At 42.1% G+C, this 243793-nt stretch overlaps 4 protein-coding genes, 1 long non-coding RNA gene and 1 pseudogene across 17 annotated transcripts; 2 read left to right on the top strand and 4 right to left on the bottom strand.

The window, feature by feature from the left end:
• Positions 1-1398: 1398 nt before the first annotated feature.
• f9b (coagulation factor IXb) lies at positions 1399-11453 on the top strand. 2 transcript variants are annotated; one of them, XM_023842636.2, is made up of 9 exons: positions 1399-1668; positions 3970-4054; positions 5091-5263; positions 6018-6042; positions 6216-6329; positions 6863-6997; positions 7228-7538; positions 7641-7767; positions 10828-11453. In XM_023842636.2, exons 1-9 carry the CDS (start codon positions 1666-1668, stop codon positions 11451-11453), a joined length of 1599 nt encoding a protein of 532 aa, XP_023698404.1. In that variant the 5' UTR covers positions 1399-1665. The 2 variants fall into 2 exon arrangements, with proteins under 2 accessions (XP_023698404.1, XP_023698406.1); XM_023842638.2 differs by lacking the exon at positions 1399-1668 and having other exon boundaries at positions 3452-4054.
• mcf2b (MCF.2 cell line derived transforming sequence b) lies at positions 9170-54582 on the bottom strand. Of its 3 annotated transcripts, none has more exons than XM_072706843.1 (27): positions 54417-54582; positions 52719-52838; positions 49054-49170; positions 45239-45388; positions 44667-44791; positions 42089-42203; positions 41538-41657; positions 40522-40713; positions 38571-38762; positions 37652-37817; positions 32528-32616; positions 28815-28900; positions 28648-28714; positions 27616-27731; positions 26691-26760; positions 23936-24028; positions 23662-23754; positions 22925-23050; positions 22483-22704; positions 21398-21490; positions 21221-21299; positions 21017-21080; positions 19208-19401; positions 15659-15771; positions 14209-14321; positions 13985-14113; positions 9170-13120 (listed from the first exon to the last, which is right to left on the bottom strand). In XM_072706843.1, the coding sequence occupies exons 1-27, from the start codon at positions 54465-54467 to the stop codon at positions 13090-13092; spliced, it is 3126 nt and encodes a 1041-aa protein (XP_072562944.1). In that variant the 5' UTR covers positions 54468-54582; the 3' UTR covers positions 9170-13089. The 3 variants fall into 3 exon arrangements, with proteins under 3 accessions (XP_072562944.1, XP_072562945.1, XP_072562946.1); XM_072706844.1 differs by having other exon boundaries at positions 14010-14113; XM_072706845.1 differs by lacking the exon at positions 38571-38762.
• Positions 54583-60526: 5944 nt separating this feature from the next.
• Positions 60527-120929, bottom strand: LOC111859689 (phospholipid-transporting ATPase 11C-like). 10 transcript variants are annotated; one of them, XR_011985443.1, is made up of 31 exons: positions 120486-120929; positions 94511-94630; positions 90785-90874; positions 85830-85910; positions 85423-85530; positions 83669-83797; positions 83394-83482; positions 82941-82988; positions 82491-82555; positions 82288-82369; positions 80659-80809; positions 79991-80188; positions 78116-78286; positions 77196-77365; positions 77035-77106; positions 76865-76938; positions 76686-76789; positions 74749-74930; positions 74362-74625; positions 74056-74233; positions 73233-73335; positions 72556-72701; positions 71522-71581; positions 70778-70905; positions 70538-70673; positions 70389-70454; positions 68360-68463; positions 67945-68101; positions 65912-66438; positions 65240-65327; positions 60527-63544 (listed from the first exon to the last, which is right to left on the bottom strand). XR_011985443.1 is itself a non-coding variant. In XM_072706838.1 (31 exons), exons 1-29 carry the CDS (start codon positions 120510-120512, stop codon positions 65244-65246), a joined length of 3387 nt encoding a protein of 1128 aa, XP_072562939.1. In that variant the 5' UTR covers positions 120513-120929; the 3' UTR covers positions 60527-63189; positions 63503-63544; positions 65240-65243. The 10 variants fall into 10 exon arrangements, 8 of the variants coding, with proteins under 8 accessions (XP_072562939.1, XP_072562935.1, XP_072562938.1 ...); XM_072706838.1 differs by lacking the exon at positions 65912-66438 and having other exon boundaries at positions 60527-63189; positions 63503-63544; XM_072706835.1 differs by lacking the exon at positions 65240-65327 and having other exon boundaries at positions 63159-63189; positions 63503-63544; positions 66348-66438.
• A 55960-nt stretch (positions 120930-176889) lies between these two features.
• LOC111859693 (transcription factor Sox-3) lies at positions 176890-178703 on the bottom strand. The gene is made up of 2 exons (XM_023842639.2): positions 178594-178703; positions 176890-178493 (listed from the first exon to the last, which is right to left on the bottom strand). The coding sequence occupies exon 2, from the start codon at positions 178465-178467 to the stop codon at positions 177562-177564; it is 906 nt and encodes a 301-aa protein (XP_023698407.1). The 5' UTR covers positions 178468-178493; positions 178594-178703; the 3' UTR covers positions 176890-177561.
• A 14710-nt stretch (positions 178704-193413) lies between these two features.
• LOC111859694 (uncharacterized) lies at positions 193414-210674 on the bottom strand. Its single transcript, XR_011985448.1, has 4 exons — positions 210571-210674; positions 209556-209627; positions 208018-208091; positions 193414-198386 (listed from the first exon to the last, which is right to left on the bottom strand). It is a non-coding gene; the product is annotated as an uncharacterized lncRNA (long non-coding RNA).
• A 31752-nt stretch (positions 210675-242426) lies between these two features.
• Positions 242427-243793, top strand: part of LOC140582139 (uncharacterized) — a 2512-nt pseudogene continuing 1145 nt past the window's right edge.

The following is a 243793-nucleotide window of genomic DNA, read 5'->3' as shown; positions in this document are numbered from 1 at the left end:
TGACCCAGCGCTTTGTACCCCCAGCTGCAGGGGGCGCTGCATGCTGGCTGACCCAGCGCTTTGTACCCCCAGCTGCAGGGGGCGCTGCATGCTGGCTGACCCAGCGCTTTGTACCCCCAGCTTATCTCACTTATCATCCCACGGGAATCAATAAGGTATCATTATTCTATTCACAGTATTTCAAAATGCTGAAACATCCACTGAAATATTCTGTGAATGGTAAACCTTTGTTATTCACATCTCTTGAGATTCCACAACACTAATTGCATCTTGGCCTCCAACATTCACACTTATAATAGCATATACTGCATAAAATGCTTTTATCAATTTAAATTGGTAACAAAAAAACTGTTGTGTTCATAAAATAATTCTTTAACTTCATGAGCTAAAGAAAATGGGTTTCATTGTGTTGACTGCCTTGTTTGTTAAACTCATCTCCACTGCCACATCCAAATAAATCTCTTTCTTCATATGCCTGTGTGATTACTCTTGGTAAAAGATGGATTAAAGAATGATTTTTTAGGCACACAATTGACACTTGAATTGTATATATGAGGGAGAATGGGCGAGAATTAAGAAAGAAATGCCATTAAATGTTGGATTCACTGTGTCAAGAACTGGAATGCAGCTGCATTATTCCAAGTACAGTTTCCTGTAAGTAATTATAAAGGTTCACCACCCAAAACACGCCTAGCCAAATGCAGCAGAGAACACACTTACGAAAAAGGTGAAAAGAGGCTGACACACACTATGCAGGTCTACAGTTAGTATAGAATATTATTTAGCACTATACAATGTAGAATATAATCATTATGATATTATTAAAAAGCATACCAAATACTCATGATGTAATCATTACAATGTAATCATTATAATGTGAACAACACAATGTAATAAATTCAGGATGTATTTGCACCTTGTGTTAGCCTCGGTGTTTCTGTTAGCTACTTTATGTTAGCCCTGAATGTATGAATATCTACCTTTACTAGTGTTATAGCTTATCTCTATGTTGAAAAACAAATATATTATCAACCCTCTAGCCAGACAATCTGCAACAAGCTGAAGCTGCCAAGGTTTGCTACTGAAGGAAGGGATTCGCCTGAGTTCACCAAAAGTTCACGGCTGGGTATTTAAAAAAAAACAACTAGAGATGGTCACGCCACAATTATGTTCAGCCGAGGGACCAAACAGTAAAAGAGATGATTGACAAACTTATCACCTAGGGGTGTGGATCAAGGGAGAAAACAACGATGGTGAATGGTTGAAGGAATGATGATGCTTAAGTGACGAGATATTGTTCAACAATAAAAACTTGTTTAAAAATTGGTATAAAACAGTATTGGACACACTTGCAAATGTCTGGCCTTGGTTGTAACCTCACTGTTGATATAAAGACTGAATTTGGATCTACACCAGCGGCTCCTGACTTCTGATTTGATGGGGAAGGAAAAACCACAACATTAGTCAGCAGACAGTCCAGTTAAGCAATGGTGCCAAAAGATCCATCAAAGAATGCAGAACTCAGTACAGCCTCGACGAGCGTGAGGTACGGCAGCCAGCACACGTACAGCGAGCAGCATCAGAAAAACAAGAAATTGTGGCTGTGACTAATGAATTAAAGTTTTGGACGATGGAGGGCTGGAAAAACACTACCGGATCTAACAGATGGTGGGTACTGTTATTACATGCCAGATTGAGGACAAGAAGAGATTCTGGTCACACAAAGTCTTGGGATGTAAAAATGTTGCAAATGTATAACAAAAATGATTACTTCATGCATTTATTAATTATATATATAATAATTTGTATTATATATATATATATATATATATATAATTAATAAATGCATGAAGTAATCGCATTATAAACAATCCGTAGTTTTAATAAAACATTAATTTCATGTGGTAATAAACTGAAACCCAAATTATAGTTCTGAAAGAGCTGATCTGAGTTACAAAGGTCATTGATAAGCAGCATCATTGGGTGCTTTTTAATTAGTAATACCTTTGCAATAACATAATTTGTGTTTAATATTCCCTTTGGGAGCCAATGGCTACAATTGCAATTAACAGCAAAATGGCAAGAATAGAACTGAATTAGTGAGTCAAAAAACTTATGACAAATTATGAGCAGATATGTGCGGATATGCTAAACATTGCTTGTCAGTGGACTTTTCGTATGAAACCAATAAATTTGCAACATTTTTAATAGAATTAAGCAAGCATCCCTTGATAAAAGTGGAGCATCACTTATACCACAGCATATCTGACCATCTCTGTCAATCAGGATTTCCCAGGGGACTAATGTCCTGGTTTAGCTCTATAAACATGACAATCAATTCAGCTTAATGAAATAGTCTGCCTAGACCCCAGATCTCAATCCATATAGGGATCTGTGGGATGAGATGGAAGGAGCGGTTTGAAATAGAAATGTGCTACTAACAAACACAACACAACTGTAGATATCAGCCAGCATCCCTGCAGATTGCTTTCAATTCAATTCAATTCAATTCAATTCAAGGAAATTCAATTCAGTTCAATTCAATTCACATTTTTATTGTCATTAACACAATGTGCAGGCAAATATGTAAATGAAAAGAGAGTTGCGGCTTCACTAGAACATGCAAACATGTGAGACATAGGGGGGCAGGGGAGGTGGAGGGAAGGGAAAATACATAAACGAAACACTTTGCACTAATTATGATCAATATGATGATTATTATTGAAAAGTACAAAAAAAAATCAGTTTTGCACCAAGCTTATTTGACTTGACCTTGCACTGTCTTCCTTACCTGTGTGTTTGCTAGCTGTGACTCTCTCATCGGAGTACACTTGGTTAGCTTATCTATCCATGTAGCTGAGTTCTTAAAGAAGAACATGAAAACTTGTTCTTATTATAATATACAATTCCATTAGAATTTGGTTTGGTTGAAATCATGGCACTAATGTGATCAAAATAGCACCCGTTTTTATATTATAGTTCTTCAAACCCTCCTTTAATAATGCAAAGAGTAGGGGCGTGTTTTGACCCCCACAACCCTGGAGGTGTGAGATATGCCTAACCACTGATTCACCCACAATCCAAAATGGTGCTTTTTTTGGGCATATACATGGGCAGAAAAAGCCCCAGCAGAAAGCCGATTGGTTGCTATATGAACTATGACCCCTCTCCTGCCTTCCCACCTTAAAAAATTCTAGAATCTCCCCTGCTTGTCCAACCATTAGGATTTTTTTCTTCTAAAGCATATGCGCCATCTAGTGGCTACAGCAGTTAAATGTCCTCTGAGGTGTATTAAACATACAGCAGCAGAACAGTGAGGGTAAGTTAGACAAAGACAAAAGCTTGTTAACTTGAAGCATTGGGTCTTAACTGCCCCCCCCCCCCCACCCCCAAGGATAATGCTGCATCCCAATCACATTATTCAAATGACCAAATACCAATTGCACTGAGAAAATGCACAGATATGGGTACATCTAACAGTTCAAACTCAGGTACAAAAAGACACTGTTTCCGTAGTTTGTGCTCAAATTCTTGTTAATCACTGTTTTACTTGCTTGGACTTCAAATTCCCTCCATCTTATGTCAATGTTTACAAAGTTTCCCAATCTGCACGACTAACAGGATTACTGCTCGGGTGTCCGTGTGTATTTTTAAGTAGCTGACAGACAACATAAAAAATACGCAGCTCTGCAACATTTGACTATTGCATATAGAAATATGCAGACGTAGACGACTTTTTTGAGGTACCGTGCTAACATTTGTGGTATATAAGGCTTGAAGTCTGAATAGTCCATCTAGTGTTACAAGCAGAGCTGAACCAAAAGCAGATTTCCGTGAAGAGCACTCAGCGTGCTTCTGCAACACAAACACGGCTGGCTGTGTAACCTCTGGGCCAATCATATGCAAACATCCCACTGCACTTTGCCACGAGCGGCCAAACGTCTGCAGTCATTGACGTCTTGTTGACAGCATTTTCACCGGAGTAGGATGGCGAGGATTCACTTACCACTCATCGTCTGTCTGCTGCCACTGGACATCTGGATCAGCTGTGATGGTGCGTATCGTGATCTTGTTGACCGTGGATGCGTGCAGCGTGAACGGCCGGTGACGGCCGACCCACCCTCTTTCTACGTCCTGACCTTTCAGAAGAATGAATACTGAAATCTTATCATTTCATACTGTTCTCATGACAAGTGAATGCAAATCATTGAAGACATGGAATATATCTATGGCACATAACAATATATTTACTGCCTTTAACTATGTACCAGTATTGCAGTAATGAAACCTTTATAGAACAGATCTTTATTTAAGGATTTGGAATGAAATATAAGTAATGATGTCATAAATCCTAAAAAAACATACGTGATGGACAACTCCAACCCTGAAGCCTTCAGCTAACATGATAACAGGCATGAAGGACGACTTATATTCCAAATAATTATGTATATAAATACATTTTTTATGTGAAAATCAGCAAACCCAGCAGGCATTAAGGTCCTGCCTTACATGCTACTTTTAACTAAAATATGTATTTTCTTCGTTTTATATAAAAACATAATATGTATTTACCTATTTCTAAAAAGTGGTGGCAGTCAAGTAAGAAGTACAAAAATTCCAGTTACTCATGCTGTTATAAATAGTGCATTAAAGCCACTGTTTAGAAGCTTGTCATCTTGTTTTGTAGATCCAGAATCCTGACATTTAACGTACCAGTTACTTCTGGGTGTATGTCTGTACTGTCATTAATGATTTGTTTTTCAGTCAGTGAATTAACTGTTCAGCTGATTCTTTTCTTAGTCTCAGACATTTTACCTCCTTTTACTCAAAGGTTAGTCCACATTTCCTGAGGTGTTTGTCTAATTCCTGTTATTTCTATCATCTCCAAATTTCTCCAAAGCGACTTCAAGTTTAGTGGAAATAATTGCAGTAAGGTATCGACAAAATGGACCAACATGTGCTGTAATTTAGGTGTAGATTCCCATGTGAGATGACTCTGTAAATCGTGTGTAAATGTTAATCTAGAGTACATTAAATTAGCCCTGGATTCTATCTCTCAGCCCAACCTCTTTCTCCTGTTTCTCCACCAGCCTCTGTGTTCCCAGTTGTTCCCAGGCACACAGCAGGGTCTTTCTTAAAGAGACAGAAGCGATACAATACACCATTCGAGGAAATCAAGCAAGGCAATCTGGAGCGCGAGTGCCATGAGGAGATGTGCAGCTTCGAGGAAGCCAGGGAGGTCTTCGAGGATGGAGAGAAGACAGTGGGTGGTGTAATGCAATGGTTGGGAGGATGTGCAATGTCTTAAAATATGAAATGTGTAGATCAATTACATTTGCATATCAAAAACAAAGGCAAACTGCCTGATTCAAGGCATTTCTCTCTTGTGTCTCTATGAAAAGGCTAATTTCACACATTCTAACCTTGATGCTGTAGTCCACTCTTTCCTAATTTGGTCCTTGGGGACCTCCAGACAGTTGACATTTTTGCTCCCTTCCAATGCACTGTAGGGAGCAAAAATGTGGACTGTCTGGCAAGGAGTTGGGAGAGAGTGAAACCGTGGACTGTCTGGGGGTCCCCGAGGACAAGGTTGGAAAACACTGTCCTGTCAAAGTGTGGACTTGATTCCTATTGAGAATCTGAGGAAGGATGTAAAATTTGCTGACAATTAAAGATTCTCCACATGTGACTAAAAGAACATTGATAAGAAATGACCTTGAATGGTGCTCCCACAAGGGAGTTTGCCCCAGACTATGTTTCTAGCTGAAATGCTAATGTGACATGCGATGGCCCATAGCCGCAAACTGCATGCATGTGTTTCCGTGCTTACAGATTCACTTCTATTTTAAAACAATCTTTGTGTTGTTATGCTAATACAGGGACTGTGGTGCCATGTGACCTTATGCTTGTCACGCCCACTTCCGCCTTCACTTCCCATTGACAGCTTCCCTATGGCACTGTAGTGTAAGGTAAAATGCTACCATGCATTAATCTTTTCAGTATTCCTTCTTTCTCAGAGGGAGTTTTGGATCAGTTATAGAGGTAAGATTTATTAAGATTCTTTTATTTTTTTAAAGGCAATACTTGTCAGGCAGCAAGTGCTGCTTCTATTAGAGGGCTAAATCCTGCTGAGTTTGGGTCAGGTTTTGTTTGTAAAAGGATGTTGCTTTGCAAGTTTTACATTTCTGATAGCAAAATCCATTTCTGCATTTCAGATGGGGACCAATGTCTGTCCTCTCCATGTCAGAATGGGGCAGAGTGCAAAGACGCTATAAGCTCTTACATATGTTGGTGTCCTGTTGGGTTCAGTGGGAAAAACTGCGAGATAGGTGAGGTCTCCTTTGGAAAACTGTGAAACTACTCTTAATGTTTGAACAGACTGTGGTGTTTAGGGCCCCTATTATGCTTTTCTGGTTTTACCCTTTCCTAAAGTGTGTTATATAGCTGTATGTGCATGTAAATGGTCTGCAAAGTCCTAAGGCTCAAAGTACAGACCAAAGGGAGTAACTCTCACCACAGAAATGCCTCGCTGGAACTCCAGCCCTTACTTCCGTGACATGGTGAGGTCACCCCGTAACACGATCCTTATTGGCTGCCTACCTGCAATGGCCTTTCTGCAGACTGCAAGACAGGGGTGGGACGTGCAGGGCAAGCTGACCAATCAGAGCAGACTGGGCTCATCGGGGGTGGGGCTTAAAGCTATAGAGAGACTGAATAGAGATGTGCTGTATGAGAAAAATTATGTGTTTTTGGAAATTGAAGCATATAAATCTATTCTAGTAGGATCCCCAAAATAAATCATAAACGGTGAAAATGAACATAATAGGGCCCCTTCAGACCCAGTTTGGATGTTGTATTACAGAGTCTATGAGGCAGTGCGATATGGACAACGGGGGCTGCGTGCATTTCTGCAAGCCTGATAAATTCCGAGGGGCGGTGTGTGAATGCGCAGCCGGGTATAAGTTAGCAGGGGACGGAAGGACCTGCGATCCTGAAGGTGACATTTGCTTTCATTAATTATATATCCTACACCTCTTTACCCATCCCACCACCGGCGAGGTATTTATAACTCACAGTCAGGCATGAAATACATGCCTTTGTATCAGTTCATCAGACACATCAAGCTTAGAGAAACTGGGAATTTCACGCACTTCAGGACTGAGAAGCACGCTTCCTGGTTTTGTGTTTGCATGTTATTTTCACATGCTTTCCTTCTTATTTTTCCAGGAGACTTTCCCTGTGGTAGACTTGCAGTTAATGTCATTTCAGCTTTATCTGGTCGGTCTGCACAGGCCGACCTTCCAGAGGAAAACCTTAATGACACTATTAATAATTCTCTACTCCTGCCTAAACAAAGCGGGCATGTTGACAGCACCACCAACCATTCCGCAACTAATAACGTTACCTGGAAACCAACTCTTAGCGAGCTGCCCTCCTGGGCCTTCTCCCCCACCTTGCCCACCATCCAGGAGGAGGTGGCCACAGACAAGCGCATCGTTGGGGGCAATGAGGTTACTCCTGGAGAGATCCCTTGGCAGGTGGGAGAATGCTCCCCACTTAACCGTATCGATTTGTAATTGCGTTTCGCATTTGTGGACAGAGTACACGGTCACTAATGGCGTGCCGTGTCACCCTGTCAGGTGGCACTGATTGACAATGACAAACGAGTGATTTTCTGTGGAGGATCCATCCTCAGTGAGCGCTGGGTCATCACAGCTGCCCACTGCCTGGAGAAGATCACCATAGACTCTTTCTTCGTCCGAGTGGGTAAGAAGCCATTGCTAGTGGAATGGCCATATCTGCTAGCTGCACTCATTGTTATCCACTACACCTCATCTGTTTCCTACTAATACTAAAAGTCATAATGCACGTAATTGTTCAAGGATGAGAAATCCCACTCTCAGTTGTGTGAACTTTGCATGTTCTCATTGGAAGAGCAGGTTTCAGCCAGGGACACAGGATTGATATCGCAGTCTAAAAAAACAAGTGAATTAGTATCTGTAAATTGCTTGTAGTATATAATTGTGTGCAATGGACACCTATTAAGGGCATCCCCCGCCTCAGGTCTGGTGTCTCCTGTGATTGGTTGCACCTGAATAAGAACATAAGAACATAAGAAATTTACAAACGAGAGGAGGCCATTCGGCCCATCAAGCTCGTTTGGGGAGAACTTAACTAATAGCTCAGAGTTGTTAATCTTATCTAGCTCTGATTTAAAGGAACCCATGGTTTTAGCTTCCGCTACACTAGCAGGAAGACTATTCCATACTCTAACTACACGCTGTGTAAAGAAGTGCTTCCTCAAATTTGTTTTAAAATGTTCTCCCGCTAATTTCCACTTATGGCCACGAGTTCTAGTATTTAGACTAATATTGAAATAGTCATTTGGCTGAACAGTGGTAACTGTATACTGGGTATGCAGATATGAAAGATGGATGGATTAGGGTGGTGTGTTGGCAAAGTGATTAGCACTGTTGCCTCACATGGTTTGAGTATCCGCCACACTTCCATGTGTGTGGATTTTGCAAGGCGTGTGTGTGCGAGTCTGTGTGTGTTTGTGTGTCTGTGTTTGTGTCTGTTTGTGTCTGTCTGTGTTTGTGTGTCTGTGTGTGTTTGTGTGTGTCTGTGTTTGTGTCTGTGTGTGTTTGTGTGTGTCTGTGTGTGTCTGTGTGTGTGTGTCTGTGTTTGTGTGTGTGTGTGTGTGTGTGTGTGTCTGTGTTTGTGTCTGCCCTGCAATAGCTTAGCGCTCCATCCTGTGTTATTTTCTGCCTGTGACAGGACAGGCTCTGGATCCCCGTGACCCTGAATAGATAGTTATAGAAGATGGATGAATAGATTTGTCATGCCACATTACAGTGGGAATAAGCTATTTAAATTTAATAATTTAATTAAAATTATTAAGCTAACACAGGTGATGGTCAACCACTGTATAAACAATACCTAGTCAGAGTATGTAGAGCTTACCAATAAGCACATATTGAACTCAAGCACATAACAACAGCACTGGGAATGATGCCTGGCTTTTGCCTGAACGTGGTACTGGATTGATCTCTAGGAGATAAATGTTCATGGTTTTCCATTAAATGAAAGCAAGATTAATTACCATTTGATGTCTCTTTGTGACCTGAATAATTCCCCATTACAACCAAAATGAAGAATATAGATAGTGTTTAGTTCTGTCAGCTCATGTTTATTATGTTATGGGCTATAGACATTGTAACAATGAAAGCCCAAATATCTTGCCAAGTATATCTTGCCATGATGCTCAGAGTGATGGTGAAAATTATAAAAAAAAAAATAAATAAATACAAAAAACAAGATAATGTTTATAACGTATAAAACATTCAGAGCAGCCCCCTAATATTGCGTTGCAACCATGTTTGCACTAAGAACATCTTCAGCTCCTTCGTGCCGAAAGCTTCCCCCGGGATGCTGGTTCCTGTGATTCCCGTCGTTGCACTGATTTTGGCTCAGAACAGCTTATCTCATCTCATCCCACAGATGTTCAATTGAATGGAGATCAGATGAGTGGGTAGGCTGAAATCATTCCTGGGTTGATCTTATCCTTGTGCTAAAGGCCGTCCTTCTGCTGATAAAATCCATTCGCAAGAAAGGATGTGCCTTACTGGGAACGGTGTTCCAACACTGTCACACGGCTGAAATTCTACATTTTTACTAATTTGTATGATGCTTTAATCCAAAGTAAAGAGAAAGGTTACAATTTATGCACATTGCCAGGTATTTGGGGCCAAGACCTTTGTCTTGATAGTGCCATTCAATACTTGTTGAGCTACAGGAGCAGCGTGTGCCTTGGAAACACATTCCACCACTACCAGGCTTTGCTGAAACATCTCACACGATCTCACATGCTCTTCTGCATACCTTTTCTCCAATTAGAGTGGATGGATGGATGTTCTTTAACCAGTCTCCTTTCACCTGAATTTATCTGATCAGTTTATTAAAAGAATGAGATGGGATCCCTAATGTGTTGATCACTGAGTGCATAAAAAATATGTACAGTATTACTATAAGGTTAGCACAAGGATATAGACAGGTGACCACTTGAGAATATTTCGGCAGTTTATCGAATGGTATTTGTAACAACGCACTATTACATAATAATACCCCATTGTGTAATAACTTGACAAAATGTAACAAATTTTCACTTCATTATGTAATAGCACCTGCATTTTGTGTAATAATCTGCCACATTTTGTAATAGCTTGAACGCAATATGTAATAAATTTCCCTGCATTTTGAAATAATCACATATGGTGATGGTTATTACAAAATGTGGGAGTTGCACTTTTTTATGATGAAAATTTAATAATACGATGCATTATGTAATGCATTCATCCATTTTCCAAAACCGCTTATAATGTTCAGGGTCGCGGAGGGTTATGAGCCGATCCCGGAGGCTACAGATCCAAGGCAGGGAACAACCCAGGATGGGGCGCCGACCCATCACAGGGCACACTCACACACCAATCACTCACACTCCATTCACTCACACACGCACACCTACGGGCAATTTGGTAACTCCAATTAGCATCAGCATGTCTTTGGACTGTGGGGGGGAAGCCGGAGCGCATTATGTAATAAACAACCAAAATGGATGTCTTCATTCACACTTTGTCAAGGTATTACATAATAGTGTTATTACATATTGCGTTGTTACAGTATTACAAGCTACCACCATTAGCGTTGCATATAGCACCATCTACGATTATCAGATGCTATTGCAGCTGCTCATGTGTTACTTCATTACCAGCATGCAGGGTGAAATGCAAGCTTCAAATGTTGAGATGATCTCGACAATCTCCACAGGGGAGCACAATGTGCACAGAAACGAAGGCACCGAGGACGACTACGAGATTTCCGAGTGGCAAGTGCACAACAGCTACAATGCTAGCAAGAGCAGGTTCAACCACGACATCGCCCTGCTGCGACTGAAGACGGCCATCGTCTTCTCAGATTTCATCCTCCCAATCTGCCTCGGGCCCAAGAAGTTCACCGAGGCGGTTCTGGAGAGCGGTATCCGCTCGCTGGTGAGTGGCTGGGGAAGGGTGCGCTTTGCGGGGGCCGAGTCCCCCGTGATGCAGAAGGTGGAGGTGCCATATGTTCAGCGAACCGTGTGCAAGGACAGCAGCAGCAGCCACATCAGCCGCTACATGTTCTGCGCGGGCTACCTACACGAGCACAAGGACGCCTGCCAGGGAGACAGCGGGGGGCCACACGCTAGCAAGTACCGGGACACCTGGTTCCTGACCGGCATCGTAAGCTGGGGGGAGGAATGTGCCAAAGACGGCAAGTTTGGCGTCTACACCCACGTGTCTTACTACTACCACTGGATCAGCTGCATCACTGGCATGAAGAGGAGCCAAAACAATCTGGACGACAAAGCTGCCAATCAACCTCCGTCATGCAATTTCATGAAGAGAAACCTTCAGTAAGAACGCACACACACGGAATGAAAGTTTGCGACGCCTGTTTAAAGTTTGTTTCGCTGTTCTCGGTTTTTAATCTTCATGATTATGGCTCATGATCGAAGAAAAATTCTGAAAGGTTTCATTTGGACGGCATGCTACAGTGGAAGCAGACTAACACAAAACTGTGCTCTTCCATACATGCCAAATGCTTGAGTAATTGGCAAAAATTAGCTAAGTACTGTATGAACCTATTAACCAGGGAGGCTGATTAACGGGCTGCGGAAGTTACCCACACGTAGAACTCCATTAAGGTGTTTAATATAATTAAATTGCATCACTATCGTATTGTTTGATAATCATTGGATCAGAATGTGCTTTATACTGTCTTATTTACAATCTAGATAATATATTTAACACATATACATTTTTCCGCTAAACAAATGTGTTTTTGCCAGTTGGCATAAAGTGGTTAAACCTCTCAGGGCACATTGTGAATCACTCATCTGTAATCCTGCTACTCCAGAGCTTAAAAATAGTAGTTTTGTGCCATGTACAGAGTTGGTACTTTTCATTTACAGCTTTTGAAAGTGCCAGTAAAATACATACTTTATGAAATTAACAGCCAGGAACGAGTCTGACGTGACACTGTCATACTCTAATAAAAAAAGGGAAAAATAAAACAGGAAAAAAAGATTATAAAACATTTGGCACCACATGTATTGACATACATTTTATGCAAATATCCCTCTATACATAGTTATGGCACATGACACGACCATAAACATTTCATGAGAGTATTTGAGTTCTGTAAAAGAGACATAATTCCGTAGGTCACATACAAAGCATATCTAACACTGAATCTGACAATTTCCTGTTTGGAGATGATTAACAGGCTCCCAATTTTATTTACATAAACAGCCTAAGATAGGTCCATCCTGCTTTGGAAGGGCCTGTTTTGGGGTTTTCTGTCTGTAAAGGGAGAAGCCTGTTATAGGAAGAGTTGTAAGTCATTATAAGAATCCCATGTGTTTAGCAGGCAGAGTGGTAACTATAGAGTAGCCAGGTGTGATGTAACGACTGTAATCCACATGTGCTTAAGACTAAAACTCGCTTGAAATGTAGAGTTAGTGAACCCGCTAGGTAGCGATCCGCTCTGTTTAAGACTGATCAGGATCAGGACGTTTGGAATGTTTCTGCCATCCCTGCATGTGTGATGAGTTCTATACACAGGCCTCCTTTGGCTACAGTATAAGGTAATAAAGGTGACGAATGTTTCCAGAACCTCCTTTGTTTGCTAGAGCAGGACTTTACCACTATTTTTCCCCAAGGGCCAAACTCCATCAGCAACAAATTTCCAAGGTCCACTGCATCTGAAAAAAAATATTGCCAAATTGGGGGTGGGGAGGGGGATCGATCCCGTGGTCTGGATGCAATCATATATCCATCTGTGAGGTGGTGACCACTAAGCTGGGCTTCCAACAAAATTAGGAAATAATCTGACAGGATCCTCTATCACCTTCAGTCTAGAAATTACACTGTCCAAAAAGTAGCCTTATTCACCATAATAGGTTGTTTGGGTTCAAAGGTCACCGTGAATTTAACAGGAGTCAAAAAGCCAAGGTGCACTTGGAAGTGAACTTGTGATTTCTTTCAGGGTGAGCTAAGTTTCCTGGTTTTCAAGTTCCCTGGGTCTAGGGGACAAACAAGAAATGACACTGTAAGTGACAATCCCAAGGCTGTGACATGTTCAGGACAATCACAAGTGAGCTGGGCCTCATACAAGAACCACTCGTATGAACAGATTTGTGCATCAGTTGCTCGTGTGAGTGATTTCGGACAACATGCCACATTCACCAATATTCTCCTATTTAGAATGTTTTCTTAGGTACAAACAAAATTTATGAGTGGTCTAGACCTGTCGTAGGAGTCCTGTGCAATTACTCGGTTGTTGTGCAAACCAAAGTTTCTCAATAACTGTATATTTCATTACTTTGAAGCAATTTCGACTTTGGAAATTCATATACACAGTTATTGTACTTATGTTGAAAATATCCTAAATTTATTCATGTAGCCTAACGATATTAATTGGCTATCAGTGCTATAGTATAACAGTACAATATCAATATGAGCATCAGAAACTGCAAAGCTAATTAAAGGTCAGTGGATTTCACTGATGACGCTGTTAAAATTTATAGACTTTCATTTATGGATCTAAAAAAACAGGACTTCAATCTCCAAAATTGAAAAAGTTCTTTTTTCCATCTTTAACGCCATTTTCGTACCCCATTTCCTGACATATGGGGCAGGACGCGGAACCATACATATTTTTGTTGAGGCGTTAATTGCACTAATTTACGCAAACCGTATTACGCACTGGTCAATTTCATCATGTTCGTGCAGAGAAATTTACGTGGTTCTCTGAAGTTAGGAACGTTTGCTGAATCCGACATGGTAACACTCATAAGCCCATCTTATAAAGCAAGAGGAATTTGAGATCAGACTACAAAAGTGTTCTTGCATGTAGCCCAATGTCATCGGTTAACACTGGGACTCACAGGTACATTGAGATCCTTCCTGTACCTCCTATCCTGCTGGGGCTCCCCCTGCTGCTTCCTCCCAGTATCACCTGCAGGTTGTCAGCTTGGACCCGGCCCTCCAGATTGCGACTCACATTTTTCACCTGCCTACAAGAGGAACTAAAGTGGGACTGAGGCTCACAGATCAATTACAGTTCTCGTTAATTCCAGCTAACCCTCCACAGGTTCCTGAAAGCACTCACCATACCCCTTCAGTCTCTTCCCGTAACAGATGGATGAGGTCACCGTTCTTGATGATGAGGTCATCAGGCCCATACTGCTGACAATCCTCCACAGCCCTGTACTTGCCTGGGACCTAAAAAAGAAGAAGCACAGGTTCAAGCATTATTTTATCGTTAATTATACTGGACAAATAATGGAATAACTGGGGCCCCAGTATCGAAAGTTGTGAACTGTTCTTAAAATATACATAATGATTTAATAAATACACCCTCTCCTTGTTTACAGAGTTCTGTTCCAACGACCGGGGTGATTTTCCTGAAGCCTTCTTAATGTTATGTCGTTCGTAAGTTCTATCTTCTAACATAGAACTTACGAACGATGTAGCTTTCGGAAGGCTTCGGAAAACTCACCCCAGGTTCTTAAGTGAAATATTCGCTTACTGAAAATCACTGTAGCCTGGGCATGACTGTGATTGTGCTTTATGTTGTGAAGGTCACTGGTTGATACCATCTCATTCAGATAAAGTCACACCAGCAATAGTCTCACACTGGCAAGAATATATGCAGTCTGTCAGGATGGTTTAGATTTATGAAATCCGAAGAGGATCTGTCTATTGTAATTTGTATGTTTTGCAACGATACTGTTCATACAATGGGTGGCAACACAATCAGTTATTTTAACCACGGGAAATGTTAGCACCCCAAATAACATGCAATTTTTAATTAAGTTTATTGTCATAATGCTACAATCAGTGTTTCACATACAGAACTGCCGATTAAGTGGTTACCATTACTACATACAATTGTAAACAGGCAAACAAACAAAAAGTGTGATCTATAACAGGGGTGACCAACATGGTGCCACGGGCACTAGGATGCCCCCAAGGACCACACGAGTCGCCCCCAAGGACCACACGAGTCGCCCCCAAGGACCACACGAGTCGCCCCCCAAGGACCACACGAGTCGCCCCCAAGGACCACACGAGTCGCCCCCCAAGGACCACACGAGTCGCCCCCAAGGACCACACGAGTCGCCCCCCAAGGACCACACGAGTCGCCCCCAAGGACCACACGAGTCGCCCCCCAAGGACCACACGAGTCGCCCGCGGACCTGTTCTAACAATAGCACAACTCACCAGTGAACAGCATCTAAAATGTAATTTTTATCCCATTGCTATTCTTCTTTAATCACATTTGGATTTATATAGATTTGAAAATGACAATATCTAAAAAAAAACAAAAAACATTTAAAACATGTTTATTATACTGAGCAAATTTGTTATTTAAGAAGAGTGCATCAAACTGGTAGCCCTTCGTATGGCTCAGTACCCATGAAGTAGCTCTCACTGTCAAAAAGTTTGGTGACCCCTGATCTATATCATGGATTATGAGTTTAACCAAAAATATTGCGGTATGACATTTTGGCCATATCACCCACCGCTAATTTGACATGGCCTGAGATGTCACTCACTAGCTGAGGTGCGTCCTCCTCCTCAGAGTCAGACATGTTGGAGAGATCGGTTGTCCCACTCCAGTCCTCAATCCCCTCACAGATATCGATCGACTGTGAGGCGCCAGGCCAGCCTGGGACACAGAGACAGATAGACTGTGGCCACACTGAGGAACCGGCCAACCCTACGTCCAAAGGAACCATTGAGCATGCTGGTTTTCATTGGAACCAACATTGCAACAAACTGGACTCTACGCAAAAAGCATGGGGAAAACAGACATGTTTACTTAATCAAAAATACGCAACACAGCAGAAAATATTGGGAGTTTAGAATGAATATGAATGTCCTGTTAAAGGAGAAATATCTTCATAGAACATAGAAAGTTTTTACCAAACATTATTTAAACTGTGCTAATACATTGACACTGTCATTCAGCTCAATGGTGAGCGAATATAATGCAGCTAACATTTATATGCATGTGTCATTTGGTTGAATATCATAAATGCCACATATAGCAATCTAGGAGGTCCAGGAATTTAGGAACAATCAGAGAGAAAATAAATTTTGTAAAAATGGTAAGACTTCAATTTAAGGTCTGCTGCTTAATTATTAATAAACTGTTACTATCCATCCATCAATCCATTCATTCATCCATTATCTGCCGCTTATCTGAGGTCGGATCGCGGGGGCAGCAGTCTAAGCAGGGATGCCCAGACCTCCTTCCCCCCAGCCACCTCCTCCAGCCCCGTCAGGGGAATACCAAGGCGTTCCCATGCCAGCTGAGAGATATAATCTCTGCTGCGTGTCCTGGGTCTGCCCTGGGGCCTCCTCCCGGTTGGACATGCCTGAAACACCTCCCCAGGGAGGTGTCCAGGAGGCATCCTAGACAGATTCCTGATCCATCTCAAATGGCTCCTTTAAATGCAGAGGAGCAGCGACTCTACCTTGAGCCTCTCCTGAATGTCAGAGCTCCTCACCCTATCTCTAAGGCTGAGCCCAGCCACCCTGCAGAGGAAACTCATTTCTGCCGCTTGTACCTGCCATCGTATTCTTTTGGTCACTGCCCAAAGCTTATGATCATAGGTGAGAGTAGGAACATAGACCAAATGGCAAATTGATAGCTTTGCCTTCCAGCTCAGCTCTCTCTAAAACTGCTACTAATCATTTGTATGTATTTAATTCCCAGTAGTTCAGTCCAGGTCATAATGAACCTGGAGGCTATCTAAGGAAAAACAGGACACGAGGCAGGAGACCCTGGACAGGATGCTAGTCTATCTGAAAACAAACATTATGGCACATTCAGGGACAACAGCTCATGTAGTCAGACTACTTTAAAAAGTAAGCTTTAAATTAACTGCACCTTCATAATGCATTCATAGAACCTTCATAAGCAGTACGTAAGATGTAAGTATGTTTCAAATTTTTTGGTTTCATAATAACAAAAGTCTGTTAACAAGCAATGTTTAACATATCTGCATATACAGTTGTGTTCAGAATAATAGCAGTGTCTGAAAAAGTGAATAAAGCTGAAAATCCTTATAATAGTTTTGATTTCCATACATGCAAATGCATCGGGAACACTACAAATTCTATTCCAAATCAAATCAAGAAGAGAAATTCATCACATTTGTGTTGCTCCTTTATAGAAAGTGAAGGAAAGGGAATATTAGGCTGTTCAAAAAAATAGCAGTGTCCACATTCTTCTTTACAAACTCAAAGATTCACTGTATGAACTGAAAAATGTTTTAAGATTTTGCTTTCCTTTGAATCATTGAACTAATATTTAATTGTATAACCACTGTTTCTGAGAAATGCTGCACATCTGTGTTGTATGGAGTCGACCAACTTCTGGCACCTGTGAACAGGTATTCCAGCTCACGATGACTGGACTACATTTCTTGGTTTTGCCTCAGAAACAGCATTTTTGATGTCAGCCCGCAAGTTTTCTATTGAATTAAGGTCCGAGGATTGGGCTGGCCACTCCATAAAGTCAATCTTGATGGTCTGGAACCAAGATGTTGCTCGTTTACTGGTGTATTTGGCAACATGACCTCTTCAAGTATTTTGAGGTATTCAAACTGATCCATGATCGCTGGTATGTGATAAATAGGCCTGCCACCGTAGTATGACAAACATCCCCATAACATGATGCCTGCACCACCATGCTTCACTGCCTTCACAGTGTACTGTGGCTTGAATTCAGTGTTTGGGGGTCATTTGACAAACTGTCTGCGGCCACTAGACCCAAAAAGAACAATCTTGCTTCCATCAGTCCACAAAATGTTGCGGTGTTTCTCTTTAGGCCAGTCAATGTGTTCATTGGCAAACTGTAACCTCTTCAGCACGTGTCTTTTTTTCAGCAATGGGACTTTGCAGGGACTTTTTGCAGATACAGTAGCTTGGCTTCATATAGGCTTCATCTGATTGTAACAGTACTCACAGGTAACTTTAGACCTTCTTTGATCTTCCTGGAGCTGATCATTGGCTGAGTCTCTGCCATCTTGGCTATTCTTCAATCCATTCGAATGGTAGTTTTTCATTTTGTTCCACGTCTTTTAGGTTTTGGTTGCCATTTTAAAGCATTTGCGATCATTTTAGCTGAGCAGCCTATCATTTTCTGCACTTCTTTATATATTTTCCCCTCTCCAATCAACTTTTTAATCAAGGTACGCTGTTCTTCTGAACAATGTCTGGAATGACCCATTTTACTCAGAATTTCAGAGAGAAATGCACTATAACCAGCATGTACAACATTTGCTGCCTTCCTTCCTTAAATAAGGCCCATAATTGGCACCTGGTTTTTCACAGAATGAATCACCTCACTAATTGAACTTCACACTGCTATTATTTTGAACACACCCCTTTCAAGTAATGATTCTGTTACACATAATCAGCAGCATGCATGTCATGACTGTTGGGTCTGTTGGTTTTCCATTACTCTACTACACCTACAAGTAAATTATTTACCATGTAGAAATATAATTTCTACGAAAAACGGTGATTGATCAGGTTAGTGATGTCGGACTGCTATTGTTTTGAACACAACTGTAAATTCCGCAGAGACATTTTCTTTCTATAATGTATCATAATTTTTATGTCTGACTCATTTAGTTCTCTTCTTGCCATTTTGTTATTAATTGGCTCCCAAAGGGACACTAAACACAAAGGATTGGTGTTTTATGTTATTTCTATGGTATTTCTAATTAAAAAGCACCCAGTGAGACTGCTTGTCAATGAACTTCAACTCATTACTACTTCAAATGAACGTTTTACTTAATATTACCGGTTACTTCGAAAGTGATATATATGTTTTGAAAACAAATGAATGAAGTAATGATTTTCGTTATAAAACCAATTGATTTGCAACATTTATACTGAAATGAGCAAGTGTCCCAAGGCTTTCTGTGAGCTCTGTAACTTCAGATGGACTATAAGCCAGCAAATTCAGCATGTCACCAGATTTTAGAGCTATTCTCAATGTGAAAGAAACCCACTGTTCTGCTTAATTCATTCTTATACGTCTCTACCGGGCGTCCTCAGTGCCCTCTAGGGTACCCAGGACGACTCACTGCGGCGGGTGTGCTGTGGCTGAGGCGAGCTGACGACCGGGTCCGTCTGGACCGAGCTGGAGTGGTCAGACTCAGGTTCCTCTGAGCTGTAGGAGGATCTCTGCAGCTTGCTGTGTTGAGGGACATCAAAACAAGCTGAGCAGCCGGCGAGCGGGACAGGGGTCCATGGAGTGCAGACGGAGACACCAGGGACACTGTCCAGAAGGGTGGCAGGAACAGAGCAGAAAAGAAGATAAAGAATCTTTTTCATACTCTAGCTGCACTGCACAGGAACTTCTTCTCATTGTGGCTTTTGGTAGCTTCATTACACCATAAGTTCACCATGACCGCGTCAGCACACTGTTAACTATTACACTGCTGTAATGTAATGTCATGTAATGTAACTGCTGGGAAAACTATGCAAAGTATTAGCAAATCAATGTATGTTTTGGGACACTTTACTTTAGGGGGCACAAGCAGTGATGGATAAAATGACGCCAGGCAAATCATTTGCTGTTTTTTGACCCCACTAGATGGTGCTGTGGGTTTGCTTTGGGGCATGCTTTGGGGCATGCTTTGGGGCATGCTTTGGGGCATGCTTTGGGGCATGCTTTGGGACATGCTTTGGGGCATGCTTTGGGGCATGCTTTGGGACATGCTTTGGGGCATGCTTTGGGGCATGCTTTGGGGCATGCTTTGGGGCATGCTTTGGGGCATGCTTTGAGGCATGCTTTGAGGCATGCTTTGGGGCATGCTTTGGGGCATGCTTTGGGGCATGCTTTGGGACATGCTTTGGGGCATGCTTTGGGGCATGCTTTGGGACATGCTTTGAGGCATGCTTTGAGGCATGCTTTGGGGCATGCTTTGGGGCATGCTTTACGCACTATTTTGAACAGAGAGCAACATCTAGTGGGGTAAAAAAAATAACAGCAAATGGTTCATGAGGCGTCAGTTTCTCCATCACTTAGTTACTTACTCAGTTACAACTCAAGTGCAAATCATAAACAAATATACTGACTGCATGAAATGAAAATTGATGATGAATGATGAACAATGATAATGACTGATTAATGATGAATCAACATGGGATCAGTAACTAAGTTTCTGATTAATTAGTATATTAATTAAGAGTGTACTACTATATTATTTGTGCAGTTTTTTTTATTACAATATTAATTTACAATGACCATTTGTTATTGTAAAAGCAAAAAGATGTCAATATAAAATCACAATTTTTTCTTCCATGCTGTTGTAATGGAAGAACATGTCACAATTAGTGCCCACTACTTACACATACAAAGACGGCATAGTCACAAAAGTGACTTTTGTTTTATGCAGATTTGTTATTTATTTACAGCCACAATCACATCATACATGAGAAAGCCAGCCCTGGTGTTCGCAGGCATTTTTGGGAAAACTACCTCTGAACTTTTTGCTTAAAATAATGGGCACCACAAAGTAGGGTGACCTCCGAATCCATGTCAGGAGGGACACCGTGAGCTACTTCAGGCTTTACAAACTACTTTAAAACTGAAAGGCTCCTGTGTTTGGCTAAACGGTTCAGCTCTTGTGCTTTTAAGGGTTTGTTTCCCTGATTGAAAGACTCATCCAGCAGTTTCACATTAACATTAATGGCACATGCGTGATTACAGGAGACTGACCAATCAGCACACAGCAAGAACTCAGTGCTTAAGTGAAATTCAGGTCTTTTACAAACCCTGTCCTAGCTCATAGTGCCCCCCTGACATGGATCAGGTGTTGAGCCTACCACAAACGTAGCCCTTGGGCAGCTATGGTGGTTTCTGTAAGGAAACAGGTGCTGAAACCTACCTATCAGATGATGACGAGGACATCTGATGCCTGTCCGAAGCCAGACAGGGTTGGAGAGAATCATCTAAGAGACAGAAAGGGGAGCACAGATGGAACAAAAGGGGAGGGGGGAATGAGAGAAGGGCTTTCAATGTTGTAGTCACAAGCACAGCAGTCCATTAACGATGCTTCTGTAATACATGCATTAAAATGCAGAGTATGCACCTTGCGGGACTTTTTTCTGGCTGGTGAGTATTTTGCGGATCTCGCTAAGCCAGGCTAGCTTCACCTCCAAGGTCGGGGCCTAAGGAATCATCCAGCCCGTAACATGATGGAACAGATTAGAACTGGCTCAATGGCAGAAAACAAACAACGAACACATATGGTAAATACTGACTGTACCTGAACCACATAGACCTCTTCTCTACCACTGTACCAGATCTCAAACTTCTTAATGTCTCCCTTGACATTCTCTGTAATTCCCACTGCACTCATCTGTAGGTGACATTAGAAAACAGGCTGTATCTCCGAAGAACACCAGGAATGGCTGGAATAACAATATACACTGAAAATGAGAAGATGTTGGTCATATAGAGTACCAATAGTACTTCTGTAGTACTGCTGGTATTTTAAAGTACAATAGTACCTGTAATAACACTGCAGTTAGTAACCATCCATTTTCCATTACATTAATTTATTGAGCAGTCGCTATTATCCATCACAATCACACAGGTATCAAGGAGCCACCTTAGATAGAAGTGGTACAAGGCTGACCTTGCAATGAGTGACTAGAACCATGCACAATTTAGCACTGCAGAATATTAGACCATAATAATTGACTATTCTGTGAAGACAGACAGCAGAGAGCATAACCCTTTCAGGTTCGCAGTGAGCCTGCAGTCTCTTCTAGGGAGTCGAATCAAACACTGTGTGCAGCTCTGAGTCACCAGTTCACTGCAAACGTGTGCACTGACACTGAGGAAGGCATCCAAGGTGAAAATAGCTGCTGCCCAATGAGCCACTGCGTTGCCCCTTAATACTGCCTCTACTTCTACTATTAGACTGTTAGCCCATGCGGGTGTAGCACTGCCCCTGGACCCTGTCCAGGATAAATATTACAATATGTATATTATTATTATTACTACATTCACTTTATTTAGCAGACTCTTTCGTCCTATGTACCGGTGAGATGGGTAAAGCATCACAAACATACATGCTGTCAAGGAGTCGACTAGGCCGCTAGGCTGAGCTTCCAGTGAATGCCCAGGTACAAGGTGGCATTGTGGGCCAGTGCGTAGGTCCGCTGCTTTACCTCTCCAGGTCTGCAGCTCCGCTGTGTCTGCCTGCTCTCCCTGGGCTGAGAAACGCTGCCCTACCTCCCAGCTCTGCATGAGGCTTTGTGTGTGACAGTGCGGGTACAAGCGCTCTGTATATACCATCTAGGAGGTGTATTCCGGAGTGTCGGGGTTCTGCTGAAGTGCTCTTACCCTGAGGCAGTGCTTAAAGCTGTAAGAGGGAGTCTTTTCGTAGCCTTCTCCGTGCTCCTCCCTGCGCTTACAGAAGAGCAGCGCCCGCTCGTGCAGGAACAGGTGCCTCTGCATGGGCTTGAAGCGCGCTATTTCCTTCATGCGCGTGGGACCCCGTTTGTGAGTGATCCACACGTTGAAGGAGCCCTGCATCAGTACCCGGCCCAGGTCGCTCAGCTCCCCCTGGTGGCCGCCGTTATAACACCATAGTTCTCATTACACAATAGGGACACAATAAAGCTGCAATGTGTTAACAACTGCTAGCATAGTATATATTACTTATCTGCTTTAAAAAAAAGTAAAATAATTAGTGCATCATAAACCACCTTTAGAAATACACTGCATAGTGAAAATGTGCATAGGTCAAGCAAAAATACTAAATCAGGATTGGCCAGTACTTTACCTCATAACCTGTAATGGCAATCTGGTGCATGGAATCGTTCACGGATTTGAGAAGCTCCAGCATAGCATTGAGTGCCTCCTGCAGCTCTGAAGTCCCCTCATCACCAACACTGTACTTAAGCAGCTCCTGCAAGAGAGAACAATGGACACCGAGTCTTTTTCCTCAATCAAATCAGTTCCCAGTCATTATTTTAAATGGAAAAGAATACAGCTACCAACATGAAAAAGTATTTGTAAATATGCCGAGAGCTTATATGTGAAGCCAAAAGCATCAAATAAATTTTAATATAAGGCACTGGATATAAAACCAATTCGTAAAAAAAAATAAAAATCATGTACTGTAATATACTACAGTGCAATTCTTGCTGTCGTGGGTGATTTACAATCTCTTACAAAATACAAAATATCAGGATAATATTCTAAGACAGCCTTCATCAAGCTAAAAAAAACTTTTTGAAATGTTACCATGGCTGATCTTAATTAAAACCTAGGGGTGCCATATCTAATGAAAATGCTACCACTTCTGATTTTACCTTCTTAGTTAAGAAACATTCAGTAATTTATGGTTACAATTTATGGTAACAAAATGCTGTTAAATATTGAATGTGATCTATTTCCATATGAATCATAATAAGCTACTTTCTAATTTGGGACCCCTGTCCTGAATATATTTTGAAATGTGCCTTGTGTTCGTGGTTCTGGTTCCTTGTCACACTGGCAGGGTGTTGCTGGGCCGACCTTGAGCAGAAGCTGATATTTGGTCAGCCGCTGTATGGGTTTCAGTAAATAGGAATCCAGGCCCAGTTTGTGCTCCAGCTTTTTCTGACATTCCTGTATTACCAGAGACAGAAACATATTCAGCAAATATGCATTTCACTATTTTCCAAGAAATTTTGAAAAAAGAAAAAAGAATTCTTCTTGCTACCAGCAGAGGGCAATAATTGCCAAACAATGAGCTCTACTGAAAAAACAACAACACAATTCATGTATGAATTAGCATCATAAAAAATACCTGAAAGAAGGGCCAGTCTGAACACTGTCTCCACAGAGCCTCCGAGTGGGGCTTGTTCTGGCAGTAACGTTCATACATTTTGAAATTTTCTTTCTGGAAAGATAAACAAAGCATCCTTCAGTCTTAGATGGTCACACGCCATCATCCTGCTCCTTGTGGACAAATAAACCCTAGAGACTCTTCCAACACCAGAACACCATGTGCAGTTTTGGTCCACACAGTGTGCTTTTAATTGGGAATAGCGTTTGCAAAACAAAATATCTCCCCAAACTACCGATTCAGATAAAATTAGCGGGGGTGGGGGGCAAATAAGGCCCTTGTTGAGGTCTTTTGACTTCATACTGCAATTAATTAGGGATCGATTTTAAAAAAAGAACAAAAACATTGGTGAAACTGGATTAAGTAGGGATGCATTAACACCATTTAGTTTCAGACCGAGTATGAGTACAAGTACGAGTACCAGTACTCACTTTCTGGTACTCACCAATACGGTGGCCAACCTGCTACAAATTCTAAAAACACGGTTTTAAATGTCAGCATTATTATTATAGGGAGCAGGACATGAACTACTACCAGAATCTAAATGTCAGTGTTAGGTTAGGAACTTCCTATCGTTCTGCCTGCTCTTTTCGCTCCAGACTGAGAACTACAGCTCCCTGCAAGTCAGTCTTAATACATACTGTATAGAGAGAGTGGTAGGTGCACTTGGTTGAGTGAGGGAGACTGAACACATACCTTTGTGTGCAGCTATGCAGCTATTTTACTCCACAAGATAGTAACAAAGCAAAATATGATTTTTGTGAAAGCACAGTACTTTGTACAGCGCTATTCTGGTATTTTCAAATGTATTTTTGGAATTCTGATATCTTGGTGATAAAATTAGCCGAGCAGGGGAGAGGTGTGTCACAATAAAATTTTTGCATTGTACTAGCAAACTCAAAATACCGCAGTCTACAGTATTATCTTTATACTGCCCAGGCCTATCAAAAGTGTATTTTGAAATTAAACTAATCATAAGCCTAGCTAGCTAAATACTTTAAATGTGGAGTAATGTTAAGTGCCTGCAGCAGACAATCTGATTCATAGTTCTTATAGAGTATTTTTTTCTCAATACTTATTCAAGCTACTACACATGAACTTTCTGCAGTGATCACCTTCTATGAATGCAGAGGTAGGCTATTTAAATTAGTGTTGCCAACTAATTTTCAGGGGAAGTTGCTACAGGCACAACGATTTGTGGCTAAAAGTTCCTAAATGACATTCTGATGTCATTGTGTGACGACAAATCTAAGAGGGCAAGTAACTGCTAATGAGTTTCGTTCACAAAACTGCGCTAGAAGCAACTTCATGTTGCAGTAACGTCGGCTAGCTGAAAACTAGTTAGCAGTCGTTCATAATAAGGAAGCCAGTCTTTTTTTACTTTTGTCATTTAGAGGGGAAATGTTTGCAGTTTAGCCTTTGAGTGACATCAAAAGTAGGGCTGTCACGATCACGTCGTTATGTGATCACGATTATATGGTACATGCGACATAATGACAGTTTTAGATGACGGGTGAAACGTTTGTCCTTTTTATTACTATATGGACGTTTACTTACGCCCACAATTTGGTATGCAGATTAGTATTGTGTTTAAAATATTAATGAGATGTGTATTGTGACGCCCAAAAGTTAATAGTCTGTATAAATTCGGCGTATCCTAAGTTTCATAAAGGAGTCAGAACTTAAGCTGCAAAAATACCACCACACCACCCACACTTTTTTTTTTACCTTGTTTATCCACAATATCCCTTCTTTTAAATATGTTGTGGCTGCTGATCTGTCCCTTTCTTCACCGCCACTTCAGTGCTTATCGCTTCTATGATTTACCAAATCAGTAGCATGTGGTGTGGTCCGCTAACGAAATTAATATACATAAGGATACGCCGAATTTATACAAACCACTGACTTCTTGGCGTCCCAATACGCATGTCTTTAAAATGTAGGCGCGCTACTAATTTGCTTATCAAACTGTGGGCGTAAGTAAACGCCTGCATCGGGCCGAAAACCTGGTGCCGAAAGCCCTGGTGATTACTGCGCATGCGCCATATATTCGCGATTACATTCGCCACGTGATCACCACAGCCATAATCAAATGTTAGTCGAAGTTGCAAAATTAGTTTTATAAGTTGTTAGATTTGCCGCTAGTTGCTTTTTCGAAAAAAGTTGTCTGGGTAGTCTGCAAAGTTGCTAGATCTAGCAACAAAATTGCTAAATTGGCAACTCTGATTCAGACTGTGGGGATGGTGCGGAGGCGCAGACGAGTAAAAAAATAGACAACTGTGTGGGGGGTTCGAGGTGGGGGTAGACCTGTTTTGAAACTGCAAACTTTTTAAATATTAAAAATAATGTGAACACATTATATGCCTGTACACATATCACGATAACAAATTAAAATAATTTTAAAATGCTCATTTTTAAGTACTTCCACACCTCAGAAATGTTGTGGTCCCAATTATTTTGCTTAACAATATCGCTGATACATCATCACGTATAGATTACAGGTATCTCCGCATTGTCACATGAATGAGTACATGAGGGCTGTATCAGACACGATGCTCACACCAGTACTGTTATCGGTGGACATCGAAGAACAAGTTTCCATATAGGGCAGCAGATACATCTTTTTCAGGCCAAAAAAATGCCTTTATGCAGATAATCATTATCAAGATGAGCCGGATCTGCTGCATGGTCTCCCTGAATTCACATTGTACCTCACCCTTTCTAAGAAGCAGGCTCCTACTCTCTCTGGGTTCTCCAAGCATGCTTCCAGGTCCTGCAGGAAGATCCTGTGGAGGAGAGGGGTTGACCGGGGTTCAGGGGATGGTCATGGGGTCACTGTGACACTTACACTTGTGTGGCTTCTGTCCAGAAACTTGGAATTAACAATTTTTTTCTAACTTGGCATATAAACTAGCAGCAAACAAACTGTTTGTGTCTTCCTTCATGTGTATGCCAAATACATTGTAGTGAATGATTTTCAAACATACACCATCCATTTTTTTGTAAATGTTTACCCAGTATAGGGTCACAGTAAGCCTGCAGCCTAATCCAGTACGTACAGCACAGGGGATTCCCTGGATACACACACAGTCACTTGGACTGAATTAGGAAGAACCAATGTACCCAGCAGCTGATCTCCTACAATGGTGCATAACATACTGGAAAACATTCACCAGACTGGCTGCAAACATCCATGCATGTTTGGAGATACAGAATCTGTATTTAACTTGGCTGTAACTTTACATAAGATTATTTCTCACAATCAGATGATGATTTTGGGAACATAACAAGGCTTATGTGAGTCTATGGTATTCTTGGGTTTATGTTATTTTTCTATTTAAAATGTATATGTTCCTTTCCATTATCCAGCTGCCAGTCCAGTACGAGGTCACAAAGAGGGTGGACAGGCTCCTAACCAGGGTAGCACAGGCCACACGGCAGGGGTACATCCCCGAAGAGGACATCAGGCTATATGAGGACACACACTATGGGCAAATCCTATCTAAGTCTTTGTGCTGCAAGAAGATTACCCATGAGTGCAACGTTAAAGGTAAATGTAGCGTAACCATGAGTAGGTGAACAGGACATCAGGGTACTTATGGCGTCGGTGGCTCATTGTCCTGAGTACTCAGCTGCCTTGCCTGCTATGGAACTTGTAGATCTCAGGCATATTTCCAAAGAGGACTTCCTTCTGGTTTCGTACCATGGGGGGAAGAAGGCCTGAGAGGGCTGGGTTGTCCATTTCAGCCCTGTACCCCTGGAGCCCAATACGATGGGTTGAGACATACATGCACTGAGCATCAGTACCCAGAGACAGAATACAATACATAGAATCCATAGAATTCACACACAGTCATTCTGATAAGTGGACATATGATGTTTTGCTCATTCTGACTACGGTATATTTTAACTGCACTGAAACACCAGAAAGGGGAGCTGTTAGAATGACAGCATTATATTCCCCGGACGGCCCCGTCACCGACTCCGCCCATCAATCCATACTCCCTACTCCGCCCATCAATCCATACTCCCTACTCTGCCCATCAATCCATACTCCCGACTCCGCCCATCAATCCATACTCCCCACACTCTCACAAACAAGTACAATTTCTAGGATTACTGGACGGAAATGTCAGCCAATAAAGGTTTTTACCTGAATTCTATGAGTCCTAGTTGTGACACGTAACTCTGAAAATACATCTGTTCATTTATTGCACATCAATTTTTTGAGTTATAATGCAAACAGGATCAAATGTGTGAAACTGCATGGTGCTGTTTTTGGGCCGATATGTCTCAAAATGTAACCTGTTCCAGGTCATCACCCATACAATGCCTCTGCGAAGTTAGAAAAAGATCCATCAAGAGATTTTTGAGTTATAGGTTTTATAAGGAAAGAACCTACAGTGGACCGGTTCCAAAAACATATGTATGTCCTGCCCGGGGAATCGTTTCTGAAGATCACCTGTTACTGACCCACTGACACCATAAAATGTAAAGACTGTCTCAGTCATGCTTTTGTGATCTGTTTATTTTTTTGCATTTACATAATTTCTAGCATGAATGAGTTGTATTTGACAGGATTTATGGAACATTTTAAAACCTTATACTCGATATTTTCTTTCCTCCAAAAAAATAAAAACCTCCACATTCAGTCAGGGAGATGTGCATCTTACCAACAAAACAGCAAGCAGCTCCTCCACGTAAATTTTCTCCGTCTCAATCAGCTCCTTCATCACGTGACTGAGGACCAAAACAGCAAAACAGGAAAGGCAGTAAAGCGGAGGACGAGCGCATGAGACCTCGCTAGTGATGCCCGGCCATGAGGTCAGGTGCTGCTCACCGGCTGAGGATGTCAGGGCTCTCGTCTCCATCGAAGCTGAAGGAGCGGGAGTTGCGGTTCTCCTGGTAGTCATGCATCACCTCTATCTGATAGGAAAGCACAGCATAATGGGACCTTTGTTTAGCTGGAGAATCACGTACATTCAAGAAGGGAGGGAAGCAGAGAAGATGCTTTGCCGAGGAACCTCTTATTATGAAGGCTGGGTGAGGATCACCTTGCCAGAAGAAAACATGCATCGCCCACCCAGCCCCCATTGCATTTTAAAAAAGATCTACTTACGGGGGGGGGGGGGTTCGGGGGGGGAATGAGAGCATTGTATGACGGTCAATTCAACACCTGCTCCCCCCCAATCCATACTCAACCCACACTAACAGACCTGTTCTAGAAGTACTGGGTGGATCAACTGGAAATGTGAAAGTTAATAAATGTGTTTTTATCTCAATGCTCAGCCCCTGTTGTGGCACTTTGGTCTGAAACTACACCTATTTATTTATTGCAAAACCCCATTATATGCCAATCAGGGGGTTAAGTGTATATCTTTGTTTGTCCCAATGTTCCTATTTTAAAACATTATTTACATTATATTTTTATCCATCCATCTTCTGTACCCAATTGTCCTATTTGGGGTGATGGGGATCTGGAGGCTATGGGCGGCAGGCAGGGATGGGGCACATTCACACCTATGGGCAATATGGCACCTCCAGTTAGCCTCAGCAGGAACCCAGAGCACCCAGAGGAAACCCCATGATGACACGGGCAGAGCATGTAAACGCCACACGCATGGGGCCATGGCAGCGACTTGAACCCGAGTCCCAGAGGAAACCCCATGACGACACAGGCAGAGCATGTAAACGCCACACGTATGGGGCCATGGCAGCGACTTGAACCCGAGTCCCAGAGGAAACCCCATGACGACACGGGCAGAGCATGTAAACGCCACACGCATGGGGCCATGGCAGCGACTTGAACCCGAGTCCCAGAGGAAACCCCATGACGACACGGGCAGAGCATGTAAACGCCACACGCATGGGGCCATGGCAGCGACTTGAACCCGAGTCCCAGAGGAAACCCCATGACGACACGGGCAGAGCATGTAAACGCCACACGCATGGGGCCATGGCAGCGACTTGAACCCCAGAGGTGAGGAGCAGCCACTGCACCACAGTTCCGCCCACATTACAGTCTTTATATGTTTAAATATTTATATTCTATGTATTTTTCATTTGCCCAACAGCAGGCCATCCTGGGATTATGTATAGGCCAACCCAGCACTCTCTGGGTACGACGTTACTTTGTCCCCAACTCCTCTCTAGCCACCTCATTCTAAGACCCACATGGAAAATCCAGCCTGATCATGTCCAGTGGACTGTGGAGGCCGAACTCATGTTCCACTGCTTAAAAAAGGCCCTCACTACTGCACCAGAAAGCCTATCCAGCTGTATACAGATAACTAGAAGATCAGCTTAGAAGCTACAGCTCAAAACCTTCAAGATGTTGACTTTAGAGCAGCACCATGCTGGCATGGCCCACAGAAATGTTGATGGCCTCTCTGATATGCACCAGAAACCACCTGCAACGAAAGCTAACCTGGAAGTGGCTGGTGGCAACAAACCTCTGCAAGAAGGGGGCAGCACAGCCTTCTCCAGCACAGCCTTCCCCAGCACAGCTTAAGGGCCAGCAGTGAAAGAACAGGCCAGTCAACTGCACATACGATCTCTGTCCATGTCAGTCTTCCGCTTGGCAGAAAACCACCCTGAAGGGATTCAACAGACCCTTCAATTCTCTGTACTGTTTCTGCCTCATTTCTTGTTTTCCGTAATAAAGTGTTTACTGGCATAATCAGCATAATAAGCGCTTTCCCACCACAGGAACTGTTCTTCAGAACCAGACCCTTTTTTAGAAACCAGGGACTTTTGTTGTGTTTTCACCACAGGAACTCAGCCTGATAGTAGTTTCTTGGAGGTAGTTCCTGAATCTTTTTTTAGTCTGTACTCTGGAGTAGGTACAGTACTTGCTCAACCAAGAACTACTGGGTGAGGCTTATAGCGATTGGTTGACTACAAGCACCGCCCCTAACTTGGAAGTTACACAGAAGTAGTGGAGCAAAACTTGAGGAGATGGAATTATTTTTGTATCTCAGTTACATTCAGTGCATTGATGAATACTCACAAAATACTTCAGTGCTCGTGGTTCCATATTTCTGCATCGGAAAATTCGCCTGATAACTGACATAGTTCTGTCTAATATCACCGGTTCTAGCAGTGACACTTGCCAGCGTTTATTATCGGAGTAATGGTACATCCTGCTTCAGTCTGCAGAAAACGAAAAATCAATTTGCTGGCCAGATTCAATAATGAATTATAAACATGTTGCAGGCCAGATAAATCAAAAATATAAATAAAATATGAATACAATGCAATTTTCCCTGTATTTTTGGACTGTGTGATTGACCCCAATAACTAACAAAATTACTTGTTCATCATCCGTGGTTTTGGGGCCGCAGTGCAGTCTTCTGTGATATTACATGTGGAGTTATACTGTACTGGAGTTATACTGTAGTGGAGTTATACTATACTGGAGTTATTCTATACTGGAGTTATACTGTACTGGAGTTATACTGTACTGGAGTTATAAGCTTTTTTTGTGTTGCCCATGCTTGTCTAGCATAAAGGTCACAGTTCCTGTTGTGCATTGGAAAAGCGACACGCGGAAGTGGCCAGTGCGATCGACTAGGAATGCCTGTCGATTGTGATTGACTGGTTGGCGACCAATGTCCTACGATAACAGGAAATAACCGAATAAGGCACTCAGTTTGAGGGTGCCATGATGGTGCAGTGGTTAGCACTGTTGTAACACCCCACTGGGATCAGGGTTTGAGTCTCTGCCATGGCTCCTATGCGTGTAGGGGTTGCATGTTCTCCCCATGTTGTTGTCGGGTCCCCTCTGGGAACTCTGGTGTCCCCTCACAGTCCAAAAACATGCTAAGGTAATTTGGAGTGAGGGAAATACTGTGATGGGCTGGTGTCCCATCCTGAGTTATTCACAGACTGTGGCTTCATCTTATGCATTAATGTTTATCGCATCTTGATAAGGAGGAGGTAAGTGAGATGCCACACCCACCACAGGACAAACCACCTCAGGGATGAGAACCTGAATGCAGCTGTGCAGTGGGTGATACCTCAGCAGCACACTAATCCGAATGGACCAGTGTGAGTTTTCTGGCGGCTGGAGTGCCAATCCTGCCGCCAACCCCAAAATTACCCCTGGAAGTTGGAGGAACTCCTTGCAGGGCTGGATGTAGTTTAATGTCATACTCAGGGCAAAACTATTGCAGGTTAAGGGCCTTCCTTGCTCAAGGATCCAATGGAGTAGAACTACTCCTGGCATTCATGGGATTTGAACCAGCAACCTTCCAACAGCTGGTACAGATCCCAAGCCAATAGAGTAGAGTGGTGGCTCTGAAGAGGGATTCTAACAGTTCTGAAGCTGACTGTATTCTAGGAGGGTACACTGCTTTCTCTGGGTGCATTCCCTTGGGGGCCTTTTTTAGGTTTTAGTGGGGATCAAAAAATCTGATCTGATTTCATCTGATCTAATCTAATGTCATTTGTCAGGTCTCCCCCCTGGCCGGCTCTCCAATGGAGGCCCCACCAGCCTGGATTCTCTTCAGGAGAAGTTAGAGTTTGTGTTTTGTAACTGTGTATGAGTCTCACCTTTTTCGAGTTGGTACCTTTCCGGGATGCCTTCTTTCCCGGAAGAGAGAGGTCAAAAGAGAACCTTAAGCTGGAGTTAAAGTCAACACCTGATGTAGGGAAATAAAGTGGCTGCAGGTTAGTATTATTAAAATACTCAATCGTCCAGTATAAACAAACATGTAAATAGTAACACCAGTGAGAAATATTCTTCTTATTCTCCACAGATTTGAATGTGTAGCCTGACTCTGTTTAGGTTTCCTTTACCTTAACTGTTAGTTAAAATCGGTGAAAATCTGTTGAACAGTTAAGTGTGAAGAGGTAGCATGTTGTTAAACAGAAACTGGGTACCGCTGCTGAACAAATAACGCGACGGTATGTATATGGTTACATTTGCGTCTGTGAAATTTGTATTGCATTTATAGACTCAACTGCATACAAGTTATTGAGTTCTGTACTCAGAGTGGGATTCTGGGTGTGCAGAGGCTCAGTGGGCAGCAGTGCTGCGTGGCACCTCCAAGGCTGGGGGGAAGCATCCTGCTGTATGTGTAGAACCTGCATTTGCTCCCTTTTTATATGTGGGTTTCCTTCAGGTGCTCTGGTTTCCATAGAAATGCGGTTAAGCTGCTAAGCAACTGGAATTCATGCATAATATGTGAGTCTTTACCATAACTGAGCATCACCCTGTCTAGGGTACCCCTGCCTTGTGGTTTGGGCTGCAGGGCCCCTCGGTGAACCTGACCAGGATAAGTGGTTGGAAGATGGACAGTTAGATGTCAGGGGTCTGGACATATTTGGAAACGTGGATTCTTACCTACTTTGAGAAAAATCCTGAAAAAATCAATACGCCTTAAAACTGGAATCTGAACACTGCCCACTATTTTCAACTAAACTTGTGCAGATAATGATTAGATATACAGTACCAGCTTCTTTGGATGGTCACGTTCTTTGTTCTGAATTTATTGACTGCAGTACAAAATAAGGACAGAAATTAAACGTTTCTTGTCAGCATGAAGTATTTAAAGTAAAACTATACAAACGATAAAAATCTAGTTTGTAAAAAAAAAACAACAAAATAGAAAGGTATTTTAGAAAAAGTAATGGAGAGGTGCATTGAAATGTTAAAAAGAAAAATGACATACAACAGTGATAGGTCATGTTCCATGTTTTACTCAATACCCAGAATACCACAGACTCATTATACATAAGCCTTGTTATTTTCCCAAAAACATTAGTCTCAATCATTTGATTGTGAGAAGTGATGTCATCTAATGACGCAGCCACCAAAGATAGACGCAGGATCCACATCTCTAGAACATGGAGGGATATGCATGCAAGGTTGCAGCCAGCCTGGAGAATGCTGAGAGGGTTTTGCAATGTGTTCTCCAAAATTGCAGAAGATCGGCTACAGAGGTGCACAAGTGGCGTTTTCAGATATTTTCTGTTGGTTCCTTGGAGGACCATGGTTGCTGCCTTAACTCTGATAACATGCTATCCTGCCATCATGACTATTGGGCTACAAGGTTTCTCATCATCAGCTGTTTTTCTAACCATTGCAGAGATACAGGCAGCCTTCACAGTGCACATTATATATACTACTATACTAATAATTGCACACATAAGTCTGAAAAAGGCCATTCGAAATAATGGTTTCTCTTCAAACATGATGCTGGTTGATTCCTTCAGGCTATTGACGAGTTTAATAGTGCTTGGAGGAGTGATTAAAATGATTGTACAATGTTCTGATTGATTACATTTTATAATTGGCTGTAACAATATTCAACAGAAACAAGTTGTCTATGGTACCCTGTAGATAAGGGTACAATCAGCTTGGTGAACATTCCTCCTAATGGATGGATAGCTTTGTCAACATGTGAAACACAACATTTTCAGCAGGTGGTTCCTAATTGGCTGTTCAATTGGCTGTTGAGATGGTGTAGCAACATTACAGACGTTTAAAGCTGCTGTCTTTCATTGTAATCCAAAGAGTATCAGCCAAGTAACAGCCCATCCCACACATGCCTGCCCAAATCTTGGAAAGCAAACCCCCAGAATAATAGACTGGGCTGCTTGCAGAATTCCTTGCATTTATCAACACCACTATACATATACCTCTCCAAAGAGAGCTACAAAAGGCAGCAAAAAATGCTTAGTGCTACACACAACTTAAATATGATAGTGCTTCAAGATGTTTCCTGAGTATTCCAACATCTCCCAGAGCTGCTTATATGAAAACATCAAACTGTGAAGAGTCAATTTCAGAAAGACTCTCCTTCACTCTGAGGTAGGATGCTGAGTGATATCGCTGATGCTCCAACCCATAATAACTATCAGAGGTCACTGCGAGTATCACCAGCTGTGATTCTGTAAGCAGAGATTGAGTAGTTCAAAGCCATTTTTGAGCTCCTGAATGATTCACTTTCCATGAGTTTCACAGGAGCTTTGTATTCTTCAGTAGATGCAGATCAATATATATTGGCCACAATAGATGACGATGGAAAAACAGTGCTGAGGACTTTGGCTAAAATTTAAGAAACATACAATATATGATTATACACAGGCCACATGTAACAAAGGGTAAAAAAACAGAAAACATTACTGCTAATGATCCATCTTAAAAACACAAAAAAGTACAGAGAATAACCTGTCCTTTTGTATATATATATTTTTTTCCTGCACTTAAAAACACCATTATATTACAAAGTAAATCCAGATTAAATGGTTTAAAGCAATCAAGTAAATGTACACTGGGATCTAATCCCAGTAAAGACCATTAAATTATACAGAAAAGAATTCAAAAGCACAACCTTTGCGCATGAAGGCAGGTTGAACAGGCCTCGTTTTCAGCAGGATATCTGATTATTGCAGTGTTTGCAATTAGCTTTAAAGTCTCCCTTAGTATTCTCAGGCATTCCGGAATTCATCCTGATTCTTCTTTGTTCAGGTGACATTTTGGAGCAAAATGGTGGATAATGGATTATGTAAACCAAAAACCAAATGGTTTATTCATAATGCTAGTCATCCTGTGTTCAGAAAGCTCAGTAATCAGGAATGTGTCTCAAGCAGGAAGAGAAAAAAAAAAAAACAAGGTTGGGTGAAAGATGCAATGCACAGTACAACTCTAATGACCCAAAAAGATGTGCTGTTGCCTACAGAGATCTAAGGGGACCCAATCACCATTACACTATGAATTTGCCTCTGTTGTTGGTAGGTGGGGACCACAAATTCATAAACTCAATCCCCATTCCATCATGACTTTGCCTCAGCCATCAGTGGGCAAGGCCAGAATTTCCATCAAAAAGGTTCAGGTGCTACAGTCTTCTGTAGTTATTACTATGAAATATTTGAAATTAGTCTTTTTCTGAAACACTTTTTAAAAATGCAAGTAACTGGTTTCTCAATAGTGTAGGTCAGTGTATCTGAAAATTAAAACACACCAAAACTGTAAGTAATACAGTTTCAGGTAAACCGTTTTTGAGATAGAATAATGCTTTACATTAACTGCACCTTTATAATGTCTTTATAATTCATTCATAGAACATTCAGTGCACCTTAACAATGTATTTACAGAACATCATAAGCAGCATGTAACTATACCTCAACATCCTAACATACCTTAAAATTAATAACAAACATTATCATATAATATGATTATAATGATTTCTATGAATGTATAGTATTTGTGATTAATGTATTTAAGCTGCTAAGGTATGTTAGGATGTTATGATATACAGTGGTACCTCAGTTCTCAAACTCATTAGAACTTGAATTTCTTAAAAGTCGAACCAACCAGTTTGAAAAAAAATTACCTAGAACTCGATCTGAATCTCTGAAGTTGAACCGTGAACGCCAACCTAAGATAACTTGTATGCGCGGGGAAATGAGTCACGCGGCACGTCTCTCAGCAGAAACAAATTTTAACGCTTTCAGTCTCAGTCTCGCATTCGCTGTGATAGCATCATGCATGTTTACACTTGTTGAATATATATATTTAGACAATAAAAATACATTTAGACAATAATAGACAGTAATAGTAATTATTATATAATAAAACATATTTTAAAATAAATTTTTCTTATTAATAATTTTAATATCATTAATAATAAACCATTCATACATTTAATTATAATAATATTGTCGTGCCGAGAGGGGACGGAACGAAGACAAAGGCGCAGACGTCAGGGTATCGGGGAATACGGGTTTAATTACAGGTAAGGCAGGCAAAACGCAGACGGACAATACAATGACCGGACTGGGTAAACAAACTGAAACGCGGATGAAATACAGAGGGCTAATTACAACAACCAGAAACAGCTGATCACACGGGGATTCCACACAGGGTTAACAAGAGGGCGTGGCACACGGATGGAGCGGACGATCGGGGCAGGACACATTGTTTTTTTTTACTTTACGCATTGTTTGGATACATTTATTTTCTTGCTTTACAAATTACTGTTTTGATAAATGTGCTTAGATGTGTTTAGTACAGTATATGCTCTTCTTGTTTTATCCTGTTCATTTTGTGTTTAAATGCTAAAAAAAAACATATTTAGGTGTAATATTTTGGGGCTGGGAATCAATTAATTGGTTTTCCATTATTTCTTATGGGGAAAATTTGATCAGAACTCGAAGTTTTTAGGATTCGAATGGATTAAGTTTGAGTTCTGAGGTACCACTGTACTTACATTCTGCTTATGAATGTTCTACGAATGCATTATAAAGGTGCAGTTAATGTAAAGCGTTTCCCAATATCCAATCTATATCGCCATCTCAGTGCAAAGGGGGTAAGGATTACACTATCCATCCATCTTCAAACCACTTATCGAGTACTGGGCTGGAGTGAGCTTGGCGCTCATCCCAGTAAGTGTGAAGTGCAAGGCAGGGAAAGTCCATCACACAGAGGGACACCAACAGCGTTACCAGCTGAGCCATAGCATCACAAATATTATGCATTTTGGAAGTAGCTAGATTTTTATTATAATATCCACATACCTTCTAACCACCTTATGTATATTTAGTGTGGCTAATCTTGTGCAACTGTAATATTTACACAGTGTATGGTTCATTTCTCCATAGTAGCACACAGCTGTTCACATGCATTTAAGGCACCAGTGTGACCACATAATGTCATGCAACTGTGCTTACTGTGTTTGGGGGAGAACAGGGGCGACTTGGATCGCGGTTCTGGCCGGGGAGCCACCGGCTGGACGGGGCGCTCCTGCTTATCGAGCAGCTTGCGGAGGCTGGACTGCCGGTTCTGGATCATTCCCTGCATGGCTGAGAACTTGTCATGGGCTGCACCAATCTGGGCCTGGTGTGTGTGTGTGTGGGGGGGGGGTTGGGGGGGGATAGAGAGTAGATGGTATGGGGAAGAGTTACTGAGGCAAATGAAGGACTTGGGACAGGTTAAAGACTAACATTTTTCTGCAGAAGAGAAGCACTGTGTTAACGATATAATGAATGGGAACGAGTGCAGGGTAGAGATCTTACCATTTGCTGCTTGACGTTTAACCAGATGGTCACAGGTTTATTAAGCAATGAAATGCATTTTACATGCGTGACACAGGATAATGGATATCGCTGTTGCCAAGGGTACTGTTCAGAGAAAGCCATGTGTGAAGCACGCACAGAGCTGGAGCTTAACGCTGCAACCTTACAGTAACTGCATTTAAAGATGCGACGTGTCAGAGGCACCGCATTAACAACGTGGAATGTTAGTATTCTCAGGGTAAAATAAGCAGTAAGCTGTAATCTTCTGATCACACATCACAAACGGGGCCTGTTCTGTGCGAGAACATGCTTGTGGTGTGAAGATCACGTCCAGAAGCTCAGCTGGGTGTCTTCATGCACGCCCCGTGCGTGTGCGTTTGTGCGCACGTGTGTTTTCTCGTGTTCGTTAAAGTCAGTGTTGTGCGCAGAAAGAAAAGCATATCTCCTGTTTTAAGGCTAGTTTACAGCTGATACTCAGAAAAAAAATTAAAGAAGCTGTTGAGTCCATGCGCATATGAGCAAGCACGGTAGTTGGTGGGGGGGGGGCGCGGGGAGGGGGGGGCAAAAGCGTTACCTGGAGCTGGGGAGTGAGGATAGACTCATATTCAAGACTGAGAATATCAGGGCCTGCGCTCAGGGGAGGAACCGCCCCCTCCTGGAACCTCTCAATGTCCTGCAATGCTGCCTGCGCCCCGTCCTTGGACTCGCATTTATCCACCAGCTGATTGGCCAAGAGGTAGGCTCCCTCATCGCACCAGCGTAGGGTCTGGGGCAGACATAGACACACGCAGGCTGACGGGATTCACAGAGTCACAGCGATGCACTGACAGACGAGGGGGAGCGGAGGGTCACTGGGGCCGGAGGATTAGTCCCTCTGCGTGCAGATGGATGGAACGGCAGAATCGGGAAGCAAGGCCCCCTGCGGTGTCTGTCTGCGGTCACTGGACATGCTGCTCAGCTAACCGCATTCTACAAGACAGTCATGCACCGAACCTGCTTACACAACCACTGTTAAGGTGAAAGCCATACAACACTATGGTGTAAAATATCAATTCTTCCTAGGAGTCATAGCCGCTCTCAGCTGAATTACATGATTAGCTGATAGAAGAGAAAAGCCTGTTTGGGCTTTGAGGCAGCGCTGAGGGTTTGAGATGCAGGCCTCCCCCCCCCATCCCATCCCATCCCATCCCATGTTCTGCACATCCTCCCAGCTCAGCAGCAAGGCAAAGAGCGTCTTTATGTGTCTGGTGCACTGTGCCACGTGCATGTGTGTGTGTGTGTGTGTGCACTGTAACAAACAGGAGGGCAGAGTGCGGTACATTGTGGTTGTATGTGTGTGTGTGTGAGATGCTGCTTGTTTAGGGTTGATTTGTACCCAAAGCCATAAGAGCCCTACATGGGAACAATCATTGAAAGAACTAAGAGTCTTTGTTTCTTTTGTCAAGCTTTTCTTTTGCCTGCTGTCACGTGCATCTTTACGGTATCAAGGTGCATGGCTGTGCATTTTTGTATTTGTGTTCAGGACTTTTATTTTTATTGGTGTTCCGTGTCATTGAGTCAGGAGATTCATTACATATAAAAAAAACAGAAGGAGAATTAACCGGACGATCCGCTGAGCTCTCGATTGTGCATGGACGCTGGAGTTGGTAAGCAGTAGCCTTTTATTGAACATTGTGCTTTTAAAATCTCAAGATTTTAATCAGTAGAAACAATGGATAGTGGTTGAAGGGTTGGCCATTTGGGGCTTTTCCAGCTCCCGCCTACAACAGTTTTTTAATGTGGGTTTTAAGGTTCTCAACTTTGTGAATTGCATGTATTTATTGTATACGGAAAGGCTGAAAGCTGCAAACGCATTTGTTTATCGCCAGTAACGTAGATTAAGCGTGTGTACATAACTTTACTAATATTTGCAAGTGTGTTGTGTTTTAGTTGGTTGGTTTTGTTACATTGTGGTTTACATATAAATTGTGGTGGTATGCACAAGAATGTTGTTGAGGTTGGACTAGTTGTTTGAAGTCAATGCAGTTATTTAGTTATTTTAATTTTTATCTTCGCTTTTGTGAGCTTCCTCACCATTCCGCAGTTTTCCCATGCCAGTAGATCTTACCTAACAGGGGTTATGAAGTGATATTTTTGACAGTGATTAAATCTTCTATTATTTAATTATCGTGCACCAATTCCGCCCCTTACAGTATCCTCCGTTGTTGTGTAATATTGACGTTTGTGCTTTATTCTCTGTTGTACAATGACAGGTGTAAAATGTGATCTTGATTCTTTTGGAATGTACAGTGCTCTGCAAAACAATTTCCCCCATGGGGACATAGAGTCTAAAATCTAAAAAAGTTTAAGTCGGTCAGAGTGTAAAGTTTCTCCTTCAGATGTGACGGCTACCTAGTTTCTCCAGGTGCAGGAGTGGCCTGTGCGTTACGCCGCATGCCCTAGCTATGTGTGTGGTATATCGCACAATGCCCCCAGCAGACAGAGCCTGTGGCCAGACAGACACGCTGCACGGCTTCGCCCATTACCTGCTCTAGCCGGAGTAGCAGGTCCCGGGTACGCCCGAGGGCAGCCTGCTTAGCGCGCAGCGAGGCGGTTAGCACGTCGCAGTGATGCCGGAGCTCGTTGCAGCGCTGCACTATCAGTGCCAGGGCGTAGTGGTGATTGGCCGCCAACTGGTGGCCGTGTAGGATGATGATCTGGGCGCGACCCATTTCCTCCTGGACAAGCCAAAGGGAGTAAACAGTCAGCGTTACACCAGTGACACTCGCCGGACCCTACAGCTGCATCTCTCATTACCGCTAACTACTGATCAACACATGGACAACAAAACGAATGATACTGTTTTATGTTAATCCCATAATTCTTATATTTTATCATTATCTCAGTTATGAATGATTAATGTTTTATACTTTTGAAGGGGCCCAATGTACATGGCGAAAGGAGTAACTCTCACCACAGATTCTGTAATCTGCCTAAAACGCCAGCCCTTACTTCCGTGACATGGTGAGGTCACCTCGTAACACAATCCTTATTGGCCGCCTGCCTGCAAGGATCTGTCTGCAGACTGCAAGGTAGGGGTGAAAGGTATAGGGAAAACTGACCAATTTGGCAAGTTGACCAACCAGAGCACACTGGGCTCATCGGGGGTGGGTCTTAAAGCTCTCACACAGTGTTTCAGACAGAGTTACAGATAAAGTGAATAGAAATGTACAGCATGAGAAAAATAATGTGGTTCTGGAACATTGAAGCATGTCAATCTATTTGTAGTACATTCCAAAAATGAAATTATGAGCAGAGAAAATGAGCACAATAGTGCTCCTTCAAAATGAATGATGAATGTTTTATGTTTCTTAAATGTTTATTATCGTTTACATATATATATATGTAAACAAAAAATACTTACATATAGTGACATATAATTTTTAATTTGTTGTCCTGCCATGTCTACCATTTAAGAAGGTAGAACATTATAAAAATGTAAATTTAATAACGTAACATTAGCACACACTGTTGGACATGAAGCAGTTCATGGAAGACAGACCTGGGCTTGCTTGTCCAGAGTGTCCAGCTCTTTAATCAGCTGCTCGGTCTGAGCTACTGTAAACCCCACGCAAGCGATCTCCTTCTCCTGCGCTATCATCTGGTGCAAAGAGGACTCCATCTGGTGGCCGAAATCACAGGATACAAGCGAGCGCCTGGATTAATGAAATCTCATCATTATGTGAGCCACACGTCCTTCGTGTTAATGCCAAGAATATCCGTACTATGTCTACGTCATGTGTACCCACCAAATAAACAAAAGATTTTGCCACGGACAGAGACAAGTCTGGCCATGGACACGTTTGTCCATATATGGGCAGGTTGAGGTTCCCAGTAAACACATAGCACTTATAACCCCATTATGAATAAACTTAGAATACAACTCACAGGTGGTATAAGGACTAGGGGCTCGATGATCTCTCCGTTTATATGAGTAGATTTATCAAAGAAAAACAGTGGTTCCTTATTCACTTTGTGGTCACCTGTCCCTATGGTAACTAGGGGACAATATATCGTTTGGCCTTTCCCATATGCTGAGCTATGGGCTTTTACCTCATGAAAGCTCTGTTCATATCTCAGCAGCTGCAGGTACTGTTTCAGCTTCAGGTGATGCTTCTCGAAAAAGCCGTCGAACGCCGTCTCCATGTCCCGCAACTGGGCCAGCAACCTAGCAGGAGCCAGACTGCTTCAGCACCCAAGTGTCTCACATAAGAACATAAGAAATTTACAAACGAGAGGAGGCCATTTGGCCCATCAAGCTTGTTTGGGGAGAACTTAACTAATAACTCAGAGTTGTTAAAATCTTATCTAGCTCTGATTTTAGCTTGTGCTATACTAACAGGAAGACTATCCCATACTCTAACTACACGCTGTGTAAAGAAGTGCTTCCTCAGATTAATTTTAAAATGTTCTCCCGCTAATTTCTACCTATGGCCACAAGTTCTACTATTTAAACTAATATTGAAGTAACTATTTGGCTGAACAGCATCCAGACCCGTTAGAATCTTATAGACCTGGATCATGTCCCCCCTTAGTCTCCTTTGCTCAAGGCTAAACAGATTCAGCTCAGCTAACCTCTCCTCATAAGACATTCCTCTAAGACCAGGAATCATTCTTGTAGCCCTGCGTTGCACCTTTTCTAAGGCAGCAATGTCCTTCTTAAGGTATGGTGACCAAACCTGCACACAATATTCTAGGTGGGGTCTTACCAAGGAATTGTATAATCGTAGCATCACCTCCCTTGACTTAAACTCCACACACCTAGAGATGTAACCCAACATCCTATTGGCCTTTCTTATTGCTTCCCCACACTGGCGAGAGTGGGATAAGGAAGCATCAACATACACACCGAGGTCTTTCTCATAATCAGCTACCTTTATTTCAGTGGAACCCATAAAATATCTGTACTTTATATTTCTGCTCCCTGCATGGATTACCTTACATTTATCTACGTTAAATTTCATCTGCCAGGTATCAGCCCAGCTGCTAATTAAATCAAGATCCCCTTGTAGCCTCTGTGCTGCTAGATCAGTATCTGCTACACCACCCACTTTGGTGTCGTGCAAATTTAACCAGTTTACTGTATGTATTGGTGTCAATATCATTAATGTAAATTAGGAGCAATAGTAGTCCTAAAATTGAACCCTGCGTTACCCCACTATGAACGCAGGCCCACTATGACATTGTGCCTCTAACTACCTGCTGCTTCGTGTCTTTTAAAAAGTTTTCAATCCAAGCTGCCACAGTTCCTAAAATCCCTGCAGCTTTGAGCTTTAGCAGGAGCCGTTTGTGGGGACAACATCAAAGGTCTTCTGGAAATCTAAGTAAATCACGCCATAGGCCTTTTTGTGATCAATTTCTCTTGTATATTCCTCAAGTTGCTCAAGTAGATTAGATAAACAGGATCTACCTCTCCTAAATCCATGTTGGCTATCCCTCAGAATGTTATTTGAATCCAGGTAATCTACCATTTTCACTTGGATTATAGCTTCCATTACTCTTCCAGTAATGCTAGTTAAACTGATTGGCCTATAGTTGCTGGATAACTTCTATCCTCTTTTTTGCATATGGGATTATATTAGCAGGCTTCCAATCTGAAGGTACCACACCAGCAGATAATAATTTCTGGAATAGTAAAGTTAAAGGTTGGCTAATACTATCCATCATCTCTTTTAAAACTATAGGTAAGATGCCATCAGGCCCCTGCGATTTATTTATTTTGAGCTTAGCTAGGCTTAGTATCACATCAACCTCAGTTATACATATATTAGTCATAGACGACGCTGAATTCGTACTAATTGGTGGTAAGTTTCTTGTGTCCTCTACTGTGAACACCCGTGTAAAATAATCATTAAACTCATTTAATATATCAATTTCATTTTCAATTATAAGACCCTTACTATCCTGCAGATTAGTGATTTCAGCTTTTAGAGCTCTTTTGGAGTTAAAGTATTGGAAGAAACTTTTAATGTCATCCTTAGCCTCCAATCTTCCTTTCTACATTCCTCTTAGCGAGTCTAATGTTATTTTTTAACTTAAAGCTGCAACCTGTAGACTTAGATACTCCTGCTTTATTTTGAAATTGTTAGTTAATTTCCATTTGTGGAAGAGAACCCTTTTCCTCCTGACTTGGTCTTTAACAGATTGTGGTTCTATCTTTCCAGCAAGTGTATGCAGACAGTCCCCAGGTTACGAACAGGATCTGTCCCCTAAGTCTGTCTTTACCTCGAATTTGTACGTAAGTTGGAAAATAATTCAGTACTTATTATTTTAAAAACCATAGTGCTGCTTGGCCCCCAGTTATACAGTAATAATAAAAGTAACTACATACTATATACTGTATGTTGAGCCCATGAACCGTTGAAGCTGTGCAATATTTTCACAAACGTCACAAAGTAGCGTTCATTATTACGTATTATTACGTATTATGTATTTAATCTGAATTTTTTTATGTAATGGGCTTTATGGCAGTCCAATCATAAGTACGAGCTGTCCGTGACATTCTTAACTCAGGGACTGCCTGTCGTTATTTTTTATCGTGTTCTGTAAATTAAACTCCCAAATTGTTTGTTAGCCATCATAACATTCTGGTTATTACGGAACTGATTTTGTTTCCTTTGAGGCCATATACCTCTGCACCCTGTCCCAGTCTTGACTGATGTCCCTCTGTCCTTCGGGGTCCTCCGGTGCTGTTTTAGATGCCTCCAAGTTCGAGAGCAACTGACGACCCTGCCTCAGCACTGACCTTATGTCATCCTGTAAGAAAAACACTTTTTAGCATGTATCAAATGTGCAGATGAGTAAGTTGTCTGTTAGACAATCCTGTAGTCAGGCCTGTAGCCAGAAGTAAATATTGTGGGTGCACGGCAGCCCTATCAATAAGGTGAATAGTTCAGGTCCAGAAAGTACAAATACAAATATTTCGTTTCAATCGACCAGTTGAGTACTCTGAGTACTCTGTGAATGTAACTCGTTATACTTAACTGGTTGGTTGAAACAAAATCTTTGGATTTGTACTTTCTGGACCTGAACTATTCACCTCGGCCAATAACCTCCTTTCAGCATATTTAGCTTGGGTAAATTTGGCTTTTTGTGGTGGGATAAAACATTTAACTACCTTCTACCTGCTTGATCAGTAATATTTCTGTAATATTTTCCTGCCTGTGGTAACTTAAAAGTCAGAAAGGAAAAGAAAAATGGTACCTTGAGCTGCCTGTACTTGTCAGTGTGCGCCATGAGAAGGTAGTCGATGGCATTTCCCTCGTCTGGCAGCTCCGTCTCAGCCAGCTCCGTGCCAAACGTCTGCAGCATCTGAGCTATCTCCTTCACCGTCACTGCAAAGCTCTCAATGGCCTATAGGTGGAGCCAGAGTGAGGGAGGGAGATTCAAACATGACTTCTCCTGGGATGCACATTATTAGCCTCCTCATACTGCTTATACTTAAATTGTACTGGTTGTTTTATGTTAAACATACAGGAAGCAACTTCAAACATGCCAGCAGGTGTCCAAATAACTGTGGTGAACAGAGGCATGAAGTCACTAGTATGATATGCAGAAACAAGGCTAATTGAATTGGAAAACAAATATTAGGAAGGATATTTTTACATGAAAAGACTAATACTACTAACAGAACTACTGTGCCTGGGTCTGATAGTTCTGACTGATTCCAGTGTGTAGACTGCAATTACGGTTTATGATATGGAGTACATCAGTGCCCCATTACAGTCTGAGTATGATGTGGAGTACATCAGTGCCCCATTACAGTCTGAGTATTATATGGAGTACATCAGTGCCCCATTACAGTCTGAGTATGATGTGGAGTACATCAGTGCCCCATTACAGTCTGAGTATGATATGGAGTACATCAGTGCCCCATTACAGTCTGAGTATGATGTGGAGTACATCAGTGCCCCATTACAGTCTGAGTATGATGTGGAGTACATCAGTTCCCCATTACAGTCTGAGTATGATATGGAGTACATCAGTGCCCCATTACAGTCTGAGTATTATATGGAGTACATCAGTGCCCCATTACAGTCTGAGTATGATATGGAGTACATCAGTGCCCCATTACAGTCTGAGTATTATATGGAGTACATCAGTGCCCCATTACAGTCTGAGTATGATGTGGAGTACATCAGTTCCCCATTACAGTCTGAGTATGATATGGAGTACATCAGTGCCCCATTACAGTCTGAGTATTATATGGAGTACATCAGTGCCCCATTACAGTCTGAGTATGATATGGAGTACATCAGTGCCCCATTACAGTCTGAGTATTATATGGAGTACATCAGTGCCCCATTACAGTCTGAGTATGATATGGAGTACGTCAGTGCCCCATTACAGTCTGAGTATTATATGGAGTACATCAGTGCCCCATTACAGTCTGAGTATGATGTGGAGTACATCAGTGCCCCATTACAGTCTGAGTATTATATGGAGTACATCAGTGCCCCATTACAGTCTGAGTATGATGTGGAGTACATCAGTGCCCCATTACAGTCTGAGTATGATATGGAGTACATCAGTGCCCCATTACAGTCTGAGTATGATGTGGAGTACATCAGTGCCCCATTACAGTCTGAGTATGATGTGGAGTACATCAGTGCCCCATTACAGTCTGAGTATGATATGGAGTACATCAGTGCCCCATTACAGTCTGAGTATTATATGGAGTACATCAGTGCCCCATTACAGTCTGAGTATGATATGGAGTACATCAGTGCCCCATTACAGTCTGAGTATTATATGGAGTACATCAGTGCCCCATTACAGTCTGAGTATGATATGGAGTACATCAGTGCCCCATTACAGTCTGAGTATTATATGGGGTACATCAGTGCCCCATTACAGTCTGAGTATGATATGGGGTACATCAGTGCCCCATTACAGTCTGAGTATGATATGGAGTACATCAGTGCCCCATTACAGTCTGAGTATGATATGGAGTACATCAGTGCCCCATTACAGTCTGAGTATGATATGGAGTACATCAGTGCCCCATTACAGTCTGAGTATTATATGGAGTACATCAGTGCCCCATTACAGTCTGAGTATGATATGGAGTACATCAGTGCCCCATTACAGTCTGAGTATGATATGGAGTACATCAGTGCCCCATTACAGTCTGAGTATGATGTGGAGTACATCAGTGCCCCATTACAGTCTGAGTATGATATGGAGTACATCAGTGCCCCATTACAGTCTGAGTATGATGTGGAGTACATCAGTGCCCCATTACAGTCTGAGTATGATATGGAGTACATCAGTGCCCCATTACAGTCTGAGTATTATATGGAGTACATCAGTGCCCCATTACAGTCTGAGTATGATGTGGAGTACATCAGTTCCCCATTACAGTCTGAGTATGATATGGAGTACATCAGTGCCCCATTACAGTCTGAGTATGATGTGGAGTACATCAGTGCCCCATTACAGTCTGAGTATGATATGGAGTACATCAGTGCCCCATTACAGTCTGAGTATGATGTGGAGTACATCAGTGCCCCATTACAGTCTGAGTATGATGTGGAGTACATCAGTTCCCCATTACAGTCTGAGTATGATATGGAGTACATCAGTGCCCCATTACAGTCTGAGTATTATATGGAGTACATCAGTGCCCCATTACAGTCTGAGTATGATATGGAGTACATCAGTGCCCCATTACAGTCTGAGTATTATATGGAGTACATCAGTGCCCCATTACAGTCTGAGTATGATGTGGAGTACATCAGTTCCCCATTACAGTCTGAGTATGATATGGAGTACATCAGTGCCCCATTACAGTCTGAGTATTATATGGAGTACATCAGTGCCCCATTACAGTCTGAGTATGATATGGAGTACATCAGTGCCCCATTACAGTCTGAGTATTATATGGAGTACATCAGTGCCCCATTACAGTCTGAGTATGATATGGAGTACGTCAGTGCCCCATTACAGTCTGAGTATTATATGGAGTACATCAGTGCCCCATTACAGTCTGAGTATGATGTGGAGTACATCAGTGCCCCATTACAGTCTGAGTATTATATGGAGTACATCAGTGCCCCATTACAGTCTGAGTATGATGTGGAGTACATCAGTGCCCCATTACAGTCTGAGTATGATATGGAGTACATCAGTGCCCCATTACAGTCTGAGTATGATGTGGAGTACATCAGTGCCCCATTACAGTCTGAGTATGATGTGGAGTACATCAGTGCCCCATTACAGTCTGAGTATGATATGGAGTACATCAGTGCCCCATTACAGTCTGAGTATTATATGGAGTACATCAGTGCCCCATTACAGTCTGAGTATGATATGGAGTACATCAGTGCCCCATTACAGTCTGAGTATTATATGGAGTACATCAGTGCCCCATTACAGTCTGAGTATGATATGGAGTACATCAGTGCCCCATTACAGTCTGAGTATTATATGGGGTACATCAGTGCCCCATTACAGTCTGAGTATGATATGGGGTACATCAGTGCCCCATTACAGTCTGAGTATGATATGGAGTACATCAGTGCCCCATTACAGTCTGAGTATGATATGGAGTACATCAGTGCCCCATTACAGTCTGAGTATGATATGGAGTACATCAGTGCCCCATTACAGTCTGAGTATGATATGGAGTACATCAGTGCCCCATTACAGTCTGAGTATTATATGGAGTACATCAGTGCCCCATTACAGTCTGAGTATGATATGGAGTACATCAGTGCCCCATTACAGTCTGAGTATGATATGGAGTACATCAGTGCCCCATTACAGTCTGAGTATGATGTGGAGTACATCAGTGCCCCATTACAGTCTGAGTATGATATGGAGTACATCAGTGCCCCATTACAGTCTGAGTATGATATGGAGTACATCAGTGCCCCATTACAGTCTGAGTATGATATGGAGTACATCAGTGCCCCATTACAGTCTGAGTATGATATGGAGTACATCAGTGCCCCATTACAGGACTCAGTATTAGACGTGTCTGACGTCACCCTCGGCAGGACTGTCGGTGTCGTTACCGTGCGCAGAACGATCCAGTCGCTGTTGCAGTACTCCAGCACGCCACTGAACTCTGAGCTCAGCTGGTTATCCTCGATGTAGCGCAGCAGGTCGGTGACGGAGCTCAGCATCACCACCTGAGGGCGACGAGTATCACAAATACGCAGGTTAAAAACTCATACACGTTTATCAGACAGATACCCTCATTACACAGTGCTACATAATCAGGCCAAAAAACGTAATACCTCGTATATTCAAATGAAAGAAACCCAAACATACTAGACCCAGGCAGTAATCCCAAGTAGCGTGAAAGTACTAATCCCATGCAGTAATCCCAAATAGCACGAAAGTACTGCCACAGGTAGTAATCCAGAGTAACATGAAAGTACTAATCCCAAGTAATAATCTCAAGTAGCGTGAACAACATTTCAGTCTTACAGCAGCCTGGTAGAACATGTGAATACGTTGAACATTTGTTCTTGCACAGCTTTTCCCAGGCAGCAGACAAACAAACTTGTACGTTAAGGACATTTAATGAACTACCGCACATCCCGATTTCTACCGAGAATTAACCTCATGGGACTTATACTGAGAAAGGTTCTCAGTCCATTCCTGTGCTTGCAATATGTAGCTCAATTTATATAACTACAGGCAGCCCCCAGGTTACGAAAAAGATCTGTTCCGAATTGACATCAAATCTGTAGGTACAGTGGATATAAAAGGTGTACGCACCCCCTGTTAAAAGGCCAGGTTTTGTGATGTAAAAAAATAAGACCACATAAATCATTTCAAAACCATTCCCGCCTTTAATGTGACGTACAGTATAACCTGTACAATTCAACTGAAAAACAAACAAATCTGTTAGGGGGGGGGGAAACATACAATAACCTGGTTGCATAAGTGTGCACACCCGTAAACTAATACCATAATGGCCCGAATATAACACGACCCCCCACTTTTTGGAAACTATTTTTAGAAAAAAATATGGCTTTGAAAAACCAAATCTTACCTTTATAAAAAAATATATATATTTGATTTGACAAGAACATTTAATAAGTTAACCAACAACCACAGTTTAAAAAGCAGCCGCTGGCAATGGGATTACAATAAGTGTATTAAACGGCAAACATTACAAATAAATGTATTGGGTTTTTTTTGGGGGGGGGGGGGGGGGCAGTAGATAATGAATATTACAAACTCTACAGCCCTTGAGGGTGCTGAACGTTTTTAATACAGCAGACGCACATGAAGAGAATAAAAAACGTATTGCAGAGAAAGGTTGAGCCAAATTAATAAATGATGACAGCTCTTTTAAAATGAATGTTACTGTCTTTATTAACAGACACTACCGGTTTAACATTAGCAGCAGCACATCCCAGGGAAGCCAACTGTGTCTGTGACACTCAGGGATACACGCTAAGCACACGCGTTGCCACGCTAAGCACACGCGTTGCCAGGTTTGCCAGCTCTCGTGCATCTGGCGTGACACACGCTTTTTGAGTCTGACACTCACACAAGAAATCTTACGGCAAAGCTATATTACGGTATAAGTCAATCACTCGTCACAAATATCATATTTGGTGGCATCTATTCCCTTTTTTTGTCTAGACCCCAAATATAAGAAGACATCGCTTTTTTACAGTAGATGCATTTTCAGGGAAAAAAGAAAGTCTTATGATCGGGTCAAAATGGTACTTTGTTGAGGCACCTTTTGATTTAATTACAGCATTCAGTCTTTTTGGGTAGGAGTCTATCAGCTTGCCACAACTTGACTTGGTAATATTTGCCCACTCTTCCCTGCAAAAGCGCTCCAGACCTGTCAGATTGGAGGGCATCTCCTGTGAACAGCCCCCTTCAGGTCTCCCCGCAGATATTCAGTTGGATGTAGGTCTGGCTTCTGACTGGGCCGTTCCAAAGCTTTAATATTCTCCTGGTGAAGCCAATCCTTTGCTAATTTGGATGTTTGCTTGGGGTCAAAATTCCTCTTCATCTTCAGCTTTCTAGCAGACACCGGAAGGTTTTGGGCCAAAATTGACGGGAACTGTTCATAATTCCCTCCACCTTGACTAAAGCCCCAGTTTCAGCTGAAGAAAAACCCCAGAGCATGACGCTGCCCCCGCCGTGCTTCAGCGTGGGTGTGGTGGTCTTTTGGTGATGCGCAGTGTTGTTTATGTGCCAATCATATCTTTTGGCATTGCGGCCATCTTGGTTCCATCAGACCATAACACATTTTCCCACATGCTTTTGGGAGACTTGAAGTATTTTTTGGATAAATTTAGCCAAGCTTGGATGTTTTTCTTTGTAAGAAAAGGGTTCCGTCTTCCGACCCAACCCCATAGTCCAGACTTATGGAGAACACGGGAGATTGTTGTCACATGTAGTACATAACCTGAACTTGCCAGGATTCCTGCAGCTCCTTCAGTGTTGCTATACGTCTCTCGGCTGCCTCCCTGACCAGCTTCTGTCTTGTCTTTTCATCAGTTTTGGAGGGATGTCTAGTCCTCGGTAACATCACTGTTGTCCCATATTTTCTCCACTTCTTGATGACTGTCTTCACTGTGTTCCATGGTGTATCTAATGTCGTACAAATGTTTTTGTACATTTCTCCTGACTGATACCTGTCAGCAATGAGATCCCTTTGATGCTTTGTAAGCTCTCTGCGAACCATGGCTTTTGCTGTAGGATGCAGCTGAGTAAAGTCAGGAAAATCCTACTAAGCCAGCTGAACTTTATTTGGGGTTAATCAGAGTCACTTTAATTGATGGCAGGTGTGTCCCCAAAAAGACTGAGTACTGTCATTAAATCAAAAGGCACTTCAATGAAGTATTAGTTTAAGGGTGTGCACACTTATGCAAACAGCTCATTGTTCATTTTTAAATATTTTTTATATATTTCCCCCCCTAACAGATTTGTATTTCAGTTGAATTGTACAGGTTATAGGTGATATTAAAGGTGGGAAAGGTTTTGAAATGATTTATCATGGTCTCATGTCTTACGCCACGAAAACAAAAACCTTGACTTTTTAACAGGGGTATGTTTTTATATATATATATTTTTTATATCCACTGTAAGTTGGAAAAATAAATGCAGTACTGAGTAATAAATTATTATTATTATTATTATTATTATTATTATTATTATTATTATTATTATTATACAGTAGAAATAAAAGTAAATATGATACTGTACTGTACTTCGAGCCCAAGAACTGCTGAAGCTGTGCAATGTTTTCACAAGCATCACAAAGTACTGCATGCGTTCATTACTACGAATCATCGTATTTAATCCAAATTATTCATATAACAGGATTTATGGCAGCCCGTTCGTAAGTACGAGTCGTCCGTTTACGTGTTCTTAACTCGGGGCTGCCTGTACTAACCCTAGTCCCATGCAGGGTGGACCACATTCTTGTGCCCTGTTCGGCCTGGGATAGGCTCCAGGCCCCCCATGACCCCCACTAGGATAAGAGCTTAGAACAAAGGTGGGCAGCCCTCATCCTGGAGTGCTGGTATCCAGCAGGTTTTCTATCCTACCTGATGAGTTACTATCTGCCTGAGGTCAGGTGTGGTTCATCAGAGACCAGGTAGGATGGAAAACCTGCTGGATATCGGCACTCCAGGATCAGGGTTCCCTGGATGGATGGATCTGCCCAGCGTAGAGATGGCTATGGATGCATTTCACTCACAGGCATCTTGAGCGTGAAGTCCTCCTGATTGAAGCGGAATCCTATGTCGGTGGGGCTGTGCTGCAGGTTGCTGGTGGGCTGCAGCACCAGCACCAGGTGGAGGTTCCCAGGAAAGGAGACCTGTTTGGATCAGGAGGCACCAAAGGCTGTGCTTAGAACCCTCCCCCCTATCTGCCTTAGAGAAAATGTCACAGAACTTCAGTGCTGCCTTGCGGAAAAAAAAATTGACGAAAAGTATCGTTTTTCACGGGGGGTTGATTATAGGACAGCTTATAACTTTGACATTGAGCAAAACTGAAAATTATAGCTCCATTTATGCCACAAACCAAACAGATTATATCCCTTTTTTCCAACCTACCACAAGCAATGATTCGCACAGAACAGTCATGTCACATGCTGCCCATATCCTCCTGAGACCCAAGGAAAAAAGTGTCCTTCAATTTCAGGTTATTTGTCTTTGGAGGAAATAAGACATCTTACAATTTAGATTTTTTCAAATAAATTTTTATTTTTCATTTCACAGCATGTCCTCTTTAGTGCACAACAGGAATAAATACGTTTCCCAACATCAGTGAAAAGATAGACGCAAAAATAAAATGTCCACTACAATATTTCACATAAATGAATGGGTGGGATCTCAGGAGGATATAAGCAAAGGTATCTGGGTCAGACTTTATTTCCTCTGATCACAGAACATCCAAAACAATCCACCCGTCACGCTCCGATCCGAAACCCCATCTAAGAGCACCTCATTCCACAACCATGCTCCAGAGTCGGGCTGAAACCAAAACAACGGCCCCCACAAAATTGATTTGGTCCCAACCTGGCATTTAGCCAGGTAGTAAAATAACCAGTATGATCTCTCCTCGAAATTTGCTGGACGCCCCCCGAAATTCATTTCTGGCCATGGGCCTGCTTTCAGGAGGCCAGCCTGTCCTGACCTGTCATTAGACCCTCCCCCATTGCTGTCTGAGCCACCTTGCAGTGCAGCAGAGGGGTGTGGTGGAGTTAGTCTGAGAAGCCCCTGCCGAATTGATCCGAACATCTCAGTATGAAAGCAGAGCCCCATCTCAGTGACAGACGCAAGCTTTTAAGCTTCCAGACTACACAGCTTTTCTGGCTGTAACGATAGTCAGGCTGACTGAGCTGACTAATAATGCTGGAGAAATACCGCAGACGGGGTGACGGAGATTGCAGAACGGACCCAGATAGTTTTAGTGATCCAGTGCTAATCAGCATGGGAATCCCATGCATACTACTGAATTCCAAGATAAGATGAAACAATTAAGGAAATAAATGCTGAATTTAATTGGGTCCCTTTACCTTGCTGTGTATCTGCAAGATGCAGAATAATTTGTAAAGACTTAGGAGAGTTAGTTTTATTAACGCCGCTGTCCGTGACCAACGTTTGACATTGGTTTGCCCTGCCAAAAAGCACACGCCTTCAGCAGGCTCTCACCCTGCGCCGTGACATTTCATTCCCATACGGAGATGCTGAAATGCACTGACAGACGAGAATCGCGAGTCAGCGGCAGCCGGCCCCGTTTTATGTCCCGATCGCGGGACTGAGCCGCGGCGGAGCTTCACGCCGCAGCGCCGCGCCGCGCCGCGCCGCCCGGCGCTATGCAGTATTTCCCAGCCCCTGTCAACTTGCACGAAGTCCCTAGTGCAGAAGCCAACTGTGCCGAAAGACCTTACCGCGGTCCTGCGCATCTTGGGGAAGCCTCTCAGGGGGTTCGCCTCCGCCATTGTTTTGGGGGCTGTTTCCCCTCCTCTCCGCCGTCGGACTGTATGCAGGGGCTGCAGCCGCAGCGCCGATGATGCAGCTGCCGCGGGTAGGATGGCAGCAGTGCCGACGAGCGCCTATCCGGCGACGGGCTCCTTCAGCATCGTCATCGGCCACCTCATTTTTTTTATATAATTAGTGCAGCGTGACACTACCGAACAGTCTTGAGCTAGTGTAAATTCACCCAAGCCAGCCTATGTATTGGAAACCTATTTCAAGACCTTCTGATGTTTGATATAAAATTTTAAAACGCAAAACCTTCTCACGCATTTTAATTATATAAGTGGCAGCGAATGGCTACAGTCAGCACCATGGACAGCATACCCACGTAATTAGAATTTATTTCCTCAAAACTCCTAAAAAGAGCATCACGGGAAACTGACACGAATGGCACTAGTTGTAAAAACTAAAATCAATGTAAGACATTATGATCCTTTAATGCGATATGCGGGGAGCAGAAGCACGCGCAGTTCTGTTCATTGGCCTTAAGTATAATAATTACGTATTGGGTTCTCGGGCCGGTTCGGGTTTTTCGTAAGCTGGGTGCAGGTTTGTGTAATAAAAACAGGGAAATCAGTGACGAAGGACATTAGTTTGTAACCTCAATTTTGGCTGTCCTACTTCTGGGGACCCTACTTTTGTACTCATGAAATTCACTTAACCAGACCTGTGTCGAAATATCCAGTTTAAAAAAATTGTAAATGTGTTTTGATGGGAAAAGCATTTGCTATGCTAATGAATGTGTTTTTTATGTAATTTACCGTGTCATATTTTACGCCATGCCTATAAAATTAGGAAAAATTGTACTTTCGTCATGTGAAGAAGCAGGTAAATGAAAACAGAACAATAAAAACATGGTGTATTAAGCTGTTTGTGCTCACTGTCCCTAGCATGGTGTTCAGAAGATATACTTTATGAAGTTGTGGGACTGCTAACAAAGCTTCGCCGTTTGTTCCTGCCTTCTGGCTGACAGAGACTTGCTGTTCGATACATTTATGCTGAAGCACTAGCCTTGTAGAACGGATCGGGTGCGTCTTATTCCAAATGCTGTGGAATTGGTCTTTGTCACAGCGTGGAAACAGCTCTGCGTGTTATCCTGCGACCACACAATTGATTACTTTCGTTATTAAAATGAATAAACACAGTCACTAAAAACAAATGTAACTGGGTTTTGAAGTGTACTGTAACATTTTACTGAGCATTGTACTTGCGATTTAATGAATGCGAGTGCCTATAAGTATGAATTTCATCAGAATAATCACCCTTTGCCTTTAACAAAGCAGCACGGATTCGCAGCATCCTTTCCAGAAATTTTTGCACCCCAGGACCCTTTCAAGCATACAAACAGTTCTGTCTCATTTGCTAGACGCTCATTTTAAACTTGGTGGTCCAACTCGTGTCATGGATGGACATTCGTCCATCCACAATACCTGCTCCCAGGCCTGAATACTCCAGTGTTTGTGCTGTTTAGCCTATAGCAGTCTAGTTTTCCTAACACCATGAAGTAAAGGATTTCTGGCAGCAACTCAACCATGTAGTCCAGCTGCTCTCAGTCTTTGCTTGGCTTGAGATACCGGTTTCCCTCTGTTCACATTAATCGCAGCCCTCAGACCATTACAATCATCTTCCAATTTCTTTTGAATGTCACACCTAACTGTTGATCTTCAGCCTTTGATGTCCCTTTCCTTGCCCCAAACTGTTTCTGGTCACTGTTGCTTCCTGTCAGCCTTTTTCCTCGGTAAACAGTAGGTTACTCCATGCTTAGAGACATTTAACTTTCTGGCTATTTGGAGATCAGAGACCCCTTCTATTCTCAAAATTTCGATTTCAGCCCTCTGTTAAATTGTTGGCTGTGGCTTTCTAGCCATAACAAGCAGAAAAAGAGCAAACATTTATCAATTACTCAGTTGTGATACAAAAGAAGATCCAACAGATGATTGAATCGAAGAGCAGACAGTGCATTAAACCTCCCACAAACTGATCTGGGACAAGGCAGACAAGAGGCTGTCATTTAGTTTATTGAGACACAATCAAGAGAGGGCAAGTGCAAATCAGATTCAGATATCAATAAATGGAATTCCAACACAAAGTGAATGTCAATGCACTAAAGACAGAGCTGATACGTCTTCTTTGAAACCAATAATTTCAGGCTTTGTGACTAAATAATATATTACTACACGCTGTAAAATACTGAAAACCAGTTAGTTACATTTGGTTTAACAATTTCTAAAATAGAGGCAGACTGATTGATGGACTTTGGCCACCCTACACAGGCCAATGTGGATAACAGCGTCATCGATGGACTTTGTCTTTATCTTGAATCACAGCTTATACCTTGCTTTTAGCAAGCAAGTCCACTCTTTTCTGTTTTCAGTAATGTGGCTTTCTTGGCTTTCTTTTCTGCATGACTCTCCCTAAAGATGTAATGCATCACAACACACCGGTGTAAAGCACCTTGGGGGGAGACTGTCGTGAAAGGCACTATATAAAAAGAAATTGTTGTAAGAAAAGTTTGATAAAGCATTGAGTCATTTTGTTTTTCTTTTAAATCCGAGTTTGGCCCTAACTTCTGGGTTGTGGTGTGAGTCTGGGTGTATGTGTCTATGTGTGTGCTTTTATATATATATATATATATATATATATATATATATATATATATATATATATATATATACATACACGCACATACATATATAAATATTAGTGCTGTCAAACGATTAAATTTTTGATCAGATTAATCACAGGGTTGCTGTGGATTAATTTCGAATTAATCACGATTAAAAATATCATTTCATTTTGCATGAGCAAACAGACTCAAGAAAAAAGGGAATGCACTTAACATGTTTATTGAACATCTTGAACACGAGTCGGATGCATTACATCTGCCACAGAAGTGCAATACCATGGACCCATATCAAAAAGCAAGATTTTTTGCTTAGCCGGACAATTTGTCGTATTTAAGGTACTTCAGTTTAAATGGTCTTTATCTTCGTTCACTTTCAATTAGCACGAACTACCGTAAATCCGACAAATAATCCGACTAGTCATGAAATCCAATTCTAGCCCGGTTAATTGCCATTGTTAGCAATATCAGTTGATAACACATTACGCGCGGTGCTTTACGTATAAAACGTATAAATATCCTTGGACGTAGCAACACGCCACAGATAAGTTGGATGGTATAGTGTGTGCAACCGATTTAATGAGCCACAAATGAGAAGTAGTGCTTAAACAGTATAAAACTACAACTTTCCCTTCTGTTGATAAAAGGCGCAGCCATCTCGGATTCTGAACTTGGGATCCTCTGTGCTGCTCCGAAATATTTCTCGGATCTCCGAGAAACGGGAGCGCGCATGTCGTATCTTCCGGCTTCAAAACTCCAGAATCCGACTCGGAATACGAGTTCCCAGGGCAAATGGAACGCACCAAAACTGTCCGAAATGGGTTGAAAGAGACATTTCAGGGATTTTGAGTCATTCTGCGCTGCAGATGGGTTAATTGCGTTAAAAATTTTAATCAGATTAATTATGATGATGGATTAATCCGCGTTAACCCGTTAATTTTGACAGCCCTCATATATATATATATATATATATATACATATACATACATATATATATATATATATATACACTCACCTAAAGGATTATTAGGAACACCTGTTCAATTTCTCATTAATGCAATTATCTAATCAACCAATCACATGGCAGTTGCTTCAATGCATTTATGGGTGTGGTAATGGTCAAGACAATCTCCTGAACTCCAAACTGAATGTCAGAATGGGAAAGAAAGGTGATTTAAGCAATTTTGAGCGTGGCATGGTTGTTGGTGCCAGACGGGCCGGTCTGAGTATTTCACAATCTGCTCAGTTACTGGGATTTTCACGCACAACCATTTCTAGGGTTTACAAAGAATGGTGTGCAAAGGGAAAAACATCCAGTATGCGGCAGTCCTGTGGGCAAAAATGCCTTGTTGATGCTAGAGGTCAGAGGAGAATGGCCCGACTGATTCAAGCTGATAGAAGAGCAACTTTGACTGAAATAACCACTCGTTACAACCGAGGTATGCAGCAAAGCATTTGTGAAGCCACAACACACACAACCTTGAGGCGGATGGGCTACAACAGCAGAAGACCCCACCGGGTACCACTCATCTCCACTACAAATAGGAAAAAGAGGCTACAATTTGCACGAGCTCACCAAAATTGGACAGTTGAAGACTGGAAAAATGTTGCCTGGTCTGATGAGTCTCGATTTCTGTTGAGACATTCAAATGGTAGAGTCAGAATTTGGCGTAAACAGAATGAGAACATGGATCCATCATGCCTTGTTACCACTGTGCAGGCTGGTGGTGGTGGTGTAATGGTGTGGGGGATGTTTTCTTGGCACACTTTAGGCCCCTTAGTGCCAACTGGGCATCGTTTAAATGCCACGGCCTACCTGAGCATTGTTTCTGACCATGTCCATCCCTTTATGACCACCATGTACCCATCCTCTGATGGCTACTTCCAGCAGGATAATGCACCATGTCACAAAGCTCAAATCATTTCAAATTGGTTTCTTGAACATGACAATGAGTTCACTGTACTACAATGGCCCCCACAGTTATCAGATCTCAACCCAATAGAGCATCTTTGGGATGTGGTGGAACGGGAGCTTCGTGCCCTGGATGTGCATCCCACAAATCTCCATCAACTGCAAGATGCTATCCTATCAATATGGGCAAACATTTCTAAAGAATGCTTTCAGCACCTTGTTGAATCAATGCCACGTAGAATTAAGGCAGTTCTGAAGGCGAAAGGGGGTCAAACACCGTATTAGTATGGTGTTCCTAATAATCCTTTAGGTGAGTGTATATATATATATATATATAATGGTTTTCTTCCTTGAAAAAAGCCTTATTGATTTGCTCTTTCATCATTTACAAAGTACAACAATGTACCTTTAAAAGAATTAAGGTGATGGCTGTCACAAGCTTCAATTGTTATATCATGTTCTATTTACAACAATTCAAATTAACTCTCTTATTTACAAGTTGCTGGTTTTTATTGAAGAAATTATTTAGATTGTTACTGTTGCATCAGCTTGTCATGGAAAGCTGGGCCCTCCTGGAGTGAGCTAACAAGTGTACAGCGACTTACCCTATGGCTGGATATTTACACAGAGGGGAGGAATTTTACATTTCACACCAACTTCATAGCTGTCCATGGCACCCCGACTGGAAGTGAACAGCTCAGCATTCTTGGAGATGCTGCTTGCTCAGCAAAAATAAATCCCCTTCCGTCATGCTCTGAAGGCAGGTCGAGCATCCCCTCATTTTTGCCGCTAGTTAGCATGCTTTACTGAAAACTTGTATGTGATTTGCAACATTATTATTTTGTTAAGTGAATTAATAGAGGCTTGGGTAGATATTTACAAAAAATGCCAAGCAAACACAGAAAACAGAAGATGTGCAAAGGAACTACAGGTATTCTCCTCTGCTGCTTCTATAGCTACTGCATTATTCCCTAGAAGAGCTCTTAATAGCGCCAGTAGAGGGCGCCACGCTTAGCAAACAGCCTTCATCAGCATGACAGTTTTTCATAAGCATAGCAAAGAACCAAAAATTCATGGCCATTTCATCATTTATACCATTATTCTAAATGAATTATAGGACAATTGCAAAATACTTCTATGAATGAGAATTTTGTGTCTGGAGATTTTTCATTTGGTAGTGCAGGTTTAATATGAGTCTCGAAATAAATATTCTAGTGGCCAAAATTGTGGAAACACTTCCAGTTTTTATAGACTGCAGAACTTTATTCAACTGTTGTACCAGTTACTTATTTAATTGTCCATTTAATTTTGGCCACTAGTGTTTATTTCTAGTAAGAAAGCAATAAAAAGAGCAGTGTTCTGTGGGTTTTCATCAGGAACTCAATTTTCATAATTTTTTTTTCTAGTTATGGACTTAATCTTAAAACAATCCTTTTGGCTAGGCATACACACATCACCATTCTACAGAAGGGAAAGATACGCAAAACTTTTGTACTGATTCTTTATTAGATGAAGACCTCAAACTGGCTGATCTTTAGGATTCACATTCAGATGGACAATGTAATGCCCTGGAAGAGGCACGTGGGGCCTTTGCTGGCTCAGCTGTGCTCCCACCTGTTAGAGGGAATCAATGCCACCTCACCATATTCATTTTTATACAAAAAGTTGCTGGTAAAACCTTGCATTGCAACACAACGTAACTGGCATTGTAATCAAGCAAACGAGAGGACTAAAGAAGTTGAACCACTGAAAACGGTATCCATAATGTTACTTAAAATGTTAATATTTTATTTTTAATAAAGCAGGTAGCCTATATGCCCAGTGCCCCCCCTCCACACACAGGGATGCCACCCAGGTCATGTGACCAGGAACAGGCGAATCACCCTGAATATTGCTGGTGACTGCAAGTGCAATTTAACTGGAGTGCAAAGTCCATATCTTGTTTTCGCTCGTCACGACACACGCAAATGACATTGCTAGTCTGCTTACATCACTAGTCAGTGGACTGAAGACTTTGGGCATAAACGCTCAGGACCTTGGCCCAGTCAGGGAGCCAGAGGCTACGGGTCACAGGAGGAAAGGACTCTGACAAGGGAGGGAAGGGAGACGATCGGCCCGTTCCAGTCAGACTCATCGAAGCTGGCAAATGCTCAAGAATCATTCTCATCGTTAAAAATGTAGTAAAAATATAACATTTGCAAGTAAAGTATCACATTACAATAAACATTTCAAAGAGAATTACAAGTTTTAAAAATCGAAATGCATTCCACAGTATCTAAACGGGATTCCGATGACATGTAGAAATGGAATGTATGAAGCACTTAACGCCGGATTATAGACAAAATAGCGTGAGTCATCGTCCCAGAGAATGCAGGAGTATTCAGGAGAGATCAAGGGCAAGGAGACTCTGGTAAGAAGCGGAATGATGAGTTAGTAACCAAGTTCACAGTGGCCTTTAGTCAGAGCTGAACTGAAATGGACATTTACCAGAAGACGGAGCACTTGAGTCATATGGCTGCTCAGAATAAAGTTGAGGGAGCTTCTGAGATTGTGCACTTAGGTCAATGTAGTGGTAACATGTGCAGCTGTTTGCCGTTTAGAAAAGAATGCTGCAGTTGTAACATATGACACATATGGACTGTAGGGGGCAGACTGGCTGTCCAGACACAAATAGGTTACAGTGATTAACTTGTGATTTCACCTGTGGTATGAATTCACATTGACTCTGATCCACAGAGTACTCAGCACTTTGGACAATTCAAACATTTATAAGTAGGCTGCTCTGAAAGATATTTTTGGCACCCAGAATAAATAAACATATATATCTAAATATTCTTATAATCATTGCTTGCCTAAATGGAATGATACATTAACTTTATATACAAACATTGAACCATAACAAAGGGAATCGCAAAATTAATCAACTGATATAACAGGGATTCTGCTCTGAAATCCTGAAATCAGTGCTGGAGTGAACAATGGATGTTTTTTTTCTTTTACTTTTTCCATGTTCCAAGCTCTCCTTTCCCAGTCACTTCATGCCTTTCGATTCTGTCCGGCATGCACTTACAACATGCAGCTCGAGAAGCAGCGAGTTCCGCAGGGCAAAGGGACACAAAAAGAGCTGCAGTCTGAGGATTATGGAGTCTTTGTGATTGCAGCGGTGCCCTCTGGCCATTGGGTGGCACTGTTGTCTCCTCTCAAAATTTTTTTTTAAAAAAACATTCTCATAGAAGGCCCTGCTAATGAGTTTGGCCCTGAAAACCTATGTTTCCTTTTTGTTCTTTCATTTCCAGTCATCCCCTAACAACACGGGCTAGTGGCAGCGATAGGGCTCCCCTTTCCGACAGGCGACAGGGCCGTGTGTAAACGCTGCAGCAAACAGCCACTGTAGGGGCAGCCTAGACAGCCTCAATTGCATAAAAACAGTAACAAAAATATCAAAAGGCACATTCCAGAGAGTAACACTCTCACCTTGGAACTAGAGTTATTTATATATTTACAGCATATAAAACAATTTCTTCTGGGATAATAAAAGAGTGTGTGTGTGTCTGTGTGTATTATATATATAGCTGGACACACTGGAGTTGAAGTGCAAAAGTTTACATATACTAAGGTAAATTATAAAGTAATTTAATCTCATTTTTTAACCACTCCACAGATTTCATGCTAGCAAACCATAGTCTTTGCAAGTGGGTTAGGACATTTGCTTTGTGCATGTCGTTTTTCCAAGAATTGCTTACAGAAAATTTTGCTTTTAATTAATTCACTATGTTACAATTCCAGTGGGTCAGAAGTTTACAAGCGCGAAGCTGAATGCAGAGTGGTTAAAAAATGAGTTCTAATGACTGCAACCTAAGCGTATGTAAACTTCTGAGTAACTGTATGTATATGTGTGTGTGTGTGTGTGTGTGTGTGTGTGAGAATGTGTCTGGCAAAGCTTGACGAGGTGAAGAGTGCGTGAGCCAAGCGAACAGTGCAATGAGGTGGCACAGTGTCCTGGGGAGGGGGGGTGCAGGCAGGTAGTCAGTGACGAGGTTCTGAGGAGGAGTCGCTCAGCTGGAGAGGAGGCCACTTCGATTGGGCCTCTCAGGGCTCCTTACTCCTGCTCCCTCAGGTGCTTGTATGACAGAGGTACAACAGCAGCAATCTGTGGACAGGTGAGCAGACATGAGGGACAGAGCTACAGCCACGATGTAAAGCATGTCGCAAACCACAGGGAGGGAGGGAAGTGAATGGGCACCCTCAGCAGAAAAATCACCAAAGATTAAAATCAATTTTTCTCAAAAAAAAAAATAATCAAACAAACAAACAATCGGAGTGATTTTCAAACGACATAGACACACCCAGCAAAGCCAATCTGCAATTTCCCCAAATCAGCATGACAAACACCAGAGGAATCACGCGTGAGAATCAGGAACGGGGGGTCATTTCATTTCTCATTTCTTCTGTTTTTTCTTTACCTTGGTTCATGTTTATACATGTAGGAGGGAGTCTTCAGATGGCTGGTGGGGGAACAAAATCGGAAGTTTAATGATGGCACATCTCATGCCGGCGGACCGGCTACAGCGCACCTTCCCCGATTTCCGCCCTCCTCAAAGGCGGAGGCCGACACCCAACCCGAGCAGCTGGACAGACAATGTCAATCGGCATTCATAAGCGTCTCTCGGACAAACATGGGGGCCGATGCACGATGACTCATGCGATGAGCAAAGTCGCACTCCGGCAAGAATGAAGAGAGACAACCGTCACATCACTCACCTCCACCAAAACATCACACTATTGACAGGAGTCTACACCCGACCATTACCAAAAACCACAACCACCAAAAAGAGCTGCACTGTAAATACTAAGCACAATATAAGCTGAATGCAGTCGAAGGAAAACCCCACACCAACAAAAAGAATATTCAGATTATAAGGCATGTGTATGGAGGCAAAGGGCTGAATGGAAGACAAAGCCAGAAGCCTCTAGGCTTGGCTTCAATAACATGTGACATGAAGAGCAGGGAATCATGGGAAAGTGTGCAGCCTTAGTCTCACGTGTCACAACATGTGGGACTATGAGTCAGGGATGCGCATAACTGGTACGCGATACGTGCGACGTTCGATTGTCCTAACAGCACAAATGCGTAACGTGCATTTGTGCTGAATTGACAAGAAATCGTCGTGCATCTTAACCTCTATACCGCAAATGAAGTACGGATTAGCAAATAAAGGTGAACATGGCATGATAATTTTCTTGTCATAGCAGTTACGACAATGGACTGCCGCACGTATCGCTTTTAAAGGTGAATGCGTACTTGCGTACCAGCTATGCGCATCCCTGACCGTGGTGCACCTGATGTGTAGCAGGTTAACGGCAGTACTGAAGTGTTTCATTTTTTCTGCAATAATAACTGTGATAATAAAACGTTATTATTCTAATAATAATAATAATAATAACAACAATAATAATAATGACAATAATAATAATAATAACTAATTAGGGAGGATGCACATTTTTTTGCAATAATAAACTAATTTGATTAACAAAAAACTATGGAGTGTACTATAAATGAACTGACCCTACTGTTGTTTAGCTTTTGAGAACTGCAGGGTTCCCTGACTTTGACTAAAAAGCTCAATTTCCATGACCTATAACTAGGGATGCACATAACTGGTATGCAGACACGCATTTGCTGTATGAAGCGATACGTGCAGCAATCCTTTGTTGTATCAGCGCAGATACGTACTTAGTTAAGTGTATTTGCGCTGCTACGACAAGAAATTACCGTGCATTTTATCCTTCATATGCTAATTTGCATGTAGCAACTAAAACACGCTATAAACAAAATTCCCTGATAGTCCATGACTTGGCTAAAAAAAAGATCAAAACCCTGACTTTTCCATTTCTGGAATATACTTTTTAAAATGACATGATATTCCAGAAATTCCATAGCTTGTGGTCTCCCTGGAGACGAAGACTGAAGCTCGTGAACCTTAATGTACTCAGGCTCTCCTTACAGCACGCGAGACTCAGCTGCACACGTACAGTCCCCGTCTTCCGATCAGTCCCTTGTGACATACGTGTGGTGGCGGGGTTCTTGTGCCCTGTCGCTTGAGGAAGGGGAGGAAATTTGTGCCCCAAACAGTGCAAAGAGAAGGTGCGTTTTAACTGTTAAGAGCCACAGCTTTTTAGACTTTGCTGTGGTGTGGTACCTGTTCAATGGACAGAACTGGGTCTGTTTGAAATGGGTCTCAAGAGCAGAGGAATCCCTGCAGGCTGCGGACACTGAGCGGGCTTCTTCTGAAAGGGTGAGACACACTTATGGCAGCCTGCTCTGAGGATTGGCCAGAAGTGCGGGGAGACACACACGCACACGCACGCACACGCACACGACAACCTTAACCCCAACCCAGCCCACAGCTATACCATAGGTAAGCAAACAATTTTTAGTTTTTTGATTGCAGTCACAGATTTTTATAAAAATGAATGACAAAATAAAAGGTTTTCATCAGTTATAATGTGATGTATATCTGATCCACACACACACACATACGTGCACCAATCAAGGGGTACTAGGTGGTCTAGTCACAAAAAGGGGGGGGGGGGTGGCTAGTGATTCCACCACACACACACACGAGAATATGTGTGTGTGTATATGCAATATGACCTCTCCAAGTGAATATTTGCCCCTTGGCAAATTCTTCATTGCTGTTAAATTCACTCTGTAAAATGACCAAAAATACCAAAACAAGTCTGAATCTGTCAAACTTTTGTCAAGTGGCAGGCTCAAATACAGTTGCTGTAAAAACACACACACACACACACCACGTGCAATTTGGTGCGGCGCTGAACAGCATGCAGTCGTCACGGTGAAATCCAGTTACCTGCAGCCATATTCTGATGAACGACCAGGCAGTGGCAGCAGGCACCAGAACACGGGCAGAGAATGCGATAAGACGACTTTCAGCGTCTAATGGAGTGAATTACTGCAGGCACACAACTCTCAGACTGCTTTGCAGCCACCGGATACCAGAGCTCAAACTAGACAAAACAAAAAAAACTAAAAACAAACAGGGAGACGCCAGCTTCAAAGACGCAACAACTGCGGGGAGGTACAAAGGTGAGCTTCCTGAAGTCAGACAAAAGCCTACGGACTCAAAATATCAGCAAAAAAACAAATTCACATGGTCATGGCTGGGAACTGAGGCGGTTGAACGGTACACAAGCCATCGCATGCAGGAAGTATCAAGCCAGTCATAACAAACAGACCACAACAATGCAAATCGGGGGTGCAAAAAGACAGGAATCTGCAAGAGAGACCTCAGTCACTCCAGGAGAAGCTGTGACTGCTGGAGGTCTGGGACAGCATGAAGATGGCAGACGTCCCAGAGGAAGGGAGGCGTCGCCTCATCTGCGGGACGGCAGGTGCAGTGGGTCACAGGGCAGGAAGGAGACAGAGAGGTACAGTGGGAAACGAGACGTCACACGCAGTGACATAGGCACTGTCCTGGGCACTGTAACATCACTGACACAACTCTCCTGGAAATTGACAGAAAGCGATATTCCAGCTTTGATGAACGGCAACTCTGGTAAACTGCAGTGAGACTGACTGACGCGGTAAAAGGGGACTGGATGTGATGTAACCACAATCAACAATCTAGGCTCGGAAGGAATTCTGGTGTTATGATATACTGCGGTATTCTGACACCATATCCTGCGGGAGAAACCCCCGCCCCGCTTGGCGAATTTCAGATTTTCAAAATACTGGAATATCATTGCTTTCGAGGAAAAACGTCAAAACATTACATACCGTGGTATAATGTCTCGACGGTATGAAAAATTAGCCTCCTCAGACTCTCCCACATGTAACAAAAGAATTGTGGCGTCCAAAAATTAGTAATCAGCATAAATTCGGCGTATCCTTATGTGTATTAATTTCGTTAGCGGACCACACCACATGCTACTGTTTTGGTAAATCATGGAAGCGATAAGCACTGAAGTGGCGGTGAAGAAATGGACAGATCAGCAGCCACAACATCTTTAAAAGAAGAGATATTGTGGATAAACAAGGTAAAAAGACATTGGTGGTATAGCGGGATTAGGATACACCAAATTTATGAAGATTATTAACCTTTGGGAGTCTCAATTCACCTCACACAAATATTATAGGTGTACTGCTAATCTGCTTATCAAATTGTGGGTGTAAATAAACATCCGTATCTCACTGAAAAGCCAGTGTAAATTTGTACATCGTTACCTAAAGCCCTGTAATCAAACCGCATATGTTGGCACTGATTCGTGTCTCGAGGCAAGACCACCAACTTATCTGGCACACTATTGGTAGGTTAGTTCTGTGTAGCTATAGTTTATTGCAGATAGATAGAGCAAATATTACTTATAATCGCAATGCGAGATCGTGCAGCCCTAGATCTGACACCTTGAAGCGCCAGTCACCGTATTGCCTAAAGAATGGGCTGAGGTAAAGAAAGCAAAAAAAAAATGATGGGAGTATGAGATGACCAGTGAAAGAGGGATTACGGGAGGGGGGACAGATATGGTCCAAAACAACTTAGGTATGAGGAATAAAGGGGAAGTGGAGGAAGCAGAGCGACTTAAAAAGAATATCAGAAAGGATTCGCAAGAAGACATTTTTGCAGTACTTCTCACTGCAAAAAATATCGAAACTGGAATGGATTTTAGACAACTGCATTGCCCTATGTTACGTTACATTACATGCATGTGGGATCCTGTTGTACTAGAGTGACAGCTTCACCTTTATGTGTTATGCGGATGAGGCTGGGGATGGGGGTGAACTTGAATTAGCAAAGGAAAAAAAAAAAGTCAAGGGAAGAAAGGAGGGGGCTGGAAGACTGGGGATAAAGGGATCTGAGTAGCGATACACGGTCGTGGCCGGTACCTGACGCACACGAGGACCTCGTGGCCGTCTCAGCACCAGCAGCAAGACTTCGGGCAGCAGACTGAGCAGGATGAGAAGAACGATGGCCAGCCAAGCTGAGACGGAGCTCAGCATGTTGGCGAAGACGAAGTAGAGCCGCTGCTGCTCCAGGAAGGGCCTGGGGTACGAGAGAGGGAGGGCGGAGAGTCCACAGCGTGCAACGCAGACACGCGCAAGAAGTGCGGCGCACAAGACCCCAGCTAGCAGGCGCTGTGCTGTGGGGATCGCATGGCACTTCTGACGAACGCGTTATAGCCTGAAGTTAACGTCGATTAACCAGGTAAGAAATATTCAGAAATATGTCAGTGGTTTAGACTGGAAATGCATTCATATCTTGTGGGTTCATTTTACTGTCAGCCAGCAGAATGTGACTCACCATATGATGCCACCCCAGAAGAAACTGAAGACAATATAGAAGGACAGGGAGCCCCAGATGACAAAGTGGTTTATCCAGGTCCAGTGTCGTGTGTCCAGGGCCAGCTGTGTGGTACAGACTACAGTCAGGACAATGGCAGCCGATTTGCTAGGTCTGGTATGTGCGATGCCAAGGCGAGGCAACCCATAGATTATAAAAAAGGAAGAATTAAACATGTAAACAAAAAGCAAATTACCGATAAATTAGTATAATAAGGCACCATTAGAGGACAGCAGAGCTAACAGTGTTACGCTAAGCTAAAAGCCTGGTGAAACAGGAACGTTTTTTTTTTTTTTTTTACTTCTAGTGAGAGCTCTGGCAGCTGCATTGTGAATCAACTGAAGCTGTATGATTGTTTTTTTTTTTGAGAGACTAGTTCAGAGACAAATGCAGTAATCAATCCTGGTAGATTTAAAGGAGTGGATGAGTTTCTCCAGGTCTGGTTCAGTCAGAAATCCTCTAATCTTGTTGATGTTCTTGAGGTTATAAAATGCTGATTTAGTAACTGCTTTGACATGACTGCTGAAGCTGAGATCAGAGTCTATTAGTACACTATGGTCACTTGCTAGGTCGTTCGATTTTAGGCTCTTGAATCCAGATAAGCAGCTAATCAGAGCCTCTCATTGCGATTCCTAAATAAAATAATCAATTTTATCTTTATTCAACTGCAGAAAGTTTTGTCCCATCCAGTTAGTGATGTGCTCAAGACACTTACAAAGTGAGTCAGTGGGACCATAGTTCTTTGGAGAGAGGTTCAAGTAAATCTGAGAATAACTGTGGAAAGATATCTGATAGTCTTGCAGGATCTGGCCAATGGAAGCATGTATAAATTAGAGCAGCCCAAGAATCAAACCCTGGGGCAGACCACAGGACGCTCACGTTCTCACACAAAAAATATTTCTTCTCTGCAGGTAAGAAGTGAACCATTTTAGAACCGTTCCTAGAGTCCAACACAATTCTCAAGTCTATGAGAAGCCTTTGGTCAATGGTACCAACAGTAGCACTGAGATGGGGCAGTAACAGAACAGATGATTTTCTGGAGTCTGTATTTAAGATAATGTCATTAGTAATCTTAATTAGAGCAGTCTCAGTACTGTGATTAGACCAGAATCCTGACTGAAATCTATTTAAGGACAAAAACCCAGTAAGTTGCTTGAAGACGATTTTCTCAATATTTCCGATGAAAGATATATCTGAAGTAGGTCTACAATTAATGAAATTGCTTCTAGATTTTTCTTTGAGATGCTTCACAACTATAGTTGTTAATGTGTCAGAAAAGATGCCTGAAATGAGTAAGGTGTTTATGAACTGAAGTCCGCTGATATTCTCTTTAAAAATTTGGTTGGTAATGTGTCAAGACTAGAGAGGAGAGGTTAGCTGAGCTTAATCTGTTTAGCCTCGAGCAAAGGAGACTAAGGGGGGACATGATCCAGGTCTATAAGATTCTGACGGGTGTGGATGCTGTTCAGCCAAATGACTATTTCAATATTAGTTTAAATACTAGAACTCATGGCCATAGGTGGAAATTAGCAGGAGGGCATTTTAAACAGGATTTGAGGAAGCACTTCTTTACACAGCGTGTAGTTAGAGTATGGAATAGTCTTCCTGTTAGTACAGTGCAAGCTAAAACCCAGGGTTCCTTTAAATCAGAGCTAGATTTTAAAAACTCTGAACTAGTAGATAAGTTCTCCCCAAGCGAGCTAGATGGGCCGAATGGCCTCCTCTCGTTTGTAAATGTCTTATGTTCTTAAGGTGGACGATTTAAGATGACTAACTGTATCAATTAATATTTCAGTATTTATAGGATATTGATACTATACTGGGCCATTTTAACCATGATATCCTTACACAGTAATGGAGAGAACACAGATGCACTCGTGACTTGTGTGATATTCTGGATTTTAGTGGTATAAAAGTGTGCAAACTCATATCTCTCAGTGGATTCTAATTCAGGGGCCATGCACATATATATATGTATAAAAAAACGTACCTTTAGTGTGACAGTGAAGACAAGGACCGTAAACACAACGGTGCCAAAGGCCCAGTTTCCGAAGACCTGGAAAAAGAAACGTACACATTACTTTTAAACTCACAGAGTCTTGAAATCCAAAATGACATAGCTGGGTAGAAGAGGATGACCTGGCCAGTGGGAAGCAGGGCAGGGTTGCTGAACAGAAAGAAGGCCCCGAAGAAGAAGAGCAGGCCGTGGAAGATCCCCAGCAGGGTCCAGTAGGAGAAGGGGCCCCAGCGCAGCAGGGCGTTCTTGGCCGTCTGCCTGAAAGTGCACGGCACAGGCGATGAACCACGGAGACGCCTGCTGGCTCTGCATATTCGGAAAGCGTCCAAGGATAGCAAACATGAACGGATGTCCCTTCTTACCTATAAAGCGTGGGGCTATCGAGCAGGATCTCAATGCAGATATGCTGCTCAAAGAGGCTGTAGGCCAGGATGGGCATAGAGGTGAAGCAGATGTTGTACATCGTCAAATAGGCTGCGTCGTAGAGGGGCTGGTCAAGGGTTAGGCTTAGGGTTAAACACGGAGAGGAACACACGCATACACGCAAGCTCAAAATGTTTATGCAGATGCTGTGTAATCTAAGGGGGGGGGGGGGTACATTCAGTCACAGTCTGCATAGTCATTGGAGATATAGGGACACATTTTGTGCTTTATGAGACTTCTACAGGCAGAGTGTAATCTGCACAGGTCAGCCTGGCTGGAGTACTGCGTATATATGCATATACACCCGTGTACTGCGTATATATGCATATACACCCGTGTACTGTGTATATATGCATATATACCCGTGTTTCTGAAACCGGTCCTCGGAGACCCCCAGACAGTCTACATCTCTGTGGTAGCTGGGAGGGACCAAAAACATGGAGCATCGGGGGTTCTCAAGGGCCGGGTCGAGGAACACTGTTATACAGACACATTTCTAGAGGGGTTTAACATGACGAACATTGTCATTCCTTCTCAAAGGAAGCCGGAGAGGGTCAGCCAGAGAGGAAGGACCACAGGGCTAAGTTTGGAGCCCCCCCCCCAGCGATTCCCACCTCCTGAAGGGGGTGGTCTCCAACGTGGAAAATGCCAAACAACATAAAGGCCCTCTATGCCCTTCTCACCTGTTGGGAATATCCACAGTAGAACTGGTACAAAAACTGAGGTAAAATGAAGCAAAGATTCTGGGGGGGGGGGAGGGGGGGGAGAGAGGGAAAAACACAAATGAATTTTGTTGGCATAAGGTGACAATAATCACACTAAAATTTCAGTAGAGGATACTCTCTTATTTAATGCAAAGACATGCATGGTACTCTGAAATCTAATTCTTTAGGCTAATTATTACAGATCTGCCAAGTGTGGTACAGCAGTCTGTAACACACCTGGGATTAAGAAACAACAGGCCATCGCACAGTATGAATGACCCCAACACTATACATCGGACAGTATGAATGACCCCAACACTATACATCGCACAGTATGAATGACCCCAACACTGTACATCGCACAGTATGAATGACCCCAACACTGTACATCGCACAGTATGAATGACCCCAACACTATACATCGGACAGTATGAATGACCCCAACACTATACATCGCACAGTATGAATGACCCCAACACTGTACATCGCACAGTATGAATGACCCCAACACTATACATCGCACAGTATGAATGACCCCAACACTATACATCGCACAGTATGAATGACCCCAACACTGTACATCGGACAGTATGAATAACCCCAACACTGTACATCGGACAGTATGAATGACCCCAACACTATACATCGGACAGTATGAATGACCCCAACACTATACATCGCACAGTATGAATGACCCCAACACTGTACATTTACCGTCACACCACAACATGCACAAATGGGCCACTCAGGCTAAAGTCAGGAACGTGGTCAAAGCCATGGTGGATTCTGAAGGACACTGTGATCAAAATGAAATGTTTACCTCTGACATGGTATTCAGACACAGAACCTACACGGTTCATTACCATGGACACGGACGAGCCTTGCCAAGGACACCTTGTTCCATATATGGACAGTTTGATGACCCCGGTCAGAAACACCTGCCTAACCATCTCCAAGGTGGCTCTGCTGAATGCGTGCAAAGCTCGATAGAAGATGCAAAGGCGTGGACCTACCTTGTAGAAGAAGTATTGTACCAGATGGGCGATGCGGACATAGTACAGGTGTCCGTGGGCCAGCAGCAGTTTCTTGAGGTGCTTAAGCTTAGGAATGGCGTAGTCACTGTTCCGGACAGCCTGTCGCCCCTCTTTTCCCTTAATTCCTAGGTACCGGACACCAAGATCACAAACTGAGACCTTCAACAGCTGACAAATACTAATATTCGCTATAATATTCGTATTAGCTAACTATTAACCATTAGATTTAAAAGGGTGTAAGGGTCCTGGCTAATTTTCTTGCCAAGATTTCAAAATACTGCGGTTTACTCATTTCACTCTACTGCCTATATGTGTGTTAGCTGCATTAAATTGGCCCTCTGCTAGTCTGGGGGACTATCTGCTGTATGCAAGCGCCAACCTCAACCACCAGCATCTGTAATGGCGCGCGGAAAAGTGAAATACGAAAACAGGCTCATCGCGCCAATGATAACATTTGTAGGTGGTGAAAATGATATGGATGCCCTTTATAGAGCAACTCACAAAAATACAACCATATCGACGACAAAATTCATCGTCAGCTATTTTTCTTGCCGATTACTATTGACCTAATTGATAAACTGCTGCGGCCCTAAAAGAAACCAGGAACTGCTAGAAGAAAGCCAGATGAGCATAAGGAGGCGAGTTTAATATCTCACCAATGCCCACGTGGGCCTCCAGAATCATACTGACATCGTTGGCCCCGTCGCCCACTGACAGTGTGATGGGATTTCCCTTGGAATTTTTCACCATCCTCACAATCTATGAAAACGTGACAGGAAAAAGATTATTGGCTGCTTCAGTTAAGTACGAAGAAACATATAAATATCAATGCATTGTATGAGAACTGGACACCCTTTGAACCATAAGATCATGAGAATTGAGGTTGGCCAGGTGAACCAGCACGGGTTAGGGTTAGGGTTAGGGTTAGGCTGGTTTATACTTCTCCGCACGCGTGGTAGCGGACGTGTCCGCTTGAACGTCTATGCCGTGTTTGACGTCATTGTGCGCCTCAGTGCACGAATACCTGCTGCACTCCACATTTCTGTCTGCAGAAAGCGTTGAGGTAGTTTGCGGACCCTATAGATTACTTACAAGGTAATAGAACTGCTAGATACATGTAAATTTGTGGGTGTGTGAGTGCAGACTCGTCTCGAATTGAAAATCTCACGCCAGCCAGCTGACCAAAGTTGGCAGCCCCGTGAGCTGGCTCTCTGAATTTGTAAAACATACAGAAACGGACACAAACCTCACTGCTGTGGTATGTGTGCAGGTAATATCAGAATAATGATTTATATTATTATTATTATTCAACAATATAAATAAAACATGTTGTGCGCATGTGCAAAGTACAGTACGCGGCTTGACTGGAGAACTACGAACATTTCCGTGTACGCAGAGTGGATACGCGAATGCTGCGCTCGTGCGGCGCTCGTGCGGAGAGGTATGAAGCAGTCTTTGGGGTTAGTCGGCTGCAGCTACCTGAGCCTTCTGCAGGGGGGCCATGCGGCAGCAGAGAACAGAGGTGCAGCTCTGGCAGATGGTCAGGAAGAGGCTCTTATAGCGACTGCTGTCAGTCTCGGGAGAGGCGTTGAGCACCAGGGAGAGCGTGGCGCCATCCACGATGAGGCCATAGTCCTGCCCTGCCGAGGACCAGCTTCTGCAAACGACGCAGGGCAGCAAGAGGTATAGCTACAGATCAGCACATTTAGCCTGGAATTACATATGGAAATAGAGCCTTAAGCATCAAAGAAACATATAGTGTACATAAACATACTGCTAACCAACCTGTGGTTTACTCCCTTGCCGACGGGATGGCACTGGGTCTTCGCCCGGTATTCCTGCAAAAGCTGCAGCAAACGTTCCTCGCGCGGTCGCCCACCTTCCTCGAGGGTGCGCACTGTCAGCTCCAGCAGCTCGGTGCCCTGCTGGAAGAGGCGGCTGGCGTAGCAGGTGGACTTGGCGGTCTCCATCTTGTCCCCTGTGAGCACCCACACCTTCATGCCTGCGCTCTGCAGAGCTTCCATAGTCTCAGCAGCTTGTTCCTGCAGCCTACAGAAATAGGCCGAGGGACACCACACACTGAGTATTGCCACCTGGAGAGGAGGCCATCTTGTGATGACACACTGGTAAGGGCACGAGGGCCAGCTAACTGCACTAACACGAGCTTCGCACCTGTCCTCCACTGCCGTGGCTCCGATGAGGGTCATTCCAGTCTCCACCCGGTTGTACGCCGCGGCCAGCTTCTCCTCTCGGTCCTCGAGGGCCAGACGAGCTTCTCTGAGGCTGGCGTCGACCTGCACATACTCCTCAGTGCTCAGCTGCTTGTAGGCCACACACAGGGTCCGGTAACCCTCCTGTGTTTATTCAACAAATAGACATAAACACGCCTCAGCAGACATGCAAACAAACAAACTACTCAGCTGCTGCGTACAACATTAACGGACCAGAAAAGGGATCCTAAAATGTTGTCTGTACGGCAGCTGCGAATGATAACTCGGTGTGTTAGAAGTGATTCCGACGAGTTAGCTCACGGCTAAAATTCTGTGCACGCCTGTCTAAACCATGACACACACCTGGGGCTTAATGCAGGATTGAGTTAAACACCAAGCCAGGGCTTTAAACATCTTGATCTCCAGTTGTTGGGTTGGCTGATTAACACCGAACAGCTAACAGAACAAGCTTATTCTGGCAACCATCTACTGAACTAGAGGCTATAGGAACAACAACAGTGTATTCCCCGGACAGCTGTCACCCCCTCCCTCCATGTAATCCCGACGCCTCCCACACCCCCCAACCTCCATCTCTAGCGCCCCTACACTGGCCTTAGACAGAATCTAACTTTTCACACAATCATACAGTCCATAGATTATACCAATGTTTCCCAGCCCAGTCCACGTTTTTGCTCCCTCCCAGCTCCCAGCCAATCAGGAACACCGAATACCTGGTACAGGTGCACTGGGAGCAGAGAGGAAGCAAAAATGTGGACTATCCGGGGTTCCCCGAGGACTGAGTTGGGAAACACTGGAGTATACTACTGTATACGGCAGGTGTCAGGCCCATGGCATATTTTGCCACAGACAAGTCTTTCCATGGACACATTAGTCCGTGTATGAACAGGTTGATGATCCCTGCTACAGGGTATTTTGATGGTATTTACAAAAGCCACACTATTCCATCCACTGTCCACCGCTTCTTTTGAGCAGAGATGCCCAGACCTCCCTCTCCCCAGCTACCTCCTCCAGCTCCACTAGGAGGATACCAAGGGAAGCATATAAAAAATATACTGTAATATCTCCTAAGCCCCCCCCCACCCCACCCCCACCACATAGTGTCCCCATCTCTCAAAATAAAAAATCTTCCCCTTTGATAACATCTACCAGGCAGGGGGGGTGGGGGGTGGCATGATAAGCTTCACCAAGCTGCTCACCATAAATTTTGCCAACCAGCTAAAATGCTGCTACCAATAAAATTTGCTAGGCTGTGATGAAAAAAGAATAGTAACCTTTTATTTCTATATTCAGAGAATCATCTCATTACCCTTCCCAAGGCACCCCACAGTTTGAGAACAAATGACCTGTACAATAGTCCTGGGAAATTTGAAAAAGATCCATGTAATACTTTTAGATTTACTATGTTCACAATTTCAAGTGTCTTCTACAGTCACCCATTTAGTCCTTTGCTGCCACACAGCACTGCTGCTTCAATTTAGAAGGATTTATCGCAAAATGAAATCAGGTGAAGATCTCATCCAATTTGTGAAGTGGTAATAAGATGAAATTCAAGACCCTAAGACCATGAAATACTTTTGAGTTATCATATTCACAGGGTTAAATACTTCTGGGGTTACCCTAATTGCTTCAGTTTTCATGCCATGTTTCAATCCAATGTACCAGCTAAGTTTGAAAATGATCTATCAAACACTGTGAGCACTTTTAGATCTTCACTCATTCAAGGCATCTGCAAAGTTTTAAATGATCCGCCAAATACTTTCTGAGTTATCATACCAACAAGAGACTGCTTGCAGAGGTGGACCGGTCTTAAAGCCTTATTTAACCCACATCCAGGAAATACAGTAACACCAATAAAAAGAGTATTGAGAACAAACAGACCTTTGCATTTCTCTGAACGTGAACCTGTATCCTGTCCACTTCTTCACTCCTCACACGAGGGAACATTGAGGAGTCAGCCCCCTTGCAAAAGAGGAGGGTCTCCCCTAAAGCAAAGGACAGATATGTCAGCATGAATCTGTGGTGGAGAGGGTTAGATCCGTTTGTGGTTTACTCCTCACCAGTTTTGGATTTTACGATCACACTCATGCGACGGCGCACAGGATCGAAGTTCAACACGTGCAAAAGCTCGTACCTTTGGGGCAGAATATGACACAGGCAATGTGCAAATGCCAACGAAAGGATAAGTTTCTAAATTCTGCACAAGTGGCCGCGAAACGCAAGGACTTACACTTCGACATCATTGTCCCTGTTCAAGATTTTCATGTTTTTACATTCCAAACCCAAGAAGGAGAAGCCATACCTGGAAAAAGCAAAACAGAGATTAGGGAGGAAAAAAATCCTTTGTGGAGCATTCAGGCTGATGACATGGTGGGGACTGGCTTCTCTTACTTCATCGCTCCTTTCACCAGGGCCACCTCATCCGGCGAGGAGGCAATGAAGCCACACTGACCCCCTGAGACGGAGTCGATCTGGTCTCCGTCCACCTCGGCCAGCTGGCTTTCCTTTACCTGCACGGTGTGGCAGAGGCACAGCGCTCGCAGAAATAGATCCTCCATCTCCTGCAAGGAGCCAAGACGGGATATATATAATCCCAGTAAATAAGAACCTTTAGCTGAGACAATCTCATGAGGGACCCCTGGTTCTTGTATTTTCATTTTAGTCCCTCGCGCTTTCATCTACAGCAGGAGTGGCCGGTGTGTATGCAGGCTTTTGGGACGTGCTTTAGGTCAGCTGTTCAAACCCAGGTGTGAGGACTCTTCAGCCAATCAGTCCTCTAATTAGTAATCTAATTAGGGAGTTGCGGAGAAAACCTGCAGACCCAATGTCCCTCTCTGGATAAGACTGCTTGATCTAAAGCAGGAATGCCCAACCCTGGCCCTTCTGAAGCATCCTAGTATTAGAGTCAGCTATGTTGAAGCTAAATTGGCCATAATACTAAGATGCTACTGAAGGGCCTGATTATCTAATATCAAGTGTGTAGAATTAGGGCTGCACCTAAGCTCTGTTCGTAGATCTCTACGAGCAGCAAAGAGCAGCTCTGTTGTAAAGCAACATGCATCTTCACCCAGTTATCCAGGGGTACGTTTCCCAAAGTCTCCTGAGGGCAACTTGCATAGATGGAACCGTTGAGTTGAATGTAAGCTCCTAATGTTATTTGCAGTTATGCTTTTGGGAAACGTGCCCCAGATGGATATTTCACTATATATTACTGGTACTTGGCTAAAATGCAGGGACCATATTTGAACTTGTACCAGCATCCCTTACGACCACCTACTCCCCACGTTGTTGTCGTATTTGCAGTTACTCACCCGGCCTGCTTTTTCCTGGACCTTGTAGATGGGACCATCGGTTACAGAGAACCCATCCAGCTCAGCCTGTGACTCGCGGTACTTGTATTGAAAGCCATCGATGCAGCACTCGATGAACTCCATGTTGTTCTGAGTCAACGTGCCAGTTTTATCCGTGAAAACATACTCCACCTAAACGTGAAGATGAGGAGAGGGAAGTGGAGACAGGCATGGTATATTTCTGCTTTGCATTGATTAATTGGATGATATCTTCTTAGAGAGGTGTCTCTGTGGGTAGCATGGATTCTGCACGCCTTTGAATAATGCCCCCTTCTGTGTGTTCCCCCATGTTGTGTTGCCTTTCTCTTGGTTCTCCACATTCCTTCTAGGGTGTAAAGACACACAGTTCATCTAAGTGGTATCTCTGCATCTTGCACAGTGCGTGACAGTGTGCCCCATCAACTGGCATCTCTGCATCGTGCACAGTGCGTGACAGTGTGCCCCATCAACTGGCATCTCTGCATCGTGCACAGTGCGGGACAGTGTGCCCCATCTACTGGCATCTCTGCATCGAGCACAGTGCGTGACAGTGTGCCCCATCAACTGGCATCTCTGCATCGTGCACAGTGCGTGACAGTGTGCCCCATCTACTGGCATCTCTGCATCGAGCACAGTGCGTGACAGTGTGCCCCATCTACTGGCATCTCTGCATCGAGCACAGTGCGTGACAGTGTGCCCCATCTACTGGCATCTCTGCATCGTGCACAGTGTGTGACAGTGTGCCCCATCTACTGGCATCTCTGCATCGTGCACAGTGTGTGACAGTGTGCCCCATCTACTGGCATCTCTGCATCGTGCACAGTGTGTGACAGTGTGCCCCATCTACTGGCATCTCTGCATCTTGCACAGTGCATGACAGTGTGCCCCATCAACTGGCATCTCTGCATCGTGCACAGTGCGTGACAGTGTGCCCCATCTACTGGCATCTCTGCATCGAGCACAGTGCGTGACAGTGTGCCCCATCAACTGGCATCTCTGCATCGTGCACAGTGCGTGACAGTGTGCCCCATCAACTGGCATCTCTGCATCGTGCACAGTGCGGGACAGTGTGCCCCATCTACTGGCATCTCTGCATCGAGCACAGTGCGTGACAGTGTGCCCCATCTACTGGCATCTCTGCATCGTGCACAGTGTGTGACAGTGTCCCCCATGCATTCCGCCCATGGTGTTCAGCCGCCTCGTGCCCTATGCTTCTCCAATGATGCACACTGGCATCTCCATGTGCGACAGGGGCCCTCTCACTAGCTACATCGGTGCTTACTTTGTGAATTGCGGATCTCTGTGGTGGACAGAGCATCAAGGACATTTTCCACAAATACTACACCCAGAAAGCCTCCAGTATCGTGAAAGGCCCCTCCCACCCTTCCCACAGACTCTTTGTCCTGCTCCTGTCTGGCTGGTACAGGAGCAACACCATCGTACCCGAGGCTGTCAGGACACTCAACACCCTGCTGCACCCCCCAACCCCCCTGCCACCTACCCATAGCTAAAAATACACACACACCCCTCACCTACTAGAACAGGTCACTTTACCTTAATATTATCTATTTATTGTCAGTCAAGTAATACTATATTTATTCCACTGTTTATGCTGCTATTTATTATCATTGTTTACATACAGTACACTACACATAAACACCCTTGAGTCTATCCCCCTGTTTCACACTGCTCTGTGCTTTTGCACTTTCAACTATCATAAGCCCCCCTCCCCCCTTGCCACCTGCTGTTTGTATGTCGTACAGTGCTCCTGGGGGAATGGTAACATGGTGCGTAGCCAGAGCTACACCGGTAAGCATCCCGACTGCGTAAACCTCCCTCCGGCGCCATCTCTCTCACCTGCCCAAGCTCCTCGTTCAGGTCTGAGGTGTTGACCAGGGCCCCTTCCTGGATCTCGGTGTCAAAGAAGTCCTTGTCCCAGGTGATAAAGAAGGAGCCCAGGAACTTTTGCATTTCCACTGTGACGTACATGGACACGGGGATGATGAAGTTGAACAGTACCATAAAGGAGAGGAAGTCCGTGAACATCTTCAGATACTGTAATAACGGCAGAACACCTCAGTCACGGGGAGAATGTACAATAATCTGACAACAAAATGTCATCTTAACCATGTCATTTGAAATAAATGGGGCAGTGATACCATAAAAATTTTTTTGTCTTCCTTAAGCCATAATTTATTAAACACAGAATATCTGATACAGCGAAGAGTATAAAGAGGAAAAAAAACACTTGGCAGGCCGTCATCGTGCTTAATTAATGCTGATGTCAGACCAATACAGGCCAGTTCAATTCAGTCCGTTTAGGACGGCAGCTGCCTAATATTGTCTGAATTTTCCCTGGAGAAAATAATTCATCTTGCACACATTGTAAAGCTAACTGTAATACTGTAAATGCAAAATATTTGTAAAATGCAGTTCAGAGAGAACTTAAGAGTAAAAAAAAAAAAAAAAAAACGATACATTCATTCAGGCATTCCTGGAAGCATCTCCCAGCGTTCGGATCTCACCAGGTTGGACTCTCTCTCTTTCACGGTTTTGGGGTTGTACCAGGGTTCATCCTGCCCAGGCCGGCTCTGCCATACATACTTCAGAGTGGTGCACACCAGAGCCTTGCCGACAAGCAGGAACAGGTACACGATGAGGAAGGCGTTGATCGACCTGGAACAGAGATACAGGCGCACACACAAACAAAGGGTCAGGAAAAGGATATTGGGACATAAGAGTATGATCCATGACCCAATATGATCCATCTCGGCATAGCTATACTATAACCATCCCTCACTGTGACAATAACACACACAGAGTACACATTTCCATGTGAAACACTGTCACCATCCCTCACTATGACAATAACACATACAGAGTACACATTTCCATGTGAAACACTGTCACCATCCCTCACTGTGACAATAACACACACAGAGTACACATTTCCATGTGAAACACTGTCACCATCCCTCACTGTGACAATAACACACAGAGTACATATTTCCATGTGAAACACTGTCACCATCCCTCACTGTGACAATAACACACACAGAGTACACATTTCCATGTGAAACACTGTCACCATCCCTCACTGTGACAATAACACACAGAGTACATATTTCCATGTGAAACACTGTCACCATCCCTCACTGTGACAATAACACACACAGAGTACACATTTCCATGTGAAACACTGTCACCATCCCTCACTGTGACAATAACACACAGAGTACATATTTCCATGTGAAACACTGTCACCATCCCTCACTGTGACAATAACACACACAGAGTACACATTTCCATGTGAAACACTGTCACCATCCCTCACTGTGATAATAACACACAAAGAGTACACATTTCCATGTGAAACACTGTCACCATCCCTCACTGTAATAATAATACACACAGAGTACACATTTCCATGTAAAACACTGTCACCATCCCTCACTGTGACAATAACACACACAGAATACACATTTCCATGTGAAACACTGTCACCATCCCTCACTGTGATAATAATACACACAGAGTACATATTTCCATGTGAAACACTGTCACCATCCCTCACTGTGACAATAACACACACAGAATACACATTTCCATGTGAAACACTGTCACCATCCCTCACTGTGACAATAACACACACAGAGTACATATTTCCATGTGAAACACTGTCACCATCCCTCACTGTGACAATAACACACACAGAGTACACATTTCCATGTGAAACACTGTCACCATCCCTCACTGTGACAATAACACACAGAGTACATATTTCCATGTGAAACACTGCCACCATCCCTCACTGTGACAATAACACACAGAGTACATATTTCCATGTGAAACACTGTCACCATCCCTCACTGTAAGTGTACCACACACACGGAGAACACATATAAATGTAAACCGTATCACATCCCTTGTTTTCATACCAAAGTGCCACTCTATACGACGTGTCTGGAGGATTTTCTCATTGGAGAATAGGAATTCATTGGAGAATGGGATTGGAGAATTAACTAGAACAAAGAGCATAAACCTTTCACCATATCCTTCCTTCTAAAAGCTCCATCACCTTTTGTCATAATGGCATTAACTGCACCCAGCTATACAGTGATATGACCCTGATTTCTAACATTCTGTTCACTTACTTCTCCACAGCAGAGCGTTTCTGCGATTTGCCCTGGTAATTCAGGGCCATCTTAGTCTCCATGCCAGTGTAAACAGCCACCCCTGGTAACAATAAGGAAGGCCATTAGAAACACTGTGTCTGCTGAGTTATGCAAGGTCACACAAAGAACGCAATTCATTATCTTCTACTCCAATAAAAAAATCTAATACGAACAGTACTGACCATATATCTTCTTTGTGTTTTTCAGAGTAGCTCCTTTTAATAGCAAGTTTTCTGGGCCCAGAGACCTGGAAAAAAACAAAAAAAAAAAAAACAAAGAATAGAGAGATTGTATATCTTTTCCAGCCTACAAGACATGTAATGTATGGAAAAAAACTGAGCTCTTAATATTAATTTTCCACAAGGAGGTGTGGAAGCAGCTAGAAATCAATAATTAATCTCCAAGCTTCTCCTGCATTCCAGAGAAGCAGCTAGTGCTGGATTTTATGGACCCAATGACCATCAGCACTCAGAACTGCTTCCCTAAGCTGCCCCGGGACTGACGCCAGCTTTCTGTGGGACTCGTCTGAAGCGATAGATCACAGGAGGTCCAAAGAGACGCAGGCGGGTTAAAGAGCTCCAGCTGTGCGGCACTTGCCGGATGTTCGGACGGCGCGAGGCTGTAGGACTCACCGCATAGCGTCCTGGCTGTCCTTGTGGATTTGCATACGGCCTACGAACCTGCATGCGAACAACACGGCTCACTGAACTGACTGATCAAAATACCACCAATAATGAAAATGAAGGCCATGTGAATGTTAATATACACACATCTCCTATAAGTCCATTTCACTGAACCTATTGCAGGACTTACTATTTGACTCTTGTGGGGGGGGGGGGGGAGGATATACAGAGCAGAACTCTAAAGCCCACCTAAAACAGCCCTAGCAACACCTTTGGTCAAAGACTGACAAAATTCTCAGATGTAATTAGCACAGTTGAGCAGCAGGTGGCGCCAAAACAATGTTGCTACTTAGTAGCGGCAGTAAACATTGACATGAACAATAGGACGGCACTCCGTTGCACTCACATGCTGAGACGGCCACACATATAGGCAAATACCAAATGTGCACGGAAGCAACTCACTTGTAGAGGTCAGGTTGCGGTTGTTCGCATTCAATGGTCGCATTCAGCAATTCCACCTCCTTCTCTGTATCAGGCACCGTATAGTGTGTCTAGAGAAAGAGGGGGATTGTGAAAGAGTGACTGGGATCTAGGTCTCGTTCTCATGTGTGCAGGACGTGGCACATGCAGGTCAAAATATGGGACGATGAACTGTGCAGCAGTGATAGGTAGAAAGCAAGTAGATAGGGAAAAAAAAAACTACAGTGGAAATAAAGGTCACATGGTGAGCCTCGCACCTTGTGATTGGACTCCCCGTCCAGGCTGGCCGTGGTGACAAAGCAGGTGTCATCATCGCGGCTGGACTGCAACAGGATGAGGTCACAGGGGAAGGTCTCGTCCTCAAGTACCTCAACAATGTCACCGACCTGCAGACAAAAGTGTTGCAAACACCAAGGCTGTGCTTAGGGGCCTAGGCTAATGCACAAGGACATTTACCAGTCAAAATCTTGCTTACAATATCTTGGTGTGGCCTATGAGAGGTCAGTCAGACACGGCCAAGTGTCAAATCGGGGCTACGCTGTATAAATAACAGTGAGGGCAGCGAGCTGCTCAGCTGGTTTGGGATCCGTGCCCACGCCCAGAGGGTTGTGTGTTCAAATCCTGTGGCTGGCAGAGCAATCATGTTGCTGCTGGGCACCTGGAAAAGGCCCTCAGCGCTAACCCCCGTCATGGGGTATTTGATGACTCACTTGTGAGGAGCAATTTACGGATGTCGCTCAAATTTTTTTGTTGCCACAAATCTTATTTGTTCAAGCGATATATTCATGTACTTGTGTTCATATCAACTAAAGAAGGCTGCATCAGCCTTCCTCTTCTGAAATCACAGAAAGTGTCTGTGGTGCGCGCGCACACACACACGCACACGCACACGCACATGCACACGCGCACACACACACACACACGCACACACACACGCGCACACACACACACACTTCACCTCCGCGTGAATGTGGAGGCCGATTGTCATTGTCAGTTACAGAATTACAATCATCTTCGTCCTCAATGATATTTAAATGGCATCATCTACTTGCCCAGGAGACAATAAAACTCATTTATTCAACGGATTATTTCCTGCACTATTCAACTGAAGTGCAAGTCTGGATGGCATGAAGTCTCAGAATGTCCCTAAAAACCATGACTAAGGGGCAAAATTTGTGCTCAAAATTATTTAAAAAATATATTTTAAAAATGTATGTCATCATTTTATTTATATTCATTTAATTTCATTTCCGTCTCAAACGCACACTCATACAAATAGCACTGTTTATCACACTATGTACGTACATAACTTTATGTAACTAACTACGTACTACTATGTAACACGGCCAATTTTATTTTTAAATAAAGGCTTTCATCCAAAAGCAAATAAGCCGATCTCTCGCAGGGCTGCAGCTACGGATCGTCTGCTTACCCACGGCTTCGCCTCCCACCAACAACAACTTTTACAGTCTCTTAGGACTGGGCACTACTGAATTTTCATGGTACATCGATATATTTTCAAAACGAGATACGGGATGACACAATACCATTTAAATTGATATTTTTTTTGTGTGTTAAAATTAGGGTTAAAAGACTGAAAAGAAATAACAGTATTACTTCCTCGTTGTAATACGCAACGTGACAGCTTTGGTCGAGACGTTTCACAGACTAAATCCACAACTAAAATCAAACCGTTAAATACGTATCTCACAGGGTAGCTGATAAAGGCAAAGAATAATTGGTACTTATGTTGATTTGAAACATTGCTGAACAGCCTACAGGTTAAAAGTATTGTAATTTGAAATGATGGTTTTACTTTGTTCAAGGGGCAGGTTTGCAGGTACAGTAGTAAAACAAACCAAAAATATTTAAGACAGCGGGGGAAAAAGTTACCTCCCAAATAATTTTGAGATTACCTACACTGACTGCCCATCCTATATAATCTGGACGGGCAGGTCCCCAACCCTCAGTGACACGAGCAGACCGCCCTGCATTCTTCCTTTACAGATACCTTGATCTTCTCGCTCTCCTTGCGCACTCTCTGGCCATCCTCTACCACTGTGACCAGGTATTTATTCACTTCATTGTCAGCCTTGTGACGGAGCCAGTCCTCGTACCCCTAGGGGGGGGGCAGAGAAAGCAGGTCACTTATGCATGTGGGGGGGGGGGGTGTGCATATTAAAGACAGAAACACTGAGGTGGGGGGGGGGGGGGGGGGGGGGCAAACACAGACGCCTTTGTTGCTCAACTCTGAAAAGTGTGGCTTCAAATGCCAACCGGCATGGGCATTTCCATCAATCACAGGGACGGAAAAAGAAAACGAACACAGGCACTCGGGGAAAGTTGTGGTTGGCCAGCAGGTCACATGGCAGCAGCAAAGGGGAGAGTGGGCAAGGCGGGAGGTGCTGATGTTCTCACCTGTTTGATGGCAGTCACCGTGATCACAAAAAACAAGGGCAAGCCACTGGTAACAGGGCTGGTGGGCGTGTCCACTATTACCTGTCAGGGGGGAGAAATCCAAATGTCTATTATTCCCTGAGGCTTTAGAGAAGAATGCTGAAACACCTGGCTTAGCACTCAGTGAATAAACACAAAGCAGGGGCCTGAAATTCTACTAAATGAGGAAGACTCAAATTTTCTCTCAAAGACATAAAATGTGCTGGTACAATTTGAAATATTGTTTTGTTTTGAGTAAATATTTTCATAAAATCAGAAATAAGACAAGTCAAGAAATTAGTATTTCGACCTCTAAGGGTAGCTGCATGACTAGAGATTCTGGTCGCTTTCCTGTGGCAGTGATTTGCACATGTTGCAGTGTCCAGAGTCTTTGATTTCTTTGATTTCACACACAATAGGAGCAAAATGTGTATCAGCAGCCAGCAAGGAAGCAGAAACTGGAAGTAAATACCTTTCTACGGCACATATCTTTAAAGAGATCCCATAAACTGTTCCTCTTAAGCATCCAAAAAAAATCTGCACATGCCTCACTGCTGATTACTATCATTACCTTGCCTGAATTTCCGCACTGCCTTCATAGCTATATGACCGGCTCATGTTGTGTGAGAGGTTAGGTGCCATTGTAAGACATGTCATCTGCCTGCCTAAAGGTTCCCACAAGTCACGCCTCTGGGTTTCCTTCCACTGGCTACCAGTCATAGTACAGATCCAGGCTTGAAAAGGTGCCAGAGGGACAGTTCCTGGTTCCGGAAAAAGTTCCTGCGGCCTAAGAGCGCCCCAATGATTCCAGTCCTCTCTTCCTCTTGCCTATTGATTTCATGCTTGATTTTCTTGTGTCTAGCTGGTTAACAAAAACTCAGCAGGTTTAAATACTTTGTATATCCTAAAATATAACTAGTGTCTTAACATCTCACCTTTTTTCTATAGATCATAGTAAATATGTCACCTTGCTGTATCCATTCATTCATGCATTTTCTTCAGCAGACACTCTTGTCCAAAGACGTGTACAACTGAGAATTCAGGGTCACACAGTCACTAGACAGACAGTCAGTGAAACAAGTGGGGCTAAGGGACTTGCTAAGGGCCCAGTGGTGGAACATCTGACAGCCACACATGCACCAAATGACTGTCATTACCTAATGGCCACCCTACTGTTCCTGCTGCCCACCTGTCCTGCACTGCATGGACAAAAGACTTGGACTCTAGGGGTGTAAATCCTTGGCCCGAAGGCAATTCTATTTAACCAACATTATTGAGGGAATGATTCAATGCATCGGAAATCATTCATCTCGATCAATGATTAATCAATGTTGTTTTTTGTTCCACAAATATTAATTTCACAAATATTAACTTGGGAACTTAATTACACACTGTTAATGGAGTGCAAAAAAAGTAGAAGCTCAGAGCATTAATTGTTATTATTACATAATGAGACAAGGAGAAAAGGGCAGTGTTATAATTATGCATGCTGAACTGTACAGAAAACAACACGCTAAAGAGGTACTAATCAGAGGCGCTGGTGGGGCGGGAGAGGTTCAGCTTGTAGAGAGTTGAATGACTGTGAAAAACGAGAGACTGACCTGCAGGCCGGATTTAATAATGTAGAGTAAACAGGTTGCAGACCGGTACTGCAAGACCTCCACTACGGAATGCAGCAGACCATCCAGAGTGCAGTCATCTCCATTATTTTAATAGTTGTGTCCTCAGCAATACCTTAAGTTCGCAACGTCTGAGCTAACGTCTAAATATCCATAGAGACTGACACATCGGACTGAAGCCAATATATTGATATTAATGAAAATCAGCCGATACCAATGTTTAACCATTACATCATGCATCTCTAAGGCTAATGTTACTTAGCTGGCTAGTTATCCAACTCAGTCTTGTCCATTGTTACCGTAGCTTGCAAAAAAAGAAAAGACTTTTTTTGTGCTACAAAAGAGAGGCATTTCCCAAAAGTGTTGTAGAGCAAAGGTTATCTTAACCATTAGAGAGCGTTCTGTGCTACAAAACAGGGACACGTTTCCCAAAGGCAGGGTAGGGCACAGATCATCAGGCGGTGCTTCCTTCATGAATGCTGAGCCTTCCCTTGCCAGCCTACATTCCGGAAATTCACGTGCCGACACGTGCCGTTTCGTGCACGTGAACGCGAGAGCCTGCAACCCGGAAGCAGAAGCATCTGCATTTCATCCTCAAAATCAAATCTGACATGCAGATGATGCACTGAACCGGCACCTTAATAAGCGATTCATCACGATGCCTGGATGTATCTTTACACCCCAACTGGGCACTGAGGAGAAGACCTGCATGTGTGTTCTGCAGCCAAGAATCCCCCAAGGCACGCTTCACCATGTGCTCCCTGCCCTCCCAAAACTGGCAAGGGATGAGATTTAAAGCCGCCCCCCGCCCAAACCCCACTCCGAGGAAGTAGCATATTATCTGCGCTGTTAGAGCACTACCTCTGTTTTCCCTTCTTACCTAAGAAAAAAATCCAGCCCGGGAGCATCACGGTAACATTTGACTTAAAGCAGCCATCATAAAGCATTACAGATTCCATCATAATCCATTACAATGGCCATTTTAATGCATTGTGAAGGTGTTTATAGTGCATTATAGATGAGAACTTCATAGAGCATTCATAGGGCACATGGCTATAATGTGTTACGCCTTTTATTAAATAGTGATGTTTACAATCCTTTATAATGCATTATGATGCATTATGAAGGTATCTATGATGCATGATATGTGTGTACTTTAAGCAAAGTGTTAATCTTCAGAACCCTGCTCAGCCAGACTGACCCAGCCCCTTAACCAACGACACACGAAGTGGAGTCACCTTGTGATGACTAACGATTATGTCTCACACTCAGCTAGCAGGAACCGGACCTGAGTGGCTTCCGAAAGCAGGTCGAATGACCCGCTTTGCCTAGCTTACCACAGTGCCCTGGCCAAACCAAACGCACACAAACTCCTCGTCCTTGTCACTGGTGTGGTGGTTGTGTCTCCAAAGACCCTCCAAAAATAGCATACGCTCTGAAAGTTCCCTCTCCAAAGACATTTTTAGTAAGGTGAAAGATATATTCCCACATCACAAGCTGGGCTCCATTCCAAACATTGACCAGAAAAAGTCTAGATTCGCAGCAGATAATATGCACGACTTAGAGGAGACTGACGTTTCCGCTACAAAATAAATTACTGAGGCATGTGAAAATGGCTTATTACAATCCAGCTGATGCCTCACTACAACTTCAGATTAGCTTTTCAGGAAACTGGACATTAATATAAGCTGACTTGTGTGTTGTCATTTGTCTATTATTCATAAACTGGTGGTCATTCGGTTGGTCATTCTTTGAAAACACTATTTGACTATTTCTGAAAGTTTGAATTGCCCTACATAAGTGGATTTTGAGCTTTTGAAATGAATAAATCTAATTAGAATGCCAGGCTTCCAACAACGGCATAAAGGGAATAAAGAAAAACAAATGATTGTTTTTTTATTCGCATTATAAAGCAGCCATTAAGGGCTTTGAATTAGAACAACTCATTAAATTCATAAAGACACAATTGATCTGCCGGTTTTGTTTATAGGTTCATAAAGGGGCATATGGCCACGGCCGCACTGGGGGGGGCACAAGGCTGCACTCAGAGGGACAGGGCACAAGGCCGGGGGCATGGCCGCACTCGCGGGGACAGGGCGCTCGCGCGCGAACGCACTCGCGGGGACAGGGCGCTCGCCCGCGCGCGGACGCACTCGCGGGGACAGGGCACGCGGCCGGGGGTTGCGGTGGTACTCAGAGGGCCATGGGGAAGCCTGATAGTGATGAATGAATTGAGGGTGAACTAGAGCAAAGCTGAGCTGACTGATAAAAGCCGCCAGGGATGGTGGCCTCCGTGACCAAATACAGCAAAAGCGATGAGTACAGCGAATCCCACTGGCCTTATTTCCCTGCGTCTTTCATGCACATCCTACAGTTACATGGTGCTGTTTTCCGATTCAGCCACAGCACATTTTACAGGCTGTCACAGGTACATATGGCCAATAAAAAACCCCAGAATATCCCGACCACAGTCTGCTTACTGCTTCAGTCCAGCTTCCAGCCGCTGTTTATCCTTTATAACCTTGAGTTAGAGCACACAGAATGTCTATTTCAGGCTGTATAGATGTACTGCAAGGTACAGGAGTCAAAAAATAAAATGAGGAAGAGGGGGCAGACCGTCAAAAAGCCCCAGGAGGAACGACGGCGCGTGGATGCCGGAACGCCGGCCGGTGAGAACGAGGCAGTGTGGTCCTGAGGCTACAGAATCCCGCTACGGCAGAAGGCCGCACGCCAACTGTTTGGAGAGCCGGGAAGGGGAAGCACTCCAAAGAGATGCAAGATTAGTGGAGGCGTGCCAGCCAAATGTGCCTGGCAGAGTGAGAAGACACCAACCGCGGCCTGAACGCCCACACAAACACACAGATATACACAGAAACGCACAACCTGCTCCGCCGAGGAAGCCTTGCCCTCACCAACTATACGACATACAAACAGTGCCACACAGGATATTAGTTCCTTTAACCATCACCATACAAAACTCACTCTGCTATTAATGTCATTCTGAGTAGCACCACATGCATCTGCAGGCTACAAAACTGCAGTGACCAGACCCGGCCACAGCAACCACTCACCACAAGAGGGGATCAACAACCAGACAATGTGCTTTTTGTACCCAGCAAAAGCGTCGATTTCGCAGCACAAACGCCTGCTTGTCAGATTCTCACACCTCTTAGCTTAGCTTACGCACACAGTCACCGAGGCGCAGTGGGTTTGTCCTGCACAGCTTGTGCTCATCAGCACAGGGCGTCCACGGCTGAGAAGATCCTCAGAATGATTTACATCAGGGGGAAAGCATTACATTCAGTAATAATCACTCACCTGCACCAAAAATATAATAAGGAAGTAAAAGTTGGCAATTCTTCTGAACTGTTCAAAAAGGTTCTTGGGGAGAAAGTTCCAGACGGTGTACTGAAAAACAAGAGAAGAGGAAACTCAAGTCTGAGACTGCTTTTTCTGTTACATGCAAAACCACATGTGCTTATCAGGCAACGCTACATGTTTGTACTGGTGCTGAAGCGTTCAGTGAGAGAGAAAAAAATGTACAAAGAGACTACTGAATTTGGCCAAAGGGCACGCTACCCAAAGCCCGGACCTTTTTAACACAAAGACATTCAGTGCTATCTGGCTCTCAGACGCTGGGTTTGCCTACATCGTACTTAATACATTTGGATAAGGGACTTATCTCCTTAATCCTGCTAGTGGTAAGTGAAAACCAGTTAACTTCTGTGCAGATGTTTTAAGTGGGCGAGACCTCTTATACGCCTATAAGTGTTCTCTCAGCTATCTTTACAAGCCCCTATCATCACAGGACAGGTGACGCTAATCGGGCCCCAGGAGAACAAGCGCAGCACAGAAAGCAGGAGGCATGACGAGGGGTATGGAGACAGCGGCAGTGTCAACCTGACAGATCATGCCCACAACTGTGTCTTTATGCAGGTGCAAGTCCCTACTATTCGGTCACTGAGGGATGACACGAGAGAGAGAGAGAGAGAGAGAGGGATTATGAGATCATCGTGATGTCATCACGGAAAGAAAGTCACAGGACTAGAATAGAGGCAGTCATAAGCCAAAGGGGGGAAAGACTGTCCAGTCACAACAGGAGTAAGGGAAGGATGGGTGTTGGGTATTATAACCCTGGGCTAATTCAGGGGAAAATGTCGGACAACTGGCCAGGCAGAGATCCAGCTCAAGGGAGAGGCGTGATCATAATACCGCAGTATGTACAAATAGACACAACACACTGTAAACAAATCCATCATTACATAATATACACGTCAGAGCTGCATGGTATATCGGTTCCGCATTGTCGTCTCAATGTGCGCATGCACAATAATCACATCCCTTTTGTCGGTACTGCTTTGTGGTCACCGACACAACTCGCGGCAACACCAACTCATTCCACACACTCGCTTGGGAGACGAGTTCTATTTGGCTGTAATTTTGGGTAATTGCATCTCCTTCTTTGTTTTATGAATACAATATTACTCGCGGGCATTTTGCATACAGCAATGTGATGCCGATATTTGATAATGTGCAGCCTTAATATAATGTGATACATCTCAATAGGGGAGGGGGGCAAATTTAAGCAAGCACAGGGCAGCTCTGGGACCAAGCTAAGCACAAGCTCCGGCATGTTCCGCCAGTATAGGCAGCCCCCATGCATTAAGGGCAGGGGATTAAAGGATAGGGAAGATGGAACAGAAGGCATAGCAGGTATGCATCACAAAAAGGAAAGCTCAATTCCGGGGAGGGGCTGCAAGGGGGAGAGAGAGGAACACGAAGGGAAGCAGAGGTCACAGGACGGTGACCCCTGTGTCAGAGATACAGTACAATACTACTCTAGACATCTATTGTTACCAAAACCAGCTAAAACATAATGAATTATGAAAGGTCAAAAAATAACAAGCAACTGAAGAAAAAAACAAAAACAACGATAATAACAGCAACAATATTTCTGATATAAAGTGAAACGGTGCTGCTTTGCATTACGGCCGATGAAATGCCAATTTACGTTAACCTTTTCATGGACAGCTAAATAACAAAACTCCATTTTTATGGAAACTGTTCATTCTAAACAGTGTTGCATTTCCTTCATCGTACTGGTACTGTGGCTTTCGGAGTACAAACCCTATTGCATTTATGTTTGGTGGAGAATATGTGTGTCTTAACGAAAGGCTTTCCATAGCAAGGTAAGATAAATTCACTGTGAGACATAACATTCATCTACATACGTCAAGTATAGTACCTAACACTAAAATCAGTGTGTACTATCATATATATATCAGATTTAAATGGGTCTCCTATGACTGGATAGTATGACCAGAAATTTGCATCTCAGTGTTTTTTAAGATTCTGGCAGTTTCACAGTATATCACCTTATTTTTCCCCAAGCTGACTCTTACCCTGGCAGCCAGGATTTACATCAATAAAATACTTTCATGAATGTTTTTAAAAAGGCGTGTTTTTTATTTTAAAAAATCAGTATAACCAACATGTTTTATAGTTTTTCCCTCAGTCGCTTTGATACATTTCACAGATTAGAAATGAAATTCTCATAAATAATTGTACAACCTCCACATCATCGAGTCACTTACGCGCATCATAAATGCAAAGACTCATTCATTTGGTCCAAACTGCAAATGCGTTGGCACAGTCATGCAAATGATTATATACAATCATCTGCAGATTCAAACATTATCTATTGCTTATGTCATGTCGGTCAAAATATATTATACTGGTTCTCTGTTAAATAATCCCTCCCCCCAAAAAAAACATCTAGGCATTAGGTCATTGCATGAGTCATTACATGCAAAATGACTGAAGCAGTTGTCATAATCTATCAAGCATATTCTCTATACATCTCTATTACAGTTTTTTATATATAAATGTATCCTGAATTGATGAATTGCTCTCAGTTGAATCTTGACGTTCACCAAAAGAGGGGAATATTTAAAGCGTTAGACCATCTAATGATCAGCCAGTGATCAACCAGTTCTCTAAAATAGTTCAGATGTGCATCTCGTGAACTTTCAGTGGGCAGCATATACCGACAGAGCACAACACAACGTTACAATGCGGCAATGGAAGAACCACAAGGAAATGAACAGAGTCAACAGCTGACAAGAAGAAGAGGAGTAAAACTGTATGGTGGAGGGGCAGGGAGGCGAAACAGGAAGAGGCAGAAGAGGCCACGATCAGAGGCACCTTCCGGAAATGTCCTCAGTCGTGGCTTACAAGGGCCGAGGCCGGTCGCAGGGTACGGCCAATTGTTGTTTGACGACTGTGTCCTCAATCGTTCAAACATTTCAGAGACAACAGGTATGTAATCCAACAAGGTGCACTGTACTCTAATACTGCATACTGTAATACTAAAATGCTTCATAGTACAGTATTCCACTTGCATTTTATAAAATACAGTAAATATACGTTATACAGTTATATGCTGTACGTATACTGTAGCACGCGCACATATGTATGCATACTGACAGTGTGTATATATACGCACTGTAAGTAAGCAGAGGTGGTCCCCTCTCAACACAATCTGCACAGCTCTATAGCGCTTCATGCAGTGAATAATATATGCCTTGTGTATTGCCTATTGATGCTGCTGTTTCAGGTATGTTACGGCACGACGGTATGTGAAGAATTCATACCACACAGGAAATTAAAACTGGAATACCAGTTGAACCAGTATACCACCCAGCCCTAGGTTGTTGCCATGTAGTCGTTCGCAATGGTGCAAAGCTGAGACGGGCCACTGCGTCCTCACCTTAGAGGACACACTGCGTCCTCACCTTAGAGGACACACTGCGTCCTCACCTTAGAGGACACTCTGCGTCCTCACCTTAGAGGACACTCTGCGTCCTCACCTTAGAGGACACTCTGCGTCCTCACCTTAGAGGACACACTGCGTCCTCACCTTAGAGGACACACTGCAATCTTACCTTAGAGGACACACTGCGTCCTTACCTTAGAGGACACACTGCGTCCTTACCTTAGAGGACACACTGCGTCCTTACCTTAGAGGACACACTGCAATCTTACCTTAGAGGACACAATCCGGTTGTCACAGAAGGCTTGCTGGAGAAAGGCCTCCGTGGTGAGAGACGACCTGCATCCCACGCAGATCGTCCTGCTGCCCACTCTCTTCTCATCTCCACCGAACTGCAGGAGACAGGGCAGACATGAGAGCCGCAGACCCAGGTACAGCGACAAAATTAACACTGCAGTTAAAAAAGAACATCAGAACGTTCATGAACTGCCAGAGGAAGTTTCAGGAATAAAATAAATCTGACCTACGCGTGGCCTCTGGAAACCTTAATTAATAGGAGCACCCAAAGATCAATCGTAGAAAGTAATAGCATTAAAAGACTTGAACACGGGTCTTGAACAGCTTTTCAGAGGCACCTACAGTACAATGACTCCAGGCATGTAGTGATTCAAGGTGATGATCTTTATGCAGCTATGGAAGTTAAAAATTAATGTTTAAATATCATTTTAAACGTAGGTTACTGCAAGTATGTTGTCTGGCACAGTGCTGTCATGAATGAGCAGAATATGCACAAACTTTTCCAGCACTGCCTCAATTTAGATCCAAAGTTTGGCAAACTTTCAATTCTATAATGTAAATGGACACCTGAATAAGAAAAAACTCCCCTCTAGAAATCTTGCTGTTGTTTTTCAGCAAACCATGTAGCTGCAACTGAATACATGCAGCACACAGACAGGGACAAGAGGCTCTACTACTGTATGGCTGTAGCTGTATGGCTGTAGCTGTATGACTGTTTGGCTGTAGCTGTATGGCTGTATGGCTGTATGGCTGTAGCTGTATGACTGTGGCTGTATGACTGTGGCTGTATGACTGTGGCTGTATGGCTGTATGACTGTGGCTGTATGACTGTGGCTGTATGACTGTAGCTGTATGACTGTGGCTGTATGGCTGCAGCTGTATGACTGTAGCTGTATGGCTGGCCATTAGAATGGCTATAATTTATTCAAACTGGGGGTCGCAACCCTTTTTAACATCACCAAAACATCATGGAAATTATCATTAAAAAACTGTATTTCTATTTTAACAAAAAAGTATTTGAAAGACAGTGACACAGATTCCTCAGGTCTTTACGATAAGAGCCTACTTGATTCTCCCTGGTGGAGATCTTCGGTAATGTACGACACGTCGAGCAGCGCGTGGATGTGCCCGCACCACTACGAGGATTTCCTCAATTAAGAATTCGCTTTACTTAAAAATGGGAAACTTCAGCGTGTACTTTGCTGCGGTGTTTTATCAAAAGAATCAAACCTTATCAATTAGCCAGACATCTGAGCATGAAGCATAGGATCAACATCGGTGATAAAGATTCTTCCAGCGTAAGCTGGCGGCACATTGGGAGCCACCGTTAAAGTTCTCACGGGTTGAGTGGGGAAATTATGAACCAGCAACCGGGATTCTGTTAGGACAGCCGCAGAGAAGCAGCCCTCCAACACTCCTGAGAGATTCACAGTGCGGAATAAACCTGTTTTGGCTTCACGATTCAGCAGGGAAAAGAGAATCCGTTGCAAACCAAAGGCAGTGCATCTAATGATGTGTTTGAGTAAGAAAACATAAGTGACACAGAGCATTAACTGGCCTTATAACATCCAAATGACAAAAGCTTTGCACTCTTCTCTGCAAGTCGTAAAATCAAGAATAAACAGCCCCGGGCAAATGGAGACAGGTGAGTATGGTATATCATGATATACGAACTGGAGGAAAATAAGTATGTGTAATAAATTTAACATAAAAAACGTCCCGAAAGGCTATACGTCAGTAACCAGAACCTTTAATGGCAAGATGAGCAGCAAAGCTGAACTGCTGTCTGACTATGATGCAGATTAATTTAACATTAGCATTCGGATGATTTGGAACAAACAGTTCGATGATAATGGCACTTGAAGCATCCAAACAGGAATGTAGGCCTTGAGAGGGAGTCGCGTTTGCGTAACACAGGGCCCTGGCAGGAAGTAAGCACAGACCTTAAATATCACGCTGAAACTTGTCAGCAGCATAAAACAGCCAAGTCCTGACAGCTCCTCTGCCCACCTGGCTGAACGCAAATCTAAGAAAGATTCGGAAATATTACATCCATATATATATATATACACACATACATACATACATATACATATATATATATACACACACACACACACACACACACACACACACACACAGTTTAAAGATGTAAAATGACAACAAAAAAGTGCCTCAAAATAAACTAGCTATGTTACACTGGGTTCAAAAGAGCTAAGGTTATTCACTGGGCTACAGAGGATTAAAAAAAAAGAAAAGGGAAAACACAGCGGTCGGGGGGGGGGGGGGGGGGGGGGGGCATACGGTGCCTCTGTCCCCCAAGGGGTAAACAACCTGATAAAAATCCTGCCTGCAATCTCCCCCCGCGAGTCTTTTTATTGCCTAAACCCCCCTCACACAGTAGCCTGCATATATTTACGTCCTTATAGAATCTGTTCCACATATTATTTATATGTATATGTATGTGTGTGTGTGTGTGTGTTTATATATACACACACACACACACATATATATATACATATACACACTCACGCATTTCTACAGAGCGCCACATAACACAGGCTCATTTCCAAGTACAGTTGCACCCTGCCCTGCCAAGACCTGCCCACGAGTTCCTGTCATGCAGGGGATATACACACCCCCCTCCCCCCCCCCCCCCCCCAAAGCCCCCCGCTATCACCAAACTGTCAGAAAACATGGACCACCAGGAAGGTTGTGCCTGTTGCCCTGAGGGAACAAAGCTGTGGGGTTGTAGCTGAGGGTGGGGCCACGGAGGCTACATGGAGGCCGTCAACTGGGGGGAAGAGAACACAAAGACTGCTGCAGTGCAAACGGTATTCAACTGCTATATCCTCAGGAGCTACAGTGTTGCCACAGATCCCGGCATAGACAATGGAGGGGGAGGGTCTGGACCCGTCCACTCCCTGTGTACAAGGTCTCATTAAACCAACTTTTGTAATTCACTAGATCTGGCTGCACCAAAGCTTGAACAAACTGCACAATTCAAAACAGATGAAATACTTGCTAAGATGCCACTGCAGCACCCCAGGGCCGTCCTTACGAAAGATCAATTATGCCCTGTGAACATGTAAGCTGGTTATTACACGCAAATAAAAAGTGAACACGTGCACAGTACAACAGCTATTATTAGGCTATAAGATTAGGGTTTGAAAAGGCCTGCTGATCATATCCAAATGAGCAAAGGTGCTATGAATAGCAAAACATGCCCCATGCCTCAGATAAAATACATATACGGGTACACAAAACGCCCCAGGCCTCAGATAAACTACGTATACGGGTACACAAAACGCCCCAGGCCTCAGATAAACTACGTATACGGGTACACAAAACACCCCAGGCCTCAGATAAACTACGTATACGGGTACACAAAACACGCCCCAGGCCTTAGATAAACTGCGTATACGGGTACACAAAACGCCCCAGGCCTCAGATAAACTACGTATACGGGTACACAAAACGCCCCAGGCCTCAGATAAACTACGTATACGGGTACACAAAACGCCCCAGGCCTCAGATAAACTACGTATACGGGTACACAAACACGCCCCAGGCCTTAGATAAACTACGTATACGGGTACACAAACACGCCCCAGGCCTCAGATAAACTACGTATACGGGTACACAAACACGCCCCAGGCCTCAGATAAACTACGTATACGGGTACACAAACACGCCCCAGACCTCAGATAAACTACGTATACGGGTACACAAACACGCCACAGACCTCAGATAAACTACGTATACGGGTACACAAACACGCCCCAGGCCTCAGATAAACTACGTATACGGGTACACAAACACGCCCCAGACCTCAGATAAACTACGTATACGGGTACACAAACACGCCACAGACCTCAGATAAACTACGTACTGTATACGGGTACACAAAACACGCCCCAGGCCTTAGATAAACTGCGTATACGGGTACACAAACACGCCACAGACCTCAGATAAACTACGTATACGGGTACACAAACACGCCCCAGGCCTCAGATAAACTACGTATACGGGTACACAAACACGCCCCAGACCTCAGATAAACTACGTATACGGGTACACAAACACGCCACAGACCTCAGATAAACTACGTATACGGGTACACAAAACACGCCCCAGGCCTCAGATAAACTGTGTACAAACACAAAACACTGATCACATAAGTATCAATATCACTTTGTACTAATTCGCTGCAGTAAATGTCACAGAGAACCTTCGGGTCTCAAATAAAATCAGCATGAAGAACTTTGTAATTGTACAAAACTGGACACCACAGAAAGGACTGAGACATCTGCATTGTTTTAAGGTAGCCATCAAGAACAGGATCTATGTTTTCCTTTTTCATAAAGCAGAGCCTTTCTGCGTTATGCTTCTATGCTATTAAATATAATAGAAAGTCACAGTATCGATTTGTGTTAATGTATGTGGTACTAAAATGATTAAACTTTAATAACGTGACAATCTCTCCAAGTAAATGGCAATAACTCAATCAAGTCCACCACTTTCACTTCCTCTAGGAAATACACAACACTGTGGATCTGTATCACTGATGGATTTACTTACTGATTGCACTTTTTGCACATCTCCAAAATGAACAATGTAACATCATTTTTTTAGACCCTTACTCAGAATATGAACTTTTCCCGTTCACGTCATCTCGGCAGTGGAACACTGCAACACCTAAAAGTGTTCACACAAAACACAGAACGCCATATAACTCTTACGCAGCGTTAACGTAAAGCTAATCAGTATTCAAGAAAATGAATCAATACAATCACAAATGTAAGCAAACATTTCAAAGAACGACAATATTTTTGGCAGCTAAATCCATGATTATCCGAATTGCATGACAGATTACGTTATTAAATTTCAGAAACCAATTGCCTCTTTAATCTCATTATAGTGTGTATGATCTGCAATGGACTGGCATCCCATTCCAGCAGAACCCCCACCTTTTGCATTTGGTTCCTGGGATACGTTCCAACCACCAGGCCAAACATGACCCTGAGCTGAATAAATATTTAGAAGACTGATGGTTGGATGCTTAAACTCAGATGTGCATTATTTATATCATCAGCTTGGAGCCTCTGCTTCTGTGATGGTAGGATACTGCCTCCGACATTTAGAAGGACGACTGTGACCTTCTCACGCTGAAGGGATTTGAGTGTTTCCACAATCCACAGAGTGACGTCACCTGGAGCTTAAGGTAGAGCTTCGCTTGGCAAACAGGTGTGAGAAGACAGACGAATCATGATCTAACAGAGCACCCTGCACCCCCAGAAAGATAGCAAGTAAACCAGGGTAACTTGCCTGGAACAAGGTTACTGGGACTCACCAGGGAGCCTGATGGTTGAGCCCCCCCATGCAACCCAGGTGGGTTCAGCACAGGATGACTACATTAAAGGCCGGAGGGTCAGATGCTGTGTCACTGGATGGTCACCATGAGCGGGTTGGACCAGGACGGATCAGACACTGGCAAAGGGTACTGCTTTCAGGAACGCTGGAGAAACCTGAGCTAAGATGTCAGTCGTTAGCTATTTACAGCCGGCATTATCGCCAAACGTAGTGTGGGCTTCACCTGCTGGTTCTCTCCAGGTGTGGAGATGCTCACGAGTGCCAGGGTGGACGCTGTGCAGTTGGAGCTCGACCAACACATGACTATGATTTGTATGTATTCAACAAACAGCATTTTGAATGGGTCCCTGCTATTGACACTGTAGTATTACAGGAAGACCACTTTCCCATTTATTTCATAAACTGCAGATGTGTTTATTCTTGTTAAACATTGGAAAGTTGAGTGAACAACTATAAATGAAAATATAAGTAAAATAAAACAAGTTTCCTTTATAACATAGAAGGAGTATGTAACAGTGTATGTCTGACACCCTATTACCTGGTTGTGTGATGATGGCAGAGTCAGATTCTAGGCTGTCCTTTAACTTTAAGTGCACTAGTTATCAGTTCCATTGCATGAAACAGAGCAGTATTTAATGTCCCTTGTAGAAAGAATGCTTGAATTTTCTTTGCTGTTATAACTGCTAGAGGAGGTTACTTTAATGAATCAAAGATATTACATTTTCTTGCTAATAAAGGTACTCAAATGGTGAACATACTGTAAATTTTTTGTTGGCAAAGAATATTGGGTGTATTTTTAGTGAATGTTAAGTGGGTAACATGCAAATGTAGAAAATCTCAGTGTGACTGGTAGTGTATATTTGGGGAAAAATGGAGATACTCAGAGAATATGACAGTGAAGCATGGCTTCCTGGACAATGATACACGGAGAGGAGACTCTAGTTGAACCTAGAATTCAGCAGTGTTGGAGATTTCAGGTCCAGAAAGTACAAATCCAGACCAACATTTTTGCTTCAACCAACCACTTGAGTACTCTGTGACTGTGACTCAACTGGTTGGTTGAAACAAAATCTCGGCCTGGATTTGTACTCTCTGGACCTGAACTTCCCACCTCTGGAATTCAGAAGGTTCCATGGCAGACCCAGGACACGCTTGAGTGGTCATACCTCCCTGGTGGTTTGGGAGCATCTGCAGATGCCGGCAGAACAAACTAGAGTCTGTGAAAAAAGGAACCTGATCTAGTGGTGAGCAGTATGACGATTTTTCATCATAATTGGTTAGAATTATTCCCACGATATAAATTTCAGAGGTATCACCATAGAGCACTGCATTTACGTTTACTTTTATTTAGTGGATGCTTTTGTCCAAAGTGACATACAATTAATTGCAGATTACAAACATATGTGCAGTGGAAGAGTCGAATAGGCATAAGTGCGGCCAAACTGAACTCCCAATGAATGCCTAGTTACTAGTGCACTACCTAAGACAAACCAGCGAGCACCTATCATGCGATACCTGTGTGTTCGGAGGCTGCAACAGTGCTACAACAAAAACAGACCAATGCGAAACAATGTAATTTCAGCCTACATAACATGTCAGCGCTGTCTGTATATCATACTTTTGTCAATTATCTGTCTCAGTGGATCTCAATTGAGTAAGTAGATCTGACTGAAAACTTAACTGATCGTTTTGAATTGGTTGATTGGTATTACCATAAAATCCCGTTTTAGTGGACTCGCTTATAACGAAATATCGTCTATAACGGACGAGGTCCGCTGGTCCCAGCCGTGCGCCTTTACGAAGATGCGGAAAAAGCATCGGATATAGCGGACTCGCATATAACGGAATTTCGCTTAGAACGGACAAACAATTCAGTCCCCAGGGCCGCTTTTAGCTGTAGTTTTGTTCGGCTATAACGGACATGCAGGCTCCGCCTACAAGGCGTGTGGCGAGCCGGTGATATCCAGCGCAGATACGTAGACGGGATTATTAATAGTCACGCTCTATAAATAGGCATGGTGTAACAGCAGGCGACACTGATTGGTCTGTGTGGCTGTCCATCACCAGGCACGCTGTGCGTCTGCAGATGATGCTCGCAGCTGGAGGGATGCAGTAAGCAATGAGGTCAAGGTTACTACTGTACCGTACATGTATAACCACTTATAGGCCATACATACTTCCAACAGTCAGGTGATGTTGGATTACTACATGTACTATATAATAATCTATACCACAAGTGTGTCTGCTGGGGTGTGGCATGAGTAAATGGTGTCCTGTAGTTGTATTCTGGGCATTCAGCAACTCTGGATATAACGGAAGTCTGTTATAACAGGGTTTTTACTGTACTACATAATTAAAAAAAAAAAAAGTGTGATCTGTATGGTGAATCATGATAATACCCAAAGGTATCATGATATGACATTTTTGACTTATCGACCACCTCTAGTCTGGTCTGGTTTGACCTGCTGGGCATGCAGTACTACCAGAAGAGGTGAAAGGTGAGGTGCGAACTTCCTCTACTCTTTACCTGATAGGCTCACCTCTTTAAACTTGATAATCAGATGTGGCATCATTAGTAAAAAAAAATTCATCAATAGATTTGTTTGTGGTAGTATATATTTTATGCAAAACAGGGGAGTTTCTAGCTATTGAAAAGATCAGGGGGTAAGTCAAGTTTACCTGCAGCTTGACTGATTGTTTATTTGAAGGAAGATTGTCATTGCGGTAAAATACTTGGGGCCAGACTTAAAATGGTCGGGCCTAATGACACCTATGACAGAAAATAGATTTTTTTTTTTTTACATGTTTCAAGTGTAAATGTTCAAGAGTTACCAAGTGTTGGGATACACTGAAGACTGACCTACACAAAAATACTCACAGTATCACGGTTATTGGTTGAACTCCAACAAAACACGCATTGGGTCATTTTCAGCACACATTCGCATTCTGACGTAGTACTGATTGTGCTGCTAACAGATGATAAACTCGAAGTTTAAAAGCATTTACATGCATAATGCCAGAGAAGCCGGTTACCTTTATCTCACTTCATAATGTTTTCTGGTAGGAAATTCAATAACCAGGTGTTATTCTGTATGATTGTTGAATCATCGCGTATGCTTGTGTTGCCATCATAATTTAATAAGACCATCCTGTCAAAACACTAATGACTATTATTAGTTTAGAATACAGATGTAAAAAAATGTCTCCCGTGGTAAAACGGATCAGGACTGGATACTTCTGAGTATGGATGATATTTGTTATCCTTACAGCCATAGCTGGCTTCAGTGAGTTAATGGGAGCTCTCTCTTCCAAATGGGCTCATCACCTCCTTTTGACTATGAACAACCTCCCTGGGGGGGTTAGGAGAAAGGGGGAGCTTGAGACCTGCTTGTGCTTCACGACTTATTTTCACTTGGGAATGTTATGCTAGAGGCAGCTTGCTATTTTTTATTTTTTATAATAAAAAATTTGAAGGGTTTAAGTTAACTTGTTTTCATGCTAAGTTCATTTGATTTAATGTTAAATGAGCTTTTTTTAAGTTGTTTTAGCTCACTGTATTATGCTTCTCAGTTGCACAATTACCTTCTTCTTGTTCACTGCAACACGTAAAACCAGGTATTTTTGCACACAAAACAATGACTAAATGACATCACGGAAAATCATGTGCATTTTATGACCAGTGATCAGCAGCCTTAGAAATTGAATTCACCCAATGGTTAGTGGAAAACAAACAACCAGCTAATGGTAACAAACAACCAGGTCTTCAGTGTGCGAAACTATTGGGATCAAGCACATACAAAAATTAATCTTTGAATTTGTGCATGCCATAAAGAGCTAACTTCGGGCTTTCAGGACAATGTTTTATGCAGGAAAACCGGGGAGTCGTGTCTAAGTGGTACTAAATTTCTTCGATAATCCCTCCATCCATCCATGAAGAATAATCCAGTACAGGGTAGCAGTGAACCTGGAGGCAATCCGAGGCAGCACAGGACACGAGGCAGAGGACACCCAGGAGAGGACGCTAGTCTGCCACTGGACACGAGGCAGAGGACACCCAGGAGAGGATGCTAGATCTGCCACAGGACACGAGGCAGAGGACACCCAGGAGAGGACGCTAGTCTGCCACAGGACACGAGGCAGAGGACACCCAGGAGAGGACGCTAGTCTGCCGCAGGACACGAGGCAGAGGACACCCAGGAGAGGACGCTAGTCTGCCGCAGGACACGAGGCAGAGGACACCCAGGAGAGGACGCTAGTCTGCCGCAGGACACGAGGCAGAGGACACCCAGGAGAGGACACTAGTCTGCCACAGGACACGAGGCAGAGGACACACAGGAGAGGACGCTAGTCTGCCACAGGACACGAGGCAGAGGACACCCAGGAGAGGACGCTAGTCTGCCACAGGACACGAGGCAGAGGACACCCAGGAGAGGACGCTAGTCTGCCGCAGGACACGAGGCAGAGGACACCCAGGAGAGGACGCTAGTCTGCCGCAGGACACGAGGCAGAGGACACCCAGGAGAGGACGCTAGTCTGCCGCAGGACACATGCTTAGATACTTAATCACCCATAAGGGGTCAATTAGAAACGCCAGTTCATGTGACTGTTTTCAGAAGTGTGGGGAACTGGAATAACTGGAAGAAACCTGCACATACAGTCAGCGTTCAAGCTCCAAACAAAGCCGGTACCATCCCCATCTAATACACGCACCCCAGCAGTACCATCCCCATCTAATACACGCACCCCAGCAGTACCATCCCCATCTAATACACGCACCCCAGCAGTACCATCCCCATCTAATACACGCACCCCAGCAGTACCATCCCCATCTAATGGCGCTTTTCCACTGCATAGTACGGCACAGCACGGTTCAGTACAGCTCACCTTGGTTTGGCTCAGTTTGCATTTCGACTGCAGTTTAGTGCCGCTTTAGAGTGGGCGGGATTATTCACGTGTCGTTATAGTTGCGCCGCCTCTATTGCCGTGACATCATCGTAAATGCGCCACAAACAAACACACAACAATGGAGCATATCGACGGAATGGTGTTCTTCATTTTCGGCATGTGGATGTTTTTAACAGCAAGACCATTTTTAGTTAAAACAAAATGGTGCGTCCGAACCTTCGCTGGCTGTGCTAAAAATCTAGCGGGTCTGTTGTGTCTCGTGTCGCAAGTTCAGTGACGCAGTAATGACGATTTTCTCCGGCCAATCAGTGACCAGTAGAGTTTACACGTCACGTTTTGGTAACGGTTCGGCGCGCTTGGAACCTCGGCTGAGGTGGTACTAAAAAAAGGACCAGGTACCAGGTACTGTTCCCAGTGGAAAACCCCCCAAAAGTGAGCTGAACTGAACCGTGTCGTGCCGTACTATGCAGTGGAAAAGCGCCATTATACACGCACCCCAGCAGTACCATCCCCCTGCACTATCCCCTCTAATACAATAGCCTGCCCTTCGGCAGTTTCCCCATTTTACAAGTATGCTATAGGATTGGAGAGTTTGACAGAAAAGAGGATGCAAATATTTGTAGCATAAAATTAGTTTACCACAAAGTATGTAATACTCTCATTGCCAAAGCTAACAAATTACAAAATACTTAAAAACTCAGCCATGGTCAGTAAATACATCTTCCTGACAGTAATGTTTAAAAATGTTCATTTTGAACTTCCCTTTGTGACATCAATGCTGCTCAAAACACGCACACACTTTTTTATGCAAACAAAACAAGATCCCTTTCAAAGTCTCAGTATTGTCTGATGGGTCGACTTCATTCAGAATCCAAATTCATTTTGAATGAAATTTGCATCCTGTTGCCACATTTTCCCCACATCTGACACCAACTGGAAGATATGCTGCTGCATCAATCGTGACAAATCGTGACTTGATGTTGTTACATGCTTTTATAGTTTTACGAATAGGTGATCACAGATCTTAGCAGGACAAAGTAATTGTATAGGAGTAATTATCATCACATTTTTCTCCATAAGCAAAATACTCGACAGTTTTCATTCAAGCTTTGTTTTGACCTTTCTAGAAATGCAGGTCATCAATAACAACATACGCAACTAGAGACTAAGCAGGGAACAAAACCCAGGAAAAATTCAGCTTGAATCTATGAGGGTTTACAGAGAGCCACCATGACGCCCTAAGGTCACAGAACCACCTTGTGCTGTTGGGCGCACCAGCCAGTAATAAGAGCCCACTTTCAGTCCCTCCAGTCGCACACAAAAAGCCCATAGAGCATCAAGACAAAGATGAAGAGCTCATTGATAAGAATTCTGTGTGCTGCACTGTGCGCGGCTTGTGAAAACACAGTCTGAATAAACAGCACTTCAGCAAAAAATTCATCTGCTGCTTTTCTTATCGTTCTCACAGACACGCAAATCCCCTTCGCGTCCGGCTGAATAATACACCTCACACACGGCTGATAATGCAGAAGGAAAGAGGCGTATGCAGCGACGGGGGGCCAATTGCATTTCAAGACGCATATCTATGGTTATAAAAAAAATAGTTTTTCAACTAAATGAATAAATGTAGCCAGCACAGGGCCATCTTGCCACAGAAAAAGCTAGTCACTAAATGGGTATTCAAATTATTTTAAGCTGAAAAACAAATTATTTAAAAAACAATGGGCCTGATTTGCAGTCTGAATGCGAGGAGGATCCTGGAACATGGACCTGTTAGCTTAGCTCCTCATTCACGTCTCTATAGTCACTGAGGCACCCAGTTGACTTACTTCAGTCCACTTCCAAATCCGGTCCTGGAGGACCCACAGTCGGTCCATGTTTTTGCTCCCTCCGAGTTCCCTACCATACAGTCCACATTTTTGCTTCCCAACAGGAGCTGGGAGGGAGCAAAAACGTGTACTGTCTTGTGTGTCCCCAAAGACCAGATTGCGAAACACTGCTCTACCTAATATCTACAAAGAGCTCCTGTTGTATAAGCTAGCACCTTGGTGTCAGACTGATTTGCTGAATTTGCTGCATTAGAAATACATTTTAACATTTTGCAACTCTGCCAGAAGACAAGGCTATTGTGCCACAGGAACCTTTTCTGCATGACTAGAGATCGGATTAAAGATTCAGTACATTTGTTCAGCGTTAGGGAAAAATGTATCTTCCATTTGCTCTTGAAAGCAAAATAATGAAAATTATTTTCTTACACTGGTTTAAGAAAAACCGGGGGGGGGGGGGGGGGGGGTGGTTACACTGCATAAGGACAATGTGCAGATTTGTTTGACTGCACTATTCACTAGTGCAACTGATGCACAGGTATGTCATCACAGGGAAGGCAAAAGTTTAATGGTTGCTCAAGGTTAACCTGGCTGTGCAAATTTAGTTTTCCACAAAAGAGGAACTATAGTCACATCGTTACTGGCTGCATTTCTTCTCTTCTGGGCTATGTTGCACCACATTGCCTCCCTTGCACTGTAGCTCAGTGGGTAGTACTGTTGCCTCACACCTCCCGGTTAGGAGGCTGTGTGGACATTCCATGCTCTCCCTTCTTCTTCTCCTTCCCACAATCTGTGACATGCACTTGAGACAAATGGCGTCTCTAAACTGTCATCAAATGTGAGTGCATGTATGTGTATGTACCCTGACATCCCATCAAGGTTGCCCAGTGGTGCCTGACCCCCAGCATAACCGTGTACCCTACTCCATAGCCTATGCTGTAGCCTGCTGGGCACTTCCCCAGAAACGCAAGTACACATAATGGTGAGACACGCATAATGGTCAGACCACGCACAAGTATAAATGCCGGCCATGGCGTTGGCCGCGGTAGAAGCTCTACAGAGGCTCGACGCAGAAGGTAAATCAGCCTTAAGGTGACCCCAGTGGAAGAAAATGCCACATCAACCTGCAACTGCAGTCAGTTAGAAGCCCAGAATGCAACACTCAAGAGCACATCACACACGTCAAGATACTTATTCTTTGACACATTTAAAGAAAAAGTGTCAGACTACAGCTTAACTGGCCTAATATCCTATGGGACAGCTACCTCATTCACGGGAAAAGCTAAACCTCACATGCCCGTCCAGAACACCAACCAAATTCTGGATTCCTATTTACTGGGGTGTGAACAAGCATCAATGGAGAGTGATGAAACGATTATTAAGGTGGCAATTCAACTGCATCCATCTGTAATGTTCGAATTGGTTAGAATGAAATTTTGTGGGCAAAATCTTCCTTAAAGATACAGTGGTACCGGAGAACTCGAATTTAATCCGTTCAGAACTCCGGATCGAATCCTAAAAAGTTCTGATTGAATTTTCCCCATAAGAAATAATGGAAAACCAATTAATTGGTTCCTGGCCCCAAAAAATTACACCTAAATGTTGTTTTTAGCATTTAAACACAAAATGAACATGATGAAACAAGAAGAGCATATACTGTACTAAACACATCTAAGCACATTTCTCAAAACAGTCATTTGTAAAGTAAGAAAATAAATGTATCTAAACAATGTGTAAAACAAAGTTTAACAAAGTTAAAAAACAATGTGTCCTTCCCCGATTGTCCGCTCCTTCCTTCCTCGTTAACCCCGTGTGGAATCCCCATGTGATCAGCTCTTTCTGGTTGTTTTTATTAGCTCTCTGTATTTAGTCCGCGTTTCAGTTTATTTCCCCAGCCCGGTCATTGTATTGTCCGTCTGCGTTTTGCCTGCCTTACCTGTAATTAAACCCCGTATTCCCCGATACCCTGACGTCTGTGTCTTTGTCTCCGTTCCATCCCACTCGGCACGACAATATTATTATAATGAAATGTATTAATGGTTTATTATTAATGTTAAGATAATTAATAAGAAATCTTTATTTGTAAATGTATTTTATTATATAATAATAATTACTGTTACTGTCTATCATTGTCTAAATGTATTTTTACTGTCTAAATATATGTATTCAGCTAAAGTTAAACATGCACGGTGCTATCACAGCGAATGCGAGGCTGAGACTGAAGTGTTACCCTTTGTTTCCGCTGAGAGACGTGCCGCGTGACTCATTTCCCCGAGCGTACAAGTTATGTTAGGTCGGCGTTTACTGTTTGACTTCTGAAATTCAGATCGAGCTATAGGTAAAATTTTTTCGAACTGGTTGGTTCGACTTTTAAGAAATTCGAGTTCTAACGAGTTTGAGAACTGAGGTACCACTGTATGACTTCTGGGTGGCATGCTCGCATGCTGCAGGTAGATGAAATTACATATAATGCATTAATGAATACATGGTGCTTGCTTCTCCATACTTCTGCATTGGAAATTTCGACCGATGACATTTTTCGACTGATGAGTGTGCTGGAAGTGAAACTTCTATGGGTTTATTAGCAGAATAAAATTTCGTTTTTATTCCGTGGAAAATGAATGACTGATCTGCTGACCCGATTAAATAATGAATTATTAACATGTCGTGAACCATAAAAATAAATAAAATGGTGTGTCCCATTTTCAACCAATACACGATTTATATTATTGACTGCAACCCCCAACAAATAAGAAAATGACTTGTTCATCCTCTATGTTGAGGATGCAGTGTACGAGTAGTTTTGTGTGATATTACGTGTGAGGCTTAACCTGCAGACTTTGTGTGTCGCCCATGCTTATTCAGAATGACGTTCACAGCTCTTGTTGCGACAAATGGTCGCGTCCAGGTTCCTGAACTTTGGTGGAAAAGCGTTTATTGTTGGTCTTAGAGATGCATGGTATATTGGTTAATATATCGGTACTGCCTGATGTTCGTTAAACATCAGGATCATCGGGATTGGTCTGATGTGACATCTTGGCTGTAATTGCCAGCAAATACTTAACCTTCAGTATTTAAATTTAGCAGTACCAGAGCCAGAGAAACACAACTACTAGAATCAAGGCAGGTGAGTGTGGAATGCTCATTTCCAGATCAGTTGGTACATATGAGTACATAATTCACAGTGCTGCAGAATAAGAGATCTCACACTGCATATTCTAGAGGTATGTGTACACTGCATGCATACACACCTCAAAAAAAGGGCTCATTATGCACAACAACCAGAAATGGGTTTTCTATATAGTGATCCTGCCATGATACCTGTAGTCAAGTCAAGTAGATTGTGTCGTCATATCTGCTATATATGGCAATACGACCAAAGGAAATTTCATTCACCAGGACAATGGCGCAATGTAGCATGAGAGAAGGACTATATATATATATATATGTAGGGGGGCCATATATGTATGTGATATTTTACATAGCGAAAGGACAGTAAAAGAAAAAAATAAGGGAAAAAGCTGTTGTCTGGGAGATGAGAGGGGTCAGAATTTACAGGTCAATAGTAGCAGTTTCAAATTAAATGTCTGGTGCGGTAATACTATGGAATGGAGAAAAAAATAATCACCTTGTGGTTTGGGGGGGGGGGGTGGGGGGTGGGCAGCTCTTATGCAGCTTTTAAAAAGGAAACGCTACCTCTGTAATGTGCACTTCTGCAAACATGAGCCAGTTCTTCATTCTGTAATGACACCACTGCTAGTGGACTTGCGTGTTCTGATTTTTTTGGATGTCCATTCCAAGTCATGCTCATTATTTCTATGAGTGGGAGGCAGCGGGGGCCGATATGACGATAAGTTACCGCCGCCAAGTGTCGCATAGCTGATGATGAAAAATTGGTTCCAAAAAAAGGTTCTACTTCAATTGTGTAGAAAAGGGTTAGATTTGCAAAATCAGATGTGGACCAATCTACTGCAATTTGCAAACTATGCAAAGATACCATTTGCACAAATGTGATAAATGATCACTGGTACTTGGAAACTATTGAAAGTACAATTAAAAAAAAATGAAAAAGCATATAAGAGTCAGATTCTTTATAGTATTTTATGTACCTTAATAATTAAGTAAGTTTATTATTATAATGCTACAAACAGTGTTTCTTGTTAGGATAGAATTGCTAGTTAAGGAAATTAACATTACAACATACATTCCAATTTGGTTTGTTTGCAAACTAAAAACAAATCATGATTGATATTGTGGGTGTTGATTCCAAAAAATTGATTCCGTATTGCCCACCCTTAGGGAAATGTGTAACAACGTGTATCAAACATATTCAGCGTCAAAATGGCAGTGAAAAGTCTTGGTTTACTTTGATAACAAAACATTCTTATGATGAGCAGGCAGCATAATATTATGCTGTGAAACTCAAAGTAGAAGTTAAGAATTTTCGATACGCAATTGTTTATATACACGACAACTTTCTAGAAAAGTGCATCAGGCAATTTCTGCTTGCCACGTAGAAAGAACAGCAGGAGATGTACCTCATGAGGATGAACAACGAAAAAGAACACCCTGTGTCTCATCAAACCAGAACAAAAGAAAAAGATGTTCCAAAGCATGCCCAGTAAGACCATTAATGTGCCTCACCACCCCCCCCCCACCCCCCAGCTTCTACTCAATCTTCTCCAAACGAGGCAGCAATGACCGCTGTCATCATTCACACATCACCACAACAGGTGGCAGCAGTCTGTCAAATCTATTCAACAGAAAATCTCTCAATCAGCTAGGGACAATTTTAAACAGGGTGTGGGCAGAGTGGGGGGGAAAATACCAAATGGTGCATTTTTTTACAGGACACCAGCGAAACAAGTAGAGGCTGATCCAGGCACGTCTTATGCAAAGAAACAACGTGGAGAAATTCCATTGCTAAGACAGCATTCAGGAACCACAATGCACTGAGGCTAAAGGGGTCAGACTGGGAGGCAGCCGTGCCCAATTAACGCCGCCGACTGCAGCACCCCACAGATAGCTCTCTATGATTAAGCGAAGAGCAGTAATGCGCAGGACCATCTGCCCTACTCTGCCAATCTAATTTAAGAGAAACATTGGCAAGAGCAAAGTCAATCTCTTTATTCAAGCTTGGAGGACATGCATTTATTTCCAATGAAAAGCACGAGCAAGACATGCAAAGACATAAAAAGTACAACCCGATTGACACCAAAATGTATAGGGTGGGGCTCTTCAAATCTGGACCTCGATTCCTAATCCAGGCCTTGTTTTCAGTTCTCCCAGGTAGTTAGTTTAATAATGACTGATTCTGATTGGTCAGAGGCTTCACGCCCGGCTCACAGGTAAAGGAAGGCTGGAAAACCAGCAGGGCTCAGACCTTGAGGTGATTGGAAAAATAGGGCCGTATAGGGAAACAATCAATCGAGTGGCAGCAGCCCAATGCAGGTATGGGTCAAGAGCTTAAGATAATGGTCACATCAAACATCAACATGGGGAATGCAATCTAAGTGACAAGTGAGTATGAGAGGTCAGAGGAGAATGGCCAGACTCAAATCACTACTGTTCATACACATGGTGAGCAGAAATGCATCTCTGAATGCAAAACGTTTCAGGCCTTGTGGTGGATGAGCTACAATATTAGAAGACCACACTGGGTTATATTCCTCAGAAAGGAACAGGAACCTGAGGCTACAGTCGGCAGAAGCTCACCGAAAGTGGACAGCTGAAGATCGGAAAAACACGGCCTGGTCTGATGAATCTTGATTTCTGCTTTGATACGCAGATGGTGGGACCCGAATTTGGCATAAACAGCCGTGGACCCAACCGGCCTTGTGTCAACAGTTCAGGCTGCCGCTGGTGTAATGATGTGGGAATGTTTTCTTGGCACACATTGGTGCCCCTGATGCCAGTGGAGCATTGTTAAAATGCCACAGCCTATCTTGAGTATTGCTGCTGACCACGCGCAACTCATTTATGACCATAATTTACCCATCTTCCAATGGCTATTACAGCAAGATAATGTGCCATGTCACATAGCACCAGTTATCTCAAACTGGTTCCAAGACCACAAGTTCTGCGAACCTGCTCTCCCAGCCACCAGAACTGGAAAAAGCATCTTCGAGATGGTAGAACAGGAAATTCACCGCATGTGCAGATGACAAATCAACTGCCATCATGTCATGCAATTATGTCAACATAGCTTCCATAACTTCTAAGAAGTGTTTCCAGCACCTTGTTGAGTCCATGTCACAAAGAATTCCAACTGTTCTGGAAGCAAAGGGGATTGAACGCAGTACAAGAATGGCATTCCTAATAAACTGACCAGTGAGTGTTTACTTTTATAGCAACAGAAATATAGTTTAAACCATTTTCTTTGGCAGTGTAAGACATTTGCATAGTGCAGCATGTATATAAAATACAGGGGTGTGGCTCAGTGGGCTAAGCCTCCGTGCCAGCGATCAGAAGGTCCCCGGTTTGAGCCCTGGTCTCAGCAGAATATTCCAGGGGCCCTTGAGCCAGACTGACCCTGTTCTGACCCCCAACCTCTTGCACCTGTCTTTGTGTGTCATGGAGGGCAAGATGACGTAAAGGCAATTTCCAAATGGGGATTCATAACAGTATTCTATACTATGCACACTGCCATGTATAAATTATATAGGTAATGGATACACAATGTTCAAAATAAAACATTTACAAAAGGGACATAGACAGGGATTTCCTTTCATTGTTCATTCCTTGCAGAAAGGAGAGCCCAGTCACACTGGTGAGCAATGAAGCAAGGCGTATGCCCCAGACGCTACCTTATGGCTGTTTATCAGCGCCTGAGATTTCCTACAGTCCATTTTACATGGCTGATTACCAGCTTATTGGCAATTAGGTCACAGTACATCAGGCATAAGCTGCAGGTCTGAAGGCAAGTACAATATCAACAGGAAAGGACTCCAGCGATTCAGAGTAAGACACAATACGTTTTCTCAATGGGCAACATGAAACATTGTTCACAGACACATCGACGGAAGGAAACTGAGTGAGGACAATATAGGAAACAGAACAAAGTGCTTTCCAACTACAGAGTTGCATAAAACCAATCCAAATGACTTGATACTATCTATAATGCAGGCACACAATTGAAATAAAGCAATTGTTTATTTAAACATTGTTGCCAACATTTTAAACCAATGCCTGTCTCATATGGTTAATGGGATGAGAAATACACAATAAGACAAGCGGGGCTCTCTATTGAACAGAGAATAAATTTATAGAAATATAATAAAATTAAACAAACTAAACAAACAGAAGAATATTTACAGCAAATCGTAACAGAACAATGGCACTGATGAAACATCACAACCATTTACAATACCAGCAATCTGAGCACGAGGGAATGGAAAGTGTGTGAAGCATCAAGCCACAACTGGCATAAAGCATTAGCATGACGGATAGAACCGTCACCCAAGGGAGAGAACAGACATGCATAGCCATGCACTAACCAAACAAAAACACAGGTGTGAAAGACAAGAAGCAGATAAGACTTCAGCTTAGATTGGCAAACAGTTGTTTCATCTGAGGCCGTAACCACATTGTTAACGTTATTGCGATAAATCATTCATGCGATAAACAAATCAAGAGGGCAGCGATAAAACCAATTAATTTAAGCAAGTCACTGAACTAAAAATTATATAATCCCTATGTAAGCCTGACAATTTACTTCATTGACCGTGACTTTGAATTAAAGACTCAGTATTTACAGAAAGCCTACTTCCCTGAAGAACACAATGGGTAAAATGTATATCTGGGATTACGAGAGGCTTTGGGTAGCTGGGGTTTTACGCAAAGACAGGCTAGTGTGTTTCACCGCTGACAACACCACGAATACGATCACAGGCACTGCTGGCCCAGGGTTTTGGGGCAAAGATTGCACTTTGCCATCGGTAAGTGATTGTCCTAGTCAGTATCAGTGTAAGCCAGACACTACTTTTACATCACTCAGCAGACACTTTTAGGGTGACTTACGCAAGTGCTATGTAGTAATCTAGGGGAATGCTTCAAGTGGAATGATAAACACAGGCCAAAGACGCCAACAAACTTCCCCAGGCTAAGACAGAACAACAGCGATAGTCAAACAAGTTGTTTTTCTTCTACCTCCTCAGTTCAGTATGGATCTGTAGACAATGGTGCCCCTATATTGCTAATAAGCTTTGCTGCCATCTGATTTGATCATTTCATTTATTTCATATGTATGATAGGGCCCATGTAAATCAACATCTCCCTGAATTAACTGTAGACAATCCAGTATGCAGAATTTAGACAAACTGCAGCCTACAGGCCTCAATTAGGCAAGCGAGCCAGGAAATACAGGAAATGCCAGCCATAAAAATAGTTTCCAAAAAACTTCAGTGCATCAGAGAACGTTGTGACATGTCAGTGTTCATTTTAAAACCAAGCAAAGTGAAAATGCTGGTGTTCTAAAATCTGTGATTTAACACAGTTCTGTCACTCCCTTTGACACAAACGTAATCGAAGGGAAGGTCAAGAGGAATTTGTAACTCAAGTTTCAGTCTTTTACACAAGTTCCATTCTCTCTCTCTCTCTCTGATGTTTACTTCTACATTCCCCTGTTAATGACGAGATTTTCAGATTCTTGAGCATTTGCAGGTCTGTAGTGGGTTGGATTTCCACTATTGCCGGACACAACTTTTTATAGAATTATTTGTAATATTTTGCATTTAATTATAAATTTATCGTGCTCATCATCACCAGACTTATCACATAACATAATTTTTCTCATATCGCGCAGCCCTAGTAAATCATCATCAGCAAATGACGTTAAATGGAAATATGATGAATCACCTGTCATTAGTAGGTGTGTATCAATTCCTCAAATTCATGATGGTTCAGACCTCAGTTCTTCAACGACAGCTTGTTTTTTTCTTTTTTTGGGGGGGGGGGGGGGTAAGAAAAAAATTCTAAATTCTAAAATTCTTAAGTTTTATTAATCACCAACTATGTGGAACACTATAGAGGGTTATTATTCATCTTGGGTTAATGAAACTAGAGTGACCACAAGAGTGATCACTCGGTCATGATCGGACTAAAATAATCACGTCACACACGCAGTTGGAAGACAATTAAATAGGTGTAATGTGCAATATTTACAAAATGTACAGCTTGCCATAACTTTAAACAAAAAAATATTGTGATTTAAATGTGTTATAGTGCTAATTGTGAAATTAAAAATAAGTTCTGTGACATTAGCAACGTAATGAGAGCTCAACAGGGTACATCTTCATCGGTTGGGTTGGATTGGGGGATATCGCGGTTCCGTCTTCCGTAACAGCGACACGAAGTCATGAACGTTTGGATCACGGATTTGATAATGGTGAATGCTGTTACACCATCAGCCGTAAGTCATCACTTTTCAAAGTTGGCACTAGAGTGAAAGACACAACTACTAAAGTAATGGAGATGGCTGCATTTGACTGTCGGCCATTTTCTATAGTGGAGGATGAGCCACTTCATTGGCTCATTGGCCGCTTCAAAGGCAGCTCAATCCACCAGCCCAGAGACATGCTTATAATTCATTATTAAACTTGGCCCGCAGATCGATCTTTCGGTTTCCAATGGAAAAACAATGCGATGCTATTCCGCTAATCAGCACCAGCAGGCCGGACGAGTTTTGCCACTGGCAGCCCTTCCCAGCTCAGCTAGTTGCTCCGAGGTTAATTGGTTATTATGGATCCAAGCAGCCTTAGCTGTCGGATCCCTATTGTTTTTGCACTGATTATTGTTATTGCTAATCAGTGCCGGCAAGCTTCAATACCCCTTAATATATATTCTCTCTCTCTCGCTCTCTCTTTCAAAGATGGTCCTCAACTTCCAAAGAAATAATCATACACTATATGGATTAAAGTATTGGGACACACCTGAATCCATATATTGTGCTGTCATAGGATGCCACCTTTGCAATACGTCAGTGTGTGAAAGTTCATTCCTGCTAAATATTCCACAGTCAACTGTAAGAGGAAGTGGTTAGTATTTTTTCAGTGCTTTACAGTATGCATCTTAATAGCTGGTATTTCACTGCACTTCGCCGTGTTTCATTATTACTTATTTTTGTACCTCAATGTGTTTGAAAGTAGGTATTTTATTGAAAAGACTACCTACTATTAATTTTGTGTCTGTATTATTTATTTCTCTGTTTTATTGCTGACTCCAAAAGCTTCACGCAAAAATCTGTATGCACCCGTCTGAGTATACAAATGGCAAATGAATCTCCTGAATCTTGAACCACTTGAGTCTTGAAGCGATATGAAGTGAAACGTAAAGTAACAGAGCGGGGTCGTCAAGTGCGAGGCATAGCGTTCTTAGTGCGTAAAAGTTGCCAAAGCTCTGTTGACTCAATAACCACAGAGTTCCAAACTTCCTCTGATATTAATCCCAGCCGGGAGCTTCATGGAATGGGCTTTCATGGCTGAGCAGCTGCATGCGAACCTCACATCACCAAGTGCAATGGCAAGCGTCAGATGGGGTGGTGTAAAGCACATTGCCACTTGACACTGGAACAGTGGAAACGTGTTCTGTAGGGTGACAATTCACGACAATGGACGAGCCTGGGTTTGGCAGATACCAGGAGAATGTTACCTGTCTGACTGCATTGTGCCAGCTGTAAAGTTTGGTGGAGGAGGGATAATGGCATGGGGCTGTTTTTCAGGGGTTGGGTTATAGGTCCCTTAGTTCCAGTGAAGGGAACTCTTACTGCTTCAACTAACCAAGACATTTTGGACAATTCTATGCTTCAGATTTTGTGGGAACAGTTTGGGGGAGGCCCTTTTCTGTTTCAGCATGACTGTGTGCAAAGGTCCAAAAAGATGTGGTTGGGTGAGTCTGGTGTGGAGGAACTTGACCGGCCCACATAGAGCCCTGACCTCAACCCCATCAAACACCTATGGGATAAACTGGAACAGAGACTGTGAGCCAGGCCTTCACCTCCAACATCAGTGCCTGACCTCACAAATGCTCTTCTGGCTGAATGGGCCAAAATTCCCACAGACACACTCAATAATCCTGTGGAAAGCCTCCCCAGAAGAGTGGCAGCTGTTATAGCTGCAAAGGGGGGGCCAACTCCATATTGGTGCCTATGGATTTATAATGGGATGTCATAATAGTTCCTGTGAGTGTAATGGCCAGGGGTCCCAATACTTTTTTTGTTTAGTGTCAGTTGAGTCTAATACAAATATGATAAGTAAATAAATAACTGAATACATAAACACAGAAAAACATGCTAAGATGCTTTTATGACGACTAAATGTGCATAGCTATCATAAATCATAAATTCAAAATACTATTTTGACTTGAATGCAAGATTAGTTTTTGGGGGGAAAAAACACTTCTAAAAAAACTGCGGTTCTCTTATATTCAAGCGGCACAATTTAAATATCATTATGCGCGTAAAACAGTGGATAGCATAAATGACCTGCCTTTTTGCTAGACGGCTGATCACTTCAAACGTAATCAATGTAATCGACGTTGTTTTAGCGATATGATGTTGTATGAGCAGCGATCGCCGTTTCGGTGCACCGCCTGTGTAGCGATCGCCGTTTCGGTGCACCGCCTGTGTAGAGCCCCGGGGGTGAATTTTTCACATTTGTTCTGATCCCACCTACTTTGACTGACATAAATCTGACTCCATGAGGTTGGACAGGAGGTACTAGCGTGCTTTGCACCACACCTTGCGTATCTTAAATAGCATAAATGAATATGTGCATTCGTGGATTTATATTAATAGTAACAGTCGTAACTGCGTAATGTTTGCTGTGGAATGCGCGCGTTTCGTTGCTGTGTAACCATAAGTGTCGAGTGAATAGTTGGCATCTGTCTGTGCTGCTGACAGTATGAAATCGACCATGGCTGTTAATCAAGAGAGCAACTTCAATTTTAATAGAGTGACCATCTCCTTTGTTGTGATGACTCAACCACTCACAATACGTTTTTTTGTGGGTTTGCTGTATGAAAAACAGTCTACGTTCTCTAGGCATGTGGAATTCGTAACATTGATCATCAATATCCCCCCCATACATTGGTTTATTGGAATGTTTGCCCTTTAATGCATTTATTGTAATGTAATTACTACGGCTTGCTTTATAACAGTAATATGGTTAACTTCTCATATGTTCCTGTCCAACAAAATTATTTTTCTTTAGAAATATGAGATCTGGTATTCCTAAAACCTGTTTCCCCCCCCCAAGAATAGTTTGAAAAACATGGGAAAAACTGACTGCTTTCATGTGTATACTACTCAGCTGAAGAAAGGATACTCAGAGCAGCTTATCTAAAGGTTCAGTGCCGCCTCCCCAGCCCCACCCTAACCCAAGGCAACAGCTACACAGTGTAGGTCCAAGTCACCAGTGGCTCAGCGCTTGTTTATGTTTTTTTTGTTTGCCGATTTCAGTGGATAGCTTTTTAACCCGAGAAGGCATTCGCTTTGCTTACACATACAGTGAGATATTTCCAGAAGCAAGTCAGGATAGATAACTGCCAACGAGCAGCATCCTTCGCGGGATTTCAGCTTTCAGGTCCAGTTTTTAATAATCAAATAAACTACTGCTTGTCTGTGAGAAAGAGCTTCTTAATAAAAAAAGAGGAAAAATGCCAAAGTAATATAACAAAGACCCAAAACGTCTAAAGCAGTCTACACAGCTCTCAACGCGTTTCCTGATATTACAACAGTCTTACAAAACATTAGGCTATAGATATATGGAAGGGATGCACTGCTTATGGAAAGAATAGAGGCATCTGGATATGTGTGAAAAGGAGAAATTAAAAAGAATCACTGACATATTGCTAAGTGTATTTTAAATGTGGATTTAAGATGCGTTGTTTTCTTGATGTTTTTAGATTATCTAAGCAGAATTGAGAAGCTGTAACAGGCTTTCATGATGTCCAAGTTTTGCACTGGAGCAACATAAAGATTTTGGGAGCACAGCTTCCTTTATAACACATCAGTCATGTGGCAACGCAACCTTCTTGACAGTGTTAGGCGACCCAGATGCGAAATGGGTCACCATCAATCGAAAAGAAGTTTTCCCCTCATGATCAGCGCATCCTCGTGAGGGTTGATGCCAGTGATCTACTCGGGGATTTCAAGGCGGTTAACGCGACTCGTTACTGATGCTCTCTGTTCCGTTGCTGACCCCGCCGATGGCTGGCCTGTGTGGTTCCGGATTACCAACTTCACCTAAAAGTTCCATAAAATAAGAGAAGAGGTGCCTCCTGCTCATTCAGTGGCACCACGTGTCTTACGTAAAACATTGACTAGAACTTTCATATATCAGCAGGTAATCCGGCGTTATACCAAAGACTTCATTCGAACGCTACGGTGTCCTGTGTGAGGAACCTAATTATCATAATCATAGACTAAAGATCGGAGCCGCCGGCAGCAGGCATCGTTCGACCTGAAGCCGGAATAAGGAGAAGATCATCGGGGCCGGTTTTTCGCCGGCGTCTCCCCAGCGCCGCAAAGGCTGCCGGCGACGTGTGCAACTCGTGTCATCGGCCTTAGCAAGTTATTCGCCAAAATAAGCCGATTTTCACGCCTATTTGTTGATACACATTGCTTCCGTAAGCACACCGCATAGATGCCGCGTCGGATCCTCCGCTAGTGAATCCCGCCGCATGTAGTGGAGCAGATACCGACAGCATCTATGAGGGATGTATACCGGTTATATGCAGGTCCTAAAGGGGCTTATATACGCGCCAGCAGGAAAGCAAGTGTACAGCGGCGCCCGATCACATTAAACATCACAGAGAAACAGTGACCAAGAGCCGCCTGAGTGATACGTACCAGCCGGCGGAGCCTCCTCCGTAACATGCTGCAGCTCTCGCCTCCTTCCTCCGAAGACAGTATGGAAATACTTCTGTCGGCTCGCCTCCGATAAGCTTCGCGTTTGCGTTGTCACCCGGGCTGTGTTTCACCTCTCGGCGGCGCTATGCTCTCTGCACACTGGCAGCCCCGGATCCCGGCATGGTGTCAGCGCTTTCCGCGTTGCGGCGCGGCGCACGGAGGCTGGCTCTGCTCGCCCGCACGCCGGGCTCCTGCGCTCCCACACATGCTGCTCTGCGCCCTGTTGCTGCGCTTCCCTCGGAGCCCCCGGACCGCCGCGCTCTGACGTCACATTCAGCTCTGGAGGGAAATGAAATCTAAAGAAAGGCGGATAAAACAGACATTTCCCTCCTTTCCCCCCACCCTACTACCACTACACCCCAGTCAAACAATTTCACGCTACCCTTCGCTCCCCCCACCTCGCTTAACGCAGTGAGCTCCGACACAGCCCCCACCTTCCGAAGGTGCGGTCTCAAGGGCTTTATGGGAAGTGTAGTCATACAGCGTTATCAGGGAAATAACTTTTCCTTTAGCCCGAAGTGATGTGTCAAATTTAATTCAATAGTTACAGAGAACTGTGTTACTATAAGAAATGCTACGGATCTTGGATAACTGGAAAAGCTTAAAGGTAAATAATTAATAATGTAATAAAATACGTATGATGCCTATACATATACACATATTCTAGCCTTGACAATTCGTTGTGTATCCATTTGGCCCAATGATACCTGTGTGTTCACAAGCACATCTGTGATAGATATGTTTTTAAATGTGAGTATCAGGTTGGATAGAACTAACTTCTAATTAGAGCTGACTACCACAACGTTAGCTCAATAATAACAAAAATAAGTTAAACATAATTATGTATACGCCCCATAACTGAACAAAACTAACGACTGATTGGCTTTTAGAGTTTTGATTTTAATTTATTGCAGATATGTAACTGCAACAGTATGTAAATAGTCAAATATGTCCAGTATAATGACCTAGACTCCTAGAGGGTAAAAGGTACTGGACAAAATCAGTGCAGCGATGAGGCGTCAAGTGACTGTGAGAAAGTACAGTGTGAAAAGGTGAGTCTAAGGCCTACAAATCTGCAGTGTGAGGCCAGGGGGGTGGGCGCATCTGCTATTTCTCACTTTGTTCCTCTTTCGATAGCATATTATAAATTATATAAAACCACAATTGTTTCCAGATTGGTTAGTGCTATATAAAAGCATGCACCTGGAATGCAAATGCAAACTGATCTGGTGCCGTTCTGTTCTATAATAACCAAAGACTGTCATCCAGGTTATCATAAACTACGGCAAATCCTTAAATATGTACATGCAATCTTCTGATTTTCCTGTGATCTTTGTCTTTGTTATCTTATACTTGATTTATTGCAGATGGTTTTTTATGAAAGTTGATATACAGTACTTGCTGTTAATTGTGACATGTTGAACTGTTATCCTCCATCCATCCATCCATCCATCCATATCTTAGTCATTTTTAACTGGGGAGGCCCGGGAACCTGTCCCAGGGCCGTAAGGCTGGGGTGCAACCTGAACGGAACGCAACTGTCGGACCGTTTCGTTTCTTAAATTTAATTATGAGGCTTATACTGACCTCTGGTGGTGAATGGAAAAATGTTTGGTAAACAACGAACGAAGTAACAAGAAAATACAAAAAAAAAGGTATGTATAAATAAAAGTATTGGAAAGAAGTAACACAACTTAACTGAATTAAGGATATTTACGTAAATATAGAATGGAAGCACAGACATGACTGCAAATAAAACAGTTTGCTTTTAATATTTAGCACTGTTCAGTGAAGCAGGGAGAAAACAAAAAAGAAACGCGGTAGATTGATTTCAGATAGTGTTAAAGACAGCGACAATACATAATTATAATTTCCAATACAATTTATGTCCAGGTTGTCCTCTACATAGTGTTTAGTTGCAACTTTTTGATTGAACGGAAATTTGGAATTAACCGTATAGCCACACGATGGCAGCACGTACATGGATATGAAAGTATTAATTTGCCGCCTTATTTGATTTTTGAAGGCTTCTGCGATTACTGTTTTGGTGGTTATTGTAAGGAATAATTATTTCAGTCCTTATGATTATTTTGTTAGAAATCAGTAAAACCTGAAAGTAAGTTTTATAGTTTTTTGGATGTTTTTTTAGCATCAAATACCAATATTGTATTTTCTTGTGTTGATATTGCATGTGTGATTAAACATTCATGGTCTATCAGTCTACCATACCTAGGCCAGAGTTGTGGAGGACGGAGAGTTCTGGACCACATCCCAAACATCCTGTGGCACAAGCTCGAGGTTCATCGTAGGGAACATGCATGCATGCATGCAGATGATCCTATACTACAGGCAAGAGTGGAGGAGAAGTGCAAACTCCTGATGCTGGAGGTGTGAAGCAACTGGGCTGCCCTGCGTCCCTCACCATCCACATACATAAAATCCTTTTTCGGACTAAGAAAACATCCATAGTGTGACATCCATCCATTCTTTCTGACAGCTTTTGTCATGTTACACACAATAATTAATATCTTCTCTTCCTGGTTTCCTATGATAAAATGTGCATCCTGTTATGTTTTGAATTTTGATTTGTGGGTTTGTTTTGGTAAAACAACATATAAATATACATATGTGTGTATGTATGTATGTGTGTGCGTGTGTGTGTATGTGCAACAAGTAAGTAAGCAAACATAAGCTAAGCATTACTTTGCAAACTTTGCTTCAGACTGACATTATATTCTATACACACCATACACAATACTGTATCCGATTTTGTTTGAACAACAGTTTTTGATACCAGTCTGCATGTATATTTTTTCTCTTTCCACAAAGATATTTAGTGAATAGTAGGCACTGGAATGAAAACACAAGGATTTACTGTGCATGATTGTACTCCTGCAGTGGGAAGTACTTAAGGCCTGTGGTGACTTATCTAACTGCATCATGTTTTCACCGAGAAATTACGAAAAGCTCGTGGGTTTTGTTTTCACCTCAGCTTTATGTTTGTTGATGTTTGCATTCCTGCACTTATTTTAAAAATATGTCTAACTTTCCCTGATGCTGGAGACATTCCTTCAGTGAGGAAGTTGCATCTTTGAATATGTTATTGCCAGAGTCCCTTAGAGAGGAGAGGAGATTGATGGAAAAGATGGGAAACCTCATCCTTAGCCATCTGTCTCAAACTGCCCCCACAACCAGCCAGCCCCAAAATCCCTCCCTGAATCAGGCCCTCTCCACACTGTCCCTTTGTCAGTGGCTGCTGTCCCAGGACTGGGCGTGGCATGTGAGGAGTCTGGGGCAGCCATGGGTGCTTTCAGAGGCACCTGCAGATGGGACAAAAGAGCTCTGATTCTGGGCGTAAGGACAGGGTGTGTGTGTGTGTGGGGGGGGGTGTCAGATATACATGACTTTGCGGGGACCAAATATACCCACAATGTGATAAAAACCTGTTATTTTGACGTTGTGGGGACCATTTTTTTCCATGCCCACAAGGGGAGATTCTGTTTTTATAAAAATCTATGACTGCAATCAAAAAACTAAAAATGGCAAAAGATTTTTGCTTGTTTACTTATGGTTAAGGTTAGGGCTGGATAGGGGTTCAGGTTGTCATAGCTGGGATTGAAGTTTTGCCCATAGAAATGAATGGAGAGTCCCCATAAAGATATAATTACAAACCTGTGTGTGTGTGTGTGTGTGTGTGAGATATAGAGAGGGCATATGTGGGGTGGGGGGCAGTTTGGGGTTAGCTGGACGGGGGCTGGACGGGTGGGCTGTCACTGCTGCCAGTGTGAATCCCAGCTTTAGGGAACCCCGCAGATTGACAGCTTTTGTTGGCTGAATTTCTATAAAACTGTGCTTCTTTAATGGGCAGTAAAGCTAGACTGTAGGCTTCAGAGGAAGGAGGTGGGGGTTGCTGGAGGAGATGTAGGGGGGGGGGGGTGTATTTTACTGCTCTGCTTGGATTGACCAATTCATGGGCATTCAGCTTCTGGCTCTTTATTCACTGAATGTGCTCTGTGCTGGAATGCAGCAGCATCAATTAGAATGTGTTAGCAGATAGTGCCCCTAAAAAGAGGGGGGAAAAAAAACGTTTTTGCTCTCCTTTTGCTCTCAGGACAACACAGCCCCACTATAGGTGGTGTCACAGACACAAAACCTTTTTTGTGATTCTCTCACCATTACATTACCCCTGCAATATGTAAGGTGGAGATTCTATTGATTTAAATTAAGTAGAAAACCCACTAAATCTCATTTTTATTCAGCTAAGATAATAGCACTATACCCTGTTAAAGATCCAAACGACTTATCTGTTGCTTAAAATCTCCCCTTTTTTCTTGGGCGGTTCCACTTTCACTACGTTTTTGTGCATTATTTTTATTCAGTAGTTGGGGAGGTCACGCGGGGCTTGTTTAAGGGGGCTGCTTTTAACACAAGCCGAGGCATCACTTTTTGTGCCCAGAGGAAGACTGACATTTCAGTTCACTGTTTGCTTTTTACAAAAAGGACATGAATTAAAACAGTTTCTTGTTATCGAACAGTTTGTTGTTGTCACAGACTGACAGTTCAGGTGAGATTAATAAGAAAACAGCTCTGGGTAATATGTAACATTCTGCTTCAGAGTAAAGAACAAAGGTGACGAATGTTGGTCAGATGTCATTATAACATTCTGTCGATGCTCTTTCAGTCATGAACGTGTTGCGATCAGGGCAGTGGAACCCTCACTGCTGAGCATCATACAGATGTAGACACACATGTGGCTAGAAATGTATGTGCTTTGCCAAACGTGTGATATTAATGTAATGTTCATTTATTTTTATCTTGCAACTAAATAACATGAGTGAAAAAGCACATTTTTAAACTCCCACATTGTCTGAAAGCAGAGCACCAGTTTGTACCTTTGCTTGTCACTGGTGCTGTACCCTCAAGGGACTGCCAGTTGTACCCTTAGCTCCAGGTAAATGTACCTTTTAGTCTAATTTAAGGTACAGAAATAGATTCTGAGGAACATCTTCATGGTACAAACAACATTAAGGTACTAGCAATGGTACAAAAATGTTTCTCATAGTTCATTTCTGTATCAAAGCAAAGGTACAAAGTGGTTCTCTATTTTCTGACAGTGCGGGAAATTAATAAAGCAAAAAATCTTAACCTTGGCAGAGACTTCTGTCAAATTTAAAATTAAAGTAACCGGAAAAAGGGGAAACAAAATTACACCAAATTAACATTATGAAGAGTTTGCCTGCAGTAAGCAAACTGTTTTACGTTTTACAGATTTCTAAGGCAGAAAATCTGGCCTCAGAGTCTCCATTTACTCTCACAAATGTGATCTGTGGCTTTCAGGAGATTCGTCCATGTGAAGCTCGTTCCCGGCAACGGAATGCAGGAATGAAGCTAAATCAGTATTAGCCGGTTTGTATTTGATAGCCCAGGTGTAGCGTATTTCTAAGTTGGTTCGCGGCAGAAAATACTCCCAAGTGCTTCTGGGGGGTTAATGTGATTTAACTAGCAGAAACCCCCTGTTGAAAGGTGCCGATATGAAAATGTGCAATTACGCACAATTTTCAACTAAATAAGTAAGATTTGCATCCCCTGAAAAGAAATCCAGAGTTTAACTGTGGGTAAAGTGTTGCAAATTGGTGAAAACGGAGGCCCGCATATTGATTCAATTCCACTTTAATTGTATAATTGTACCAGATCAGCTCTAAATGCAGATCTCAATTAAACTCGCTTCTTCTGCAGGGAAAAGAATCAGCCCTGAATTATGTGATGGTGAAAAAGAGAGAGAGAGCTTCAAATCACATTTGGGGGTGGGGGGGCTTATCTGCTTCATGAAATCGACTGAACCAAAATTGAACACCGATTGAGATACAGGCAGATGTCTTTGTACATCTGGCACCGGCATGAATTGGTACAGTGAAGAGGAGATTGCATCTTCCATCGGGCAGGCACTTCCTGCCCTGGTGCAGTGAAAGGGCGCAGGAAGGCAGCGTGCTGAAGATGCTCAAGTGAGCGCAGCTCGACACCAGGCTGACAGTGGAGCGGGGCGGCCCGTCTGCGGCACTCCCAAAACAACTCGCCTTCTGTGTGGGACGAAGCTCCGGGCCTCAGGCAATGCACAGCTTGGGTAAATGGTTTGTGAATACTGATTAAATTAATTGCGCCGTCTTTTTCGTATTTTGTTTAATGGCACGCTACAGCGATTCGCAGGGAAGAGGCGGTGACGAGGACAGGACGGAGCGCTTCAAGAGGCTTTGGCAAGATATTTTTGCTTGGGTTCCAGGTGCAGGAACTTCACTTCTGGTCGCTTAGGACGCTTTTCCACAGCACCAGGTACCATACTTTTGGTACTTTGAGAAAGTACCAAAACTATGGTACTTCAAGTTGTTGGTTCTCCACTGGCGTAAAAAACGGTACCGGCGCCGAATGACATCACAACACAAAGTGGGGTATTTTGTACTGAATTTGAAAAATGACTGTAGTATCTTATAGGGCTGGACGATATGCGATATTAATATCAACATCGCATGATTTGCACATGCAATTCTTACGTCGCTAGTCAGCTACATTAAGATCTGCCTTTTTCTTACCTTCAATTCTGTATGGACATTATAGCGCAGGGAGTTTAAGTTTCACTGTAACATTTTTTCTCTGTCATAGGGAAAAAAAACATAGCAAATTTTGCAATGATTATATTAATGATTATATTCCTTTTCCCGATTATCAAGTACATGTTTAAAAATTGGATTAAAGTCTGCTTTTGCATGAGGGTTGCATGTGTTCTCCGAGGCAATCATAATCATTTTCATACTTGCTGTTCAAATCACTCCTAGATAGGTTTGTGAAAAACATATGTTTTTGCTTTATAAATACCCCAATATTTATTACAACAAAACAATACCATGCTGTCCTAGTATATTATACAAAATACTTTTCTTCTCATACCAACCTGATCTTGATGTATCTGTTCTTCTGACCAGATTGCAATTTAAGCTTGGGTCTTTCATTTGTCCATGCATCCATCATTATTGTTTTCATTTTTTTTATTATTTCTTTATTGTCGTTTTCTGAATTCGCAACTTTTTCCAAGACGGCGGTTATAATGTGTTTCAGAGGCAGGCTACTTGCATAACCAATCAACAAAAAAAGCATTTCAAGTCCCAACCCAAAGTACCGAAGTACCAAAAAAAGTACCCCAGCTGGTTTGGCACTTTAGGTACTAGAACTTTTAGTACTGGTACTCAACCAGAAGTCAATGGAAAAGGGAAAGTACTGAAAGTATGGTACCAGGTACGATGGAAATACACCTTACTCTGTGTCTTACCTTCAGAGAAACATTGCTATTATCTAGCTTGACTTCAGTTTCAAACTTATTCATACAAATTGTACAGAGTTATGTCAGATTAAGAACCATGCATGATTGTGTAATTATGTGAACCCTACTAGAAGTCTTCATCCTTAGTTACCAACACATAGACATCAAACACTGGGAAAGTTGTACTACCAAAGCTTTTCCACTTTGGGTTTTACACTAGGCTGGAGCGGAGGTGAGAGGACAGGTGTGTGCTCTGCAAATCGCTTGTGTCCTCACTGACTGTGTCCTGATGGCCTAGCCTAAGGTGCAAGGCATTGGTCTGCTTCCATCCTCCAAGAAAGAGGCTCCCCTGGACAGGCTCACTAGCCCCGCCTCCTCTTGATGGAGGGAGTGAAAGGCTTGTTTCCTGACTGCCCAGCAGGAAGAATCTGCTTGTGGAAGACCTCTTTCAGGGGTGCTCTGTTTGTCTGAAGGTTGTCACAGCAGATAAGTACTCAGCAAACAGCGTGAACAAGGATCTGAACCAGAAAACCAACAGAGTCCTGACAATATTGTGATCAGGGCTTGTCTTCTTAGTGGGGACTGAATGGCGAATTGAAACCAGGAACAAGTGCACATTCACAGAAGGGTGTGGATGCTTTTTTAGGGCAGGGGAGGGGAGCATGGGGAAGAATAAATAGGCGACTCACCCCAAATCTGTGTCTGGGAGTTGGACATGATATGTCTTCCCTTTCACAATCCGCATTATCTTGAGGTAGAAAGATGTTTAAGTGTATAATGTTTTGTACACATTGGCATGCTGACATCAGCATAAACATCACTGGACCCTGTAACCAGTTTAGTTTGTCTGCTTTCGCCCAAACACTGATGTATTTTGATGTCTAGTAATTAGAAGTGAATGAAAGCATAATCTTAAATGGGTTGATTTTTGCACCGCTTGTGCAAGGTTGTTTTTTTTTTTTTGCATTTCTTTTCATATGAAAAGTGTTCCCTAAACCTTGCATAAAGGGAGAGAATGTGTAGAGGGCATGAAAGTCAATGGCGAACAAACAGGTGAGCGGAGCCATAGGCTGAAGGAGAACTGTCATGTCTAAGGGTCATTGAAGTGCTCTGCTGTACATCATGGCGCTCAGCTATCTGTCGGCTTAGGTCCTATCGAGTCACGTCCGATCGCATTCATGTCCGAGGTCCATCGTGAATAATAAACACCGATCGAGAGACGCCCGAAAGCGGATGTAGTTAGAGTTAGTGGATGTATCGCTTGGTGTAACAGGTGCAGGAGAATGGGTAGCACTGTCAGCCGTATATTAATAACTCACTGTCCATACTTAACCAGTAACACGGCATGTATGAAGTCATGTATACAGTATGTCATCGACGGCCAGTAACACGGCATGTATGAAGTCATGTATACAGTATGTCATCGACGGCTACAATAAGCGTATATGATACAGATACAGCGCCTGTACTCTGTTTCCTTGCATAAAAAGAAATTTATTGTACTGTACAATAAAATATTTTGCTGCAGCTTCAGGCGCCATTTTCTTTCTCAACTCCCATTGTTTGCTGCCGGGTGCATATTTTGATTTCAAACTGCAATTTATGCCTCAAAATTAAGTTCAACCTCTCTATTATAAAGCGCTGTGGTTTTATATTTACATTAGAACTTGCTGTAGAGTACTGTGTATGTTACGCTACTGTGTTTAATGTCTTGCCTCTCCTCTACAGCTACTGAGTGACACCCAAATTGATTTGAGTCAGTCCCAAATGCAGACAGTCGACAGATACCTGCATTAGTGAAAAAGTACAAAGTGTGATTGCCACAGACTCAGGTCAAATGACCATGCGGCTCCATCTTCCCCTAACTATCCATCCATCCATCCATTGTCCAACCCGCTCATCCTACTGGGTCGCGGGGCGTCCGGAGCCCATCCCGGAAGCAACGGGCACGAGGCAGGGAACAACCCTGGACGGGGGGCCAGCCCCTTCCCCTAATTAACTGCATCTAATTACATCATTAATAACCTCACACAGTGTTACCTGATGCTCTCAAAGGCACAAAGCATTAAACTTTATCAGTTGGCATATTACTGTAAAAATTCACAGTGAAAATACCACATATATAAATACTTGCAGTCTATGAACTTAAATCAATATGTAACAGCAATGAATTATCAGTCAAGATATTTCATATATTTCAGCCCCTACAAGAGTATTCTGGGTATATTGTTATCGACAGCTGAAACTTGAAGAGCTGCATTTATAAGTTGATGGCCTAGCAAGCTGTTTATTATATCTTGGGAGGTGCTTCTGGACAGACTGTGGAAGTACAGAACTGGGAATTGTGATTTCTTGGCCTATATACAGCAATTTTTAAAATGGTATTTCTTGTGTGGTCAGGCCGCTGTAGGTGCAAGCAGGAACAGCACTCTGCTTCCTTTGCTCAAAGCTCTGCTCACTGCGGCTTCATGAAGTGCTGTTTGAATGTGGGCCCAGCTCTGTCTGACATCCGACACTTACCACGTCCTCCCAGAATGCCTTGCAGCTGCACACACCTGAACTCAGTTCAGCCGCACACAAGTCACCAGGGACTTCACGACAAGCCGCAGTGATTTGGTAGTCTAATGTGGCGGGTTACAGGTGTGAATCTATGCTAGTGGACTAAAAGCAACTCAAAGTCGCGCTCAAATGTTTTAACCCAGCGGCATTGAAAAGCTAACATAGACCTTGTTGAGATGCTTTTAAAAGCTGGTGGCAATAGACAAGCATCTGTGCTTGTAGAGAAATGTCAGTGGTTGGAGTGTTGGAAATGGTGTCTATTATTATTAGTGTCAGTATACAGTACGCGGCCCTTCCTGTGACAGCAGGGTAACTGATTGCATTTCGGGGGGTGGGGGGAGGGGAGATACTCTAATGACTCAAAATAATAATAAAGACATATTAAATCCACAATGGTAAATATGTGAATATAAATAATGGCTATAATATGACATACTTAAACTGGTCATTTCTCTGAGAGATCATATCGATTCCTTCACTTTTTCCATTAAATATAAATAAGTTGTTGCTCATGCTTGACATAAATTTTTCAGTGCATCTCAAGCATTTCACCATTAGTTCTACTGGGAAAAACAGATGTTTCCTGAAACAAGAGAAATGCCGTATCCACTATCCCGGTCATTATAATCGCATTACTCTGCATGTACACTGCGTCGTACGCAAACAAATGAAGACGAAAGTCAATAAGAAAAAAGGTGGATTACGCATTAAAACCAAATGAATATGGCGACCCATTGTAGTTCCTTTTGTTTGTGTATATATGTATTTATCTATTTAATGGTTTTGGGGGGAAAGCGGTTGACAAAGAACAATGTTGTCCCTTAGAAGTGTCCTGCTAACTTTGGAGGCTTGTGAAGCGAGTGGAATGAGTAGGGCGGAACTGTGACTTTTCCATTCAAACTGGAGGGGTGTGCTGAATTGGGTTGATTTGCCTGTGAAAGGAGAGTTTCCATTATTCATGTCAGGGAGCTGTCACTTCGAATAGAGAAAGTGAAAACCTCCTTTTATCAACCTTTTCCAAGTGAAGCGGGACAGGCAATCAATAACTGGATTCAAAATGGTAGTGGGGGTTGGGGGGGGGGTTTGCAGGCAGAATAAAACGGGCAAAGTTAAAAATGGAGTATTTGTCAAATTATTGATGAGGAAATAACCAAAAAAGAAAAGGAATTTTGAAAAACGTTGATACTGAGAATTAAGTATCAGGATTTGAGATGTATATATATATATATATATATACATATATGTGTGTGTGTGTGTGTGTGTGTGTGCGTTTTGAAATTCGTAAATCCTCTATGCTCCGTGCTATTTCCTAACGAATGTAAATAAAGCACATTCAACTGAGTTTGTTGTTTTGGTGTTTGATGGTGTTTCTGTATTATTTTCTCAGTTCTTCGTAATTCTGATATAATGCAGAGCGCAGTGTAGTAGGTGAGCTAAATGTGGGAAATAATGCAAAAGATCAGGGCAATAGCAGTAGATTTTGACTTTTCCGTTTTTTTTCCTTTCTATTTTCCAAATGATTCGTCGTCGTTCTTTGTATGACTGATACTAATAATAAATGTGAAAAAGGCACCATTTGGTGCTGCAGTGAACTCAGACTGCAGCCTGTAGGGAATTTTGTTTAGCTTACACCTAATTCACAAGTTTAGCGGATGAAAGATCTGAACTCATTCTTGGCATGGGTTTGTAATTGTGCGTTACTTTTATTTGGAAAAATTATCCCTCATATTTACATTTACATTACTGAGCAAATACTTAATACTTTCGCCATAAATGAAGCGATACTACAACAGCAATTTTATTAGAAATAAGTCTTAATAACCATTTTTATTAACACCATGTTGCCGTCATCAACATCATCATTGTTATTGTGATGTCACTGTTGTTAGAAACACATGGGGTGTCAGGGCTGGTCAATCCTATGGGCTACATAGGCCAGTGAGGGGGTGTCACTGTGCCTCCAACGGCCAGCAGCGGCGGTGATGCTCACCCAGGGTGCCACATTAGCTAGGATGGGGGTGTAACGGTGCACAAAATTCATGGTTTGGTACAAACCTTGGTTTTGACGTCACGATTCCATGGAATTTCAGTATTGTATGAAAAACAGAGTCTGTTTTGAAATTATTATTAAAACTGCAAACACAAACACAGTCAGCAACCGTTGTAAACCAAAGGCGATGCATCTGTCAACGTGTATAAATAATAAAACACAAGAGATACTTACTTGCCCACTGTAAAAATAAATATTTTGAATAATTTTTTTAAAAATCAAAAATATTACATAAGAATCATAATGAACTATATCTATATATATATATATACAGACACACACACACACACACATACACATATATATCTATCACGTTTGCTTGTGTTTCCAGCAACATATCTAACTTTGCTGTAACAGAGGTGACAGTCTTGGTCTAATCAACTACTCTCTCTAGTGCTGGTGCAGCCTAAAGCCTAATTCACTGGGAATCCAAAAAGTTCCTAAACTCCAGATTATGACTTTAACTAGCATTAACCAAAATCAACATTTAGCATAATATTTTTTCCATGTTGAAGATCTACATGTGAATTTCGGTTTTGCCCATGTAAAGAAATGTATTGTTTGGTTTCATTGTGTGTAGCAAACCAAAAACGATGCACCCAACAATTGAGAATTGTTTTGGATCAAAAACTTAAGGCACAAGCTTGCATGATTTTAACGATCACATTTCTACTTTTAATAAACCTGGAGGGTTTTCAAGACGGATACAAGCTTACGTCAAATGTTTTTTATGTCTATGCTTTGTTTTCCTGCTGGATGAAGAAGATGAATCAGATCCTTCGGCTGCATCTAATCAAATTTCAAAATAATGCTTTAATTGATCAGTATTGTTCAGTTAGCTGAGCAGTTTTTGGCTGCCATTGTCCTGAGTGTGCAAATGCCACTATATATGAAGCTAACTGGAGTAGAGCAGATTTAAAAGTTTCAAGGTTTCATCTTGTACTTCCCACTGGGGAAAAACATATCAAATAAGCCACGGTCTGCAGGGTTACGGGTAAATGTTAAGATGAAGTGCATCCCAGCTGCACAGGGCCATACAGCCTCTACACAGAACAGCCTGATATGCTGCCAGACTGGTAGGACGGTCCTGTGTGGCTCTCCAGACTGAACGCATTGCGCTAGAAAAAAGTCACACCTTTTCATTCAAGCTACACAGCTCTGTTTTCTGAGGAAAACGCAGGGAAATTCTTTTTTTGTCAAAGGCAGAGGCAAGTGAAGCATTTTAAAAGTATATTTTCACTGCATTGTTTTGAAATCATTTACACTTTGGCAGCCACAAGTTACAAGAATAAGGTTTTTACGCAACACAATGCATCAGTTCTCGAAGTCTAAGAAAAGTGGGTAGAGTTGAGAGAACTGTGGGCAGGGTGGTCAGCGGCTTCTTGGGGTTTAATCTTTAAGGAGAGATTTGAGACCAGCCTCCTGGATTTCAGGTCTTTCTCCAACCACCCTGGTGCTGTGCCCCGACCACAAAATGTTGACCTAGCGCAAGGGATCCCAGGATGGAGATATTTTATTTCATCTTTTCATCCCAGGTAACTCTCCAGTCCTTCCTTCTCTAAGGAACATTGCCACTGTTCTTTGAGATTAATTCTCTCATTGCCAGTCACCTGGCTTGTGTCTATTAAGCCTAAGGGTGTTTTTATTTCAGGTGTATGTGAATTATAGAAAAGAATATAAGCATTATCTGAAACCTACTGTCCTTCAGTTCAGCTGCGGGGAACGTATTTGAAACATGCACTGTGTGGGAAAGGGGAAATGCTGAAATCCAGGGAGCGGGCTGGTGGTGTGAAAAGGTCTTAGTGCGGGTGAAATGTGAGAAAAGAGCTAAAGGAGATGAGGAAGAAGGATGACCATCAGTGTCTCTGACACCCACTGAGATGCCTCGTTGCCATAGAGTGGCTCCTGGAATGCGCTGCTACACAATTGGACAGGGCTCAGAGGTCAAGCCGTTTTGATAGGCACATTAAAGTCCCACCCACATCTGGTGAAGGGTGAAAAAGTGCTATCTGCAAGAATTAAACTCCCGAAGTGGCGATCATTAACCCCGGGCCCTGCGAGGCAAGATGACAACGGTGGTCTATTTGTCAGCCACCCACTGAGGGATCGTGGGAGATAATATTTTACCATTAAGCATCGCAAGCAGGCATTCACCAGTTATCTGTATTATAATAGCCGTGTGGAAAGCCACGTTTAGGGCCATGGGTTAGTGAATTTGGAGTTTTCCCAAGTGTGCTGACATACATATTTGTTCTGATCAGCACTTTCTGTTATTTGGTTCATATTTTCTATTAGAAGATGTTGTGTGGCTTTTGCTCAAAAACTGCTACACTTGTATCTCAACATTCAGTGGAAGATCAGCCTAGCTGCACTTTATGCCTAGTTGACTTGACAGCCATATGTTTATAATGCACTATTTGCCTCACTTGTTGCTTTGGACAAAAATGTTTGCTAAAAAGGTACGGTTGGCCCTCTGTATCCACGGGTTCCTTATCCATGGATTCAACTAACCGCAGATCCATGGTACTTGGAAAAAAAAAATCAGGAAGTTCCAAAAAACAATTTTCTGCATGCTGAGCATTATGGTAAATCCAGGCAAAATAACTGATGTTAATTACGCACTAAACCTCACATTTTATTCATTCACAAGTATGTTGTGTACACCCTTTATTTCTGTGAAAAAATGGCTACCTGTAGACTTTCTTCCTTGTCATTATTCCCTAAACAATACAGTATATTTACATAGGATTTACATTGTATCAGGTATTTATTATAAGTAATCTAGAGATGATTTATAGTATATGGGAGAATATGTGTCTGCTATATGCACATACTGTAGCATTTGAGTATCATGGATTTGAGTATCTGTGGATTTTGTCCTGAAACCAACGCCCCGTGGATACAGAGGGCTGACTGTAAATATAAATGATAATTTTTCTAAATAAACATAGTGGACGATTTGAAAAGCCAAACATCACATTACCGCCCTGACTCCTGTATGAAGTGTAACTCATAGCAGGGGTGAGAGTCACTAGGGCTGCCAATATCCTGGTGAGGTTTCACAAGACAAAGCAGGGGCACGGAAATCAAACGTGAACTGAACAGACTAGTTTTTTTTTTGTTTTTTTTTTTGGTGTCAAGACAGCACTTTTGTGTATTCTTTGGAGATCAGGAATTGTGGGAGGTACACCAAACGCATAGGGCTCTCGAGTGGCTCCACAGAAGTAATCCCATTCAGTAGAAGCTCATTACATGGCCAATTAAGTGCTGGGGGGTTTTACAGAGGACCTGTGTGGAGCCGCCTGCTTTCCCCGGAACCCCCCCCCCCCCCCCCCCCACACACACACACACACAGAGCCACCCCACCCCTTCTTGGTCCTTCACCTGGGCCTGTTCTGTGGACACCTGCCTCTCCTAATGATACACGGCTTCATTTCCATTTCTGGAGTCATATCAGAGACGAGGACACACAAAACAGAGCTTGTTCCCAGGCCAGGAGAGTCAGATAGAATGACACAGCTAAGTGCTCTCCCAGCTGCATGGCCTGAAAATGGGATTGGAGGTTGAAGTACAAGGCTGCATTTCCTTCTTATTAGAGACGGGTTCATGTTTGGATTGGCCATGAAGACAGCCATGTGCTCCCTCCAGGATAATGGGTCCTTCTTTTTGGCTGGGGTAAAAGGACTAACTGCCCCCCACGTTAAACCCCAGGCAGCCATGCAAGGAGTCCACATGTGTTATGTGATGACATTCATCCATGTGAATGTACAAAAGAAAAGCATTTTGCTAGGCAAGCTAACCGAGATTAGCCGCGTGTTTGCTAAGCTTCTATGCCAAGAGTGATACACAGAGGATGGCTTTCTGAATCCTACCAAAATACAATATTGCTTGCAGAACTATATTGGATGGTCATGTCAGTGATATAGATATTGTTTGTCATCCACCTATCCATCTTTCAACTGCTTAGACTAGACAGGGTTTTGGGGATGTGGTATTTATGGATTTTGAAATGAACTTTTTATTGAACTCGTGTCATCTTCTGTAGCTACATTTCCAGTACAAAGGGGTGGTGAGCCTGGAACCAGTAAAACAAAGAGTATGAGACTGGTGATACTGAGCAGGATGCTATTCCATTGCAGGGCAATGGAATAGCATCCATTCCAGGAGCAACAGTTAGCCTAACGACATGTCTTTGGACAGCAGAAACAAACCAGAGCACTTGGTGAACCACAGAGAGAACATGCAGACTCCACAGAGAGAACATGCAGTCTCCACAGAGAGAACATGCAGTCTCCACAGAGAGAACATGCAGACTCCACAGAGAGAACATGCAGTCTCCACAGAGAGAACATGCAGACTCCACAGAGAGAACATGCAGACTCCACAGAGAGCCATGATTCGAACCCCCAACCCTGGAGGTATGAGGTAAGAGTGCTACATCAGCATCTTTCATTGTTCAATTAACTTCAGTTAGTGTTCTCAGTATTGTCAACATTCTAACGAATATCTGTAAAAAAGAGAATTAAATTAAAAAATGAAGAGAACCAACACAGACAGAAATCACATTATGTAGCATGAAAAGTCTGTGTGAAATATGCCAGAAGAAAACAAGACATGGAACAGCTGTTGTAGGATAAAAATAACTGCATGATATGGACATTTCTTTCACACTTACCATTAACAAAAGCAGCAGCTTTCAGTAGGATAAACAAAGACAGTTATAGAGGTTTTAGGGGCTCCTGCAGTATAGTAAGATAGTAATTAGTATTGTTGCGAGTATTCAGTGCTCCTTTTTCTCTCTCCATCTGTATCTGTGACCTCCATTCTTGTTCTCTCTCTGCTCTGTGTGTCTTTCAGCACCTTTGTCTCAGCTCAGCTTGTTAACATGTTCTACTTCATTGACTCTCCCAGTGCCTCAGCGGAAGGGACCTGGCTGCTCCATGTTCCCCAGGAAGAGGAAGCAAAAACAAGCGGCATCCCTGTCTGGTCAAGACACCTCGCTTCACACGGGGAGCCTCCCAGGAAGTGTGCTAGTTAGTAAACATCTCATCAATATGTATCTCTGGATGTTTCGCAGCTGACTGAGAGTAAAGCAGATGTCTTTGAGAATTAAGCTTTGTTGATATTTCCAGGAGCAAGATATTTCTACTCTAATGTCTTAAAGCTGTGTACGGCAAATTGTTGGAAGACTGATCCCATCCATCCAGGGCCAAATGTAGGGGCTAGGCTAAAGTAACTTTTGAGGCCCTACCTACAGCATAAAATGCTGCTGTAACAACCAGAAGAAGAACCAGAATTTTGGGGATTGCCTACAACTCCGGGCCCTGGGCTGCAGCCCTGGTTAGCCTGTGCAGAAGTCCAGCTATGTACTCATCAGTTTCTACGATTTAACATTGACGTAGAAAGTGGGCAGACTTGGTGAGGGGGCAGGGTGTGGACTCCTGTTATTATTTTTCAGTTTGTAGAGCCAAAACGATGTCTTGGGCTATCTCTCAATTCAGGGGTTGCTTCCTTTTAAGGCTGCAGTCGAAGATCGAATGGGTCACTGCGAAGGGACAAGGCCGTCTCATTCCAAAGGCTCCTTGAAATGCGGTCGAGATGCTTCCTTCTTTTGCCAGCTTGTGAAGGATCTGCCCATTGAATCCTTCACAGCCCAACCTGTCCCAATATTCTTTGCACAGACCTCAGAAGGATGCAGCCCACAAAGGCTATATAGACTGATTCCTTTGAAGGATGCAGCCCCTGAAGTCAGACACAGCCTCGGAGGTCCGTTCTGGGTGCCGGACATGTATCCCAAGGGTACGAATAAACTCCCTATTCCATCTTCCAGTTCCCGTCTCATGTGGTCTCCCCAAGCAACCCCAACTTTTACACTGACTAAGATATGCAGATTGTTATTGAAATCAGGGTATTCAAATGCATATGGTACCCAAGGTGGAAAGTTGAGGTTCAGAAAGTATGAATGCAGACCAAAATTTTGAGTACTCTGGGAATGTGACTTTTTATGCTCAGCTGGTTGGTTGAACCAAAATCTTGGTCTGGATTTTTACTTTCTGGATCTGAACTTTCTACCACTGTGTGGTACATATACCTGTGTATGTAGCAGAAGAGGCGTTTTACTGTGTCAGACACTATTCAGCATAGTTTCCTGAGCCCTTCTCCACTCACCTGTAACAGAGCACTTCCATCGGCCTTATCAGCTCACAGGAAATACCTTCCACAGGTAAACATGACCCTTCGACCCCCTGACCTATCAACTAGGCTCTGATGCAGGCAAACATATGAAGTGTTTGTCTTTCTCCACTGCTGGAACTCAAATGCATTCTACATATCATCAAGCGTAACACCACATCCTGCACACTGACTATATGTCTTTCGTTTGTTTTTGGTTATAAGTCCTGTTGAAGGAATAGCTGTAATGTGTAATTAGTCAATTTCGTCTACAAGTAAGATGTTTATCTAAACCACAGAATCAGAATCGGCAAAACAAGGCAGTGGTCCTTTCCTTGGTTTAAAGGGATATGTGCTTTTGTGCTAACCAACCACTTAATTAGTTTGACTAATTACGGAATTATTGGAAAAATCCAAACTAAGTGTCACACATAGATAAAACTAACAAGTAAAATGTAAAGTATATTTGTTTAGTAGAATACACCCCTTAACGAATTATTTCTATACTTTCAGCTTAATGAGAATAGAAATTCAGTTACACAAATGTTTATAGGCCATGCAAACAATTGACCATGTGATAGTGTATCTTGGCTCACTTGGGGAGTTAATATGCATTGTAGATTTTCAGTTCAGGTACCGAAACCAAAAACAATAGAGTTCACTGATTGTTTTCATTTTTACTTGAGGGGGCTCAAGTAAATTAGTTACTTAGTTACTACTCAAGTACATATCATGAACAAATATAGTAACTGCATGAAATGCATGAACTGATATGATAATTAATGATGAATGAACATGGGATCAGTATGAACTAACACTTAGTTATTGGTTAATTAATAAATTAAATAAGGCTGTACTACTACATTATTTGAGCCCCCTCAAGTAAAGTGTGACTTCATCAATTATATAAGTCAGTTAATGCCTCCCCCCCATAGTGACACCTGAAACCTCCCCAAAAGTCTTCAAATTGACTGACCTCTAGTTGAATCCTGTCCTGAAATTTATTCAGTTTCATCCACAGGCAAATCTGCATAAGCACTGAGGCCAGTGTCTCATTCCCGCTGCCCCCCTTACCTCTGGGATAGGGGCTGCGGCATTGGGTTGCACTGCACCTTGGGGTCAGAAGTACCCCCTCCTCCCACCCCTGATCTGTCTGAAAGATCACCCCCCTCCCCAACCACTTCACCCTGACCTCCTTCCCCCAATGTTACCCGAGCTCAAGAAAAAGTGGCTTGATATATTTGATGGATTTAGTCTCCCAGAGCGGCGTGGAGGGGGGGGCAATGGCCCCACCCTCTGACAGCGCGATCCACCACCCTCTCTGGGGCCACAGATCCGAGGTTAGATAACCTGAGTGGCACGAAACTCTGCCTGAGGGGGTGGTGAGTTAGGGACAGCTCTTCTGTCCTGTCTGAGAAACACAAGACAGAACATCCTGGTGCGCACCTGCATGGTTCACTGCTCTGAAAAAAGCCCCCATCACCAGCAATCCGGGACTGAACTATTGTCTCCCCATGAACTCCTATGTCACACAACCGGTTGTCACACATACCCACCGTATGATCAGATGCTCCAACTTCACTCATTTTGTTAACTTTGGACTTAGTCCTGAAATGCATTTTGGGGGTTATGAGACGGACACATTGATTCTCATGCCTCTTCTTTTATAAAAACAGCAAGTGGCTAATAACAGACAGGGCTCTCGATCAGCATGTGACCATTCTGTTTGGGGGCTCCTTGTGTCCTAATTAAAAGGGTCGCTTCACGGCTCTACAGTCGAACAAGAGGTTTCCATTGTTACGGGCAAACAGAACCTCCCCGTTTTCTCCTGTCCCCACTATTAGTCGGAGCTTAGCAGATAGGCTGGCCTGAAGATAAGCAGAACAATGGCCTGGGTGAAGATCTGGATAAGCGTGGTGTGCTATCTCCTTCCCCTCATCTACCTCGGGCATCAGCATGGAGGATGTTGTTAGACCAAGCCAAACACTCAAACATTCAACCATGTCAATCATCTGTACCTTCATCCAGACTCTTTACCTTCCTGAAAAGGACAGAACATCTATCCTTTTTCCACACGGAATCAATGAAGTGATTGCACATCAGTAATGTTTTCTGATAGATGTGACCTCTGTGAACTCATAACCCCTTACAGCTAACAATTCTTTTAACAGATAATGTCATATAAGTATGTATCTCTACGAAGCTTTATATCATAGGGTTTCCGTATTTCAAATGACCCAATCAATTTAAATGTAATTAACTTTAAATGATAATCGTGGGCCACTTGAACAATTATCTTTCAAAAAAATCATGGACGTGACTGATTGAAATAGGAATTCACCAGCACAGCAGTAATTTATTAACACGGTAGTTGTTGTGTTAGTAATTGAGCATATTTGCAGGTGCGTGAGCCAAGGTGGCCTTTATTTAGCAGCTGATGGGAGACACGAGCCTCGATGCCAGAGGGATGGCTCAGTGAAGGCAGACGCATATCAGAGCCACTTGACAACAATATTGTGTTCTGAAAAGCTGCAGCTGTAATAAGGTCTTTGTTGAGGACCTTTCAGGGAAACCACATCATCTCTCATCTTCCTGGCCAATTTGCTGGTCGACATGGCAACTGCACTTGGTTGCAGGAAGGAAGCAAGACTAGAATCTCAATTTTTGAAAGGGGTGCAAAACTTTACAGAAGTAGCTCTGGCACTTTGCCCCCCCCCCCCTTGTTTTTATTAATTAATTTATTTATTTATGCATTTATTTATTTTATTCTTGTTGCCCTCACCATAACAATAATATTTAATCCATTCCAAAGTCGCTTCAAGAGGTTCTAATAATAAAACCCTTCAGTTCAATCTGTTGGGCAGGATTCAAATTTCTGATGAATGTTCCTAATGTGTCAATACAGGTACTTGGGGATTTAATTAGTAAATTAATTTAACCGATTATCATTAGTTTAAATTTATTATTAATTAAAAAAAAAACAAATATTCTGATTTCAAATATCCATTTCTGGAATACCAACAGTGAGCAGAAATTCATTTATTATTGTGTCTTATGAAGCATTCGTTTATTAATTTAATTAGCACATTGGTTATTGGTTTTTATCACACTGATTAGCCTGTCAGCATGTGCTGAGATAAAGTTGTGTAATCTCTGTAACAGCAGGTTTCGTGCTCTTAGAACGGGCAGCATTAGCCTCAGAGCCGGATTCCCATCATGGTGTCCACTATGCGGTGGCGGACGTGGAATGGTCCAGCGAGGTCGGGGGTGTCTTCGGGTCAGCACCGGGCGGTCAGCAGCTGCTTCACGGCCTCTGTCTCTCCATTCCCAGGCTCTGGGGATTGACAGGCCAAGAATAAAAGGAGGCACCCCTTGTTGAGCTGTGTGCTGCCCATTGTTCCTTGGGCTCAGGGCTACTGCTGCTGTTTGCTCTCTCCCATAATGCATTATTCAACGAAACAGGGGGCTGAAAGAAAAGGGGGCCCCTCTCTGGGATTCTCCTGCCCTTGTTTTGTTTTGCTAATTTTCAATTAAAATAAACCATTGCCCTTGAGGAGACTGGCGGGGCAACACAGAGTCCTACCAGTCAGAATTCACAATCTGAGGAAAATCCAGTCAGGAAAGATTAGACTGATCGCATAAGGGTGAATGAAGCACTCATTAGCATATATCGTCTCAAGCGTGTTTTTAAATGTGTCACGCACACACAAAGTGCGCTTGTTATGAATGATAATGGATTGGTGTCGCTCTTACATCGATGTACCGAAAAAGTATGGGGTGTCAAAACACTTTTAAGAATCTGATATTTATCACTTGTGAATTGTATGCATGTGGGAATATGTTTCAAGCAGGAGGCTGAGACACACACGAGTCATTAAACGTAAAGAAAGATGAAAAATAAATTCCCAAAAACGTTCTTATCTGAATTCTGAATTCATAGGACATTTATTCTGTGACTTTAGGATTTCAAGAAAAATTGGTGAGCCGCTGGAGTCTGGGGATAGACACAGTGACGGGGGAGATAGAGGGGGGTAGAAGATTCACCACACATCTGTTGCACCGGCAGAACCCAGATTTTCACTTCCCCTAACCCCCGCAAACCCTCCGAGTGGCCAGCCGTGCACTTCTCCCTCTCCTGCCCACCCCCCTTCATGAAAGCTGAAGCCTTGGCCATTATCCTCACTCGGCCTTTCTGACTTGCTCCACCCATCAAATCCCCTTCAGGCATCACTGGAAGAACTCCATAGACACTTAATGTTCCAGGTTATTACTATTATGATTATTATTATTATTATTAGGAACTTGCAGTATCAGATCTTAAAAAGCTCCTGCAGTTTCTGCTAGGAGCAAAGCATCTTTGATGTTTATTTCATCATCCTCATCATCATCTTCATCCTCATCATCATGCCCGGCCTCTGCACTTCCTTCAGCAAGGCCCTTAACCCCCAGCTCCCTGGGTGCTGCTATGGCTGCCTTTTGTGGCCAGCTTGCTCTCACCTACAGAGAGTGAGATGGAGGAGGTATAAAGAGAATTTCCCCATGGGAATCAATGAAGTATCTGTTATTATTATTATTATTAATATTACTAAGTTATAGTAGCAGTAGTATTTCCTTGCTTATCTGACACTTTTCCTCTTCAGTATTTGAGCTGCTACTTGCTGTGCGTCTCTGCGCTTCTCTGGCTGAGCTGTCGTCTGGTCAGGCCTCTCTGTCCTCCAGCTTGAGACAGTAGCAGTACTGACTCTCTGACCCAGGTCACTCAGTTTGGAGCCCATCACCCTCGCGGTGGCGCTTGCTCTGAGCCGGACGGCTCTCGTCAGTTTGACCAGGGTCCCCCCATCTCTCACCCGCCGCGACCTGTGGTGTGCAGGAGATCGTGTCATAGCAAGACAGCCGTTGGCCTCATAATGTCCCTTACAGACGATGAGCTCCAGCCTGTGTGTACGACTTGGGCAGAGACCTCTGTGGCAGAGTCAACGTGCCACATACCATGGTCTGCTGGACTGAAAATATTTAGCTGCTTATATAATTCTAAACTTGATGCAATTAAACACATAAAATACATAATTATATCACCTTCAAAATTATATGCATTTGACTGAAAGTTTAAATTCATGTGGGAGGAGATGGTAGTGGCTTGGGGCAGCTTAAAAAAGCTTTGATTGATGGCAGAATCAAATCAAGGGCCTGGAAAGAAGATCTTAAGGAGGTTTTGCCATTTTTTAATCTGCAGTTATTTGTAAGAGCATCTTAAAAACCAATTACCGGGGCTGAAATAGATTCTCATTCTTTCTAAGAGAGGCTGGTTTATAGAGGGGGGGGGGGTGGGGCTGGCAAGCAGAAGTGGTGAGAGAAAATGAGGAAGCCTTCGAAAAGAGTGTGCAGTGCCACAATAAAGACATAATAATCTCCCCTCAACTTTCCATTTCTAACTTCCCTTTTTTAATTTGCTATTTCTGAAGTGGTACCTAATTTACCCCGGTCCTCTCTCCTCAATGTGCCATTGTTACGTTGCCCGAGATTCAGTCCCTCCTCTCTTAGCTCAGCTCAGCGTGAAATTGGTTTAATGAAGCTGAAAGGTATGAAGCTTCCCCAGTGCTGTGTATTCCTGTGGCACCGCCTCACCCGCCCGCCTCCCTTCACCATGTCTTCAAATCTTGCTGCTAATTCGTAGCTCACCATACAATAAATTTTTATCTTGCGTATTATAACCGGAGATATTGCATTTCCTTTTCATAAACTCGAAGTTGGTCAATGGGACGGCCGTTAGCAATTACATCACTGCTGTCCAATGAGCAGCGCACTTTTTAAATGACATTAACATGCACATGACGTATATGCTCATACAGAGGGTCAACTTAGTTGTTGGTGACAATTCTAAAGGGAGCTAAGGAACCAGAAGAATTGACTGTGCTCTGTGAGAGCTGTTCTAGTGTTACACGGCCTCTTGGGTGTGGCATTAATGGGTAAAGGGAAAGGAAGTGTTTTTGGGTTTGTTGTGGGAGCTCTTTGCCATGATACAATACCCAAAGTGATATCATTTACTAGCACTCTGCCCTCTTCACAATTGAATGGCAAAGCATCTGTAACAAAATACCCTCATCCTCTCAAAGCAGGTTTGGTTCACAGTTTATAGAGAGTGGTAAAAAAATAATCATAATAAAGTGTGGTACAGAATGGAGACGGAAAAGCCACACAAAACCGCCCGGGATTGCTGTCGCGTTGTCGTGCCCCGTGCCAGCGAGCAGAGCTCAGGCCTTAATGGTGAGAAGGTTTCAATGTGAAAGGGTGAGAGCTGGTTTAGACCATAAGCAGGCTGAGGGAGTGCTCACCACAAGGAATGAATGTGTGGGACCCTTTTGCAGAGCTGATATTATTATGTGTGAGATGTTCCACTCAGTCAGGTCTATTCAAACGTCAGGTGCTCAACTCTGTCCAAACTGACAGAGATGCCTCTGACACTGAATTCTGTCATGCTTCTTCACAGGTGTGCCAGAACAAAGCGACAAAAATGTCTGCTGAATTTATGGAAAAGACACAACTCCCCCCTTCACTTTCTTACCATATGATTTTAAAGTACTTTTGAGTCTAAACAAACAAAAAAAAAACTAGTGATAAGTGAATAGTGAATGAGTTGCCTCTTCGATAAATGTGAAAAATCTTACATATTACATTAAACAACACAAGCATACATGGAGCACAAAGATAATCCAGGGGTTGTTTTAATATAGGTTGACAATGAATGACACAAAAATCTTCCAAATTTATTTATTACTGGGATAGGTTTAAATTTAAATACATTGCCTACAAACAGACATTTTAAGATTTAACAGACATTTTTAAAGAATTATTCGCAAGTAGGTAATACATGCTTTATCATTCATTTACTGAATTCTATCAGATTGTGCTGTTTGTTCGTTTGTTTGGCAGAACAGTGAATCTAAAGATATTAATGAGAGAATGTCACTGTCTAACCTGTGTGATCTGTAATCTAATTGTACCTAAAGCATTACACTAAATTCAACTGCTACACTCCTCTAGGACAATGCTAAGCTGTCCAGCATGAAGCCGAACAGAATCAGGGAAATGTTCAGATAACCCTATGCAATACAGAAAAAGAAAAATCCACCAGGGGGAGATAGAGAGAACCTCTAACCGGATATGGCAGTCGTTCTGTTTCTGCGGCTATAAATGATAAGCCATGAACGTCCATGTAGAAGTATTTCACCCAAAATAAAAAGAGGTTCGACAGACAAGTAGACCAACCTGAAAAAAAATATGTGCAGGAAGTACAGACACTGTGTTTTACAGTTAATAATAATGCTGCTAACACAAACTCCACAAACACTCTAATAAACAAAAAACAAGTCATGTCCACAATCACACATTCTTTATGCCATTTTCGGGCAGATCCTCCAGGACTACCTGTGTGTAATAGTCATTTGTACTGACATACAGCCAGACTTGCATTACAATTGTCCCACCTGGATCAGTATCTTACTGTGAAAACACTTGACACTTTCTGTATGTATGTTGCACCAAGGTCCTGGAGAAATGTTTCATGTCACTGTATTCCTGTATATGGATGGTATCACAATAAAGTCCACTTGATTTGTCCATTAACCTACAACATCCTTCCCAGTGGGACACATACATACAGTGTGTACAGCGTGTGTGTGTCTGTGTGTGTTATATTTCATTGTGGGGACCAAATTTTGACATTGTGGGGACCATTTTTCGGTTCCCCACAAACATCTGTGAATGCAATCAAACAACTAAAAATGCCTAAAGTCTTGTATTTTGTTTGGTTACTTATGGTTAAGGTTAGGGCTAGGTAGGGGTTAAGGTTGTCATGTAGGGATTAGGGTTTTCCCCATAGAAATGAATGTCACGCACGCCGACCGGAGAAACAGGAGCAGGGAGGCGAGGAAGCAGGGAACGAGGGATTTATTGTAAGAACACGTAAGGCAAGCCACAAGACTGACGTGAAACTTCAATGACCGGACTGGGGAAAACATACCTAACGCAGACTTAAATACAGGTGGACGAACAGGTGGGGATCCACACGGGGATAATGAGGGGGCGTGGCACACAGACGATTGGGGCAGGACAGGAGAGTCCCCACAAAGATATAATTACAAATCTGTGTGTGTTTGTGTGTGTGCGTGTGTGTATGTATATATACACATATACATACATAAAGTGATTAATTGACATTTACTTTGAACCGTTATACTATGATATTTGTTAAAGTGTATAAGCTTCGCCATTTCAAAAGCTCTCCACCCTAGTTGCAGTAACCATCCAATATGTTGTAGTAACTATCCAACACACCGACATATTTGTTAAGGTGACCACTATAAAGTTGACTGAATTAATCAATTAAATGTGCTGGTGGTGAAATTGAATGAATACATGGAATGGTCAGGCTGCCCCTGAGTACAGGATAGGGAACTGATGCAGTGTTCTTCTAGCCATCCAAGAAGATATCAGTGACTTTTTGAGGACAGAAGAAATTCTTGTTTTATATTGTTTTGCTCTCATTACCATGTCAAAGTGTTTTTCTCTAAACATAAAGACTATAATACTATATTCACTTGCTACCCAGATAAATGGCTGTAAACATTTACTTTGACTTATAACACATATAAGTCTTATATACAAAAGCTTGAGCAGATGTGTGTGAAACCAAAACAGTAGTCCCTGATATGGGGAATATACATGGTTTTATCACTGGTCTGCCATTGCTGCTGCAGAAGCTTTGGTATGTCAGGTGATAACTCAAAAACTATTTTATGGATCTTTTTCAGATGTTGCACAGGCATTCTATGGTTGAGGATCTAAAACTCAGTAAATTTTGAGAGCGATTGCCTCAAAATTAAAGCAGCACCTCCTAGTGATCTTAAAAAGGGGCAGTTTTGACATATGATCTCATTAAATTGATAACTCAACAAGTTTTGTTGGATTTTTTTTAGACTTTACAGAGGCATTGAATGGGTGCAGCGATAGCAGACCATATTTGACCTTGTGAACGTGATGTCAAAAAAGTATTTGATGCATCTTATTACTGCTTCACAAAAACTTTATATGGATTAAGATCTACAACTGACTTCATTTTCAGACAAATTGCCCCCAAAATGAAGCAGCAGCGCTGTGTGAAGGAAATGGCAGCTATAGGATACACTTGGTCTTGTGAACACAATAACTCTAAAAGTCTTTAATGGACCTTTTTCAAACTTCACAGGCTCATTGTAGAAGTAACTAATTGGAAGTGATCAAATTGTAACACAATCTATTTGTTATTATTTACTCTATTTACCATATTTGATCTTTGATAGATGTTATTAATACTTCACAAAAACATTACATGCATTATATACACTTAAAATTGTACATTTGGTCAGATTCAAAATCGTCTCAAACTTGTAACTGCAATGACAAAGGGCAGCAAAATTGGAACTGGAAGAGAGAGGTCAGCCGAAGCAAAAACTGAGCCTGAAGCCTGAAACCTTTTTGGTGGATCTTTTTTCAAACTTCCCAGGAACATTGTACAGGTCAATAATTCTAAAACAGTGGACCACAAGATTTTCTGAATATTCTACAATAAAGCTGATTTTTGGTCACTGGCCTCCCCAGTGTACAAATTTTATTTATAGCAGTCTGGTAGTCAGGCAGCAAAATGTGTCATGGGGAGCCCAGACAAATTCACTCTAGGTGAATTTAATTGTGCCATTTTTTCCAAGAGGTAGGGACAGTATGTAAGGTTGGATTGTAGTAATATTTTCTTTACACTATGGTATTTTCATTTGGCAAAATATATCTGACGAAGTGCTCCGGGTTTGCCAAATAAGAGGATTACTGTGCACTTGGACTCCAAGCTTCACTCTCAGCTGTGTGTGTGTGTGTGTGTGTGTGTGTGAGAGAGAGAGAGAGTATATCTGAAAAGGAGAGTGATTAACCACAGCAAGATAAATCCACTTGATCACCAATATTCCTTATTGGTTTGTGGAAAAGGAATTTGTACACTCTATACAGGGAAAGAGCCAAGAGTTAAGAGTACTTTGATTTGTAAATACTGTTCTAGATGACTATGGTATTATTATTAGTATTCTTATTATGACCATTATTGCCAAAAGTTTTGGAACACTTGGCCTTTACACACACATGAACTTTAATGACATCCCATTCTTAATACATAGGCTTTAATATGGAGTTGGTCCCCCCTTTGCAGCTATAACAGCTTCAACTGTTCTGGGAAGACAACAAGGTTTCCACAAGGTTTAGGAGTGTGTTTATGGGAATTTTTGACAATTCTTCCAGGAGAGCATTTGTGAGGTCAGGCACTGATGTTGGAAGAGAAGACCTAGCTCACAGTCTCTGCTCTAATTCATCCCAAAAGTGTTCTATCAGGTTGAGGTCAGGGCTCTGTGCAGACCAGTCAAGTTCCTCCACACCAGACTCGCTCATGCATGTCCTTATGGACCTTGCTTTGTGCACTGGTGCACTGTCATGTTGGAACAGGAAGGGGCCATCCCCAAACTGTTCCCACAAAGTTGAGAGCATGAAATTGTCCAAAATGGCTTTGTATGCTGCAGCATTAAGAGTTCATCTCACTGGAACTAAGGGGCCAAGCCCAACCCCTGAAAAACAGCCCCACACCATAATCCCCCCTCCACCAAACTTTACACTTGGCACATTGCAGTCAGGCAAGTACCGTTTTTCTGGCAACTGCCAAACCCAGACTCATCCATTGGATTGCCAGATAGAGAAGCGTGATTTGTCACTCCTGAGAACATGTCTCCACTGCTCTAGAGTCCAGTGGCAGTGTGCTTTACACCACTGCATCCAACGCTTTGCACTGCACTTGGTGATGTAAGGCTTGGATGCAGCTACTCGGCCATGGAAACCCATTCCATGAAGTTCTCTATGCGCTGTTCTTGAGCTAATCTGAAGGCCACACAAAGTTTGGATGTCCTTGGCTATTGACTCTGTAAACAGTTGGCGACACTGTGTGCCTCAGCAAGCGTTGTCTTACCACTTCATGGCTGAGTTGCTGTTGTTCCCAATTGCTTCCACTTTGTTGTAATATTACTAACAGTTGATCATGGAATATTTAGTAGCGAGCAAATTTCACGAATTAACTTATTGCAAAAGTGGCATCCTATCACGGTACCATGCTTGAATGCACTGAGCTCCTGAGAGTGACCCATTCCTTCGCAAACGTTTGTAGAAGCAGTCTGCATGCCTAGGTGTTTGATTTTACACACATATGGCTATGGAAGTGATTGGAACACCTGAATTCAATGATTTGGAGGGGTGTCCCAATACTTTTGGCAATATCGTGTAGCTTATGCTGTGTACATACTGTAAATATGAATGTTCATTTTTTTTATTGTACAGAAGGAACATTTCAGTTCAGTCATGGAATTAAGTTTTTTGGGAAATGTAATAATTAGAGTTCCACCTGTGTCATATATACTGCCTACAGAAAAATAAAATGCTGTGTCCGGTTTGATCCAATATGGGACGAGATTTGTAATTTTCTGGCCACACAATTTACCCCCTACCCAATTAATGTTATCATCATGGACCCGGGCAGGAGGGGGGTGACCCTCCTTATTTCCTAAAATCAAAAGTGGCAACTCAAATGAGGACTGATAGTTTGATCAATGAAGGCATGCATCTCCAGTTAGCCAAACACAATGGCGTGGCCAGGAAAAGCAGGAGATTCTGAAAAGGCTGATTGATGCTATTTAATTCTTGGGTCGACAAGAGCTGGCATTTAGGGGACACCATGGGAGTGAGAACCCTGACAGCAAAGGGAACTATAGATGGGCTCTCCTGTCTTTAGATGACTTTGTAATGTAATGTAAAGAGCAAACAGTAAAATTGTGTAGCCTGCTGATTAAAATAAAAGGCAAATGTAACGCTTTACTTGACGGGGCGCAAACAATATAGTACTATACTATTAATTATGTATTAATTAACCACAAACTAAATGTTAATTCACCATTAATGAATTGTGACCCAGGCTTTATCAAAAGCAGTTACTATATTTCCTACTATATCTGTTAATTCTGTAAATTACTGAAGGAATTACGGAAAGTCATGAATAAGAAGTGAAATACTGATCTCCTGTTTGTTCATCATTAATGAATCGTGATGCATCTTTTATCTCAAGTAGTAACTATATTTGTTCATGATTTGTCTGATAAAATATTGCACTTCAGTAGTAACTGAGTTATTACTAAGTATTTGTGCCCTGTCAAGTAAAGTGTTACCAAGGCAAATTAGTCAAAAACATTACCTGATACATAAACATGTCAACGGTAAATAAATGACCACAATGCATAGTTTTTGTCCATTAAAATAAGTTCAGGGGAATAAATTTGGAAAATACATATTATAAAGATACGAGCTCAGAGATTTTTGCTATTATTGGTTTCTTACCATGTGCAGTATTCAACCAGTATTGCAGTATTATGCTTCAAAGACTTGCCATTGCATTACAGCTGATCGGGGAATCCTTTGTCTTCAGGAACAGATGATGTAAGACACACCTCACAATTGTGCAAGAACTACGTGGTGAAGAAGGAACGTGAAGGACTGGCCTGCCCAGTCTCTGCTTCTCTGTCTCACAGAACTTGTTGAGATGAAATGGACAGAAGATGGAAAGCAAAAATATAGCTGTAGTACAGTGCAGTACAAAACTGGGCCTGGAGCCTGGAGCCTAATGTAGGTACAGGTTAGGATTCTGCTCTTTGAAAAAAATTTGTACCATTAGGACAAACTATTTTTTTCCCCGTTAAGACAAACATTTTGCTAATTTACATGCTAATATCTACATGCAATGTAAGTGTAAGGAATTATTATTATTATTATTATTACTATTATTATTATTATTATTATTATTATTATTACAAGGTTAATCATGTTACACCTCAGATGTGATTTTCTGTCACTTTCAGACATACTAGAGAACAATGAGTGAGAGAGAGGAAAAAAACACTGAAACATGGTGTGTGTGTGTCTGTGTGTGATTAAGTATATATTACATTGTGGGGACATTATTTAGCAATCCCATTTTTTATAAAAAATCTGTCACTGCAAACAAAAAACTAAAAATGCCAAGTGTTCGACTTTGTTTGGTTACTTATTTTTAAGGTTAGGGCTGGGTAGGGGTTAAGGTCGTCATAGTTGGGATTAGGGATAATGGAGAGTTCCCACAAATAATGTGTGTATGTGCATGCGTGTGTGTGTGTGTGTGTGTGTGTGTGTGTGAGCGGGTTTACCTATCCTTATGGGGACATAATGTCCCCATAACGTGATAAATATCCGTTTTTTTTCCCTTATGGGGACCGGTTTCCTGGTCCCCATAAGGGAAAACTCTATTTTATAAAAATCAGTGACTGCTATGAAAAAACTAAAAATGCAAAAACTCTTGTATTTTGTTAGGTTACTTATGGTTATGGTTAGGGCAGGGTGGGGATTAAGGTTGTCATAGTTAGCATTAGCATTTTTCCCATTGAAATGAATGAGCGGTCCCCATAAGGATATGTTTACCCTACATGTGCGTGCGTGTGTGTGTGCATTTATGTGTGTGTGTGTTTGTGCGTGTGTGTGTGCGTTTGTGCGTTTGTGTGTGTTTGTGCATGTGTGTGTGCGTTTGTGCGTGTGTGTGTGTGAGTGCGTGTGTGTGTGAGTGCGTGCGTGTGTGTGTGTGTGTGTGTGCGTGTGTGTGTGTGTGTGTGTGCGTGTGTCTGTGACAACAGAAATGGTACAACAGTCAGGCCTCAACCTGTAGTAGATTAACGGAAATGGTCGACCCTCTTCAAAACCCTTTTACGGGATAAGAAGAGAGACAAAGAGAGAGACAGAGAGTTAAGTGCATTGGTTTCCTCCCAGTGATAACTTACCTCGACCGATGGGTCATGCAGATAGTGCAGTCAAAAGACCTAATCAGTAAAAATAAAACCAACCCACACCACTTCTTCAGTTCTTTTTGGTGACTTCACCAGAAAGAGGCCACTTGTCTCTACCAGACACTAATACCCTGAAGACCTGTAATGGACAGCCATGACAGCGCCCTCTTCAGAATAACAAAAAGACACAAAAACGGAAGACCTCCAAAATAAGGAAACTTCCGCAAAACAGAGAGCCAAACATGGTAGATGCCTGCATCTTTCCAGAAAGAATACGGACGCTATGGGTAGGATAGAGGGGGTGCTGCTCCACCCCGGATGCCCCACCCCATATCTTTAGCTGCAAGCCAGGGCCTTGAGCTTGGTTGTTTTGCACCCTTTCCTTCCTGTTCCCCACCTACCCACATCCCACCATCCTCCCCCCAGCAAACGCGTGCACGGCGACATACATACCAGAGTCCTCTGTAATTGTATAGATGCGCTACCATTGGCTCCCAGGAGTATCTGGGAGTCCTGAAAGGCTGGTTTGCCCGGAACTTCCTGTCCCGCCCCAACAGGTGAGTGACTGTGTGGGAAAAAGTGCGATGAAGGAGAGGAGTAATTAGCTAATGGTTATGGACCGCCCCCCTCTAAATCCCCATGCACGCAAAGCAGTGGCCTATGACACCGTCTAAGAGAACGCCAAGGTGTAGGGCGCCAGGCTGCGGAAGGGCATACAGCCCGGGCTGCAATGTGGAACTGACGCTACTTACCTAATTTCAGCTATCGGTGGTTTTTTTTTTTGCTGTTTTATTATAAAATTTATGATTACACTGGTTCAAATGCACCTGCACTATTCAGACCGAAGTTGAAAGTCTTCCAAAATTCTCTCAGCACCTTTCTCCTGAAAGCAATTTGAGCCATTTAGCATACAAGCACAAGCATCGATGATGTGAGGGAGAGCGTGCACTGCCATGATGCACTGGAATACCCCTCTCCCAGCCTAGGTGCATCATTCCACATTCTTTTAACACTGCATTCCTCAGGGTGTCTCACTATATGTGTTATGCATCGTGTTGGCCCGCGATGGCTGGAATGCTATAGGTTTTATATGAGATGTTTCATTTAGCCCCTGCGTCATATTGCAAACACTAGATAACGTGACTAATATCGTTTTTCCACTGCACAAACAAGACTGGTGAGGACAAGCTAAACTGGATTTGTCTGCTTTTCTATTTGTGTTAAAGTAGATCATGGTCGTAAGCAGTGCTGGCTTTGACAGGTCTGTTTTGCTTTACTGAAAACCGCTGCTCCAAATATGACAATTTATGAATTTATGAAGATGTCATTCAAGTTTCCAGTTTCTGTATACACTGCAGTCCAAGCAGTGATGATGTACCTTAAGTAGGAACTGTTTCGGTGGTCGGGACCATACTATACGATGGTAGTCTTCAGTGCTTATGACAGCCTGCTCCGCTTTGTAGAAGCACAAGAAATAGCAGTTGGAGATTTTAGGGATTTTGTGAGCTTGATTTAGTATTTTATGGGAATGTTAAAGGTAAATTGGGCACAGAATTTTGTACATTGTAACCACAAAAAAAATGGGTTTGTCTCAGCTAGCTAGACTATCTGACCATCTCCCACCGTATTTGTGGAACGTAAGGCATATAAAGACCTATTATAATAAATGCTGGCAAAATCTTTACAGTTATATGAAATATAAATTAATGATGCTAAATATTTCACTGATGAGTGAAAACAGTATATAACATAAGGTATGCCTTTACCCAAAAATCCAACATAACTGATACAAAATGACAAGAGCAAATCCATATTTTGAAGCCTGGATTACAGTTGTTTCTGCAGATTGCAATGATCCATTTGCTTCTCCTTTCTTTAGTTTTTGGCAGCCTTCTTGTTAAATCGATTTGGCTCTCAGTGGGTGTGAGCGCAGTGACTCTCGCCTACTGTGATGTCATGTGCATAGCCTCTATATAATGCTGTCATTTCCAACAACCCCCTTTCTAGTTACATAAATGAAATCAAAATGAGTTCTGAAGATGTAGGGGCACAAGGAGCTTGAAAACCGCAGATGACTAGCAGCAGGTTCTTCTCTATCTATCTCACCAGTGCAAATAGTTCAGACTCCATTGGAAAAGTGTCACAGACAGAGTTTGTACTGAGGTGTACTGAATCACAAATGTACTTTGTATGTCTTATGAGGGAGAATGCCTTATTAATAATAATAATTAATAAGCATTCACATGACAAATTACTATTCACTACTAGGATTTACTAGATTTACTAGAAGTTACCTATAATCTTCATTCACTTACATTTAACCCAGGCTACCTTAAATCAAACACGTTATCTGGCTAAGCAGCAAATCCTGCTTTCTGAAACAGACCCCAGTTCTAGCCTGCTTAATTACTAGCCGTTGTTAACAATATCAGTTGATAACTACACATTATTCAATATTTTATGCATATAAACACCGTAGTGACACGTCCACAGATAGCGTTTGGACAGTACTGTGTGTACGACCGATTTAATGAGACACAAATAATACAGAAGTGCTAATAAACAGCATAAAACTACAACTTTAACCTCTGTTGATGAAGGGCACAGCCATCTTGAAATCTGAGGTTGGGGTTGTGTAGATTCCTCCAACTTCATGAGTAGGAATTTCGACTTCAGAGGGCGTTCCAGCTACAATTTCCAACTAGGAACTTGTAATTTCCAGTTGTTTTAATCATTAAGTAGGGCTGTCAAAATTAACGGGTTAACGCGGATTAATCCATCATCATGATTAATCGATTAAAATTTTTAACGCAATTAACCCATTTGCAGCACAGAATGACTCAAAATCCCTGAAATGTCTCTGTCAACCTATTTCGGGCAGTTTTGGTGCGTTCCATTTGCCCTCGGAACTCGTATTCCGAGTCGGATTCCAGTTTTGAAGCCGGAAGTGACGACATGCGCGCTCCCGTTTCTCGGAGATCCGAGAAATTATCTCAGAGTAGCATAGAGAGGATCCCGAGTTCAGAATCCAAGATGGCTGTGCCCTTTATCAACAGAAGGGAAAGTTGTAGTTTTATACTGTTTAAGCACTACTTCTCATTTGTGGCTCATTAAATCGGTCACACACACTATACCGTCCAACTTATCAATGGACTTGTTGCTACGGAGCTTTATATGTAAAGCACCACGCGTAGTCTGTTATCAGCTGATATTGCTAACAATGGCAATTAACCAGGCTAGAATTGGATTTCATGATTAGTTGGATTATTTGTCGGATTTACGGTAGTTCGGGCTAATTGTAAGTGAACGAAGATAAAGACCATTTAAACTGAGGTACCTTCAATACGACAAGTTGTCCGGCTAAGCAAAATATCTTGCTTTTTGATATGGGTCCATAGTATTGCACTTCTGTGGCAGATGGAATACATCCGACTCGTGTTCAAGATGTTCAATAAACATGTTAAGTGCATATATATTCCCTTTTTTCTTGAGTCTGTTTGCTCATGCAAAATGGAATGCGATTAATATAGATTAAAAATGAATGATATTTAATCGTGATTAATCGAAATTAATCCACAGCAACCCTGTGATTAATCTGATTTAAAAATTTTATCGTTTGACAGCACTATTATTAAGCATATTAAAGTTTATTAATAGCGTAACATTTAATATAAATCATGATTATAGTACCATTTATTGTCAGAAGCTCCAGATCCAAGGCCGTGGTCTTCTCTCGGAAACGAGTGGATTGCTGCTTTCAGTTGATGGATGAGATTCCATCCTTAGTGAAGGAGTTTAAGTGTGTTTAATGGATCTTGTTCGCCAGTGAAGGTAAATGGAAACTTGAGATTAAAAAGTGGATCAAATTGGTTGCTGCAGGTTTGCAGGCGCTGAGCAGGTCCTTGGTGCTGAAACAGGAGCTACATCATCAGGCTTGCAGTTTATCTCTATCCTCACCTAACAACTTTGCAAAGGAAAAAGGTGGTCAAATGATTGTTTTCCTCTGTGATAGAGTGGGGACTTTGGAAATCCGGGGAGGCTTTGAAATACTATTCTTTCATATCAAGAGGAGTACGATGAGTTTGGGAACCTGTCCCAGGCACTTCTCACTTAGCAGAAGCCCCAGGCCAGACCTACGACATGTTGGAGTCGTCATATCCATAATCCAGAGTAGCTAGAGTGACTCCAGGCTGGCTGGGGAACTCCTGGTTATTCCCCCAAAGAAGCTAGAGCAGGGGTGGGCAATCTTACCCAGAAAGGGCCACTGTGTATGCGGGTTTTTGTTGCAACGCCCTTGTTAGATTGCTAATTAGAGGACTGATTGGCTGGAGAGTCCTCACACCTGCGTTTGAACAGCTGATGTAAAGGTTACTCCAAAAACCTGCAATCACACTGACCCTTTGCAGATAAGATTGCCCACCCCTGGGCTAGAGTATGTGGCTTTGGAAAGAGGCTCTGCCCTGACCTGCTTGGCATGCTGCCACTTCAGCCCTTACCATAAAAGGGGTTTGAATAACTGGATGGAATAATTGCAATAAATATAATGAATTAATGAGAGCCAATGGCACAGCCGTCTGCTCAGTACCTGGGCGCTTTCCTGCCCACGGATCTGAAGTGGGAGCTCAGCATCACTGTCGAGGGCCCAGCTGTGACTCCTGTGTGCTGCGGCAGCTAAGGGAACATAAGTTTCCACAGGAGATTCTGGTTCAATTCCACATCGCCATTATTCAGTCCATCCCTACATCATCCGTAACGGTGTGGTTTGGTGTGGATTCTGCCAGGAACAGGGGAAAGCTTCAGCACACTGTCAGATCAGCGGAGAACTCCAGCGGCTGCAGTCTATCACCCACAGAGGACTTGTACCAAGCCAGGCTAATCATTCGGGTTCGAAAGATCATCACTGACCCCCCTCATTCTCGTCAAGCAATAAACAGCAGAACCACTAGAAACCAAAACAGCTTCTTCTCAAAAGCTGTAGAAGCCATCAAACAGTGATTTCCTCAACTTACATAACTGCACATAGCAGTGTTTCTCACTGCCACTATGACCTGACATTACACTGTTCTTGCTCTGTATTGTCTTACAGTTTTTATCTTCCAGTCAGTTCATATACTTAAATATATTTATTAAGATTTAGTTCTTCTATATGTACTGTATGTATTTACTTTTTAACACTTATGTCTAGTTGTATGTCCTGTACCTTTTGTAGTGTATTTTTCGTCAGCATAGTTTATGTCGGTCCCTCTTTATCTCTGTATCTTTCACACCAAGTAAAATTCCTTGTACATGCTTGTGCTTGTTGAACAAACCTGATTCTGACAATATTGCTATTTCTGCAAAAAGTTGCATTTCCAACATTGCAACATTGTAACATTGCAAGTCATTCATATTGCATATAATTTCACCAAATCAAGCAAACTGTAACGCGTCTGAGTTTTTAAGGAGGAGGACATCAAAAATATAATTTAAGAAGGAGGACATCAAAAATATCAACTGAAACTCCATAAAATCTGTTCCCTCTTCTTACGGGTCAAGTGCACAATAAGCATTTCTGCACTCCAGTGTTGCCCTGGGAGAGGAGCCAGGCGGAGAGTTCCGGGATGAGCAGATGACCGCCAGCAAATTCCACAGTTACCTCTACACCCAGCGGCCCTGTGTCCTGCTGTCTGAACAGGCTACCCTCCTAGGCTTTGTGCAGCCATGGCCTACTCCTACTCCTACTCCTCCCCCTTTCGTCACCCCAGCTTTCCACTTTGATTAGCATGCACAATGCCTGCTCAGTGCCCGGCCTCCTGACACTGCACTCTGAGGGGGGGAGTAGGGCTCTACTGGGGGGTGGCTGACAAACACACAGTGTGGCCAAATATCACCCAAGTCTCGGTTTCCTTGCACTGCCCCTAGCTTGTCCTGTTTTCCAGTGGGGGGGGGGGGTTCAGGACCTAAATACAGTTTATTCTACTGCTCACAAAATGAGAAATTCATGTCTGAAATCTAATCCGCAAAACTCAACCATTATGCAGAATAAACAATAATACTTATTTTCATTTTATGTTGATGAAAACCTTTACAACATAACACCGCACAACAATTCAAAATTGCATATTTTCCCCACATTCAAGGATTGTTGTTTGCAACAGGTGTCTAATTATCCTTTGAGAGGCAGGACTGTGGCAGTGTGCTGTTCAGATTACACGTATGAATGCTCTGACCCAGAAATGAAAAGTCATCTATGTAATCCTCGACAGTTTTCTAAATGATTTTAGGCTGATTAATATATGATTAATCTTGCACACAACATGCTAAATTATAGTAGTTGCTTGATAGTTTTATATTCCTCTGCTATTTGGGTAAAATTGAATAACAAAGTCAACCCAATCCAAAATGAGCAATAATATGTGCAATGTCTAAGTACTGTGTTAGAAAGGTTTGTCTATGCACTCTACACTCTTGAGTTGTCACCCTCCAATACAGCAAGATGGCATCTTTTCCACTAAACATGTGATGAAGTTGAGGTGAAGTTTTTCAACAAGACACAATCACACACCCAGATGCAGAGAATTCTGGTTGGGGGGCAGAATGTGGAAGCGCCACACGCACTGTGTCGGGGGGGGGGGGGGGGGGTCGCTCGGCAGGGCAGAGCAGGCAGTATCCATGTGTGTGGCTAGTGTGAGGAGAAACGCGATGTGGGGGGGGGTTCAAGGGATTTGACAGCTGGCAGTTTGTGTCTTAAAGCCTGCAGTTTATTCGCCTATATTTCACAGCACAGTGACACCCTAAAACTTAGACTGGCCTGGTCGCTTGAAGGAGGTGAGGGGGTGAATGCAAATGCGCCACCAGAGAGGGTAAGAGTTTAGTTCAGCCAACCTGAATAATCAAATGTGGGAACAAAAAAGTACCCCCCCCGAAACCCTCTACCTCACCCCACTAACTACCTCTGCCCCTGTGCTCCTATTCTCTCCATCTCCACACTCAAGTCCAGATCAGCACAGACCCTTATTAGGATCTCCTTACAGGCAGAGGAGGAGACGGGGAGGAGGAGGAGGCCAGGGTGCCGTGGGCCTGATACAGTGGAGCTGGTGGTGACTGATTACGACACCATTTTCGCAGCAGGCAGCCCGGCCTCATCCTGCGCCATTGAATATGGATCGGCGAGCTGGCCAATCACAGCGTGGTCTCACATGCCTAATGACAAAATTGGGGTGATTTGAGGCAATTTCACCAGGCAGGCTTTTATGTTTGGTTTTTAGGTCTCCGAGATTTTTTTTTTTTTTTGGGGGGTGGGGTCACAGTGGAACAGGGGCAAGAAGGTTAGTGAATTGCAGACTATTAAGTATTTTATTAATTTCCAAAATGTGACTATAATTTATATACCAAACATCCTTTGACAAATTTAAGCGTTCAGAACAAGTGAACTTACAAAGACCCTACATGCATTACTATTACTATTATTATTGCTATATTTCTTTTAATTTAATTTATACAGTACTAAGAATAGTATTAAAACAGAAATAAAATAATATAAAGCTAGTGCATTAGTAATTTTGAATGGGCCCAATGAACTCACGGCTACAACACCTCAGAATTCAAGTCATTCTAAAGTGACTGTCTGCCAAACTGAAATGCATCCGCTGTATCGACGTTATGCCAACGGCCCTCTCCACTGCGTCTAGGCCACCAAAAAGACGCATGGAGCTGTGTGCAGTTTACAAGCATGCGAGGGACTTGCGGGGTCTGCGGGAATGGTGCATGCAAGAGCTCGGAATGAAGGATCTACAGCAGAACTCTCCTGCTTCCCCTTCCCATCCCTTCCGCTGGACTGAGCACCAGCCCTCATCTCTATTTAACAACCTCCACCCAACCCCCACCAAATCAACCACACACAGACACACTCTCACCCTGCTCCCCGACAACTCCGAATAAGAGTCGTTACTAGTAGTACTTGCTGCTGCCAACTTATTGGCTGTTCTGAGGCATCCAAACGGCAAAGGGGGGCTTTTTGTTAAAGTGCATAAACATGTGGGACCCCGTTGCCCCAAACCCTGTGCAATTCTGCCACATTTTTTATTCTTTTTGGCCCACCATACAATCTCAGAAAAACAGGGTGAAAATGTGAGCCTTTGCTTCTCACTCTCACTCACTCTTTTAAGGTACAGATATAGAATCTTAGAAACATCCCAAAGGTATAAACAGCATTAATATTGTACCATCGATGGTACAGAAATGTTCCTCAGAGTCCATTTCTGTACCTTAAAAGGCACATTAACCTGGAGCTAAGGGTACATTTGACAGGCCCTTGAGGGTACAGCCCCAGTGACAAGCAAAGGTACAAATTTATACCCTTTTTTTTCTAAGAGTGTAGTCAAGCACATGACTGCTGAACATAGTGTTTCTCACTAAAGAATCGGAACCTGAACTTTATGTCAAACATTTGCACAATTAAATATTAAAGTGGTCTTGCTGCTCTAGCCTTGTAATCAATATTTAGCATTAAAGGGCTTAGTAAAAAATATTCAGTGTTATGTGGAGGCATTGTGAAAAGTTAAGGGTCTGTTACAAGTTTAAAAAGCCAGTGAATTTGTGGTCTGTTCTAAGACAAAAAGAGTCTGTGATAAAATGAAAAGGATCATATGGTTACGACAAACAATTCATAAGATGTGTTTAAAACCAGTAAAAATATTTTATTATCATTATTATGTTGAAAGGAGTTAAAGATGGGTTAAAACTTTTAATTAATTCATTGTTTGCGTTATTCTTTATTGTTCAAATTGAACTGTTTTTTGTTATCTGTGACCTGTAAAATGGTCTTGATCTGATAGTCTGGGATAGATTGCTTTTGTCTCCGCACACATACAATGGGCAGATCACGGTATTTCCTTCAAGAGGAGACCGCGATATTTTCCTCATATGAGTAAATGCTCTTGCTGACGAAACACTGCGTGTTTTTGTGATTATTTCTACCAATTTTCAGATGTCGACGGTGTTTTGCACTGTCAAGTGATTTATAATAATTTTCTAATGTAACGTAGAGTTTCGCGAAGTTATATGTAGTATTCAAACTTTAAATGAAGCTTTACAGGATACGGTAATGTGCGTTTAAGCAAAGCCCCGTTTCTTGGGTTTACCCATTTCTGTGTACTATTTTAAGAGCTATTTGCAGCTATTTTAAGAACACATGTGCACATACGTAAATATGTTTCACTTGGTTGTTTTGCATATTGTTCGCGTGGTAATTTTTTAAATGTTCTGTGAATTGTGGTAAATGAAATTTGTGCAGTTTGTGCATTTGGTGTATTACTTCTTCAATAACTCTACATATAGTTGAATTTTAAATAGGGTTAGATAATGTATGTGTCCCACAACAAATGTTTTGTTTATGACTTGTGTATGTGTTTGACAAACATCTGAGTAAATGCTCTCCCTGAAGAAACATCGCTCTCTCTTTTTGATTATTTCTCTCCATTTTTCAGGGGCGTAACGTTATCCTGTCATGTGTGATATTGTCTATAGCAGGCAACATGTTAGAGAGTAATAACCTGTATTTCGAAGGTTATGGGTTTGAGACCAACAAGTATCACCTCCTTTACCCTTTTTGAAAGCCGCGTTCATTTCTCCAGTATAATTCCAGATGTTTTGCTGCAGAATACACCTGCTGGAACAGAAGTGTGAAAAGTGTAATGATGTTCATTATTTAGTGCTGGTAGTAAGTTCTGTATATCTACAGAGCTGTCCGGTGTCAACAGGACTGGAAAGGGCACAGAAGCAAAAATGTTGTGTGTGTGATCCAGCATGCAGCATGAAATCACAGCTGAATATGATTATGACGCCCTTAAATACAGTATAAATTAGGTCACTCCCAAAGTGGATAGAGATTCTAAAGCAACAATATTATAACAGTATACAGTTGAATATACTGTGACTTACACTCAATATAAATAGTCTGTTTTAGTTTAATACTGCACTTCCGCATGTGCAAACTGCTGAGTGTGGCTGACATAAAATTCTTATACAAAACACGTGGCTATTTTTTATAGTTTAGCTTTGGTTGAAGTTAATGTAGCCTAGAGACTTTTTCATGTTACCATGGATGGCACTGAGATTCAGGAAGCTTTCTGGCTGACTGATTCACTAATGGACTGCTGTCTTTCCATTCCATCCCTGTAGGACCCCAGGGCCCAGTTTTCAGCTGCACTGGTTCAAACAGCTCACTTAGGGAATGGACAGGGAAGTCAGCCTATGTGTTTTACCTTCTCCGCAGTTAGCAGATACAGATCCGTCACTGTATTCTCAGGGTAGGTGACAGCTGTCTAAATTCATTCCATTACCAAACCTTATGTAACAAAAAAAAATGAATTAAAGAGGACCAAAACTTAAAACTCTTTATTTAATGGATATGGTGGATCCACACGGGTAACATGGTGGTGCAGTGGTAAGGCCTGTTGCCTCACACCTCTGGGACCAGGGTTTGAGTCTCTGCCATGGCTCCATGTGTGTTGAGTTTGCATGACCTCCGCGTGTCATTGTGGGGTTTCCATCAGGTACTGCTGAGGCTAACTGGAGTTACCACATTGTGAGTTTGTCCTGTGATGGGTTGGTACCCTGTCCTGCGTAGGGCTCTGGACCCTTCACAACCCTGAATAGGATAAGTGGTTGCAGGTCAAATACGCCAGGGGTGGCTTCTTTAAACAACAGGAGTTTCACTAAAAAAGGTAAAAAAAAAAATCTATTAATTTCACATAAAATATTGTTTTAATTCCAATGTATGTTAATCCAAAATAGTGATTCTGTTGAAAAATGTCAGACAAAGTATACTGCAAAACAGCACCACCCATTGGTTGATGAATGGAACTTCAGTGAAGCAAAACATTTTCTGCCTCACTAAACTAATGGACTATTTTTTATCACCTTCTGTATAGTTGTTGATTGGATAGTTAATTGTAATATGACACCTTTTTAAACCCACCAAGTCAAGCATCGTTTATCCTGCTCTTTCTAATGATGTTCGCGCACTCTTGGCACAAACATGATTGACACATATTTAACCATTCAGAACATGAGTTCAGCCATGAGGCAAGTTAAACTCACTTTTTTGCCAATATTCCTTATTGGTTTGTGGATAAGGAATTGGTGTATTCTAAGTGAAAGAGCCTAGAGTTAAAAATGCTTTGATTTGTAAGGACTGTTCTTGTTGATTGTAGCTAATCCTATACACATACAGTACATATGAACATAGATTTTTTTTGTTCAGTTCTTTTTTGTCGTGCAAAAGGAACATGTCAGATTAGTCAAGCAATTAAGTCTTTTTGGAAATATGAGGATTAGAGTTTGCACTTGTCCCATATAATACGCAAAACTCTTGTATTAAATAAAGAAATTCTGTGTCTTGCTCTGAATCAATATAGGACACAATTTAACTTGTATTTTCCATTATCGATTCCCCCTCCCACAAATTTTATTGTCATGGACCCAGGGAGGTGGGGGTGGCCTCCCTTATTTCATAAGATCGAAAGTGGCGACTTTAATGAGGACTGATTCCTCGATAAAGGTGCGCATCTCTTGCTAGCTAAACACAATGGCATGGAGAGGAAAAAACGTGAGATTCTGAAAAAGCTGATTGATGCAACTTAAGTCTTGGGTCAACAGGAGCTTAAATTTAGGGCGGACAATGAATGAGAACTCTGACAGCAAAGGGAATTATAGATGGGCTTTCCTGCTACGAAGGCGTTTTAGCTTTTATTTGGTGTGTTTGTGCTGCACATGTAATGCAGAGTGGAACAGTAATGCAAAGCTTTACAGGCTACTCATATTTTAATCAAGTCACCCCATTAATTTTGTATTTCTATAATGACTGTGTTTCAGAAAACGGTGCACCTGTTGAAAACTGTTAAAAACACAATTTTGTCAGCATCACTTTCTAAGCATCAGCTTAGCAGGTTCATTTAAGGCTTGGGATGTGGGCTAAATAGGGATACATTTAATTGAAATTTGCAACCACAGAAAATGTTTAGGATTACAGTGTATATATTGTATCTTACAGTTCAGTGCTTAATTTGTGCTGGAGTTTCCCAGAGTTCAGATGTGGGCAGTCCGCATTCTGCCACCTCACACGCTACACCCAGTATAATTACACTTAAAATTCAATTTGTATGCATTCCGACGTTTAACTAAAGAAATGTATATTTATAAAATTGGTTGTGTTGTATGATTTTTTTGACGTACATCTGCCTAAATTAGTATGTTTAGCTGATCTGAATTTGATTTGAAAGGGACAAACCGACCTACGCAGAAACACCGTGTTTTTGGCCACTAAAATAGCTGAAATTCTACCGACCTTCTGGACCATTAAACTCATCAAGTAGGTAAGTCTGTCTCACAGTTTGATGTAAGTAACAGGCGTCCATAGAAAATATTGCATGGTTATATGTTTAAGTGACTAAGAGCACATTATGAGTGTTAAAGACCGATTTGTTTGTGTGACACCATTCAATGTCACTGCGCTCCACATACCGATACAATAATGATGGTCGCAATAGCTCTCTGTGCTCTTCATGAGTACCGGCACCTGAGAATTTACAAATTAAACACTGATTTACTTATATACAGTTTATGGAAATAATTAATATATGATCATGTCTGAGATTATATGGAAAGGGGGCATCTAGAGTTTGCTTCACCTTACTGATACACATACATTAACACATTAAAAATATATATGTTTCTCTTCATTTGCTTTGGCTTGTAAAGTAGCATCTTGACCTCCTGACCTGACGATCATAAACGGAACCCCATGGATACGAGGCCTGATTGGAGCATTTGAATATGAAATGGCCCCCATTGGGCATGGCAAGAGGAGAGCCAGGGTGACCCCCAGTAGAGAAGCGCGCTCATTGGCCGCCCCGGGGCCAGGGAACTCACTGGACTCGGATTAACTTGGACTTGAGGGACAGATAAAAATGGAGAGCAGGAGAGCAGTGGAGCGAGAAAGAGAGAGAACTTGGGATGAGACAAGAGCTCATTCTGGTTAGCATGACAATGGCGCTCACCCATACCCTGTGACTGGTGTCAGAACTCGCAACTAAAGCCTCAAGACCCCCTGCATGAGCTGATATGTGGGGCTCAGTCATGATAATGCGCCGAGGGTGTGGGATTCTGGATGGGTGAAGATGGAATGGCGGGTGGAATGACAAGGAGCTGGGGTTCAAGGAAATGGTAATTTTTGGATAAGTACCGGGTGTTTGGTGGGTGATGGGGGAGGCTACTAGGTATTTCAGATGTTAAACCAAGCAAAAATCGTGGTGTGCACAGCAAAACAGAGAAAAGGTGGAAGCAAGATCGTCACCATTCAACTGCTTTTCCAGTGAGGGGTCACTCTGAGCTTAGAGCCCATTTCAGGTAACAGTCAGCATGGAATACCAGTCAGTCACAGGGCTCCCATTACTGACAATCCATATAGAAACACCAATATGCCAAAACACAGGTTCCGGTGGTAGGAAAGCAGAGAAAGTCTGTGCAAAATAGGGACACAGTAAGAATTCAAAGCTGCAGGCCCCCGGGGCTGTAAGGCGACAGTAGTGCCCATTAAGGGGCCATAAGGCGACAGTGCCGCCCATCAAGCCACTCAAAGTCATTAAGCAGTGATTCCCAGAATTCCCCAGAAAAGCACTGCAGGCACACTGACCCAAAAGAGACTCTGAAATCTTTATTAGGTAAACAATTCAAGGTTGTTTGAAGTAGAAAACACTCAACAGGGCAAAATGGCGAAAAAGGAAAAACTAAGATTGCTTTCATGCTTTCGAAATGGTTAGCTACAATATGTACAGCCATTCCTTCCCATTTTTGACTATTCAGCACTTTCCGATGCCATCAATGCCCCTTCCACTCTACGTGGAGCATTCAGAAATAGCTAATGGATCCCACTAAGAGTTGAAAGTGTGCATCTCCGGAATGCAACAGGGCTTTGGAGTACGTCTTGCAGACATAGTTCTTGAGGACTAAAGGTGTTCAGTACATAAATATGCTTACATTCCAATAATAACAATGGTGCATGGTGGAGATGTGTCACACAGGTTCTCCACAACTTCAAGGATATCTGAAGACTGCGGAATGAAGATCTACTGTAGAATGGAATTCATATTTATAACATAAATTCTGTCAGAGTGTATCTTTGACCTGTATATGTACCAGATATAGAGGACAGGGAAGATATTAAATGATTTCATGCATTTCTTGAAACGTGGCATTATATTTATTAAATCAGGGACAGAGCCGTCTAATTTGAATGCATTTCAGTCACATTTCCTACTGACTGACACAGTAACAGCTGCTGCTTTCTTAGTTCAAGAAACTTTGCTCAGGAGCTGAAGCGCAGTGCTTCTAAGCATCCAAGATACTGGTAGCCGAAGAACTTCTTGTTAGTTTTTATTGTGTTGCTGTTAATTTGTATACCTTCTAATGTTAAACTGTGTTTAATTTCTGAGCAAATGTATGCTTACTACTCAGATAAATAGCTTTAAACATTTTCTTTGACTGCCTGTGACCTCTGCACAATACTGCACATATAAACAAATACCACACACTCTGCAAGTTGAAAGAGCTGGAATACAGTGGAGCAGAGGAACAAAAACCTCTTAGATTAGAGTAGAAGCAGGAAGAAAACTACGTGCCTCCAGGGTCAACTGGCTCAACACCACACTTGCGCGTGGTAGCTATACAAGTTCTGCTGAATATCCAGATAATATTCATGTCAACCAAATGAAACCTAAATGATTATGAAATTACATCTGTATTTCAATAACATAATGTTTCCTGTTGGAGACCTGAATTATGAATTACACACAATTTAACTAAAATAATATAATTGACAAAATGGCAAAAAATGTGCTAGTGGATGACTAAATGAGTTACTTGGTCTGAATGGCAGATATGACAAAGTTACATTCTTGGCAAAGGTAAGTTCCTGGGTGCAGTTATTTACCTTAAGGGTCACAAAACTTTGAATTATACTAAAATATAATATAAAAAATATTAAAAAAAAAGGAAAATCCGTCGACAATCTAAAGTATTACTAAAGCATTAGTAGTCAGTATCATTAGTAATTTATACGTTTATAAACATTTATTTAGCTAGTTTTTTGCCCGAATTGCCAGGTGAGACAGATTGTACATTATAAGCAAACATTGTCATGGAGTAAAACAGGAATCAGTCCAATAAATAACCAGTAAAAAGTGCAATTTAGCATCAGAGCAAGAGCTTTATATTGCAAAAAATATTTAAGAACTTAATAGCAAGAATTTAAGAACTAACTATTCAAATCAAATACAAGTTTAAAAATACAAGAGCATCCAGGACATACATGCAACCAGCTAAGGCAGTGTTTCCCAATCCAGTCCTCGGGGGCCCACAGACAGCCCACGTTTTAGCTCCCATCCAGCTCCTTACCAGGAGCAAAAATGTAGACTGTCTGGCAGGGAGCAGGGAGGGAGCAAAAATGTGGACCGACTGTGGGTCCCCGGGGACTGGATTGGTAAACACTGAGCTAAGGGATAGCAGGTCATTGGCTGGATGAACTAGCTGAGGTGGTCCTGGAATAGCTGGGTCTATAGCCCTTCTTGAAGATTAAGGGGGATTCGGATCACAGGATGTAGAAGGGTGACTCATTCTAACACTGCAGAACCATAAACATGAAACGTCAAGTTAGACTTATTTTAAGGTGCTTGAAAGATATCCAGCAGGTGTTGGTTTGCCTACTAAAAAGGGCAAGATGAGATGAAGGTTCTGATGAGAAGCTTTATAGCAGGGGTGCCCAATCTTATCCGCAAAGCGCCGGTGTGTATGCAGGTTTTCGCTGCAACTCCTAATTAGATTACTAATTAGAGGACTGATTGGCTGAAGAGTCCTCACACCTGGGTTTGAACAGCTGACCTACAGGTTATCCCAAAAACCTGCATACACATCGGCCCTTTGCGGGTAAGATCGGCCACCGCTGCTTTATAGAGATGGGTGCTGTTCCATATAGACACAAAATGTATCCTTAAAGACGACCCTCATTGTCGATGACTGTCAGTAAGTCATACTGAAAAAAATTAAATACCAGGTTCAACGAAGTGGCTTTCAGAAGACATTTTACTTGCGTGCATTTTTTATTTCAAACATGGGGCGGGGAAGGTGGCTCAGCGGGCTAAATAAGATCGCTGGCTTGAGCCCCCGCCTCAGCAGAACAGTCATATGTCCATGGGCCCTTGAGCAAGGCCCTAACCCCCCCCCCCCCCAGGGATGCCGCACGTTGGCTGATCCTGTAACATGACCCCCACCCCCGAGCTATTGAAAACACGATGAGGGAGGCAAAGAGAAGATTTACAATTTTCTTTTGAAAATGGAAAATAAAGGGTTTATCCATTTGTTAATCCATTTTTCATAATAGTGAAGGAGATTCTTTTATTTGTATTTTTAATAGAAGGGAATTCCTTCCCTCTTCTTTTTTATCAATATAACATCAATATAAAATGAGGGTTATTGCCTTGTTAAAACCACCAGTTTGTCAATATAACTGTACTTTTTAACTCTTACTCTTTTTGCTGCATTCTTACTTTTAAATGGAAACCTATAGTACAATTTCAAAATCATAAATGAAAATTAAAGCCATTCCTGGTTTTGTAGAACCGGCTCGTTCCTCTAAAGGTCAACGACCCACACATTGTTCGTTCCACGGGCCTGTGTTGTCACTGGCGCTGGGGATGCATTATGATGTACAAGGTCAGCATGAAACCTGAAGCACAGACATCATAACTCACTCATACTCATCAATTTACCATGTCAACAGATCAAGATCCGACAGGACCTCAACTGAACTTTCTGTCATTCGCACATCTTTGGGGTCTGAGGTGAATTTTGTGCAGGCTTAAATGTCTGTTTAATGTTGTTTAATGTTGAAATGGTTGTTTGATGTCAAATAAGTAACTGAAAAGCTGTCTTTAAGCGTGTAGTCCCGTATTGCCAAAAATCGGTGCCATTTAAAATGACTAATCTAAGTCACATGATGGAATGTATTTACCAAGAGTGTGACACGTCATTGCAGGCTCTGCTGCATAGTCACAATACATCCGTGTTCTGACTTAAATTACAAATGTATGATGAGAGAAACTGTAGCGTGCAAACCATCAGTAATTTAAAGATCTCCCACCATTAGAATTGACCTGAATTTCATATTGTTATATGTAAATCTAAATATTTATTAGCAGCATTGTTAAAAATGGACATTTCTTTTCCAATGCCCGGGCCTAACTTTCAATTTGAAATCACGCAATATGGAAAATAAGATACCACTTAGATAAAGGTATGTTTTGGGACTGTAGCAAGAAACCAAATGTGCAGAGGAAGCTTGCACAAGCACAGGGAGAACATGCACAAACACAGGGAGAACATGTACCCACACAGGGAGAACATGCACAAGCACAGGAAGAACATGCACCCACACAGGGAGAACATGTACCCACACAGGGAGAACATGTACCCACACAGGGAGAACATGCACAAACACAGGGAGAACATGTACCCACACAGGGAGAACATGCACAAGCACAGGAAGAACATGCACCCACACAGGGAGAACATGCACAAGCACTGGAAGAACATGCACAAGCAAAGGAAGAACATGCACCCACACAGGGAGAACATGTACCCACACAGGGAGAACATGTACCCACACAGGGAGAACATGCACAAGCACAGGGAGAACATGCACAAACACAGGGAGAACATGTACCCACACAGGGATAACATGCACAAACATAGGAAGAACATGCACCCAAACAGGGAGAACATGTACCCACACAGGGAGAACATGTACCCACACAGGGAGAACATGCACAAGCACAGGGAGAACATGCACAAACACAGGGAGAACATGTACCCACACAGGGATAACATGCACAAACATAGGAAGAACATGCACCCAAACAGGGAGAACATGTACAAGCACAGGAAGAACATGCACCCACACAGGGAGAACATGCACACACACACAGGGAGAACACTCATATATATGATTTATATGCAACATGTACAAACACAGGGAGAACATGCACACACACACAGGGAGAACACTCATATATATGATTTATATGCAACATGTACAAACACAGGGAGAACATGCACCCACACAGGGAGAACATGCACACACACACAGGGAGAACACTCATATATATGATTTATATGCAACATGTACAAACACAGGGAGAACATGCACACACACACAGGGAGAACATGCACACACACACAGGGAGAACATGCACACACACAGGGAGAACATGCACACACACACACAGGGAGAACATGCACACACACACAGGGAGAACATGCACACACACACAGGGAGAACATGCACACACACAGGGAGAACATGCACACACACACAGGGAGAACATGCACACACACACAGGGAGAACATGCACACACACAGGGAGAACATGCACACACACAGGGAGAACATGCACACACAGAGTCAGAGAGTGATTTATATGCATTTATAAGAAATCGATGTCAGCTCCTAGACTGGTCACCTGACTAATCTGTTAACTTCACCTAGATGGGATAGATAATCTGGTCTGGACATCACTGTAGTGAGGCACAGTCACATGGCTGCATTATCTGTGTATTATCTGCTATACATACATATAAATATGTCCAATGTACTTGATCCATATAATATTAATAATGCCCACTGTCTAGTATAGGTACAGCATAACATTTACACTGTCATATAGCACTGCCTTATTTTTCATGACAAACTACATTGCACAATATTGTGATATGTCTGCCTTAAACTGTTAGCATTCTTTTTAGTGCCTATTTATTTTATTTAATACATTTTTATATAGCTCTTCCCTTACTGTAACTGTTTATTTCTGTATTCCTGCCTCTGGCCCAAATGAATTTCCCCGCAAACGGAGCAATAAAGCTGTGTCTAAGTCTAATCACTGTGTAAATGCATGAGCACTTCGATAATCAAAACCCTTCAGAAAAGCCATTGCAAGATCTTTCGTGTCGTGTCTCCCTATAAAAATAAGGATGTGAAATAACAGATTTTAAGGGAATGTAACATTTCACGTATGTCTGCACACTGAAAGTCAGGCTCAGCCACACCTCCCCGTAAAGGTTAGGGGAAATGCTTTCATCCATGAACCAGTTCTCATTGTCTCTGTCTTTGCATCATTCCATATTTAAAATGATCCTCCCATATATTAACCACACCACAAAAAAAACAACAATATTATGAATTCCTATTCTAATGCCTAGAAACGGAATATAACTTTAAAGAAAACGCACTAGAAATGGATATTTAAAATTTGTTAGACATACACAGAAACACAGATACTGACACACACGCATACAGTCCTATGCAAAAGTCTTAGGTATTCAAAGAAAAATGATGTTAGTTGGTGTAAAACTATTATGCCTGTCAAAGAGTGTAAGCTTAGCCATTTCAGAACCTCTCCTAAGTCACCTTATAATTGGCGGCTGCCACCATATACGTCCATGTATGTTTTTACTTCAAAAGCACACCTTGTATGGCCAATCAATGCCTCTCTGACATTTTAAAACAAGCTTAATCAATTATCTAAGTGAGCCGGTGGTGAAATTTAGTAAAAACATGGAATGGCTGGGGTACCCCGGAGGAGAGGTTTGGGAACTGAAGCGGTGTTCATCTAGCCGTCCAACCAGATATCAGTCACTTTTTGGAGAATGGAAGAAATTCTTGTTAGTTTTATTGTGTTACTGTTAATTTGCATGTATTATAATATTAAATTGTGTTTTTGTTCTGAGCAAATATACACTTGCTACCCAGATAAATAGCTTTAAACATTTAAGCTCCATTGGCTGTCTAATATGCACACACAGGTTGAGCTTATACAAATTTGTGTTATTACAGTTATTTTTTCTTTATTTTTTTCTTTCTCTGCTTTAAATGCATTTTTTCTGCCCTCCCTTAAACATATTTGTCGACACCCACAGTCTTAAGTATAGCTCATTTATTAATCTTACTGTACCATTACAGCAAGTCACTGCTTGACCTTTGAGCATGCCCAAGGGTGGAGATTTGGGTATGGGCGGTGGGTTCATGTCTCTACCAATACTGCAGGAGTACCATGTGTTCAGGGGGGTTCATGTCTCTACCAATACTGCAGGAGTACCATGTGTTCAGGGGGGTGAGCTTGGGGCTGATTTGGTCCCTAGCAGTGTTGAAACCAAACCTTTTCCCTTGAGCATGTCTAGTTTTAAAGTGTACACCCATATTTCACATCCACATAAAATGCAAATCGACATGCTTTGTGGCAAAATATAGCAAATAGGCAATAGGGTAAAGCCACACCTGCAATTAAAACTAATATCTGCACACATATGCTACATGACATTCAATCATTTAAGTTTTATTTAGAAATCTATATGAATGCAGAAAAATATTTTCTGCCATTATCTGCAATTCATTATTGAAGAGTGTGAGTTAGGACAGGGGACCAAGCGTATGTGAGATGGTATAGAGTGTGACCTCACAAAGGCTGGGTTCCCACAAGTACCAGGGTCAAGTCTTATCTCAGGGAGATAGATAATCCCCCAGTAGCCTTTCGCCGCAGAACTCTTTCAGTCTGGCCAGTTCTGAGCCCGTTTCAAACTTGGATGTTTCAAGGCAATTTAAGTTTCTGCAAAAAGAAACACATGAATCACTTAAAATAAAGAAAGAATTCAATATAACTCCTCAGTGCAAGACGCTGGTGTGCACCTATTAAAATTTCATTGTGCCTCCACACCTGCAGTGCTTGCGAAAAGGTAACCATCTCAACGCAGACACATTGCAAGTCTTTATTATGAGCAAAAACATGCACACAGAGAGGCGTTTTCTCAGATTGTTGCTTAACAGGTTGGACCATTGGTGCAGTGATGTCAGTGCTCAGTCAATCAGGCAGATCAACAATAATGCCAGGCCTTTGAGGTAATCCATTTAACCATGTCAAACATGCAAGCACAAATGCAGCACGTAGAAACATACACCACCAGAAATGGTTCCATTTGCTGCTTTTTTTTCTCAAGGATATACCTGGCAACTTCCATTCTAGAGAAAGATTTAAACAGGCTAGGTCACAGCAAGGTCATGGAAGTGGAGTATGTCTGCATTTGCTGAGCGGGTAGTGATGGTCACATGACTCAGACTGTGTTTCAGGGAAGAGATGCTAAGCTTTCAGCATCTGAAGTAGCCTGGCAAGAGTCAGACTGCCTAAGTGCCACCTGCTTGAAAGGAAGAGAATCCCTTTCCCTGCTTTATTTATGGGACCACTTGTAATGGAAAAGAAACGTGTTGCTTACATGCCACGCAGAACTGCTCGTATAATGCTAGTAAGACCTGTACACTTTCAAAATCATTTTGGGATGGATCTGTATCTGTTAGCTACATTTTAGTCTCAGTATCAGTCCTACTCATAGTTCAGAGCTCTTCCAATAATCCCCAGTCTCCCGCAGAACGTCCCCTCGAAGTCCTAAATTGGCATTGGCTATCTGATCTACACTGTTTCATGCATGAGGCCTGCTGATTACTTATATTTATATTAGTACCTGAACATACTCCATGTATATATATTTATATATTAACCACCTCATCTCTCGAAGTTTGGCACCAGCCACCAAAGCAAATTCCTTGTATGTGTGAACGTACTTGGCAATAAACTCGATTCTGATTCTGATTCTGACAGTCGGCGTCACTCTAGTAATATCAGAAAATGGCACCAACGGGTGTCCCAGTTATGTGCTGTGCCAGGAGGGGCAAAGCTACTTATTTTTAAAAGGAGGAAGAGGGGGTAACGGGGAGCTGAGCTGCTATTTGAGATTTTAAATGATTAAAAACCATGTCAGTGAGAGCAGTGAGGATGCAATAATCTTTTTTTCTTCCACAAAGGTGGGCAGGCCTAATCCTGGCCGCCGTTGTCAGAGCTGCATTGTGAATTGTGTGTTGGAACTTCAGCAAGCCTAGTGCTGCTCTGTCCCTCTCTGTGAACAGGGCAATATGTCCAGCGGGGCCTACAACGATCATCCCGCTGTGATGGTATTAGGCCGCCCCTACGGCCTGCCGCGGGAGTCCGGTGTAGCCGCCCCTACGGCCTGCTTCTTATGGTTTCTGCGCTTGCACAAGAGCACATAACCTGTTCTACCACTTTTTTTTTGTGTGTGGAATTATCATTAAAACTTTATTATTAAATCTTATAAGCAGGATGACCAGAAATATAGAAAAAGAAAGCCATATTTTTGTGACCTGCCAAAAATATTTTTTCAATATTTTATGCCATTGAAAGGCAGAGTCGAATAATATTTTAAAACAAATTGTATCGCTGACCTTGGCAAGATGAGAGGTTATTTTAAACAGTTTGAACCTTTTAATATAGCTTTCCAGTATTGTAATGCATTACTTATCATAGCACATAAAAAAGTTAAGAAATAAATATTCAAGTGTAAAAACGAACTTTACATGTTAATAGCATTTATGTTAAACTACGTTTAATTTTGATTGTAAGTACAATTTTATGCAAAATATTTGATTACTAAACAAATTTATGGATTAAAATACAAAAATATCATTTGAATTTACCTAAAATGACAGTGGTATTCACCCATAAGCTGGGCTTTTATGAAAATGTCTGTAACATGTGTGTCATCATTTTACCTGTTTTATAAGGCCATGAATGATGGAGAAGCATTTGATTTATGTCATATGCTTCATGAAGAATATCAAATATAAACATATATTTAATACATTTCAATTTTACCTTGCTTCATTCTTAATTTCATTTATGCATTCCTTTGGAAACTTACTTCACACAAATTTCAGAAAATTAGACTAAAGACATATTCGACACCTTGATGTTTACTTTGTATATAACGCATCACCTTTCATTATATACTTAATAAGAATGATAGCATATAAAAGTCCCAGCACGCGCGGTCTCCTATGTTACCGAAAACTCAGAAACTGGCTACATTATTTTCTCGAACTAAAGGTTGGATATATAACTTTACGCCGAGTGTTTACACGACTTGGCCGTGGGTCATTGTGTTAAATGGTTATGGTTAATGCAGTCGTAATATTCAACGCCTCCTTATGATTTAAGGAGTGCAACATGAATATTAAGCAAAATTGTGAAAAAGGCCAAACCCACACAAGAAAAGAAACTCATATTGCAGGAAAAAGGCAAATACCTGACTGTACCTGAATCAACCTCAACCTAACAAGTGTGGGCGGCGAAGAGAGATTAACTTCATGCTTTTTAATTGCTTTGTATCCTGTGGCGATATACAACATTTAAACTTCAACACTGAACTTACCCATACCCCTTCCACCAGACTGCTATTATATATATGATTTTATTTCACCAAACTGCTTGCATTTTGCTGATATTAACATGTATTCAATGTAACAGCGTAAAAGACAGATCTCGCTTTGGAATAAGAACGTTTCGTATTCGCGGTTCAGCATGTGTTTAACTTTTATTAATCATCGTTACAGTTTCAAGATAAATTTAAATTAGTCGTTTTGGTTACATGTAGGCCTAATTGTTTCTGTGTCCCTGTATGTCATGGTTGTGTTGGAGTTTAAATCTCTTATTTATACCCATGTATATGAAAATATTTTAAACTAATCGAGCTGTTCCATATGCAATTAAAAGCGACTGCAAAAATCTGCAGGAAGCTGTGAACATGGATGGATGGATTGTAGGCGTGCGTCTTCTCACACCAGATCGTGCTGGCCTACAGTAATGCACAAACAGACATGCCAAAACACTGACTGGGAGGGAACATTTACCTGGAGGGGTTAAGGGAATTATTCCATTAAAATGTTTATGCAAACGCACATATAATTTCCTTTCACGCACCACCTTAATATGAACGTGTCTTCTTTTAATATGTATTTATTTTGTGCAGGAGGGGAGAAGCAACCCAGCTATGAGTTTGTTTCCAGAAATTTAAATGTGCTTACGCACGCCGAGCGTTTATAACTACACGTTTGCAGCGCTTATAACTGTTTGTGTTAAACATTTGTTAAATTTCCAAATACTACAAGAACCTTTTACATCTGGAATTGACTTTGCGTAAATTTAAGGCGAAAATTTGCAAAGGGAATTACACAAACTCCTATTTCAAAATAGTGTTTATCGGTTTATAATTGCGAAGTGGACATTTTATAACACAAGTATCATATTTTATTGTTATATTACTAAGGACATACTCTGTTAAACTGTCAAAACGCGCCTGTTTCAGTACAATACAGGAGAGAAATTAGTTCGTCAGTGCCACTCGTTGTGCTTCGTACAAATTTATTTATCATTTTGGAATAGAGAATGATCTTAAATTCTGTAGAAACATCTGTTTAAATAGATTTCTCCAATTGCGATATATATCAACTTGTTACTGTCAAAGATATCACAAAAAATCTCACAAACCAAAAAGGAACAAGTTGACAAAACGTTCACAAGCTTCATGAAGAAAATTAAAATACACAGCTTACTATAAATATAACTCCCGCTTGCGAGCCGCAGTCTTTTGTAGACCTGAAACCTAAATTCATGAAAATAAAAATAACCAGCTCTACACAGATTTGGACATTGCCGGCACAAACCTTGAACATTCTACATTTTAATTGTAAACATGTACTTGTGATAGTGTACTTTTCCTCTTCATTGACTAGTCTTTCCGAAAGACGTTTTAATGAAACTGGCAACAAAATAAGTCCCCATTCTTCTTCTAGAGAAGACGCGAAATAAAAATCTCTGAAATACGAATTACTCATTTGGGCTCAGTACTGGCACGCATTCCAGGACGTTCCCTTACGGAGATTAAAGGGATTTCATGTGAGATGGGCATTTGTTTTTCTTTTGGAAAAACAAAGCAATACACAAAACCTCGGAATTCAATTCTAAATTCAGAGATCAAAACGTTCAAGTTTGCGACGCACTTCAAGGTTCAGTCTGTTCAAATGTGAGTGAGCGGTAGCGTTCCATTCACTCCAGTGCCGGTGCTTTGATAGTGCTGATGAACGCTGTGTAACCGACTGGTCTGAAGCGAAGAGTGATCCGATCCGTCTCCCCCGGGAGGAAGGTACATGCTTATCATATCCCGCAGGTCTCCCAAGCAGGCTCTTTGAGAATGAGACGTGATTGCCGGCGGGGGTGAACTTGGTTCACTCTTGCACACCGAAGCCATAGAACTCAAGCCCATAGCGCTGGTTGTCTGCGGTGTGTACGCCGGCGACATGCTGTAAGTTGAAGCTGCGTTCATGTAGGTCTGAGCGCTGGACATCATGGGGTATTGCAGCCCTGCCATCTCGTACCGGTGCATCTGCTGAATCTGTGGACTGTTCATACTAGGGTGCTGCGTGTAGCCAAGTTGGTCCTGCATGAGGGAATAGGCGCTATTGCTCCATCCATTCATGTGCGCGTAACTGTCCATCCTCTGTCCGACTGAGACAGAATTGTTAACGGCATTGGTACCTGGCGCCAGAAGTCCTCCTGGCAATGAGTATTTGTCTTTCTTAAGCAGGGTCTTGGTTTTTCTGCGGGGTCGGTATTTATAATCCGGATGCTCCTTCATGTGCATCGCCCGAAGTCGCTTGGCCTCGTCGATGAATGGTCGCTTCTCTGCGTCGGTCAAAAGTTTCCAGTCAGCACCCAGACGCTTGCTGATCTCCGAATTGTGCATTTTAGGATTCTCCTGTGCCATCTTTCTTCGTTGTCCGCGGGACCAGACCATAAAAGCGTTCATGGGCCGTTTCACCCGATCCTGGTCGCTGGCACCGTTCCCTTTACCGCTGTTACCCCCCGGCCCCGAATTGGGCTGCGGCAGTGGGCTTTTTATCTCTGTTTCCATCATGCTATACATTCAACTGCCTTTTTAGTCTTCAGTATCTTCGAAAAAAAATAATAAAATCAAAACAAAGCACTGTAAATGGAAGGCTAAGTAAACCGTTCAGTTCTATTAACTCTTAACTTTGAACTGTTCACTTACTTCTCGTCTCTTTACGTTTGCCGAACCTCTCTTACTCTCTCGGCTCTGGAACAGAACTGTGAAAACTTATTCTCCAACCTGAGCTCTTAATAGTAACCTCGAAAAGTGATTGACAGCATTACAACGAGCTGCAATTGGCCAATCACAGAGGAGCGTTCAATCCCCCATGGAAGCTATAGTGAATGGGTTGGTAAGAGTTCTGTTTAGAGGTAAGTCGTTAAAATAAGAATTTCAAGTTACAAGTTAATTCATATTATTGTGAAATGTAATATAAGTAAAAGTTCTTTCAAATGTATACCTATGTTTACCTAATCTGACTGCGGCAGAACATGACATATACTAAATTCTTATTTTAATGTGGCGCTGTCATATTTGATAAATGTATAGCCTACTTATCTCACTAAGTGGAAGAAAACAATTAATACTATAACTGTAGAAGAAAACAATTTGCATGAATGGTGTAATAAGTAATTGGACCGTATTGACATCGCAATAAAGCGTGTTTCTTGGAGTTTGGATAATGATATACTGGACAAGTACATGTGACAAAAAAAATACACATAAGCTGTAATGTAAAAGCGAAAACAAGCTGATATTTCAGTGTAACAGCAATTATATATATTTTTTTACCAAATCTGACGAATTAATCCGTATAGTTTCTAGATGAAAATCGGTCACGTATCCATCGTATTGTTACAGAAACTGTATAACCATAATTTAAAATAAAAGTAATTCACTTCTAAAGGTAAGTTGCAAAAATATGCGTTTTTTCACCCCTTCTTCCAGTTAAACCTCACAAAGCTGTAGATTTGAGTTTGGTACGCATGAATAAGTTTGCCGAGGTGACAAGCGGGGTTGTGGGGAAATATCATTTTACAAGAAACAATGCGTCAATGCCCTCTTGCGGTCAAAGTAGTCTGCTTGCAGAAATTATTTAGGAACAGTGTAATTCTGATGTTTCGTCATATATTGGCTAGTTATTAAACGCCAAACCACTATTAACATTATTGGGTAAATCAAAACTTAACAATTCTATAAATAATACTTTGCGTTGAGTTACTTACTGCGGTCTTATTATGAGCAGGGGGATATTTTCAGTTGGAGTAGGACCAAAAGTAAAATTAAAATCAAATTGCTTTGAATATCAGAGTGATTCTCTCAGAAACGACTGCCTGGTTTTTACTAAATTACGATCACAGTTCTGATTCTGTTCGATTTAACGAAACATTAACACTTGTGACATACCCGTGAAACTTTTCACCTAAGTATTATACGTCAGTTTAACAGCAGAAAATGCATAAATGATTCACACATTCTCAATTTTAAGTACTAGTGTACAACAGGGATATTAAGTAACTGCATACGTTGAAGAGAACACAGAAAGGGGAGAATGCTCTATTTCCCACAGAAATCACTGGAAGTTTACCTCAGCAGTCCTCGTGCCTAAGCTGGCTCCTTGACAGCTGAATACTTGTTGTATGCATTATTATCTGCTTCACGTGCATGTCGCTATAGACAAAAGCGCCTGCCAAATAAACATGTGGTCTTACTGCAAAACGAAGATCACAGCAAGACCGTATTGTCACAATAACTAAACTAATATCCTGTAAACCTTTCTTTAGTTTAAATGTCACATCGTAATACAATCAGTTAATTCAGTAACACTATTAATTAGTAGTTGTTTTATGCCAACTGGTTCCAAGAGGCCAATAATATGTTTATATTATTTTATAGATCGCTGAAACTGATCCCGTGTAATCTTCGTATCGAAATCAGACTCGGCAACGGAAAAAGACGTGCCTACTTGCTTCTGCATAAGACATACTTGTTCTCGCAGATGAGTTAATTAGTGGTGCTGTTAGACGACCAACAACTGACACAACTATTCATGCATTACAAGACATATATAGGGCCTGCTTTATTTTAACTGTATTTATTTAGTCTTGGTATATTTAAACTGGGTTTAAAAAGATTTTCATTAAAGAATTGCCTATTTTACATTAACTGAAAGGGATGCGTATTAGAATGGATGCATATACTGACAAGCATGTGAGAAAAGAATTTTAAACTACTAGATTCTGTTTTTAGTAATTTAAATTAAACATGATCATATAAAATAAGATACTTGAGTAAAAATTAGCCGACAAAAAAACGTATTACTGTTATGTGATACTTAAGCGAAATGCCGCTATTGATGAAGTTTTCAATGTCAGATTTTTTTACGACAATATAGTGGGTCATCGTTTCTGTTCATTGTTCCTGTTGCGAGTTTTAAATAGCAAGTATGAATCAGAGGGTCAGATCTTAAATTTAGATATTTTATATATATATGTTTGATATTTACATTTGATAGTTTTACATTTCGATGCATAAAACACGTGTCTCTATACTACCAGAGGCATATAATATCATAAAGCAACATAAGGCATTTTAAACTTGGGTTAAACCTTTGGAATGACTTATTTTTATTCCAACCTAATGACCAAGGCGAGGCCATGCGGTAGAAGTAATTAACACAGACTGGTTTTTCAATTACAACGACAAAGGAGACAGTCTCATTAAAATTTGCATGATTTTTGGATTCGTAATGCAAATGACCATGCGATTTGAATACGGTCTGCTTTTCCCATTGTCTCGCGCTGAATGGTGTCGTTCCCGTTCTATCGCAGGTAAAGGAATATTCACGGGCCATTAAAAAGAAAGACACCCAAGCCACATACGACTGTATTATTATAAAGCAAGACATTTTGTCAAGCTTTAAAATTAAGGTGTCGTTATGAAAACTAACTAGATGTCTCTAACTCGCTTTGCTAGTTGCAGCTTAAAAAACACTTGTCTAGTCCGATTATTTATACCGTTTCCTCCCGTTTTAATTTTATACCATTTTAGTTAAAAATAAAAAGTTCCCATAATTCTCATTATCTTTTCTTGATGAGAAACTCGCATTGAACTAAAATATAATGTAGCCCTAATATATCGGCAAGAATAAATGAAAACGAGCGATCAGTTTCTTACGGCCCTCTATGGTACGAGAGCATTAAAAACAGCAAAACTCATTCCGTGACGCTAGGATAAATCACATGATTGGGTAGCTAAATTAATTCGTCTTTTGTCAGTTCTTCTACTTGAATGATAGTTGTTGTACAAACAACTAGGGTGAAATGTGTAAGTTATACTAAGACAAAATACTTTAATAAGAAATCATACATTTTCTATATTGAATACGATCTTACGTAATAAAATGTATAATCTATAAACAGGAAACTAGTTTGTGGAGAAACACCTTAATTTATCTCGTAAACAGTGTAATTATAAATTTCATAAGAATAGTTTTTACAAGGCAACGAAGACAATGAAAACCGAAAAGTAGTGCAAGTTGTCCACTTTAAATTACAACGGTCACTGTCACAGACTAAGATTTTGAATAAAATTCAACCTTTCGATCTAAATAAAAAAGAAATTACTGAAAACTCTGCACCTAGCCTACTGTAAAAAACAAATGCAGTTAGAATTGAATTAAAGTGTTTAAAATTCACTTCTAAATAATTTGTCATTGTACAGTATAGCAATTAGTACTAAACATTGCTTACAATTTTAATAGGCTAATTAATACTTTGCGTAATTAATGAAATATTTATTAAATCAATTACTCATGCCCTAAATGTAATAATTGAAAATGTTACTGATTACATAACATTTGCTGACTGCAACATTATGTTTGCTGTGATGCTTTTTTTAATCTCCACAGGACACTGGAAGTGATGAGTGTGTTCAGTAAGTTTATCTGCGCGACTGCACGTTGCACAGGGAAAGGAAATCCCATCGTGTTGCCCGTTCTGGTTTGCAGACAGGCTATTTTAATGTTTGCGACAATGATGAGGCATCGTGATTTTAAAGATCATATTTAATTTTTTTTAAAACGTATTGCTTTTAAAAGGCTTTAGTCATTGGTGTGTTATAGGCTATACATACCTTTTGGAGAAATCATACTGTATAACAAACCATTTTTTAAAAAAATGTAAATTCGGAGCTTTTTCAAGGCGAGAAACTGAGCCCATCTTTTGTGGTCAATACTTCTAATTGCAGGTTAAAGTGAACTAAAGAAAATTCACAATGAATATACGGGTTCACATTGGCCGAGAAACGGATGTGTAAATTGAAGTACTGTACCTAACTTGTTTCAAAGGCAGAACACGACATCCACTTGCAAACCTGTCAAACACTCAATACATTTCTCCTAGCAGTTCTGTAATTCTATTCTATGTATGAGAACAATATAGGGAAAATACAGCGTAAGAAAAATTCACTGGTTTTGAACGACTGACAGATCGTATATTTTTATTGGCTCAATTACATAAATTAGACGATTCTCATATTAATGAGCTGCGGTCTCCGTATAGTTAGTCCTTAACACGGTCAACCGCTATACTTGTTAAACTTTGTTTCCAGTAAGCATCGACTGGCGATGAGTCGTTAAGTATCACTTTTTCTTGTTCTTAGTTACATTACAGAGAGATTAGGGGCCCTGGCGAGAATGCTGACATCCTGGCATAATCTATGTAGGCCTAAATCATATCCTTCTCAGACAATACGTGACCGCAATAGCCTATAGGCATTACGTTCTTACTATCTATCATATGCGTATCTACTCAACTCATATAGGCTTTAAACAATAATGTAAACGGTTATAAAAATCTCATTTATTTACTTCACAGGTACACTGGAGCGTTTCCTCCCACGGTGTAAAGCCATATACACTTACAAGATGTTTTTGTACCTAAAATGCCCTTGAGGTGTGTCTGTGTCATTCGATGGACTGGCAACCTGTGCGTTGTTCCTAACGCTTCACCCACCACACCGAGTAAACTGGAGTCGTTGGATAGATCGATGGACCATAGCAGGCACATAGCCACGTACAGTAATATGACGGGTTGGAACCGCCACGCGATATTGCATTTGTTCCCGCAGAGTCACGTCACCTGGTAGTAAAAAAACGAGTTTGAACCCCGGTCGAAATTTGGTGGATCTCAATTCCGGCTACGGGCCTGGTTCATACCATTGAATCGTTTGTATGATTTATTTTATGTTCGTTTCTTATTCTACCCAAAGTTATTTTAGCAGTAGTTAAAAAGCAAAATAAGTTAGAAAGTTACCTGCTAAAATGAAGGGACACTGTAAAAAACACTCTTCTTCTTAATTTAATTTGGCAGTATCATTTCAAGGTAAAATCTATAATAACACAAAAGCATTGACTATATGATGCGTTAAATGAAGAGAAAAATCACATGGTTAATAATATCTCGTCCAAACCAATTTCTACTAGATTACATTTTAAATTAAGCATAAAATTATTATAAATAAAACTCTAAGCCACTGACATCTTAAAACTTAATGATTTAAAAATTAAGACAATAGATTTCTGGTTCTGGAATCTTAATAAAAGACCAATAACAGAATATTTATTCAGTATATGAATATGAATTACTTCAGATCAGGGGAAATCAAGTGCATAGTCATAGTCATTCTGGCTCATAATTAAATGATAATTTAATAATTTAATTGTTTTTATTTATATTTCCGAATATCACTGCATGTTTTGTGATAATATATTGTATGAGTCGTACAAAATGATCTGTTTGTAAATCTGAAAGTGACTCAATATTGCTTCAATCCGTCTCATATATTATGTCAATTATTAAAACAGCAGCATTTGCAGCTATAGGTCTACATTTTCCAGGTAAATTTTGCTACACTCGATTAGTGCTGTCTGTTGCATCAATTGTATTTTTCATTATTGCTCATATACGCGCAACAATGGAAAATGTTCAATCCTTTACTTTTGTGTTTATTGGGAAAAAAATACTTTGGCTTTTATCTTTGGACAAACTCTGGCAAATATTCCTGCTTTTAAAAAACAATGTTTCTCTGTCACGTCTTCATTACTTCATTAGACAATATAATCCAAATCAATAATTAATCCAAAGTGGAAATCTTTAATAAATGAGGCGCAGCTAATTTTGTAATATGATTAAAAAGTTGTTATATGCCTTTGGCGCTAAGATGAACGTCAGTGAAACGTCATGTGTGCGATTACGGCAGAAAAGGAGGATTTCCCATGAACAGTGCATGCGCTCCTAATTACAAGAGGAAGCTTATTAAACCTTTTATAAGGAAACAAACAAGTATAAATTGATTAATTATGAGATCTATTATGACTGATCTCTGTGAGACTCAAGTTAAAATGACAAATTAGTATCACTTAACGAGTACCTGATAGTGACGATACTGGGCAAAAATCTGGCGTCAGTAAAGGTCTTATTAAAATAAGCATAATTTAATTAAGAGCCAGCCGTCACAGCCAAAAACATTAATTACCTTCAGTGTGAAAAGATGAGGTGTGGGATTACTGATGATTTAATTAAGGACAGTGTACTCAGTCTGGTGGAAACTATGAAGTGAAACTCTGCATGTTGGCAGGATAATGGATTACATGGCCAGAGATGGGAATGGTGACCTTGCAGGGGGAAATGGTGAATCTGCTTCGTGCCACTTGAAAATGACTTCAAAGGACTTAACATCAAACATAAGCTCTAAACATAAACATCGGCTCTTACACGTTGTGCCCGTTCAGATCCTCGTGCTCTGTTGTTATCAGTTCTATCCTTATGTCCAGGGGTGGAATTTGAGAAGGGGGGCAGAAAATCCCTGGGCCCACATTCTAGGGGGCTCCCTGCCGATCTTAACTTTTTAGATCAAATGTCCATATTTAGGTTAAGATATTATAATGTATAATAATAAAATATTACCTTAAATTTTGCCAATTGATCGGCTAGTGTGATGCCCCCCTCCCCCCTAACAGCACTCCGGCCCCCACCCTGATCGGTAAGTTTTACACTGACACCCGACACTTTGACTAGAACATTATTGATGTTCCATCACTTTTAGTTCCCTCCCGTTTCTCTTTCGCCTCCAAAAATATCTCCAATGGCCCACTTTGCCCCCCCCCCCCCCCATCTAGGTCTCCTAGAGAAGTTAGTCCGCCACTACTTATATTCACTCAACATATCTCATCACTTTCTGTGCTGGGTTTGTGCTGTTATTCTTTCTCAGGAATAAACCACAGTGGCAGGGAGAGGGTGGTACAGACAGCAGCACTGAAAGCATTTGCTGACAGACATCAGCAGTGCGCAAATCACTGATTTCTCTGGCAAAAAATGAAGAAGTTCTAAGGTCATCTGGCACTTGAACACCAACAAAGTGTTCAGGTGGAACAGCACGTTCCAAATGCTTCAATCCCCATTGCCAACAATCGTCAGTAACATAAATGTTGATTTGCTCAACAGTTGGTGTGATGCAGACATATACATACTTATATTGACAAGTGTTAGCATTTATACAAGGCAATGTATACGTCTAATTGACATGCATTATTATATGTAATATGCGGTTATCATGGGTGGAGGGTGACATTGGGTTAGGACTCTGTGTCTGTGATCAGAAGGTCACTGGTTCAAATCCCTTGGCTGGCAGAATGATCTTATCATCCCCACTTGGTCCAGGATCTGGCTGACTCTGCTATCTCAATTTTACAGTGTTTTGGGGAAAATTGTCTACTTAATAAATAAATGCAATATTACACATTGCATTTGAATATAATATCATAAAAATTACAATTTCGGGCTGGGTTTTCCGAGACCTTCTTAATGCTAAGTTCTACCTTAAATGGTCTTTTAATGTTCCGATGTGTTTCTCGAAAAGTTCTTAGCTAAGTATATCTTCTGTAAGATATTCTTTCGTAAGGTTGGTCTGAGCGACTCTTAGCTGTCTCTCATTGTTGTTGTCAGCTCATTCTCTCATGCGGCAATCAAGCAGTTGCTGCATGGAGGGAATAACCAATTCCAGAGTCATCGATGTCAACCAATCAGCGGTGAGTTTCCCGAAGTCTTCTTAACGCTGCGTCGTTCGTAAGTTCTATCTTTTAACATAGAACTTACGAACAACGTAACCTTAAGAAGGCTTCGGGAAACTCACCCCAGGTCGCTCTTAAGAAGCTCTCCCTTTAGCAATCTCTTAAGAGATTGTTCGGGAAACATACGTAGGAAAACAAATACCTTTCGTTAGATATATCTTCAGAGCATTGTAAGATGCTAAGAGTCACTGTTATCGCGAACCCCAGCCCAGTATTAGAAAGTGTCTTCTTGTTAGCTGCTTTATGCTCAAAAGATGTATTAAGTTAGTCCAGCAGAACATTTCCTTCCCTTAAGATTCTGCTCCAACAAGAACTTGCATCTGAATACTGAAGCTTAAAAGGCACCAAGACTAAATCGCCATTACAGATACAATGTTTTTGGGTCAGGAAAGGCTAATCATTTCTATGCAAGAATACTGCTTGAATAGTTGCAATTGTACAAATGTACACTGCTTATAGACTTGCTCCATTCATGCTTCTTCAAGCCAGTCATCCAGACAACTCTTAGCACAAGGCTGAGTTCACACTGGACAGAATGCCAGCCCATCACATGCTTTTCATTTGTACTCCTCCAAGAATGAGGAAAATTGCTCATTTTAACATGCTGTATTGTTTAACAAATTGCAATACTTTGATGTTCTTTTAATAGATTATTACTTAAACTATATACTATTACTACCACAACTATCTCACCATGGCTGGAGATGAAGAGCTTGGACCAAAAGACCCTGCAGTAACTTGGAAGTACCAGGGGCAGGTCTGTTTTAGCAACTAGCATTTTTAGCATTTGGTTTCAGCAATGTTAATATTATCAGTTTTAGTCTTGGGTTTCTATAATAATGTTCTTCTCATGTTTTAGTGCACCAAGTTCAGTTTTGCTTTTACATATGATTGGACTTTTCTAGTTTTGGTTTTCTGTTCGTCCTTCATCATCCTCCCAGTCCATCATTCTTTTTTCGAGTTCCATCATCTACTCGTTCTGGTTTCTTGCTTTTGTCACTTGATGTGCTTCCTGTCTCTTTGCTGGCTTCACTCTCCTGTGTTAACCATTCCACCATAGATGAGCCTATCTTCCTCACATTCTGCTTTGGATCCAGTCAGCAGTTCCAATTTTACCCACACTCTCACCCAGTACCAGTCCTAGTCGGTGTGGTGCCCTTAAGCGAGCATCACTGCCAGCGCCCCCCGCTGGAGGCAAAGTGAAATTGGCTGGCAAGTGGGCACCCCATCAGAGTTTGGAGATCTATGTGGCCGTTATGTCGTCTATAGGACTGACTGTCCACGCTCCCAGCATTGGGTTTCGATATATCACTACTCTAGTCTGCATTTTTAACCCAGGGCTAATGAAACAATGATTCCTACGACAGTTAATTTTAATTACTTGAAGGTATTTAGGGATTTGCCTTACCTCCGTTTCGTCTGTGTTCTGTTTAAAACACTTTTCTTCCTCCCTACCCAGAGCACACGTATGTTGTTCAGAATATAACAGTACAGATTTATGTACATTTAGCTGTAACATTTCCAAGTCTGTGCTTGTTCTCCCTATCTTCATGTTAGATAGGCCTTCGTTTCAAGCCAAAACAAAACGGAGTCTCTAAATTGCCCTTAGTGTTGTGCCATGTGGTGTGGCACCCTGTCATCGCCCGTCTCCTGTCACGATACTTCTGGTCTTCAGTTCTAGAAACTGGATGGCTCCGTAGAAACGTGACAGACCTTCACAGCCAAAAAGGTTCGCGGTGGAACTTGTGATTGAATCATTTGTCGATATGTGAATGTCAGTGACGGCATATAATGCATAAACCAATCATATAGGCCTAGGTTATGTGGGAAAAGCTGAATGATAGAATAATATTTTACTCATATTAATTAGTCGTTTCACATGCACAGCAGGCCGTCTTTGCATCACTGTTTCACAAGCTAAAATGCTGACACATGCCACAGAAAATGTATTATTATTATTATTATTATTATTATCATCAGTAGTAGTAGTATTTGTTTTGCTAAACTGCACAGTGTTTGGGTGCCGTTAAAAGTGCACACAACCTATATTTTGTTACCTGTTTTGTTAGCCGTGAGAAACCAGTGCCAGGCAAAACATGTCAAATTCTTCGTAATGTAGTGAAATTTGCAGAATGTTCCTTCACAGGAAAGGCTATAAGCTTTAGGCGAGGCATGATTCAGACAGGAATGCTCAGCGGGTGTGTTAGGGCATGTGGTGTGGACTGCAAGACCACGGGGTTGCCGGAGGGGGTCGGCACCCAGGCTCACGCCCAAGTGACTTTTCGAGAATCAAAAAAAATAATAATTTATGGTTAGACTGTGTTATTAATGTTATTAATTAAAGCCTGAATTATATATGTGTTTTTTAAGACAAAATTTTATATCTGTATTTTTCAAAAACAAACAGTGAAGATGACATAACTTTGTGGCTCTTTTCCGTATGGCCCAACCCCGCGTTCAGAGGCATCCTGCCGATCGAGGCATGTGGCGTGTGTGTGTCACCATGATGGGGGGGGGGGAATAAGAGGGAGGGCCCAGGCAGGCGTCTCAGATACCAGCATGATTGAAGGCAGCCGGGGGTAATGTGCTGTGGTAAAATACAATGATGAATCACCTCATTACACTATAAAACAATGTTAATGTATGAGGTAAAGAACCTCAAAAGCCTGGTAATTTATTTACTAGCCATTAATCCCCATCATTCCCTATTTATGAACTTTAACATTATATTCGCTTATTTTTCATGTTTCTTTTTTATGTTTAATATGTTTTTCATGGAAATGCTTAAAATAATATTTTCTTAAATATTAACCTGATTTCATGTCAAAATTTGGGCTTTAAAAAGAGATATCTATAATGCATTCTCCCTTTGTTATAATATTTTTTTAAGAAGCAAATATTTATCATTGAGATTCTATGACCTTAAAGTGGAATGTAAAAATATTAACCACTTCAAGAGAAATTATATATTATGTGCTTTCTTTATTCCAGTAAATTTGCTCAGTTATTTATTTTAATGTTTTAATTCTAATCATGTGTCAAATTAAAGAAGATGGTTATACACAAACATGCCACTGTTTCTGAATCCAGCCACAGAGAGACGTATGTCTGAAATGACTAACAACTGAAACTGAGAGAAACACAATTCTGTACTGGAAATAAAGCAAATATATAAATAGTGCAACTCTTCAAAGAAATCTTACAACAGCTGACTAATAACTTTATTAGACACATGCACAGAGAGGATATCTGATATTGGGCATAATTCCACCAGTTCTGATGACTCACCGCATGAGCTCCATGAGTGTGTCCCTATGTACCATGATGGGGACTCAACTGAGGTGCTCCTGGGGTTTTGCGAGAAGCTCTTGATCGTGGCCAAGGTCCTTGTGGCAGATTACATCTCTGGTAGCCTCCAGCAGCAGCTCCCCGCCCCCCAAGCCTCTTCCTCTGGATGGTCTGCCTCTTGTTACATGGTCCCACACCAACAAAAAAGCGAAACAAACTAACGGGTTTCACAGATGACGGAAACGCGCTGCGAGGAGCTTGAGGCGACAGCCCCATTTAGTGTGTGCCTCAGCGAATACCTCCAGCCCCGGGACCATCTCATTTTGCCAAGATGGCTTCATACAAAAGTTGACAATACACCAGTGAAAGGCTTTGTTGATATTCAACATTTTTCAAATAGCTCAGCAGGACAGACAATATGGCAGGCCGTAAGACTTGGCAAGGGAACTGACCTGGAGCTGAAAGATCAATGTGGGGAAAAAAGGGGAAAATTAGGTTTCGTGAGAGCATTTAGTGATTATTCACAGAGCGACTAATGCAAACCTCACACCTGTATTTATGCATGTGTGTGTATTTTTGAAAAAACCATACAATCATAAATATAATACAATCAGACACAATCAGATTACAGCTCACATCAGTGTAGAATGCTTGAAAATAAATTACATCACAGACGAAATACAGCAGTGGCAATAAATATTTACATTTAGCTGCGTGCCCATTCATTCAGCTACATATTTGACCACATCCGCATCAATTAATCCCTTTCTCGCTGTCAGGTTAAAACCAACCTCATTATGAACATCCAGGCAACAATAATTGTTGATGACCCATAGAAGTTAAGTGCTTAAATTAAAGTTTATTTTTGTCCCCACAACACCTTTATTTTTCATTATTTGCTATACTGGTGTGTCAGTTCGATTCCTGCCTAAGGCAGATTACCACTAAAAAATTATCCTCTATTTCCAGCAAACCTGGCTTTCATTGTCCAGTCCTTGTGTCCCATGTTTCTTTTCTCTTTCCTATCTCAAGATGCTCTAATCAAATGGGTAACACTATTAGGGACTGCTGAGTATATGATAGCACACATTAAATTAATCTGCTGTAAGTGTCATACGCATCAGGGCACACAGTAACTGAGGGGAGGAAGAGTCAACACATTTTAAACAGGATCATTTAGTCGCCAACATACCATGCAAATTACTCTACAGATGGATACACACTAAAGGAATGTCATTAAAAACAGGTACTTGGTGCCTAACAAATGCATATTTTCCCCTTTGATTTTGGGTGCCTGTATTTTGATAATCTTGACAAGCCCAATTCATTTCTTTGGCGTAATTGTTGGTTTGATTAGCTTGATGTCTGCTGACAATAAATGGTGTCCTGTTCTCCACATCATCATAGTGACACCAGTCGATTAATCTGGATGTTTAACGTCCCATTATATTGGCTAATGCTGCTAAGTTCCTGTAGGCACATTAGGACGTGCTACGTGGGATCAGCCATTTATTCTTAAGGTAATAATGAATATCTCTAGAGAGAGAGAGAGCAGATAGATAGAGAGAGACAGAGAGAGAGATACAGACAGAGACAGACAGAGAAAGAGAGAGACAGACAGAGAGAAAGAGACACAGAGAGAAAGAGAGACAGACAGAGAGAGAGACAGACAGAGAAAGAGAGACAGAGAGAGAAACAAGGAGAGACAGAGAGACAGACAGACAGAGAGACACACAGACAGACAGACAGACAGAGAGACAGACAGACAGATGCCCAGATGCTCCTCAACTTACAGTGGGTTTATATTCCAATGAATCCACTGTAAATTAAATGTTTCTTAAGTCGAATATGGTCTGACGCACTTGAGCATTTAGTTAACATAATGGGCTTGGGAGAATGTAGTTAAACACAGACAAAGACACCACACAGCATGTTGTTAAACACTGTATGAAATGTTTACGCTTGCTAATGCTACAGGAAGTGAGACTGGGTGGATGCTGCTATCACTGAGCAGCTGTAGAGAGTATAGCATGGCCTATCACTACCCTGGGAATACATCAAAATGCAACGTTTGAGGACTGCTGCATGTGCATTGCTATTGTGCCATTGTATAGTCAAAATATCACAAGTCAAACCACCGGAAAGTGAGGAGCATTATGCAGGTGATTCAGTCTGTACAACTGTACATCTCAGAATGTACAACACATTGAAGCTTGAGATGGATGGATGGTCCAGCATGTTTGCGCTCTAGTCAGGGCACAGAACTGTGATGGGCTGGAGGCTGTTACTAGATGCTTACAGCCATATTTTTAAGGAAGTTCACCTTTTGGCTGCTGAAGGAGCCTTCCCAGACGTGAACCTGCTAGTAGGAGTCAGCATGAAGTATTAGGGGTGGCTTCTGGGTTTCAGAGGCATGTTGTGACTGTGTGTGTGTGTGTCTGTGCGGATTATGTTTATATTACATTGTGGGGACTAAATGGCCCACACAATGTGATAAGAACCTGTCGTTTTGACGTTGTGGGGACCATTTTTCAGGTCCCTAAAAATATCTGTGACAATCGCAAAACTAAAAACGGCAAAAGTCTTTTGTTTGGTTACTTATGGTTAAGGTTAGGGCTGTATAGGGGTTATGGTCGGCTTGTTGGGATTAGAGTTTTCCCCATAGAAATGAATGGAGAGTCCCCACAAAGATTTAATTACAAACATGCGTATGTGTGTGTGTGTGTGTGTGTGTGTGTGCGAGCGGGTTTACCTATCCTTATGGGGACACAATGTCCCCATAACGTGATAAATATCCATTTTTTTTCTATAAAACTCTATTTTATAAAAAAATCGGTGACTGCTATGAAAAAACTAAAAATGCAAAAACTCTTGTATTTTGTTTGGTTACTTATGGTTATGGTTAGGGCAGGGTAGGGGTTAAGGTTGTCATAGTTAGCGTTAGCATTTTCCCATTGAAATGAATGAGCGGTCCCCATAAGGATATGTTTACCCTACATGTGCATCCATGTGTGTGCGTGCATAAACTCCACTCGTATGACAGAACCAGAAAGCTGCATATCATGACACCAGCCATGGATACAGGTGAGCCATTCCAGACAACAGGGGGGTCGCTATGGCCCCTCCCAGGACTGGAGCAGGTGATCGACAGAAATCATGCAGAGCTGGATTACAATAATGCCCACAGTTGCCATAGCTGCCCAAGAGGACAGCCCACATTTAAAAGGACATGCTCCGGAGCACCAGAGAGAGATCAGACAGAATGTCGCTACCTGAAGTTCCACCCATGATAACTGCAGACTGAATCCAAACCCGACCTTGATCCTGATCCTGAGCTCCTACCCTGAAAGTCATGCCCTGAGCTCCTGGCAGAACTTCTCTCCACACCATCTCCCTCCAGCATCGCTGCGTTGCGTTGGTCTGAGATGTTTCATTTTCCGCTTCCTGTTGCCTCAGCGGGTACCAGACGCCGCCTACCCCTCCCACACTCGCAGCTCCCTTATCGCCCTGTTCAGTGGCATAAGCTTCTTATAATAGTCCACAGTGCATGTTTTTTTTTTCTTTTTTTTTTTGGGGGGGGGGGGGCGGGGTCCATATTTCTGGACATATGTCCGTGAACACAAACAAAGCCTCTGACCCTTAAAGGGTAAATGTTACAGATGCACCATGTATCTTTGAGAAATATCATTGTTGTACTATTTGAACTTTTATAGTCTTGTCATAATAAAGGAAAATTAAAAATTAGACACTCCAAGCGAGACAGATATGCCAGCCAGGTAAAGTGTATATATATATTGTTTGGTTTCCGGTGGTTCATAATACAATGTAGCATACTTTGGCAATTTAAAGTGATGGATCAATAGACTGCTGATTCTCCCGGCAAAGGAGCCCATCTATTCTCTGTGGGGCTCCCTATTTCTGTGGCCCCTATGCAGTCCAGTTGCACTTAGCTGTTTAAATCTTGTCTGTCACAACTAAATCAAAGTTAATTCATTTGTGAACAAAGTATCACAATTAGGAGCACAACATACTCATCACTGCTTTCACTTTAAAAATCAAACACAAGGAGTAGCAGCTAATGAACCCAGATATCAAACACATTGCTGATTACTTCTTGGTAACACATTACACATTATGGGCAATTTAGAGATTCGAGATGGAAAATTGCATAGCTAGTTGTTTTTATTTGTTTTGATTATTACACTTCTATAAATAATGAGCACAGCACTTTGCAAATTTCTGTGCAACTCTGTATTGGATAATAGGATGGAATATGAATAGATGGATATTTGCTTTTGTAGCCAGAATCCCATTCATCTGTGTTATAGTCCTACAGCACAATGCAGTAAGTACATTATTCGAAAGGCATTAGCTTGCAACAGTTGTATGTGTAAAGTGCTTAGGGTTATGTGTGCTGTGTTTTGTGAGTTTTAGGAGCCATTAGTTTGCTTTATAAATACACCTTAACTCTTGGCCTTGGCTCTCCACAAAAGTCATTATCATCCCGTTGATGAGTATTTCATGTGCATATAGTAATCTTCTCATCTGGGGATCCTGTTTTCTATAGCTGGCTATCCAGTGAAGAGTTAGAAATAGGACTGGGTGATAAAAACAATGTACCAATTTACCATCTTATAAAATTTAAACAATAAAATGAGAAACTTATACAATATGAAAAGCAACATTACTTGATAGCCAGTCACATCGACCAATCACATCACAGAAACAAACGTGATTCCAACCAATCATAGAGTTGTCTTTTAAGAACAGACCTATGCCCAGCAAATGTATAGGAAAATTGATGAATTAGCAGTCAGCAGGCACAACATACTTCAAAAAAGCAGGAATTATGGGTAAACAAAGTAAAAAGACATCTGGGGTATGGTGGTACTTTGGCAGTTTAATGTCCGACAAGCAACAGGCTGTTGCTCTGCTCTGTAAACTCTGCCAAAAATGTGTGCCAACTTAAACTAGAAATAGTGCAAACATATTCCATCACTTGCAGTATTTATGTCCAACAGAACAAAAAGAATATAAATGCTTACAGTCACAGACCCCAGCAGTTAAGATTTCCACAGCATTAAAACTAGATTCCCTTTGTCTTTTCTCATGTTTGGAATCAGCTTAAGGGTAATCAGGATGCAGGTCCAGTACAGAGAAACACACTCACTGGAACATTATGGGCCTTTTAAAGGGCACAATACCTTTGGACTAATGGATGAAACAAGAACATCCAGAGGAGACACATGTAAATGTTCAAATCTGGGGCAGGAACCCACAACGCTCCCTACTGCGCCATCAAGGGCAGGAACCCACAATGCTCCCTACTGCGCCATCAAGGGCAGGAACCCACAACGCTCCCTACTGCACCATCAAGGGCAGGAACCCACAACCCTCCCTACTGCACCATCAAGGGCAGGAACCCACAACGCTCCCTACTGCGCCATCAAGGGCAGGAACCCACAACGGAACCCACAATGCTCCCTACTGCGCCATCAAGGGCAGGAACCCACAACGCTCCCTACTGCGCCATCAAGGGCAGGAACCCACAACGCTCCCTACTGCGCCATCAAGGGCAGGAACCCACAACGCTCCCTACTGCGCCATCAAGGGCAGGAACCCACAACGCTCCCTACTGCGCCATCAAGGGCAGGAACCCACAACGGAACCCACAATGCTCCCTACTGCACCATCAAGGGCAGGAACCCACAACGCTCCCTACTGCGCCATCAAGGGCAGGAACCCACAACACTCCCTACTGCGCCATCAAGGGCAGGAACCCACAACGCTCCCTACTGCGCCATCAAGGGCAGGAACCCACAACGAAACACACAACGCTCCCTACTGCGCCATCAAGGGCAGGAACCCACAACGCTCCCTACTGCGCCATCAAGCTGTTATACCATTACAATCATGCTATTATCACTGCATAATGAAACAGAGTCTCCATGCAGCAGCCTTACAACGATGCTCTAATTCCTCTCTAATGAAGCCGCTCTCTGTAATATGTCTTTGTATAACAAGGTCACTCACTGGGACTCGGGGTGACAGCCTGCATTTCCAGCTGCATATCCATGTGCCTAACCATGACGCTTCCATTCCACTGCGCTACTGGGCAAAAAATAAATAATAAACATAAATGGGCTGCAGCCAAAATAGTAAAACATTATGCTTTTCATGGTGTTAACAGCAAATAGCCAGAAGCCATCTTGGACATTTTTAAACACTCAGGTGTGTTATCCTGAATTTTATATCAACCATTTAAATTTTGTGTACGAGGAGACAACACTAGTTGGCAAAATTGTGGAAACACCTAGCATTTTTGGCATTATGTTTTAAAAGTTACTACATGAATATTGGTGGTAATGATTATAAACAATCAAAGAAAGTCTACAAACATCATACACTGGATGATTAAATAACGAACTGAAGTAACTGGAATAAAGTTCTGCAATCGCTAAAAATTGGAAGCATTTGCACAATTTTGGCCCCTAGTGTATGTAAGTGAATTTCTCTGTTTCCAGCTGTTTTGCCCACAGATCTTGGAAGTGATTTTTTTAGTTCTTGTTAATCATCTGACGAACGATTCGTTGAGTAAGATCGTTAAAAGCTCTATATTTGTCATTTTGGGTTTGGCTCATTTTTTCCGCCAAGGAGTCCACATTGTTTTAGCACAAGTAGGGGCTAAAGACGAGTTCAGTGTTATAGCGTGCATGAGGGAAAGTATTTCTGTAATTTTCATTCTAGGTCTTTTTTAGTTTTTCCTGTTGTGCTGGGCTCACTGCCATTCAGAGTGTAATGTACAATTGCCATTACAGATCAGAGGTTATCTACAGAGCCCATTATGCTTCCACATCACATCATTAGTGACTTTTGTTCCACAGTGACTGACTCACTGTCCTGCATTTCTTTTGGCTGAAATAATTTGATAATGTTTTCATGAAATAATAATTACAATAATGGCACTGTTATGGTTCTTCGCCAATCATGCTCATTTCCTTCATTTCAATCAAACGAATAATAAAAATAATGCATTGAACCACTGTAATGAATTACATCTACGCAATTGTGCAACAGCTATTCTCATTTTCACCCACTAGCTGGACAGCCTAATTATGTGCTGTCAACAGGGAGGATTGGTTCAAAAAGAAGTAAGAGAAAAATAATATACTATACATGAGTATATATAAAATAACTGTGTTTTTTAAAAAAAAAGATGAACGAAGAGTAGTTAAAATTCTACCTTTTCCTCAATTTCCATGTTAATATCCTCAAAGGCAAAAATTAATCAATATATTACAAAACAAATGTATGGCATTTGGTCTCGCTTAGAGTGTCCATGAAGCTAAATGGATTCTTTGGTATTTTCCATTATTATAGGACTGAACTGCTTAATGCATAGTTTTGTACTCATTGGGATGGCAATTGTAATTAGTACAGCAGTATCAAAATATCTATCATGGAAAATCTACTCCTGGAAAACATTTGCAATCAAACTAGGTCAAGGTACCAAGCCGCAGTCGAGGGAGAGCAGAGAGGCGGCCGTGAGCTGCTTAAAAATGACCATGTCAAAAAAAGGACAGAAACATGCTGTTTTCAGATAGAGTTAGAGGCCAAGGGGAAAAAAACCTGAAGTTGAGCAATGAAGTGCAAATGTATGAGAGTATGTATTTGTGTGTGTGTGTGGATGTCTCTGTATGTCTGTGTGTGTGTGTTTAAATATACAAACTGGAGGTGGCATTGGAATTACTTGGAGTGAGATAATGGCAATGCATTAGATTAACTTTTGCTCCTTAAATACAACACATTTGGGTAATCTTGTCTACCAACAACATGTCGGTGCTTGAAAAGCCAGCCTTGTGCTATCTGGGGACGCGGGCCCCTCTGCTGATGCAGCTAGAACGGCGTTCCCGCTGACTGTCAGAAAGCGGCGCAAGATCTAGGTGTAGAATAATTGAATTTTCATATCAGAGGGGACCAGAGTCCCACAGACAATGGGAGTGCTGAGTCCTCTCTGTTATTGGCACGGGCCCTTCGCCACGCACATGAAATCAGTATGGAAATGCTTCAGGTTCCTCTTTTTTAAGGGCACTCATTCGTTCTTGCAATGCACAACCGGCACGGTTTCAAAAAATGACCACCATTGATGAGCAGATACCTCGCATCCCCTTGAATGCCAACAAACCAGCCGACGAAAGCTCTGCCCCCCCCCCCCCACCACCCCCCATTTGCTGCTGCCCAACACATACCCATTATTAAAACTGTAATTTACTTTTCCAAATCAAACTGACAGCTTGCTGTCTTTTCTTCACCGCGGCCGGTGAATTACTTCGGTTTAATTGCTTTCATAACTTCCCTGACCCTTCCGTCCCAGCCTCACTGGAAGGGGAGTGCAGCTCCTACAATGGATCACCTTCAGCACCCACAGCTCCATTTAGTTGTAACGCCGAGAAGTTTGTTTGGGCTCAAGGCTTCATCTGATTTCCGTCCAACTTCCCTCCCGTCGTTGTGCCAGTTTCCCTGGCACCGGCTGCTCCTAGTGGAAAAGCAACATACAGGGTTGACTCTGAATGCTACTTCTGTGTGTCCCCACATGAGATAAAGGGGGGTGAGTTTGCAAATTAAAGGGGATAAGGGCAGCTTTGAGCTTCTGGTTTTCAGCCCTGGATTATTTTCAGCCCCCTTATTTCTGGTGTATCGGGGGGAGGGGGGGGGTGATATACAAGAAAGTTACATTTAAATGATTTTCATGTTGGTGTAAATCTATGATATTACCTCTGTCAAAGTCTGTTAGTTTAGCCTAAAGTGTTAAAAGTTCTAAAGTCACCCCAGTATTGGCAGCAACCTTACAATATACCCATGTATTTTTTTGATTTACTACCACACAATGTTTGTGATTTTTGGAGAACAGAAGAAATTATGTCAGTTTTTGTTGCATGTGTGTGTGTGAGTATATATATATATATATATATATATATATATATATATACACACACATACACACACACAGTATATGCATGTGTGTGTGTGTCAGATACTTTGACTTCTGAGGTGGCTATATTATATATGATATAACATGTAGCTTCAGGAATTCTTGGTAGGATTAAAATGTGTGAAAAGTAATTCAGGTTTGGCTTCCATACAGTAGCTGCACATCAGATTTAGAGCACACTATTAGTTACTACTTATCACTTTTTTAATTCTTCGGCTTGTCGTTTTTTGGGATGTACTGCAAAACTTCTTCATTATGCAAAACAGATCCAAGGGATTTGTGGAGGAAGGAACTGGAAGATTTATTGGTCAGCATCATGGTGTAAGCAGGTTGCAAATGAGACTAAATACAGATACACAGTATGCTCTAACTTGAACGAGCATGCAGTCTCTCTCTTTCCCACAAGCACAACACAGAATGATCTCTCTCTTTTCCCCCCAAGCATATCAATTAGTTTTCCTGGCCTCACTGATCCCCTGAAACCACACTGTTACGTCCATGTAGATACCTTTCTGATTGATTTGTGCAGCATAAGAACGTTGTCTTTTTAGTCAAAAATCTACTGTTAAATCCTACCATTTAGTGTCTCCATCCAACCATTTTATCTGTCCGCTTCTCCTTTGCGTCTGTTGGTATCTTCTACAGCTATAGTGGAGTATTCATTTCTATAAACACTGGTGCCAGCAAAGGCTTTGAAGATTACCATGGATCAGAAGGAAAACAAGGAAAAACAGAAGTGGATTCTTGATCAAATCACCAGGATTATAACTCACTTAAAAATACTATAGCTAAAGAAAGTTTTGGCACTAAAATTATTAAAGTAACGTATGGTATGTTAAAAATTGCAGTAAATCAAAGTATTTAGCTGTTGATGTTAATTTCCAGGCTGCAATACAAATTACCATAATTTACTGGGAAACAGATTTACAGTATTATACTTCAGAAAATGCAGTTAATATCTGTAGAAATTACAGGCAGATCTAACAGTGTAGGATAGAAGGAAAAAAGTTTTGGATGAACGATGGACCTGCAGGATGGTAGCAATTAAAACAACAATAATAGCTAATTGATGAAGTGGCTGTGCAATTGTGAATTAATCTCTTGTCCTATTAGAAAATGTTCTCTGTATGCACTGTAAAATTTGTTATAAACTTGATAATAAACATTCTGTTTTATTAATTAATGATATGCCCAAAACAACCTTATATATTATGGAATGAATTTTATATACATTCTAGGAAAATTATGTTTAAATGATCATTAGGTTGGTGTAGAACTATGATATGTTTTTTTTTCCATTTTTGATTCCCTTTGGAATATGACCATAAGATATGCCCAAAACAACCTTAGATATTGTAGTATGAATTTTATACACATTCAAAGCAAAAGAAAATGATTCCATTAAATTGCATTCATGCTGGTTTAGAATTATGATGTCTGCAATAGTGTTAGCCATTTTGAAATGTGTCCTAAAGTCACCCCAGTATTTCCAGTGACCATCCAATATAGACGTTTCTGTTCATTTAACCACTAGTATATCATGTTTGACTAAGCAATACCTCATCAAATTATTTAACTAATGAAGTGTATTAAAGTGTATTTAACTAATAAAGTTGGTGGTGAACTTTAACAAATACATTTTATGGCTGGGCTGGCCCTAAGGAGAGGTTTGGGAACTGAAGTGATGTTCATCTAGCCATCCAATGATGTTCATTTGTATAGATTCTGTTGTTAAAGTGTGTTTTTTTTTCCTGAACAAATATACGTTTACTACCCAGGTAAACAGATACATTTTCTTTGAGAGCCTAAGACTTCTGCAAAGCACTGTAGTGGAATCCACAATGTAACTAGGTTATGATAAATACTGGAAATATTTACTCTATGTCAATATATAACATCTTTCCAATCACAACAAAAAACATTCAACACATACACCACACATAACCTACCTTATTGCTTAGACAAAGACATAATTGATATACAATACACAAAAATAGATGCAAAATACTCAAAAATAATATGTTTGGTTAGCAAATGAAAGCATATTTGCTTTGAATAGCAATTAGTCAGAACTAATTACCAAGATCCACTAGTATCTGAAGTCACATGCGAAAAATATGAAATACGAAAAATACTCCACCCATCTGTCTTTTAACTGCTTAACTCGATCAGTCAGGACTACCTGAAGCCTATCACAGGCAGCAAAGGACAAAAGGCTGATAAACACCCTGGATGGGATGCCAGTCCATCACGGGGCACATACAGATGTGGACAAATTTGTTGGTACCCTTACAGCTCATTGAAACAATATTTCATTTCTCCTGAAAAGTGATTCAATTAAAAGCAATTGTCTAATGCAGGGGTACCCAATCTTATCCGCAAAGGGCCGGTGTGTATGCAGGTTTTTGGGATAACCTGTAGGTCAGCTGTTCAAACCCAGGAGTGAGAACTCTTCAGCCAATCAGTCCTCTAATTAGTAATCTAATTAGGGAGTTGCAGCGAAAACCCGCATACACACCGGCCCTTTGCGGATAAGATTGGGCACCCCTGGTCTAATGTATACCTGCATGCCTTTGGTATGTGATTGAGTAAAACAATAAAATTGTGGAAAAAAAATATTTGTTGTTTATTTCGCAAAGATTTGTTCAAATAGTATGGACAGATTTATTGTTACTTATATAGAGACTATTTATCCTTGTATTATAGTCATGTTTCAAACTAAGTGTCAAGACTACCAAGGCATCTTGGAGTGAAACATACTGCCCAGTGTCAGAAAGCTCAGCCTCAGTCGCAGGTCATGGGTCTTCCAACAGGATAATGACTCAAAACATACAGCTAAAAGCACTCAGGAATGGCTGAGAAAAAAAACATTGAACTATTTTTAAATGGCCCTCTATGAGCCTAGATCTTAATCATATTTAACATCTATGGAAAGATCTGACAATTGCAGTGGAAACACCACCCTTCAAACCTGAGACAGCTTGAGCAGTTGGCTCAGGAAGAGTGGGCCAAACTACCTGTTGGCAAATGCAGACGTCTCATTTGTTAACAGTTTAGGCTGGATAATGCGGTTTATTGTTATGTCATGTTATGTCAGCTTCCATCACAGTATAAGATTCAGTAATATCCAAATTGCATGAATGCTGCCATCATTTACGTTTACGTAGGTACACTGCTACTTTGGCTAAGTCGATCAAAGAAGCAAGAATTAGCTTACTGCTAATTCAGTCTTTTGAAAGCAAACAAATTATTTAATTGTGTTTTTTGATTTTCAAGCGGCATTGTTCGGTGTTTCGCGTGTGCCCCATTTCTTCCAAGCGGCTTGGTATTACGGTGTTCCGGGCAATTATATTTCTCCTGTCTATCAGGAAATAATGTTTCCACTAATATTAAAGCAAAAAGGTATGTGAGATGTCTGAAAATCACTCAGGTACATTATTACATGTGAATACAGTAGATCGTCACGCATAATATAGTCATACATTATAAGCAATACTATACCGTTTTCATCAAGAAATATTTCTACCCAGCGAATTGAATAATTTCATTTATTATCTGTAAAAACAAAAAACATCGAAAAGGCATGTGATGTTTTAAAATATATGGCTTGTTTACCTCGTAAAAAGACATGAAAACAACAGCGAAACCGTGTACAAATCAGCGCCCGACAGGGGAAACATAGGGAAACTAAATTGCCCGGAACGGCTAAACTTTTTTATTTCGAGTCGTGCCATCCAGATCCCGCTGGATCTGTTCATCCGACCATATGGCGATTAAAGCCTGTGTTTCCTAGTTTGTCCATCCTTCCATTTTACTTTTTTATATTGTTGTTTCTACTGCTTTTTATTTTGTTTCTCGCTATCTGCTGTGTGTTTCAAAAGATGGCGGTTGTATTTTGTGTTTCAGCTGCAGGCTATTTGCATAACCAATCGATAGCAAATACTTTTGCAAATCCCACCCCAAAGTACCAAAGAACTACCTCAGCTGGTTTACCACTTTAGGTACTGGAACTTTCGGTACTGGTACTCGACCGAAAGTCAGTGGAAAAGCGAAAGTACCGAAAGTAGTGCGGTGGAAAAGCGCCCTTAGTTTTAATCTTGGGTTTTTTTTTTAATTATGATAAGCTGCACTTTGTGACGATGTCAGTCAGGGGCGGTCACTGATAATGTCATTTGGCGCCGGTGTTCTGACGAGTTGAGCTACCTATCGAGACGTGCTATCCAGCCTTTCTGCGCATGTGCAGTTCCACCGTTTTAGGATTAGGGTTAGGTTTTAGGGGTTAGGGTTAGGTTTTAGGGGTTAGGGTTAGGGTTAAGGTAAGGGTTTAGGGGTTTTGGGGGGGTTAAGGTTAGGGTTAGGGCTATCGATTAGCACTACGGTAGCCTAACTCGACAAAGTAGCTCAATTCGTCAGAACACCGGTACAATTTTTTACGCCAGTGGAAAACCGACACGAAAGAAGTACCATACTTTCGGCACTTTATGGAAGTACTGAAAATACGGTACCTGGTGCGGTGGAAAAACGCCCATTGTGAAGTACAGAGATGGCTTGTTGGCAGTGATTACTGCAAAATGTGGTGCCACAAAACACTAAATTAAGGCTACCATCTTTTTTCTCTGTGCCATTTTCATTTGTTTAATTATATGAAATATTCAGCTGAATCAAAAATCAAAGCAAAGTCTGATTTGTGCTAAATATGGAATAAACAATAAGGCATGTCGTTAAACTTTTATCAGTTTAAAGTTATTTCAGAGATAGTTGTGTTTTTTTGTTTTTTGTGGAAGGATACCAACAAATTTGTCGACATCTGTACCTGGATACAGGATGGGGGGGGGGGGGGGTTCAATACGAATTAGGCTGATCAATTTTGTGCCAATTTGACTGCGGCAGGAAACCCACATGATGCAGGGAGAACAGTAACCCCCCTACAGACACGCCGGAGCTTGGATTTAAACCTCCAAGATAGGCTTGCCACGATAGACGGTGTTGACGGTGTTACCGGTTTTAAGACGCAACACCGGTGACATCACTTTTCCACCGTGATACCGTCCCCTAGGTTTTTTTTTTTTTTTAAAGACTGCTGACTTGTCATTTTTGTGGCCTAATGTCATTTTGGAAGTTTTTCTTTTATATTCGTTTCTTGTTCATTCGTTTAATCTCATTTAAACTTTATTTATTTATCTTTCTATTTTATTTTCTTATTCGTTTTAAAAACGTTCTAACATAGGCTACGTAATAAACGTTCTATGGTTGTTATTTGTTTGGTTCCAACTTCCACAGTTTTTTCAGCCTGTAGCATTGTTGTGTTTTTTGTTGTGTTATGTTAATAAAAGTTCTGTTTAATATCAGTGATTTTTTTATTGTAGTTTCGTTGTCGTCCATTCAAACAATTGACGCCGAATTGCCAATTCCCGCAAAACTAAAAGTGAAAGTATAATACGGACGCATTTATAAGCTATTTAAAAGCAGGAAAAAAAGAGGAAACCCCCACCCCCACGGTGATACCGGTATCACCACATGTCCATTAACCGGTGGGGAAATTTCCTCATCGTCACAACCCTACTCCAAGCTTGAATTAAGATGGGAGCTACATCGCCACTGTGACACGATGTGAGAAACAGTATAGATATAATTTCATTAAATTTATTAATTTACTATGTCCTGCTTGTAATATTACTACATTACTGTGAAACAAAACCTTGAAAAGCAGGTTTCTTAAAAAGAAAAAAGTGTTTTCCTTGTGTACATTTTAAAAATAGCCATCCCATGCCCAATTTAGTGCTTTTTATCATACCCAATCTTGTACATTTAGGAGAGTGTTTGACACAAAGGGGACTGGGTTACAGGGTTTGAGGCCTATGGTGGGTTTAAAGCTAAATTTCCACTTAGTCAAACAGTCAGACTTCGCAAGCAAAACAGCTAGAATGTGAGTATATATTGATCACTCTCCAAAGCAATACCTAACATGTATTAATACAGAAAAGCAATATTTTCATTTTTACCTCTTTATAATTGTGTAGTCCAGTGAAGTACCTTATCAGCAGTGTGACTGTAAGAAAAAGGCCTGTTTCCATAGCAACCATGAAAGCCATCGGCTTCCCTTTCAATGGAATAATGAGCTCCTCTGCTTTTTATGTTACTCTTTGACTTCACTTTCATGCTCTCTGATTAAATTCTACTGCACGTCCTTGAAATCTGACATTTAACTTCTAAAGGGGGAGGGGACACAGAGAGTCCGTATGAATAAACCTTATAGAAATTAATTATGAATTTAATTTCCAGTGGCTCTCATACAAGTTTAGTAACCACTAACATTCCTACTAGTCAATCATTATTTTTTTTCAACTAAATAGAATAATATGCTTGTTTAATGTATTAACATTTTTTTTTAATTAAAAAAAATTCATGGTGGGCATTTTGGGATTGGAAATGCTTCACATGGTCTACTTAAATTATGTTTACCTATCATGCATTGGGTATTGCATATCCAGAATGCTCTTTATTACACTCTTCGATATTTGTAGCATACAGTACAGCTCTTGCTTCAGTGCTGACTTGCAGTTCTCACTGGTCATTCATGAGAAGCTCAGCCTAGCTGGATTTATGCCTAGTTTGCTACTTAACTACCGCATGCTTGTAGTATGTATTATCTGCCTCATTTGCATGTTATTTTTGGACAAAATCATCTACTAAATAATGTAAGTTGAATATGTCCTTGGTTATTTAATATGATGCTGCAAATTCACATTATTACCTAGATTGTGTTTGGTTTATTTTTGTCTAATCATTTTCTGTTCTAAAAACATCTGTGCCTAATTAAAGCAAAGAGTTTAAATTAAAATACTACTTTGCAGGTATTAGACCTCCTATCAAAAATAAACTGCAACAAATATAACAACAGAACTTCATATTGTGGTGCCTTACTGGCAAAAACATTGTGAAGCAAACAGAACAATACAACGCTTTTTATCAAATCACCCTGAAAAGGCCGCAAGACAAACCAAGAACTAAACTCACTACACAGCCGCTGACTGGTGGAAATGCAGGAAGGGTCTTACATTTTACTGACGCATTAACACACGGTGGGGGGAAGACTCAAGTCACGGGGCTAACATTGGCCATTGGGTATAGGGGGAGTGGTGCATGTGGGGAAGTGCAAATGATCTATCATGTATAGGCGGGGAGACACGAGCTAGCGTCACCCGGAACACACACATACAGCAGCAATTGCACTGTTCGGCTGCCAGGAAATGCCCAGCACTACAATATTACATTATAATGTTGTTCAATTTACAAGCAGTAGCCATGTGCGATTTGACAACATGATCGGTAATGGATGATGGCAGAGAAGTAACGTACCTGTGTCTTGTTTCTGACAGCGATCAACGGGCAATAATTGCTTTTCTTGGTGAAGCAGGCTACACACAAACATGGGCATATATCCTAGCAAGGGCAACATGGGCAATTGCCCAGAGCGACATCGTTTCAAGGGGCACCACCTTTTGAGGGGTGCTGACTTAGCATTTTCAAACTTCCCAGGAATATTGTAGAGTAGGGGTGTAAAGATACATCAATGCATCGTGATGGATCAGTTATTAAGGTGCCGATTCAACTGCATTGATCTGTAATGTCAGAATTATTTATGATCAGCTTTTTGGGGTGAAATCCTCCATAAAGATACCGCTGCTTCCAGGCTGCACACTTTTGCTTTGCAGGTAGGTGGGCAAAGTAACAGTGCTAGCACACAAATTTCCAACATGTAGGATGGCAGGGGAAGGCAAGTTAATATTCAAAACGGAAGCACCACAGTGATGATCATTGCTCTATGATGCTCCTTTGTAGTGCAAAAAAGTATCTTTTTGGTAGTTACAGTAGCAATGCTTAAGACTTTGAGGTAACTAGGTATGGAATCAGATTTGTGTCAATATTATCGAGCAAAACTTTGCAAGTTAGCTAACGTTAATTAGTCAAAAGCTAAATTACATAGCCAAGCTTAACTTTACTTCTAATTTAGCACAATAAAATGTATAGTGCAGCACTAACAGCATCAACACTTACACTTTGTTAATCTTGTCGGATCCAGTAAAAATTAGTTAGTGGGTAGTGAATGTCCAGTCCTGCTGTTAAAAATGTCCGTGGCACTGACCTGTCAGTCCCTGAAAAAACCCGCCCACGCGAGAAGTTTGTGTCATAATTGTAAATAAAAACTCAGGGAGCGCAAGCGAGAAAGCTGGCAGCGTAAACAAAGGAAAACATTATCAGAAGACCAATCATGTGTTTGCAAGTTATAAATTTTACTTTTGAGATGACATGTCTTTTGGTTCAGTTTTTTTCTTCTCGAAGCCTTGTTTTTGCTTAATGTCAAAAAAGTTTTGTTTGATAATATTGGGACAAATCTGATTCCATAACTAGTTAGCTATGTAAAAATTAATGTTAGTCTTAGAGATGCACGATTTATTAGTTAACATATTGGGGCATTGGTCTGATGTGTTGATCTTGGCCAATATAGATGCCCAATATTTAAACTAAATCAATGATAAAAGTTAGCAGTACTAGAGCTAATCTAATACAAAAATAGAAATAATTGAATTAGATAATCAGCCATTATGGAGGACAAGAGATTTTATTGACTCATTCACCACTTACAAGAGGTCTCAAAACCATGGTTGGGCAGTGGTGTCTTAATGGTTAGGGAAGCGCACTTGTAATTGAAAGATTACTGGTTAGAATCCCAAACCAGCAAGGCACCACTAAGGTACCCTGAGTAAGGTACTGCCCCCAAGCACTGCTCCCCTGGGTGCTGAATTAGCTGCCCCCCGCTATTTCATGATGTCACATATGGGTTAAATGCAGAGGGCATATTTCATTGTGGTGTGTCAACAATGACCACTGATCACCAAATTCAAAAAGTACCAGCTCATGACATGTTTATAAGTGATTATACAATGGCACTATTTAATTCTCAAATCTGATTGATCAATAGGGGGTTGATTATTTTTCTTTTACTACATATGTAGCATCACCCAGGCCAATCACAGCTGTACATCAATGCATGAATTTAATATTCAATTACTTAACACTGCAACCACCAGTGTTTTTTGACCTCCTAAACCAGCAGCTGCAATGTACTTCAAAGTATGACACATTTTGTTTTCAATAAGGCAAGTTAGTTTACCTTTCTGTTACAATGCAACATGACTGAAGGGACAATTCACAGCGCAACTGCTTGACAAAGGGTTCAATTGGGACCTGAAGACATGAGAAACCAGAAACAAAATGAACCATGATGGGTCAAACAAAGGCAGGAAGGTAAAATGATGATGAACAAGAGCTGAAACCACACATGAGGAAAGCACAGGTAACACAAGAAAACAAAACCTATAAAAAACTATAAAAGCTACAAATTACTTGGAGAAAAACAGTCCTTCAGGCTGAGGATCAAGTAATTAAATGTCAAAATGATTTACTGATGAATTGAACTTGTAATCCAGTAATACTTTACAGTCCTGTCACCTACAAAAAATGGTCTAATTTTAATCATGAGCATACAATAAATGTCAGGTTTTACCCATAATACAGCTGGTTTATTAGGAATTGTGGTAACACTACTTGAGGAGACATTAATTAACCAGCAACTAAGTGTTTAAGCACTGATCCCATGTTCATTAATCATTAATAAGTCATGAGAGTTCATGTATTCCATGGGGAAACCTAGATTAGTTCATGATTTGTTTTTGAATATTACATAAGTTAAGTAATTCTTGCTTCTCAAGAGAAGTTTTACCATTATTAACTAATTAGTTAACTGTTGATGAATATAGTGCCTGAATGAACTGTGCCTGAACTGTCATGACTAATAAATGATGAACAAGCATGGGATCAGTACTAACACTTAGTTACTGGTTAATTAATGCATTAAGTAAGTATGTACTACTACATTATTCATGCCCCCTCAAGTAAAGTGGAATTTTAGTTCCATAGCAGCCTTGCTAACAGCCATGTTTAAAAAAACCTTAGAAGTTGCTGTTGAGGTCTGATCTAGCTATTACTGCATTCAATCAGTCAAAAATCTATTGTTTTTGCCTTGGTCCTCTGACAACCGGACCCAGATTTACTCTTTGTAGCAGAGGTGGATAACAACATAGGGGTAGGAGTTGTGTTACCCCAACATCAGGGGGATCCTGGTAAGCTGAATCCTTGTGACCACTGTTCATGTAAGATCTCACCGACAAGAATTATGCTGTGGAGAACCAGGAAATACTTGCGATAAAATTAGATGAATTCAACTGAGGAGCAAAATTGGTGACTCCTAGGCAGGCTAAATGGGCACTGTTTTTTTTTACCTGGTTCAAATTCACAGTCACCCATAGACCAGACACAGAAAACACAAAGGTAGATGTGTTGTCTAGGCAGTTTGGAAGCCTAATTCAGATACAGTACCATCTTACCCTCATCCTGCGTAGTGGCACCAATCATATGGGAGAATCAGGAAAACATTCAGGACACGCTACAGTCCAAAGGTACAGAGACTCCTTCAAACAAACAGTTTGTTTCCAGCTTCGATTTGGCGACACCTCATGCAGTGGGTGCATACTGCACTGAGTACTCGCCATCCCAGTAACACCAAGATGCAGGAACTGCTTACCTTGTGGATCTGGTGGCCCTTTGCCATGGATGACGTTACAGATGTCAGTAAATTTCTACAGCAGTTACCTGATGGAAAGATACAGCTGCTCCACACCAGCCCTGGTCTCATGTAGCCCTAGATTTTCACCAATCTGCCTCCTTCAAATAGGAAAAGTTCATTTTATCATGGACCTATTCTCAAAAATGTGCCATTTAGTCCTGCTTCCGGCTCATCCCACCACTACACAGTTGGCAGAGTTTTTATTCAGCCGGTTCATTTGGTTCTTTGGAGCATCTTAGAACGTTGTGTCAGATCAGGATCCACAGTTCACAGGGTCTGGGTGGAGTATGCATCATCTTGGTCACCTTTCACTTCCAGCTGCCACCTCAGTACCCTATGTTCCATGTGTTCGTATTGAAGCCAACCCAGTATAGACCCATGCACCTCCCAGTTAACCCCCCCCCCCCCCCCCCCTTCGGGTGTCAGCGGCGAACCGGCCTGCACCGTCAACACTCCTTGCGCTCTATTTTGACGATCTAACGCAAAGCATAAAGCGCAAAGCAGAAATAACAGTCACGTGTCCAAATCCATTTCACTATTTTGACGGCCGAAAAACCAAACAGCTTATCCCTTCCGGGAAAAGCAAAAAAAAAATACGGTAAAATGAAAAGCAATGCAATATTAAAAGCAACAGGCGAACGTCAAAGCAATGCGGTAAAAGTAAGAGCAATTGGGCAAAAGTAAAAGCAACAGGCGATAGCAATATGGAAAAGCAAAAGCAATAAAGTATCATTTTTTATTATTATTTTCCTTATTCTTTTATTTTTATTTGTATTTATTTTACTTTCTTATTCAACATGTTCTTATTCTATATAATGATGTCAGAAGACGGGGAAGTCAGCTGCTGAACGAGAGCAGCAGCTTGGAACGGGGACTTCATTATGCGTGTATGTTTTATTTTAATTTTGGGTCTGCAGTTCGCAAAATGTAAATACAAGTGCGATCTTTGTTCAAACAAAACACAACCTACAGTTTTAAGATGTTTGAAATGTCCAAATAAAAGGAAATAGCTAGGCTAATCTCACAATTTCGGTTCCTTACCAGGCTACAGACGATTCAGGTCTTCTGCCAGCTGATCCCTCCTTGCCCGTGCTGCTGCTGCCGGTGTACGGTCCTTTGTTGGCATCAGCGTATGCAGTTCAGTATCACGCCTTCTAAAGTCCTCTAATGTGTCTTTATTTATGTCAAGCAGACATCCACCACACAGGGCAATGTTGTGCAACAAACACCACGCCATAAAGAATGCCGTGACCTTCTGAATGCTGTATTGTAATGTTCCACCTGAAACGCATTTTCAACAATCCAAATGTCCTTTCAATTACAGTGAGTGCTTAATTTTGATAAAGAACTCGAAAGGTTTTTAAATGATACGGTTTGTTCTTTACTTAATATGTATTGTTTTTCTTTTGGTGTTTTATTGAACAGTATGATTATGTGAAAGGACCAGTTGTACGCCGTAATAAAGCGCATATAAATGAAATAAAATAACAAAATACCATTAGTTTACTTTGAGTCTGTATCTGTGTCAATAACGATCGAGCGTCGTGCACTGGGACGTTTCTAAACTCACCGCATTAATACCATTTAGCAATGCGTCACTGATTTTACCTGTGGTTTTTGTTGGTCAAAAGCGCAATGACCTTGCGCTGCCTTATAACAGCAACGTACACACAATGCGAGGGGGAAGCGGGCACAAAATCACCTGCTGTTTTAACGACGTGCACGCATGCGCTGGTATGAAACTAACAAAACCACTTTGCGTCGCGCTTTGGAAAATACAGCCCTTTGATTCCCATCGCTGCGATGGGCAGCTCCAGTACCTGGGCGACTGGGAGGGTTATGGCCCCAAGAAGCAATTATGGCTGCGGGCAGTGAACATTCTTTTCCCATTACTAATCGCTGATTTTCACTGTGACCATCCAGATCACCCAGCTCCGCCTAGGCATGGGGTTCTGTCAGTGTCACGGGCCCACAAGCATCCAGTACAAGAATCCCCTCAATGTTTTGACACAAACTGTTTAATTATCTTACCTCCAGTTAATAAGGTTCACTATACTGGCTTTGTATTACGGTTCATTGCGAAGCGTTGAGAGTTCTTTCCATACTGAGCATTGGAATTTAACAGTTTAGTGTAAATATATCTTATACTGTAAATAAAGATATGCTTTATTACTGTTTAAATCATTGTATTCCTTATTGATTTCATCATAATCCTTATTCCAATTTTCAGTGGAACACTGATTCAGCAAAACTTATTTTTTTGAATGTGCCATTTTTAAATTGTACTTTCTATCAGTTTATTCAGCGTTATTGTCTACTTTTAATAATATTCCCTACAAAAATATCTGCGGGTGGCATGGTACCTTGATGTGTGTGTGTGTCCTGCAGCAAGCTGTTCATCTGTATTGTTCCTTTTGCTTTCTGGGCTCCAGTGTCTCTGTGACCTTGTACAAGAAGGTAGATGAATTAAATATTTAAGTAACTGCTTTGTATGCACTACCGGGGCTTAATTTTTTAATTTTGCTAATTTGATTAACGAACAAAGGTTAACCCGTTAACTGCAAAGATGATTTTCACACTATGCAGAAGAACAAGGACATTCAGCACCAAAAGAATTTGATATTACATAGCATGTCCTCACACCACAGGGCATGCTGTGTTTCTGTTTGTCACTCCGCACTTAGTCTGGGTTTGAATTAGGGGAATCAGCAGAGGAAATTGACAATTCTAAGGAAGCAGCATGAGCAAGCAGTGAAAGGGACAAAGCATTCAGTACAGACCACCTACAGCACCATGATCAGTTTGAGGGGCTTCCAGGAAAAGGGAGCCCTCTGCTGGACAGATAATGTCAGTGTTCGCAGAAGTGCACTGCCATGCAAAGTTAGTTGCTCAGTCATAAGTTTTGCATTATTTTACACTGGGAAGGAGTAGGAATGAACACACAAATGTTTATTTGAGTAGTATGGGGGTATTTAAGGTGGTGAAGAAAATCCAAAGCAGAGTGACATAAATAGCAATATATTTGTGGTTCATTTAAAACAACCATGCTTAAAAGCCTGTGTGAATATAAACAAACCAGCTACTCTATATTTTGCGGAATCATTGTCATTTGTAAGAAGTGAAAACAATCAACCTAACATTTCCCCCAAGAGATTGCCTGACATTTTTATCTTTTTGGCTACACAGTAATATTTGAAATGAAGTATGTTCTTCCTGAGCTTCATTGAATTTAGCATTAGCATCTCCTGAAGCATTTTCCGTTGCTTATATGCACATATTCTATGTTGTGTTCTCTTTTGTGTTCCAGTGTTAGGCTTTACGTAATTTGTCAGAGAAATTCCTGTAAGCGGTGTTTAAGTGTTCATCGAACTGCTTAAATTTGATTGTATTCCTGTGAAGGAAAACTTTGAAATACATTGATTTGGTTCCTTGGCAGATAATTTGTACGCTTAGCCCGTTGATTCAGTTTACAGGACACTGCGCTACACAGAAGTCTCAGATAGGACCCATTACCATTTCATGTACATAGAGAAACAACCTATTGTGAGACCTATAAACTGGTAGAACTGAGAAAGACAGTACTTGAGTGTATATCGATAATGTCACATTTGGAGAGATGTGCGCATTGCAGGGACATCGGAAATAGGGGGAACGCGTCCACCCCAACATTGGCAACCCTCCGGAAGAGACAGCTAAGAGTAGCTCAGACCAACTTTATGAAAGAACATCTTACAGAAGATATACTTAACTAAGAACGTTTCGGGAAACACGCTGGAACATTAAGAGATAGCGGGAGTAACTATGACTCACTTGTTGGCTTCTCCTCATGGTTCACGCTGGAAATAATCGAGGCTGGAAATAGCTTAGGTTGGCTAAGAGGGCTGCACACACACATGTTCCATCGTTCCTACCATGGTGGTCGTCAGACACCATCCCACGTAACCAAGACCAACATAACATGAGCGGTATCCCTGGAAACTCATGCCGGATGGCACGGGACCCAGCCAAACAATGTGCCATGGGCAGACCTCCCAAAGTCAGGTCTATGTCCATTAGAGCAAGACCTCAATTCTTTTTTTTTTATTGTCATGTGTAAAAGTACGAGTACCGTGTACAATGAAATGCTTGCTTGCATGTGCTCCTGCAGACAGTGAACACAGACAACAAGATGGATAGACAACAGGACGACAAGTGAATGTATTGATAAAGTGAATTATAAATAAGTAAATAAATAATAATAATAATCCCAGGAATAAATAGAGACAGACACAGAAATATATGTGTGGGTAGCAGTGGAGGTGACACAAGGTTACTGATTGTTCATGAGTCTGATAGATACTGTTCCTGAACCTGGAGGTGTGCGTCCGAATGGACTTCAGTTACTTCCCAGATGAGAGGAGGGTGAAAAGTGACAGTGCAACCTCAACAAACACCGGCTGTGGCTAGAGTGTGATTCGTGTCTGTGGGGACATAGACAGAGTATGATGATTGACATTGGAAACCACATTAACTGGACTGGTGGATACATCAGTATTGGTTCCAAGGTCAAGCACCTTATGGAACAGCTCCTACAAGGAGCAGGGGATGGCAGAAACTGGAACTGATGGTGATGAGTCCGTAATAGACTGGCTGCAGGTTGGGGCATCTGTAGACCACCTGCTGAGTGATGTCTTATGGATGATGCCCTTGCTTCTGAGCTGGAGGCATCCAGCTATGGTCTAGAACACTCTCTCCCAGTAGAGCCGGTGCCTGAGAGTGTGAACACCCCGGAGGGCCGCATCGTGACAATCGGACCAGAACCCCAGAGCAATATTGAACCACTCCACCGAGTGCAAAGGGGTGGCCTCCCTAATCCCCCCAGCTGGGGGTCATGGGTGCAGCCTGCGCGGTAACCATCAGCGGTCTGTCACAGCACGAATGACACCAGCACCCCGCAGAATGCAATGAGGCACGGACAGCAGCCGCGTCACAACCGAGCAAAAAGAAAGGCAGACGGCTGCAGATCTGGTCCCAGCAGGAACTCAAGAGACTCTCTCAGCTTGAGACCACTTTCGCTGGGCAAGGGAACGTTAACAAACTTACTGCGGAAGCTAAATATTCACCTGAATTAAAAAAAAAAAAAATCAGCAGTTGAAAATGTCTGTGGACCGAGTGCATTCTTAGTTCAGTTCGGATGTGTTATTAATAGTGTCTGCTGTGTGCGTGTGAGAGGGAGCTAGAGCATTCAGTACCAGCACGATAGAGGACTAACTCAGGATCCGCACGCACTTCACTGAAAGCAAGTCGAATTCACATTTCGTACACTGAAAAAAAGAACATGTTGGATTTACTTAATTCAATAGTGGACAGTGGTTGCACACAGATGTTTTGCTTTGGCAGCAACTTGAACAATTGAGTTAAATTAACACAAGTTATTCATATTCAATAAACCTGTGTATTTTCTGTTGATACAGTGTGATTAAAACAAGTTTTGTTAAAGTAATTTGAGCTTTTGGAACATTTTAATCCTTCTCGATTTTATCACTTTATTCCAACACTATTCAATAACTTTTCCTCCAATACTATTTGGTCACTTACACTGAAAAATTGAGAATTGTTGGACCAACTTAAAAAAAAATTGCTTCAATTGGTAACACACAAATTAATCAAGTTTTTTCAAATCAAGTTTAATGAACCCATTTGCTTTTAAGTACCGAATAATCTGATTACATTCAAATCAATAGTTTTTATTAATGGAAGTGAAATTTTAGACAAGTCAACTTAAAGTTTGCAGTTTTTACAACACAGTCATTTGCTTTATAGAAAAGTTAAATACTGCACCATAACAACCTATAGTATGATTTCAAGAAGTCTTTTTTGTATACTTGCATTTACTACATTAAATATATTTAAAATACCAATGAAATGCATTTACTAAAAAAATTAATACAATCTTTTGTTTTCAGATTTTATTAAGTACAACCATATAAATGACTTATTTGTCAATTTCTCTAAATGAAGCATGCACTAAATGCATATTTAGAATAGATATGACAAGAAATATTCATAACTATGCTGATTTAACAAGTTGTCAAAATTCCACTGAGCAACAGCTAGCACATTTTAAGAAGTGCATAACAGTTGGGCTATAAACAAAATTCTTTCAAAACTCCTTTCAAACAAAAATACCAGTTTTTACAGCAGGTGAATATTATACAACTAAACAGTATAACTGAATATTAGATGGAATTTTTCTTTCCCATCATTACAATTTAGAGCAGCAAAACAACTCTCCCATTTTCCTGGCAGCCAATGGTTTCAGTTCCAGACAACAGTTGATTTATTTTCAATTTCTAAACCCAAATGAATACAAAATGATCAATGAAGAAAATAACTGACAAAATCCAAGTAACATTTTTTTTGCAAAATATTTTCATTAATCGTGCATTATTATTGTAATTTACATGTGTTCACAACATTTTGATATTTTATGTACACAGCAACTGTACCAGTGTTAAATTAACATTGCATGGTGTCTATATGGGTCCACACCATTCAGTGTTACCTTTAACACTTTACAGTGTGCAGTGAGTGTTGTTTTTATAGCATTAATCTTTATTTACACCATAGGGTAAGTCAAGGCTTTTGATGTTGTCCCCCACAAGAGCCCCTCACTTAAACTCAAAGCGACAGGTATTTTAGGAACTGTAGCAACCTGGATTGATAACTGGTTAACGGATAGGAAGCAGCGAGTAGTTATAAGAGGCTCAATGTCACAGTGGGCCTGCGTTCATAGTGGGGTACCGCAGGGTTCAATTTTAGGACCACTATTGTTCCTAATTTATATAAATGATATAGACACCAATATATACAGTAAACTGGTGAAATTTGCAGGTGACACCAAGGTGGGTGGTGTAGCAGATACTGAACTAGCGGCTCAGCAGCTACAGTGGGATCTTAATTTAATTAGTGACTGGGCCGACAGCTGGCAGATGAAATTTAACATAGACAAATGTAAGGTACTCCATGTAGGGAGCAGAAATATAAAGTACAGGTATTTTATGGAACCTACTGAAATAAAGGTAGCTGATTATGAGAAAGACCTTGGTGTGTATGTTGATGCTTCCATGTCTCATTCTCGCCAGTGCGGGGAAGCAATAAAAAAGGCCATTAGGATGTTGGGGTATATCTCCAGGTGTGTGGAGTTTACAGTAAGTCAAGGGAGGTAATGCTAAGATTATACAATTCCTTGGTGAGACCTCACCTAGAATATTGTGTGTAGGTTTGGTCACCATATTTTAAAAAGGACATTGCGGCCTTAGAAAAGGTACAGCGTAGGGCCACAAGAATGATTCCTGGTCTTAGAGGAATGTCATACGAGGAAAGGTTATTTGAGCTAAATCTGTTCAGCCTCAAGCAAAGGAGACTGAGGGGGGACATGATCCAGGTCTATAAGATTCTAACAGGTTTGGATGCTGTTCAACCGAATAGTTACTTCAGCATTAGTTCAAATACAAGAACTCGTGGCCATAGGTGGAAATTAGTGGGAGAACATTTCAAACTGGATTTAAGGAAGCACTGAGACACAGCGTGTAGTCAGAGTATGGAATAGTCTTCCTGATAACGTAGTGCAAGCTGAATCCATCGGTTCCTTTAAATCAGAGCTAAATAAGATTTTAACAACTCTGAGCTATTGGTTAAGTTCTCCCCAAGCGCGCTTGATGGACCGAATGGCCTCCTCTCATTTGTATAGTTCTTATGTTCTTATGTTCTTAATGAGTCTCCACCTCCAAACACCTGCCCCATTTTAATATGCGCACAAGTCAGGAGGATCAGAAGAGCCAGCCCAGATTTACCCACCATCATGAGAAAGACTCTGACCAACATAGCCTTTTCTCTTTTGATGCAAGGTTTAAGTTCAGTTTTTTATACCCAAAGAGCTGTGTTCATGTAAGTTAGAGGACATTAAAAAGTTGTTGTTATAAACGTATTTATTCAAGCATCAATAAGGTGTTTACAGTTATGGTAAGAAAGAACCGGCTTTCTTGAGAACTTTCTCTGGTATAAATGGACTGAGAAAAGGTGAGAGCATCTTAATGTTTGAAGGAGCGTATTTCTGCTAAAGCATGTATAATGTGTGGTGGCCTAATTGCGTTTAGACCACAACTTGGGATAGAAGAACAAATCAAATCACTTTGCTCATTTAATATTCAGATTTTCATTAAGCTTAATTTTTAGAAACCCACCACGATTGAGGATGGTATGGCACTGATATTAGTCTTTAGCACATTTCTGTTATGAGTTCTTCTGGGTTGCCTGTGTATCTTTGTTTGTCTGAGTAGTGTAGTTCTTTTCTATGTGCATCCCCACAGAAACCTCAATTGTAGAGGTACATATGTCCTTTTTAGAAAACCTAGACTTAAAAGAGAAATAAAATAACTGGTTTTTCATAGTAACATGCCTTCTCTAGATAAGCCATAGAAGCTACACCATTTAGCCTAGATGCACAAAAGCCATTTCTGTGGTTTTTGTTCTCTTGCCCTATTCAGCACAACCGCGGTAAATAAAATAAAAAAAACTCAAGTCAAAGACAGTACCGTATCATGTTATGCAAATACACACCTAGCACCATTGGTCTACAGGGGAGTGGGCGGTACCAGGAACTGCACCGAAAGAGCATCACAACAGTCCTGACACCTTTCCGCATATGTTAATCATCCAAGGGCAGGACCAGCCGTCAAATACAACCATATTCTTACAAAATAAATGCCACTCAGGAGATGTGCCCAATACGTCTACAAGAGCTCTTCTTCTGCCTTGATGTTAACATGTTACAAAAACACACATCTGGAGAGGAAAAAGTCATCAAGAGCATAGCTTGCTAATCTCCAACAACAGTCAGAAACGAGCCAGCAAAGCTTCCATATAAAATAAGAAAAAATTGTGAGGTCCTTTTTGGTCAGAGTCTTTCTCATGATCGTGGGTAAATCTGGGACGGCTCTTCTGATCCTCATGACTTGTGCGCATATTAAAATGGGGCAGATATGTGGAGGTGGAGACTCATTGATTTACCCTATGGTGTAAATTGAACACTATTACAGTTAATAAAGATTAATACTGTAAAAAGAACACTCACTGCACACTGTAAAGTGTTAAAGGTAACACTGAATGGTGTGGACCCATATAGACACCATGCAGTGCTAATTTAACACTGGCACATTTGCTGTGTACATAAAATATCAAAATGTTGGGAACACGTGAATTACAATAATAACGCACAATGAATGAAAATATTTTGCAGAAAATAACGTAACTTGGATTTTGTCATTTTCTTCATTATTCATTTTGTATTCATTTGGGTTTGAAAATAAATCAACTGTTGTCTAGAACTGAAACCATTGGAAAATGGGAGAGTTGTTTTGCTGCTCTAAATTATAATGATGGGAAAGAAAAAGAAAAATACCATTGTAAAATTGTGTAATTGACACTCAAATATAATATTAACATGTAATATGAAAATAACTTGTAGTATTTAAGTGACCAAATAGTATTGGAGGAAAAGTTATTGAATAGTGTTGGAATAAAGTGATAAAATCAAGAAGGATTAAAATGTTCCAAGAGCTCAAATTACTTTAACAAAACATGTTTCAATCACACTGTATCAACAGAAAATACACAGGTTTATTGAATATGAATAATTTGTGTTAATTTAACTCAATTGTTCAAGTTGCTGCCAAAGCAAAACATCTGTGTGCAACCACTGTCCACTATTGAATTAAGTAAATCCAACACGCTCTTTTTTTCAGTGTACATGTGATCATGCAGAATTGTGAGGGAGGGTGCGCAGGCTGCATGTCATTCGGTAAGACAACACAATGATCATTATCGGTAAAAAAACGTTTGAAAACTGCGTATTTGATGTTGCCTTGCAATGGTGTGTTAATATCAAGTGTTTCTCTTTCATTGTTATCCTTATATACAGTATGGTTAAAAATAACCTTAAATTACATGCTTCATACCCACAATATTTTACTGCTCTGTAAGGTTCTTATGATATAGACCAAAATCCATTCAGTAAGTCACATTCATATAATTGCTCGCATACCTTGCTGTAGCCTAAACTATCAATTGATTGATATGAATTGTCATTTAACACTGCCTGTCCCCCAGAAATAAACCTCCTGTATGTAATATGTCATGGACAAGACCCCACCCGACAACCCCAGGTCCCGTGTATTGGCTCTGTTGGAATAGGGATTCCCCACATGCAAAGGAGAAGAGCCCGCCTTCACATATCAACACCCATTTTGTACCTTTTCTGTGGGTGAAATCCTACATGAACCCGCTAGATGTTTCTCCTTAGCTCACATCTTTTTCCCTTATTAGCTTGGCTCTTATCCACCTTTTCAAAGTTCTGCCCTTAAAACTTAGCCTTACCCTCTGGGTCTCACCCAGTCACATATCTCTGTCCATACAGTATTCCATGTTCAATAAATGTGAACAAGGGAATAAACATTTGAAAGGGATAAAAGCTGATTATGATGAATTAGAAAAAGTATGTCCATTTACATAAGTGTTGATTATTATACCATAATTGCTGTTGCCATTGCTACACATACAATATGCATACACATTATGTTTTACATAGTGAAACAAGAGTTAATTGAGTTTGATATGCGTATGAACATAGTGAAACAAAAGCCTAAATGAAAATGATATATAGCAGCATAATGAACAAAAGTTAAATCCATATTCAATCTCCCAGCCAGGAGAGCTAGACAGCCACACAAGGTCAGGTCATCTAAGGGCACACCAAGTTCAGTTTCCCTAATCTCATAACTTGAATCTTTTTGTGTGGCCCACTACACGGCAGAAACGAGACATTGCCTAAAATTCCAGTATGCTCCAGAGACATTGACTGCAATCCCAGTATGCTCCCGAGACATTGACTGCAATCCCAGTATGCTCCCGAGACATTGACTGCAATCCCAGTATGCTCCCGAGACATTGACTGCAATCCCAGTATGCTCCCGAGACATTGACTGCAATCCCAGTATGCTCCCATTCTCATTGAGGTTATAAGGGTGTCAAGCTTCTTTTTAAATTTCACTTCCACAAAGAAACATCGCATAACGTTTACATGAACACTGAAATGGATCTATATGTAACAACCTAATGATGGCTAATGAGAAATAAAATGGAATATTCTAGGGCTGAGTGATATCTAAATAAATAGGATACTTTAATTACATAATATTGGGATAAATGATTACATCGCATAGTGCAACTCACCCACACAACCACAGAATCACACAGTAAATAGTTGCTTCAATTCTGTTTTTAAAGATGCAAACAGATTGAGTGAACATGATGGGTTGAGGTGGGGGGGGTATGAAAATATGCAACAAATCAAGTATTTTTGTTGGTCAATAAGGGACACAGCATTTTATTTTTTGGTACGGGCCGGTCTACACTCCACATTGGACAAGTTTTTAAGAGTAATTAATAGTATAGCATAGTTCTTCTAAAAATTGTCAGTAGTTCTTTTTTAACCTCAAGTTTGGGCTTTAGCCTGTGAAGACTCTCCCACCCATAAATGAAAGAAGCTGCAAAGAGATCATTCATAGCCAGGCTGTCAAGGCTGTCAGCAATGTCCTTAACTTCTAAGGGAATTAACAATGGTAAACACTTGTCTTGTTTGACTATCGACATACTTGGTAAGCTTGAAATTCCTACTAGGAGGTAGTACTTAAAACGGCTGACATTCTGGGGCTGATGACTGGAGGATGGTGATGCGACAAAGTCTAAATTGCCGATTTACAAGAATGGCAAACACATTATTACTGCAACAGGCAGTACTTGTGAAACACTGTGCTATAATAGTCATGTTTTTTCTTTTTGTTTTCCTCTGCACTGCATCAGGAATGTAGGCTAGAATGCTGAACTGAAAGCCAAATAATGAATCCTTCTGTTGTCATATTTGTGTCAGGATCAGTCCCTGTCTTGTCCTGTTCTGTCCTTTGTTTCCCTAAGTTCACTGCTCTCCCCTGATGACCAGCATTTGTTGCTGGTCTTTCCTAGTGTTGCTAGGCTGTAGTCTCTGTATTAGTATTCTCCCGGTTTCAATGTCCTATGTTGAAGTTCCCTGTGTTGTTGCCGGTGTTGCTGGTCATCCTGTTCTGCTCCTTATTTTCCCATGTGTTTATCTCGTAGGTTTAGCCCAGGCCATCAGCAACATCGAGAAGATTGGACTTTTGGTTATTTGTGCCCCAGGACTGTATTTGTGTTGTAGCATGGATTTCAGACCTGTTAATTGTATTATGTACATTATGTATGTATGTATATGTATTTTCATATTTGTATCACTGTTTTATTCTCAAGAACTGATGTGTTATTTACATGTATTTAAATGTATTGTCTCCTCTTTCTGCATTTATGTTATTCAGTTTCCAACTTGGCCTCTAGGTGGACCCTTGGAGAGAGGGAGGGGAGAATTTAGAATTGAGAAAAAGGAAAGGTTGGCTGTGGCTCCTGCTGTATCAGTAAAATGTAAATAAACCCATTTACTTCTGAGTATCGTTGTAACCCAACGATTCATTCCTATGCCATATCAGGACAAGAATTTTACAGGATTATTTTGTCAACCTTATGTGTCTATGTGACATGTTCCTTGTGTTTGCACTGGTCATCCTGTTCTGTTCCTTATTTTCCATTAGTTTTATCCACTATCACAATCCGCATAGTTCTCCCTCTTCCCTGAGCCGCCATGTAGCTGAATGGGCTGACTGTCGGGCTGATAACCAGTTAGCCCTGACCATCAGCCAACCTCAAGAACATTGGACTTTCAGTTATTAGTGCCCCAGGACTCTGTTTGCATCTATCATGTTCCTTGCGCTCGTACACTCTGGTTAGGTCCTTGCCCATAGTGTATTTGTTCCTGTTTAACCTTGTCTGTGCTTGTATATATTTAGTATATATACAGGTGTGACGGTGGGGCATAGTGAAGGCATGGAAAAGAGGGGACAATCCACTTAGCAGCCCCAAGACAACAGGGGTTTATTGAATAAACTAAACACACAGGGAAAAAATACCAAAACAACAGGACCACAAGGAGTCAAAACAAACTGGAAAACAGACTAAACTTAAGACAATTAACTGATCACACAAAGGAACTGAGAGATAATGAGAATAGAGCTAGACTCCAAGTAGCATAATAACAGGCAAGGAAACAGCACATGACAACAGAGGTGATCCTAGGGTCTGTTGGGGCCCCAAGCAAAAATTCACTGGGGGCCCCCCCTCTAACCAGTTTTTGTCATCATTTTAATAAATAATCTGACATTAACAAAAAATTGTGAACAGTAAACTGTTTTTTATTTCACAAGTTACCATTTTCAACAAGTTAATGGACTTTAAAATATGGAACCAGCTCTCGTTCGCCATCTATCGGCTTGGGGGCCCCAAGCAGCTGCCTGCCCTGCCTGCTGACAAGATGTGCCTCTGCATGACAATTAACAAATGAGCACAGTACAGGGAAACCAGCAACAGGTTGAGGAGCTTAACTAACAATTAAGAAGCACGGAAACTAGGGAATTTTAACGAATACCAAAACTAGGAAACATTAACTATATACCAGGAAATAAACACTAGCAATAGTGACACAGAACACAAGCAAAGCACAGCTTAATAGGGAAACAAAAAATGAACAATCACTAGGGAAAACAGAGAGCCAGTAATTAAACACAACAGGTAAGGCTGGTTCCAGGCCAGCCTCGAACCCATGAGTGGACAGTTTTCAGTCTCAGAGCCACACGGTCAGCCTGATCAGTTGTAGTTGTCCAAGGGGCAAGTAGAAAGACACAAGGGTTATCAAACAGGGAGTGACAAGATGGGATGGACAGTGACACCTGCTGGCTAAATGGGGAAGGAACATGAAGGACAGGGTCAGACAGGCACTGACTCTGACAACAGGGACATTTATCCCTGTGTCTGTTTGCATCTACCGCCTGTGTTCATAGTATGTCCTGGTGTCTTGGTGCCTAGTTCTTCAGTCCAGTAGTCCCCCGCCCCAGTATCTGCATGTAATAGATTCTAAGACTTACCGTGGATAGCCTATACTGTGGGCAATAGTGAACCATTCGTGGATCTCATAAATTGCACACTTTTCATATACATATACATGGTAAAGTTCAATTTATAAATTACACACAGTAAGACATTACCAACACTAAATACAGTAATAATAAAATATATATTATACATTACTGCATGGTATTGTACACTACACTCTCTTGAATAAAAGGTTTTCTGATGTTTTAGCCTAATTCTCAAGAGACAGTGCCATGTGAGTGCTGTTAAGGCTCAGGTATGGCTGAAGTGCAGCTTGCATACTGTAAAATAGAAAACTGCCAGTTCACTATAGCTTGGATACAGCTTTGGTTCTTGGTGGCAATGGAAAAGCGACAGCTTGCTACTGCTGCTGGCTGATAATGAGGTTAATATAAGTAGAGATCCTTGACAAGTACACAAATGTCATTTTTTGTTTCTATGGCTGTAATGAACTGGCTCAGGGACCACTGACTGGACACTGCTGGTATTTAAGACATATGGAAATGTTAAACAGATGAGATTAATTAACTGGTTATCCTGAATCTGTGGACTGGATTCTGGATCTGGAGGGTGATAAATTGATGTGACAATGGCAGTCATAACTGAAAACTCTGACTTGCATAGACAGGTGGTGCTGAATGGTAGGAGCACTTTCATTGTTGCATTGTGAGATACTTGCTACTCAGTGCCACACTAGGCCCAGAATGTCTCCAGTGAACACTGACAGAAGCAACCTTTCAGAGTGCCATGAGAAGATAATTCAACAAGTTGCTCCAAGAGTTTGGTGGAAAAAGTGACTGGAAGCTTATTCTGAATATTGTCAGTGACAGGGTTAGTAATCAGCATAAAAGCCGCTGCTTGCTTGTACATATTTGTATAGTCTTTTGCAAATAACTCTGGGCAGTGTGTGGCTCAGTGGGCTAAGCCTATATACCTATAATCACAAGGCTGCTGGTTCAAACCCAGCCTCAGTATGGCTGTGGCTCCTTGAGCAAGGCCCTTAACCCCCAGCTCCCTGGGTGCCCCAACAGGTGACTGCCCTTTGTGGACAGCTGACTCTACAAAGAGTGAGTTGAAGGAGGTGTAAAAGACAGTTTCCCCATGGGAATCAATAAAAGTATCAATAACAAAAAATTTGTCAATGAAGATATTAGCAAAGTGACCATGTTAGCCATTCAAAATGGTTCATCCAAAACTGAATGCAGTGGCTTCTCAAGATCACTTTACTTGGATCTAGACTGACACACTCTGTGCCATCCTCGTTCAAAGTATTTTGCATAAACGTTTGCATTGCTATAATGTAGGTGTTTTCAGTTCCACAGTCAAGCCATACTCTTTGTCGACATCCTTTATTATTGGTGACAACAGTTAGAAAATAGCCTGTGGGTCATTGTTGGTTTTGTATGCTTCAAGTCAGATCATTTTTCTGCAGAAGACATGAAAACAGCTGCTGTTAAAAATTTCATAGGGTTTTAGTTTGTCGTACCTGTCAAACTGCCACACACAATTTGGACCTTGACTGTTATATTGACGTCGTTTCTGGTGGTTTCGCACATGTAGATCCACTTCATTCCCATCCATCAGGCACGTCAACTGATGGAGAGATTCTTTGTCAGTACTTATCCTGACCATCCAGGATATCTGGTACATCCAACAATAATCATGTTGTCAGTCTGAAGTTTGAAGCTGTTGGTGTATGAACAAGGCCACCGCTGCTTCATCTGTTGTGTTTTGCCTCAGCCAGAGCTGATTGTTAAACACAGTTCTCTTCAGGGATTGAAGGCTTAGTTTAACACCATGCGATTCATCCAGTCACAAGAAGATCTCATGGTTTGTGAAACCACCCTAAAACAGGTGTCTATGATTGCATCCATTTTCATTTTCAATGTGCAAAGATTTCTAGCCAATACACTGTGGAGGTGCCGCTGCCTGATTTGCTAAAAAAAAAAAAAAAAAACGGAATTACAAGAAAAACAGAATTGCGAGGAACAAAGTTGCAATTCAGAGAAATTAAGTTGGAATTCAAAGAAAAGAATTACACTGGGGGGTGGCATGGTGGTGCAGTGGTTAGCACTGTTGCCTCACACCTCTGGGACCTGGGTTCAAGTCTCCGCTTGGATCACATGTGTGTGGAGTTTGCATGTTCTCCCCATGGCATTGTGGGGTTTCCTCCAAGTACTCCAGTTTCCCCCCACAGTCCAAAGACATGCTGAGGCTAATTGGAGTTGCTAAATTGCCCTTAGGTGTGCATGTGTGAGTGACTGGTGTGTGAGTGTGCTTTGTGATGGGCTGGCCCCCCATCCAGTGTTGTTCCCTGCCTCATGCCCATTGCTTCCAGGATAGGCTCCAGACCCCACTGACATGGAATGGGCTTCCATGTCAGTGTTTGCCGATTTCACCTGCTGCTAATCCTATTTTTTTGTGACTTTTGCATTATGATTTGGTTTTGGCAGTGATGCCGAAATTAGGCTTTCTGAAGCACTGCAGCTTTCCATCCTATTGACTAGTCAATTGCTTTTTTACGCGAAGCCTCTTTCAACACATTGCACACCAGTGCCACCTACTGGTGAATACATATAATGTACATATTTCATGTGTTGACTGTGTTGAATAAAATGTAGAAAAAAATTTAAATGAAGGGAAAAATTAACCAACTGACCCCCGCAAGGACAAACAGGTGTAGACAATGAATAAATGAAAAAATGAAGACTGTAATAAATATTTGTGGGTTTCAATTGGAATGTACTTCTGTAACAGGACAGAAACTTCAGTAAGGACAGGGGTATGTAACTACTTCCTTACAGCTTTTTATTCTTATTGTCCTTTATTATTTATTTTCTCTTATTTAAATCTTATTTTTTGTATTGTATATTTCCCTTTATGTATGTTGTGTTTGACAAATAAAACTTAAAAACGGATTGTATATGAGAATGGATATTTTATACATTTTTTAGTCAGGAACAAGTTGTTTTACAGTGTTGGGGCTAAAGATTTCTCTTTTTAGAAACATTTTTTCTTGCTTTGGAGAACACCCTTCACAGGGGACTAAGGATGCTGGATTACATAAAACCTGGAATGGTCGTTCGGCAGTGTTAACAATGTTTGGGGAAAAAAATCATAGATATGAGGTGGATACGAATACTAACTTCACCACAGAACAGACAACCTCCAATAAACGGTCCTTGTCATGAAAAACAATGTAACTTTATTCCAAAACTGAGGTGTCTGTTATGTACCAAGGAGTTGGTTTGTAACAACAACACATCATCCATGTTGTGGCAGTATGGAGCTCTACACAGAGAACAGAGAGAGATCAAAATAGTCATGGGATGTTCAAAATATTTTATTTTGCTATCATCTGAAATGAATGAATCTTTTTGAGTTCTGGCCTAAAAGCAAATGGGTTAATATATAACTTTGGCTCTGTGTTCTGTCATAGTATCAAGAAAACAAGATCTGGATGAGGCCTTAGTGAACACGGTTTTGAAAAATTCACAACCATTTAAAATAGTGAAGTATGAGAGGTTCAAAGCTAACGGGACCCTATCAATATTCTCCCTACTAGGACAGTTATTGTTGACCAGTCAGTCACTCATATTTTCTTCTACAAGAACCAGTCATTTCCTGAACAGACAACCCTCTACAGTACTGGGAAATATGCAAATCACTATACTCCCACTTGTATGTTTTGGTCCAGAAATGTATGTGTACATCTGGTGGCTTCCCTGTAAGCTTAGACTAAAAATATACCTTTTAATTTGAGCAGTTAAATGACAGTAGGCCTGATCACAATTAAAGTCATTAACAGCTACAGTATTGTAGCACCGGCAGGGCGCATGTCCCAGCATGCCCCGCGTGCAAGTGTAAATAGCCCTTGTTGTATTGTTGATGTCATTGTCAGTGTTAATGGTTACATTTTCCTATTGTCGGCCGTGTGTTTGCCCGTGTCTTGTGCGTACCCAGTCCGATCCTCGTGTGTATATAGCTTGTGTAGATCTCCCACCGTGTGTGCATCTTACAGTTTGGCGTCTGACAACCTTGTGTTTCTGCTCTGTGTATTTGGTTCAGTGCTTATAGGGTGCCTGTTGTAGTCCATTTAGAAACTGCTATTAAAGAGCGTGTTTTCCCCAGCAAGCAAGTCTCCTCGCCCCCCTGTGCTCCCGCGATGCCTCGCTCCACCTGGCGCTACAGTGTTAAGTAAATATGCTAACCAAACAAACACATTTACCCAAGAACTGCAAAACATACAAACTATTTGCTTGAAGTATTCAGAGTGTCAAATAAATTTAGAATTAAACTGGTATTGAGAAAGCGGTTTACCATACATTGAAAAAGCACTCGTGAAATTAACAACCAAAATGTCTGTTACATTACATTCCCTTCTCCAATAGAATAATCACTTTGCAAAAACCAGACATAATTAACAGTTTACATTAACTCAAACCTATAGCTGGCAATATTTTAATTCATAAAATAAAAAAGGGGTTCTCCTTTGCAGATCTCCCTTCAATTTTTCTACATACCAGGAATGGCTTCTCTCTTCAGTTCCATCCAGTGAAGTCCCAAAACGAAGATCCACCTGAATCCTTGCTTCTCTTCCAAACATCAACAGGTACAGTGAGTATCCTGTTGCATCACACTTTTTGCTATTACATATACGCATCTACTACATATGGTATGTGTTGATTCCAGGTACATTTCTTCTCCTGCCCTAAGGTCGCCAGCATGGACAGAAGGTTGAGGGTCTCCTTGGGGATGATACAGAATGGTTCGGGATTTCCGCACCCCCAGCATCATCAGCAGCTCTCAAATCAACCGGCTTTCAAAGTCTCATCCCTCATCTGAATGTATCTTAGTGCGCAGACCGTAGCAGATGAAGTATTTTTGTACGAGAACTTTCACTACGCTAAGGGCTTTTTGGTTCTTCACTGGAAATGCTTGAGCATAGTGAGTAAAATGGTCCGTCGTCACTAAGATATCCTCCTGAGACCCAAGGAAAAAAGTGTCCTTCAATTATAGGTTATTTGTCTTTGGAGGAAATAAGACATCTTACAATTTAGATTTTTTCAAACTTAGTTTTCTTTTTAATTTCACAGCATGTCCTCTTTAGTGTACAACAGGAATAAACATGTTTCCTTACATCAGTGAAAAGATAGATGCAAAAACAAAATGTCCACTACAATGGACATAAATGAATGGGTGGGGTCTCAGGAGGATATTCCAGGTTCCATGGAAAGAGTCCATGGGCCCACTGCTTATGTAGCTCTGGCCCACGTGCTGTGCTGCTAACCCCCTCTGCGTTGTGTTCTGGCGTACGTAACGGACTGGACACGGGACTGAATCTCACACGTTTCAATGCTCAAGCACTGAAATAATAAAACGAAACATGAGCTGTGTGTGCAGAGTGTCTCATAAATTCTTATATAACAAATGCAAACATTAATATACATATTTACCAAAACATACATAAAAAACATAATTATCCATAACCGGTTATAATTAATACATATCTAACACATATTTAATAGGTACATATTAATCAATACCTCACTTCTTTTGCTTAACAAAAGAGACAGCCCCACAGTTAAACTTGCATTCGAATGCAGCAAATACACTACCAACAGTTTTACGTTATCGAAACAAAACAATAGCTTGGTTCGCCTTCGAATCGCATTCTTTAATCCATAGAGTTAAACTTTTTATCACCTGAGTGTAACGAGAATGACTTACCTCCAGCCATGTTAGGAAAGCTTTGACCAGCGCGCACACACTCATACATGCACTTACATCACCATCCGGAATGCACCCACACACAGACTCAGTAACATACAGGCAGGAGATTAAAAAGATACAATAAAATACTTATATGCAATAATAAGTGGGAATACTTTGGTGAAATTATAAATCGCATTTTTACATCTGCTACAATCACCCCTCCATGAATTTCACCAAAACCATTCCATCCCTGAGACTCTCTACAACACTCAAAAGGTTGCCATCAAACACTCCTATCTCTCTGGACCAGTTCACACAAAAGATCTCATCTTATGGTTCAGTTAGGAAACTTTCCGTCAAACAGATCTAAAGCAGTAGGGAAGGTTGATCAGGCCTGTAGAGAGACACCTTTAACCCTCTTATTGAACTGATGAGCCTGACATTCTTGTTCTTTGACAATGTGCTGCTGAGCGATTCTGGCAGCCTCCGTCAGGTATGACGAAAGGGTCTTAGAGTAGCTGCTGAAATCAGCCACAACAGGATCAAGCAGGACAAACTTAAATACGACATCCACTGGAAGTCTTGGGACACGGCCGAACATCAAATAGAATGGTGCATAACCTGTAGTTTCATGAATAGTGGCATTGTAAGCAGAGGTCAGTGTTTGAATCTGTTGTAGCCATTCCTGTTTGGCTCTCAAAGGAAGTGCTTGCAGCAGTTAAACTGTTCTGTGCTTCCAGTACCCATGGGGTGATAAGCCGTGGTATGAGACTTGGAAATGCCAGACAGCTGCAGTGGCTGAGACACCTGTTCACTCTCGAAACTGGGTCCCTGGTCTGAATGAATGCACTGAAGGAAACCATATACACAAAAAAACACAGTCCCACAACTTTCAGCATAGTCAGCGATCTCACATCCATACCATGTCTCTCTCTTCTGGAGGGACATCTTTTACGAATCACGATTGGCATAATGCTGGAGATATTAGAACCCTGGAGTTGACGGTCCTCCCATTCTTGCAAGGTAAGTGAAGGCAAGTATCTTGACCAACCTATTGCAGCTGTTGACCATGTTGGATAAGGCAGACGGCTCTATTCACTGCATTACTCTCCCAATCACTGTGATGTAACACACTGCAAGGACCTACTGAGACAAGGACAGGTGTCAAAAGTTTAAAAGTGTCCTGCACCTCTTTAGCTGCAGTGCCTTCAGCTTCCTGAATTAGGCTGTCGTAGGGTTCCTGAATGAGACGTTAGCTGATAGATGATGTAAAGGGATCATGACTGATAGCATATACCACAATGTTCTTGGAACCTGGGATGAATTTCAAGGCAATGGTGTAGGAAGACAGCTTGGACACCCATCTTTGCTCGTAAGCATCAAGCTTAGACTTGGTCAGTATATGAGTAAGCGAATTGCTATCGCTCCACACGGTAAAGTCGTGCCCCTTCAACCACTGACTAAATTTCTCTGTGATGCTCCATTTCAGAGCCAAGAACTCAAGACCATAAGCGACAACGCCTTTTGTGATGCCTCACTCCTGCCATCAACTCACGGAGTTGTATTGGTGTTATCTGCTAATATCGTAATAGCACATATTTTTAAGTGTATTGTACTGTATTAAAATGCATTTTCGCCTTACGATATTTTCACCTTATGATAGGCTAGTTGGAACATAACCCCATTGTATCCCGGGGAGAAGCTGTATGCATATTGCCCAGGTAAACAGTTTAAATGTTTAATATTGTCACGATGCGGCAAGAAGGCAAGCAGGGACGCAGGAGAGCGAGCCGAACTGATGGGTAATCAGGGGTTTTAATAAGCAATAGACAGACATGTAGGGACATCTAACGGACAATACAATGACGGATCTGGGGAAACTAACTGAGACACGGACCGTACGGAGCTGGGCGTGACAAATATTAAACTGATTACCATTTTAACATGTAACATAACATAACATTTTATAAAGTTTTCCCATCAGGTTACATAAAGAAAGGATCAACCTCAGCCCCCCCAATATAGAAAAGAAAAACTCGTAAACTTTCCCCCCTCCAACTGTTTGCAATACCACTTTCATACTCAGTGCCTTCCCAGTAAACACAAACAAATTCACAAGGTCTCAGGTAAAATCGTATGTGATATACCCTCTTCCTAACCACTTTTCCTTGACCTGGATGGAAAATATCGTGAGGTAAAGGAAAGTTATGAAGGAAAAGTCATGAAGATCTAGGAAAAGACAACTGCGGTGCTAAGATAATGTGACTACAGTTACACTAGGAAAAGTCAACTGCAGTGCTAACATAATGCGACTACACTTACGCTAGGAAAAGTCAACTGCAGTGCTAAGAGAGAAAACTTGATGGAAGAACAAGCAGATCCAGTGAGGAGAGGAGCAGGGTTTCTTGATGTAAATGCTAATGAGAACAAGCAGAGACAGTGAGGAGAAGAGCAGTGTTTACGGATGGTAATGCTAATGAGAACAAGCAGAGACAGTGAATAGAGAACCAGTGTTTGTGGATGCTAATGCTAATGAGAACAAGCAGAGGCAGTGAGGAGAGGAGCAGCATTTGTGGACACTAATGCTAATGAGAACAATCTTCTCCTCCAGGGCACGACGCTCCTCTGCCTGGGTCTGCTGGAGCTGTCTGTACTCCTGCTGCAGCCTCTCAATTTCACTGTGGTGTCAGCCCCGTGCCCGGGTACTGCGTGCATGAACAACTGTAGGTTGCTGATGGATTGCTGAAACATGAGGTTCCTCATGCTCCTCAATCCCATCCAAGGTGTCCTCCACCAGCCGGATCAGAGTGCGGCGTGACTGTCCTTCAAATCCTTCCCCTGCTGGCTCACTGCACTTGAACTTCCTCCTGAAGTTGCTCCATCTTCACCTTGTACTTTCTCCCACTTCTCTAGGTTCGAACTCCCTTTTTAATTTTTTTTAAAGCATCTATTAATTATGTACTTGGTTATTGATTATTATTTGCTTTAATATATATATATATATATTGGGTAATGAGATGCACTGTTACACTGCAAAATAAAACACAGTTGTCTGACCCATGTGCAGGCAGCTACTTTTTTATCGTTGACTCTGCTAATTTCCTGTAACGCAGAGATCGCCATGCCAACTATGTAACTGAGTAGCCGCTGCTACCCCCTTGTGGTGGGGGTGGGTCTCCTTTTAGATGTAACAGGGAAAAGCAGGTGAGTTTCCCGTCCCGCTGTCAAGTGTGTATGTCAACAGACAATAACAAAAAAAAAAACATTAACACAGGATCCAGCTGGGACAACACCACCTCTCTGTGTGCTGCTTAGCCGCATAAAACACCCAGAGTACTACATTTGCACCCCTCTTAAATGATTTAAAGATACTAGAACAGGAAGGTGTCTATATTGAAAGTTTGGGTGACTCCATTAGAGGCACAGCTTTCTCTGTTGTTGCAGATATCCTTGCGGCTCATGGGCTGGCTGGTTTTAATCTAAGTTTTAGATCTATCCACTGCTGCCGATTCTGTCTTTACTCCGGAACAGACATACAGACCTCAGATGCAACCACTGATAACTGTCAGATGAGGACAAAAGAACAACATGACTGCCTCATCCCAGAGATGCAAGAAAATGAGGGTGAAACATATTGGGGGAAAGGTACTTGTGTTTTTTCTGATCATCTTTTATATTTTCATTCCATCACACCAGACGTCCTACACGACCTCTTTGAAGGTGTAGCTCTGGTGGAATTGATCCTTTGCTTGAAAGGTATGATGTCACTGAAATATTTCTCCCTTGAAGAACTGAATAAGGCAATATTGTCCTTTCCATATCAACACTCAGACAAAGTCGACCGTCCTCATCCAATTCCACTTAATTTTTCATCTCGAGGAACAATTGGTGGAAATGGACATGAGAATCATGCTCTCCTGCGATTGCTCCCAGTTCTCATACAGTAGGCTCAAGAATTCCAGAAGAGGACAGATTTTGGGGTATCCTAGTGGCATTAAAAGATGTAGTCGAACTTGCTGTCTCTCACCAATTCACACACGAAACTTTACAGTATATGTCCTGTAAAATATCTGAGCACAGGCAGCTACTCCAGGAGGTTTTCCTCAATTTGATGCTGCGCCCAAAACACCACTATGCGGAACATTACCCTCACCTCATTAGGTGCTTTGGGCCCCTTGTGCATCTATGGACAATGAGGTTCGAAGGGAAGCACAGAGTGTTTAAGAAAATAATACATGACACAAACAACTTCAAAAATGTTTTAAAAACCTGTGCTGAGAGACACTAAATGATGATGACTTTTTTCTTGTCGTCACCAAGATTTTTAAAACCACCAGTGCAGACCTTGAAAATTCAATCAGTCTTCATTGATTCCCAACCCTCTGATGTACATGCCAGTATGTCAAAGTTCACGACAGACTTAAATGTCCTTAGTGCAAAAGAGGTCACTATTGAAGGAATATCTTTTGCGATTGGCATGTTTGTCTGCTCTGGTGTCAAAAACGCCTTACCTGAGTTTAAAGAAATCAGACACATATTACTGCATGGCAATGAAATTGATCTCATAGTGAAAGATTATGAAGCATGGTATGTTGAGCATTTGCGCTCATTTGAATTGACTGTTCACAAAGGAAAGGGCCATAGGGTATACTATGTACATCAGCTGAAAAACCAGACACCATTGTTTGCTTATAGATTGTCTGATAGATTAATTCTTACACCTAAACATTTCATTCCAGTTTCTGAATAGAAGAACAGTAAATCCCATCTTTGTACACAACCCTATGGCACTTAGACACAGATGAGTCGATCCTATGTATTGCACACTGCCCTATGTCAATGTACATAGCATTGCCCTAAACAGCTATGAATTGTCCAGTCAATATAAAATAAATATGCACACACACCAAACTCTCCTCAAATACAGTGACACACAAACTACTCTTCCCCCCCTTTGTCCCCACTTCTCTCTGATTCATTTACTCTCAAACCACACCCATACCACCTCTTACCTCTCAATGTTAAGAAACTCGATTGACAGATAAACATTTAACTGTTTGAAGGCTAGGGCTGACATTAGAATGTGAAGAGATGACTGGTGGTGTCTAATAGATTTTGTGTAGTAGATTCTTATGGCTTTACTACAGCTGCAAGAGTACATAAATATTGTTAAACTTTTTTAGGCTAACTCACTCCTTGACAGATGGCATCACCTCTATAGTTGCGTGTCGTCCTCCATGGTGAAAATGCTGAAAAACTCCTCTTACCATCTCGCCCTGAGACAGTCAAAGACCTGATATCTATAATAAAAATTAAGTTTGACCTGACTCGTGACTTCAGGCTGCAGTTTGAAGATCCTGATTTTGACAATACTCTCTGCAAAATAGAGGACCTTCAATCCAAAGCAACCATAAAAGTGATTAGTTTAACTGACTTGGATATCAGCTCCTGCAGCACCGATGATACAGTGAACCTGTCAGATGTCTCAGACTTCCCTGATTGGGTCTGTAACTGGCCTGATGACTTTGTTGATACATCTGAGGCTAACCAAAGATCAGAAACATAACATTCTGGAGTGTATGGCTGCTGAAATGTATAAAGTCTACCAAAGTGGTAAGCAATTCGAAAAGGTTGCCAAGACATTGGTGACCCTCTGGGACGGGCTACGATGGATGGAAGAACAGTTTGCGCTTCAAGATGGGAAAGTATAGAACCAAACTATGCCAAGCTGACATAAAGGATGTGTCAATTAATGCGAGAAAGCGCAGTCAGAGCAGTCCATGGGCAGCACCATCCCGATCTGACATTAAAATACCCAGAAGAGGAGAAATTAACTTCCTCCCCAATTATCCCTCGGGTGAAACTAAGGACACTTTAGAGTCTCAGAGGAATGACCTTGTTCATGAATTCCAAAAGGTTTCAGCTGAAAGAGATGCAGCATTCATCTACCTGCTCATGCAGTGCACTTTTGCCCATCATCAACTCTTCACAGCCCATAGCAGAACTGAAAAATCAATGGTCTGCCCTCTTTTGTGAAGCCCAAGTAAGGAAAAAGCAGATTTTCTGTGAAAATTATGATCTTAAACTGTTAAGATAGCATTCTCTAAATTACAGTGACTAATTTGTTTGTTCATTACACAGCTGTACAAGGAGTTTCATTGTATCACAAACCAAAACCTGCCATTTTCTTTTTTTGCCTCACTGGATAAATACACACCACATCTTCTGAAGCTGTACAAGCAAAAGCCGAAAATTACTGATCTTCTGTCAGACTACAGTAGGCAGGTAAGTATCACGAGTTGTTGAATGATATGGTGTTCGATAGATTCACAAATCATCACAAAGCATGTTGTCCTATGTCCAACACTTAACAGGATAAAGACGACATCCAGGCAGCTAGAACAGCAGTTCTGTTTGGGTTGCTGCTGTATTTGAATGAAGATGCATCTGACGTCTTCAAAAGTTGCAAGGTGTGTCCTATATTCTCTCCTATTCCTTAGCTCTGATTCAATACAGTGTCAGACCTCTCTTACTTTCTTCTATCACTGTTATCCTCCTTGCTTTGGGATCCCTTCTCTTACAATCATGCTTTTTCTCTTTCCTGCCTCTTACTCTCACCACCACATTACATATACACACAGTCTTTCTCTCTTTACCTATATGTAACAGGCTCAAACAGACACTGTCTCACACTGACACACATACACATGATATTTTATTACACACACCAGATCACTAATAGTATCAATTTTTATGACAAACACTCCTTGTAACCTCATGTAATGTCTTTTGTTATGTATATTCAGGAAGATGACTGACGAAAACCAGAGAGGAGCCGTTGCACTTGTGACCATCACAGATGAGAATGCATCAGCAGTTCCTTTCTGCACACGGCAGGTAGCTGTCATTCTGGAGGACCAGGTTGTTCTATCACACAGATTTTGGGCAGATTCCCTGGATATTTTACTTGGTCTTGACCTATGCTTTTCATTAGGAATACCCAGCAAAATTGAGGGGATTTTTTTAATTCATTCAGATTGTGCTGTTGAATTTTGATGATGGAAGGAGACAGCTGAAGCCCAAATTGCAAACACTAATGCTACGTTCACACCGCGGGCGTCAAAGACGCCAGCCGTCGCTCCCGCCGCCCTGAACGCGACGCTACCCAACGCCGGAGACGCTCTCTGACGTCAGAGTGGGCGGGGACAAGGCCGCTCTGAATGCCAGGCTCTGAGAACTTGTGAGAACTTGAACTTGTGAGAAACGTGTAGCTTATATCTTTGCACCGACTCCTGATAGGACATAATTTGTCAAATAAATATTGTTGTGAGCCAGTTATTTGCATTCCCACTTAAAATCAAGCGTTCTGGAGGGAAAATGTTACCTATAAATAGTGTAGCGCTTCTTTTTAAATTTACCTTGGATCACAATGGATGATCGCCAAGTAGTTGCTTGTGCTTTATGTTTCTTTAGTTAACATAAATAGTACTTAAAATGTTTCACGACAGTTCTACTAAAACACATAATTATGTTTTGACAAACACTAATGCTATAAATAGGTTTAACATTACGGACAATTTGCACTGTTTTCTCTGCTATGGCGCCAAAATTACTACTGATCTCCTTCCTTTTTCACAAAAAAATATATTATGCACTTCACCATCTCACCTGGAACACCGATTGTTTCGGACACTCTGGTCCATGCCTCATTTTTTTTTATTTATGTCCCTGTATGCAGAGACACATCATATATAACTGGCTACCCGGCCACAGCAATAATAAGTCTCTCCTCCATTGTGCCTAGGAACGGTTGGGTCGGAACAAAAGTTTACACGCTTATGTTCTGCGGCGCTCTCTTTAGCGGAGCATCTCTACATTCCCATTGGTTGCCGCCCAACCGCGTCACAGCTCATTACCATAAAGTTGACTGGATTCAACTTCTGTCTGACGCTCCCGCCGCCAAGATCGCGCCGCGCCGCGCCGCTCCTCGACGCCTCCCGACGCTCCCTCCCATAGAGAATGAATGACTTCCGGTCGCTTTGACGCTCTCGCCGCTCGCAGTGTGAACGTAGCATAAGAAATGAGTTAGACCTCAGTGTTTAGACAGGACAGCAGTCTGTTAAACGTCCTGTGAAGTTCTGGTTGTGTATTGCAACCTTTCATACTCCCAAACACTCACTCCCTCTTTCTCTTTCTCTCACTCTTACTCACATATGCACGCATGCAGTCTCTCTCTCTCTCTCTCTCACAGACACACACACACAATCTCTCTCACACAATCTCTCACACACACACACAATCTCTCTCACTCACTCACTCATACTCTCTCTCACACACGTTTGAAATAGTTCTGTTTATGCTTTTGTGAGGTTGTTTAGCGTATGTGTCTGAGTACAGGGCCATGTGAGCACAGCTGCCTTTAAAAAATATACCAGTGTTCATTTATCTTTTTTTCCCTTTCAATGAGAGATTGATAGCTTTACATATTTGAGCATGTACATTTTTGTTCAACATGTCTGACCACTTCTTTTTAATTTCGGCCACCGTACGAATTTCGGAATCAACACTTTTAACTGACTCCGACATGCTGTGTCATTCCGTCAACGTTCGTTTATTGCTGATGCCTGCAATAATATCACTTTTCTTTTCTCGATTTTTGTTATCCTGACCTCCACTTTGCACTTGCTGAAATACTTATTTTTCCCCACATGGTTTATCCATTGTTTAAGAAAAACATAGAACAAAGGCGGTATTTATACAGATTTACATATGCAAATGTACATAATTATGGGTGGGGTGGCTGTGGGCTCGTTCACATACGTAAAATTTCACGCTCATTGGGATTTATAAAGGGAATGTGTGTAGATCTGTGCTTATGCACAGTGCATCTGGATTTTTTCTTGCATATGCACATTAGTTTTGTCCGTTCTACGCACGTCGTTATACATGAGGCCCCAGGCTTGGATCCGCCGTGATCAGGCAGAGGTTGAGGTGACCTGCTGGGGGGGTCCACCGGGGCAGTCAGGGTTATCCTTCAGGGGTCCCACTTGAGCTCCTCCTCCAGCTCCACTAGGAAGGGAGGAGTGGGGGTTAGGCCATCTGGGATCTCCTCAGGGACAGGGACTGGGGCCATGGTAGCCAGGGATACTGGAGCAGAGTCAGGAACAAGGGAGACAGGAACCAGAGGGTCGGGAATGTGGGGGGCTGGAATCAGGGGGACTGAAACCTGGGGGTCTGGAGCCAAGTGGGCTGTGGCTGATGGGTCAGGGACCCAGGGGGCTGCGGCCGAGGGGTCAGGGACCAAAGGGGCCGCGGTCGAGGGGTCAGGGACTAGGGTGACTGTGGCTCAAGAGTCAGGAACCAGGAAAGGTGCAAGGGTAGCCAGGACGGGAACCACTGGGGCTGGAGCCTCCCTAGTCAGCGTGGGAGCCACTGGGGGCAGAGCGTCAGCCACCAGCGTGTCGTCCGCTGGGATTGGAGACTCGGCGGGTGAAGCAGCATCCGCCGGGATGGGAGCCTCAGAGGGCTCAGACTGGGGCCTCGCAGGACAGCTTGTCAGCCCTTGTCAGCCACCGGGACTGGCACCTCGCACGGGCGGTGCAGGAACTTCTGGGAGCTGAGCATCCACTGCCGGCACAGGAACCACGGTACCCCGATAAGGAACTGGAACCACAGGGGGCGAAGCAGGGACTGGAACCACAGGAAGCGAGGCAGGAACTGGATCCACCGGGGACGAAGCAGGCACTGGAACCACCGGTGGCAAAGCAGGAACCTCGAGGACAGGAACCACAGGGATAGGGTCCGGAACAGAAACATCAGGTAGTGGAACAAGAATCTCTGGGGGCCGAGCAGGGGGGTGCACCTCAGGTGCAACCATGGTATCCCCTGCTGGGGAAGCCTGCTCTGTCATCAAGTGGAACAGCTTCCTCAGTCTCCTCCGCCTTTTCCAGCTGCTGGGGTGGGGACACTGGGGTAACTGCAGCAAACAACCCCCCGTAGCTGTTCCAGGAGCATAGCAACCCCTGGGGAATCTCACACCACTGGCTCCCCCATTACCCGCTAGTACAGACCCTGGAGGGTAAAAAAAAACATCTGGCCAGGGTCTCAGGCACAGGCGACGGTGAGGCTGCAGGCAGGTGAGCCTTGGGCATGGGAACCACGAGGGTGGGAGCCAACGTCCCCTTCTTGGGGAACTTGGGGATCCAGGGAATAGCCTCCTCCATAGCCCTGGCACCTTTATGGGTGAGGCGTGTGCCCACAAAGGAACAGGCTGCGAGGACTGGGGCAATGGAGAGCGAACCAACTGGGAGGTTCGCCAGTGGACCAGGTCGGAGGAGGGAGTTCAGGCTGCCCGGATGTAGGGAGATGCTCAACGCTGTCCAGGTATACTTGCCTGTAGGGAATTCATCCCCTACAGAGGTTCCTGCCATGGAACAGTGGTATTGGCAATGCAAGCAAGTGTGGAACCAAGCTCACCAACAGGTAACCAAGCGGACCACACAGACTAAGGCACAGGCAGACAGATGAAGACATCCTGAACCTGTCTACCAATTGGGAGACTGAGTGTGGTTATTGACCCAACATCTCAGACTGCCCTGAGGATGTGAGCGTGGCCCCAGGTATATTCGTCCCTTTAAAGTGGTAGCCCGAGTGGTACCGTCTACAGCTTCCCCAATTGTACCAAATCCATCCCGTCTTTCACGTTTCTCTCCCGAAGCCGGTCCACTACAGCCTCACACATACCCCCACCGACACCTCCAATCAACCTCCGCCAATCCCATTGAGTGATGGAGAAGCGTTTGCCACGAAGTCCCTTCTGGACTCCCGCCGCCAAAAGGGTGGTTTACAGTACTTGGTGGATTGGGAGAGTTATGAACCAGAGGAACAGTGCTGGTTTCTTGCTTCGGATGTATTGGATCCCAACCTGATCGTTCAATTTCGCGTCGATCATCACTCCTGACCCAAGCCCCATTTCCGTGGCAGACCTTGACTCGTTTCTCGACTGCCAGGGGTCAGTCATCAGAGGGGGGGTTCTCTCACACTTGCAAGCAAAACAGCTGCGAGCAATTAAGGACACACCCACTCCACTACTAAAAGGTATTGTGAGTATGCAATTTCCAAGTGTTCTAACCCTCTGCCTCCTCTTCTTGCGCCTCCAGAACAGTCCCACTCTCGTCCAACCCACTCCTGATCCTTCCTCGTGGTTTCTCCCCATGTCTCCCATCTACTGTATGTCCCTGGACTGACTTCCTGGCTTCCTGACCTACCTGCTCCTGGCTTACCGAATACCCTCTTGGATCTCGTTTCAGGCTTAGACGCACAGCACAGACTGATCCCCAGTTTTGACCCCACTTGCTCTTTGGACCACGTTTTGGCTTTCCTAAATAAATTGATTCTGGTGAACTTCCCAAGTGTCCTGGTGTGAGCTTAACCCAGAAAGGAGCCATATCACCAGAAGTCAAACATACTTTAGTCAGAAAAGTAGGTAGTTGACAATGTCCCTATAAGCAAGCTGGGGTAGCGCATCGTGATCCTTTGTCCATTTGTTTGCTGGCATCTCATAAGGGTGGACATTGCTGATCACTGATAACTTCTGCAAATATCTCACACTTCAGTTTTTCATGGCATTGTCATGGATCGCCCAGGGGAAGCCCCTATGACGTCGATCGGGGCTCCCCTGCCACGCCCCCGGGGTTTCCCTAGGCGGGAGTTGAGCAGCAGCCGGAGCGCTTCTACTACACCGGTCCCGAGAACCAGCAGGACCGGTTACCGTATGCCCTCCTCTACCAACTGATGCCCGTCGGGGTAATTGGAGAGCCGTTTTATTTGCGTCTGGCACGCCAGCCAGACACAAGATCTTCAGCCTTCCATGCTAAGTTCGAGCGTTTATTTCCTACCTGTCTGCACCTCTGCCTGCCTGTTCCCCTGACCTCTGTTCTGCCTTTTTCGACCTCCGATTATTAGCCAAGCCCTCTCACTGCCGATGCCAATCGCCTGACCCCCTGCCTGTCCCCGGATTTCGAGCCCTGCCTGTTCCCCTGGATTCTGATGCTGATCGCCTGCCTGTCCCCGGATTCCAAGCCCAGCCTGTTCCCCTGGATTCCGACGCTAATCACCTGACCACCTGCCTGTCCCCGGATTCTGAGCCCTGCCTGTTCCCCTGGAATCCGACGCTGATCGGCCGACCACTGCCTGTTCTATCTCCTCGGTTTTTGGATTTTCGTTTCTGTCCTACTGCTCTCTCTCCCCTTGTTTGACGGAGAAGATAAATCTTTTTTCCCCTGGACTGATCTGCTATCACGTCCTCCTTATTTTCCGCAACCCCTGCCATGACAGAAGATCACCGGAGATTCCCTGGAGTCTTTTAATGCCAGCCTGACGGAACTAGCGACTCAGGTACAGCATGTCCTTTCGATTCGTCCTTCCTCTGTCACCCCGATCAGTGAACCCCGTTTACCCCTCGCCTCCACAGTATAATGGTAACCCAGGAACCTGTCGCTCCTTTTTGTCGCTGTGCTCCCTGATTTTCAGGTTACAGCCTTCTGAATTTCCTTCAGATCGCACCCAGGTCGCTTACATAATTACCCTGTTGACTGGACCCACTCGCGAATGGGCGACTGCCATGTGGGAAGCCAGGGCACCTTTTTGTACTACCCTGTCAAAGTTCACTGCAGAAATGAAGCGGCTTTTTCATTGCTCAACTCATGGCAGAGAGGCAGCACGCAAATTGCTACAGCTCCGTCAAGGCGACCGTGTCTGATTTCGCCATCGCTTTTCAGACTCTTGTGCTGTCCACGGGCTGGGCTGTCAGAAGATATAAAGGATGAATTAGCATCCAGAGAAATGCCAGGAACCTTCGAGGAATTAGTGAACCTCGCTATTTGAGTGGACAACCACTTCCGTCAGCGCCACAGGGAACGTCACAGACGGTTTGATATTTCGGGTGTCCGCGAAGCAGCTTGTATGAGCTCTTCCAAGCCCCCCACTGAAGCCATGCAGGTGGACCGAACCCGTTTGTCCCCTGCAGAACGACGACGGCGACGGACAGCCAATGCCTGTCTGTATTGTGGGCAGGTGGGACATTACATTTTGAAATGCCCAGTAAAAGGACACACCCACCAGTGAAGAGGAGGGCCCTGGTGGGTGTAGCTCCAATATTTCCCTCCTCCATTCAACGCACTTTCCTTCCGGTGCTGCTCTCCTATGGTGAGATCCAGCAGCCCTTGGCCGCCCTGGTGGACTCAGGAGCTGATGACAATTTTATTGACACCACACTGGTCCGCCAGTGGAGACTGCCTACCACGCCAGTCCAGACGCAGTTGGTGGCCCATGCGCTGGATGGATGTCGAATGGCCACCATCACCCGCGCTACACTGGTGAGTCTTGCTATTGGGGGTAATCATGTGGAGGAACTGTCCTTGTATGTGATTGATTCTCCTCAAGCACCTATAGTGTTAGGCCACTCCTGGTTGGTTAAGCACAATCCTCACCTCGACTGGAAGAAGGGGTCCATTATGGGCTGGAGTCCTTTTTGCCATTCGCAGTGTCTCTGCACAGGTCTCCCTTCATTAGTCCCGGAAGAGAAGGAGGAGTTTCCTGACCTGTCTTCGGTTCCGTCAGCCTACTTGGACCTGAGACAGGTATTCAGAAAGGCTCGGGCATCCTCTCTACCTCCTCATCGACCTTCTGACTGTGCGATCGATTTGTTACTGGGTACCTCGCCCCCTAGAGGTCGTCTGTACTCCCTCGGTGTGTCTGAAATCGCGCACTTGTGTCAGTGCACTGAAATGTAGTGTGTAGTGCGCACTGTGCACTTCCTTCTGTAGTGCACACTACCATGGGTAAGTACTGTCCTAAATGGAACACTAACATTTTGCACTTACCGGAAGTGACGGACTAGCATTTGATCGCGATTCTCCAGCACGCCAAAATATCTGCCATGTTTTGTTTACGATGAATTTCCTTATGGTTTTATTTGCTTTTGTTTACCCCCTACTACACCCCACCTGGAAACTGTGTCGCATTCAACGTCGACGCAGGATCCTCCTCCTGTTGGCTGAACATGAGATCGTACGTAACCTACATGTTTTTTTTTGTATGCGTGCCTAATGCCAGCGCCGCACGGATATTAGGCTTACCTTTTCAGATAGTGTCTGTCCAATTAAGTTCTTTGCACAAAGTTGTATAAATAAACGCACAAATCAAAATAAAGTTCATATACCTTTTTTGCATGTCATGACACTTATTGCTATTAAATGCCTTTTATGGCCTGCATTTGTGTAACACACTACCGTGGACTAATACCTCACATTATACAGTTGTATGCCCATCAGCATACAAATTCATATGTCTGTGCATGTCTTCCCCATACCTATTGGTATAAAGTGCAATTCTTGGCTGAATTAATGTACTTTAAATTAATATACATCTATTCTAAATTGATGTTTACACTGATACATTA

The sequence above is a fragment of the Paramormyrops kingsleyae genome, chromosome 24, assembly GCF_048594095.1.
Source record: "Paramormyrops kingsleyae isolate MSU_618 chromosome 24, PKINGS_0.4, whole genome shotgun sequence".
Lineage (NCBI taxonomy): Eukaryota > Metazoa > Chordata > Actinopteri > Osteoglossiformes > Mormyridae > Paramormyrops > Paramormyrops kingsleyae.
Note: the sequence above shows the minus strand (reverse complement) of the source record. Positions and strands in the feature narration are given on the sequence as shown.

What these genes read in the sequence shown, in the direction of transcription:
- f9b (XM_023842636.2), top strand. An exon ending in CATCTGGATCAGCTGTGATG is followed by an intron (nt 4,055 to 5,090) that starts GTGCGTATCGTG and finishes TTTCTCCACCAG; the next exon opens with CCTCTGTGTTCCCAGTTGTT. An exon ending in CTCTTTCTTCGTCCGAGTGG is followed by an intron (nt 7,768 to 10,827) that starts GTAAGAAGCCAT and finishes CAATCTCCACAG; the next exon opens with GGGAGCACAATGTGCACAGA.
- mcf2b (XM_072706843.1), bottom strand. Translation starts at nt 54,467, where the DNA reads ATGGCGGAGGCGAACCCCCTGAGAGGCTTCCCCAAGATGCGCAGGACC. An exon ending in GCTTTAAGCACTGCCTCAGG is followed by an intron (nt 21,491 to 22,482) that starts GTAAGAGCACTT and finishes TGTCACCTACAG; the next exon opens with ATGAGTGCAGTGGGAATTAC. An exon ending in AGGAGGACGCACCTCAGCTA is followed by an intron (nt 14,322 to 15,658) that starts GTGAGTGACATC and finishes CTTCTTTTTTAG; the next exon opens with GTCCCAGGCAAGTACAGGGC.
- LOC111859689 (XM_072706834.1), bottom strand. Translation starts at nt 120,512, where the DNA reads ATGTTACGGAGGAGGCTCCGCCGGCTG. An exon ending in ACGGGGAGTCCAATCACAAG is followed by an intron (nt 83,483 to 83,668) that starts GTGCGAGGCTCA and finishes CTCTTTCTCTAG; the next exon opens with ACACACTATACGGTGCCTGA. An exon ending in TTCTGGGGTGGCATCATATG is followed by an intron (nt 68,102 to 68,359) that starts GTGAGTCACATT and finishes CTCGTACCCCAG; the next exon opens with GCCCTTCCTGGAGCAGCAGC.
- LOC111859693 (XM_023842639.2), bottom strand. Translation starts at nt 178,467, where the DNA reads ATGTATAGCATGATGGAAACAGAGATAAAAAGCCCACTGCCGCAGCCC.